This window comes from Phyllobates terribilis, unplaced genomic scaffold (assembly GCF_046119375.1).
Source record: "Phyllobates terribilis strain yellow unplaced genomic scaffold, ASM4611937v1 Scaffold_9__5_contigs__length_417890890, whole genome shotgun sequence".
NCBI lineage: Eukaryota > Metazoa > Chordata > Amphibia > Anura > Dendrobatidae > Phyllobates > Phyllobates terribilis.
Window position 1 is genome coordinate 173,630,467 of NW_027362769.1, and position 232,848 is coordinate 173,863,314.

Genomic DNA, 232,848 nt, shown 5'->3' on the forward strand with positions numbered 1-232,848 from the left:
CGCCGTGCTGGCCGAAGGTTTAGATGATCACCGCTGCGGTCCCAAAGCTGTAGGCGGTTTGAATCATACTGTGTCACCCCGCCCTGCCAGTGCCACATGACGCTCCCATCTGGCCGCCGCGGCTGTATATTCACTAGTACGGGCGTGCAGTTTAAATGCTGTTGGTACCGCCCTGCCTGATGTCATGTGGCAGGGCGGTCCCAACATCATTTAAATTTCCCACCGGCGTTAGTGCATATACAGGGCTGCATGATGCAGCCAGCGTGTCTGTGAGTGGGTGGTTTGAACTTTGGGACCGCCCTGCCACATGACATCAAGCAGTGCGGTCCCAAAGTTCAAAGCAGCCACTCACAGACACGCTGCATCACGCAGCCACTCCCATCCGGCCAGCTGCAGATCCACCGGGGCGGGCAGTTTGAATGATGCTGAGACCACCCTGCCACATGACGTCAGGCAGGGCCCAGCATACACAGGGGTGCGGCATACAGGCAGACAGAGGCAGGGGGGCCCCCGCTCCCCCAGCAGCGGCGCACGTCCGCTACTTCTTCGGCCGGGCCAGTACTGCAGCAGTTAACTTCCCTGTGCTGGCCCGGCTGCGTCACAGCTAGGAGACACGGCCCTGTGAGCGGCCGTGTCTCCTAGCTGTGACGTTACGCAGTGCGCGTCTGGCCTGCACTGCTGCAGCCTGCATCGGAGAGGAGCAGGAGGACTGGAGCGGAGAGGAGCAGGAGTACTGGAGACGAGCCGGGGGATGGTGAGTGTGTGAGAGTGTATGAAAGTGAGTGAGTGTGTGTGTGTGTGTGATTGAATGAGTGTGTGTGTGTGTGTGTGTGTGTGTGTGAGCAGGCACACATAATTGTGTGATGTCTGTTTATATGTATTTTTGTGTTTCAAATGTGTTTATGCGTGTATGTATGTGTATGTCTGTATATGTTTGTGTGTGTGCGTGACTGCGTGCAGCCTCCCACTGTGTACAGATGGCGCCGTGCGGTCTCCTGCTGTCTCTGGGGGGGGCGCCGTGCGGCCTCCCACTGTGTATAGATGGCTATGTGCGGCCTCCCGCTGTGTATAGATGGCTATGTGCGGCCTCCTGCTGTGTATAGATGGCTATGTGCGGCCTCCTGCTGTGTATAGATGGCGCCGTGCGGCCTCCCACTGTGTATAGATGGGGCCGTGCGGCCTCCCGCTGTGTATAGATGGCGCCGTGCGGCCTCCCGCTGTGTATAGATGGCACCGTGCGGCCTCCCGCTGTGCATAGATGGCTACGTGCGGCCTCCCGCTGTGTATGGATGGCTAGGTGCAGCCCCCTGCTGTGTATAGATGGCACCGTGCGGCCCCCAGCTGTGTATAGATGGCACCGTGCGGCCCCCCGCTGTATCTAGATGGTACCGTGCGGCCCCCCGCTGTGTATAGATGGCGCCGTGCGGCCCCCCGCTGTGTATAGAAGGCGCCGTGCGACCTCCCGCTGTGTATAGATGGCACCGTGCGGCCCCCCGCTGTGTATAGATGGCACCGTGCGGCCCCCCGCTGTGTATAGATGGCACCGTGCGGCCCCCCGCTGTGTATAGATGGCACCGTGCGGCCTCCCGCTGTGTATAGATGGCACCGTGCGGCCCCCCGCTGTGTATAGATGGCACCGTGCGGCCTCCCGCTGTGTATAGATGGCACCGTGCGCCCCCCCGCTGTGTATAGATGGCACCGTGCGGCCTCCCGCTGTGTATAGATGGCACCGTGCGGCCCCCCGCTGTGTATAGATGGCACCGTGCGGCCTCCGGCTGTGTATAGATGGCACCGTGCGGCCTCCGGCTGTGTATAGATGGCACCGTGCGGCCTCCCTCTGTGTATAGATGGCACCATGCGGCCTCCCGCTGTGTATATATGGCACCGTTCGGCCTCCCGCTATGTGTATAGATAGCACCGTGCGGCCCCCCGCTGTGTATAGATGGCACCGTGAGGCCTCCCGCTGTGTATAGATGGCACCGTGCGGCCTCCCGCTGTGTATAGATGGCTACGTGCGGCCTCCCGCTGTGTATAGATGGCTATGTGTGCCTCCTGCTGTGTATAGATGGCTACGTGCGGCCTCCCGCTGTGTATAGATGGCTATGTGCGGCCTCCTGCTGTGTATAGATGGCTATGTGTGCCTCCTGCTGTGTATAGATGGCTACGTGTGCTCCATATTGAGTCATACAATTAGTGTAAGGCTATGTGCCCACGATGCAAAAATGCTCCGGATTTTTTTTGAGCGTTTCTGCATCTCCCTGGCAGAAAAAAACGCATGCGGATTGTACATGCGAATTGTACATGCGGATTGTACATGTGTTTTTCATGCCAGGGACATGCGGATGTGAAGCGTTCTTCACTTGCATTTCCACATGCGGGTTGACAAGCGATTTTAGCATCACTTGGAAAGTGCTTGACAACTTGGTCACACTATATAAATCCATGCAACCGGCATATATAGTGTGACCGTAAAAGAATGATAAAAAATAAAAAATATATACTTACCTTCTGATGGCCTGCCGACGTCAGCGGTCGCGTGACCCGTCACATGACTAAATGACATCACGGCAGGTCCTTTTCAGACCATCGTGAGCTGCCGGCAAGCCAGGACGCATCGGATAAAGACACCGGGGGCCATCAGAAGCTAAGTATAATATTTATTTTTTATTTTACTCTTTCTTTACAGGTTCTATGGTACCCAGGTCCGGAGGAGAGTCTCCTGTCCTCCACACCCGGGTACCATCCGCACATTGAAATGCATGGATTCTGCATGTACATATACAGTGATGCGGATTCCATGCATTCCAATGCAAGTCAATGGCGGCGAAAGCGCAGCGCTTCCGCAAAATAATTGGTAGTGCTGCGGATTTTTCCGCAATGATAATCCGCAGCAGAAATTTCCGCAGCATGTGCACAGCACATGCGGATTATCATTGGGGAACATGGCAGGCCTTCTACCAAGCGTTTTTTTATGTGTTTCTGCCGCTGCGGAAATGCCGCTGCGGAAACACTTAAAAAACGCATAGTGGGCACACAGCCTAAAAAAGTTATTATAATTAATATTGTGCCAAATTAATTTCACGTGAACTATCACATGATCTATCACAGGGGATCATGGGACATGTGATACATCAGGTGTGTGTGCGGGGGGGGGGGCGCGCCTTCTACACTGCCCGGGGCCCTTGCTACTCTTAATCCACCCCTGCAGGCAGGACTGACTGACGTTTTCACACAGGGAGGTCGTCAGCCAAAATTCACGTATTCTTGTTCCAACAGGAGCAGTAGGATAGATTTTGTTTTTGTGAGTCCTACTGAGGCTGTCAGCGCCCTGAGTGAGACGGTCGTCCCTTACTCTGACCACCTCGCCTTGTGCTTCTGTCTGGGGACCTCTAACCGCCCGGACATTGGTAGAGGGTTGTGGAAGCTTAATTCCAGTCTCCTAGGTGATGCCTATGTCCAGAGTCGTGTCCACTCCCTTATTCAGGTCCATCTAGACAGGGTTGATTTTTATGACAACATGGCCGACTGGTGGGAGGACGTCAAGGAGGATATCAGATCCCTCTTAAAGAGACTGTCAGTTAATAAAGGGAGGAACAAGTACAGCCAGTACCTAAAGCTGCGTAAAGAATTGGAGTCACTCTATTCGGCAGGCGGGGATGACAAAGTGAAGATCGACTGGCTGAAATCTGAGATAAGGCAGTATCAGTACCGCAGGTATACCTCCCTGGTTCTTGAACGGGATTATGGGTCCTTAGGGTCACCTGATCCCTTTGAGAATTGCAGGGAGAGGGTGGCCAATAAAATGGTCCCAGGTCTCACTGACTCCCAGGGTGTATTGCAGGATTCACGGGAGGGTATCCTGGGGGTCTTGAGATCTTATTATGCTGACTTGTTCCAGAGGAAAGTTTTGGATAAAGATAAGATGGCTCAATTCTTGGAGGCAACTCCAGTGCCTGATACTAACGATCTGGACTTTTCTTCTTTGACGGCAGAATTAACGGTGGAGGAAGTTAAGGCGGCCATTGATAAATTATATCTGAAGAAGGCACCAGGTCCAGATGGTATAACAGCAGAATTTTATAAGAAATTCAGAGACCTCCTCCCTCCAATCCTTGTGGATGTGTATAGGAATTGTCTAGAAAATCACCTGATGCCTCCATCCATGAGAGTGTCCCCGTTAATTCTGCTGTCTAAAGGTAAAGAGCCGAGTGACATCAAGAACTGGAGGCCGATTGCCCTCTTGAATGTTGACAGGAAGATTCTGGCAAAGATCCTGTTTTCTAGGTTAGTTTGTTTGTCCTCGGCACTGTTGGCAGGCTCTCAGTTTGGCACAGTAAAAGGGCGGAACATCTCTGGAGCAGTCATCTCGATACGGGAGATGTTTGAGAGATGTAAAGTTCTGCGGTGTGGGAGATATGTTGTCAGTCTGGACCAGGCTAAAGCCTTTGACAGGGTTGATCACGATTATCTGTGGGCCACTTTGTCAAAGTACGGTGTTCCGGGACAATTCGTGGATTGGCTGAAGACTTTGTATAGAGAGGCGCTGAGCTTTCCTCTGATTAATGGTTGGCAGGGTGACACTTTTGGAGTTGGGGCGGGGGTGAGACAGGGCTGCCCACTGAGTCCGCTCCTGTATGTTTTCACCATAGACCCGTTTCTGAGGTCACTGCAGGAGTGTGATTTTCAGGGGGTGCCGGTCCCCCACTGCCTGCCTCTGAATGTTGTCGCCTACACGGATGATGTGACGTTGGTGATCTCCAATCCTTGAGAGGTGCGGATGTTATCTGCGGCCATCAGAAGGTACTCAGAGGCCTCCGGGTCTCTGGTCAACCTTGAGAAGAGTCAAGCTCTGTGGATGTTAGCCACTGATCCCGGCTTTGATCTGCCACAGTTTGCTAAAGCTTCCACCCATATTAAGATCTTAGGGGTTAAATTTGGGAGGGATGATAATGCCAAGCTAATTTGGGAAGAGAAATTGGAAACCGGAAATGCAATGGTTCAGCGATGGAAGAACTGGAGGCTGACCTACAGAGAAAGGGTCTGATCCTGAGTTACATCCTGTATTATACTCCAGAGCTGCACTCACTATTCTGCTGGCGGAGCTGGAGCACTATAATAGGAGGTGCTCTATGCTGCCCCCCTCTGCCCATGCTTTGCTTTACATGTCACTTGTCTCATAGTTCTGTCCTTGCTGTGATTTGGCAGCTTTGCATTGAGTGCTGGCTGGCCTGCAGTTGGCAGCGCCGGCTCTATTGTGGGAGCTTCTCCTCTGGTAATTTAGCCGCTCACTATTATATTTATTAAAATGACAAGATGTTTCATTCTGGTAACCTGAAAACAGTGTCTGCAGCAGTCAGTCATGGACGGCTATCACCGCCTGTCTCCTTCACTGGCGTAGACCTTTATTTATTGGAGAAGCTGCCGCTGTATTTCCAGCATTTGGGCTTTTAGATTAATGACACCATCCAGGATATGAATTCTTGTCAATCAACTCAGGAGCCTTTGACTCCCGCCAGCGCTTTGTACTGGGGGCAGCGCAGCGGCGTAGACAGGTCTCGTACTCCCTCTGGTGGAGTAGAGTGGAGTGGCAGGCTGGGGATGGATTTTATAATTTAAGTGAGAAAAAAAATAATTTATAGTGTTCCCTTGTATTGCACAGAAAATGACCTTGGGGGGGGGGGGGTTAATACTTTGTGATTTTCTGGAACAGTATCACACATGATAAACTTAGAAATAGAAACTTTTCAGAATGTATCTGAAGTGGGATTAGAGACAGCAGCTCTGGGTGGTATCACACATGTAAGCTTAGATAGGCTGACCAATCAGACAGTATCACAAATGAGGGGCTCAGATACAAGAGTTCAGAAGACAATATAACATGATGTTCTTAGATACAGGCGGTCATTGGACGTATCACACAAGACAGTCTCATATAAACTTCTGTAAAAGGTATCATACATGTTGCCTTAGATACACTGACTCAGTCATACTACAGTTTTACACATGATAGTTTTAATACATCAGTTCAGCAGACTGTATCAGACATGTTAGGATTAGATGCAGCCTATAAGGATACAAAATCTCATATAGGCTTAGATACACTTGTTTAAAAGCCAGCCTTACACGTGATAGGCTTGGATTCACCACTTCAGCAGACAGTATCCGCAGCTTAGATACAGCAGATCATCAGACCGTATTACACCTTGGCTGTACGTGCACCAACTCAACTGACTGCTTTATACATGATAGGATTAGAAACATGGCTCAGCAGAATGTATCACACATTATCGGCTTAGATACAGCAGACAATATCACATATGATTAGATACACAGAAAGCAGACAGTATCACATCATGGGGTTAGATACACTGCTCAGGACACAGTATCATACATTATAGGATTAGATACACGGCTCAGCTGACAGTATCACACAGGATAGGATTAGATACACGGCTCAGCTGACAGTATCACACATGATAGGATTAGATGCACACCTCAGCAGACAGTATCACACAGGATAGGATTAGATACACAGCTCAGCAGACAGTATCACACAGGATAGGATTAGATACACAGCTCAGCAGAAAATATTACACATGACTGGATTAGATACACGGCTCAGCAGACAGTATCACACAGGATAGGATTAGATACACATCTCAGCAGACAGTATCACACAGGATAGGATTAGATACACAGCTCAGCAGATAGTATCACACATGATGGATTAGATACACAACTCAGCAGAAAGTATCACACATGACAGGATTAGATACACGGCTCAGCAGACAGTATCACACATGACAGGATTAGATACACAGCTCAGCAGACAGTATCACACATTACAGGATTAGATACACAGCTCAGCAGACAGTATCACACATGACAGGATTAGATACAGCAGTTCAGCAGACAGTATCACACAGGATAGGATTAGATACACGGCTCAGCAGACAGTATCACACAGTATAGGATTAGATACAGCTCAGCAGACAGTATCACACAGGATAGGATTAGATACACGGCTCAGCAGACAGTATCACACAGGATAGGAATTAGATACACGGCTCAGCAAACATTTTCACAGTTTTAATAGAAATCTGCCCATTTCCCCTGATGAAGCTGGCTCTCCCAGCGAAACATGTTGGGGGCAGAGCTGCCATTGTAATAGTCAGGGTCCAGGACTTTCCTAATAATGATTAGATGGTGTATGGTATTTACAAAGCTGCTGTTATCATCTACCAATGTGAATGGTTGTACAGTACAACTACTCATTTATGTCAGAAGGAGACATAAGTCCTCGTCACTGTTACTTTTATCTTTTTCAGACCTTCAAATAAAGGTTACGTTTTATATGATAATTCATATAGTGTTGAAGAAAATTGGGTTCTAGTTTGCCAAAAGGCAGAACAGTGATTTACATGATAGGATCAGAATCTCTTGATGGCTGAACTTCATGCAGTAATCACGAGGTCGCATTGAAATCCACCAAGAAGAGCCATTATATTGACGGGTGTGATCTGTATGACCACAAGGTGTTCTTTTTTTTTTTAGTCTTGCGTCATTGTAGCACTGTATGGTGAAACAGTACTATTTCTTTAAAAAAGCCATTTATGTGACGTGACCGGTGTCTGGATTATCAGACGATCATTAATTATTACGATTATTAATTTCCAGAAATGTTATTATGTTGTATCAAAATAATTGCATGGCAGTACTTTGATACTTTTATTTGGATACTGTGTACTATTTGGCTCTAAATGGTGGCATTTCTATAATGTCGGTAATGTGCGGCAGTTACTGCACTGCTTTATTGGGCTGTTCTTTCAGTACATTACGCCAGTGTTATTTGGACATCGCATGGCGGTATTAATTGAGAATTGTATACTATTATTAAAGTTTAGCACTAAAGCATTCACACTTTATATTGAATGAAGGGTGGCTTCTCAATAATATCTATGATCAGTATTGAGACTATTTTATTCCCTCTTGCTATTGTGTCACAGTCTTAGCAATTTTATTAAAAGGACATGTTGTATAGGTATGTAACAATATGAATAACACTGCTGATAGCTTTTACTAATTATCAAGTGATTATAGTAGCCTGACATTGGGGATTATTTTCCCTTCGTTAGTGTGTACGTGCTCCTCCCATGTAGAGGTCATTACCCTGTCTGCTTTAATTGTTGTTGTTTTTTTAATAATATTCAATAAAAATACACCTTTTTTAACATTTATTTATCTGGAATCTCTTCTTATTCAGACTGCCTAAGTGATGCAGATCTGGTCTTTTGGCTATCTAGTTATTGTTGAACTTTCCAGTGATGGATTGTTATAGGACATATGGTAATTTAATTTATTATTAAAGTCATACAGTATTTGAAGGCATTTTTGAGGACTATGGAAATATTATGAACGCTATCACAGTATTGCTTGAGCACAGGGTGATGATACACAGCATGGCAGTATTATTTTGCTCCTGTATGAGCAGATTCATGGAGTCTATTCTATGCCACTCAAAGTTTAACTTACTTTTGCTTCGATGAACCCGTATTCTCTTCTTGCTGCACAAGGAATTGTGGAAGGCATTGCCCTGTCCTGTCCGCAGGTGTCCCGGGTAAAGGTTTAATTCTCATCTTTTCTTACATACAGAAAAATTGTAGCCAATCAGATTGTAAAGATAAAAGTTAGAATCTGATTGGTGACTATAGGACACTTCTGCACTTTTGCACCAGTTTTACTTTACTAGGTGTGTATGCCACTGATACCCTATTCATTGACTGCCAGCAATTCCCCAATATTACTGCATCTGCCACAGACATGTCCATACATTGCCATCCACAGATGTCTCCTCTCAATGTGTCCCATGCAAAGCTATCATAGCTATTACTATAGTTACTATGGACATTTGCCTGACTTTTCCTTTGTTTTTGCCTTTGCATTCATTTTTTGTAAACTGTGACAGTAAATCTCCAGTCATCACATTCCGGTATATCGACGACATCCTCATCGAAACCCATGATCATTGTGCTTTATCCATTATTGGTAAATATTTATTATTGCTTATTTTACTTATCTCCCACAATGTATCACTTCAGAGCATCATGTGTAAATATTTACCATCCTGCGTGGAAATTAACAGTCCCATGACTGTGAGCGCCTGTGAACGGCCTCCTGATAATTCTGCATTCAAAATCTCATCGTTTCAATCTACGTAAAAAGCCGAGTAAATTTGCAACTAGTTTACACAGATTTTTAGATGTCACTTCCCCCAATCACATCCGAAGCTGCTTTATATTTCTGTTGCATGCTTTCAATGTATCTCTTATAATGCATTGTTCTCTGGTAACAGGGAATCAGACAAATTCTGAACGCAGCTTTAGCTGTGAATAGAGAAGTTTACATCATTTAGTAAAATGAATCATAGAGAAGCAAAATATTTGTACTTTGTTGGTTTTCTATATGTTTTTTCATGATCTCATCCAGTTGTGCGAAGAACATCTTAAATAACTTTATTACTAAAAATACAAGATTATAGTACACACATGTCCTCATAGCAATGATGTAAGAATCTGTACAATGACCAGAAATGGAGATTATTACACGTAACGCAGACAATAAATCACGCCCGTTCCTCCACTTCTGCTACTTTCCATTATATTTTGCATTCCAATTTCTAATTATTTTCACTATTTCTCCTTGCTGTAACTGAATAGAAATATTACTGCTTATATCTTACATCTGGATTTGACAACATTTAGTGATGAGCAGTTCAGCAAAATTTACCAATGCTCACATTTGTTCTGGAAATTTGATTTTGCAATGATAATCGAATGTTCCTTATTAGTCACACGAAAAAACTTAAAAGATTAAAAGAATATAATCATAGTATGTATACTCACCTCTCCGCTCAGCTGTTTCACCACTGCCTGGTCCTCTGCTGGCTTCCTCCTGCTCAGGTCTCTTCTGATCTCCTTTCACTCTGTCCCATCACTTTCTGCACCAAGTGGCCGGGCCTTAGGTGGCGCATGGTGTCACATCCTGACTTCATGACGTAACAAAGTGCGTCACTCGAGACCCACTCAGCGCAGGAAGTATCAGTGGAGATTGAAGGGAGACACAGACATAGAAAAGGACGTTGATTGCCATGAAGACTAGAAGAGACCACTGTTGGAGGAAGCCAATGGAGCTGCGGTGGCGAGACAGGTGAGTGGCGAGACAGGTGAGTGGCAAGACAGGCGAGCTGTGAGACAGGTGAGTGGCGAGACAGGTGAGTGGCAAGACAGGTGAGCTGTGAGACAGGTGAGTGGCGAGACAGGTGAGTGGCAAGACAGGTGAGCTGTGAGACAGGTGAGTGGCGAGACAGGTGAGTGGCAAGACAAGTGAGTGGTGAGACAGGTGAGCGGTGAGACAGGTGAGTGGCAAGACAAGTGAGTGGTGAGACAGGTGAGCGGTGAGACAGGTGAGCTGTGAGACAGGTGAGCGGCGAGAAAGGTGAGCGGCGAGACAGGTGAGCGGCGAGACAGGTGAGTGGCAAGACAAGTGAGCGGTGAGACAGGTGAGCGGTGAGACAGGTGAGCTGTGAGACAGGTGAGCGGCGAGAAAGGTGAGCGGCGAGACAGGTGAGCGGCGAGACAGGTGAGCGGCGAGAAAGGTGAGCGGCGAGACAGGTGAGCGGTGAGACAGGTGAGCAGCCCGGTGAGTTTTCTCTTCCATTATCTTCTTATCCATCTGAAACCAATTCGCCCATCTCTACCACCTTTATATCCAGCATACGGCATCCTCTGTGAGCTAAATCCATCCAATGAGATTCTTGTTACAATGTATCAGTGCAGGTAAAATATATGACTGTATCCTCTCCTTTTGGTTGTTTAGGTCACAGTGCGTTGGATAAAGTTGCAACAAACTGTAAAAATATTATATCTTTCCTCCCGCTGACATTAGTTTCCGTTCTGTTTGGTTTTGTAGTCTTTTGATGGACAGCACAGACTAGTAGATTTGTCATATCCATCAATGCACAGGTAAATGAAAGAAGGAATGAAGCCATGATGCCAGTGTGACCAGAGCCTAAGGCCTCAATGTGTTTTCAAATCCTGGATTTATAAGAAGATAACATTTTTCAATTTTTGTATTCACTGACAGTAAGCAGAGATCTTTGAAAATGGCAATAAATTGATAGAGGATATTAGGAAGTTGCATAATTTTTCATTATTCATTGATCTAACTTTACCGAAAACATCACCATTGTTGCAAACGCAGCTCGTGCTGTGCAACGAGAGAGGATTTCAGAATTTTTATTTTTACAGTCAAAACGTAATCAGATCTGAAGATGAGAGACGTCAGTAAAAGCAGCGACTTTTCTCTGAGCCCAACCTGGAGAATAAGTGCTGAGTATATAGAAAAGGGGCTGTGAGGTTACAATGTATAAAGATGTCGGCTCAGTGCGGCGGATGACGAGGGGACCCGCATGCAGCGCAGCAGTTTACATTACTCAATGGGAAAAGCGACTGGGACTCAGATCATCCATTCAAAAAAGAATCACAGGAACGACCTCTGCTCCTGGGTCTGTTCTGTAAGAGCAGATCTGCAAGATGTCCATGTATGACCTACTCGACCCTACACGGGAAGTGTCTGGCTGGCCATGGCTTCCCTCAGCAAAATCGTGCCTTGGCATCTCCAACATTAAAGGGATAGCCTCTAGTAAAACAATCCCTTTAATATTAATACTTTGAGGCCCTTCTGGAACTTCTAAAGATCAGAATTCCCATGGACCCCCCAACGTGGAGGAGATGGATACATCTGATAATCAGGACTCTTGAGATCGCACCAGCATGGAGGTGCTATGTACAGTACATCTGATGAATGGGAAACTTGTCCAAAAGTAGGACCCTCCAGCAAAGAGGACCAAGGATATCTGATGATCAGGAGTTCTGTGGATCCGAATTGTGGAAGAACTATTCACAGCTAAGATTAGGACTCACATGGAGGAACTGGGTACATCAGATGATCAGGACTCCTGTGGGTTCAATACATCAAGGATTAGGACATATATTGACCCCCATCATGGAGGCGTTAGGTTCATCTGCTGATCAGGACTCCTGTGGACCTCCACTGTAGAGGAGATCAATAGACCCCCATCATGGAGGTGCTCTGTGCATTTGATGATCAGGACTTGTGCGGACCCTCCCCCATGGAGGAGTTAGGTACATCTGCTGATTAGGACTCTGGTGAACCTCTGCCCTACCAAACATTAGCCATATAACATGTCATTTGTTTGGTGCCCATATTGAGGTCACCAGTCATCCAAGATGTAGCGTCAGAGGCAGAAGGGGTCCGGACTAGGTACACCAAATATTATGGTATCTGTATAGGGTCCATCTCCCAATGACCGACTCTAGGATGAATTCTGTAGGATTATGTGACCAACTTGCTCTGCGATTAGTGGTAATACCATAATTATGCTCCTGTAAATGTTTACATACATACATATATATATATATATTATCTATAAAATGATACTGCTTTTTTGCCCCCTACTCAGTCATTTTTTGAGGACGCACCCTTGAAACGTATCCACATTCATCCGCTGAGGGGCAGATATGTGACCATTGCAGTCTCAGAGCTGACAATTTTTCCCGGCTCTGTTCTTAGAGGGGGTGTCTATGCTGAGTCCTAGGTCGACGTCCAGGTGCCTCCGTGTGAGGACAGCAGGGCAGATTCGGGGCTCCCTTCTCTTTCCGGTCCGTCTCAGAGGCACATACTGAGCTCTTTTTTCACAGTGCATTTATTGCAGTTTACGACGCAGCACCAGTGGAAGCGGCACAGGCAGCTCTCCTCCACCACCACAGTCTCCTCCCGATACCCCCTGCCGCAGCAGAGCAGATCGCAACCCCCAACGTCCAGAGCGGTGCTGTTACAAACACGACCCCGTGTCCCCGGGGAACCGGTTTTTCGGTTGGCTTGACAGAAATCGGGCGAGTCAGCAGAGTAAATCAAGTCTTGTTTGTCGGGGGGTTTGATGTTGTGTCCGACCGGTATAATTGTTTTGCCGTCGTTCCCTCCCATAACCTTAAAGGCTCCATTGAATCTCTCAAGTAGCCGATCCCCCACTTCTCTGAAGTGCGGCATCTTCTTCCAGCAGGTGCGCAGGGTGCAGGAACCGGAGAGACCGTGGCATTTACACTCCGTCCTCATGTAATTCTTCACCGCCTGCAGCAAAAGCAAAGGAAAGACAGAAATGAGCAACAAAAATAATATACAGATAAATATTACACAAAACTGTCCCGAATGACAATATTTATCAGGAGGTAAAATGCCCGAACCCAAGAAAAGGATTTGTCATACAGGAATGTAGAGAGCATGGTGGTACAATGACGTTTCCCAAAAAGAAAATCATATTTCTGGGAGATTTTAGCTTTAAAGCCTGCAGAATGATGAATGCAGCTCTGGAGTACAGTACAGACCAAAAGTTTGGACACACCTTCTCATTTAAAGATTTTTCTGTATTTTCATGACTATGAAAATTGTACATTCACACTGAAGGCATCAAAACTATGAATTACCACATGTGGAATTATATACTTAACAAAAAAGTGTGAAACAACTGAGAATATGTCTTATATTCTAGGTTCTTCAAAGTAGCCACCTTTTGCTTTGATGACTGCTTTGCACACTCTTGGCATTCTCTTGATGTACACAGTGACTGCACCAGCAGAATAGTGAGTGCAGCTCTGGAGTATAATACAGGATGTAACTCAGGATCAGTAATGTAATGTATGTACACAGTGACTGCACCAGCAGAATAGTGAGTGCAGCTCTGGGGTATAATACAGGAGGTAACTCAGGATCAGTAATGTAACATATGTACACAGTGACTGCACCAGCAGAATAGTGAGTGCAGCTCTGGAGTATAATACAGGATGTAACTCAGGATCAGTAATGTAATGTATGTACACACTGACCGCACCAGCAGAATAGTGAGTGCAGCTCTGGGGTATAATACAGGAGGTAACTCAGGATCAGTAATGTAACGTATGTACACAGTGACTGCACCAGCAGAATAGTGAGTGCAGCTCTGGAGTATAATACAGGATGTAACTCAGGATCAGTAATGTAATGTATGTACACAGTGACTGCACCAGCAGAATAGTGAGTGCAGCTCTTGATATTTTTATCATCTGCACGCTTTTACAAGTCCTCAGAGGTTTTGGCTACATCACCAGTCCTTGAGGCTGCCTCATGTGTTTATTTTTTTTTGTGCCCCTCAATCAGTGTTACCCAGCGGTCTTGAGCACAACAGGGGACTTTTTGACCTGATTACTTCAGAGCAGAAACCTAACCCCCTCACTTCCTACCTGGCTCCATTTCCCGGCATACTTTACTGCCATGAGATGAAGATTTCTATCCTGGAAAGCTGAATCACTGCACTATATATAATATCAGTCAAACAAGTCGAAACAATTCTCAACCTACAATTATCCTGACATATAAATACTCTGCCTAAAAAAGCAACGGCCCCAAGGGGTTCGGGTACCGTGCCAAGTGCCGTTACTCAAACTCTATCTAGACAAAATAGTGTCAGGTCTGCGGGGTAATGATGGTTTATACGGCACGATAAGATGTCTACACGCATGATGGATAGATAATAGATAGAATGGAGAGATAGATGATAGATAGATAGATAATATATAAGAGATAGAATGGAGGGATAGATGATAGATAGATACTAGATAGATAGATAATAGATGATAGATAGATAGATAAGAGATAGAATGGAGAGATAGATAATAGATAGATAATGGATCAACGCTGCGGAATAGCTGCAGTGCACAAGAAATAGGCTGAACTGGATGGACGCTTGTCTTTTTTCGGCCTTATAAACTATGTAACTATGTAACTATGTAACTATGTAACTAGATAGATACTAGATAGATAGATAATAGATAGATAGATAGAATGGAGAGATAGACAATAGATAGATAATAGATAATAGATACTAGATAGATAGATACTAGATAGATAGATAGATGATAGATAGATAGATAATAGATAGATGATAGATAGATAATAGATAGATAATAGAAAGACGATAGATAATAGAAGAGAGATAGATAGATAATAGGTAGATGATAGATAATAGATAGATAATAGATAGATAATAGATGAACATTATATAGCATCATGCAGCATTATGATTATGGGTGGTCCGACCTCGGGGGGGTAGGGGAGTCATTTCTTCGCTGCACAGTGGCGATGTGAATTACTGCGACGCTTATTGCTGATAGACCCTGTTAACATGTAACATCTGGAGGTGATATATCTTATCTTTCTCAAATAGAAAGTGTGGAAACTTCTAATAGACCATATATCACCAGCGACTTATGAGGTTTCTGACTTCAGCATTCAATACATTAAGGATTCCTGCCACCACGGATGATGGGGGTTATCATTTTCCATCATGTAAATGTCCTTTAAAACCAATAAACAATAGGGAAATACGGTGTTATTTTAGGAATTAGTAGCAGAAGCCACATGTTGGAACGGTTGTGTTGTGGAATAGCAAAGTGCTGACGGTGGGATATTACAGCAATCTGTCAGCAGTTAGACAGCTCCGCGCTGACAGCAAGTGGAGACAGCACTTCATGTGATTAGTGGATATCAGGTCTGCAGGGAGATACTGCGCAAATGGGGGGATAGGAAAACTGCAGAGGAACATGGAGTCAGGTGCAAAAGTGTCACATCTGGGGGCAAACTCTACCGGAAAACCATAGCCGGTGACAGAAAATATCTATTCAAGTATCCTTGCCCCTGCTGGCCATACACGGTACTGCAACTCCCCTGATTCCCTTACTGGCCATAAGGAGTACTACAAGTCCCGGACCTCAAATTCATCTCCTTACACTGGTCAACTAGGTAATAAGAAATCTCTACTGGAGTTTCCTAGACCCCATCGATCAGACCGAGGCTTGCAAGTCCCTTGCATCTACTAGCCAAACATCTATTGTAATTCCCTACACCCCTTCTGGCCAGAAGTGGTACTTCAACTTTCCTAGTTCCCTACTGGCCATAATGGGAAGCGACAAACTCTGCAGAAAACAAATTCAGAAGAGTCTGAAATATCCAAATATGTTAATACTAGATGGTGGCCCTATTCTAACGCATCGGGTATTCTAGAATATGTATGCGGCCGACCGGGAGCAATCAGCAGAGCGGTGTTTAAATTTGGCGCCAAAATCGCTGATTGGTCGAGGCCGGCAACCGCGACCAATTAGCAAAGCGGTGTTAAAATTTGGCGCCTATATCGCAGATTGGTCATGGCCGGCGGTCACGACTAATCAGCAGAGCGGGGTTTAAATTTGGCGCCAATAATGCTGATTGGTTGCAGCCGGCGGTCGCGACCAATCAGCAGAGCGTTATTTAAATTTGGCGCCAATAATGGTGATTGGTCACGGCTGCGACTAATCATCACAGCGGTGTTTAAATTTGTTGGCAATAATGCTGGTTATTCGTGACCGGTAACCGCGACCAATGAGCAGAGCGGTGTTTAAATATGGCGCCAATATCGCTGATTGGTCGCGGCCGGCCACCACGACCAATCAGCGAAGCGGTGTTTAAATTTGGCGCCAATATCGCTGATTGGTCACGGCCGGTGGTTGCGACTAATCAGCAGAGCGAGGTTTAAATTTAGCGCCAATAATGCTGATGGGTCGCGGCCGGCGACCGCAACCAATCAGCAGAGCGGTGTTTAAATTTGGCGCCAATATTGCTGATTGGTCGCGGCTGCCGTCCGCGACCAATCAGCAGAGCGTTGTTTAAATTTGGCGCCAATCTCGCTGATTGGTAGCGGTCGCCGGCGGCCGCGACCAATCAGCAGAGCGCTGTTTAAGTTTGGCGCCAATCTCGCTGATTGGTCGCTGCTGGCGGCTGGCGGCCGCGACCAATCAGCACAGCGGTGTTTACATTTGGCGCCAATCTCGCTTATTGGTCGCGGTCGGCCGGCGGCCGCGACCAATGAGCAGAGCGGCGTTTAAATTTGCAGCCTATATCGCTGATTGGTCGCGGTCGCCGGCCGCGACCAATCAGCAGAGCGGCGTTTAAATTTGCCGCCGATATCGCTGATTGGTCGCGGCCAGCCACCGCAACCAATCAGCAGAGCGGCGTTTAAATTTGCCGCCCATCTCGCTGATTGGTCGCGGTAGCCGGCCGCTACCAATCAGCAGAGCGTTGTTTAAATTTGGCGCCAATCTCGCTGATTGGTCGCGGCTGCCGTCCGCGACCAATCAGCAGAGCGTTGTTTAAATTTGGCGCCAATCTCGCTGATTGGTCGCGTCTGGCGTCCGCGACCAATCAGCAGAGCGTTGTTTAAATTTGGCGCCAATCTCGCTGATTGGTCGCTGCTGGTGGCTGGCAGCGGCGACAAATCAGCAGAGCGGTGTTTACATTTGGCGCCAATCTCGCTGATTGGTCGCGGTCGGCCGGCGGCCGCGACCAATGAGCAAAGCGGCGTTTAAATTTGCAGCCCTATATCGCTGATTGGTAGCGGCCGGCCACCGCGACCAATCAGCAGAGCAGCGTTTAAATTTGCCGCCCATCTCGCTGATTGGTCGCGGCCGGCCACCGCGACCAATCAGCGTCGAATTAATGTGAGCCCGGGAGCGGCGCTGCTTGTGCGGCTCCGTATTAGTGAGGACCGGGGAGCGGCGCTGCCTGTGCGGCTCCTTCTGTTGCGAGAAGCCGGGAGATCAGCGGCTGCTCGCAGCAGAAGCATCCCGACCGGCGGCGCCGCCGCTCCCTGGTCCTCCGTTCACACTTGCTGTCGGGAGATCAGCAGGCCAAGTCGCTGATCTTCCGACGTTAGCCGCATGGAGGTCAGCGGCGCTGGTCGGGGTAGTTGTGCTGCTAGCGCCGCTCATCTCCCCGCTGCATCGCCGCTGACCTCCGTCCGCCACATGAGCCGCTAACGGACGCCATCTTTTTTCAGAAATCCCGCGGCGCCGATTGGCCGCTGCCAGACCAATGAGTGACGCGGGATTTCCAGGACAGACAGACAGACAGACAGACAGACTGGATAAGACAATTATATAGTAGACTAGATGGTGGCCCGATTCTAATGCATCGGGTATTCTAGAATAGGTATGCGGCCGACCGGGTGCAATCAGCAAAGCGGTATTTAAATTTGGCGCCAAAATCGCTGATTGGTCAAGGCCAGCAACCGCGACCAATTAGCAAAGCGGTGTTAAAATTTGGCGCCTATATCGCAGATTGGTCACGGCCGGCGGTCGCGACTAATCAGCAGAGAGGGGTTTAAATTTGGCGCCAATAATGCTGGTTATTCGTGACCGGTAACCTCGACCAATGAGCAGAGCGGTGTTTAAATATGGCGCCAATATCGCTGATTGGTCACGGCCGGTGGTTGCAACTAATCAGCAGAGCGAGGTTTAAATTTGGCGCCAATACTGCTGATTGGTCGCGGCCGGCCACCACGACCAATCAGCGAAGCAGTGTTTAAATTTGGCGCCAATATCGCTGATTGGTCAGGGCCGGTGGTTGCGACTAATCAGCAGAGCGAGGTTTAAATTTGGCGCCAATACTGCTGATTGGTCACGGCCGGCGACCGCGACCAATCAGCAGAGCGGTGTTTAAATTTGGCGCCAATACTGCTGATTGCTCGCGGTCGCCTGCCGCAACCAATCAGCAGAGCGTTGCTTAAATTTGTCACCAAAATTGCTGATTGGTCGCGGCCGGCCACCGCGACCAATCAGCAGAGCGTTGTTTAAATTTGGCACCAAAATCGCTGATTGGTCGCGGCCGGCGATCGCGACCAATCAGCAGAGCGGGGTTTAAATTTGTCGCCAATACTGCTCATTGGTCGCGGCCGGCGACCGCAACCAATCAACAGAGCGTTTGTTTAAATTTGGCGCCAATCCCACTGATTAGTCGCGGATGGCAGATGCGACCAATCAGCAGAGCATTGTTTAAATTGGGCACCAATCTCGCTGATTGGTCGCTGACGCCAGACGCGACCAATCAGCAGAGCGTTGTTTAAATTTGGCGCCAATCTCGATGATTGGCAGCGGCTGGCGTCCGCGACCAATCAGCAGAGCGGTGTTTAAATTTAGCGCCAATCTCGCTGATTGGTCGTGGCCGGCCACCGCGACCAATCAGCACAGCGGCGTTTAAATTTGCCGCCCATCTCGCTGATTGGTCGTGGCCGGCCACCGCGACCAATCAGCGTCGTATTAGTGTGGGCCCGGGAGCGGCGCTGCTTGTGCGGCTCCGTATTAGTGAGGACCGGGGAGCGGCGCTGCCTGTGCGGCTCCTTCTGCTGCGAGAAGCCGGGAGATGAGCGGCTGCTCGCAGCAGAAGCATCCCGACCGGCGGCGCCGCTCCCCGGTCCTCCGTTCACACTTGCTGTCGGGAGATCAGCGGGCCAAGCCGCTGATCTTCTGACGTTAGCCGCATGGAGGTCAGCGGCGCCGGTCGGGGTAGTTGTGCTGCTAGCGCCGCTCATCTCCCTGCTGCATCGCCGCTGACCTCCGTCCGCCAGATGAGCCGCTAACGGCCGCCATCTTTTTTCAGAAATCCCGCGGCGCTGATTGGCCGCTGCCGGACCAATGAGCGACGCGGGATTTCCTGGACAGACAGACAGACAGACAGACAGACGGGATAAGACAATTATATATATAGATGTATTCACATTAATATTGGTGATATAGAGATTAATTTTGAGCAACTTGGGTCTCTTTATGTTGCGCCCATTTTTTTACTCTTCCTTTTTCTACTCACTGTTCAAAACCGTAGAGCTGGGAGCTAAAAACGTTTAAACCACTAAAATAATGTAGATGGAATGAGGCATATATGAAACTTTTTGGATTTCTGTCACATTTATTTTTTTCTAAATCTCCCCCAATATTTATTACTTCTTAGAATATAAAAAAATAGAATTAACTAAACATTTTAAAGAACCTTCACCCTGGAAATAAGGTGTAAAAAAACGAGAGTCCTGCTGCAAATCAACTAAAGAATATCATACTATTAAAGTTTAAAAGCTGAAATCTCCCAGCATCCCCTGCTGGTGCAGCATCTGTACAGAGCTTGTTCTATAGTATTAATATTATTTATATTTAATGCACAATTATGGGAAGAGGGTATACATACATATAATACATATACAGTTGTGCTCAAAAGTTTACACACCCCGGCAGAATTTTTCCTTTCTTGTTTCAGAGAATATGAATGATAACAAAACAACTTTGTCTCCCCTCATGGTTATTGGTTGGGTGAAGCCATTTATTGTCAAACTACTGTGTTTTCTCTTTTTAAATCTTAATGACTGTAAATTATACAAGTACAGTAACACACTAGAAGCAACAGACTGGTGCAGAGGAGGAAAGGACTCTGCCCTCACAGGCTTACAACCTGCATGCTACTGGGGAAAGAGACAGTAGGCATGTACTAGTTATACCAGGCATAATACCATTGTAGCTAAGATTTTGGCTGATTGTCTAGAATCAAACTTGCTGACTGTTTCCAATGACTACCAGAGCATACTGTAACTCAGGATCAGTAATATAATGTATGTACACAGTGACTGCACCAGCAGAATAGTGAGTGCAGCTCTGGAGTATAATACAGGATGTAGCTCAGGATCAGTAATGTAATGTATGTACACAGTGACTGCACCAGCAGAATAGTGAGTGCAGCTCTGGAGTATAATACAGGATGTAACTCAGGATCAGTAATGTAATGTATGTACACAGTGACTGCACCAGCAGAATAGTGAGTGCAGCTCTGGAGTATAATACAGGATTTAATCAGGATCAGTAATGTAATGTATGTACACAGTGACTGCACCAGCAGAATAGTGAGTGCAGCTCTGGGGTATAATACAGGATGTAACTCAGGATCAGTAATGTAATGTATGTACACAGTGACTGCACCAGCAGAATAGTGAGTGCAGCTCTGGAGTATAATACAGGATGTAACTCAGGATCAGTAATGTAATGTATGTACACAGTGACTGCACCAGCAGAATAGTGAGTGAGTGCAGCTCTGGAGTATAATACAGGATTTAATCAGGATCAGTAATGTAATCTATGTACACAGTGACTGCACCAGCAGAATAGTGAGTGCAGCTCTGGAGTATAATACAGGATATAACACAGAATCAGTAATGTAATGTATGTACACAGTGACTGCACCAGCAGAATAGTGAGTGCAGTGTAGCACCCCGAGGACTCGGCTGCTACAGGGGTATTGCACCTCAGACCAGAGGTGTGGTATTCCACTCCCGGGTAAGGATGGAGTGTGGAACTGGGCTCAGATAGCTGCATACACCACACTCACCCCATTTCCGGGGGACAGATCAACGGTACTCCCACCAGATAGATGTGCAGGTACGACAGCTTCTGTCCCTGGCTGGAGTGGGGAGGGGGGAGGAACATCCTAGTGGTGTAGGAGCAGAGAGGGGAGGGACTCTGGGCAGAGGTAGGAGCCCATTGGTTGCTCGTCACCTGGGCTCGGGTGTCAGCAGGGAGTATATAAGGTGGGCACCATCTTAGGACAGGGTCTGTTCTGTGCAAAGAGGAGCTCAGCCAGAGAGGGCTGACAGGGAGCTGTGGCTCAGTCTGGGCCCAGCTCCAGAGCCAGGCCTGGAGTGGAGGCCTGAAGCTGAGAGAGGGAGAGAGAGAGAAGTCAGAGGAAGTAGGAACAGAAACACCAGGAAAGGCCCAGAGACGCAAGAGAGAGGGAACCCTGAGATCCCACGAAATAACGGGTGAAGGGTTGGCAGAACAGGGTGCCGGATCCCAAACTGGTGAAGGCCAATTATCCTTAGCCAGGAACCGGAGGTCGTGGACAAATTTTGGCGCGACCCCTCGCCATATCTACCAGGAAGGCATACCATATAGGGTCAGGGAAACCGGAAAAGGTTTCACCACCAGAAGGCCCGAGGGAGCTGGACAAAGGTGGATCCCTGGTGGGGACGGCCAGTAGAAAGGAAGAGAGGGGAGCTCAGGACCACGCTCTGGAACTGCCTGGGAGTTGGCCGAGTCCCGCACCTGGTGGACGCAGCACGGCTCGGGTGGTCCTAGCTGTACACAAGGGACCTGATAAAGAACTGTGAGTAAAGCTGTGAAAACTGCAATTGCACGTCTCTGAGCTTCCTTGTCACACCACCACTACCACCATCATCTTTTCCTGCTTCATCAGCTGCCCTGAGGCTATACCCCTCCCGTTGGGGGTTATACCATCCACGCTGCACATCCGTACCACCGGCCTCAGCGGACTGCCCTGCAGCGGCGGCTTCATAGCCGCATTCAACGGGTGGCGTAGTCGGACACTAATACCATTATATCAATAACGCCACTTAGTTTGACCACCCTGGGCACGGACCGGGTCACCGCCACACGAAGACTACTACCCCCATCGGATCCGGCTCCGGGTATTCCCCGCGCGCACGCGCGCCGCACCCCAAACATGGCCCAGGGGGCGCGTCAACTTTGGCGTAGTCGGCAGGATTACGTGCCCGCAACCACCGGGTACTGCGTGCCTGAAGAAAAGTTCACATTTACCGCAAAAAGGAGTCTCCCGCCAATTCCAGAGGGTTCCCGCCATCGGACGCCATCTGGGGTCGTTTCCCGCCGTTTGCCCGCCATCTGCAGTCTTTGCCCGCCATCTGCGAAGTTTCCCGCCATCGGGAGACGATTCCCGCCATCTGAGACGATTTCCCGCCCTGGCAGAGCGAACGCCATTATGGGCGTGCCAGAGGGTGGCAAGAGACCACCTCCCATCGTGGGCGCGGTCCCAGAAGGGCGCCAAAAGCGGAGACCGCCCCCACCAGCCGAGACTACCACCATGGAAATGTCCATCAAAGTGGGGGGTCTGCCCCTGAAACTGACTGTCACTAAGTTGCCCCGGGACCACTCCCAAGGGGGGCGGATAGAGAACAAAACGGAGAAGATGGGTGCAGCCTGGAGAAGTCTGGACAGATCGCACCCGGGGATGGAGGAAGAGACAAGCAGTACCGACCCCGTGGTCCAGGGCCTGCTGCAGGCCGCCACCCCAGAAGGCCTGGTGGAGATCCTGGCACAGCTCCCCAGAGATCGGGAGCGTGCACAGACCGCGCTGGAGGCCTTGGCCCGGAAGATGGCCCGAGTACAGCAGGAAGCACTGGCCGAATGGGGGAGGGAGATGGCCCAGCAGGCTGGAACCCGCCAGCAGAGGACGCCACCCGCAACGTGGAGCATGTCTGCCCCTGAGGATGGTGCAGGAGGGACGAAGGCCGGAGACGACGCCGCGGAGGGAGCCGCAGGGATGGAAGCAGGTAATGGGGACGTCACCACCCCGAGCCCAGGAGCCAAAAACCTGCCCCAGCTCCCCGTCGCAGAGCCCGAAGTCCCACTCACCGCGCCCGTTGCCGCACCGCCACTGCTCCCAACTAGGCCTCAAGCGGCCGGAGCCGCGGACACGCCCCCTTCCGCACCACGCCCCCTGACCCGGAGCGCGGCAAAACAGGAGGTGCCCCCGGCCTGGTCGCAAGGCCGAGTGCCTCCGGGCGCCGCGGTCTCCACGGCGTCCTCTACCTCCACAGTGCCATCGGCCTGGTCGCAAGGCCGAGTACCTCCAGGCGCTGCCGCCCCTACGGCGCCCTCAACCTCCACAGTGCCACCCCTGGGCGCAGATCTGTTTGCACAGCATACCAGCCCGGACGGGCTGCCCTTCGTGTGGCCACCGGAGTACGTCAACCCCCGACTCCGGAAGGAACGGCCCCTGTGCGAGCCTCTGATCCCGGCTCCGGCGCCCGTCAAAATTGTCCCGCTCTCGTTGGAGGACGCCCAATTTGCATGGGATCTGACCGGTGAGGACCTCATGGGGTTCACCAAGGAAACCCGGGCGGCCGCAGCCCGGCGTGAGGAGTGCTGCCGTCAACAGCTAGAGGTCTTTGGGAGAGAACGGCGAGAGAGGCGGATCCGCGAGGAACAGCTGCAGGTCCAAAGCGCGGAGCAGAAACGCTGGGCCCGACTAAACCCCCGTGCGGCCCACGGTCCCCGCGCCAACGGGACCGTAATAAAGTTCCAGTTGGAGCATGGCTGGGGCTTTATCCGGGATCACCGAACCCCCGGCGACGTCTTTGTCACCCGCAGGGATGTCGAGAGCCACCTGCCGGAGGGACACCGCGGACGTGACCTCTACCCGGGTGATGAGGTCACCTTCACCCGGCATCAGTGTGCCAAAGGACCGTACGCCCTTCACGTACACCGGCTGACTGAGGAGGAGATACAGTATGGGGAAAGCCAAGAGGACCCGGACGGGTCTGAAGACTACCCTCAGGAAGGAGCACGAAGAGGACACCATTATTAGAGAGTGGTAAAGAAGGACTGTATATAGTTACCCGTCGGGGTACAAGAACTGTCGTAAAATTGGTGTTTGTGTGAACTGTTACCAGTGTGCCCTTAATCCCTTACCAGGCTGAGGACTGTGAGCAGCCATTCCCCTATCCCCACTGGCCGAGGACTGAGAGCGGCCACCCTGTAAATAGTTGCGCTTCTTAAGGCGCCCCCCTACTGGTTTTATAGAAGAACTGCTTTTCTACTTTGGAACTAGTGACTGTTGCACTTTACCTGGTCACAAGTTGCACGGTGGCCAGAGATCAAGAACGTGTTGGTCAAGAATGTTTTATATGCCAAGAGTTTTATATAATGTTTTATACCTGTAACGTTAAGAGAAAGAAGAAAAGAGTACCTCCCATAAAGGGATGAGTTGTTGGTTAACGTCTTATATGTGAGTGCACTTTAAAAATTTTGTATGTTGTAATTTGCTTTTGCTCTATTCCAGCCGAGGGCGTGCTGTGGTTTACCAGGGGGGAATGTAGCACCCCGAGGACTCGGCTGCTACAGGGGTATTGCACCTCAGACCAGAGGTGTGGTATTCCACTCCCGGGTAAGGATGGAGTGTGGAACTGGGCTCAGATAGCTGCATACACCACACTCACCCCATTTCCGGGGGACAGATCAACGGTACTCCCACCAGATAGATGTGCAGATACGACAGCTTCTGTCCCTGGCTGGAGTGGGGAGGGGGGAGGAACATCCTAGTGGTGTAGGAGCAGAGAGGGGAGGGACTCTGGGCAGAGGTAGGAGCCCATTGGTTGCTCGTCACCTGGGCTCGGGTGTCAGAAGGGAGTATATAAGGTGGGCACCATCTTAGGACAGGGTCTGTTCTGTGCAGAGAGGAGCTCAGCCAGAGAGGGCTGACAGGGAGCTGTGGCTCAGTCTCGGCCCAGCTCCAGAGCCAGGCCTGGAGTGGAGGCCTGAAGCTGAGAGAGGGAGAGAGAGAGAAGTCAGAGGAAGAAGGAACAGAAACACCAGGAAAGGCCCAGAGACGCAAGAGAGAGGGAACCCTGAGATCCCACGAAATAACGGGTGAAGGGTTGGCAGAACAGGGTGCCGGATCCCAAACTGGTGAAGGCCAATTATCCTTAGCCAGGAACCGGAGGTCGTGGACAAGTTTTGGCGCGACCCCTCGCCATATCTACCAGGAAGGCATACCATATAGGGTCAGGGAAACCGGGAAAGGTTTCACCACCAGAAGGCCCGAGGGAGCTGGACAAAGGTGGATCCCTGGTGGGGACGGCCAGTAGAAAGGAAGAGAGGGGAGCTCAGGACCACGCTCTGGAACTGCCTGGGAGTTGGCCGAGTCCCGCACCTGGTGGACGCAGCACGGCTCGGGTGGTCCTAGCTGTACACAAGGGACCTGATAAAGAACTGTGAGTAAAGCTGTGAAAACTGCAATTGCACGTCTCTGAGCTTCCTTGTCACACCACCACTACCACCATCATCTTTTCCTGCTTCATCAGCTGCCCTGAGGCTATACCCCTCCCGTTGGGGGTTATACCATCCACGCTGCACATCCGTACCACCGGCCTCAGCGGACTGCCCTGCAGCGGCGGCTTCATAGCCGCATTCAACGGGTGGCGTAGTCGGACACTAATACCATTATATCAATAACGCCACTTAGTTTGACCACCCTGGGCACGGACCGGGTCACCGCCACACGAAGACTACTACCCCCATCGGATCCGGCTCCGGGTATTCCCCGCGCGCACGCGCGCCGCACCCCAGACATGGCCCAGGGGGCGCGTCAGCAGCTCTGGAGTATAATACAGGATGTAACACAGGATCAGTAATGTAATGTATGTACACAGTGACTGCACCAGCAGAATAGTGAGTGCAGCTCTGGAGTATAATACAGGATATAACACAGGATCAGTAATGTAATGTATGTACACAGTGACTGCTCCAGCAAAATAGTGAGTGCAGCTCTGGAGTATAATACAGGATTTAATCAGGATCAGTAATGTAACGTATGTACACAGTGACTGCACCAGCAGAATAGTGAGTGCAGCTCTGGAGTATAATACAGGATATAACACAAGATCAGTAATGTAATGTATGTACACAGTGACTGCACTAGCAGAATAGTGAGTGCAGCTCTGGAGTATAATACAGGATGTAACTCAGGATCAGTAATGTAATGTATGCACACAGTGACTGCACCAGCAGAATAGTGAGTGCAGCTCTGGGGTATAATACAGGATGTAACTCAGGATCAGTAATGTAACGTATGTACACAGTGACTGCACCAGCAGAATAGTGAGTGCAGCTCTGGAGTATAATACAGGATGTAACTCAGGATCAGTAATGTAATGTATGTACACAGTGACTGCACCAGCAGAATAGTGAGTGCAGCTCTGGAGTATAATACAGGATGTAACTCAGGATCAGTAATGTAATGTATGTACACAGTGACTGCACCAGCAGAATAGTGAGTGCAGCTCTGGAGTATAATACAGGATGCAACTCAGGATCAGTACAGGATCTGTAATGTAATGTATGTACACAGTGACTGCACCAGCTGAATAGTGAGTTCAGCTCTGGGGTATAGTACAGGAGGCAACTCAGGATCAGTACAGGATGAGTAATGTAATGTATGTACACAGTGAATGCACCAGCAAAATAGTGAGTGCAGCTCTGGAGTATAATAAAGGATGTAACCCAGGATCAGTACAGGATCAGTAATGTAATGTATGTACACAGTGACTGCCCCTGCAGAATAGTGAGTGCAGCTCTGGAGTATAATACAGGATGTAACTCAGGATCAGTAATGTAATGTATGTACACAGTGACTGTACCAGCAGAATAGTGAGTGCAGCTCTGGGGTGTAATACAGGATGTAACTCAGGATCAGTAATGTAATGTATGTACACAGTGACTGCACCAGCAGAATAGTGAGTGCAGCTCTGGAGTATAATACAGGATGTAACTCAGGATCAGTAATGTAATGTATGTACACAGTGACTGCACCAGCAGAATGGAGAGTGCAGCTCTGGAGTATAATACAGGATGCAACTCAGGATCAGTACAGGATCTGTAATGTAATGTATGTACACAGTGACTGCACCAGCAGAATAGTGAGTTCAGCTCTGGGGTATAGTACAGGAGGCAACTCAGGATCAGTAATGTAATGTATGTACACAGTGAATGCACCAGCAAAATAGTGAGTGCAGTTCTGGAGTATAATACAAGATGTTACCCAGGATCAGTACAGGATCAGTAATGTAATGTATGTACACAGTGACTGCACCAGCAGAATAGTGAGTGCAGCTTTGGAGTATAATACAGGATGTAACTCAGGATCAGTAATGTAATGTATGTACACAGTGACTGCACCAGCAGAATAGTGAGTGCAGCTCCGGAGTATAATACAGGATGTAGCTCAGTATCAGAACAGGATCAGTAATGTAATGTATGTACATAGGACTGCACCAGGAGAATAGTGAGTGCAGCTCTGGAGTATAATACAGGATGTAACTCAGGATCAGTAATGTAATGTATGTACACAGTGACTGCACCAGCAGAATAGTGAGTGCAGCTCTGGAGTATAATACAGGATGCAACTCAGGATCAGTACAGGATCTGTAATGTAATGTATGTACACAGTGACTGCACCAGCTGAATAGTGAGTTCAGCTCTGGGGTATAGTACAGGAGGCAACTCAGGATCAGTACAGGATGAGTAATGTAATGTATGTACACAGTGAATGCACCAGCAAAATAGTGAGTGCAGCTCTGGAGTATAATAAAGGATGTAACCCAGGATCAGTACAGGATCAGTAATGTAATGTATGTACACAGTGACTGCCCCTGCAGAATAGTGAGTGCAGCTCTGGAGTATAATACAGGATGTAACTCAGGATCAGTAATGTAATGTACGTACACAGTGACTGTACCAGCAGAATAGTGAATGCAGCTCTGGGGTATAATACAGGATGTTACCCAGGATCAGTACAGGATCAGTAATGTAATGTATGTACACAGTGACTGCACCTGCAGAATAGTGAGTGCAGCTCTGGAGTATAATACAGGATGTAACTCAGGATCAGTACAGGATCAGTAAAGTAATGTATGTACACAGTGATTGCACCAGCAGAATAATGAGTGCAGCTCTGGAGTATAATACAGGATGTAACTCATGATCAGTAATGTAATGTATGTACACAGTGACTGCACCAGCAGAATAGTGAGTGCAGCTTTGGAGTATAATACAGGATGTAACTCAGGATCAGTAATGTAATGTATGTACACAGTGACTGCACCAGCAGAATAGTGAGTGCAGCTCTGGAGTATAATACAGGATGTAGCTCAGTATCAGAACAGGATCAGTAATGTAATGTATGTACATAGGACTGCACCAGCAGAATTGTGAGTGCAGCTCTGAAGTATAATACAGGATGTAACTCAGTATCAGTACAGGATCAGTAATTTATGTACACAGGACTGCACCAGCAGAATTGTGAGTGCAGCTCTGGAGTATAATACAGGATGTAACTCAGGATCAGTAATGTAATGTATGTACACAGTGACTGCACCAGCAGAATAGTGAGTTCAGCTCTGGAGTATAATACAGGATGTAACTCAGGATCAGTACAAGATTGGTAATGTAATGTATGTACTTAGTGACTGCACCAGCAGAATAGTGAGTTCAGCTCTGGAGTATAATACAGGATGCAACTCAGGATCAGTAATGTAATGTATGTACACAGTGACTGCACCAGCAGAATAGTGAGTGCAGCTTTGGAGTATAATACAGGATGTAACTCAGTATCAGTACAGGATCAGTAATGTAATGTATGTACACAGTGACTGCACCAGCAGAATTGTGAGTGCAACTCTGGAGTATAATACAGGATGTAACTCAGGATCAGTACAGGATCAGTAATGTAATGTATGTACACAGTGACTGCACCAGCAGAATAGTGAGTGCAGCTCTGGATTATAATACAGGATGTAACTCAGGATCAGTAATGTAATGTATATACACAGTGACTGCACCAGCAGAATAGTGAGTGCAGCTCTGGAGTATAATACAAGATGTAACTCAGGATCAGTAATGTAATGTATGTACACAGTGACTGCACCAGCAGAATAGTGAGTTCAGCTCTGGAGTATAATACAGGATGCAACTCAGGATCAGTACAAGATTGGTAATGTAATGTATGTACTCAGTGACTGCACCAGCAGAATAGTGAGTGCAGCTCTGGAGTATAATACAGGATGTAACTCAGGATCGGTACAGGATCAGTAATGTAATGTATGTGTACAGTGACTGCACCAGCAGAATAGTGAGTGCAGCTCTGGAGTATAATACAGGATGTAACTCATGATCAGTAATGTAATGTATGTACACAGTGACTGCACCAGCAGAATAGTGAGTGCAGCTCTGGGGTATAATACAGGATGTAACTCAGGATCAGTAATGTAATGTATGTACACAGTGACTGCACCAGCAGAATAGTGAGTGCAGCTCTGGAGTATAATACAGGATGTAACTCAGGATCAGTAATGTAATGTATGTACACAGTGACTGCACCAGCAGAATAGTGAGTTCAGCTCTGGAGTATAATACAGGATGTAACTCAGGATCAGTACAAGATTGGTAATGTAATTTATGTACTTAGTGACTGCACCAGCAGAATAGTGAGTTCAGCTCTGGAGTATAATACAGGATGCAACTCAGGATCAGTAATGTAATGTATCTACAAAGTGACTGCACCAGCAGAATAGTGAGTGCAGCTTTGGAGTATAATACAGGATGTAACTCAGTATCAGTACAGGATCAGTAATGTATGTACACAGGACTGCACCAGCAGAATTGTGAGTGCAACTCTGGAGTATAATACAGGATGTAACTCAGGATCAGTACAGGATCAGTAATGTAATGTATGTACACAGTGACTGCACCAGCAGAATAGTGAGTGCAGCTCTGGATTATAATACAGGATGTAACTCAGGATCAGTAATGTAATGTATATACACAGTGACTGCACCAGCAGAATAGTGAGTGCAGCTCTGGAGTATAATACAAGATGTAACTCAGGATCAGTAATGTAATGTATGTACACAGTGACTGCACCAGCAGAATAGTGAGTTCAGCTCTGGAGTATAATACAGGATGTAACTCAGGATCAGTACAAGATTGGTAATGTAATGTATGTACTTAGTGACTGCACCAGCAGAATAGTGAGTGCAGCTCTGAAGTATAATACAGGATGTAACTCAGGATCGGTACAGGATCAGTAATGTAATGTATGTATACAGTGACTGCACCAGCAGAATAGTGAGTGCAGCTCTGGAGTATAATACAGGATGTAACTCATGATAAGTAATGTAATGTATGTACACAGTGACTGCACCAGCAGAATAGTGAGTGCAGCTCTGGGGTATAATACAGGATGTAACTCAGGATCAGTAATGTAATGTATGTACACAGTGACTGCACCAGCAGAATAGTGAGTGCGGCTCTGGAGTATAATACAGGATGTAACTCAGGATCAGTAATGTAATGTATGTACACAGTGACTGCACCAGCAGAATAGTGAGTGCAGCTCTGGAGTATAATACAGGATGCAACTCAGGATCAGTACAGGATCTGTAATGTAATGTATGTACACAGTGACTGCACCAGCAGAATAGTGAGTTCAGCTCTGGGGTATAGTACAGGAGGCAACTCAGGATCAGTACAGGATCAGTAATGTAATGTATGTACACAGTGACTGCACCAGCAAAATAGTGAGTGCAGCTCTGGAGTATAATACAGGATGTAACCCAGGATCAGTACAGGATCAGTAATGTAATGTATGTACACAGTGACTGCACCTGCAGAATAGTGAGTGCAGCTCTGGAGTATAATACAGGTTGTAACTCAGCATCAGTACAGGATCAGTAATGTAATGTATGTACACAGTGATTGCATCAGCAGAATAGTGAGTGCAGCTCTGGAGTATAATACAGGATGCAACTCAGGATCAGTAATGTAATGTATGTACACAGTGACTGCACCAGCAGAATAGTGAGTGCAGCTTTGGAGTATAATACAGGATGTAGCTCAGTATCAGAACAGGATCAGTAATGTAATGTATGTACATAGGACTGCACCAGCAGAATTGTGAGTGCAGCTCTGGTGTATAATACAGGATGTAACTCAGTATCAGTACAGGATCAGTAATGTATGTACACAGGACTGCACCAGCAGAATTGTGAGTGCAGCTCTGGAGTATAATACAGGATGTAACTCAGGATCAGTAATGTAATGTATGTACACAGTGACTGCACCAGCAGAATAGTGAGTTCAGCTCTGGAGTATAATACAGGATGTAACTCAGGATCAGTACAAGATTGGTAATGTAATGTATGTACTCAGTGACTGCACCAGCAGAATAGTGAGTTCAGCTCTGGAGTATAATACAGGATGCAACTCAGGATCAGTAATGTAATGTATGTACACAGTGACTGCACCAGCAGAATAGTGAGTGCAGCTCTGGAGTATAATACAGGATGTAACTCAGTATCAGTACAGGATCAGTAATGTATGTACACAGGACTGCACCAGCAGAATTGTGAGTGCTACTCTGGAGTATAATACAGGATGTAACTCAGGATCAGTACAGGATCAGTAATGTAATGTATGTACACAGTGACTGCACCAGCAGAATAGTGAGTGCAGCTCTGGAGTATAATACAGGATGTAACTCAGGATCAGTAATGTAATGTATATACACAGTGACTGCACCAGCAGAATAGTGAGTGCAGCTCTGGAGTATAATACAAGATGTAACTCAGGATCAGTAATGTAATGTATGTACACAGTGACTGCACAAGCAGAATAGTGAGTTCAGCTCTGGAGTATAATACAGGATGTAACTCAGGATCAGTACAAGATTGGTAATGTAATGTATGTACTCAGTGACTGCACCAGCAGAATAGTGAGTGCAGCTCTGGAGTATAATACAGGATGCAACTCAGGATCAGTAATGTAATGTATGTACACAGTGACTGCACCAGCAGAATAGTGAGTGCAGCTTTGGAGTATAATACAGGATGTAGCTCAGTATCAGAACAGGATCAGTAATGTAATGTATGTACATAGGACTGCACCAGCAGAATTGTGAGTGCAGCTCTGGTGTATAATACAGGATGTAACTCAGTATCAGTACAGGATCAGTAATGTATGTACACAGGACTGCACCAGCAGAATTGTGAGTGCAGCTCTGGAGTATAATACAGGATGTAACTCAGGATCAGTAATGTAATGTATGTACACAGTGACTGCACCAGCAGAATAGTGAGTGCAGCTCTGGAGTATAATACAGGATGTAGCTCAGTATCAGAACAGGATCAGTAATGTAATGTATGTACATAGGACTGCACCAGCAGAATTGTGAGTGCAGCTCTGGAGTATAATACAGGATGTAACTCAGTATCAGTACAGGATCAGTAATGTATGTACACAGGACTGCACCAGCAGAATTGTGAGTGCTACTCTGGAGTATAATACAGGATGTAACTCAGGATCAGTACAGGATCAGTAATGTAATGTATGTACACAGTGACTGCACCAGCAGAATAGTGAGTGCAGCTCTGGAGTATAATACAGGATGTAACTCAGGATCAGTAATGTAATGTATATACACAGTGACTGCACCAGCAGAATAGTGAGTGCAGCTCTGGAGTATAATACAAGATGTAACTCAGGATCAGTAATGTAATGTATGTACACAGTGACTGCACAAGCAGAATAGTGAGTGCAGCTCTGGGGTATAATACAGGATGTAACTAAGGATCAGTAATGTAATGTATGTATATAGTGACTGCACCAGCAGAATAGTGTGTGCAGCTCTGGAGTATAATACAGGATGCAACTCAGGATCAGTACATGATCAGTAATGTAATGTATGTACACAGTGACTGCACCAGCAGAATAGTGAGTGCAGCTCTGGATTATAATACAGGATGCAACTCAGGATCAGTACAGGCTCAGTAATGTAATGTATGTACACAGTGACTGCACCAGCAGAATAGTGAGTGCAGCTCTGGGGTATAATAAAGGATGTAACTCAGGATCAGTGCAGGATCAGTAATGTAATGTATGTACACAGTGACTGCACCAGCAGAATAGTGAGTGCAGCTCTGGGGTATAATACAGGATGTAACTCAGGATCAGTAATGTAATGTATGTACACAGTGACTGCACCAGCAGAATAGTGAGTTCAGCTCTGGAGTATAATACAGGATGCAACTCAGGATCAGTAATGTAATGTATGTACACAGTGACTGCACCAGCAGAATAGTGAGTGCAGCTTTGGAGTATAATACAGGATGTAGCTCAGTATCAGAACAGGATTAGTAATGTAATGTATGTACATAGGACTGCACCAGCAGAATTGTGAATGCATCTCTGGAGTATAATACAGGATGTAACTCAGTATCAGTACAGGATCAGTAATGTATGTACACAGGACTGCACCAGCAGAATTGTGAGTGCAGCTCTGGAGTATAATACAGGATGTAACTCAGGATCAGTACAGGATCAGTAATGTAATGTATGTACACAGTGACTGCACCAGCAGAATAGTGAGTGCAGCTCTGGAGTATAATACAGGATGTAACTCAGGATCAGTAATGTAATGTATGTACACAGTGACTGCACCAGCAGAATAGTGAGTTCAGCTCTGGAGTATAATACAGGATGTAACTCAGGATCAGTAATGTAATGTATGTACACAGTGACTGCACCAGCAGAATAGTGAGTGCAGCTTTGGAGTATAATACAGAATGTAACTCAGTATCAGTACAGGATCAGTAATGTATGTACACAGGACTGCACCAGCTGAATTGTGAGTGCAGCTCTGGAGTATAATACAGGATGTAACTCAGTATCAGTACAGGATCAGTAATGTATGTACACAGGACTGCACCAGCAGAATTGTGAGTGCAGCTCTGGAGTATAATACAGGATGTAACTCAGGATCAGTACAGGATCAGTAATGTAATGTATGTACACAGTGACTGCACCAGCAGAATAGTGAGTGCAGCTCTGGAGTATAATACAGGATGTAACTCAGGATCAGTACAGGATCAGTATTGTAATGTATGTATATAGTGACTGCACCAGCAGAATAGTGAGTGCAGCTCTGGAGTATAATACAGGATGCAACTCAGGATCAGTACATGATCAGTAATGTAATGTATGTACACAGTGACTGCACCAGCAGAATAGTGAGTGCAGCTCTGGATTATAATACAGGATGCAACTCAGGATCAGTACAGGATCAGTAATGTAATGTATGTACACAGTGACTGCACCAGCAGAATAGTGAGTGCAGCTCTGGGGTATAATAAAGGATGTAACTCAGGATCAGTACAGGATCAGTAATGTAATGTATGTACACAGTGACCGCACCAGCAGAATAGTGAGTGCAGCTCTGGGGTATAATACAGGATGTAACTCAGGATCAGTAATGTAATGTATGTACACAGTGACTGCACCAGCAGAATAGTGAGTTCAGCTCTGGAGTATAATACAGGATGCAACTCAGGATCAGTAATGTAATGTATGTACACAGTGACTGCACCAGCAGAATAGTGAGTGCAGCTTTGGAGTATAATACAGGATGTAGCTCAGTATCAGAACAGGATCAGTAATGTAATGTATGTACATAGGACTGCACCAGCAGAATTGTGAATGCATCTCTGGAGTATAATACAGGATGTAACTCAGTATCAGTACAGGATCAGTAATGTATGTACACAGGACTGCACCAGCAGAATTGTGAGTGCAGCTCTGGAGTATAATACAGGATGTAACTCAGGATCAGTATAGGATCAGTAATGTAATGTATGTACACAGTGACTGCACCAGCAGAATAGTGAGTGCAGCTCTGGAGTATAATACAGGATGTAACTCAGGATCAGTACAAGATTGGTAATGTAATGTATGTACTCAGTGACTGCACCAGCAGAATAGTGAGTTCAGCTCTGGAGTATAATACAGGATGCAACTCAGGATCAGTAATGTAATGTATGTACACAGTGACTGCACCAGCAGAATAATGAGTGCAGCTCTGGAGTATAATACAGGATGTAACTCATGATCAGTAATGTAATGTATGTACACAGTGACTGCACCAGCAGAATAGTGAGTTCAGCTCTGGAGTATAATACAGGATGCAACTCAGGATCAGTAATGTAATGTATGTACACAGTGACTGCACCAGCAGAATAGTGAGTGCAGCTCTGGGGTATAATACAGGATGTAACTCAGGATCAGTAATGTAATGTATGTATACAGTGACTGCACCAGCAGAATAGTGAATGCAGCTCTAGAGTATATTACAGGATGTAAGTCACGATCAGTAATGTAATGTATGTACACAGTGACTGCACCAGCAGAATAGTGAGTGCAGCTTTGGAGTATAATACAGGATGTAGCTCAGTATCAGTACAGGATCAGTAATGTATGTACACAGGACTGCACCAGCACAATTGTGAGTGCAGCTCTGGAGTATAATACTGGATGTAACTCAGTATCAGTACAGGATCAGTAATGTAATGTATGTACACAGTGACTGCACCAGCAGAATAGTGAGTGCAGCTCTGGAGTATAATACAGGATGTAACTCAGGATCAGTACAGGATCAGTAATGTAATGTATGTATATAGTGACTGCACCAGCAGAATAGTGAGTGCAGCTCTGGGGTATAATATAGGATGTAACTCAGGATCAGTAATGTAATGTATGTATACAGTGACTGCACCAGCAGAATAGTGAATGCAGCTCTAGAGTAAAATACAGGATGTAAGTCACGATCAGTAATGTAATGTATGTACACAGTGACTGCACCAGCAGAATAGTGAGTGCAGCTTTGGAGTATAATACAGGATGTAGCTCAGTATCAGTACAGGATCAGTAATGTATGTACACAGGACTGCACCAGCAGAATTGTGAGTGCAGCTCTGGAGTATAATACAAGATGTAACTCAGGATCAGTACAGGATCAGTAATGTAATGTATGTACACAGTGACTGCACCAGCAGAATAGTGAGTGCAGCTCTGGAGTATAATACAGGATGTAACTGAGGATCAGTAATGTAATGTATGTACTCAGTGACTGCACCAGCAGAATAGTGAGTGCAGCTCTGGAGTATAATACAGGATGTAACTCAGGATCAGTAATGTAATGTATGTACTCAGTGACTGCACCAGCAGAATAGTGAGTGCAGCTCTGGAGTATAATACAGGATGTAACACAGGATCGGTACAGGATCAGTAATGTAATGCATGTATACAGTGACTGCACCAGCAGAATAGTGAGTGCAGCTCTGGAGTATAATACAGGATGTAACTCAGGATCAGTACAGGATCAGTAATGTAAAGTATGTATATAGTGACTGCACCAGCAGAATAGTGAGTGCAGCTCTGGAGTATAATACAGGATGCAACTCAGGATCAGTACAAGATCAGTAATGTAATGTATGTACACAGTGACTGCACCAGCAGAATAGTGAGTGCAGCTCTGGATTATAATACAGGATGCAACTCAGGATCAGTACAGGATCAGTAATGTAATGTATGTACACAGTGACTGCACCAGCAGAATAGTGAGTGCAGCTCTGGGGTATAATACAGGATGTAACTCAGGATCAGTACAGGATCAGTAATGTAATGTATGTACACAGTGACTGCACCAGCAGAATAGTGAGAGCAGCTCTGGGGTATAATACAGGATGTAACTCAGTATCAGTACAGGATCAGTAATGTATGTACACAGTGACTGCACCAGCAGAATAGTGAGTGCAGCTCTGAAGTATAATACATGATGTAACTCAGGATCAGTACAGGATCAGTAATGTAATGTATGTACACAGTGACTGCACCAGCAGAATAGTGAGTGCAGCTCTGGATTATAATACAGGATGCAACTCAGGATCAGTATAGGATCAGTAATGTAATGTATGTACACAGTGACTGCACCAGAAGAATAGTGAGTGCAGCTCTGGAGTATAATACAGGATGTAACTCAGGATCAGTAATGTAATGTATGTACACAGTGACTGCACCAGCAGAATAGTGAGTTCAGCTCTGGAGTATAATACAGGATGTAACTCAGGATCAGTACAAGATTGGTAATGTAATGTATGTACTCAGTGACTGCACCAGCAGAATAGTGAGTTCAGCTCTGGAGTATAATACAGGATGCAACTGAGGATCAGTAATGTAATGTATGTACACAGTGACTGCACAAGCAGAATAGTGAGTGCAGCTTTGGAGTATAATACAGGATGTAACTCAGGATCAGTACAGGATCAGTAATGTAATGTATGTACACAGTGACTGCACCAGCAGAATAGTGAGTGCAGCTCTGGAGTATAATACAGGATGTAACTCAGGATCAGTAATGTAATGTATGTACACAGTGACTGCACCAGCAGAATAGTGAGTGCAGCTCTGGAGTATAATACAGGATGTAACTCAGGATCAGTAATGTAATGTATATACACAGTGACTGCACCAGCAGAATAGTGAGTGCAGCTCTGGAGTATAATACAAGATGTAACTCAGGATCAGTAATGTAATGTATGTACACAGTGACTGCACCAGCAGAATAGTGAGTTCAGCTCTGGAGTATAATACAGGATGTAACTCAGGATCAGTACAAGATTGGTAATGTAATGTATGTACTCAGTGACTGCACCAGCAGAATAGTGAGTGCAGCTCTGGAGTATAATACAGGATGTAACTCAGGATCGGTACAGGATCAGTAATGTAATGTATGTATACAGTGACTGCACCAGCAGAATAATGAGTGCAGCTCTGGAGTATAATACAGGATGTAACTCATGATCAGTAATGTAATGTATGTACACAGTGACTGCACCAGCAGAATAGTGAGTTCAGCTCTGGAGTATAATACAGGATGCAACTCAGGATCAGTAATGTAATGTATGTACACAGTGACTGCACCAGCAGAATAGTGAGTGCAGCTCTGGGGTATAATACAGGATGTAACTCAGGATCAGTAATGTAATGTATGTATACAGTGACTGCACCAGCAGAATAGTGAATGCAGCTCTAGAGTATAATACAGGATGTAAGTCACGATCAGTAATGTAATGTATGTACACAGTGACTGCACCAGCAGAATAGTGAGTGCAGCTTTGGAGTATAATACAGGATGTAGCTCAGTATCAGTACAGGATCAGTAATGTATGTACACAGGACTGCACCAGCACAATTGTGAGTGCAGCTCTGGAGTATAATACTGGATGTAACTCAGTATCAGTACAGGATCAGTAATGTAATGTATGTACACAGTGACTGCACCAGCAGAATAGTGAGTGCAGCTCTGGAGTATAATACAGGATGTAACTCAGGATCAGTACAGGATCAGTAATGTAATGTATGTATATAGTGACTGCACCAGCAGAATAGTGAGTGCAGCTCTGGGGTATAATACAGGATGTAACTCAGGATCAGTAATGTAATGTATGTATACAGTGACTGCACCAGCAGAATAGTGAATGCAGCTCTAGAGTATAATACAGGATGTAAGTCACGATCAGTAATGTAATGTATGTACACAGTGACTGCACCAGCAGAATAGTGAGTGCAGCTTTGGAGTATAATACAGGATGTAGCTCAGTATCAGTACAGGATCAGTAATGTATGTACACAGGACTGCACCAGCACAATTGTGAGTGCAGCTCTGGAGTATAATACTGGATGTAACTCAGTATCAGTACAGGATCAGTAATGTATGTACACAGGACTGCACCAGCAGAATTGTGAGTGCAGCTCTGGAGTATAATACAAGATGTAACTCAGGATCAGTACAGGATCAGTAATGTAATGTATGTACACAGTGACTGCACCAGCAGAATAGTGAGTGCAGCTCTGGAGTATAATACAGGATGTAACTGAGGATCAGTAATGTAATGTATGTACTCAGTGACTGCACCAGCAGAATAGTGAGTGCAGCTCTGGAGTATAATACAGGATGTAACTCAGGATCAGTAATGTAATGTATGTACTCAGTGACTGCACCAGCAGAATAGTGAGTGCAGCTCTGGAGTATAATACAGGATGTAACACAGGATCGGTACAGGATCAGTAATGTAATGCATGTATACAGTGACTGCACCAGCAGAATAGTGAGTGCAGCTCTGGAGTATAATACAGGATGTAACTCAGGATCAGTACAGGATCAGTAATGTAAAGTATGTATATAGTGACTGCACCAGCAGAATAGTGAGTGCAGCTCTGGAGTATAATACAGGATGCAACTCAGGATCAGTACAAGATCAGTAATGTAATGTATGTACACAGTGACTGCACCAGCAGAATAGTGAGTGCAGCTCTGGATTATAATACAGGATGCAACTCAGGATCAGTACAGGATCAGTAATGTAATGTATGTACACAGTGACTGCACCAGCAGAATAGTGAGTGCAGCTCTGGGGTATAATACAGGATGTAACTCAGGATCAGTACAGGATCAGTAATGTAATGTATGTACACAGTGACTGCACCAGCAGAATAGTGAGAGCAGCTCTGGGGTATAATACAGGATGTAACTCAGGATCAGTACAGGATCAGTAATGTATGTACACAGTGACTGCACCAGCAGAATAGTGAGTGCAGCTCTGAAGTATAATACATGATGTAACTCAGGATCAGTACAGGATCAGTAATGTAATGTATGTACACAGTGACTGCACCAGCAGAATAGTGAGTGCAGCTCTGGATTATAATACAGGATGCAACTCAGGATCAGTATAGGATCAGTAATGTAATGTATGTACACAGTGACTGCACCAGCAGAATAGTGAGTGCAGCTCTGGAGTATAATACAGGATGTAACTCAGGATCAGTAATGTAATGTATGTACACAGTGACTGCACCAGCAGAATAGTGAGTTCAGCTCTGGAGTATAATACAGGATGTAACTCAGGATCAGTACAAGATTGGTAATGTAATGTATGTACTCAGTGACTGCACCAGCAGAATAGTGAGTTCAGCTCTGGAGTATAATACAGGATGCAACTCAGGATCAGTAATGTAATGTATGTACACAGTGACTGCACAAGCAGAATAGTGAGTGCAGCTTTGGAGTATAATACAGGATGTAACTCAGGATCAGTACAGGATCAGTAATGTAATGTATGTACACAGTGACTGCACCAGCAGAATAGTGAGTGCAGCTCTGAAGTATAATACAGGATGTAACTCAGGATCAGTAATGTAATGTATGTACACAGTGACTGCACCAGCAGAATAGTGAGTGCAGCTCTGGAGTATAATACAGGATGTAACTCAGGATCAGTAATGTAATGTATATACACAGTGACTGCACCAGCAGAATAGTGAGTGCAGCTCTGGAGTATAATACAAGATGTAACTCAGGATCAGTAATGTAATGTATGTACACAGTGACTGCACCAGCAGAATAGTGAGTTCAGCTCTGGAGTATAATACAGGATGTAACTCAGGATCAGTACAAGATTGGTAATGTAATGTATGTACTCAGTGACTGCACCAGCAGAATAGTGAGTGCAGCTCTGGAGTATAATACAGGATGTAACTCAGGATCGGTACAGGATCAGTAATGTAATGTATGTATACAGTGACTGCACCAGCAGAATAATGAGTGCAGCTCTGGAGTATAATACAGGATGTAACTCATGATCAGTAATGTAATGTATGTACACAGTGACTGCACCAGCAGAATAGTGAGTTCAGCTCTGGAGTATAATACAGGATGCAACTCAGGATCAGTAATGTAATGTATGTACACAGTGACTGCACCAGCAGAATAGTGAGTGCAGCTCTGGGGTATAATACAGGATGTACCTCAGGATCAGTAATGTAATGTATGTATACAGTGACTGCACCAGCAGAATAGTGAATGCAGCTCTAGAGTATAATACAGGATGTAAGTCACGATCAGTAATGTAATGTATGTACACAGTGACTGCACCAGCAGAATAGTGAGTGCAGCTTTGGAGTATAATACAGGATGTAGCTCAGTATCAGTACAGGATCAGTAATGTATGTACACAGGACTGCACCAGCACAATTGTGAGTGCAGCTCTGGAGTATAATACTGGATGTAACTCAGTATCAGTACAGGATCAGTAATGTAATGTATGTACACAGTGACTGCACCAGCAGAATAGTGAGTGCAGCTCTGGAGTATAATACAGGATGTAACTCAGGATCAGTACAGGATCAGTAATGTAATGTATGTATATAGTGACTGCACCAGCAGAATAGTGAGTGCAGCTCTGGGGTATAATACAGGATGTAACTCAGGATCAGTAATGTAATGTATGTATACAGTGACTGCACCAGCAGAATAGTGAATGCAGCTCTAGAGTATAATACAGGATGTAAGTCACGATCAGTAATGTAATGTATGTACACAGTGACTGCACCAGCAGAATAGTGAGTGCAGCTTTGGAGTATAATACAGGATGTAGCTCAGTATCAGTACAGGATCAGTAATGTATGTACACAGGACTGCACCAGCACAATTGTGAGTGCAGCTCTGGAGTATAATACTGGATGTAACTCAGTATCAGTACAGGATCAGTAATGTATGTACACAGGACTGCACCAGCAGAATTGTGAGTGCAGCTCTGGAGTATAATACAAGATGTAACTCAGGATCAGTACAGGATCAGTAATGTAATGTATGTACACAGTGACTGCACCAGCAGAATAGTGAGTGCAGCTCTGGAGTATAATACAGGATGTAACTGAGGATCAGTAATGTAATGTATGTACTCAGTGACTGCACCAGCAGAATAGTGAGTGCAGCTCTGGAGTATAATACAGGATGTAACTCAGGATCAGTAATGTAATGTATGTACTCAGTGACTGCACCAGCAGAATAGTGAGTGCAGCTCTGGAGTATAATACAGGATGTAACACAGGATCGGTACAGGATCAGTAATGTAATGCATGTATACAGTGACTGCACCAGCAGAATAGTGAGTGCAGCTCTGGAGTATAATACAGGATGTAACTCAGGATCAGTACAGGATCAGTAATGTAAAGTATGTATATAGTGACTGCACCAGCAGAATAGTGAGTGCAGCTCTGGAGTATAATACAGGATGCAACTCAGGATCAGTACAAGATCAGTAATGTAATGTATGTACACAGTGACTGCACCAGCAGAATAGTGAGTGCAGCTCTGGATTATAATACAGGATGCAACTCAGGATCAGTACAGGATCAGTAATGTAATGTATGTACACAGTGACTGCACCAGCAGAATAGTGAGTGCAGCTCTGGGGTATAATACAGGATGTAACTCAGGATCAGTACAGGATCAGTAATGTAATGTATGTACACAGTGACTGCACCAGCAGAATAGTGAGAGCAGCTCTGGGGTATAATACAGGATGTAACTCAGGATCAGTACAGGATCAGTAATGTAATGTATGTACACAGTGACTGCACCAGCAGAATAGTGAGTGCAGCTCTGGATTATAATACAGGATGCAACTCAGGATCAGTACAGGATCAGTAATGTAATGTATGTACACAGTGACTGCACCAGCAGAATAGTGAGTGCAGCTCTGGGGTATAACACAGGATGTAACTCAGGATCAGTACAGGATCAGTAATGTAATGTATGTACACAGTGACTGCACCAGCAGAATAGTGAGTGCAGCTCTGGGGTATAATACAGGATGTAACTCAGGATCAGTACAGGATCAGTAATGTATGTACACAGTGACTGCACCAGCAGAATAGTGAGTGCAGCTCTGGAGTATAATACAGGATGTAACTCAGGATCAGTAATGTAATGTATATACACAGTGACTGCACCAGCAGAATAGTGAGTGCAGCTCTGGAGTATAATACAGGATGCAACTCAGGATCAGTACAGGATCAGTAATGTAATGTATGTACACAGTGACTGCACCAGCAGAATAGTGAGTGCAGCTCTGGAGTATAATACAGGATGTAACTCAGGATCAGTACAGGATCAGTAATGTAATGTATGTATATAGTGACTGCACCAGCAGAATAGTGAGTGCAGCTCTGGGGTATAATACAGGATGTAACTCAGGATCAGTAATGTAATGTATGTATACAGTGACTGCACCAGCAGAATAGTGAATGCAGCTCTAGAGTATAATACAGGATGTAAGTCACGATCAGTAATGTAATGTATGTACACAGTGACTGCACCAGCAGAATAGTGAGTGCAGCTTTGGAGTATAATACAGGATGTAGCTCAGTATCAGTACAGGATCAGTAATGTATGTACACAGGACTGCACCAGCACAATTGTGAGTGCAGCTCTGGAGTATAATACTGGATGTAACTCAGTATCAGTACAGGATCAGTAATGTATGTACACAGGACTGCACCAGCAGAATTGTGAGTGCAGCTCTGGAGTATAATACAAGATGTAACTCAGGATCAGTACAGGATCAGTAATGTAATGTATGTACACAGTGACTGCACCAGCAGAATAGTGAGTGCAGCTCTGGAGTATAATACAGGATGTAACTGAGGATCAGTAATGTAATGTATGTACTCAGTGACTGCACCAGCAGAATAGTGAGTGCAGCTCTGGAGTATAATACAGGATGTAACTCAGGATCAGTAATGTAATGTATGTACTCAGTGACTGCACCAGCAGAATAGTGAGTGCAGCTCTGGAGTATAATACAGGATGTAACACAGGATCGGTACAGGATCAGTAATGTAATGCATGTATACAGTGACTGCACCAGCAGAATAGTGAGTGCAGCTCTGGAGTATAATACAGGATGTAACTCAGGATCAGTACAGGATCAGTAATGTAAAGTATGTATATAGTGACTGCACCAGCAGAATAGTGAGTGCAGCTCTGGAGTATAATACAGGATGCAACTCAGGATCAGTACAAGATCAGTAATGTAATGTATGTACACAGTGACTGCACCAGCAGAATAGTGAGTGCAGCTCTGGATTATAATACAGGATGCAACTCAGGATCAGTACAGGATCAGTAATGTAATGTATGTACACAGTGACTGCACCAGCAGAATAGTGAGTGCAGCTCTGGGGTATAATACAGGATGTAACTCAGGATCAGTACAGGATCAGTAATGTAATGTATGTACACAGTGACTGCACCAGCAGAATAGTGAGAGCAGCTCTGGGGTATAATACAGGATGTAACTCAGGATCAGTACAGGATCAGTAATGTATGTACACAGTGACTGCACCAGCAGAATAGTGAGTGCAGCTCTGAAGTATAATACATGATGTAACTCAGGATCAGTACAGGATCAGTAATGTAATGTATGTACACAGTGACTGCACCAGCAGAATAGTGAGTGCAGCTCTGGATTATAATACAGGATGCAACTCAGGATCAGTATAGGATCAGTAATGTAATGTATGTACACAGTGACTGCACCAGCAGAATAGTGAGTGCAGCTCTGGAGTATAATACAGGATGTAACTCAGGATCAGTAATGTAATGTATGTACACAGTGACTGCACCAGCAGAATAGTGAGTTCAGCTCTGGAGTATAATACAGGATGTAACTCAGGATCAGTACAAGATTGGTAATGTAATGTATGTACTCAGTGACTGCACCAGCAGAATAGTGAGTTCAGCTCTGGAGTATAATACAGGATGCAACTCAGGATCAGTAATGTAATGTATGTACACAGTGACTGCACAAGCAGAATAGTGAGTGCAGCTTTGGAGTATAATACAGGATGTAACTCAGGATCAGTACAGGATCAGTAATGTAATGTATGTACACAGTGACTGCACCAGCAGAATAGTGAGTGCAGCTCTGAAGTATAATACAGGATGTAACTCAGGATCAGTAATGTAATGTATGTACACAGTGACTGCACCAGCAGAATAGTGAGTGCAGCTCTGGAGTATAATACAGGATGTAACTCAGGATCAGTAATGTAATGTATATACACAGTGACTGCACCAGCAGAATAGTGAGTGCAGCTCTGGAGTATAATACAAGATGTAACTCAGGATCAGTAATGTAATGTATGTACACAGTGACTGCACCAGCAGAATAGTGAGTTCAGCTCTGGAGTATAATACAGGATGTAACTCAGGATCAGTACAAGATTGGTAATGTAATGTATGTACTCAGTGACTGCACCAGCAGAATAGTGAGTGCAGCTCTGGAGTATAATACAGGATGTAACTCAGGATCGGTACAGGATCAGTAATGTAATGTATGTATACAGTGACTGCACCAGCAGAATAATGAGTGCAGCTCTGGAGTATAATACAGGATGTAACTCATGATCAGTAATGTAATGTATGTACACAGTGACTGCACCAGCAGAATAGTGAGTTCAGCTCTGGAGTATAATACAGGATGCAACTCAGGATCAGTAATGTAATGTATGTACACAGTGACTGCACCAGCAGAATAGTGAGTGCAGCTCTGGGGTATAATACAGGATGTACCTCAGGATCAGTAATGTAATGTATGTATACAGTGACTGCACCAGCAGAATAGTGAATGCAGCTCTAGAGTATAATACAGGATGTAAGTCACGATCAGTAATGTAATGTATGTACACAGTGACTGCACCAGCAGAATAGTGAGTGCAGCTTTGGAGTATAATACAGGATGTAGCTCAGTATCAGTACAGGATCAGTAATGTATGTACACAGGACTGCACCAGCACAATTGTGAGTGCAGCTCTGGAGTATAATACTGGATGTAACTCAGTATCAGTACAGGATCAGTAATGTAATGTATGTACACAGTGACTGCACCAGCAGAATAGTGAGTGCAGCTCTGGAGTATAATACAGGATGTAACTCAGGATCACTACAGGATCAGTAATGTAATGTATGTATATAGTGACTGCACCAGCAGAATAGTGAGTGCAGCTCTGGGGTATAATACAGGATGTAACTCAGGATCAGTAATGTAATGTATGTATACAGTGACTGCACCAGCAGAATAGTGAGTGCAGCTCTGGAGTATAATACAGGATGTAACTCAGGATCAGTAATGTAATGTATGTACACAGTGACTGCACCAGCAGAATAGTGAATGCAGCTCTAGAGTATAATACAGGATGTAAGTCACGATCAGTAATGTAATGTATGTACACAGTGACTGCACCAGCAGAATAGTGAGTGCAGCTTTGGAGTATAATACAGGATGTAGCTCAGTATCAGTACAGGATCAGTAATGTATGTACACAGGACTGCACCAGCACAATTGTGAGTGCAGCTCTGGAGTATAATACTGGATGTAACTCAGTATCAGTACAGGATCAGTAATGTATGTACACAGGACTGCACCAGCAGAATTGTGAGTGCAGCTCTGGAGTATAATACAAGATGTAACTCAGGATCAGTACAGGATCAGTAATGTAATGTATGTACACAGTGACTGCACCAGCAGAATAGTGAGTGCAGCTCTGGAGTATAATACAGGATGTAACTGAGGATCAGTAATGTAATGTATGTACTCAGTGACTGCACCAGCAGAATAGTGAGTGCAGCTCTGGAGTATAATACAGGATGTAACTCAGGATCAGTAATGTAATGTATGTACTCAGTGACTGCACCAGCAGAATAGTGAGTGCAGCTCTGGAGTATAATACAGGATGTAACACAGGATCGGTACAGGATCAGTAATGTAATGCATGTATACAGTGACTGCACCAGCAGAATAGTGAGTGCAGCTCTGGAGTATAATACAGGATGTAACTCAGGATCAGTACAGGATCAGTAATGTAAAGTATGTATATAGTGACTGCACCAGCAGAATAGTGAGTGCAGCTCTGGAGTATAATACAGGATGCAACTCAGGATCAGTACAAGATCAGTAATGTAATGTATGTACACAGTGACTGCACCAGCAGAATAGTGAGTGCAGCTCTGGATTATAATACAGGATGCAACTCAGGATCAGTACAGGATCAGTAATGTAATGTATGTACACAGTGACTGCACCAGCAGAATAGTGAGTGCAGCTCTGGGGTATAATACAGGATGTAACTCAGGATCAGTACAGGATCAGTAATGTAATGTATGTACACAGTGACTGCACCAGCAGAATAGTGAGAGCAGCTCTGGGGTATAATACAGGATGTAACTCAGGATCAGTACAGGATCAGTAATGTATGTACACAGTGACTGCACCAGCAGAATAGTGAGTGCAGCTCTGAAGTATAATACATGATGTAACTCAGGATCAGTACAGGATCAGTAATGTAATGTATGTACACAGTGACTGCACCAGCAGAATAGTGAGTGCAGCTCTGGATTATAATACAGGATGCAACTCAGGATCAGTACAGGATCAGTAATGTAATGTATGTACACAGTGACTGCACCAGCAGAATAGTGAGTGCAGCTCTGGGGTATAACACAGGATGTAACTCAGGATCAGTACAGGATCAGTAATGTAATGTATGTACACAGTGACTGCACCAGCAGAATAGTGAGTGCAGCTCTGGGGTATAATACAGGATGTAACTCAGGATCAGTACAGGATCAGTAATGTATGTACACAGTGACTGCACCAGCAGAATAGTGAGTGCAGCTCTGGAGTATAATACAGGATGTAACTCAGGATCAGTAATGTAATGTATATACACAGTGACTGCACCAGCAGAATAGTGAGTGCAGCTCTGGAGTATAATACAGGATGCAACTCAGGATCAGTACAGGATCAGTAATGTAATGTATGTACACAGTGACTGCACCAGCAGAATAGTGAGTGCAGCTTTGGAGTGTAATACAGGATGTAACTCAGGATCAGTAATGTAATGTATGTACAGTGACTGCATCAGAAGAATAGTGAGTACAGCTCTGGAGTATAATACAGGATGTAACTCAGGATCAGTACAGGATCAGTAATGTAATGTATGTACACAGTGACTGCACCAGCAGAATAGTGAGTGCAGCTCTGAAGTATAATACAGGATGTAACTCAGGATCAGTAATGTATTGTATGTACACAGTGACTGCACCAGCAGAATAGTGAGTGCAGCTCTGGGGTATAATACAGGATGTAACTCAGGATCAGTACAGGATCAGTAATGTAATGTATGTACACAGTGACTGCACCAGCAGAATAGTGAGTACAGCTCTGGGGTATAATACAGGATGTAACTCAGGATCAGTGCAGGATCAGTAATGTAATGTATGTACACAGTGACTGCACCAGCAGAATAGTGAGTGCAGCTCTGGAGCATAATACAGGATGTAACTCAGGATCTGTAATGTAATGTATGTACAGAGTGACTGCACCAGCAGAATAGTGAGTTCAGCTCTGGAGTATAATACAGGATGTAACTCAGGATCAGTACAAGATTGGTAATGTAATGTATGTACTCAGTGACTGCACCAGCAGAATAGTGAGTGCAGCTCTGGAGTATAATACAGGATGTAACTCAGGATCGGTACAGGATCAGTAATGTAATGCATGTATACAGTGACTGCACCAGCAGAATAGTGAGTGCAGCTCTGGAGTATAATACAGGATGTAACTCAGGATCAGTACAGGATCAGTAATGTAATGTATGTATATAGTGACTGCACCAGCAGAATAGTGAGTGCAGCTCTGGAGTATAATACAGGATGCAACTCAGGATCAGTAATGTAATGTATGTACACAGTGACTGCACCAGCAGAATAGTGAGTTCAGCTCTGGAGTATAATACAGGATGTAACTCAGGATCAGTGCAAGATTGGTAATGTAATGTATGTACTCAGTGACTGCACCAGCAGAATAGTGAGTGCAGCTCTCGAGTATAATACAGGATGTAACTCAGGATCGGTACAGGATCAGTAATGTAATGTATGTATACAGTGACTGCACCAGCAGAATAGTGAGTGCAGCTCTGGAGTATAATACAGGATGTAACTCATGATCAGTAATGTAATGTATGTACACAGTGACTGCACCAGCAGAATAGTGAGTTCAGCTCTGGAGTATAATACAGGATGCAACTCAGGATCAGTAATGTAATGTATGTACACAGTGACTGCACCAGCAGAATAGTGAGTGCAGCTCTGGGGTATAATACAGGATGTAACTCAGGATCAGTAATGTAATGTATGTACATAGTGACTGCACCAGCAGAATAGTGAGTGCAGCTCTGGGGTATAATACAGGATGTAACTCAGGATCAGTAATGTAATGTATGTATACAGTGACTGCACCAGCAGAATAGTGAGTGCAGCTCTAGAGTATAATACAGGATGTAACTCACGATCAGTAATGTAATGTATGTACACAGTGACTGCACCAGCAGAATAGTGAGTGCAGCCTTGGAGTATAATACAGGATGTAGCTCAGGATCAGTACAGGATCAGTAATATAATGTATTTACACATTGAATGCACCAGCACAATTGTGAGTGCAGCTCTGGAGTATAATACAGGATGTAACTCAGTATCAGTACAGGATCAGTAATGTATGTACACAGGACTGCACCAGCAGAATTGTGAGTGCAGCTCTGGAGTATAATACAGGATGTAACTCAGTATCAGTACAGGATCAGTAATGTATGTACACAGTGACTGCACCAGTAGAATAGTGAGTGCAGCTCTGGAGTATAATACAGGATGTAACTCAGGATCAGTACAAGATTGGTAATGTAATGTATGTACTCAGTGACTGCACCAGCAGAATAGTGAGTGCAGCTCTGGAGTATAATACAGGATGTAACACAGGATCGGTACAGGATCAGTAATGTAATGCATGTATACAGTGACTGCACCAGCAGAATAGTGAGTGCAGCTCTGGAGTATAATACAGGATGTAACTCAGGATCAGTACAGGATCAGTAATGTATGTACACAGGACTGCACCAGCAGAATTGTGAGTGCAGCTCTGGAGTATAATACAGGATGTAACTCAGGATCAGTAATGTAGTGTATGTACACAGTGACTGCACCAGCAGAATAGTGAGTGCAGCTCTGGAGTATAATACAGGATGCAACTCAGGATCAGTACAGGATCAGTAATGTAATGTATGTACACAGTGACTGCACCAGCAGAATAGTGAGTGCAGCTCTGGATTATAATACAGGATGCAACTCAGGATCAGTACAGGATCAGTAATGTAATGTATGTACACAGTGACTGCACCAGCAGAATAGTGAGTGCAGCTCTGGGGTATAATACAGGATGTAACTCAGGATCAGTAATGTAATGTATGTATACAGTGACTGCACCAGCAGAATAGTGAGTGCAGCTCTAGAGTATAATACAGGATGTAACTCACGATCAGTAATGTAATGTATGTACACAGTGACTGCACCAGCAGAATAGTGAGTGCAGCTCTGGGGTATAATACAGGATGTAACTCAGGATCAGTAATGTAATGTATGTATACAGTGACTGCACCAGCAGAATAGTGAGTGCAGCTCTAGAGTATAATACAGGATGTAACTCACGATCAGTAATGTAATGTATGTACACAGTGACTGCACCAGCAGAATAGTGAGTGCAGCCTTGGAGTATAATACAGGATGTAGCTCAGGATCAGTAATGTAATGTATGTACACAGTGAATGCACCAGCACAATTGTGAGTGCAGCTCTGGAGTATAATACAGGATGTAACTCAGTATCAGTACAGGATCAGTAATGTATGTACACAGGACTGCACCAGCAGAATTGTGAGTGCAGCTCTGGAGTATAATACAGGATGTAACTCAGGATCAGTAATGCAATGTATGTACACAGTGACTGCACCAGCAGAATAGTGAGTGCAGCTCTGGAGTATAATACAGGATGTAACTCAGGATCAGTAATGTAATGTATGTACACAGTGACTGCACCAGCAGAATAGTGAGTGCAGCTCTGGAGTATAATACAGGATGTAACTCAGGATCAGTACAAGATTGGTAATGTAATGTATGTACTCAGTGACTGCACCAGCAGAATAGTGAGTGCAGCTCTGGAGTATAATACAGGATGTAACACAGGATCGGTACAGGATCAGTAATGTAATGCATGTATACAGTGACTGCACCAGCAGAATAGTGAGTGCAGCTCTGGAGTATAATACAGGATGTAACTCAGGATCAGTACAGGATCAGTAATGTAATGTATGTATATAGTGACTGCACCAGCAGAATAGTGAGTGCAGCTCTGGAGTATAATACAGGATGTAACTCAGGATCAGTAATGTAGTGTATGTACACAGTGACTGCACCAGCAGAATAGTGAGTGCAGCTCTGGAGTATAATACAGGATGCAACTCAGGATCAGTACAGGATCAGTAATGTAATGTATGTACACAGTGACTGCACCAGCAGAATAGTGAGTGCAGCTCTGGATTATAATACAGGATGCAACTCAGGATCAGTACAGGATCAGTAATGTAATGTATGTACACAGTGACTGCACCAGCAGAATAGTGAGTGCAGCTCTGGGGTATAATACAGGATGTAACTCAGGATCAGTAATGTAATGTATGTATACAGTGACTGCACCAGCAGAATAGTGAGTGCAGCTCTAGAGTATAATACAGGATGTAACTCACGATCAGTAATGTAATGTATGTACACAGTGACTGCACCAGCAGAATAGTGAGTGCAGCTCTGGGGTATAATACAGGATGTAACTCAGGATCAGTAATGTAATGTATGTATACAGTGACTGCACCAGCAGAATAGTGAGTGCAGCTCTAGAGTATAATACAGGATGTAACTCACGATCAGTAATGTAATGTATGTACACAGTGACTGCACCAGCAGAATAGTGAGTGCAGCCTTGGAGTATAATACAGGATGTAGCTCAGGATCAGTAATGTAATGTATGTACACAGTGAATGCACCAGCACAATTGTGAGTGCAGCTCTGGAGTATAATACAGGATGTAACTCAGTATCAGTACAGGATCAGTAATGTATGTACACAGGACTGCACCAGCAGAATTGTGAGTGCAGCTCTGGAGTATAATACAGGATGTAACTCAGGATCAGTAATGCAATGTATGTACACAGTGACTGCACCAGCAGAATAGTGAGTGCAGCTCTGGAGTATAATACAGGATGTAACTCAGGATCAGTAATGTAATGTATGTACACAGTGACTGCACCAGCAGAATAGTGAGTGCAGCTCTGGAGTATAATACAGGATGTAACTCAGGATCAGTACAAGATTGGTAATGTAATGTATGTACTCAGTGACTGCACCAGCAGAATAGTGAGTGCAGCTCTGGAGTATAATACAGGATGTAACACAGGATCGGTACAGGATCAGTAATGTAATGCATGTATACAGTGACTGCACCAGCAGAATAGTGAGTGCAGCTCTGGAGTATAATACAGGATGTAACTCAGGATCAGTACAGGATCAGTAATGTAATGTATGTATATAGTGACTGCACCAGCAGAATAGTGAGTGCAGCTCTGGAGTATAATACAGGATGTAACTCAGGATCAGTAATGTAGTGTATGTACACAGTGACTGCACCAGCAGAATAGTGAGTGCAGCTCTGGAGTATAATACAGGATGCAACTCAGGATCAGTACAGGATCAGTAATGTAATGTATGTACACAGTGACTGCACCAGCAGAATAGTGAGTGCAGCTCTGGATTATAATACAGGATGCAACTCAGGATCAGTACAGGATCAGTAATGTAATGTATGTACACAGTGACTGCACCAGCAGAATAGTGAGTGCAGCTCTGGGGTATAATACAGGATGTAACTCAGGATCAGTACAGGATCAGTAATGTAATGTACAGTGAGTACGGAAAGTATTCAGACCCCTTTAAATTTTTCACTCTTTGTTTCATTGCAGCCATTTGGTAAATTCTAAAAAGTTCATTTTTTCTCATTAAAGTACACTCTGCACCCCATCTTGACTGAAAAAAACAGAAATGTAGAAATTTTTGCAAATGTATTAAAAAAGAAAAACTGAAATATCACATGGTCATAAGTATTCAGACCCTTTGCTCAGTATTGAGTAGAAGCCCCCTTTTGAGCTAGTACAGCCATGAGTCTTCTTGGGAATGATGCAACAAGTTTTTCACACCTGGATTTGGGGACCCCCTGCCATTCTTCCTTGCAGATCCTCTCCAGTTCCGTCAGGTTGGATGGTGAACGTTGGTGGACAGCCATTTTCAGGTCTCTCCAGAGATGCTCAATTGGGTTTAGGTCAGGGCTCTGGCTGGGCCAGTCAAGAATGGTCACAGAGTTGTTCTGAAGCCACTCCTTTGTTATTTTAGCTGTGTGCTTAGGGTCATTGTCTTGTTGGAAGGTGAACCTTCGGCCAAGTCTGAGGTCCAGAGCCCTGTGGAAGAGATTTTCATCCAGGATATCTCTGTACTTGGCTGCATTCATGTTTCCTTCAACTGCAACCAGTCGTCCTATCCCTGCTGCTGAAAAACACCCCCATAGCATGATGCTGCCACCACCATGTTTCACTGTTGGGATTGTATTGGGCAGGTGATGAGCAGTGCCGGGTTTTCTTCACACATACCGCTTAGAATTATCACCAAAAAGTTCTATCTTCGTCTCATCAGACCAGAGGATCTTATTTTTCATAGTCTTGGAGTCCTTCATGTGTTTTTGAGCAAACTCTATGCAGGCTTTCATATGTCTTGCACTGAGGAGAGGCTTCCGTCGGGCCACTCTGCCATAAAGGCCCGACTGTTGGAGGGCTGCAGTGATAGTTGACTTTGTGGAACTTTCTCCCATCTCCCTACTGCATCTCTGGAGCTCAGCCACAGTGATCTTGGGGTTCTTCTTTACCTGTCTCACCAAGGCTCCTCTCCCACGATTGCTCAGTTTGGATGGACAGCCAGGTCTAGGAAGACTTCTGGTGGTCCCAAACTTCTTCAATTTAAGGATTATGGGGGCCACTGTGCTCTTAGGAACCTTGAGTAATGCAGAAATTCTTTTGTAACCTTGGCCAGATCTGTGCCTTGCCACAATTCTGTCTCTGAGCTCCTTGGCAGTTCCTCTGAGCTCATGATTCTCATTTGGTCTGACATGCACTGTGAGCTGTGAGGTCTTATATAGACAGGTGTGCGCCTTTCCAAATCAAGTCCTATCAGTTTAATTAAACACAGCTGAACTCCAATGAAGGAGTAGAACCATCTCAAGGAGGATCACAAGGAAATGGACAGCATGTGACTTAAATATGAGTGTCTGAGCAAAGGGACTGAATACTTATGACCATGTGATATTTCAGTTTTTCTTTTTTAATAAATTTGCAAAAATTTCTACATTTCTGTCTTTTTTCAGTCAAGATGGGGTGCAGAGTGGACTTTAATGAGGAAAAATATGAACTTTTTAGAATTTACCAAATGGCTACAATGAAAGAAAACGTGAAAAATTTAAAGGGGTCTGAATACTTTCCGGACCCACTGTATATACACACTCCACCAGCAGAATAGTGAGTGCAGCTCTGGAGTATAATACAGGATGTAACTCAGGATCAGTACAGGATCCATAATGTAATGTATGTGCACTGTGACTGCACCAGCATAATAGTGAGTGAAGCTCTGGAGTATAATGCAGGATGTAACTAAGGATCAGTAATGTAATGTATGTACACAATGTATGTACACAGTGACTGCAGCAGCAGAATAGTGAGTGCAGCTCACCCACAGACACAGCAAACCTTCTTGCCATAGCTCGCATTGATGAGCCATCCTGGATGAGCTGCACTACCTGAGCAACTTCTGTGGGTTGTAGAGTCCATCTCATGCTACCACGAGTGTGAAAGCACAACCAACATTCAAAAGTGACCAAAACATCAGCCAGAAAGCATTGGTACTGAGATGTGGTCTGTGGTCCCCACCTGCAGAACCACTCCTTTTATTGAGGGGGTCTTGATAGTTGCCAATAATTTCCATCTATTGTCTATTCCATTTGCACAACAGCATGTGAAATTGATTGTCAATCAGTGTTGCTTCCTAAGTGGACAGTTTGATTTCACAGAAGTTTGATTTACTTGGAGTTATATTCTGTTGTTTAAGTGTTCCCTTTATTTTTTTGAGCAGTATATATATATATATATATATCTACTATATAATCGGCTTATCTCGTCTGTCTGTCCGTCCAGGAAATCCCGAGTCACTGATTGGTCCGGCCGCGGCCAATCAGCGACGCAGGATTTCAGAACAAGATGGCGGCCGTTAGCGGCTCATCTGCCGCACGGAGGTCAGCGGCGATGCAGCTGGGAGATGACCGGCTGCTCGCAGCGGAAGTACCCGCACAGGCAGCGCCGCTCCCCGGTCCTCACTAACACAGTTCGCTGATTGGTCGCGGCCGGTCGGCCGCATACATATTCTAGAATACCCGATGTGTTAGAATCGGGCCACCATCTAGTATATATATAATACTGTATAGGAAGAGCAAATGCCAATTGAGCAAATGGATAAAGCTGAGGAGACAGGAAGAAAGGGAGTGAGAGATGGAGAGGACAGAGTGAGAGGAGGAGGTGGAGAGATAGATTGGTGAGATAACACCTAAATGCTTCTCTTATGGAATGCACCTTGGATCCCCTACAGGCAAAACCCACCACCCCCAGGAATTCTCCATGACCACATGGCTGCTTCTGCCTTCCCAATCCATCGCTCATTGCTAATTAATTCATGATTCATGGAAGCTTCTTCCTTCTCCTAGCTCTTTAATTAAAATACTTTTCTATGATCGTGGATAGGAAACCACAGGTCTCAGAGCATGAAGCCAAAATCCATTGTCCTCACTGCTCCTCCGCGGCTGTGAGTGACAGCGGGGAATGAGCGCAGACAGCTCTGCCTAGACTGCTCCCATAAATCACTATATTATATTCTACTTCTCTTTTTTGCTTGTTGATGCAATTAAAGGGATATTACACAGAAAACATGCAAATGCACTCAATTAGGGCAGCAAGTGGGAAATTGCACCCGAGTGGGAGAATATCAACTGGTACCAATGAAAAACGAAATATGGTTCTCCACTTACCATGTGCCATTTATCTTTGGGGTTTCCTTAAGCACAGGTTAGATTGCTGCCTTTGTACCCAGTAAAGCTAAGACCCAGGCAGTATATATGGGCGGAACCAGTTTATCTAAAGATGTTGTTATTCTGTCTCACTTCTCTTACTGGAAAGAATCCTTACCAGCCTTCCTGCTTCATTGTTATGAAGGTCGATCAAAGTGCGGATATCGCTCTTCCCCTTTTTTCTTTTTGCATCCATGAACTGTCTTGACTTCTCGTAGCCATATTCCACGTCATCGCCGCAGCCCCCCCACTCCCATGCGGATCCATCCGCCCCTGGTCCGATGGCAAGAGGCGGTGGTGGCGCCCAATTCCGTGTCACTTCACAGCCGCACTGCATCAGCTCCCCCATGCTGCAAGCTTGTGTCACTGCGTGGATCACCCCGGCCGCTGTTATGGCGTACACAAACGCCGTCTCCCGGATATCTGCAGAAGAAGAAAACAAACCGTTAGCTCCGTATCTACATCCCAATAAATTTCCTAAATATTCACAGCCCGCCGACTCCAAATCACGGGAAATGATACATTTTATACAAGCTCGGAACTAAACTGTAGCAAATTGTATCTTCTCGTGTTACGCTATCACTCCGCCGCTCTTGGCCGATGTTCATAAGTTTGTGTTTTTTTGGTTTTGCCAGAGAGGGGGCACTGCCAGTCACAGTATACAGAGGGGGTAACAGGATACAGTCAGAGGCAATGCTAGACTTATTTCATCTCCTAATAATTGCCCTGCCGTCCCCAGGAGACAATAGGATCTGTCACATCGGTCCAAAAATGAATGAACGTTTGTGACAATTACGGCGATTGGGTTCACGGTTTACCCCGGACATTATATCCAGCAGCGTTTATTGCCTTCAGTTAATCACGACTTGTGCGGACGCCCAGAACATTCGTCATTGGAAGCAATAAGAAGAATAATATCAAAAGTCTCATTTCACTTCTGCTTCAGTAATTTATGGCAGAAAGCAATTGTGGATCCAAATCGAGTTCTGGATGATGGGAGTGATGATTCTGTAGCAATTGAGAAATTGGGAATTTTATATGTTAAGGACCGCTTCTCATAATCCTATTACAGCAGGGCAGATTAATTAATAGTTATCTACACAAGACCAGGCCGGCTAAAAGGGGACAAATTCATCACACAGAATCAGAAGGGGAAAACTACTAGACTTGTTACTGACTCAGTATTAGGTGAGAAATGTCTTTAATAATCTCCATCCACCATTGATTGCAGTAAAATGTGCCAAATCCACTAAGCGGTGCACTGCGCACCTCTTTATAAGTTTAGAGCATCTTTGGCCGTCCTTGCATCGGAAACTGAACTGATTTATGAATAGGGGGTAGATTTGCACAATTTACACCAACTTTTTGGCAAGTAATAGTAAATTTGTAGCCCAGATTGCAATCACATGCACTGAGGGCTAACCACAGCAAATGTGAAAAGTTGCAGGTGACAAATATGACGCGCAATGGAATTTGTGACTTTGTTTATTGCCACAAAAGTGGCACAGAACGATTTAGAAATTCCCCCAAAAGAAACAGAGAACCCCTGAGTCGTGTTCTCGCTTTAGATATAATACAATGTATCTGTCTGGTTTCTGCCTCTGTTCCTTTAAAACAAAACAAAGGTAAAAATAAAATAAAAATCATTAGTCAATATTCAAGAAGCCCTCCTCCTCATCATCATCCTCACATCAAAATTTGTATCCTCTTAGTATATTGCAGTCATCATATTATACAGCGCTGTGTACTTACAATTGCTCATTTTACCTTTCTACCCATCAATTCTTCTCTTTTCTCTGATCTATGTAGAAACAGGACCTTTCTTGTCCCTGCATTTATGATCACCTTCTTCAACTCCTGCTTCCACAGCTGCTCCACTTCTCCCCCTGCCAGGGACTTTTGCAGTGACTGATGACTCATGCAGGAAAAAGAGACTTCCTGTTCCTACATAGAGCTTAGAAGGATTCAGATAGTCAGTTTTTAATCATGTGATGTCATAGACCTAATGGAAAAGAAAATAATTACATTTAGAAAGGCAAAATGAGCAATTGTAGGTACACAGCGCTGTATAATATGATGACTGCAATATATTAAAAGGAAAACAATTTTGATGGGAGGAGGAGGAGGAGGAGTGCTTTTTTAAGGGAGTACCCTCATCTTATTTCTAGGATATGGGCTCCGCTGTGCAGGGAAGAAGGATGCAGCACTGAATCAGCACTGCTGCCCTTCATTCATAGAATTGGTGATGCTCCCGGAGGTCGGACCTTGACCAAGTGTTTTTGTGAGCCTTACAACATGACCATGGCATGACTGTCAATGCAATGCAAGTCTCATTAAAGGGTCACTGAGGGTAGCTGCCACCCACAGGTGGCACTTGCAAAGTTCTCTTTCATTCTGGGAAGTAATACATATTTATTTAATATTCCCAATGAACATCCTGACATTTATAGATACAACATTCTGTACTTATTAATATCTTAATATAAACTTTGAATTGGTTGGAATTTTTTTTTTTTGTGATACAAAGCTCCAAATTCCCTGCTCTCTATGACTTAGCGCTACATGATAAAATGGTATTTCTCATTAGTTACCACTAGAGGGAGCTCACTGCATACTGCGTTATCATTGCAATTAATGTGTACCCGTCTGCAGTGAGCGCAGTGGTGACTGCAAGCAGCTAAACTTTTATCACTTATCTGTATGTAGATTTGTTTGGAGCTCTGTTTCAGAAAACTAGAGCAGAGTCCGAGATTAGGATAAATTAATAAATAGATAAAAAGAGCTAAATGGTGAATGACGGTCAATGAAGGGTGGACCGTGGACAGTCACTTTAAAGTTCTGTTTACCTGTCACTGGGCCATTATACGACACCTCCTCTATCTGCCATATTCTTTTTCTACAGTGTTCATCCACCTGTGACTTTCCAGCTTCTGCAAAGCTACAACTCCCAGCATTTCCTGACAGTCACAGCTTGCTGGGAGTTGTAGTTTTTCAACCGCTTACAAGTTACAGGTTGGCGACCACTGCTCCAGCGCTTTTCTGAAAGGCCTGCAGTCTGTGAGGGATCCTTCAGCAGGTCCCCTAAGGCTAGGTATAACTCAGGAGTCAGACATATAGGAAGGCGTCAGGGACATTCCATTCACATCATGCTCACTTTAGAAACTCACTTTTTTATGTCCATCAAATACCCCAAAGAAAGAAAAAAAATGTTCCATTCAGACTGATTGCATCTAAAAGTAGAAAGAGCAGTAAAAAGGCGTCTGCAGCACGGAAACCATGGATCACCCTGCAATCAGAGATACTACATAAGGTGACCTGACCCCAATGCAGAAAGCAAGACCATTATATTGGCCATGCACATTATACCAAGCTCCTAATACCCTCCAGCTAAACCAAATGGCTTTCTATAGAGCAGGGGGAGAGATAAGCAACTGGCAAATAATATGGCACCGCTTATCTACTGGAGTTACAAAATTAACAGATTGGAAAACCTAATTCTATCCTATGTCAACCCCCAAGACAGCCATCACTATGGGGTCTGCCAACATCATGGCTTTAGTCAAGGAGTTGCTCCCTTTGCCTTTTTTTGTGAGAGTGATACATTTATATTATACTCTGTAGCGGATGGGTAACCAGTGCAATGACTGGCAAAGGGTGAGGGCATCAGTGTAGCAGCTGGAGAAAAACTATGATCCCGGCTGCTGCGTTCATGATGGATTGGAAAGGAGAGAGCTTAGTAAAAGGGAGGCCAGTTAGTAGAGAGTTGCAATAGTCCAGGCGAGTATGAATCAGATAAATAATAAGAGTTGTTGCCGAGACAAAGGTAAGAAAAGGTTTTAATTCTAGAGATGTTTTTGAGGAGCAGGTGACATGAGCGAGCGAGAGATCGGACGTAGAGAGTAGAGGAAAGATGTCATGTGGTATAGTGCATCCAAGCAGCAAACCGAAGAATGCAGCTCTGGATGTGACTGGAGTATAAGGCTGCGTGCCCACGTAGCGTTTTTCAAGCGTTTACGCTGCGGAATTTCAGCAGCGTAAACGCTTGTTAAACGCTAGGTAATCCGCTCCCCATGGTCCCCAAGGGGATTCCGCAAGTTCTATGCCCACGCTGCGGATTTTTCCGCAGCGTTTATGCCGCGTTCAAAAATCCGCAGCATGTTCATTAATTTTGCGTTTCCGCAAGCGGAATTGCCTTGTGCAATGCATTAAAAACGCAAGTCAATTCCGCATGTGGTAAACGCGCGATAAGCGCGCGATAAACGCGCAATAAACGCGTGCGGAATTCCGCATGCGTTTTTCCGGGAGAGGACATGCGGAAATGAAGCAGAAATTTTCTGCTTCATTTCCGCAACGTGGGCACATAGCCTTAGACTTGCCGGAACACAAGACTGATACAAAGTAACAGCGAAGTTATACATATTGGGGATAGATCATAAATATAACAACTTTCTGAGCGTTACCGCTGGACACCAGGAGCTGATGGAAATTTTGGAGATCTCAGTTCCTCCTGAGCTGAAATGTTGGGGGTTATTTTCCTTACCGCGTCTTTCTCCCCTGCGGCCAGGAATACGATTATTGCTACATTTTACATAAGCCCTCGGCTTTACTGCTTAGACATGTTCCCCCGGTGTTGTAATGAAGTAATTATGAATGCTCCAAGACAATGTGTGGGTTTAATAAAGAAAAAAGAATGTTTTCTTGACTGCCGTGTGATTTACTGATCCCCCGAGGAATGGTTGCAAGTATCAGACGTGTGGCGCTCCTCTCTTGTGGTCTCCATCTTCCTCCTTGTCCCACATGACATCCCGGAGTTCACTCGGAGGTATTCATCATGGCTCCTCTTCACTATTCTTAAAGCTTTTAGAGCACCACTTATCCGCCATTTATACATCACAGACACTCATCTGGGATTTGCGGCCGTCTGACTGCTAATGTCTTAATTATTGACTTTTGAACTTGGGGAATTAGGACATTTTATAAGGTGAGATAGGATCGACCGCCCAGATCCTAGGAGGTGATGTGCCCCGCACTTCTGTCCAGGGCGAGTTTAGTGCATCTACTTCTCTCCTCTTCTCATTCCTCCCACACGGCCCAAATTCTAGTATTACACAGTGCTTAAGTAAAACCACCAAACAGTGCACAAAATATACTGCCACACATAATACTACAATGTAACGGATAAATAATACTGTCGTCTAGTGAATAATTATTAACAACATTATTTTTCTAAATTATACAGCCGAAAAGTGCGCAAAAATACTATAATATAATGCCCAAATAATACTGCCATATAGTGTAAAAAAATAATACAACCATACAATGCACCAAATATATTTCCACACAGTACACACATAATACTACAATGTTAAGGATATATAATACTGTCATATAGTGCATAAATAATATAATCATTATTTGTCTAAATTATACTGCCAAAAAGTGCATAGTGTAGAAAAAAAATACAACCATACAGTGCACCAAATATATTGCCACTTAATGCATAAATATTACTACTATTTAATGGACAAATACTACTATCCTAAAGTGCTTGATAAGCACCATGTAATGCCAAAAATTATACTATCCCGAGGTACATAAATAATACTACAATGTAACGGATAAATAATACAGTAATATAGTGCATAAATAATACCAACATTATTTGTCCAAATTATACTGCTAGATAGTGCATAAAAATACTACAATGTAATGCCTAAATAATACTGCTATATATTGTATAAATAATACAAGCATACAGTGCACAAAATATACTTCGACATAGTCCAAACATTTCACTACTATATAATGGACAAATCATACTGTCATAAAGTGCTTGATAGGACCATGTAATGCCACAATTGTATTATTGCATGGTACATAAATAATACTACAATGTATGCCCAAATCATGCTACCACATAGTGTCTACATGATATCACCATACAGTGACCAAAATATGCTGCCATACAGTGCATAAATTACACTACAATATAATGCCCAAATAATAGTGCCTAAATAATAGCACTTACAGTCATATGGTACATAAATAATACTACACCATAATGGACAAAAATACTGTCATATAGTGCCTGCAAAACACTATACAGTGGCCCAAATTTTACTGTCATATAGTGCATAAATAACACTAAAATCTAATACACAAATAATACTGTTATATAGGGACTGAATAATATCATCTACAGTTTTCACATTATTCTTCCAGATAATACAATATAATATAATATAATGCTAAATGTTCCTATTCATTGACTGCAAGCAGAGATCTTGCAGATGGTGACTGAGGGCTTCCCTGGCACGGCTGGACGGTGTCTTGCCCGGACAGACGTCCCTCTGCTTCCTCCGTGGCTAATTTACCTTTGTCATCCAAATCAAATCCTGTCATTGGCAAAATGCTTCCGTTACTAAAAATACCCAAATTATTGTTTTTGCCGCTTGTTGAGGAGGAAACGGAGGACGAGTGGCTGCTGCTGTGGCATCGGTCAGCTATGTAATCCCCCCCCCGCCCCGGCTCCTTACAGGGGCTGTCCACTCTGAATAACCCCTGTCCATATCTGGAAACCAAGACGCAGACGTGAGCAGAGCTTTATTTGGCATCTGCCGTGTATAGTTTTATTATTTAATCACGATACGGCAGTAATATTTTGGGCACTATGTAGTAGTAGTGTTAAGACATTACATAGCAGTATTATTTTGTCACCATTTTATAGTATTATTTAACCGGCGATTTTCAAGTTTGTTTTAGCTTTTCCTCCCCTGCTTCCAAGAGCCATAACTTTTCTATTTTTCCATCCCCATAGCCATACGAGGGCTTGTTTTTTTTGCAGGACTAGTTGTACTTTTGAATGGCACCATTCATCTTAAGGCTCTCTCACACATCCGGATATTGCCGGTACTGGAAACACCAGTAATGGAGATATCCGTGTCCATGTGTGTGATGCGTGTGCCGCATCAGGATCACACGTACCGGAACCTGGGAATCAGTGTACAGTTCGCGCAGTTTCCAAGTGCCGGGTGCTGAACACTGCCCTCACCATTGTCCCCAGCCAGCGCTGAGATCAGCACCAGCAGGGGAAAATGTTGAGAGTAGTAGTGTCTGCTCCCGCAATGTCCTGGTGTAAAAATAAGAATAAAATAAAAAAAATCCTTATACTCACCTGTCCTAAGTGTTCCACGCTGTAATCCATCTGACCGCTCACACCGAGGAGACAACGTGCTGAAACTCTGATGACAATGTGCTGAAACTCTGATGACAACATGCGGAAACTCTGATGACAATGTGCTGAAACTCTGATGACAACGTGCTGAAACTCTGATGACAACGTGCTGAAACTCTGATGACAATGTGCTGAAACTGAGATGACAATGTGCTGAAACTGTGATGACAATGTGCTGAAACTGTGATGACAATGTGTTGAAACTATGATGACAATGTGCTGAAACTATGATGACAACGTGCTGAAACTGTGATGACAACGCGCTGAAACTGTGATGACAACGTGCTGAAACTATGATGACAACGTGCTGAAACTATGATGACAACGTGCTGAAACTGTGATGACAACGTGCTGAAACTATGATGACAACGTGCTGAAACTGTGATGACAACGCGCTGAAACTGTGATGACAACGTGCTGAAACTATGATGACAACGTGCTGAAACTATGATGACAACGTGCTGAAACTATGATGACAACGTGCTGAAACTATGATGACAACGTGCTGAAACTCTGATGACAGCGTGCTGAAACTCTGATGACAGCGTGCTGAAACTCTGATGACAACGTGCAGAAACTGTGATGACAATGGGAAGATATAGGAGAGGGAGAAGAGGGGGTCGAGTCCATGTGGGTAGAGATAGAGGGGGCAAAAAATAATAATAAAATATTACTGGGGGTCTGCTATAAGCCACCCAATATAACAGAGGAGAATGAGAATCTGCTATTAGGACAAATAGACAAAGTAGCAAAACATAATGAGGTGATTGTAATGGGGGACTTCAACTACCCGGATATTGACTGGGAAACAGAAACCTGTAGATCGCAGAAAGGAAAAAGGTTCTTGACAAATATCAAGGATAATTATCTCTCCCAACTAGTGCAGGAAACAACGAGAGGGAAGGCCGTGTTGGACTTAATATTGACTAATAGGCCTGATAGAATAACTGAGGTACAGATAGGGGGGCACCTAGGTAATAGCGACCATAATATTATCAATTTCAAAATGCCCTTCAGTAGGGTTATCAATAAGGGAACAACAAAAACATTAAACTTTAGGAGGGCGAAGTTTGATCAGCTGAAAGAAAGCCTTCAACTTATAGACTGGGACAAAGTTCTTAATCAAGGAAATACGAATAGTAAATGGGAAACCTTCAAAAGAATTCTGAATACTCAGTGCGAGAGGTATATACCGTATGGGAATAAAAGGGCCAGAAATAAGAGGAAACCAATATGGTTGAATAAGAACGTAAAAGGGGCGTTAAATAGCAAAAAAGAGGCATTCAAGAGATTAAAACAGGAAAACAGCAAGGAGGCACTAATGTGTTACAAGGAAAAAACGAGAACCTGCAAAAAAACAAATAAAAATAGCAAAGGAGGAAACAGAGAGACGTATTGCTAGGGAAAGTAGATCAAATCCCAAACTGTTCTTTACGTATATAAATAGTAAAAGGATTAAATCGAATAATATTGGACCGATAAAAAGTGATGAAGGCAAAATCATAGAGAAAGATGAGGATAAAGCTAATCTATTAAATAAATTTTTTTCGGCAACTTTCACAAAGGAAAAAGAACTAACAGGCGAAATGAGAAGTGACAAGCTTAATCCTCCACTAAGTATGACTAATCTAACCCAAGCTGGGGTACAGAAACGCCTCAGTAACATTAAAATAAACAAATCACCAGGACCTGATGGCATACACCCACGGGTACTAAGGGAACTAAGTAATGTGATAGACAGACCGTTATATCTTATATTTAAGGACTCTGTTGAGACTGGGTCTGTGCCACTTGATTGGCGACAGGCGAATGTAGTGCCAATATTCAAAAAGGGAGCGAAAAGTGACGCCGGAAACTATCGGCCGGTGAGTCTGACGTCCGTTGTGGGCAAAATTTTTGAAGGCTTCATTAATGAGGCAATCATGGAGCATCTTGACGCTAATAATCTATTAACCCCGAACCAACATGGATTCATGAGGAATCGCTCCTGCCAAACAAACCTGATTGACTTCTACGAGGAGGTTAGCTCTCAACTAGATCAGGGGGAACCAGTGGATGTCGTGTATCTCGACTTCTCAAAAGCGTTCGATAGCGTGCCACATAATAGGTTGGTATACAAAATGAGAATAATGGGGCTGGGGGAAAATGTCTGCAAGTGGGTAGCTAACTGGCTAAAGGATAGAAGGCAGAGGGTGGTTATAAATGGAATATACTCAGATTGGGTAAGCGTCACTAGTGGGGTACCACAGGGGTCTGTACTAGGCCCAATGTTATTTAATATCTTTATTAACGACATAGTCAACGGGATAAATAGTAAAATATCAATATTTGCAGATGACACAAAGTTATGTAAAACAATTAATACAAAAGAGGATAGTGAAGACCTTCAGAGGGATTTGGATAAGCTGGGTAGGTGGAGCATTAAATGGCAAATGAGGTTTAACGAGGAGAAATGTAAGGTCATACATATGGGAAGGAAAAATGGAAGTCACCAGTACTCACTGAATGGGAAACCATTGGGGAATTCAGAGATGGAGAAGGACTTGGGCATCTTGATTGATAGCAAACTAAATTGGAGTGCCCAAAGTCAGGCCGCTGCTGTAAGGGCAAACAGGGTAATGGGATGTATCAGAAGAGGTATAGCTGCAAAGGATGAGAACATTGTTCTTCCACTGTACAAAGCACTGGTCAGACCACACTTGGAATACTGTGCTCAGTTATGGGCCCCAATATATAGAAAGGATATAAATGAGCTTGAAAAGGTACAAAGGAGGGCAACAAAATTAATAAAGGGAATGGAGGGACTGCAATACCCAGAGAGGTTGGCAAAACTAGGACTATTCAGCCTGGAAAAGAGAAGGTTGAGGGGGGACATAATAAATGTGTACAAATATGTTAGGGGACAGTATAGAGATCTTGCCCGGGATTTGTTCAAAAGGAGGGATATTACGGTAACAAGAGGGCACTCACTAAGACTGGAAGAGAAAAGGTTTCAGCACCAGCATAGGAAGGGGTTCTTTACGGTAAGAGCAGTGAGAATATGGAATTCACTGAGTGAGGAGACGGTAATGTCGGATTCACTACACCAGTTCAAGCGGGGACTGGATGCTTTTCTAGATACCAGGCAGATTTCTGCATATACTTAAAAATAGAATAAAATAGTAGGTTGATACAGGGATTTATTCTGACTGCTGGTTTCAGAGTCGGGAGGGAATTTTTCCTCAGGTGAAGATTGGCTAAATCATTTGGGGTTTTTGCCCTCCTCTGGATCAACTTTAGCAACTACAGAACTTACAGGTCGAACTTGATGGACGCAAGTCTTTATTCGCCTTTACAAACTATGTACTATGTACTATGTACTATGTGTTGAAACTATGATGACAGCGTGCTGAAACTCTGATGACAACGTGCTGAAACTCTGATGACAACGTGCTGAAACTCTGATGACAACGTGCTGAAACTATGATGACAACGTGCTGAAACTATGATGACAACGTGCTGAAACTATGATGACAACGTGCTGAAACTCTGATGACAACGTGCTGAAACTGTGATGACAACGTGCTGAAGCTCTGATGACAACGTGCTGAAACTATGATGACAATGTGCTGAAACTCTGATGACAACGTGCTGAAACTATGATGACAACGTGCTGAAACTCTGATGACAATGTGCTGAAACTCTGATGACAATGTGCTGAAGCTCTGATGACAACGTGCTGAAACTATGATGACAACGTGCTGAAACTCTGATGACAATGTGCTGAAGCTCTGATGACAACGTGCTGAAGCTTTGATGACAACGTGCTGAAACTCTGATGACAACGTGCTGAAACTGATGACAACGTGATGAATATCTGATGACAACGTGCTGAAACTCTGATGACAACGTGCTGAAACTGATGACAATGTGCTGAAACTCTGATGACAATGTGCTGAAACTCTGATGACAACGTGCTGAAACTCTGATGACAATGTGCTGAAACTCTGATGAAGCTCTGATCAAAAACACTGATGAAACTTGGTCTAAGCCAGTGGTTCTCAACTCCAGTCCTCAAGACCCACAGATCATGTTTTCAGGATTTCCTCAGCATTGCACAGGTGATGGAATTATTACCTGTGCAATACTTAGGAAATCCTGAAAACATGATCAGCTGGTGGGTGTTGAGGACTGGAGTTGAGAACCAATGCTCTAAGCCCTAATCAATTATACCAAACAGGTTATATTGATAATCATTTCTATGTAGGTTGAGACACATTCATTGACTGAAACAGCTGTATTGGAGGCTTAAAACTGAGTGAGGAACGACCAATTTCTGCTACAAAGGTGAGGTTGTGGAAGACAGTTTTATTTCACAGGTCTCACATCATGGCAAGACTGAGCAACAAGACACAAGGCAGTTATACTGCATCTGCAAGATCTCTCACAGGCAAAGATGTTAGAGTAGATTGGAGATAAGATGTTCTGTCCAAGCTCTTTTGAAGAAGCACCAAGAAATGTGCAATCTTGAGCACTGTAGATGCAGTGGTTGGCCAAGGAAACGTGACATCAGATGTCCAGCAGTGCCTTTATCTCAGAACATGCGGTGACCAGTGGAACCCAGCTCCACCATCTGATGTTCAGAGAAGTCCGGACAGAAGTCGTCTTCATGGGAGAATTGTGGCCAAAATCTAGACCTTCTACAATGAAACAAGCGACTCAACTCTGCACAAAAATATAAGAACTGGGGAGCAGAAAAATGTTAGTGAAATATTCGGCTGTAACAGAAGCAGATTGTTCCTGAAGGTCCAGAGAGCGGCACAATAATGAGGGTCTGCAGGAGCAGTGATGCACGGTGGAGGGTCCGGCAGGTCTGGGGCTGCATTACAGCAAATGGAGTTGTGGATTTGGTCAGGATCAATGATGTCTTCAGTGCTGAGAAATCCCGGCAGACACTGAACCATCATGTAATATTATCAGGAGGCGTCTGATTGGCTCCAAATTTATTCAGCAGCCGGACAACGACCCCCAACATCCAGCCAATGTCATTAAGAAAGAGGAGTCCTGGAGGTGATGATCCGGCGCCGGAGTCCTGATCTCCCATCATCCCGTCTGTCTGGGATCACATGAAGAGACAGAAGGATCCGCAAAAGCCTCATACACAGAAGATCTGGGGTCCGTTCTCCAAGATGTTTGGAACAACCTCCGGCCGAGATCCTCCATAACCAGTGTACAAGTGACGAGAAGAAGAGATGGAGGCGACGGGCGGTCACCAGATGCGGATGATGGAGGTGACGGGCGGTCACCAGATATTGATGATGGAGGTGACGGGCGGTCACCAGATACTGATGACGGAGGTGACGTGACGGGCGGTCACCAGATACGGATGATGGAGGCAACGGACGATCACCAGATACTGATGATGGAGGTGACGGGTGGTCACCAGATACTGATGATGGAGGTAACGTGACGGGCGGTCACCAGATACTGATGATGGAGGTGATGGGCAGTCACCAGATAGTGATGATGGAGGCAACGAACGGTCACCAGATACTGATGATGGAGGTGACGGGCGGTCACCTGATACTGATGATGGAGGTGACGTGACGGGCGGTCACCAGATACTGATGATGGAGGTGACGGGTGGTCACCAGATACTGATGATGGAGGTGATGTGACGGGCGGTCACCAGATACTGATGATGGAGGTGATGGGCAGTCACCAGGTACGGATGATGGAGGCAACGGACGGTCACCAGATACTGATGATGGAGGTGATGGGCAGTCACCAGGTACGGATGATGGAGGCAACGGACGGTTACCAGATACTGATGATGGAGGTGACGGGCGGTCACCAGATACTGATGGAGGTGACGGGAGGTCACCAGATACTGATGATGGAGGTGACGGGCGGTCACCAGATACTGATGATGAAGGCAACAGGCAGTCACCAGATACTGATGATGGAGGTGATGAGCGGTCACAGATACTGATGATAGAGGGGATGGGTGGTCACCAAAAACTGATGGGATTTACATTTCTTTTTTGTCCATTCACTTTGCATTTAGCTAATTTATGAAAATAAGCTATTAACACTTCTATTAAAGCTTTTTTCCACACCTACCTACTTTATATATTAGCATTATTTAGCCTCAATATGGCAGTAATATTTAGATACCATATAGTAGTATTTTTTAGGCACTATATGGCAGTAATAGTTAGATACTATATAATAGTATTTTATAGGCACTATATGGCAGTAATATTTAGATACTATATAGTATTTTATAGGCACTATATGGCAGTAATATATAGATACTATATAGTAGTATTTTGTAGGCACTATATGGCAGTATTATTTGAGTATTATTTTTGTGTCAGTAGTTGGCTCTGCTCACATTTGCATTAAAGGGACATTTGGCAATTCTGTGTGATCTGATGGGCTGGCAGGTTTGTGGGAAGTTGTAGAATTAGCCCCAGCTCTGGAGCCGCAGACTGAATATATATAGGGATGAAATTAATAACCAAATAGGAGGAGCTTAGTACGAGGGGCAGGGCCATGTTCAGAAATAGGTGTGAATTACATTGCAGATCTGCCCCAGTCCACGGCTGGCGCAGATTTGCTTCTCCAGCGAGGCGTGCTCCTAATTTATCACTGCTATTAATAATGACCCAATATTCAGGGAAGTGAGTGTGATTGTTACCTTGTTGCAGGATCTTTCCAAAGTATTTGTTGTGACTGGTGCAGTTCCACCGCCTGGACCTGAACTGGTACTGACACTCCCGCACCGCCATCTTGGCGCCCTTCGCCACCTCGCTGACGATCTCTGGCTCCGTCTGGCACAGCTCGGCCTGTTTGCCGGCCAGGCGCTTGGTTTTCCTGCAGATGCTGTTGGGGTCCATCACCAAGGGGCTGCCAACTGCCCTGCCAAATTAGTAAAAAAAAAAAAAGAGAGGAGAAAATAAGTGGAGGAGAGTGGATTGCGCTGTACATCTGGGCGCCGCTGTCACACAAAGCCCCGCTTGTTACAATGATATGACTCAATGTTCTTTACAAGCCGCCCAATGTTATTGTATCTCGGTCTTTGCCAAGGGACCTACGATCTCTGCGGCCGGAGAAACAGCACCCCCCGCAGTCTATTTCCCTCCTCGCCCTGAGACAGCGCCCCGCCTGTCCTCCGCAGAAGGGAAAAACACAACAAAGCACACAGTGCCTCGTATTATTTGGAAGCTGTGAAATAATATTAGTGAAATATCGAGAGATAAAGCAATATTTTCTCTGTCTCGGCACCGACGAGGAGTCCAGCTATTGTTCCACGGACGTGACCACAAGAGAACCGAAATGATGAGGGAAGGGAATTTGTGGATTGGGGTGAGAAATTCGCTAATATGGTGTCAGAACAGGAAGCGGGAGTGGAATTTTGAACCGGACAATCGCTCGTAGTGCAATTCCCTAATGTAATAAGGTTCACATTAATGAGGCTATCAGGGCACAAACTACCGGCCCTGGTAATATATGTAGTTTATCCCCCCCATAATAGTGAGAGTCCGGGTGCTTACACCCCCAATAATCGCTGAAACACTTCATCTGTGATCGGCTGGTCCTTGGAGACCCATATACTTCCTGTGAGTCGGTACACCGCTCTCCTCACCTCTCTGGGGATCAGCCAATCACAGATTAAGATGCACAGTTTACTGATCTGTAGGGGGGGTCCTCAACGGACGGCACAAGCGACTATGACGTGTCAAACCAGAGATAAAGGGGTATGTAAACTTTTGCAACTATTATTTCTATGGCTCCAGTGCGCCTAAAACAAACAAAAAACAAAGCAGTTATGCATAATCTGGATAATTAAATCTCCTCCCGTTTTGTGTATCCAGCTCCTATGTAGACCTAAGTGTCTCTATGGTTACAGACTACAACTATGCTCTGTGTAGTCTGATCCTGCAGTTACTTCACTTTTCCTTCCTCCTCTACTTGATAAACTGCAGAAGGGGCAGAGGGAGCAACACGTGACTAGAGAAATGGAGCCATAACTCTGCATATGAGCTGTATACACAAAACAGTAGATTTTTTTTATTGATCAAGATTATTAGCCAGTTTGTCTAATTTTTGGGGTTTTAATTCAGAATTTGCTTCACTTAGTGGCAGTGAGACTACAACTCCCATAATCCCCCCTACATACTGGAATTGATGGGACTGTCCTGATTTTTCAGAAACTGTTCGTGTCACAAATCTTAAAGGGGCAGGGTTTAAGCAAACCCAGCCCCCAATTTGTGGTCCCGGGTGGGTTTTGGTGTGACTAAGAGATCTCTAAATTGCAAATTTCAGCATACCCTCACAGGCTCAGGCTGCTAGGACATGCTGGGATTTGTAGTTCCCAAAACATCTTGAATGATCTCAGTGTTTAATTTCCTGAGATATGATCTATTTGCAGTCACGTGACGGTGGCCGCGCTCCCTTCTTCTCATCACGTGTCGTTCTCATCCATCCCGTGTCGTACCTAGGACTCAGCTACTAATTTGCAGGTTGTAGGTAATTTTTTTCCGTTGCTCATTAAACCCCCTTAAAAAGTGTCAAAATAACATTTGCACCTATGTGTTGTCTAGATTTAGGTTTTGTTCCCATGATGAGTTTTTGGTGATTTTTTTTTTTTTTTACGCTGCATATTTTTGAAAATTGCAAGTAACTTATTTTACTTAATTGGTATGAAAATAAAAATGGTGCAGAAAATCTGCAACATCAAAAACTCACCAAAAGCTCAATATTGGGAACACTGTCTTATTGGTTTAAGGATATTTCTTTGTTTCTTCTTTTAAGTTGCACCAATTTTAAAGTCTATTCCCTACTTGTTTTTTTTTTTCCTAAGTCATTTTCGAAAACATATATATTTTTTTGGGTTTCCCTCCCAAATCATGTGCTTAACAGGTAAAATATCCCTTACATTCTTAGAGGGCTGGCTCAGCACCTCACTTTTTGAAAGTGTACTTTGTCAAAGTTTGCCAAAGTTCACCATTGTGGATGTGATTTTTGTAATCCAGATATTTGCAGACGATTCAATTATTTGTTACTTTTTAAAAAGTCTAAAAAAGTTTTGCGCAAAACATTCTCCAGTTCCCTTCCGGAATTTTTTTTTTTGCAAGATAGAAATTTTTGCACATATGATAAAGTTGCAAGCAAACTTTTTTAATGGTGTGTGACTTTTTTTTCTGTAAAAGGGAGAAAAAAAAGGTAAAATGACAAAAAAAAGTGAGCATTTTTTTTTTTTTGTTGCACAAAATTCACAAACTCTCATGAGCCATTTTGAAGAATTTACTGGAAGTAAAGGCAACAAAAAGAGACAAAAAATAAAAGTGACTTAAAAACTTCTGAAAATGATGAATCGGACCCATAATTCCCATAACTTTTTTTTTTATATAGTCGTCTTATGAATACAAACTCTTTTCTTATCTGTGTCATGTGGGGGTCCCCAGCTATGGATCCTCAATCAGAAAGCAATTCCTGCTGTGACGGAGTTGGCCATGATCATGCATACAAGGACTGGTTGATAACAGGGAATAATAGATAGCAATCAACTGTATATAAAGTAAGGATAAGCTGTACTTTGGCTTTCATGTACCTTTAAATCCCAGGCGCTGTTAACCCTCCAGTGCCCGGCGCTTTCCCCCCTCTCCTGTGAGTGCTCATAGCTCACATTCCAGGAGTGTGTACAAGTTTGCAGCTTTCTGATGTCGATCTCATGTCACCTGTCCATCACAGCACAAAACTTCTACCCTCGGGGAGGTTTCTTTCTCTTATATCTTCTATCTTTCCCCACTCTTTTTTTTTTTTTTTTCTCTCCTATGTCACTTTTGTCTTCTGAAAAATGCAAACAAATTGTCTGCTCCCCGAGGCCGGGGCCGATCCTGATGACAGATGACAGCTCAGAGAGATGGGAACTGAAGAGTTAATGAGATCCCCATATAGATTCCTCCAGGGCACTGACTTGAGCCCCCAAAATCCATTTTATTGGTGTAATTCAGAATATATTGGAGAATTGCTTATATAGCAATTCCCAAAGCCGTCGCATGCATGTGATTGGTCTTCCAGAATACATAGAATTGATGGCCTATCCTTGATTAGTGGATGTCAGACCCAGAAAGACAGACATTAGTGATGGCTGGAATACCCAGCACAGCGACTCCATTTGGCTATGGCTGAGTCAGGTACTGCAGCTCAGGCTATTCATTGAATGAGGCTGAACATTATTAATGAGGTGGGCCTGTAGTTAAATATTGATGACCTAACATTAGGAGATGTAATCCATAACAGATCGGCACCCCCTCTGATCAGCTGTTTGATGGTCCAGCGGCCCAGGAATTGCAGCTCAAATCACACTCACTTCAATGGGAGCAGACTTGCAGTACCCAAAAATGGCCACTACCCAATGTATAGCGCTGTAGTGTCCCAGATTCGTACTCTGCTTTATGTCGACTATAAGGAGTTAATGTCTTTAAAAAAGAAGCATACAATTTAAAAGAAAAAATAACATAATTGCAGCAATTGTACCATGTACTGCAGGCAACATCTCCTCTCCTTGGACCACCTGCAAGAACCTAATCCCACCTGCAGGGCTGACTGCCGCCACTCACCAGAGTATGAATGATGCATCAGGGTGCAAAGATTAAGTGACAACATCTGTGTTATTGTCTGGGGAGCGCACAGTGCGGCATATTAATTGTAGAAAGTATAAACTGCACTGGAGATTGTGGAGAGATAATCATCCAGTGATAGAGTATCAAGCAAGTCCAAAAGATAAAATACATCCAGTATTATACCACAGAGCTGCACTCACTCACTATTCTGCTGGTGCAGTCACTGTGTACATACATTACATTACTGATCCTGAGTTACCTCCTGTATTATACTCCAGAGCTGCACTCACTATTCTGCTGGTGCAGTCACTGTGTACATACATTACATTACTGATCCTGAGTTACATCCTGTATTATACTCCAGAGCTGCACTCACTATTCTGCTGGTGCAGTCACTGTGTACATACATTACATTACTGATCCTGAGTTACATCCTGTATTATACCCCAGAGCTGCACTCACTATTCTGCTTGTGCAGTCACTGTGTACATACATTACATTACTGATCCTGAGTTACATCCTGCATTATACTCCAGAGCTGCACTCACTATTCTGCTGGTGCAGTCACTGTGTACATACATTACATTACTGATCCTGAGTTACATCCTGTATTATACCCCAGAGCTGCACTCACTATTCTGCTTGTGCAGTCACTGTGTACATACATTACATTACTGATCCTGAGTTACATCCTGTATTATACTCCAGAGCTGCACTCACTATTCTGCTTGTGCAGTCACTGTGTACATACATTACATTACTGATACTGAGTTACCTCCTGTATTATACTCCAGAGCTGCACTCACTATTCTGCTGGTGCAGTCACTGTGTACATACATTACATTACTGATCCTGAGTTACATCCTGTATTATACTCCAGAGCTGCACTCACTATTCTGCTGGTGCAGTCACTGTGTACATACATTACATTACTGATCCTGAGTTACATCCTGTATTATACCCCAGAGCTGCACTCACTATTCTGCTGGTGCAGTCACTGTGTACATACATTACATTACTGATCCTGAGTTACATCCTGTATTATACTCCAGAGCTGCACTCACTATTCTGCTGGTGCAGTCACTGTGTACATACATTACATTACTGATCCTGAGTTACATCCTGTATTATACTCCAGAGCTGCACTCACTATTCTGCTGGTGCAGTCACTGTGTACATACATTACATTACTGATCCTGAGTTACATCCTGTATTATACTCCAGAGCTGCACTCACTATTCTGCTGGTGCAGTCACTGTGTACATACATTACATTACTGATCCTGAGTTACATCCTGTATTATACCCCAGAGCTGCACTCACTATTCTGCTGGTGCAGTCACTGTGTACATACATTACATTACTGATCCTGAGTTACATCCTGTATTATACTCCAGAGCTGCACTCACTATTCTGCTGGTGCAGTCACTGTGTACATACATTACATTACTGATCCTGAGTTACATCCTGTATTATACTCCAGAGCTGCACTCACTATTCTGCTGGTGCAGTCACTGTGTACATACATTACATTACTGATCCTGAGTTACATCCTGTATTATACCCCAGAGCTGCACTCACTATTCTGCTGGTGCAGTCACTGTGTACATACATTACATTATTGATCCTGAGTTACATCCTGTATTATACTCCAGAGCTGCACTCACTATTCTGCTGGTGCAGTCACTGTGTACATACATTACATTACTGATCCTGAGTTACATCCTGTATTATACCCCAGAGCTGCACTCACTATTCTGCTGGTGCAGTCACTGTATTCAAGTATTGATAAACAAACCAATAAGATGATTTTTAGTTCTTTCCTTTCAAATACACAATCACAATACAAGACTTTATCTCCCGCCATGGTGACGGTTCTTACTGAGACCCTGATTAAATAATTTAAATTACTCAACCACTAAATATATCAATATCTACAGTGAAAACATTTTGTATGTGAAAATAACCTGAGCAAATGCCCAGGTTATACCTTCATGGTCCATATAACTATGTACAAGAATATGTATAACTTGTAAACTTGTATGAGTTGTACATACATAGTTATTTATAGAAGATGCCCGAGTTATACCAGCTGTACATATATAATTATATACAGGAGATACCCAGGTTATACCAGCTGTACATATATAATTATATACAGGAGATGCCCAGGTTATACCAGCTGTACATATATAATTATATACAGGAGATGCCCAGGTTATACCAGCTGTACATATATAATTATATACAGGAGATACCCAGGTTATACCAGCTGTACATATATAATTATATACAGGAGATGCCCAGGTTATACCAGCTGTACATATATAATTATATACAGGAGATGCCCAGGTTATACCAGCTGTACATATATAATTATATACAGGAGATGCCCAGGTTATACCTGCTGTACATATATAATTATATACAGGAGATACCCAGGTTATACCAGCTGTACATATATAATTATATACAGGAGATGCCCAGGTTATACCAGCTGTACATATATAATTATATACAGGAGATGCCCAGGTTATACCAGCTGTACATATATAATTATATACAGAAGATGCCCAGGTTATACCAGCTGTACATATATAATTATATACAGGAGATGCCCTGGTTATACCAGCTGTACATATATAATTATATACAGGAGATGCCCTGGTTATACCAGCTGTACATATATAATTATATACAGGAGATGCCCAGGTGATACCAGCTGTACATATATAATTATATACAGGAGATGTCCAGGTTATACCAGCTGTACATATATAATTATATGCAGGAGATGCCCAGGTTATACCAGCTGTACATATATAATTATATGCAGGAGATGCCCAGGTTATACCAGCTGTACATATATAATTATATACAGGAGATGCCCAGGTTATACCAGCTGTACATATATAATTATACACAGAAGATACCCAGGTTATACCAGCTGTACATATATAATTATACACAGACGATACCCAGGTTATACCAGCTGTACATATATAATTATATACAGGAGATGCCCAGGTTATACCAGCTGTACATATATAATTATACACAGAAGATACCCAGGTTATACCAGCTGTACACATATAATTATATACAGGAGATGCCCAGGTTATACCAGCTGTACATATATAATTATACACAGAAGATACCCAGGTTATACCAGCTGTACATATATAATTATACACAGACGATACCCAGGTTATACCAGCTGTACATATATAATTATATACAGGAGATGCCCAGGTTATACCAGCTGTACATATATAATTATACACAGAAGATACCCAGGTTATACCAGCTGTACACATATAATTATATACAGGAGATGCCCAGGTTATACCTTCATGGTCCATATAACTATGTACAAGAATATGTATAACTTGTAAACTTGTATGAGTTGTACATACATAGTTATTTATAGAAGATGCCCGAGTTATACCAGCTGTACATATATAATTATATACAGGAGATACCCAGGTTATACCAGCTGTACATATATAATTATATACAGGAGATGCCCGAGTTATACCAGCTGTACATATATAATTATATACAGGAGATGCCCAGGTTATACCAGCTGTACATATATAATTATATACAGGAGATGCCCAGGTTATACCAGCTGTACATATATAATTATATACAGAAGATGCCCAGGTTATACCAGCTGTACATATATAATTATATACAGGAGATGCCCTGGTTATACCAGCTGTACATATATAATTATATACAGGAGATGCCCTGGTTATACCAGCTGTACATATATAATTATATACAGGAGATGCCCAGGTTATACCAGCTGTACATATATAATTATATACAGGAGATGTCCAGGTTATACCAGCTGTACATATATAATTATATGCAGGAGATGCCCAGGTTATACCAGCTGTACATATATAATTATATGCAGGAGATGCCCAGGTTATACCAGCTGTACATATATAATTATATACAGGAGATGCCCAGGTTATACCAGCTGTACATATATAATTATACACAGAAGATACCCAGGTTATACCAGCTGTACATATATAATTATACACAGACGATACCCAGGTTATACCAGCTGTACATATATAATTATATACAGGAGATGCCCAGGTTATACCAGCTGTACATATATAATTATACACAGAAGATACCCAGGTTATACCAGCTGTACACATATAATTATATACAGGAGATGCCCAGGTTATACCAGCTGTACATATATAATTATATACAGGAGATGCCCAGGTTATACCAGCTGTACATATATAATTATACACAGAAGATACCCAGGTTATACCGGCTGTACATATATAATTATATACAGGAGATGCCCAGGTTATACCAGCTGTACATATATAATTATACACAGAAGATACCCAGGTTATACCGGCTGTACATATATAATTATATACAGGAGATGCCCAGGTTATACCAGCTTTACATATATAATTATACACAGAAGATACCCAGGTTATACCAGCTGTACATATATAATTATATACAGGAGATGCCCAGGTTATACCAGCTGTACATATATAATTATACACAGAAGATACCCAGGTTATACCTGCTGTACATATATAATTATATACAGGAGATGCCCAGGTTATACCAGCTGTACATATATAATTATACACAGAAGATACCCAGGTTATACCAGCTGTACATATATAATTATATACAGGAGATGCCCAGGTTATACCAGCTGTACATATATAATTATATACAGGAGATGCCCAAGTTATACCAGCTGTACATATATAATTATATACAGGAGATGCCCAGGTTATACCAGCTGTACATATATAATTATACACAGAAGATACCCAGGTTATACCAGCTGTACATATATAATTATATACAGGAGATACCCAGGTTATACCAGCTGTACATATATAATTATACACAGGAGATGCCCAGGTTATACCAGCTGTACATGTATAATTATATACAGGAGATGCCCAGGTTATACCAGCTGTACATATATAATTATATACAGGAGATACCCAGGTTATACCAGCTGTACATATATAATTATATACAGGAGATACCCAGGTTATACCAGCTGTACATATATAATTATATACAGGAGATGCCCAGGTTATACCAGCTGTACATATATAATTATATACAGAAGATGCCCAGGTTATACCAGCTGTACATATATAATTATATACAGGAGATGTCCAGGTTATACCAGCTGTACATATATAATTATATACAGAAGATGCCCAGGTTATACCAGCTGTACATATATAATTATATACAGGAGATGCCCTGGTTATACCAGCTGTACATATATAATTATATACAGAAGATGCCCAGGTTATACCAGCTGTACATATATAATTATATACAGAAGATGCCCAGGTTATACCAGCTGTACATATATAATTATACACAGGAGATGCCCAGGTTATACCAGCTGTACATATATAATTATATACAGGAGATACCCAGGTTATACCAGCTGTACATATATAATTATATACAGGAGATACCCAGGTTATACCAGCTGTACATATATAATTATACACAGGAGATGCCCAGGTTATACCAGCTGTACATGTATAATTATATACAGGAGATGCCCAGGTTATACCAGCTGTACATATATAATTATATACAGGAGATACCCAGGTTATACCAGCTGTACATATATAATTATATACAGGAGATACCCAGGTTATACCAGCTGTACATATATAATTATACACAGGAGATGCCCAGGTTATGTTGCCTGTACATAGTAAAATGACATTTTACACCAGACGAGTGCTCTGTACAGGTGCAGTACTCCGTCTTCTCAGCAGGTGGTGTGCTATATTTGTCATACATGTGTATGTATGTATGTATGTATATATATATATATATATATATATATATATATATATATATATATATATATATATATACATATATGTATATATATATTACTCCACATGACATGTTACTTCTTGCTACATTGAGCTTGTTCTATGTTCCACAATGTTTGAGACACAACTGATGGGATAACAAATCACAGCTACATTGTTACATAGATGATATGATGGTGATCTGCGCACTAACATCAGTATAGAGCTCTCTGGTCAGTAAAGGGTTAATGACATTGCGCAAAATCCTGTAACAACAATGACCATATAAACTGGTAGCTGGGCTCCGCCAGAGATAAACTGCTCCTTCTATATTAAAAACCATTTATTTTCTGGAGTTGATTCCCCTTTCTCTGAACTCGTCCTTTGTTCTTTAAAGCAGCTAATAAGCGGCTGCGGCATTAACCCTTTGCTGCACAGAGAATAAAAACAAATATACTGTCATCTCAGACTAAAAGCAAATTGGACAGGAATGTCTTATTATACAAGGCAGTGATGAAGCAAGCAATGGTAAGTTTTCTGCATGGAATTTGACCTGCCTGCAAATTTTTCCAAAACATGTCAATTTTTGTTGTTGATTGCGCATGGATTGCTTGCAGGTTTTCTGCTTTAACTTCAATCCAAATGATAAAATCTGCAAATAATGCAATATGATGAATTTTGTTGGCGTTTTATCTGTGGGAAAGAGCAGCAAACAGTGCAGAATCCAAATTTGTTGCTTTTTCTTTTTTTTTTTTTTTTTTAATTTTTCCAGGAAAGTCAGTAAATGCAAATCAGCACTAAAATCAGCACTTTTTTTTTTTTTTTAAATTTGATATCTTCCCTGCAGCTTTGCTGTGGATTATTTCCATTGCATGTGGACTGGATAAATTCAAATGTTCAGGAAAAAATCTGGTATCGCAATTAAGATTTCTGCATGCAGATTTTGCATGGATTTTATTTATGGCATTGCAAAAGGGTGGAAATCATAAGCAAATACCCACTACAAATCCACATCAGAAAATCTGTGATGTGCGCAATTATGCAGAAAATTGTATTGTGATTTTTTTTTATTTTTTTTTTTCAAAAGATAATGTTTAAATTCCACATCAGAAATCTTTTACAAATCCACCACAAGTGACCTCACCCGTACAGTGTATCAGAACAAATTCTGCACCTGTGTTACGTGGAAATGATCACCATAGGCTCTGGATATAAAAGGTAAATGGTCCTATTCACTGACAAACAAGCAGAAATCTTGAAAAACAAGATCTATTAGTAAATTGCAGTATAATAAAACAAGACGAAAAAAAAAGTTAACCATTTCCCTTTAAATGAACCCTGGAATAAACCCAAGAAGACACCAAAGGCTGCTCCCCTGTTTACTGCTGTATGTGACACATAACAGTACATGGAGCGCCTGCAGCAATGTCTCCAACATACTAATTCTCAAATTTCCAGTGAAGCAGATTCCCCGTCCTGGTCGTCCTTCTGCAGGTGGTGGCAAAGCCGTGACATACTGGAAATCACATACATTTAATAATAGGGTCTTACTTTTAAAGGGCCAGCGACAGCATCCAGCTTAGTTTATAATAGTCCGGGTGCATTATAAGAGCAGCTGATATACGACACAAAGTTGCACATATAAGTTTCTGGAAAAAAAGGGAAGAAAGTTTTTCCACTTTCTGTCAGTCAATCATTCTTTCCCCAGCCTGAAATGACTGATAACAGAGAACAATAAATTATATTCATTTGCACAGGTAATGGAGGTAAAGTTTAGTTTTAGTGTTGCTTCAGGCAAAGACCAGATGCATGCAGAGCGTGGTGTATGGCGGGAGATTCATGAGTACGATTATACATATGTGGCTCACACACATACAGACATAGATGCATATATGCACAGTGATCAAATGTGTCATCAAAGAGTTTATGTAGATGATTCTACCACTACTGCCACCATATAGTATATATACTGTATAATACTGTCATACTGTACACATAACTACTGCCACCATATAATACATATATAATACTGTCATACTGTACACACAACTACTGCCACCATATAATACATATATAATACTGTCCTACTGTACACATAACTACTGCCACCATATAATACATATATAATACTGTCATACTGTACACACAACTACTGCCACCATATAATACATATATAATACTGTCATACTGTACACACAACTACTGCCACCATATAATACATATATAACACTGTCATACTGTATACATAACTACTGCCACCATATAGTATATATAACACTGTCATACTGTACACACAACTACTGCCACCATATAATACATATATAGTACTGTCATACTGTACATAACTACTGCCACCATATAATACATATATAATACTGTCCTACTGTACACATAACTACTGCCACCATATAATACATATATAGTACTGTCATACTGTACACATAACTACTGCCACCATATAATACATATATAGTACTGTCATACTGTACACACAACTACTGCCACCATATAATACATACATAATGCTATCATACTGTATACATAATTACTGCCACCATATAGTATATATATATAATACTGTCATACTGTACACATAACTACTGCCACCATATAATACATACATAATGCTATCATACTGTACACACAACTACTGCCACCATATAATACATATATAACATTGTCATACTGTACACATAACTACTGCCACCATATAATACATAGATAATGCTATCATACTGTACACATAACTACTGCCACCATACAATACATATATAACATTGTCATACTGTACACATAACTACTGCCACCATATAATACATATATAATACTGTCATACTGTACATACAAATACTGCCACCATATAGTACACAAATAATACTGTTATACTGGTGACATACAGTCATGGCCGAAAGTGTTAGTAAGTTAGTGTAGGGAGTACAATTGGGGGAGGAAAGTTGAACTTGATGGACCTAGGTCTTTATTCAACCTACGTTACTATGTTACTATGTTTGCACCTTTGAAATTGTTCCAGAAAATGAAGTATTTCTCCCAGACAAATATTTCAGTTACCCCTGTTTTGTTATACACAGATTTATTTCCTTTGTGTGTATTGGAACAACACAAAAAAAGAGAGAAAAAAAAAAGACAAATCGGACATAATTTCACACTAAAACCTCAAAATGGGCCGAATAAAATCGTTGGCACCCTCCCCTTAATATTTGGTTGCGCCCATTGGAAAAAATAACTGCAATCAATCGCTTCCTATAACCATCAGCTTCTTCCTCCTCTCAGCTGGGATCTTGGACTCTTCTTTTGCAAACTGCTCCAGGTCTCTCATATGTGAAGACGTCTTCTCCCAACAGCAATTGTAAGATCTCTCCACAGGTGATCAATGGGATTTAGATCCGGACTCATTGCTGCCTCTTCAGAACTCTCAAGCGCTTTGTTTCCATCCATTTCTGGGGGCTTCTTAAAATATGTTTGGGGTCATTGTCCTGCTGGAAGACCCATGATGTAGGATGCAAACCCAGCTTTCTGACACTGGGCACTACATTGTGACCCAAAATCCTTCGGTAATCTTCAGATTTCATGATGCCTTGCACACAGTCAAGGCATCCAGTGCCAGAAGCAGCAAAACAACCATAAAACATCATTGAGCCTCCACCATGTTTGACTGTCGCTACTGTGTTCTTTTCTTTGTAGGCCTCATTCCGTTTTCAGTAAACAGTAGAATGATGTGTTTTACCAGAAAGCTCTTGGTCTCATCTGTCCACATGACGCTTTCCCAAAAGGATTTTGCCTTACTCAAATACATTTTGGCAAACTGCAGTCTAGCTTTTTTATTTCCCTGTGTCAGCAGTGGGGTCCTCCTGGGTCTCCTGCCATAGCGTTTTATTTCATTCACATGTGGACGGATAGTTCGCACTGACACTGATGCACCCTGAGCCTGCAAGACAGCTTGAATTTCTTTGGAGCTTGATTGGGGCTGCTTATCCACCATCCGGACTATCCTGCGTTGCAACCTTTATTCAATTTTTCTCTGCCGTCCCCGTCCAGGGAGATTGTCTACAGTGCCATGAGGGGGGGGGGGGGTGTTATAAACTTCTTGATTATGTTGCTCACTGTGGACAAAAGAACATCAAGATCTCTGGAGATGGACTTGTAACCTTGAAATTGTTGATATTTTTCAACAATTTCGGTTCTTAAGTCCTCAGACAGTTCTCTTCTCCTCTTTCTGTTCTCCATGTTTAGTGTGGTACATACAGACACACAATGCAAAGATTGAGTCAACTTCTCTCCTTTTTATCTGGTTTCAGGTGTGATTTTCATATTGCCCACACCTGTTACTTGTCACAGGTGAGTTTGAACGAGCATCACATGCTTGAAACAAAGTTGTTTACCCACAATTTTGGAAAGGTGACAACAATTTTGTCCTGCCCATTTTTGGGGTTTTGTGAGAAATTATGTCCAATTTGCCTATTTTGTCTCTTTTTATGTTGTTCCAAAACACACAAAGCACATAAAAATGTGAATAACAAAACAGGGGTAATTGTAATCATTTTCTGGGAGAAATACTTCATTTTCTGGAACAATTTCGAGGGTGCCAACACTTTCAGCCATAACTGTAACTACTGCCACCATACAGTATACAAATAATACTGTTATATTGTACATATAACTATTGCCACCATACAGTACATATATAATACTGACAATGTCATACTGTACACATAACTAATGCTACCATATAGTATATATATAAAACTGTCATACTGTACACATAACTACTACCACCATACAGTACATGTCTCTGCGCCTCATGTGATGACTTCACTTATCCATGTCTCTGCTTTTCATGTCATCACCAAATAAAGTTGCCATTTTTATACATATACCAGTGGTGAGTGCTGCTTTGTACAGTCTTTGTCCTCTATTGTACATATATAATACTGTCATACTGTACACATAATTAATGCGCCCATATAGTACACAAACAAAAACTGTCATATTGTACACATACCTATTGCCACCATACAGTATATATACTGTAATACTGTTATACTGTACATATAACTAATGCACCCATAAAGTACACAAATAATATTATCATATTGTACACATACCTACTGCCACCATACAGTACATATATAATACTGATATACTGTACATATAACTAATGCACCTATATAGTAGACAAATATTATCATACTGTATAGATAACTACTGCCATCATACAGTACATATATAATCCTGTCATACTGTACACACAACACAACTATTGTGCCCATACATTACACACATTCTTTTGTCATACTGTTCACATAACTAATGCTCCTATACAGTCTACATCTACATATAATGCTGTAATAATGTTTACATAACTAATATAACCAAACAGTATGCCAATAATATTGTCATAAAGTGCACATATATAATGCCACTATACAATACACATATACTGTAATACTGTACATATAACTGATGTCACCATTTAGTAATTATGTTGTCATACTGCAAAGAAAACAAATTCCATATTATACACATATACTACCGTCATACTGTACACATAACTAATGCCACTATACCATAGTAGTAGTAATAATAATAATACTAATTTTGTTTCTATAGGGCTGACATATTCTGCAGCACTTTACAGTTCAGAGGTTACATGTACGACAAACAATGAGACATTACAGAGTAACACAAAATTCAACAACTTGAACAAGAAGAGCGAAGGCCCTGATCGCAAGAGCTTACAATCTATATGGAAATAGGGGCGCAGAAAAGGTAAAGAAGTGTTTATTGTGCATGATCCAGCCATTAATAAATATAAGGGGCATTCAAGTAAAACTGCATGAAGCGGCCAGGAGCCAGTATCTGTATATGTCCAGATATAAAGTGCTACCAAGTGCATGGAGGGAGCGGGAACAGATTCTGAAGAATATTTATGAAAGGATAATAGGGAATAGTTATGTTAGTGTGGCAATGTTATAGGCCAGGTTAAAGAGGTTTTTAGGGCACACTGAAAACTGGATGCTGCAAATTAACTGGATTGTCTATGGTAGTGAATACCAGAGAATCGGTGCAGCACAAGAAAAGTCTTGGAGACGAGAACGGAGAAAAGGGTGGCAGACAGAGATGAGGAGGAGAAGAAGGGTGGTGCCGCGCAGTAGAAAGGTCAGGTAGCGTGGTAAACAGAGATGAGGAGGAGATGTAGGGCGGTGCAGGACTGTGGAGAGGACAGGTAGAGTGGTAGAGAGAGATGAGGAGGAGATGTAGGGCGGTGCAGTACTGTGGAGAGGTAAGTTAGGGTGGTAGACCACAATGAGGAGACGTAGGGTGGTGCAGCACTGTGGAGAGGATGCGAAGGGTGGTAGACAGAGATGAGAAGGAGATGTAGGGTTTTGCAGCACTGTGGAGAGGTAAGATAGGGTGGTAGACAGAGATGAGGTGGAGATGTAGCGCGGTGCAGTACTGTGGAGAGGACAGGTAGAGTGGTAGATAAAGATGAGGAGGAGATGTAGGGTGGTGCAGCACAGTAGAAAGGTCAGGTAGTGTTGTAAACAGAGATGAGGAGGAGATGTAGGGCGGTGCAGCACTGTGGAGAGGACAGTTAGGTTGTAGACAGGGATGAGGAGGAGATATAGGACGGTGCAGCACTGTGGAGAGGTAAGGTAGGGTGGTAGACAGAGATGAGGAGGAGATGTAGGGTGGTGCAGTACTGTGGAGGGGACGTGAAGGGTGGTAAACAGAAATGAGAAGAAGATGTAGGGTTTTGCAGCACTGTGGAGAGGTAAGGGAGGATGGTAGACAGAGATGAGGAGGAGATGTAGGGCGGTGCAGCACTGTGAAGAGGTTAGGTAGGGGGGTAGACCACGATGAGGAGATGTTTTTGCAGCACTGTGGAGAGGTAAGATATGGTGGTAGACAGAGATGAGGAGGAGATGTAGGGCGGTGCAGTACTTTGGAGAGGTGAGGTAGGGTAGTAGACAGCGATGAGGAGGAGATGTAGGGTGGTGCAGCACTGTGGAGAGGACGCGAAGGGTGGTAAACAGAGATGAGGAGGAGATGTAGGGCAGTGCAATACTGTGGACAGGTCAGGTAGGGTGGTAAACAGCGATGAGGAGGAGATGTAGGGTGGTGCAGCACTGTGGAGAGCACTCGAAGGGTGGTAGACTGAGATGAGAAGGAGATGTAGGGTTTTGCAGCACTGTGGAGAGGTAAGGTAGGGTGGTAGACAGATGAGGTGGAGATGTAGGGCGGTGCAGGACTGTGTAGAGGTCAGGTAGGGTGGTAGACAGATGAGGTGGAGATGTAGGGCGGTGCAGTACTGTGGAGAGGACAGGTAGGGTGGTAGACAGGAATGTGGAGGAGATGTAGGGTTTTGCAGCACTGTGGAGAGGACAAGTAGGGTGATAAACATGGATGAGGAGGAGATGTAGGGCGATACAACACTGTGGAAAGTTTTGTGGGTGAGAGTGATCAGTTTACATTATATTCTGTAGCCAAAGCAAACAGGAAAAAAAATGTAATTTTCTGTCAGAGTGAAGACAAGGGTGTATGTTCTCTGGATCTCTGTTCATTCATACAACGCATTTAGAGATCGGGTTCAAATATATTCTGTAGTGGATGAGTAACCAGTGCAATGACTGCACAGGGTGGAGGCATCGGTGAAGCAGCTGGACAGAAATATGAGTGTGGCAGCTGTATTCAGGATTAGATACATTGGATCAGTGGATAGTATCACACATGATTGGATTAGATACACAGCTGAGCTGGCAGTATCACATGACAGGATTAAATACACAGCTCAGCACACAGTATCATACATTATAGGATTAGATACATGTCTCAGCTGACAGTATCATACATGATAGGGTTGGATACACAGCTCAGCAGACAGTATCATACATGATAGGCTTGGATACACAGCTCAGCAGACAGTATCATACATGATAGGCTTGGATACACAGTTCAGCACACAGTATCACACTGGACAGCCTTGGATACACAGCTCAGCAGGCAGTATCACACTGGACAGGCTTGGATACACAGCTCAGCAGCCAGTGTCACACATGATCCTGTCCTCTGTATTTCGGGCTGTGCCCTGGTTACTTGTCTGGTCTTATGTGGGTGATGTTGGCACAGATCTTCCCTATCAATAGGATTGCACATAGTAGGCAGGTTGGCACGCGGCAGGAATTTCCAATCAGAGGATTATAACCTTTTCACCCCTGGGTTCTCCCGTCTTATTAATCACCACTCCCAACATCCCGGCCAATGCCGCCCCTGAGCTGCTCTTCTGATTCAGTGGTGTATGAAATGATTCAATCCTGCAGCAGCCAGCATCGCTGTCAGTGAGTAATGCCGCTACATGTGTGCCCATGCAGCCGTGTGTTAGCTCTCAATTACCCATGCTTGCTGCTGGGCACCGTGCCCACTACTGAATAACAAACGCATCTGGTTTCCCGTAAGACCAGAAGCAGCGCTCAGCGGGAACGTCAAGCCTGCCATTAACCCTTCCAGGGACATTACAATACCACTGGCTTCAAATCCTGGGAAGAACCAATATCACACCTTGCTCCACACTACAGAGGGTTCTCCTCAGTCATATTAACTAGAGATGGAGAAAAGGACAACTGTTCTCATCTAGACACCTCCACCAGCAAACCAGCTTTCTTCCTTCATATCTTAATCAATTGGTCATTATTTCAACAAACTTTGCATAAATCAATAAAACAAGCAAAAACAAACCGTATAATACATCTCATCAGAGAAATCTGCTGCTTTCTCCACTTATAAGCCCCTTCTCCTCCCTTCCTCCCTCGTTAACTCATCATTCAGCCTTAAAACTGTTAAAATTGATCAACACATAACTAGGATCAGCTCACTGATGGATCAGATTACTGCCGCCTCCTCTGTGGAAGAAGCAGAATAACAGAAAGAGGCAGAGAAACACATACAGACTGCAGAGCAGTATTCACAGCTACATCGCTCAGTGCTGCTGTATAATGTCCACTATGATGCTGCTTTCTAGTAAATGTTTATCTCACCCAGTGCTGGATACACAACTACACTATTCAGTACTGCTATGTATTGTCCTCCATGATGCTGGTGTTTTCTAGTAAATGTTTATTGCACTTCAGAGCAGGATTCCCAGCTACACTGTGCAATACTGCTGTATGATGTCCTCAATGCTGCTGCTTTCAAGAGACCTTTTTATCTCACCCCAGTGCTGGAATCCAGGCAGCTACACTGCTCAGTACTGCTGTATAATGCTCTACCTGCTGCTGTTGCTTCTGTACATGGTTTACATAGAGATAGGAGAGCAGGAATTCCTTATGTCTGCGCATGCTGTGTATGGGAGACATTGTAGCAGCTCGTGTACACCCACTAGCTCAGAGACAAGTGAAAATTAAAGTGCCTGCAAATCTACAGAAGAATGCAGGGTACAAATCATAAAATACTCAGAAATAGTGTTACCCCTCATGTATACAGTCACGGGAAACAACAGATTTACGTCGTGATGCGGTATTATATGGATATATTTGCCCTGTTAGCCATGATTTTGTGTTGTATAACAATATCCTATAGGCACTTTATGGCACAATCATGTATTCTCCTTACGGTACTTTCATATATTCACTATATGGCATTATTATGATGGAAGTGTATGTAATTATTATCTAGACTCTCTGTTGCACTATTATGGGGCACTGTATGGTACTGTTGGGCAGATACAATTTGCAATCACTATTTGTGCATTGTAGGCAACATATTATTTTATGTGCTGACTGAATGTTACTAAACCACGGCTAATAAATGCCTTAGTGTAGGCGATGTATGGCACCAATATTTCCTTACTCTGTAGCATTATGGAATTATTAGCTTGGCCATGTATGAGCCTATTGTTTGGCATTATTGTGTAGGCACAGCGGTATTACAATGTAGACACTGCAGAGAATTACTATGAAGGCACTTTTCAGAAGACACTGTGTATTACTGCTGTTAGTTTACTGTATGGAACTATTATTGTATGGGGTATTATCATATAGGTATTGTTCTGTCATCACACGCATTAATATGTAAACATAGTGTGGTATTAATATGGGGGCACTGTATCGCATTATTGGACAGGCACTGTACACTGTGTTCCAAATTATTATGCAAATAATATTTTCTCAGATTTTCCCAAATTACCTATATGAATTGCAGTCATTGTAATTTTCCAGTCAAATAACTATTAGAGTACAATTGAAAGGTTTTTGTACAAACTGCCTATGATAACAGGATATTTTTAAAAAAATAAAAAACTCAAACTGCACTCACAATGCATGTTCCAAATTATTATGCACAGCAGAGTTTTCAACCTTTTCATTTTAATAAAGAACAAAAAAATGTTCATTTTTGAAATTATAAGCATTAGCAGGTTATTACACACTGAAATCAAACAGTTTACAACTCAAAACTTTATTCTAGGTGATGTTACATTTGCACATAGGACCGCTTGTTCGAAAGGAGCTTCTGAACTCTCTCGTCCATTGAATTTGTCAGGTTTTGGATGGTTTCTGCTTCAATTGTTTTGCATGAGGACAGAATACCCTCCCAGAGCTGTTGCTTAGATGTGAACTGCCTCCAGCCATCATAGACACTCCTTTTGATGATGCTCCAGAGGTTCTCAATGGGGTTGAGGTCAGGGGAGCATGGGGGCCACACCATAAGTTTGTCCCCTTTTATGCCCATAGCAGCCAGAGATGCAGATGTGTTATGTGCAGCATGAGACGGGGCATTATCAAGCATGAAAATGATCTCGATGGTCCAGATGGATGGAGTGGAGGATGGCTGGTTGATGGACACCCCATGCAAACACGGCTACGGCGCTAACAAGGAGGAGGTGGAGTAATGTTTTGGGCTGGAATCATGGGGAGAGAGATTGTCGGCCCTTTTAGGATCCCTGAAGGGGTAAAGATGAACTCCATAATGTATGTTGATTTTCTCAAACAGCACTTCCTGCCATGGTTCAAGAAGAAGAACCGTGCATTCCGCAGCAAGATCATTTCATGCATGATAATGCCCCGTCTCATGCTGCACATAACACATCTGCATCTCTGGCTGCTATGGGTAGAAAAGGGGACAAACTTATGGTGTGACCCCCATGCTCCCCTGACCTCAACCCCATTGAGAACCTCTGGAGCATCATCAAAAGGAGTGTCTATGATGGCGGGAGGCAGTTCACATCTAAGCAACAGCTCTGGGAGGGTATTCTGTCCTCATGCAAAACAATTAAAGCAGAAACCATCCAAAACCTGACAAATTCAATGGACGAGAGAGTTCAGAAGCTCCTTTCGAACAAGCGGTCCTATGTGCAAATGTAACATCACCTAGAATAAAGTTTTGAGTTGAAAACTGTTTGATTTCAGTGTGTAATAACCTGCTAATGCTTATAATTTCAAAAATGACCATTTTTTTGTTCTTTATTAAAATGTAAAGGTTGAAAACTCTGCTGTGCATAATAATTTGGAACATGCATTTTGAGTGCAGTTTGAGTTTTGTATTTTTTTAAAAATATCCTGTTATCATAGGCAGTTTGTACAAAAACCTTTCAATTGTCTCTAATAGTTATTTGACTGGAAAATTACAATGACTGCAATTCATATAGGTAATTTGGGAAAATCTGAGAAAATATTATTTGCATAATAATTTGGAACACCGTGTATAGCACTGCTATGCGTTTACTGTATGGCACCATTATACAGACACTGTGTGGTATTATTATCCAGACATTGTACTGTCATTATCAGGGCCGCCGCTGGGATTAAGGCAAACTGGGCAATTGCCTAGGGCCTCCACTCCCCCAGGGACCCCGAGGTTGTGCCGTTCACCTAAAAGTGGCCGCTATTGAGCTGGTAAGTTAGGGGGGGTCCCAGTGCCAGCACCGGCTCCAGGGCCCCCCTACCTGACATCGCAAATTGAACTACATCGGCATCCATTATATGCATTATACTATATGGAGAACTATGGAGTACATAGCGCTGTATGGAGGACTCTGGGGTGTGCATTTGTCACGCAAGGTGTGGGAAAGACTAAGTGCAACACGAAAGGAAGAGGGGGAGGAAGCCCAGACACTAAAGAAAGGGGGAGTGGAGACCACTAGGCAGATCTAATATCACCCTGCCTACCTTACCTTCCCTATATCGGTTCCACACCTATCGCCGAGCAGGACCCTAAACCCTGGATGACCCAAGAGCTTGGACCTAGATAGGGAGGGGGAGGTGTGAGCACTGGTCAATCAGCAGCAGGAGAGAGGTCGACGCTGGGTTTTAAAGGAAGAAGAATTAAGAAGGTGTCTGCAATTTCAAGCGCAGTGACCTTCTACAGCCAGATCCAGAGCGACTGTCTATTACACCTGACACACCCGTGACAGCATTATACTGTATAGAGAACTATGGGAAGTGTATTATACTACATGGAGGACTATGGGGAGTGCATTATACTATATGGAGGACAATGCGGAGTGCATTATACTATATGGAGGACAATGCGGGGTGCATTATACTATATGGAGGACTATGGAGAGTGCATTATACTATATGGAGGACTATGGGGAGTGCATTATACTATATGGAGGACTATGGAGAGTGCATTATACTATATGGAGGACTATGGGGAGTGCATTATACTATATGGAGGACAATGGGCTATGCATTATACTATATGGAGGACTTTGGGGTGTGCATTATACTATATGGAGGACTATGGGGAGTGCATTATACTATATGGAGGACTATGGGGAGTGCATTATACTATATGGAGAGATGGGCTATGTGGGGGCCATTAATAATATTTTGGGCGCGGCTGTTATATTATATGAAGGGCGATGTGTGAGCCTTTATATTTTATGGAGGCATATGTGGGAGCCATTATACTGTAAGCAAGCAATTATAAAGTGTGAAGGTTTGTGAGTGCTGTATGGGGGCCATTATGCAGTTTGGAGGGCAGTGTGGAGTCCATTATACTATGTCTCTGTATGTACAGTCGTGCTCAAAAGTTTACTTACCCCGGCAGAATTTTTGCTTTCTCGGCCTTGTTTCAGAGAATATGAATGATAACAAAATAACTTTTTCTGCACTCATGGTTATTGGTTGGGTGAAGCCATTTATTGTCAAACTACTGTGTTTTCTCTTTATAAATCTTAATGACAACCAAAAACATCCAAATGACCCTGATCAAAAGTTCACATACCCTGGTGATTTTGGCCTGATAACATGCACAGAATTTGACACAAATGGGTTTGAATGGCTACTAAAGGTAACATCCTCACCTGTGACCTGTTTGCTTGTAATCAGTGTGTGTGCATAAAAGTTGAGTGAGTTTCTGGGATCCAGGCAGACTCTTGCATCTTTCATCCAGCCACTGACGTTTCTGGATTGTGAGTCATGGGGAAAGCAAAAGGAACTTTATAACTGTATAACACAGTAAAGGGATACAAAAAGATATCCAAGGAATTGATAATGCCAGTCAGCAGTGTTCAAACTGTTATTAACAAATGGAAAATCAGGGGCTCTGTAAAAAAGAAACCACGGTCAGGTAGAACAACAAAAATTTTGGTCAAAACTGCCAGGAAAATTGTTCGGGACGCAAAGAAAAACCCACAAATAACATCAGCTGAAATTCAGGACTCTCTGAAAACTGGCGTGTATGGCTGTTTCAAGATGCACAATAAGGAGGCACTTGAAGAAAAATGGGCTGCATGGTCGAATTGCCAGAAGAAAGCCATTAATGCGCAAATGCCACAAAGTATCTCACCTACAATACGCCAAACAGCACAGAGACAAGCCTCAAAAGTTCTGGAACAAGGTAATTTCGAGTGATGAGAACAAAATTGAACTTTTTGGCCACAACCTTAAACGTTACATTTGGAGAGAGGTTAACAAGGCCTATGATGAAAGGAACACCATTCCTACAGTAAAGCATGGAGGTGGATCGCTCATGTTTTGGGGATGTGGGAGTTACAAAGGCACAGTAAACTTGGTAAAAGTTGAAGGAAAGATGAATGCAGCACGTTATCAGCAAATACTGGAGGCAAATTTGCACTCATCAGCCTGGAAGCTTCGCATGGGACGTACTTGGACGTTCCAACATGACAACGATCCAAAACACAAGGCAAAGTCGACCTGTCATTGGCTACAGCAGAACAAAGTGTAGGTCCTGGAGTGACCATCTCAGTCTCCTGACCTCAATATCATTGAGCCACTCTGCGGAGATCTCAAGCACGCAGTTCATGCTAGACAGTCCAGGAATTTACAGGAACTGGAGGCTTTTTGCCAAGAAGAATGGGCAGCTTTACCATCTGAGAAAATAAAGAACCTCATCCACAACTACCACAAAAGACTTCAAGCTGTCATTGATGTTAGAGGGAGACAATACACGGTATTAAGAACTGGGGTATGTGAACTTCTGATCAGGGTCATTTGAATGTTTTTGGTTTCCATTAAGATCTAAAAAGAGAAAACACAGTAGTTTGACAATAAATGGCTTCACCCGACCAATAACCATGAGCGGAGAAAAAGTTTTCTGTTATTCAAATTCTCTGAAACAAGAAAGGAAAAATTCTGCCGGGGTGTGTAAACTTTTGAGCACAACTGTATGTGTCTCCATGTATGCATGTGTCTGTATGTAGGTGCTCTGTATTCGTGTATCTGTATGTATGTGCCTATAGGTATATTCTCTGTGTATTCATGTATCTGTATGTATGTTCTCTATGTTTGTGCTATGTATATACACGTGTGTGCAATACATTATTTGTGTCGCATACTATGTGTGCGTTTAGCATCCACATTTATAAATCCCAGCAGCGCAGACGAGAGTCCATAGGTGTAAACATCAGCAATCGCCCAGCGAACGAGCAAAATGCCGCCTAGTGTTTATGCCAGAACAAACATCACTGTATGGCAATATTACAATAGCACAGCATGGCACTATTATGTAAGTACTGTACGACATTATATGTAGCATTGAGGGGCCCATCTTAATGAAAATGATGTACAAAGATCACATAAACTGTACATTAAAAAGTAGGGAAAAAGATAAGAAAAAAAAAAAAAAGTTACATGATCATTTTGCAGAGGAAACTGTCAAGATGGAGCCTGCGTCTTCCACAGAAGGAACCTAAGATAAGCTATAAGATAAGCTATACACAGCTGCTCTTGGGAGCTGTGCTTGTGCTCACACATAGCAGCCAATCAGAACAGGCAGATCTGCAGTGTAAAGCATGGGGGAGAAAAAAAAGGAGAAGCCTGATCCATTAACAAAGCAAGGAGCCGGACTCCAGACTACTTCTAACCCCAACGGACAATGCACCAATACTGGAGTCGCTGGCCAGTGCTGCGTCCTAAAGGCAAATAAGTGAATAAATAGGGGGTGACCGGCATTCAGTAATGTAGCGCTGATTTCCGTGTTCTGTGTGTATATACCATATCCGTCACTATTTGTTTAAGCCGCGTGTGTCGTTGGTATATTTGTGTGCACAGGGAGGTGGGGTGCGGGGGGCAGAGCAGCTGCCAACTTCTGCCTTTCTACCAGTAGTTTAGGGTCTGTCGGAGCTTGTTCTATCTGACACAATTTTAGGAATCATCCAAAATCTATAATTATCATGACAAGCCTGTTTCAACGCCTCCCTCCCTGGGCCTTTCCATTCCTGTAATTTGGATTTAACCCCTCATGCGAGACAGGTGTCCCGGCCATGACTTATAGTATTACCTGCACAGAGAAACCTTTTCCTTACTGGGGTGAGAGGGGGAGCATAAAACATAAACTATGGTCCCCGGATGCATCCAGCAGAACTCTGACGTAAAACTGCTTGAAATATTGCAAACTCCAAGTTGTTCAAACATTCGGCAACTTTTGAAATTATTTTCGCCAGTCCTGGCCAATTTTTTGGAATGTAGGTGGAACTTGGGACATGGTGGAGCACGGACAAATGTGACCCCCCCAAAAAAAAAGTGGCCTAAATTATGGCAGAAATATATACGCCAGCCCCTGCCAGGTGTATATTTCTGGCACAGGTGCACTGCAGTTGAAAATTGTGCCAAATTCATTGAAGAGGCTCATGTTCCTAAAGAATTAAGGCGCATCTTATCCATCGCTCCTTTCATTACATCTCAGGTACAAAACTTCCTGTGCTAATAAATCAGGTCCTATATTCCAGCGAGTTTTTATCATTTCACGTAAATTAACGAATTGTAATAAAAATGAACAAAAAAAATTGCAGTGGGTGATATACAACATGGCCGCTATCACAGTGTGGACGTCAAACATTGCTAGAAAAAAAGAATAAGAAATCTGCGGAAATAGACGATGACAGGTTCCAAGTTTCTGCAGGTCTTTAGGCAATAGAGTCCCAATAGGACCATCTTTGCTTTTGATTCGTTCCTCCTCACCTTCCAGGATCTAAACTTTTATATTTTACGGTTGTTACAGTTGTATCGGTGTTTATTTTTTGTGGTACGAGCTGTAGATTTTATCATGATCATTTTGGGGTCCATACAACTTTTTGATCTTTTTTCATTTCTTTTTTTGTTTTTGTTTTTAGGGAGGTGGAGGGGAGGCGCAGTGACCAAAAAACAACAATTCTGCAATTTTAATTGTTTTTCAATCTGGCATTTGTAGCACCCTGAGGACTCGGCTGCTACAGGGGTATTGCACCTCGACCCAGAGGTGTGGTATTCCACTCCCGGGTAAGGATGGAGTGTGGGACTGAGCTCAGTAGGCTGCATGCACTACATACATCCCATTTCCGGGGGACAGAACTACGGTACTCCCACCAAGTATATGTGCAGGTACGACAGCGTCTGTCCCTGGCTGGAGTGGGAGGGGGGTGGAACATCCCAGTGGTGTAGGGGCAGATAGGGGGAGTACTCTGGGTAAAGCTAGGAGCTCATTGGGTGCTAGTCACCTGGGCTCACACATAGAGGGAGTATATAAGGTGGGCACCATCTTAGGACAGGGTCAGTCAGTCAGTCTGAGGAGGAGCAGAGCAGAGGAGCTCAGCCAGGAGGGCTGACAGGGAGCTGTGGCTCCGGCTGGGCCCAGCTCCAGGGCCAAGCCTGCATTGAAGAGAGAGAGGAGGAAGAAAGGCCCAGAGAAGCAGAGTCAGAGGGAACCCTAAGAACCCAGAAACAGACCAGAAAGGGTGAAGGGTTGGCGGACACGGGTACCGGAACCCGAACTGGTGGAGGCCACTTATCCTCAGCCAGGAACCGGAGGTCGTGGTCAAGATTTGCCACGACCCTCACCAAATCCACCAGAAAGGCACACCAAGCATAGGGTCAGGGAACCCAGAGGAGGTTTGACCACTAAGAGACCCGAGGGAGCCGGCCAAAGGTGGATCCCTGGTGGGAATGGCCAGGGACAGAGAGGGAGAAGGGAGCTCAGGACCACGCTCCAGAACTGCCTGGGGGTTAGCCGAGTCCAGGACCTGGTGGACGCAGCACGGCTCGGGTGGTCACTCAAGGCCAGAGTGACTGAGAGAACAACCGTGAGTAAAAACCCTGAAACTGCACCTCAAGTCTCTGACTCTCCTTTCTACAACATAACTACACCCATCATCCACACCTGCTGCCCTGAGGCCATACCCCTCCCGTTGGGGGTTATACCATCACTGCTGCACATATACCACCGGCCTCAGCGGACTGCTCTGCAGCGGCGGCTTCAAAGCCGCACTCAACGGGTGGCGTAGTCGATCAAATTAACATCTACTGCCATAGACTGCCACTTAGTTTGACACCCTGGGCACGGACCGGGTCACCGCCACAAGGACTACTACCCCCATCGAGATCCGACTCCGGGTATCCCTTGAACATGGCCCAGGGGGTGCGTCAACTTTGGCGTAGTCGGCAGGATAACGTGCCCGCGACCACCGGGTACTGCGTGCCTGAAGAAAAGTTTATCTGTACCGTAAAAAGAAGTCTCCCGCCAATTCCGGAGGGTCCCCGCCATCGGACGCCATCACGGGTCGTTTCCCGCCGGTTGCCCGCCATCTGCAGCTTTTTCCCGCCATCCACGGAGTTTCCCGCCACTGGGAGACGATTCCCGCCATCTGAGAAGATTTCCCGCCCTGGCAGAGCGGACGCCATTATGGGCGTGCCAGAGGGTGGTAAGAGACGACCTCCCATCGTGGGCCAGGACCAAGAATGGCGCCAAAAACGAAGACCGCCCCCACCAGCAGAGGCTGCGATGCTAGCGATGTCCATCAGCGTGGGGGGTCTGCCCCTGGAACTGACAATCACCAAGTTGCCCCAGGACCGCCCTGAGTGTGGGCGGATACAGAACAAAAGAGCGAAGATGGGTGCAGCCTGGAGGAGTCTGGAGAAGCCGTACCCGGAGATGGAGGGAGAGGCAGGCAGCACCGACCCTGTGGTCAGGAGCCTGATGCAAGCAACCACCCCACAAGACCTGGTGGAGATCCTGGCACAGCTCCCCCGAGACCGGGAGCGTGCACAGACCGCGCTGGAGGGCCTCGCAAGGAGGATGGCCCAGGTGCAGCGAGAAACGCTGATGGAGTGGAGCAGGGAGATGGCCCAGCAGGCTGGAACCCGCCAGCGGAGCACACCACCCGCAACGAGGAGCACGCCTGCCCCTGAAGAGGATGCAGAAGGGACGGAGGCCGGAGACGACGCCGCAGAGGGAGCTGAAGAGACGGAGGCAAGTAAAGGGGACGTTACTACCCCGAGCCCAGCCACCGTAAGCCTACCCCCGCTCCCCGTCGCAGAGCCCGAAGTCCCACTGATCGTGCCCGTTGCCGCACCGCTACCGCTCCAGACTAGGCCCCAAGCAGGAGCCGCGACCACGCCCCCTGTGACGTCACGCGCCTCAACCCTGAGCGCGGCCAAGCAGGAGACGCCACCGGCCTGGTCGCAAGGCCGAGTGCCCCCGGGCGCCGCCGTCTTCACGGTGCCCTTTACCTTCAGGGTACCCCAAGCCTGGTCGCAAGGCCTAGTGATCCCGGGCGCCGCTGCCACCACCGCGCCCTCAACTTCCACTGTGCCGCACCTGGGTGAAGACTTGTTTGCCCAGCACACTTGCCCGGATGGGCAGCCCTTTGCGTGGCCACCGGAGTACCACCATCCCCGACTCCGGAAAGAAAGACCCCTGGATGAGCCCCTAATCCCAGCTCCGGCGCCCATCAAGATGACCCCGCTCTCGTTAGAGGAGGCGCAGTTTGAGTGGGACCCCGCAGGAGGAGACCTCATCGGGTTCACTCAGGAGACCCGGGCGGCCGCAACTGAGCGTGCGGAGTGCTGCCGCCAGCAGTTGGAAGTCTTTGAGCGAGAACGGAGAGAGAGACGGGTCCGCGAGGAGCGGCTGCAAGTAAAGAGTGCAGAACAAAAGAGCCGGACCCGAAGGAACCCCCGTGCAGCCCACGGTCCCCGTGCCACCGGGACTGTAATCAAATTCCAACTGCAGCACGGTTGGGGCTTCATCAGAGATCATCACACCCCCGGCGACGTCTTCGTGACCAGAAGAGATGTCGAGTCCCACCTACCGGAGGGACACAGAGGTTGTGACCTTTACCTGGGTGATGAGGTCACCTTCACCCGGCACCAATGTGCCAAAGGACCCTATGCCCTTCATGTACACCGACTGACAGAGAAAGAGCTGAGGTGTCAGGAGGAGCGGTCATTCTTCCCTAATCCCACTGGCCGAGGACTGAGAGCGGCCACCTCCCCTTGTATATAGTTGCGCTTTCTAAGGCGCCCCCTACTGGTTTTATAGGAAACTGTTGTTCTTGAACTGACTGTTGCACTTCTACCTGGTCACAAGCGCACAGTGGCCAGTAACTCAAAGAACATTATTATGAAAGAGTTTTATATGAAAGAAAAAGTTTATATTGTTTAAATCTGATAATGTTTAATGTTTGATATGTTCTTGTATGTTTTGAAAAAAAATTGTATGTTTTTGGATATTTTATTCTTTTACAGCCCGAGGACGTGCTGTGATTTACCAGGGGGGAATGTAGCACCCTGAAGACTCGGCTGCTACAGGGGTATTGCACCTCGACCCAGAGGTGTGGTATTCCACTCCCGGGTAAGGATGGAGTGTGGGACTGAGCTCAGTAGGCTGCATGCACTACATACATCCCATTTCCGGGGGACAGAACTACGGTATTCCCACCAAGTATATGTGCAGGTACGACAGCGTCTGTCCCTGGCTGGAGTGGGAGGGGGGTGGAACATCCCAGTAGTGTAGTGGCAGATAGGAGGAGTACTCTGGGTAAAGCTAGGAGCTCATTGGGTGCTAGTCACCTGGGCTCACACATAGAGGGAGTATATAAGGTGGGCACCATCTTAGGACAGGGTCAGTCAGTCAGTCTGAGGAGGAGCAGAGCAGAGGAGCTCAGCCAGGAGGGCTGACAGGGAGCTGTGGCTCCGGCTGGGCCCAGCTCCAGGGCCAAGCCTGCATTGAAGAGAGAGAGGAGGAAGAAAGGCCCAGAGAAGCAGAGTCAGAGGGAACCCTAAGAACCCAGAAACAGACCAGAAAGGGTGAAGGGTTGGCGGACACGGGTACCGGAACCCGAACTGGTGGAGGCCACTTATCCTCAGCCAGGAACCGGAGGTCGTGGTCAAGATTTGCCACGACCCTCACCAAATCCACCAGAAAGGCACACCAAGCATAGGGTCAGGGAACCCAGAGGAGGTTTGACCACTAAGAGACCCGAGGGAGCCGGCCAAAGGTGGATCCCTGGTGGGAATGGCCAGGGACAGAGAGGGAGAAGGGAGCTCAGGACCACGCTCCAGAACTGCCTGGGGGTTAGCCGAGTCCAGGACCTGGTGGACGCAGCACGGCTCGGGTGGTCACTCAAGGCCAGAGTGACTGAGAGAACAACCGTGAGTAAAAACCCTGAAACTGCACCTCAAGTCTCTGACTCTCCTTTCTACAACATAACTACACCCATCATCCACACCTGCTGCCCTGAGGCCATACCCCTCCCGTTGGGGGTTATACCATCACTGCTGCACATATACCACCGGCCTCAGCGGACTGCTCTGCAGCGGCGGCTTCAAAGCCGCACTCAACGGGTGGCGTAGTCGATCAAATTAACATCTACTGCCATAGACTGCCACTTAGTTTGACACCCTGGGCACGGACCGGGTCACCGCCACAAGGACTACTACCCCCATCGAGATCCGGCTCCGGGTATCCCTTGAACATGGCCCAGGGGGTGCGTCACATTCACTATATGGGATAAAATTTATGATATTCTATAAGGTCGCACACTCATCTATGCATCAATATCAGATATGTTGTTATTTTTTATATTCATTTTTAGATTTTATTGATGTTAATTATTTAAATGACATTTACTTTATTGGAATCTAGGCGCATTATGAAGCTTTATATTTTTCAAAATATTGTTTATTTATTTTTTTTACATTTTTTGCTGGTTTCCTTAGGTGTTCTTGAACTTGTGAACACGTTAAAATACACTTTAATATTCCTGTGTATTGTAAAATTATCGATGTACAAGTTGTGGCTAAAAGTTTTGAGATTGAAACAAATTTGGGTTTTCATATTTTGCCTCTTCAGTGTACAGGTGCATCTCACAAAATTAGAATATCATCAAAAAGTTAATTTATTTCAGTTCTTCAATACAAAAAGTGAAACTCATATATTATATAGAGTCATTACACACAGAGTGATCTATTATATAGAATCATTACACACAGAGGGATCTATTATATAGAGTCATTACACACAGAGTGATCTATTATATAGAATCATTACACACAGAGGGATCTATTATATAGAGTCATTACACACAGAGGGATCTATTATATAGAGTTATTACACGCAGAGGGATCTATTATATAGTGTCATTACACACAGAGGGATCTATTATATAGTCATTACACACAGAGGGATCTATTATATAGAGTCATTACACACAGAGTGATCTATTATATAGAGTCATTACACACAGAGGGATCTATTATATAGAGTCATTACACACAGAGGGATCTATTATATAGAGTCATTACACACAGAGGGATCTATTATATAGTCATTACACACAGTGGGATCTATTATATAGAGCCATTACACACAGAGGGATCTATTATATAGAGTCATTACACACAGAGTGATCTATTATATAGAATCATTACACACAGAGGGATCTATTATATAGAGTCATTACACACAGAGGGATCTATTATATAGAGTCATTACACACAGAGTGATCTATTATATAGAGTCATTACACACAGAGTGATCTATTTCCAGTGTTTATTTCTGTTAATGTTGATGATTATGGCTTACAGCCAATGAAAACACAAAAGTCATTATCTCAGTAAATTAAAATAATTAACAAAAAACACCAGCAAAGGCTTCCTACGCATTTAAAAAGGTCCCTTAGTCTGTTTCAGTAGGCTCCACAATCATGGGGAAGACTGCTAACTTGACAGATGTCCAGAAGGCAGTCATTGACACACTCCACAAAGTCCCAGAGTCTGGAGGAAGAGTGGAGAGGCCACAATCCAAGCTGCTGGAGGTCTAGTGTGGAGTTTCCACAATCAGTGATGATCCAACTTTGATGTAATGTCCTTAAAACAAGTCAAAATGAGTCTCAGTATTGTGTGTGGCCTCCACGTGCCTGTATGACCTCCCTACAATGCCTGGGCATGCTCCTGATGAGGCTGAGTATTGTGTGTGGCCTCCACATGCCTGTATGACCTCCCTACAATGCCTGGGCATGCTCCTGATGAGTCTCAGTATTGTGTGTGGCCTCCACGTGCCTGTATGACCTCCCTACAACGCCTGGGCATGCTCCTGATGAGGCTGAGTATTGTGTGTGGCCTCCACGTGCCTGTATGACCTCCCTACAATGCCTGGGCATGCTCCTGATGAGGCTGAGTATTGTGTGTGGCCTCCACGTGCCTGTATGACCTCCCTACAACGCCTGGGCATGCTCCTGATGAGGCTGAGTATTGTGTGTGGCCTCCACGTGCCTGTATGACCTCCCTACAATGCCTGGGCATGCTCCTGATGAGGCTGAGTATTGTGTGTGGCCTCCACGTGCCTGTATGACCTCCCTACAACGCCTGGGCATGCTCCTGATGAGGCTGAGTATTGTGTGTGGCCTCCACGTGCCTGTATGACCTCCCTACAACGCTTGGGCATGCTCCTGATGAGGCTGAGTATTGTGTGTGGCCTCCACGTGCCTGTATGACCTCCCTACAACGCTTGGGCATGCTCCTGATGAGGCTGAGTATTGTGTGTGGCCTCCACGTGCCTGTATGACCTCCCTACAACGCCTGGGCATGCTCCTGATGAGGCTCAGTATTGTGTGTGGCCTCCACGTGCCTGTATGACCTCCCTACAACGCCTGGGCATGCTCCTGATGAGGTTGCGGATGGTCTCCTGTGGGATCTCCTCCCAGACCTGGACTAAAGCATCCGCCAACTCCTGGACAGTCTGTGGTGCAATGTGACGTTGGTGGATGGAGCGAGACATGATGTCCCAGATGTGCTCAATCGGATTCAGGTCTGGGGAACGGGCGGCCAGTCCATAGCTTCAATGCCTTCATCTTGCAGGAACTGCTGACACACTCCAGCCACATGAGGTCTGGCATTGTCCTGCATTAGAGGGAACCCAGGGCCAACCGCACCAGCATAAGGTCTCACAAGGGGTCTGAGGATCTCATCTCGGTACCTAATGACAGTCAGGCTACCTCTGGCGAGCACATGGAGGGCTGTGCAGCCCTCCAAAGAAACGCCACCCCACACCATTACTGACCCACTGCCAAACCGGTCATGCTGAAGGATGTTGCAGGCAGCAGATCGCTCTCCACGGCGTCTCCAGACTCTGTCACGTCTGTCACATGTGCTCAGTGTGAACCTGCTTTCATCTGTGAAGAGCACAGGGCGCCAGTGGTGACTTTGCCAATCCTGGTGTTCTGTGGCAAATGCCAAGCGTCCTGCACGGTGTTGGGCTGTGAGCACAACCCCCACCTGTGGACGTCGGGTCCTCATACCACCCTCGTAGAGTCGGTTTCTAACCGTTTGTGCAGACACATGCACATTTGTGGCCTGCTGGAGGTCATTTTGCAGGGCTCTGGCAGTGCTCCTCCTGTTCCTCCTTGCACAAAGGCGGAGGTAGCGGTCCTGCTGCTGGGTTGTTGCCCTCCTACGGCCCCCTCTACGTCTCCTGGTGTACTGGCCTGTCTCCTGGTAGCGCCTCCAGCCTCTGGACACTACGCTGACAGACACAGCAAACCTTCTTGCCACAGCTCACATTGATGTGCCATCCTGGATGAGCTGCACTACCTGAGCAACTTCTGTGGGTTGTAGAGTCCGTCTCATGCTACCACGAGTGTGAAAGCACAACCAACATTCAAAAGTGACCAAAACATCAGCCAGAAAGCATTGGTACTGAGATGTGGTCTGTGGTCCCCACCTGCAGAACCACTCCTTTATTGAGGGTGTCTTGATAATTGGCAATAATTTCCATCTATTGTCTATTCCATTTGCACAACAGCATGTGAGATTGATTGTCAATCAGTGTTGCTTCCTAAGTGGACAGTTTGATTTCACAGAAGTTTGATTTACTTGGAGTTATATTCTGTTGTTTAAGTGTTCCCTTTATTTTTTTGAGCAGTGTAATATACGAGTTTCACTTTTTGTATTGAAGAACTGAAATAAATTAACTTTTTGATGATATTCTAATTTACTGAGATGCACCTGCATTTCATTTTTTTAGTCGGATGTTTCTCTGGTTACTGACGGATAATTATAAACATCCCATAAGTTTTTACACTTTTATTGACAAATCCATGAAGTTTCTGTGACGCCTCAATATTCCCAGCGCTGCCCCTTATTCTCCAGACTTCTGCCCTTCGTCCCGGGGGCTGGATATCGGCTTCTGGGCAGATCCTGACTGATGGCCGTCCGTTCTTGTCTCATCACAGCTCGGAATTTATTTCTCTTTTTTTTTTTGTTACTTTTTGAGGATTGACCACAGGTTCTGAATGGGATTGAAATCTAGGGAGTTTATTGACCATGGACCCAAAATTTTAATGTTTTGTTCCCCAACCTACTTAGTTCTAACTTTTGCCTTGTGACACGGTCTCCATCATGCTGGAAAAATCATCATCACCACATTGCTATTGGAAGTTGGGAGAAATTGAACACTGTGTACAAACATGTCAGACGCTGGGGTCTTCATGAGATCCCCCAAGCTGCCATGAGAATGCCATTCACACTCTGCAATCATGTTGCATGTGGGGAAGGAAGGATGGGCATCAGAAGGGATATCTGCCCCAATTCCAACCTTTTAAATGCTGCTGTCGCAACTGACTGTGGCATCTAAGTTAATCTGCAGAGAGCAGAATTAGCTCCAACCACAGCGATTAGACTCTGGGCAGTTCTATATCACAGGTCCTGAGCCCGCACCATATAGGCAAGGCACATATCCACAATACATAGACAGTAGGTGACGCAAAGTGGTTCCCCAGGCGCCATGGGCCTAGGCACATGCCTGAGATCACTGTATGCCGGCACCTGCGCTGATTGGTTGTATCTCAGAAATATTAGACATCAGAACATAGAACTATTTCTGCATTAAAGGGGTTGTCCATGTCCCAGCACCCCAAACAGATAACAGATCATTTTGCCATGTTAAGCTTTGTCTGACTACCACAGAGAAAATAGATTACTATATTGTAGTAGTCAATCTGTTCTGGCACATGGTAGGGAGTCCTGAAAAGTGGAAACTTCTCTATGACATAACCTTATGTATTATTAGGACATATTTATAATAAAGTGGGCTACCCGAGGCCAAATCTTATGGACTCCATAATAGTTGGAAAATTTCTTGGGCCAAAATTTTCAAGAGATTCCTGCATTCAGGGGGGTGGGAAATAGGGTGCGGAAAAAAGGGAATGGAGTGTAGAAAAGTTGGGAAAAAGGTGTGGACAAGTAAGGAACAGGGTGTGGACAAGTAGGGAACAGGGTGTGGACAAGTAGGGAACAGGGTATGGACAAGTAGGGAACAGGGTATGGACAAGTAGGGAACGGGGTGTGGACAAGTAGGGAATGGGGTGTGGACAAGTAGGGAACGGGGTGTGGACAAGTAGGGAACGGGGTGTGGACAAGTAGGGAACGGGTTGTGGACAAGTAGGGAACGGGGTGTGGACAAGTGGGGAACAGAGTGTGGACAAGTGGGGAACAGAGTGTGGACAAGTAGGGAACGGGGTGTGGACAAGTAGGGAACAGGGTGTGGACAAGTAAGGAACAGGGTATGGACAAGTAGGGAACAGAGTGTGGACAAGCAGGGAACAGAGTGTGGACAAGTAGGGAACAGAGTGTGGACAAGTAGGGAACAGAGTGTGGACAAGTGGGGAACAGAGTGTGGACAAGTAGGGAACAGAGTGTGGACAAGTAGGGAACAGAGTGTGGACAAGTGGGGAACAGAGTGTGGACAAGTGGGGAACAGAGTGTGGACAAGTAGGTAACGGGGTGTGGACAAGTAGGTAACGGGGTGTGGACAAGTTGGTAACGGGGTGTGGACAAGTTGGTAACGGGGTGTGGACAAGTTGGTAATGGGGTGTGGACAAGTTGGAAACGGGGTGTGGACAAGTTGGAAACGGAGAGTGGACAAGTTGGAAACGGAGAGTGGACAAGTTGGAAACTGGGAGTGAACAAGTAGGGAACGACGTGTGGACAAGTTGGGACCGACGAATGGACAAGTAGGGAACTGGGAGTGGACAAGTAGGGAACGACGTGTGGATTAACAAAGAATGGGTTTAGAAAAGATGTGGAGATTGACAAACTTTACCACTCAAAGCAAATACTCCTCAAAGATACTTGATAAACCTAGTGATAGCTAAGGAGCGTTTTACTTTACACATTTCATATTGGGGCCAAGAAAACCTGTGCACGGAGCTTTTGTGGTGGCATAAAAATGATAGACACTCTGTCTCCATACAGGACCATATTACTGAGGTATTATTGTAGCGCCCCGAGGGTTCGGTTGCTACAGGGGTATTGCACCTCAACCAGAGGTGTGATATTCCACTCCCAGGTAAGGATGGAGTGTGGACCAGGGCTCAGTTAGCTGTATACACACACTCACCCCATTTCTGGGGGAAAGCTCGACGGTGCTCCCATTTATGCAGGCATGACTGACTAGCTCGACGGTGCTCCCATATAATTGCAGGCACAACTGACCATGTCCCTGGCTGGAGTGGGGAGGTGGGAGAGAACCCAGTGATGTAGGAGCAGAAGGGGACGGTTTCTGGAGCACAGGAAGGAGCTCATTGGGTGCAGGTCACCTGATCTCAGACACACAGAAGCAGATAAAAGGTGGGAGCCATCTTAGGAGAGTCCGTTCAGAGGAGAGAAGGAGTTCAGTCAGAGAGAGCTGACAGGGAGCCCAGGCTCCGCCTGAGCTCAGCTCCACGAGGCAGGCCTGGAGAGAAGGACGGGGCCAGAGAGGAGAAGAGGAGAAGGAGAAGGAAGGAAGAAGAGACAGAGGAGTGGAAGGGCTCCAGAAACAAGAAGGCACAAGGGACCCTAAGAGAGCAGAACGGACAGCAACCGTTGCAAACCCGCGTGATATCGGGTGAAGGGTCAGGCTGTGGAAGGGTACCGGATTCCCAAGTTGGCGGAGGTAAATCATCCCTCAGCCAAGAACCGGAGGTAGTGATCATCTATTGGTGCGATCCTCCCGCTAAACCTGCTAGGAAGACACCATAGAGGATAGTGGGAAGCGGAGGCCAACGCTTACCCGACACAGTCTGCGGTAGCTGGACAGAAGTTTGGTCACTGGTGGGGCACGAAAGGCCAGACAAAGGATAAAAGGGGGTCCTGTGCTATACTCCTGAATTGCCTGGGGGTTGACCGAGCCCCTCACCTGGTGGACGCAGCACGGCTTGGGCAGTCATTGCTGACAGAAGTGAGATGGATAACAACTGTGAGTAAAACCCCTGGACTGCATCATTGGACTCTGTGTGATTTATGCTGCGGCCTGCACTATCACCCCCAGCATCCACCTACATTGCCCTGAGGCTACACTCTTCCCGTGGGGAGTTATCCTATCCCGGTGCTGCACCCCAACACCAGCCTCAGCGGTCTGCCTTGCAGCGGCGGTCATCCCTGACCGCAATCCACGGGTGGCATAGTCGGACATTCACAAAACACTGATAAATAGACTGCCGCCATTTGGTCTGACCACCCTGAGCCACGGGATCGAGTTGTCACTTACTACCCCCAGCATCGTACAGAAGCCCGGTCCCGGGTACCCCACGGCCTAGGGGGCGAGTCATTATCACCAAGGAAAAATGCAGAATATAAATGTGCTGGTTTAAACCATTCAAAAATCACACACTGAGCGATCAGCTGAAGGAAGGAAACAATGTAGAAGGAGCCGCACAAAGTGCAGCGCTCCACTGGGTGTAACGTCCATATATGCAGGGAACTGCCCTCCTAGGCCAAAACAATGACATAAACTTATAGAACGTTCTCATAACACCCCGAAGATAGCGAAGGTCACCGCCACCAAAAAGTCATTATTTACACATCAGATGAATCACATCCTCGTGTTTGTCTTACAAGTTGTGTCATTGTTGGCTCCGATGATGAGTTCTAGCATTTGGGGCAGATGCAGAAGAAGTAGCTAATGCAGACATCGTCTTTAAATCCTACATTGCTACATAGATGTGAGGTCAATTATGATTTCATCAGAAGAAAAAGTGCATTCCGGGTGTGTAAATATATATAATGTCAGTTTATTCATTCATAAGCCTAAAAACTCTCAGACTTTTCAAATTTCATTAAAATAAAATATTAGACATTGAAAATAACAATACATGCACCTCTAAGATATTAGCTACTATAATACTGCCCCTTATGAACAAGAATATAGTATAATACTGTCTTATATGTACAACAATTATTATAATACTGCCCCTATGTACAGGAATATAACTACTATAATACTGCCCCCTATGTACAAGAATACAACTACTATAATACTGCTCCTATGTACAGGAATATAACTACTATAATACTACCCCCTATGTACAGGAATATAACTACTATAATACTGCTCCTATGTACAAGAATACAACTACTATAATACTGCTCCTATGTACAGGAATACAACTACTATAATACTGCCCCCTATGTACAAGAATACAACTACTATAATACTGCTCCTATGTACAGGAATATAACTACTATAATACTGCTCCTATGTACAAGAATATAACTACTATAATACTGCCCCCTATGTACAAGAATATAAGTATTATAATACTGCCCCTATGTACAAGAATATAACTACTATAATACTGCTCCTATGTACAAGAATATAACTACTATAATACTGCTCCTATGTACAAGAATATAACTATTATAACACTGCTTCCTATGTACAAGAATATAACTACTATAATACTGCTCCTATGTACAAGAATATAACTACTATAATACTGCTCCTATGTACAAGAATATAACTATTATAACACTGCTTCCTATGTACAAGAATATAGCTATTATAATACTGCCCCTATGTACAAGAATATAACTACTATAATACTGCTCCTATGTACAGGAATATAACTACTATAATACAACTCCCTATGTACAAGAATATAACTACTATAATACTGCTCCTATGTACAAGAATATAACTACTATAATACTGCTCCTATGTACAAGAATATAACTACTATAATACTGCTCCTATGTACAAGAATATAACTACTATAATACTGCTCCCTATATACAAGAATATAACTACTATAATACTGCTCCCTATATACAAGAATATAACTACTATAATACTGCCCCTATGTACAAGAATATAACTACTATAATACTGCTCCTATTATAGCGGTATTATAGTAGTTATATTCTTATACATAGGAGCAGTATTAGTGTAGTTATATTCTTGTACATAGGGAGCAGTTTTATAGTAGTTATATTCATGTACATATGAGCAGTATTATAGTAGTTATATTCTTATACATAGGAGCAGCATTATTGTAGTTATATTCTTGTACATAGGGGCAGTATTATAGTAGTTATATTCTTGTACATAGGGGGCAGTATTATAGTAGTTATAGTCTTGTACATAGGGGCAGTATTATAGTAGTTATATTCTTGTACATAGGGGCAGTATTATAGTAGTTATAATCTTGTACATAGGGGCAGTATTATAGTAGTTATATTCTTGTACATAGGAGCAGTATTATAGTAATTATAGTCTTGTACATAGGGGCAGTATAATAGTAGTTATATTCTTGTACATATGGGGAGTATTATAATAGTTATATTCTTGTACATAGGGGCAGTATTATAGTAGTTATAGTCTTGTACATAGGGGCAGTATTATAGTAGTTATATTCTTGTACATAGGAGCAGTATTATAGTAGTTATAGTCTTGTACATAGGGGCAGTATAATAGTTATATTCTTGTACATAGAAGCAGTATTCTAGTAGTTATATTCTTGTACATAGGGAGCAGTATAATAGTAGTTATATTCTTGTACATAGAAGCAGTATTATAGTAGTTATATTCTTGCACATAGGAGCAGTATTATAGTAGTTATATTCTTGTACATAGAAGCAGTATTATAGTAGTAATATTCTTGTACATAGGAGCAGTATTATAGCAGTTATATTCTTGCACATAGGAGCAGTATTATAGTAGTTATATTATTGTACATAGGAGCAGTATTATAGTAGTTATATTCTTGTACATAGGAGCAGTATTATAGTAGTTATATTCTTGCACATAGGAGCAGTATTATAGTAGTTATATTCTTGTACATAGGGGCTGTTACGGGTCCGGGTGGTGGAACCTCTGTGCCGCGGTGCAAGGAGGGACCCAGAGGGGCGTAACTAAGTATCAACTCAGACCGACCCTGGTCGTACGGCAGCTAACGACTCCGTGACCAGGGAGGGACCGAGCAGAGGGACCAGGTGCTACTCTGGGGAAGACCTTGTAAGAGAGCAGGTGGCTCCCACGGATCAGATGACTGGGACTGACCAGTATAGCGGATGGGCACAACAAGCAGGCAGAAGTCTCTGGGTTAGCTGACAGGTGGTCACGGCACGTGACGGCAGAGCAGGCAGAAGTCTCTAGGTTAGCAGACAGGTGGTCATGGCAAGTGACAGCAGGAACCTCCAGGTAGGCTATCAGGTGGCCACGGCAAGTGACGGCCGAGCCTCCAAGTAGGCTAGCAGGTAACAAGCAGGTAACAGGCGAGTGCTCCCAGGTGAGCGGGCTAGCAGGCTCGGCAGGTAGCAGGCAGGTAACTGGCAGGTGCTTCCTGGTAAGCAGGCGGACTTGCCCATAGACAGACTGGCGGGTTGAACGGAAGACAGACTGTCGGGCTGGAGAGTAGTCAAGTTGGCGGACTGGAACAGTAGTCAGGCTGGCAACTGGACCTGAGGGCTGAAGCAGAGGTAAGTATACTGTGCAACAACTATTGCTCGGGCACCTCCATTTTGGAGGAGGTGCCTAATATATGGGAGGCCCTTCGGCTATTGGCCGAGGACTCCTTAGGACGGCGCGAGCGGCCCCTTTAAGAGAGAGGGAGCGCGCGCGCCCCAAGCACAGTGCCCGGGAAGCAGCGCGCGCCGACAGCAGCAGCAGGAAGAGGAGCGCTGGAGGACGCCGCGCAGGGAGCGAGGAGGTGAGAGGGACAGCGTCTCTGCCTGGCAGGGGGCAGAGACGCCGATGCTACAGTACCCCCCCCCCTTTACGCCCCCTCTTTTTTAGGCCAGAAAAAAATCTTTCAAGGAGAAGCGGGGCGTGGATGCTCTCCTTGGGTTCCCAAGTTCTCTCCTCTGGGCCAAACCCCTTCCTATCCACCAGAAAAAAGGTCTTTCCTCTTACCCTCTTGGTGGCCATAATATTCTCTACCTCAAAAACGTCCTCAGCGGAAACCGGGGCAGGGGAAGTACCTGGATTGTTGGAAAAAGAATTAAAGACAACTGGTTTGAGGAGAGATACGTGGAAGGAGTTGGGAATCCTTAAGGTGGCTGGAAGCTTTAACTTGTAGGCCACTGGATTGATTTGTTTAAGAACTTCAAATGGACCGATGAACCGAGGACCCAACTTATAGGAGGGTATTTTGAGCCGAACATGTTTGGAGGAGAGCCAAACCTTGTCTCCCGGATGGAATTGAGGCGGATCCAGACGTCTTTTGTCAGCAAATCTCTTCATCCGCTCAGAGGACTGAAGAAGTGCGGACCTAGTATTCTCCCAAATGGTGGAAAATTCGCTGACCAGAGACTCTGCGGCAGGGTTGTCCACAGAAGCGGAGACGGGAAATGGAATCCGGGGATGTTGACCATAGACTATAAAGAATGGGGACTTGGAAGTCGATTCGCTCTCATGGTTGTTGTAGGAGAATTTGGCCCATGGTAGGAGGTCCACCCAATCAGTATGGTGAGCATTAACAAAGTGCCGGAGGTAGCCAGTAAGGATCTGGTTGATCCGCTCCACTTGACCATTGGACTGTGGATGGTAAGCGGAGGAGAAATCTAGGGTGACATCCAGCAGCTTACATGTAGCTCTCCAGAAGCGTGAGGTGAACTGAACCCCTCGATCCGACACGATGTGGAGGGGTAGACCATGGAGACTGAAGATATGAAGGAAGAAGTCCTTAGCTAGCTCTGATGCAGACGGGAGACCAGGCAGAGGGATGAAGTGGGCCATCTTAGAAAAGCGGTCGGCAACCACCCAAATGACTGTACAACCGGCAGAGACAGGGAGATCTGTAATAAAGTGCATAGCAATGTGTTGCCACGGGGCATCAGGTACGGGAAGAGGTAGGAGATGACCGGCTGGTAGATGTCTGGGAACTTTGTTGCGGGCACAAGACGAACAGGCTGAGACAAAGTCTACCACATCCTTGCACAGGGTAGGCCACCAGTAATGTTGGGTAATAAGCAGGAACGTCTTTTTCTGGCCAGCATGGCCGGCTAGTTTAGATGAATTACCCCAGTGAAGAACCTTCTTCCGATCTGGTACTGCTACAAACGTCTTACCGGGTGGAAGACGAGTCAGATCCAAGGGGGCCACATTCATAACCTTGGAGGGATCGATGATGTGCATAGGCTCTTCCTCTTGGTCGGAGGACAGGAAGGATCGGGACAAGGCGTCGGCTTTGACATTCTTGTCCGCCGGGCGGAAATGTAGGACGAAGTCGAAGCGGGCAAAGAACAAAGACCACCGGGCCTGACGCGGATTGAGTCTTTGGGCATTTTGGAGATATGGCAGATTTTTGTGATCTGTATAGATGATCACCGGGTATAGAGCCCCTTCAAGCAGGTAACGCCACTCCTCCAGTGCCAACTTGATGGCTAACAATTCTCGGTCTCCAATGGAGTAGTTGCGCTCAGACGAGGAGAAGAGTTTGGAGAAGTAGCCGCAGGTTACCATTCTCCCGGATGAATATTTTTGGGTGAGCACCGCTCCGGCTCCGGAGGAGGAAGCATCAACCTCCAGGAAGAACTGTTTGTTGAAGTCCGGACGGTGCAGTACTGGGGCAGAGGAGAAGGCTTGCTTTAAGGAAAGGAAGGCCTCCTCAGCTTCAGGCGACCATACCTTGGGATTTGCTCCCTTACAGGTGAGCACAGATATGGGAGCAGTCCGGGAAGAGAAGTGCGGAATGAAGAGACGATAGTAGTTGGCAAAGCCCAGGAATCGCTGAATCGCCTTCAACCCCTCCGGACGGGGCCACTTTAGGACAGCAGAGAGCTTCTCAGGATCCATTCGTAAGCCTGTCTGGGAGATGACACAGCGCAGAAATGGAAGAGAGGTCTGCTCGAAGAGGCACTTCTTGTATTTAGCATAGAGGTGGTTCTGTCTGAGCCTAAGCAGGACCTGACGAACATCCCTCCGGTGTGTGGGAAGATCCGGAGAGAAGACCAAGATATCGTCCAGCTATACTACCACGCAGGAGTAGAGAAGATCACGGAAGATGTCATTGACCAATTCTTGGAAGACGGCGGGAGCATTGCAGAGACCGAAGGGCATCACACGGTATTCATAGTGACCGTCCTGGGTATTGAATGCCGTCTTCCACTCGTCTCCTTGACGGATACGGACCAGGTTATATGCTCCACGTAGATCCAGCTTGGAAAAGATCCTGGCGCCCTTAAGGCAAACAAACAACTCGGAGATGAGCGGCAGGGGGTATTTGTTTTTTACCGTGATCTGATTGAGTCCTCTATAATCAATACAGGGGCGTAGCGAGCCATCCTTCTTCTTGACAAAGAAGAATCCGGCTCCAGCCGGGGAGGTAGATTTCCGGATGAATCCCCTAGCCAGATTCTCCTCAATGTATTCGGACACGGCCCGGGTTTCGGCCGCCGACAACGGATAAATACGCCCACGGGGTGGAGTGGCGCCAGGTACCAGGTCGATCGGGCAATCATATAGCCTATGGGGTGGCAGTGTCTCTGCTTCTTTTTACCGAAGACATCCACATAGGACCAGTAAGGAGCCGGAAGACCGGGTAAATTAGCTGGGGTAGGTGGTGGACGAGCCGGGCGAACCGGAACCAGGCAGGTCCTGTGGCAGTCCTGACCCCACCGGAGTACTTCACCGGATTGTCAGTTCAGCACGGGCTCATGTGTCTGGAGCCAGGGTAGACCTAGCAATAGGGAGTGGGAGAGTCCGTGTAGCACATGGAAGGAGATTTTCTCAGAGTGCAGCATTCCCACCTGCAGGGTTATGGGTTCAGTGACGAGCAGGATGGTCACCGAAAGGAGTCTTCCATCCATGGAGGCGACGGACAATGGTTCAGCCAGAGGTTTGGTGGGAATCCGGTATCTCTCTTCCAGGGACTGGGAAATGAGGTTTCCAGCAGCTCCAGAATCCAGGTGAGCAATTTCAAAGTGACGGTTTTCACCCCAGGAGATAGAGACAGACAAAGCCAGGGATGGAGAGGGCTTACTTTTGCCTAGGATGACCTCTCCGAGCGGTCCTAGACACTGGAGTTTCCCAGCTTCTCCGGGCAGGAACGGATCAGGTGCTCCTTACTGCCACAATAGAAACAGCTCCCCTCGGCTCGGCGTAACTCTTGGCCAGATTTGACCATCTTGGTCTGGTCGATCTGCATGGGTTCGGGCGAATGTGTCCGGGGAGTGACTGGTTGAGAGGCAGGTCTCTGGAAAGTGGGAGCAAGACGGGGAAACTTTCTCTCCCGGGTGGTCTCTTTGGTGCGTTCCTGGAACCGGATGTCAATCTGCGTGGCTAGTGCCACCAGGTCATCCAGGGTGGTAGGAATGTCCCGACCAGCTAGCTCGTCCTTAATTCGACCAGAAAGGCCCTCCCAGAAGACGGACACCAGAGCCTCGTTATCCCAGGCAAGCTCAGAAGCGAGGGTACGGAACCGTATGGCATATTGGCCTACGGTGAGATTCTCTTGGCGGAGACGTAGCAGAGAGGAGGCTGAGGAAGTTTTTCGTCCTGGTTCATCGAAGCCTTTCCGGAAAGCAGCGAGGAAAGACGACAGGTCGAACACCAGGGGATCCCCTCTCTCCCACAGGGGATTTAGCCATGCCAGTGCCTCCCCATTGAGACGGGACATGATGAATGCCACTTTGGCCCGGTCGGAGATGAACAGATGTGCCAAGAGTTCAAAGTGCAGGGTGCACTAGTTTATGAAACCTCGAGCTAAGGTGGGCTTGCCACCAAAACGAGGAGGTGCAGAAAGCCGGGGACCGGGGCTGGATGCCATAGTATTGGTGGGCAGCGGCGCTGCCGGAGCGGGAGTCGTACGACTCGAGGTGGACGCAGGAGGAACAGACAGTGTGTCCAGGCGGGAGTTAACACTCCGCAGGAAGTTCAGGATGGTTTCCTGTTGGGATCTCTGACAGGATACCTCCTGGTATAGGTCAGAGAGCGAGAGAGCTTGGGTGCCACCGGGTTCCATGGCCCGAGCAAACTGTTACGGGTCCGGGTGGTGGAACCTCTGTGCCGCGGTGCAAGGAGGGACCCAGAGGGGCGTAACTAAGTATCAACTCAGACCGACCCTGGTCGTACGGTGGCTAACGACTCCGTGACCAGGGAGGGACCGAGCAGAGGGACCAGGTGCTACTCTGAGGACGACCTTGTAAGAGAGCAGGTGGCTCCCACGGATCAGATGACTGGGACTGACCGGTATAGCGGATGGGCACAACAAGCAGGCAGAAGTCTCTGGGTTAGCTGACAGGTGGTCACGGCACGTGACGACAGAGCAGGCAGAAGTCTCTAGGTTAGCAGACAGGTGGTCACGGCAAGTGACAACAGGAGCCTCCAGGGCGGCTATCAGGTGGTCACGGCAAGTGACGGCCGAGCCTCCAGGTAGGCTAGCAGGTAACAAGCAGGTAACAGGCAAGTGCTCCCAGGTGAGTGGTCTAGCAGGCACGGCAGGTAGCAGGCAGGTAACTGGCAGGTGCTTCCTGGTAAGCAGGCGGACTTGCCCATAGACAGACTGGCGGGTTGAACGGAAGACAGACTGTCGGGCTGGAGAGTAGTCAAGCTGGCGGACTGGAACAGTAGTCAGGCTGGCAACTGGACCTGAGGGCTGAAGCAAAGGTAAGTATACTGTGCAACAACTATTGCTCGGGCACCTCCATTTTGGAGGAGGTGCCTAATATATGGAAGGTCCTCCGGCTATTGGCCGGGGACTACTTAGGATGGCGCGCGCGGCCCCTTTAAGAGAGAGGGAGCGCGCGCGGCCCAAGCACAGTGCCCGGGAAGCAGCGCGCGCCGACAGCAGCAGCAGAAAGAGGAGCGCTGGAGGACGCAGCGCGGGGAGCGAGGAGGTGAGAGGGACGGCGTCTCTGCCTGGCAGGGAGCAGAGACGCCGATGCTACAGGGGCAGTATTATAGCAATTATATTCTTGTACATAGGGAGCAGTATTATAGTAGTTATATTCTTGTACATAGGGGCAGTATTATAGTAGTTATATTCTTGTACATAGGGGTAGTATTATAGTAGTTATATTCTTGTGCATAGGGGCAGTATTATAGCAGTTATATTCTTGTACATGTACATAGGGGGCAGTATTATAGTAGTTATATTCTTGTATATAGGGGCAGTATTATAGTAGTTATATTCTTATTCATAGGGGCAGTATTATAGTAGTTATATTCTTGTACATAGGGGGCAGTATTATAGTAGTTATATTCTTGTACATACAGTGCAGGCCAAAAGTATTGGCACCCTTGCAATTCTGTCAGATAATACTCAGTTTCTTCCTGAAAATGATTGCAATCACAAATTCTTTAGTATTATTCTCTTCATTTAATTTTCTTGCAAGGAAAAAACGCAAAAGAGAATGAAGCAAAAATCAAATCATTGATCATTTCACACAAAACTCCAAAAAATGACCGGACAAAAGTATTGGCACCCTCAGCCTAATACTTGGTTGCACAACCTTTAGCCAAAATAACTGCGAACAACCGCTTCCGGTAACCATCAATGAGTTTCTTACAATGCTCTGCTGGAATTGTAGACCATTCTTCTTTGGCAAACTGCTCCAGGTCCCTGATATTTGAAGGGCGCCTTCTACAAACTGCCATTTTGAGATCTCTCCACAGGTGTTCTCTGGGATTCAGGTCTGGACTCATTGCTGGCCACCTTAGAAGTCTCCAGTGCTTTCTCTAAAACCATTTTATAGTGCTTTTGGAAGTGTGTTTTGGGTCATTTTCCTGCTGGAAGACCCATGACCTCTGAGGGAGACCCAGCTTTCTCACACTGGGCCCTACATTATGCTGCAAAATTTGTTGGTAGTCTTCAGACTTCATAATGCCATGCACACGGTCAAGCAGTCCAGTGCCAGAGGCAGCAAAGCAACCCCAAAACATCAGGGAACCTCCGCCATGTTTGACTGTAGGGACCATGTTCTTTTCTTTGAATGCTTCTTTTTTTTTCCTGTACACTCTATGTTGATGCTTTTTCCCATCTACTTTTGTCTCATCTGACCAGAGAACATTCTTCCAAAACATTTTAGGCTTTCTCAGGTAAGTTTTGGCAAACTCCAGCCTGACTTTTTTATGTCTCGGGGTAAGTAGTGGGGTCTTCCTGGGTATCCTACCATACAGTCCCTTTTCATTCAGACGTCGATGGATAGTACGGGTTGACACTGTTGTACCCTCGGACTGCAGGGCAGCTTGAACTTGTTTGGATGTTAGTCGAGGTTCTTTACCCACCATCCGCACAATCTTGCGTTGAAATCTCTCGTCAATTTTTCTTTTCCGTCCACATCTAGGGAGGTTAGCCACAGTGCCATGGGCTTTACACTTCTTGATGACACTGCGCACGGAAGACACAGGAACATTCAGGTCTTTGGAGATGGACTTGTAGCCTTGAGATTGCTCATGCTTCCTCACAATTTGGTTTCTCAAGTCCTCAGACAGTTCTTTGGTCTTCTTTCTTTTCTCCATGCTCAATGTGGTACACACAAGGACACAGGACAGAGGTTGAGTCAACTTTAATCCATGTTAACTGGCTGTAAGTGTGATTTAGCTATTGCCAACACCTGTTAGGTGCCACAGGTAAGTTACAGGTGCTGTTAATTACACCAATTACAGAAGCATCACAGGATTTTTCAAACAGTGCCAATACTTTTGTCCACCCCCTTTTTTTGGTTTGGTGTGGAATTATATCCAATTTGGCTTTAGGACAATTCTTTTTGTGCTTTTTTCATTGAAGAAAAATTAAATGAAGAGAATAATACCAAAAAATTTGTGATTGCAATCATTTTCAGGAAGAAACTGAGTATTATCTGACAGAATTGCAGGGATGCCAATACTTTTGGCCAGCACTGTAGGAGCAGTATTATAGTAGTTATATTCTTATACATATGGTGAGTATTATAGTAGTTATATTCTTGTACATAGGGGCAGTATTATAGTAGTTATATTCTTATACATATGGGGAGTATTATAGTAGTTATATTCTTGTACATAGGGAGCAGTATTATAGTATTTATATTCTTGTACATAAGGGCAGTATTATAGTAGTTATATTCTTGTACATAGGGGCAGTATTATAGCAGTTATATTCTTGTACATAGGAAGCAGTATTATAGTAGTTATATTCTTGTACATAGGGGGCAGTATTATAGTCGTTATATTCTTGTACATAGGAAGCAGTATTATAGTAGTTATATTCTTGTACATAGAAGGTAGTATTATAGTAGTTATATTCTTGTACATAGGGGGCAGTATTATAGTAGTTATATTCTTGTACATAGGGGGCAGTATTATAGTAGTTATATTCTTGTACATAGGAGCAGTATTATAGTAGTTATATTCTTGTACATAGGGAGCAGTATTATAGTAGTTATATTCTTATACATAGGGGCAGTATTATAGTAGTTATATTCTTGTACATAGGGGCAGTATTATAGCAGTTATATTCTTGTACATAGGGAGCAGTATTATAGTAGTTATATTCTTGTACATAGGGACAGTATTATAGTAGTTATATTCTTGTACATAGAAGCAGTATTATAGTAGTTATATTCTTGCACATAGGAGCAGCATTATAGTAGTTATATTCTTGTATATAGGGGCAGTATTATAGTAGTTATATTCTTGTACATATGAGCAGTATTATAGTAGTTATATTCTTGTACATAGGGGCAGTATTAGAGTAGTTATATTCTTGTACATAGGGGCAGTATTATAGTAGTTATAGTCTTGTACATAGGAGCAGTATTATAGTAGTTATATTCTTGCACATAGGGGGCAGCATTATAGTAGTTATATTCTTGTACATAGAAGCAGTATTATAGTAGTATATTCTTGTACATAGGGACAGTAATATAGTAGTTATATTCTTGTACATAGGAGCAGTATTATAGTAGTTATATTCTTGTACATAGGAAGCAGTATTATAGTAGTTATATTCTTGTACATAGGGGGCAGTATTATAGTAGTTATATTCTTGTACATAGGAAGCAGTATTATAGTAGTTATATTCTTGTACATAGAAGGCAGTATTATAGTAGTTATATTCTTGTACATAGGGGGCAGTATTATAGTAGTTATATTCTTGCACATAGGGGGCAGTATTATAGTAGTTATATTCTTGTACATAGAAGCAGTATTATAGTAGTATATTCTTGTACATAGGGACACTAATATAGTAGTTATATTCTTGTACATAGGAGCAGTATTATAGTAGTTATATTCTTGTACATAGGAAGCAGTATTATAGTAGTTATATTCTTGTACATAGGGGCAGTATTATAGTAGTTATATTCTTGTACATAGGGGCAGTATTATAGCAGTTATATTCTTGTACATAGGAGCAGTATTATAGTAGTTATATTCTTGTACATAGGGGGCAGTATTATAGTAGTTATATTCTTGTACATAGGGTGCAGTATTATAGTAGTTATATTCTTGTACATAGGGGGTAGTATTATAGTAGTTATATTCTTATACATAGGGGCAGTATTATAGTAGTTATATTCTTGTACATAGGGGCAGTATTATAGCAGTTATATTCTTGTACATAGGGGGCAGTATTATAGTAGTTATATTCTTGTACATAGAAGCAGTATTATAGTAGTATATTCTTGTACATAGGGACAGTAATATAGTAGTTATATTCTTGTACATAGGAGCAGTATTATAGTAGTTATATTCTTGTACATAGGAAGCAGTATTATAGTAGTTATATTCTTGTACATAGAAGGCAGTATTATAGTAGTTATATTCTTGTACATAGGGGGCAGTATTATAGTAGTTATATTCTTGTACATAGGGGGCAGTATTATAGTAGTTATATTCTTGTACATAGGAGCAGTATTATAGTAGTTATATTCTTGTACATAGGGGCAGTATTATAGCAGTTATATTCTTGTACATAGGAGCAGTATTATAGTAGTTATATTCTTGTACATAGGGGGCAGTATTATAGTAGTTATATTCTTGTACATAGGGTGCAGTATTATAGTAGTTATATTCTTGTACATAGGGGGTAGTATTATAGTAGTTATATTCTTATACATAGGGCAGTATTATAGTAGTTATATTCTTGCACATAGGAGCAGCATTATAGTAGTTATATTCTTGCACATAGGGGGCAGTATTATAGTAGTTATATTCTTGTACATAGAAGCAGTATTATAGTAGTATATTCTTGTACATAGGGACAGTAATATAGTAGTTATATTCTTGTACATAGGAGCAGTATTATAGCAGTTATATTCTTGTACATAGGAAGCAGTATTATAGTAGTTATATTCTTGTACATAGGGGGCAGTATTATAGTAGTTATATTCTTGTACATAGGAAGCAGTATTATAGTAGTTATATTCTTGTACATAGAAGGCAGTATTATAGTAGTTATATTCTTGTACATAGGGGGCAGTATTATAGTAGTTATATTCTTGTACATAGGGGGCAGTATTATAGTAGTTATATTCTTGTACATAGGAGCAGTATTATAGTAGTTATATTCTTGTACATAGGGAGCAGTATTATAGTAGTTATATTCTTATACATAGGGGCAGTATTATAGTAGTTATATTCTTGTACATAGGGGCAGTATTATAGCAGTTATATTCTTGTACATAGGGAGCAGTATTATAGTAGTTATATTCTTGTACATAGGGACAGTATTATAGTAGTTATATTCTTGTACATAGAAGCAGTATTATAGTAGTTATATTCTTGCACATAGGAGCAGCATTATAGTAGTTATATTCTTGTATATAGGGGCAGTATTATAGTAGTTATATTCTTGTACATATGAGCAGTATTATAGTAGTTATATTCTTGTACATAGGGGCAGTATTAGAGTAGTTATATTCTTGTACATAGGGGCAGTATTATAGTAGTTATAGTCTTGTACATAGGAGCAGTATTATAGTAGTTATATTCTTGCACATAGGGGGCAGCATTATAGTAGTTATATTCTTGTACATAGAAGCAGTATTATAGTAGTATATTCTTGTACATAGGGACAGTAATATAGTAGTTATATTCTTGTACATAGGAGCAGTATTATAGTAGTTATATTCTTGTACATAGGAAGCAGTATTATAGTAGTTATATTCTTGTACATAGGGGGCAGTATTATAGTAGTTATATTCTTGTACATAGGAAGCAGTATTATAGTAGTTATATTCTTGTACATAGGAAGCAGTATTATAGTAGTTATATTCTTGTACATAGGGGGCAGTATTATAGTAGTTATATTCTTGTACATAGGAAGCAGTATTATAGTAGTTATATTCTTGTACATAGGGGCAGTATTAGAGTAGTTATATTCTTGTACATAGGGGCAGTATTATAGTAGTTATAGTCTTGTACATAGGAGCAGTATTATAGTAGTTATATTCTTGCACATAGGGGGCAGCATTATAGTAGTTATATTCTTGTACATAGAAGCAGTATTATAGTAGTATATTCTTGTACATAGGGACAGTAATATAGTAGTTATATTCTTGTACATAGGAGCAGTATTATAGTAGTTATATTCTTGTACATAGGAAGCAGTATTATAGTAGTTATATTCTTGTACATAGGGGGCAGTATTATAGTAGTTATATTCTTGTACATAGGAAGCAGTATTATAGTAGTTATATTCTTGTACATAGGGGGCAGTATTATAGTAGTTATATTCTTGCACATAGGGGGCAGTATTATAGTAGTTATATTCTTGTACATAGAAGCAGTATTATAGTAGTATATTCTTGTACATAGGGACACTAATATAGTAGTTATATTCTTGTACATAGGAGCAGTATTATAGTAGTTATATTCTTGTACATAGGAAGCAGTATTATAGTAGTTATATTCTTGTACATAGGGGCAGTATTATAGTAGTTATATTCTTGTACATAGGGGCAGTATTATAGCAGTTATATTCTTGTACATAGGAGCAGTATTATAGTAGTTATATTCTTGTACATAGGGGGCAGTATTATAGTAGTTATATTCTTGTACATAGGGTGCAGTATTATAGTAGTTATATTCTTGTACATAGGGGGTAGTATTATAGTAGTTATATTCTTATACATAGGGGCAGTATTATAGTAGTTATATTCTTGTACATAGGGGCAGTATTATAGCAGTTATATTCTTGTACATAGGGGGCAGTATTATAGTAGTTATATTCTTGTACATAGAAGCAGTATTATAGTAGTATATTCTTGTACATAGGGACAGTAATATAGTAGTTATATTCTTGTACATAGGAGCAGTATTATAGTAGTTATATTCTTGTACATAGGAAGCAGTATTATAGTAGTTATATTCTTGTACATAGAAGGCAGTATTATAGTAGTTATATTCTTGTACATAGGGGGCAGTATTATAGTAGTTATATTCTTGTACATAGGGGGCAGTATTATAGTAGTTATATTCTTGTACATAGGAGCAGTATTATAGTAGTTATATTCTTGTACATAGGGGCAGTATTATAGCAGTTATATTCTTGTACATAGGAGCAGTATTATAGTAGTTATATTCTTGTACATAGGGGGCAGTATTATAGTAGTTATATTCTTGTACATAGGGTGCAGTATTATAGTAGTTATATTCTTGTACATAGGGGGTAGTATTATAGTAGTTATATTCTTATACATAGGGGCAGTATTATAGTAGTTATATTCTTGCACATAGGAGCAGCATTATAGTAGTTATATTCTTGCACATAGGGGGCAGTATTATAGTAGTTATATTCTTGTACATAGAAGCAGTATTATAGTAGTATATTCTTGTACATAGGGACAGTAATATAGTAGTTATATTCTTGTACATAGGAGCAGTATTATAGCAGTTATATTCTTGTACATAGGAAGCAGTATTATAGTAGTTATATTCTTGTACATAGGGGGCAGTATTATAGTAGTTATATTCTTGTACATAGGAAGCAGTATTATAGTAGTTATATTCTTGTACATAGAAGGCAGTATTATAGTAGTTATATTCTTGTACATAGGGGGCAGTATTATAGTAGTTATATTCTTGTACATAGGGGGCAGTATTATAGTAGTTATATTCTTGTACATAGGAGCAGTATTATAGTAGTTATATTCTTGTACATAGGGAGCAGTATTATAGTAGTTATATTCTTATACATAGGGGCAGTATTATAGTAGTTATATTCTTGTACATAGGGGCAGTATTATAGCAGTTATATTCTTGTACATAGGGAGCAGTATTATAGTAGTTATATTCTTGTACATAGGGACAGTATTATAGTAGTTATATTCTTGTACATAGAAGCAGTATTATAGTAGTTATATTCTTGCACATAGGAGCAGCATTATAGTAGTTATATTCTTGTATATAGGGGCAGTATTATAGTAGTTATATTCTTGTACATATGAGCAGTATTATAGTAGTTATATTCTTGTACATAGGGGCAGTATTAGAGTAGTTATATTCTTGTACATAGGGGCAGTATTATAGTAGTTATAGTCTTGTACATAGGAGCAGTATTATAGTAGTTATATTCTTGCACATAGGGGGCAGCATTATAGTAGTTATATTCTTGTACATAGAAGCAGTATTATAGTAGTATATTCTTGTACATAGGGACAGTAATATAGTAGTTATATTCTTGTACATAGGAGCAGTATTATAGTAGTTATATTCTTGTACATAGGAAGCAGTATTATAGTAGTTATATTCTTGTACATAGGGGGCAGTATTATAGTAGTTATATTCTTGTACATAGGAAGCAGTATTATAGTAGTTATATTCTTGTACATAGAAGGCAGTATTATAGTAGTTATATTCTTGTACATAGGGGGCAGTATTATAGTAGTTATATTCTTGCACATAGGGGGCAGTATTATAGTAGTTATATTCTTGTACATAGAAGCAGTATTATAGTAGTATATTCTTGTACATAGGGACAGTAATATAGTAGTTATATTCTTGTACATAGGAGCAGTATTATAGTAGTTATATTCTTGTACATAGGAAGCAGTATTATAGTAGTTATATTCTTGTACATAGGGGCAGTATTATAGTAGTTATATTCTTGTACATAGGGGCAGTATTATAGCAGTTATATTCTTGTACATAGGAGCAGTATTATAGTAGTTATATTCTTGTACATAGGGGGCAGTATTATAGTAGTTATATTCTTGTACATAGGGTGCAGTATTATAGTAGTTATATTCTTGTACATAGGGGGTAGTATTATAGTAGTTATATTCTTATACATAGGGGCAGTATTATAGTAGTTATATTCTTGTACATAGGGGCAGTATTATAGCAGTTATATTCTTGTACATAGGGGGCAGTATTATAGTAGTTATATTCTTGTACATAGAAGCAGTATTATAGTAGTATATTCTTGTACATAGGGACAGTAATATAGTAGTTATATTCTTGTACATAGGAGCAGTATTATAGTAGTTATATTCTTGTACATAGGAAGCAGTATTATAGTAGTTATATTCTTGTACATAGAAGGCAGTATTATAGTAGTTATATTCTTGTACATAGGGGGCAGTATTATAGTAGTTATATTCTTGTACATAGGGGGCAGTATTATAGTAGTTATATTCTTGTACATAGGAGCAGTATTATAGTAGTTATATTCTTGTACATAGGGGCAGTATTATAGCAGTTATATTCTTGTACATAGGAGCAGTATTATAGTAGTTATATTCTTGTACATAGGGGGCAGTATTATAGTAGTTATATTCTTGTACATAGGGTGCAGTATTATAGTAGTTATATTCTTGTACATAGGGGGTAGTATTATAGTAGTTATATTCTTATACATAGGGGCAGTATTATAGTAGTTATATTCTTGTACATAGGGGCAGTATTATAGCAGTTATATTCTTGTACATAGGGGGGCAGCCGGGGCATCTACCCTGAGCGCAGCTGTAAGGGGGGAGGGGGCGCGGTCGGGGCGCGAGTACAATAGAAGTTCTGACTGCCGGGTCAGAGCGACATCAGCAGTATTATCAGGTCACCTGATCACGCTGCTGGCTTCACTCGCTGCAGGGCAGAACATTGGTGGTAAGTACTCCAGACCAGTGGAGCTGAAGACACCGGAGATTAAGTTTGTGGGGGGAGATTTAGTGTGGGGATGGGGGTATGTAGTGTGTTGGGTAGATTTAGTGTAGGGGGAAGGGGGAGATTTAGTGTAACGGGGGTGGAGAAGATTTGAGGACACAAGTTTGGGGAGCAAACAAGGAACAGGTGCAGACACAATATGGGAAGCAGGATAAATTTGAAGACAATATGTGGAGCAAGGGGGGATGATGGGGGTCTTGTATGAGGAAACATTATGAGGGATGGTGCGGACACAGTATGATTAGTGGGTGGGTGCGGACACAGTATGAGGAGCGAGAAAGGGAATGTATGAGGGGAGATGGGTGCAGACACAGTACAGGGAGAGAAGGGGGGGATGTATGTGTACACAGTATGGAGAGTAAGTGGGGTTTTTTGTGCGAACACAGAATGGTGAGTGGGGGGATGGGTGCGGACAGTATGAGTAGCAAGGGGAAAAATGTATACGGACACAGTATGTGGAGCGAGGGTGATGGGATGGGTGCAGACACAGTATGGGGAGTCAGGGGGATGTATGAGGAGGCAGTATGGAGAGCGAGAGGGTAAATATATGAGGAAACAGTATGGTTAGCAGGGGGTGTGAGAAGAGACCATATGAGGAGGGAGAGGGAAATGTATGTGGAGACTATTGAGGGCAATAGTGTGAGGAGACAGTATGGGGGGAGAAAAGTGTGAGTGGGCACAGAATAGAGACCAGTAGCATGGGGGAACAGTGTAAGGTTACAGCCAGGAGGGGCAGTATGCCAAGGATGGGAAGTGTGATGAGGGGGCACAGTATAGAGACTGGGCCCTATAGGGGGGACACAGTGTGAGGACAGTGTGAAGAGGGGGCCCAGTATGGAAAGGAGGGGGCAGTGTGGAGGGCATGTACCATAAGAGGGACAGTGTGGGGGTGATATTTTGCGCAGGGAATATAGTGAGGGGCAATTATTTATTCAGGGGCTCAGCGTAGGGCAGATATTTTTATTCAGGAGCATTATAATGATACTGTATCTTTAAGGGCACCGTGTCGGGATGTGCTGCAGAAGACTGGAGAAGTTGGAAGTCTGCAGAGACGAGATGTGGATGAGACCTCATCATGGAGTCCTGATAAGATGAAGAAGAAAGAGAAATAAGGCACCTGGATGTCAATGTTATTTGTGATGCTAATTCTCATATTTTATTTATGTTAGGGGCATTATAGGCTTTGGCCAAGTTTGTGATGAGTCTGCAGCCATTCTATGTGAATTCTCACAGTGCACACTGCACGCTGTCAGGATTCTCTGAGGTCGGCGATCTGTATACATGCGGTGGTCATGTGCCGACTAGATATACGCGGCCTTACTCAATGAAAATGAATTGAGCGATGATGGACACGTCTAGTCGGAATGTGACCAGAAGTATACAAATCACATACTTGAGCAGACATGACCGCTCATTCTTGCCACCGGCAAGGGAGAATCCCAAAAGTGTGCAGTGCATGCGCTGTGAGAACACAGAAGACTGTAGTCACATATAGAGCGATTGCAGACTTTGGTCTCAACCCTGGACGAGCCCTTTAATTATAAAATGAAGCCCTGTAGCCAATCCTAACAGCGTGTAATATCCTCACTGTCAGGATTCCGCTCTGCTTGCAGGTTCCAGCAGTCATCAAATGACCACTTCACTCATATGCGATTTTCTTACTGTACTTACGGTCACGTGAAAACGAGCTTCTTTGAACATTGAGAGAATTAAGGAGAGCAGGTCGTCGGCACGTGACTCAGTGAGCAAATCGCATATGTGCGCATCAATGCCGAATTCTTTTCACTGTTCGAAAATGTGCATCAGATCTGAAGCTGCCTTTCCATTCATTCTCTGTGGGTCTACTGGAAAAAGCCAAGCGCTGAACAGCCACCTGGGGAATGAACGGAGCAGCGGTTGAGCATTTGCAAAGCTGCTCCGTACTAATGGGAATTAAAGTGCCCTGTTTTGCTGATCATTGTGGGCCCCTGTGGACGGACTCCCACCGATCAATAGACAATAACTTGTTGTAACCAGACAACCCCTGTAATGAAATGGTCCTTCAAGACCAAAAAAAACTCTGCTTTGGTTAAACGGACGTGAGGAGTCCCTATTACCTTTAGTCATGGCCTCTTCTAGTCACTTTTCATATCTCTTGCTTTCCATGACTGCACCTCTGGCAGTGACACCTGTATATGTGGCATTTAATAAATAATTTTGGGATAAGAGTCACCGAGGAGGTTTAGATGAGGTTGCATTTGGCAGAGGAGTTTGGAGGGGGAGGATGCCGAGATGGATCACCTTAGATAATAAATTGTGTACAATTGCAGGTTGTGGCTAGAATAGCACTTACTTTAGAAGGATGTATAAAATTCTTATTAGATTTAAAGAGTTCATGTTTCGACAGATTCCCGTTCACTGAGCCTGGATATACCATTTATGACCCATGTAATGAAACTTCCTCCTATCCGGGCGTCCTGGACTTTGTGGAGCTGAGCAGCTACTAAAAAAAAAGCAGCAAATTCACAAAGTTTCTGGATGCTATTTTTGGGTAAAAGTTGTACCGTGTTAAAACATGGCTGCTTTCTTGCACAAACGGCGCCATTCCTGTCCACAGGTTGAGTGTGGCATTGTTGCTCAGCCTTATTCACTTCTTTGGAGATCAGCAGCAGTTCCAGAATCTACCCATGGACTGGTGTGATGTGGTTTCTGGGAGAAGTCAGACATTTTTTTCTTGTTTGCAACAACCCCTTTAATTTAATATTGCAACAATAATATTAAATTGGCTGTCAGTTTTTAAAGCCCCTTTTTTTTGGAAGGTTCCCCAACAACAAACACCTCAGCTGTGATCTTTGGGGGAACCTGGCATTAGGCGTTCAATTTCCCTGCAGGACCACCACAAAGGAGATAAAACATTACACAAATCCTACTGAAATCAGTGGGGTGTCCGTGTAATTGGGTCCTCCAGAGCTTGAGAAAGACACTCCGGTAGTCACCTTCTCCACCAATTTATCATAAAGTCCACTCGCTCTCAGCACACGTGCCCTGGATGCGACGATAAAGGGGAACTCTGCTTCCTACTCATCCACTCACCTATAGGCTAACAATGAGCTTAGCGCACCCCACAGACGGTCCCCAATTCCACGCCACACTTTACGCTGCCACTATTAGCCGCTTTACCAGGCCAGCGAGACGCCTGCACCCATCAACACTCCAATACACGTGCACACCCAGCTTTCCCAAGCTACTGAACGGTTCACTTCTTGCACTCTGGCTACAAGGTAACACAACCACCTATTTTCTCTCCTCGAGATCGTGGGTAGATTAGAGCAATGAGGGACAAATGTATTACATTTTTTATTTAATATACTAAAGGAGTAGAGTGTTTAAAAAGGCTACAAAAGGTGAGATAACAAAAAGACATTTATAAAGGAAAGAAACTGTATAAAATAAAAGGGATAAAACACAGATACGTCTTACGAGTTGGATCCGTGAGACCTTCTTGTGGAGGAGAACGCCGTGGGAAATATGGACAGATCTGTCATACACATTGCTTCTCCTGCAGTCTGACACGGGTATTCCTTAGATGACATGTGATAGAGGGTCTCACCAGACCCCTCACTCCTCCCTCCACTGAGGTAAGAGGAGGACGGCTGATTAGATTTGATTCCAATCCAGTTTAAGCCCTCATTTCTGCTGTGGGTCATATTTTCCCCCAGAAACCTTCTAGCGAAACAATATGGCCGTCATCTTATTGAATATCCTTCCATTGTTCTATATATGCCACAGCAGATGAATATAATATATCCATAATTCAGGGAGATATTGCCTCCTGTGGGTTGCCAGCTAACAAAACTTATGCAATTTTACCCACAGATGTGAATAAGCTCCCTGATCACGGATATATGCATGGATTCTGTAAAACTAGAATATTAATTCAACAAAACGAATAATATTGTTTTACCTTGTGCTGTCTATGGAGTACTGATGGAGCGGCTACACAAGATGTAGGCATTGATGCCCCTGCGTTTAACACCTATGTGCCAGTGGATTCATACAGGACATATCTGCTGGCCCAGATGGTTCTTCAACATTGCCTGCTACTTGTTAGTTACTCTATGTACACACTCCATGTCTGCTTTCCATCAGATAACCTGCATCAGTTACCTATTCACAGCGGTGGTGCAGACAGTGATCCATTGCCCCCAGCCTTTGATCTGTGTAACTCATAACTCCACTTATGACATCGATAATAAGGATAACTGAGGAGCGAGTTTTAGTAGCTGAAATCCCATATGCAAATGAGTGGTGTGGTGTCCACTTGGGCATTTCTCTAACAGCAAAAACTCCCAAAAACTTCCCCTAAAATTGATTGCTGTCTCATGCAGTCTCCAGCATCCATAGCTTGTACATGCACCACAGGACAGGAACCAGGCACATGCACAGTACCCTTCCGTCCTTAAAATGCTTTGAATGGTATTAGCCTCAAATGTAGCACAGCAATGTAATATTTGATACATTTCCAGCCCAGAGACATTCTAGTGATTAGATCTCCCAGAATTACCCCTAATGTAGCTGACAGCATGTATGTATATATATATATATATATATATATATTAATCGTGGGGCAACTCATGTTCACACAGGGTAATAAAATGTTAAATATACTCATTTATTATAATAGTTCATGTATAGAGATATAAAGTGATTATTGAAACGTCCCATCCTACAGCAATGTCCTGACTCATCCATCTGTGTCGCGGATCTTAATGACTGAACTCTGCAAGCAGCTTCTCAAATTTCCAATACGGTCCCTAATTAATTACAGATAGACTGATTCATCTCTGCTATATCTGCATATTAACTCTTTAAACCAACATCATGATTGCATTGTAAAAAGTGTAAAAAACTTCTAAAGAAAGAAAGTATCAAATACAGTTCTTACCCTTTGTAGAACAAAAGAAATCTATTGTTATATGGAAACCGTCAACAAACTGGTTAGCTGCTGTTAATAGATCATCTTACTATAGATGTATTCTTAACATGGCTCTTATGAAGACCATCTAAACATTATCTAATACATGGTTTAAGGGGTGGTCTATAAGGGCTGTTAGGGATTAAAGAATTAATCACATCCACAAGCAACTCAAATGGGATGGGACTTTATTTTGTGGATAGGATACAAATCATACATGCAAAATAAGATAGATACATCAATAGCAACTTGATGATAGTTTCCAGACAGTTCTAAAAGTTTAATAAAAAAATATAAGCAATGGTAATCGAAGGTCAGCCTAATTTTGCAGTTCTGTAAACAGCTCTAGGTGTGAACCTTCATATACCGCTTATTGTATGACATGTTTTCTAGATACAGGTGGGTGACTTGTATTATGAGTCAGGTATGGTGGATCGTGCTTCTACTGCAGAGTTCACAATGACGCAGAGAACCATGACTTCTTTATGGGTCACATTCCTGATCTGACCTGGACGCTGCTCAAGGTCTCGGTGACTGACAGCTAATCCGTTTATCCTTTTCCTGCCGCTACCTGTTCCAGCTCCTCTGCTTATCCTGCAGCAACAGCGTTCTCCCTCCCCATAACTGTGTCCTGATTTATCCGTCTTCCCAGTTCTGCTACTGAGCTCTACTCCATTCTGATTCTATCATCAGTGTATATACATTACATTACTGATCCTGTACTGATCCTGAGTTACATCCTGTATTATACTCCAGAGCTGCACTCACTATTCTGCTGGTGCAGTCACTGTGTACATACATTACATTACTGATCCTGTACTGATCCTGAGTTACATCCTGTATTATACTCCAGAGCTGCACTCACTATTCTGCTGGTGCAGTCACTGTGTACATACATTACATTACTGATCCTGAGCTACATCCTGTATTATACTCCAGAGCTGCACTCACTATTCTGCTGGTGCAGTCACTGTGTACATACATTACATTACTGATCCTGCGTTACATCCTGTATTATACTCCAGAGCTGCACTCACTATTCTGCTGGTGCAATCACTGGGTACATACATTACATTACTGATCCTGTACTGATCCTGAGTTACATCCTGTATTATACTCCAGAGCTGCACTCACTATTCTGCTGGTGCAATCACTGGGTACATACATTACATTACTGATCCTGTACTGATCCTGAGTTACATCCTGTATTATACCCCAGAGCTGCACTCACTATTCTGCTGGTGCAGTCACTGTGTACATACATTACATTACTGATCCTGTACTGATCCTGAGTTACATCCTGTATTATACTCCAGAGCTGCACTCACTATTCTGCTGGTGCAGTCACTGTGTACATACATTACATTACTGATCCTGAGCTACATCCTGTATTATACTCCAGAGCTGCACTCACTATTCTGCTGGTGCAGTCACTGTGTACATACATTACATTACTGATCCTGCGTTACATCCTGTATTATACTCCAGAGCTGCACTCACTATTCTGCTGGTGCAATCACTGGGTACATACATTACATTACTGATCCTGTACTGATCCTGAGTTACATCCTGTATTATACTCCAGAGCTGCACTCACTATTCTGCTGGTGCAATCACTGGGTACATACATTACATTACTGATCCTGTACTGATCCTGAGTTACATCCTGTATTATACCCCAGAGCTGCACTCACTATTCTGCTGGTGCAGTCACTGTGTACATACATTACATTACTGATCCTGTACTGATCCTGAGTTACATCCTGTATTATACTCCAGAGCTGCACTCACTATTCTGCTGGTGCAGTCACTGTGTACATACATTACATTACTGATCCTGAGTTACCCCCAGTTTTATACTCCAGAGCTGCACTCACTATTCGGCTGGTGCAGTCACTATGTACATACATTACATTACTGATCCTGTACTGATCCTGAGTTACATCCTGTATTATACTCCAGAGCTGCACTCACTATTCTGCTGGTGCAGTCACTGTGTACATACATTACATTACTGAACCTGAGTTACCCCCCAGTATTATACTCCAGAGCTGCACTCACTATTCTGCTGGTGCAGTCACTGTGTACACAAATTACATTACTAATCCTGAGTTACCCCCAGTATTATACTCCAGAGCTGCACTCACTATTCTTCTGGTGCTGTCACTGTGTACACACATTACATTACTGATCCTGAGTTACATCCTGTATTATACTCCAGAGCTGCACTCACTATTCTGCTGGTGCAGTCACTGTGTACATACATTACATTACTGATCCTGTACTGATCCTGAGTTACATCCTGTATTATACTCCAGAGCTGCACTCACTATTCTGCTGATGCAGTCACTGTGTACATACATTACATTACTGATCCTGTACTGATCCTGAGTTACATCCTGTATTATACTCCAGAGCTGCACTCACTATTCTGCTGGTGCAGTCACTGTGTACATACATTACATTACTGATCCTGTACTGATCCTGAGCTACATCCTGTATTATATTCCAGAGCTGCACTCACTATTCTGCTGGTGCAATCACTGGGTACATACATTGCATTACTGATCCTGTACTGATCCTGAGTTACATCCTGCATTATACTCCAGAGCTGCACTCACTATTCTGCTGGTGCAGTCACTGTGTACATACATTGCATTACTGATCCTGTACTGATCCTGAGTTACATCCTGTATTATACTCCAGAGCTGCACTCACTATTCTGCTGGTGCAGTCACTGTGTACATACATTACATTACTGATCCTGTACTGATCCTGAGTTACATCCTGCATTATACTCCAGAGCTGCACTCACTATTCTGCTGGTGGAGTCACTGTGTACATACATTACTGATCCTGAGTTACATCCTGTATTATACTCCAGAGCTGCACTCACTATTCTGCTGGTGCAGTCACTGTGTACATACATTACATTACTGATCCCGAGCTACATCCTGTATTATACTCCAGAGCTGCACTCACTATTCTGCTGGTGCAATCACTGGGTACATACATTGCATTACTGATCCTGTACTGATCCTGAGTTACATCCTGCATTATACTCCAGAGCTGCACTCACTATTCTGCTGGTGCAATCACTGGGTACATACATTGCATTACTGATCCTGTACTTATCCTGAGTTACATCCTGTATTATACTCCAGAGCTGCACTCACTATTCTGCTGGTGCAGTCACTGTGTACACACATTACATTACTGATCCTGAGTTACCCCCAGTATTATACTCCAGAGCTGCACTCACTATTCTGCTGGTGCAGTCACTGTGTACATACATTACATTACTGATCCGGAGTTATATCCTGTATTATACTCCAGAGCTGCACTCACTATTCTGCTGGTGCAGTCACTGTGTACATACATTACATTACTGATCCTGAGTTACATCCTGTATTATACTCCAGAGCTGCACTCACTATTCTGCTGGTGCAGTCACTGTGTACATACATTACATTACTGATCCTGAGTTATATCCTGTATTATACTCCAGAGCTGCACTCACTATTCTGCTGATTATAACTGGAAACAGGCAACAAGCATCCTGTTAGGTATACCTCTAACATATCCTGTGATGTCCCTGTCACACACAGTCCTGTCCTCACTGCCTTCATATGAGAGAGCATGTCACTTCTTTCTGCAAACTCCTCTTTGAAAATACTCTGTTCTGCTGTGAATAGTTACATACTGTAGCTACTGCAGAGTTAATACAGAATGTGTGCACGGACTGCTCATGAGCTATAGGAATCTGATGCATATGTTGTCCCACAATTAAATAAGTCAGGTAGCAGCAGGGGGCGCCATATCTAGTGTTATCTGAGAAATGTCATTTTTTGTGAGACCACACTGTTTAAGTCTGCAAGTATTACAGACCACTGTGGTTATTTTTCTGGGTTTTTTTTGCATGAAGCCATCTTTTTCAATCAAGTGATCATGACAGTAAAAAGCATGTGTGGCATTACCAGGGAAGGGGGAGAATATAAGGTCCACATTTAAAGGGGATGTCCACAGTTATGGACATTTTTGTATTAAAAATCATTTTGGCAATTTGGACTTATTAAAAATGTTGCACCTTCTATGGTCTCTATGTTGAAGGCCATTGCTGGATGCAGAATGAGTTAACTGAGAATCCCAGTCACTTTGAGGGTCTAGAGTTTGTAACTCTTATCTGTCTTTTTCTGAGCTCCTTTCAGCTGATTTACGACTCCAGACCACATCAAAGTAGAGTGTGCAAGGAAGAAAAAAAAGCTTGTAAATGCCAAACAATGCAACATTTTGTAATGAAACCCAATTGCTAAAATTATTTTTAGCCCCAAATACATGCATTTCAGCAAGCAAGAAAAGAGCAGCACAATAACGAGGGTCCGCAGGAGCAGTGATGCACGGTGGAGGCTCCTGCAAGTTTGTGGCTGCATTTTAGCAGAAATTGTGGATTTGTTCAGGATTAATGGTGTCCTCAATGCAGAGAAATCCACTTATCCATCATGTAATACCATCAGGGAGGCGTCTGATTGGCTCCAAATTTATTCTGCAGCCAGACGACCCCCAACATCCATCCAATGTCATTAAGAGGAGTCATGGGGGGGTGATGATCCGTCCCCACAGATAGCTGATCTCACATCATCCCGTCTGTCTGGGATCACATGAAGGTAGAAAAGGATAAGCACAAGCCTCATACACAGAAGATCTGGGGTCAGTTCTCCAAGATGTTTGGAACAACCTCCTGCTGAGTTCTTTCAAAAACGATGAAAGTGTTAACTAGAAGAACTGACGGAAGTGACGGGCGGTCACCAGATATTTATTGGATTTAGATTTCTCTTTTGATCATTCACCTGTTATTTTGCTGATTGATAAAATAAACTATTCACACTTCTATTTTTGAAAGCTTCTTACACTGCACACCTGCCTAAAGCTTTGCACTGTAATGTATATCCCGTACGGACTGTATTGTGATTATATGAAGTTCTTTTTGCTTCTCTCACATTTTACAATACGTTACAATAGCACACACAATATCGTTGCTCGTCTCCTGGCTTCCCGGGCACCTGGTCAAGGTCACTTCTACTCCCCTCTGCAGACTATGTACAAGACAGGCACAGCTGCAGAAGATCTGTCATCATGACCACTGATATTGAGGTATCTAAGCCTATTATGTGTGATACTCTCAGCAAAGCTTATGTATCTAATACCTCCCATGTGGGATACTGTCTCATTAGTGACGAATCTAAGCCTGTCATTTATAATTCTGTGCTAATGAGTTAGTGTATCTAAGAGTAGTGGACCTGAGCCACTGTATCTGTGATTTTGTTTGCAATTCAATATATACACTCCTGCTCATCGTTATTGGCCCCATGAAGTGTAAGGACATAATGTGGAATATCTCCTGAAAAAAATGCATCAAGTGAAACAGTGTTTTTGTGTAGAGACTCGTGTTAAATACAAAAGAGCAAACGATAAACAATAATTGAAAACAATGGGAGGGAAAAATAGAAAAACCTAAAGCTTGCTGTGTCACTGGTATTGTCACCTTTACATTAATTTAGTGTGGAAACACATTTTGACTCGCTTGTGGTAAATCACAAAAGAGATTCATCTGCCATTAACTGTCGGTGCCCATGTGACAAGAATTAGCCAATGAATGATGACTTCAGTGTTTTAAAAAGCCACATGGTAGGCCCTGTTCCTTTGTCACAATGGTGAAGACAAAGGAGCTGTCTGAGGACATCAGAACTGCTATTATTAGCAAACACAAGACTTCCAAAGGGTATAAGGCCATCTCCAAAGACCTTGGTATCCCAGTTTCAACAGTGCAATGTTATTAAGAAGTTTGCCAAGCATGGAACCGTCAAGAACCTCCTTGGATGTCAGGGAAAAAGGAAAATTGACAAGAGATGTCTTTGAAGGTTGTTGCGAATGGTGGAAAAAACACCACGTCAAACATCCAAAGACCTGAAGGCCAACCTGGAACAGTCTGCGGTCATGCTTTCAACAAGAACCATACGCCGCACACTAAACCAAGCAGAGCTTTATGGGTGAAGGCCAAGGAAGAAACCATTGCTGAAGAAAAGACAAAAAAAGGAACGACTGATCTTTGCCAAAGAGTACCTTGACAAACCACAATCCTTCTGGGGAAATGTTCTGTGGACAGATGAAACAAAAATAGAGCTTTTTGGCAATGCAAAGCAACAGGTTGTTTACAGACGGCGCAATGAAGCTTATAAGGAAAATAACTTACCAAAAAGTTAAGCATGGTGGAGGATCCATAACGCTGTGGGGTTGCTTTTCTGCGTTGGTACTGGAGGCCTTGACCGTATCACAGGAATCATGAAATGAGCGAATTAGCAAGAGATTTTAGAGTGAAATGTCCTCATTCATTGTAGGAAAACTTGGTTTACGTCGAAGATCATGGGTCCTCCAGCAAGACAGTGACCCAAAGCACACATCCAAAAGTACACAGGAATGGTTGAAAAAGAAAAAAATGGACTGTTTTTAAAATGGCCAGCAATGAGTCCTGACCTCAATCCCATAGAAAATCTTTGGGGTGAGAGGAAATCTGCCATTGGGAAAAAGAACCTGCAAACATTCAAGAGCTCGAACAAACCGCAAAGGAAGATGGGAGAAAACTCCAGCTGAGAAGTGTAAGAAGCTTATAGATGGCTACAAGAAATGTGTGGAGGCCGTCAGCAATGCCAAAGGGTGTGCAGCCAAGTATTAATTAGGGGGGCAACCAAGTATTAATTAGGGGGGCCTTTATTGCTGCACATGCTGGTTATTCTGTTCCTTCTTTGAAATTGCAACATGGAAGTTGAAAAGCAATGTTTTATTGTTGTATTACTTTGGACCACTAATTAAAAAATCCTGAGGATATAACTTTGGTACATCTCCATTTATTTCTGAAGATATTGTACAGTCTATGAAAAAAATGAATGGCTGCAAATATTGGTGAGTGGAACTGTATCCTAAGTACAGACCACTGGCTGTTCCAGTCCGGCCTGCGAGCCGAGACAGCCGAAGGTATGAAACAGTGGCCCACGGACCGCACAGTGCCCGCCCGTTAGCTGTCACCGCTGTCTCCATCCGGACCGCGCTGAGCTGCTGACTGCATTGGTAGTCGCTGATGCGATGACGTCATTTCATCGCGTCAGAGCACAGGAGACTGTCAGGAGCAGAGGCACAGCGCCGGGGGAACGGGAGCGAGGTGAATATGTGGTGTGTTTTTTTTCATGTGTATGGGATGTTTGGCTGGTCATGGGGAGACTATGGGGGTCTATGGCTGGACATGGTGAGGCTTTGGGTGTTTGTGGTTGGACATGGGGAGACTATGGAGGACTATGGGGCTCTCTGACTGGACATGGGGAGGCTGTGGAGCTCAAACGGTATATAGGGGGATGTTAGCATATTTTATTCTGCTCAATATTAATTGATACAATTAATATTAATATAATAATTAATATTAATATTTTGGTATTCATATTGAGCAAAATTAATTTCAGCCTATTGGTTCGGCCCTCCACAACAGTCATGGATTCTCATCAGGAAAATTAATTGCCGACCCCTGATCTAAGCTATCTTGTGTGATAATGTCTGATGACCAATGTATCTAAGCCTAGTGTGTGTTTCGGTGTTAATGGGCTAGTGTTTCTAAGTTAGCCATATGACACTGTCATTGATCCATTGTACCTAAGCCTATCACACACGATTCTGATTGTTGAGCCAATGTATCTAAGCCCATAATGCATGAAACTGTGCTAAAATGTTGCTGTACCTAAGCCTTTCAGCTGATCTGTGTATATAATCCTATCATGTGTGATACTGTCTGCTGAGCTGTGTATCTAATCCCATTATGTGTGATACACAGCTCAGCAGACAGTATCTAATCCTATCATGTGTGGTACAATTTGCAGAGTTGTGCATCTAATCCTATCATGTGTGATACCGTCTCAGAGGACCACACAGTACTACTTCCCCCATCATGTAATGTGCAGTCCCTGTGACTCAGGGGGCGTCAGATCTTGCTTTGTCCCGGAATCACGTCCTGCCATAATCCGGCCCATGTGTTACTATTTCATTTTTCACATGTGCTTCCAGAAAATCCGGAGATGCAGAAATTCCGGGATGTGACATTTCCCAGCATTCTCTTTGATATCAATTTAAAAAGTGACAGAATCTCATGGCATCCACACAACATGCCGCTCTCATTAGTCGCATCTGGATCTATTGGAATGAGGCGGCCTCCATGTGATCACCGCCAGTGATGGGGCTCCTATAGCCATACAGATATCTAGCACCCACATTATATATACATTGTGGAGGGTTCCGCTGCTGGGGGCCACTGTCTGTGTACATGGCGTCATATATGTGCAGGATGGTACACAGGTCACTGTGGATGTATGGCCGGTTAATGGACAGAGCCTGAAACAAAAAACCAACAAGGCATGAACGACACAACGGGGCCCATCTATGGCCTACCGAGCCAACGACTGAAGCTTATGTGGTGTCTACATCATCCATACAATAACGGAATTGGCTTAGAAATAAATCTGCCACATTTTGAAAAATACAAAAAACACACTAAAAATCAGCAGAAAGGTGAAATGTAGCAGATTTTATTAAAATACATTTTGCCGCTTTAATACATTGCAGATTTCTGATGCTTCTTCTACCTAATATCCGTCTATTCATTATCTAATGACCAATCTATTGTCTATTATACAATTATCTATCTCTACATATCTCATATCCATCGGTCGCTCTATGTATCTGTTATCGATCTACGTATGTATCTCAATAATATGAGCATATGTATCTCATATTATCTATCTCACATCTATCTACTATAAATGTGTGCATCAATTGTCTACATATCTTATCTCTCTACTATAAGTCCACATTTCCATATCTTTCCATATATATCATCTATTTATTATCTATTTTCTATCTATGTATCGATCTACTTTGCAGGGTATTTTATGTAGGCGGTTTCCTTATAAAATGTCATTTTTAAACTCACAACAAAATACACAATGGATGAAGGACATTTTGACATGGTATAAATGATTTGCCATTTAAGCAATTCCCTAATACACTGCACCATTTATCCATTTATGTATCAGAACTATGATATTTTTAGCATTTTGTGTTCACAGCTCTCTGGAGTGAAATATGAAGCAATCTCACCAATCTGTGAAGATCTGCCAGTTTACAATCCATCCGCCACCATTCCACTATTACTACAAGATATTAATTGCTGGAATCTCCATTTACTCCTAGTCTGTGAAGTAATTCAGACTAGTCAGTGACTAAATCTCTTTATGACAATAACAACAGCAGCGACCCCTACAGGTCCCCAGCAGGACCCCTAGATATACAGTATAAAGAGGCGGCAAATAATGCTTTTAACACTGCAGATGTCAACAGGCTACAAGGACATTATGATACCTGTAGTTCCACCAGTTTAATAAATGAACAGCAGGTGTCATAGTAAAATCATGCAAAGGATTTATGGATTCAGTGATGTTACTTGTGCTGACTTATCATCAAGCCCTAATATTTGCATTTAAACATTTGTAGTGAAAATTGTAATAGAATATTATGAATCAATTGAATCAATGATGATGATGATAATAATATTAATAACAACAACACAAAACAGAGATGCTGATGGATAACCTGGAAATTAGCCCCTATTGAAGCAACAGAATAAGAACCGATTAGTAAGTGCACCACATAGAGTAAGTAAAATCAATCAATTAATCAGTTTGATACTTTTGTAAATCATTGGTTGCAAATTGCAACTGCTTCACTTTTGCAATTTCAGTTTTGACACATTTTCCAGGTGAGCAGTCTCCAACCTGTGACTGACCAGGTGTGGCAATAATGCAACTCCTACAATTTAGGTTTCCAGGGCATGCTAGGAGTTGTAGTTTTGCAGTAGAGAACTACCATTTTAGCCAGCTGCAATATAATTAATTATGGACATAAAGACCGGTCATACATCAGATCATTTGTGTGGATGACAACCTCCAAACTATTTGTAACCCAGGTGCACATAAATATTCACATTATGGACATGAGTACATTAATAATCATTTCCAGCATTTGTAGCAAAGAATATACATGATCAGATAATTAGAAAAAAAAAAATTAATGTTAATACTCTGGGGGCTCATATATCTATGGTGGTCGGAACAAGCTATTAAGGCTAGCAGTCTATTTCCTATTCTCGGCACCTAAAGGTCCAGACAGGGACACATTAGTAGAGGATTGCCACCATGAAGCACAACTTGAGTGCAAGCTCTTGGGGAGAGGAGGTTTGGGACCCGCACCTCCTACTATGTTGTGAAATGAGTGACATGATCAATATGTGCAGACCCCCAGACAACACCCCCACCAGCTTTTTTTCTTTATGGGTCCAAAATGACGACCCGCTGATTGAGAGAGACCCCTCTTCAGGGTCACACTCACTATCTTCTCTGTGCAAATATTTAACCCATCCTCTGCCAGATCCTGCAACAAAGTTGTTTAACCCGTTTATTTCCCGAGCGGTGGCTCCTGCCTGAACTTGCCTGCAAGATAAAATACTTTTATAAACTTTCCGGGTAATAATTAATTTAAATCAAGATTAAAAAAAAATAATCCAGAATTACAGTTTGTGCTCCTAGGGGTAGCTGCAAGAATGGAGTACAGCAGTATTAGGCAACCTGTGACTGCTCACCTGCTCCACCTCCCCTCCTAGACGTAGACATGCTGGGACTTGTAGTCCTACAGAGAATAGCAAACGGTCATGGCACATCATTATAATAGTGAACAATCATTGGCGTTCACGTTCTAATGGAACTGTAAGTCCCAGCATACCCTGACATGCTTAGACTTGTAGTTCCCCAGTCATTTTATATTCACATAACATTCATTATCTTTAGCGCAACCTCTCTATACAAATGTGCAATCTGTAGACACCCTAAATCTACGCCCCAGTCTCCCTTGGTATAATGGGGTTTCTCATTCAGAAATGATATTTATCTATAATGCATGCCAGTTTTTGGTGATTTTTTTTTTTATGCTGTGGATTTTCAAAAAAATTGCAACTAACCTATTTTGCTTAATGGGTGTAGAAAATGTGCAGACAATCTGCAACATCAAAAACTCACCAAAAGGTCATGGGAAAGTAGAAGTCCAAGTATAGCCAGAGATGCTGAGAGTTATACCTCCACTCCTATTCTGTACATGAGTTCCTGGGGGTTGTAGTCTCACATTTCCCACATTAGGAACAGCTACTGTATTATGCTTAGAAGGTGTGCGATTTATACCTTCCTAGAAGAGCTACAACCCCCTAGTATAAGACTTAGATTATTAGTCCAGAGCTGACACTTTATTACTACAGAACTTTATTATAATAATTGTGCAACCTGCAGATCCCAACCTCACCTGAGGCTTGTGGCTCCTTACAAAGACAAGCCACAACTCTCTCCAGCAGAAGTACTATAACTCCCATCAGGGTGTAGTTACAAAACCAAATAAAGAGCCACTAGTTTCCTGCTTTGATATACGCCCAATAAAACCATGAGGCTCATCAAAGAATCTGCTCATTTATTTTATTTTTTATTTGCGGTGCGCAAATCTTTGGCTATGGATACTTAAGTGAGCTTAACCCTTCAATTCCCATCTACAGACTATTACTCCAGCACTGTCACACTAGGCTAGCCTCTGCAGAGCATTGCAACATTTCCATCAACCGCATAGAGTATTTGTTATTTTTAGCAATCATACGTAATCCCGAGGCTGTCAAAGCGCAACAGAGCATTGCTCCCCAGTCTTTCAACAGCTCCACTGTCTGAGTCCTTTGCATTATGTCACTGATCTCTAGCAGCAACCAGTTAAGTTGACTTGACAAGCTCCTAGACATCTCCTCACTGTGCTCCTGACAAAACATTGAGGACTAACCCCAAACAGATCTCTGCTTGCTGTTGGATAACCTTTATCAAATATCTTGGGCATGTGGAGAAGGACAAGTGAGAGCTTGTGGGATAAGTCAGCCAGGGTTATCATCATCATCATCATCATCATTTTAGGATCAATGCCTGCTGGGTTCTACTCACCACCACAGTCCTATGATGTTTGCAGGACACAGGAGTATGAAGAAGAGACCCAGCTGAGTCCTGGACAGTGGCATCATGGTTGCTTTGATAAACAGGTGAGTGAGACAATTTCTCAAGACAGATGAATATATATCTCCTTCTGCTTCTTCTTCAGTGCAATCAAGGGGAGGCAGCCAAGAACTCACAAGGAGCTACATCAACAAGTAGAAAACTCCTAGGAATGCCTGGATTGTTCACTTTTTCTCCCTATGGGGATGGAGACGAGGTGGGAGGACAGTAGCACCACTCAGCATGTACTGGAGCTCTGGGGACATGGGGCTAGAAGATCCAGGTAGCTCCAATGCGCAATCACTGGGCATAGACTGTCCTGCAAGCTGAGAGCAAAGAAAGGGGAGCAAGTTTTGGGAGGAACGCACAAGGGTCGTGGGTGGAGAGATGAAAGACAAGGAGGAGGGAAGGAGGGAATAGATAGAGGGAGGTGAATAAGAATTATTAATTGTGCATTGCCCTACATGGTGGGGAAGGGGGGTAGACAGTTATGCTATTCCACAATGCACATGGAATGGTCACTATACAGGTAGGACAAGGTGTGGCAGTTACCTTAGCTACTGGACCTGGCAGTAGGAGAGGGTGGCACAACAGGGTGGCACAGGTGAAATGCACTCCTCTTAATCCACCATCTACTCCCTCCAGCCCATAAATCTCCCTTGTCATTCAGAAGTTTGCACAAGAATGCAGTGAAGACTTGGCAGTATCTTGCCTCTGCAGGGAGGAGAGAATGGGAGGATTAAATAAAATATATAAATACATTTTTTTTAAAGTGCAAAAGATAATAAATGGACAAAGAGGAGGGGGGGATATTGCTACAATGTAACAACCCCCATTAATGTGAAGATGAGAAGAGGAAGCGGAGGGGCCAGACTGCAGCGCAAGAGTCTCAGGAATGAAGTCCCTGCAGGTGGCAGCTCCTGGGCAGAGGTTATCTACTGATGGAAGAGGAGAAGGAGAGATAACAGCACCAGGTCGGGCACAAGGATCAGACATGGGGAGGCTTGAGGACTTTCTGAGAGATGAGCAGATGGGGAGGAAGATGTATTTGGACTTTAAAGGAATTTAGCAAAAGTATCAAGAAGGAACAAGGAGATTTTTATTTGTGAATATTGAACTGACTTCGGTATCTGCCATCTATCTGACCAGTAACTGGACAGCCATCATTCTGCTGACAGATCCTGCAGAGCAGCTTGGAAGTGTTTACTGCTCATCTACAAAGAGGGAGATGTGTGGATCAGTAGTATAATATTGGGAAATTAAAGGGCTATGCATACAAATACATTTCTTTATGTATTTGGCATTTTTAATCTTCCAGCATTACATGCTTGTTCAGTGTCTGCATGAAACTTTCTCTTATAAATTCCATTACTGAAGGGTTATCCAAAAAGTGAAATGTTACAGGATTAAATAAGATGAGGTACCTTGGGGTCTTGGAATTAAATCTCACCAAGGACAACATCTGCTAGGAGTTTGTTTGTCCTCCCCATGTTTGCCTGGGTTTCCTCCCACACTACAAAGACATGCTGATAGGGGGTGTAGATTGTGAGCCCCAATGGGGACAGTGATGATAATGTCTGTAAAGCTGCAGAATTAATGGTGCTATATAAGTGAGTAAAATAAATAAATAAAAATAAATGAGGTATTCTGTTAAAGGATTGTTTGCAGTGGTAATATGTTCAATACAGGACTTATTCTTGTACATTATGCACCTAAAGATAGATAGACCAATGTTATTCAATGAGGCAGTGAAGATCTGCGTATTTTCTCTCAGCTGTATTTGGCATGAGAAAGAAATCACAGCATGCTGCAATTTGACTCTGAAATCTGATGGGTGCAAGAAAAAAATCGGATGCCATATATACCATCAGTATAGCATCCGATTTTTACGGATACGGCTGTGTACACACGTCAAATTTTTGCCACTCAGATTTGTCATAAAACCTGAAGGGTTTCCTGATACCAGCAAAGTGAACGGGAATCCTGAAGTCTCGGGCACACGTTGCTTATTTGTGACTTGCAGATTTGGTGCAGAATCAAATCTACAGCGTCAATTCTTTAAGCGTTTTTGCAGTGTTTTTTCACCCATTGACTTCAATGAAATCAGTCAAAATGCTATAATGTCAATTGGGGTAATGGGGCATGGGGTTGTTGTCAGCTGTGATTTGTCTAAGATCACAGCTGACATCAAGCCCTGGTGTTAGTAATGAAGAGGTGTCTATCAGACACCCCCATTACTAGCCCATTTATAAAAAAATAAATAAATACTTTATTGAAATAAACACTCCCTGATACTATCCCTCATTCATCAGTTTATTAAAAAAAAGTTCCCACCCAGGTTCACCATAGTCCACCGAATCCGACGTAGTCCACATATGTCTGTCTATCTATCCATATCTATTATCTATCTCTATAGCATTCATTGTCATCCCAAAACACTTGCAAAAAGGCATAAAAAATTATCCAAAACGCATGTTTTGGCCTCTGCGCTTTCCTGCAAAGAGATGCAAAAATAGTGCAGAAATTTGTGCATCCAAATACTCAACATGTGCACATAGCCATAGATTGCAATTCTGTAAGATGAGAAACTGTAAACGATTAATAGCTACTGAGTAAAAAAAAACAGATTGCATATGGACAGCACATGGATGACAAGTCAGAAAAAATAATACCACTCTCCTGGATGAGAATGGGACTAATTTTTTTTTATACGCTTGTGTGACCCCAGCCTCCATTTTCTACTTAGAGAGTTTAGGCTAGGGGGTACATAGCAAGGTGTCACATGACAGCAAGTTTTAAAAACGTGACCATTTGTGTGAATGGTTTGCTCGATTATGTTTTTGAGCTGCAGTTTGGCTGCAATGAAAACAATGACAAATCATAGCAATGTTGCAGGTGAGTCTCAGTTGCACATTACTTGTATTGAAGTCTATAGGGGCAGAGTTGTATGTGGCTTGTGGGTCTACAATCAACAGTCCAATGCGCTTGGACTTTTTGATATGGTCCTATTGAGGTCGCAGCACCATCCTATGGACAATCATTAGATGAACTGTCGCAATGATCTTCATGTAACGCAACGTGTCGCCATAAAACCCAAGTCTAAAAGTTGCAGGAACATGTAACAATCTCAATAATTCCATCATACAAACTTACCCCCAAAAAGGAAACAGTGAGGTAGATTGGTATTTGTGATTGGGAGCTTCCAAAATGTTTCTGTCCAGCGAGCAGAGGCTGAAATCCGAATGCTGAGAGCAGAGGTCATTCTATGAAGATGTCAATCATTTCCTGTGTCTGTCTAATAAAAAATGAGTTTTGCTGCATGCCGCCTGTCAGTAATTCACCTGTAGCCCTGGGCTGGAGTCTTGTACACTGAGGGGGAGAAGTGCAGCGATTTGCTGTTCTGAAATAAGATCTGAAAAATGGATTTTTGATCCCTAACTCACTGTCCTCTCCCAATATACACTACCGTTCAAAAGTATGGGGTCACCCAGACTATGTATTTTCCATGAAAACTCATACTTTTATTTATCAAATGAGTTGCAAAATGAATAGAAAATATTGTCCAGACATTGATAAGGTTAGAAATAATGATTTTTATTAGAAAGAATAATTTTCTCCTTCAAACTTTGCTTTCATCACAGAATTCTCCTTTGCAGCAATTCCAGCATTGCAGACCTTTGGCATTCTAGCTGTTAATTTGCTGAGGTCATCTTGAGACATTTCCCCCCATGCTTCCTGAAGCCCCTCCACAAGTTGGATTGGCTTGATGGGCACTTTTTGCACCATACGGTCAAGCTGCTCCCACAACAACTCAATGGGGTTGAGATCTGGTGACTGCGCTGGCCACTCCATTAGAGATAGAATACCAGCTGCCTGCTTCTTCCCTAAATAGTTCATGCATAATTTGGAGGTGTGCTTTGAGTCATTGTACTGTTGTAGGATGAAATTGGCTCCAATCAAGCGCTTGTACAAATCTCCCACTTTACCAGCACCAAAGCAACCCCAGACCATCACATTACCTCCACCATGCTTGACAGATGGCGTCAGGCACTCTTCCATCATCTTTTCAGTTGCTCTGCGTCTCACAAATGCTCTTCTGTGTGATTCATCTGTCCATAAAACTTTTTTCCAATCTTCCTCTGTCCAATGTCTGTGTTCTTTTGCCCATATTAATCTTCTCCTTTTATTAGCCAGTCTCAGATATGGCTTTTTCTTTGCCACTTTGCCCTGAAGGCCAGCATCCCGGAGTCACCTCTCCACTGTAGATGTATACTCTGGCGTTTTGCGTGTACTATTTAATGAAGCTGCCAGTTGGGGAGCTGTGAGGCATGGATTTCTCAGACTAGAGACTCTAATGTACTTGTCTTGTTGCTCAGTTGTGCAGCGGGGCTCCCACTTCTCTTACTACTCTGGTTAGAGGGTGTTTGTGCTCTCCTCTGAAGGGAGTAGTACACACCGTTATAGGAAATCTTCAGTTTCTTGGCAACTTCTCGCATGGAATAGCCTTCATTTCTAAGAACAAGAATAGACTGTCGAGTTTCACATGAAAGTTCTCTTTTTCTGGCCATTTTGAGAGTTTCATAGAACAAACAAATGTAATGCTCCAGATTCTCAACTAGCTCAAAGGAAGGTCAATGTTATAGCTTCTCAAATCAGCCAAACCGTTTTCAGCTGGGCTAACATACTTGTGCAAGGGTTTTCTAGGGTTTTCTAAACATCCATTAGCCTTCTTACACAGTTAGCAAACACAATGTACCATTAAAACACTGGAGTTGTGGTTGTTGGAAATGGGCCTCTATACACCTATGTAGATATTGCAATAAAAACAAGACGTTTACAGCTAGAATAGTCATTTACCACATTATCAATGTATAGAGTGGATTTCTGATTCATTTAATGTTAACTTCATTGAAAAAAAATGTGATTTTCTTTCAAAAATAATGAAATTTCTAAATGACCCCAAACATTGGAGCGTATGTGAGAAATAGTCAAGTATGTCCAGAGCCAATCTATGGTGCATTAGTTTACATATTATTGAGTGTGAACAAAGCACATATGCAGTGGCTTACACAAGCTTAAAATAACTGCACAACAGAGCAGAATCTGGAGTTGAACTTGTGGTTGAGTTGAGTGACCTTTCTTTTGATATAACTGGAAACTTAGTAATATCATATCACATGGTGCCAAATAAAAAAATAAAGTCTGCTACATTTGTACGTAGGGAAGTGCAAGGGCTATCCCATCTTCTTCAGCGGCAACATACTGCCTCCTGCTTGCTGTGAAGTGGTGCACTCCTGCTTGATTGACCGTTCAGACCAGCGGCATGGTTGCGCTGCGCACCAGATACAGGTGCATCTCACTAAATTAGAATATCATCAAAAAGTTAATTTATTTCAGTTCTTCAATACAAAAAGTGAAACTCCTATATTCTATAGAGTCATTACAGACAGAGTGATCTATTTCAAGTGTTTATTTCTGTTAATGTTGATGATTATGGCTTACAGCCAATGAAAACACAAAAGTCATTATCTCAGTAAATTAAAATAATTAACAAAAACACCTGCAAAGGCTTCCTAAGTGTTTAAAAGGGTCCCTTAGTCTGTTTCAGTAGTCTCCACAATCACGGGGAAGATTGCTGACTTGACAGATGTCCAGAAGGCAGTCATTGACACACTCCACAAGGTCCAGAGTCTGGAGGAAGAGTGGAGAGGCCACAATCCAAGCTGCTGGAGGTCTAGTGTGAAGTCTCCACAATCAGTGATGGTTTGGGGGGCCATGTCATCTGCTGGTGGAGGTCCACTGTGTTTTATCAAGACCAAAATCAGCGCCGCCGTCTACCAGGACATTTTACAGCACTTCATGCTTCCCTCTGCCGACAAGCTTTATGGAGATGGAAATGTCATTCTCCAGCAGGACTTGGCCCCTGTCCACACTGCCAAAAGTACCAATACCTGGTTTACACACAACAGTATCACTGTGCTTGATTGGCAGCAAACTCGCCTGACCTTAACCCCATAGAGAATCTATTATAGAGAATCTATGGGGTATTGTCAAGAGGAAGATGAGAGACCCCAGACCCAACAATGCAGACGAGCTGAAGGCGGCTATCAAAGCCACCTGGGCTTCCATAACCCCTCAGCAGGGCCACAGGCTGATCCCTCCATGCCACAGGCTGATCCCTCCATGCCACATTGCCGCATTGATGCAGTAATTGATGCAAAAGGAGCCCGACCAAGTATTGAGGGCATTTACTGAACAGACATTTCGGATTTTAAAAACATTTTTCAAGCTGTTGTTATAAAGTATTCTAATTTACTGAGATAATGACTTTTGTGTTTTCATTGGCTGTAAGCCATAACCATCAACATTAACAGAAATAAACACGTAAAATAGATCACTCTGTATGTAATGACTCCATATAATAGATCCCTCTGCGTGTAATGACTCTATATAATAGATCCCTCTGCGTGTAATGACTCTATATAATAGATCCCTCTGTGTGTAATGACTCTATATAATAGATCCCTCTGTGTGTAATGACTCTATATAATAGATCCCTCTGTGTGTAATGACTCTATATAATAGATCACTCTGTGTGTAATGACTCTATATAATAGATCCCTCTGTGTGTAATGACTCTATATAATAGATCCCTCTGTGTGTAATGACTCTATATAATAGATCACTCTGTGTGTAATGACTCTATATAATAGATCCCTCTGTGTGTAATGACTCTATATAATAGATCCCTCTGTGTAATGACTCTATATAATAGATCCCTCTGTGTGTAATGACTCTATATAATAGATCCCTCTGTGTGTAATGACTCTATATAATAGATCCCTCTGTGTGTAATGACTCTATATAATATAGGAGTTTCACTTTTTGTATTGAAGAGCTGAAATAAATTAACTTTTTGCTGATATTTTAATTTAGTGAGATGCATCTGTATCTGCAGACTTATGCTGTTGTATGAAGCTGCTTTGCCTCTCCAGTAACAAAGGAGCGCAGTAGCACTAAAACTGACCGGGATCAGGAGCCATCAGAGGCCAGCTTCAGAGCAGTGCTTACAAGCTCTATTGAAAACAATTGAAAATACATTGAAACACTGTGCATGTGTGGCCACTGCCAATAGACAGCAGAGGTAGCCACTTCGTGAGATTTTATAACAAGTGAATTGAAAAGTCTGTTTTTATTAGCCCTCTGCAATTGTACCCATGTAATAATGTGGGAAAAAAAGTTTAAGGGGTTACAATGATAAAGGGATGAAACCATTCAATGACAAATGCAGGTCTGCTACTTTGGTGCACTGTAATAGTAATTTAGGTTTATAGGCAGTCCTATGTAAATCAATACAGAACATATCCTGATCATATGATACCTAACTACAAACTACATTAGTATATAAGAAAGGGCATTCAGGGATGAATCAATGCTCAGGGGGTCGGTTACAATAGTATCTAGTCTAAGTCTAGACAAACCACCGAGAGCTAAACATCCTGGACTCCAGACTGATACATTTTACCTGCAGTGATACATTGTAGCAAACTACCAGAACAAGGGAGAGATGTGAGCTCTTCTTGATGTGTTTAGTTTAGGAATGCAAAAGGATGCAACGTATATGATGCTTTAAAAATTAAAATACATCCTTTATCATCAGTTTTTTTTACAACAGATCATTATTTTCTTACAATGTAAAAATGTGCAGCTTTCAAAAGTTGCAAAACCTATTGTGAAACCGCTGGATACCCAGAAACATCAGTTGTGAGAAGTATCAGGTAAGATCAATTTCTCAGCCTCGGCTCATAAACAATAATATAACCATTCAATGACAGCAAGCACTGATCTTCAACATGGTGGGAAATTGAAACTCAAAGCATATAAAATTTTTGACTGTACATTATAAACAAACAATCTTTATTTTTTTATATAGCGCTAATATATTCCACAGCACTTTACATACATTATCGTCGCTGTCCCCATCGGGGCTCACAATCTAGATTCCTTATCAGTATGTCTTTGGAGTGTGGGAGGAAACCGGAGAACCAAGAGGAAACCCACACAAACACAGGGCGAACATACAAACTCCTTGCAGATGTTGTCCTTGGTGGGATTTGAACCCAGGACCCCAGCACTGTAAGGCTGCAGTGCTAACCACTGCATCACCGTGCCGCCCATTATAAACATACACAAGCAGAATCCCCCTTTAAGGTTCCTCAGATTGGATACAATGCAGAATTTCACAATCTCGACCTGTTGAGATTCCACTTTCTGTTTAAATCAGTTTAGAAAATAGAATTTTATGCGTCTCTCTTTACACAAACACTGACTCTCAGAGTAGAATAAATTCTAACCCGCGAGGGCACATTTTCTTTCTCCAGCCTGAGAGATTTATGGAGCGTGGCCGAGGATTACGAAATATTAATCTAAATGTTTATTTCTCCTATTCACGTTTCGCGGTCAGAGTATACTTTATGATCTGTGAAAGTACTATTGTTTCTTCAGTGTAAAGCAGGGTGAGAGCGGCATGTGTGCCAAGAGCTAGCCATCTAATCAGATGACTGCAAAGAGATGCTACTCAGTTACTCCTATGGTCCCTCCATCCCTTACAACATTAAGGGATGGAGGGACCATAGGACCATAAAGGCATGTCCTCTTGTAGGACTAAAAATGGGACAACTAATGCAGGTGGTACACTAAGGTGTCAAGGAGGAGTTATAAAGAAGGGGCAAACTGGTGAAGAAGCGGTGAGGTGCCCGGATACACATCATTTGGGGACCCACCAGCCCACCAGGGCATTGTACTTTCCTGAAAATGCAGCTGATAGTGACCAGATTGGATTATTTTCCAACGTCAAAAATCATAAACAATTTCCTCTGTCTGCTGAACCCTTTCCTGATTGTTCCAATGTGCCAGAACAGGATCAGGACCCAGAAACATCACCGGTGACAAATTAATAGAATGACAGCTGTTGCTGGATTTGGAAGAGTAACACACAGTTGTCTGCGAGCTAGTAGGTAAAGACTAGCATCCATGATGTCTCACACACAGTACACAGATATGAGCGATTCCTGCTCTGCTGTCTCTATTCAGCACATTTTCAGTAGCTGGAGCAGCACGGAGGACAATATACAGCATTACTGAGCAGTGTAGCGATGAATCTAGCCCTGCGGTGAGATAAAACACTCACTAGAAAGCAGCAGCAAGGTTTGTAGGTGTCTCGCTCTGCTACTCCCTTCTCTTCTTCCTCTCCATAGACTTCAATAAGAAGCTGTATTTGATCCCTCCGTGAGCTGACAGTCCCAGTTGTTTTGAGAAAGACAGCTATAAGCAACTTTTCAGGGACAATTAATTCAGAAGGCAAGGGAGGAGAAGTGGCTCATTAGTGGAGAAAGAAGCATATTTTTTTTTTTATAGGATATTACACACATTCTTATATTCTGTTTTACTAGTATAAGAACATTGGGGAGACAAGGGTAAAACCTGGTATTATGTGCCGGCCATTTACACAAATGAACTATTTAATTCAACTGAAAAGAGAAGGGGGTGAGCAGGTTCTCTTTTATGAAATCCATATGCTTTCAAAGGTCATATAGGCAGGAAATTCATAGAATAGTCCGAAAAGGTCAGACAGGTGAACCCTCTCTGCCATTCAGGGGAAAAAAATGGTCGGAAAAAAAAATTCTTTGCCAAAAGGGCCGACCGAGGAAGGAGAGATCTCAATAAAAACAAGATCACATGATGGGGACATCCGAACACATTCATTTCCTTTTTTCCATTCATTCTCTACAGTTTTCCAATGTATTTTTCTTAGAAACCTGCAGAAATCATCCCACATTCCAAATTTATTTAGATTGACATATACAATTAAAGGGCAGTTCCACTTTGAGGATGCGTCCACAAAGGGACCATACAGCTTCATAATATGGAATCGTTGGGAGTCTGTAGCCGCAATGAATCAGTTTGCACCATAATTCAGGTATAAAACTGTAGTAAAAGTTCCAATTTTTTTGCACAGCTAATTTGCCAACTTTTAGCCTTTTTACAGGACTTTTTAAAAAGTTGGCAAAGCTCAACTGAGAAGGGGCATGATCCAACAAATTTATCATAATTTATGCTACAACAATAGTATAAATTATATTATAACCGTAATATACTCCAGTCCCTGTCTCCAGTGCTCCAGTCCATAACTAGAGTAACATTTCTGACTCTGGTGTATGGCAGATGAAGGAGGAGTCAAAAATACTTTTTTCAATTAGAAAATTTTTTTTTGCACAAAATTGTTTCTTTTTTTTCTTGTTTAATAAAAAGGGCAAAATTATTATAAACATTTACTGTAAAAAAATTGGTAATTTTTTTTTGCCCCTATGTCACTCATGGGATGATTGCATTGGGAATGTCATTAACCCTTCTTGTTCTGGCCCCGCAGGCTCCCCGGGAGTTGGGGGAGGCGCGGTGTGTCCGCTGTGAGCGGGCGTCTTGGAATCTCTTTGTGTGGTTGTTGTTGTTTGTGTTGTGACAACATCGCACTGGTGTAAGGTTAGATGCCATTTTCCCGTTTCCTGATGACCATCAGAAGAAAAGTAAAAATCTGCGGGGCAAAGGTCCTCTTCCTGGTCAGGTGTCCAATGACAGAGGAGCGCTTCTGCGCCTCCATAGCTATTTATGTGCTAGACAAAACACCTGCACCCAAATACAGCTGTGCATAGCAGGGGACGTGCCGAGGGGCGGCTGAGCACTGCCAGGAAGAAGCTGCTGATAGGACCTCTTGTCTTTATTAATAAAATGGCTGCTGCACAGTTTAGCCCTGGAACAATCATGTATTTGAAGGCTACGGGTGGGCTCATTGTGCACCTGAAGAGCGATCTGTCCTCAGTTGGGAGATAACCCTGACATGGAGCTACGCAGCCAGTGCTGAAATCCCAGGATCTTCTGCTGCGGAGGAGGAGGAGGGCGGCTTGTATCCCCCCTTATGGTGAATGGTGTGGCCAGAGACAGGAGGACAGGTGTAAATGGTTATCAGATCTGCAGGCGAGCAGTTGGGACAAATGAAATAATCCCTTTGATTTTCGGCGCTGGGATTTTATACTGGGAGGGGCTGGAAATACAGAACCGCGTATCATCTTAGCAGGTGCATGAGGCCCCGACTGACTGATACTCATCATGGCTCATTCAAAGACTCTCATCACTGGAGTCATCACAGATCGGCCGGTGGTGCAGAGCTCCCTGATACCAGCGCGGTCCTGTAATAGGAGCCACCGGAGTAACAAGTCTATAAATTACATTTCTTCCTCCTAAATCTTCCCCCATCACTTGTGAGTGATAATAGAGAGAAGTGGAAGGAACCGCAGCAACTCAGTCACGAAGTGGAGACCCCATAATGTTACAGAGTGGGGGGCTGAGTGCTGAGGAGCAGAAAAGTCAGCACCGCTCTGCTGACCCCATAACTGCAGAGTCCAGACCTCCTCTGGTATCAGCACAAACACTGCGCCCCCGGCCGGGAGCTTCATGGCCGAGCAGCTGCATGCAGCCGTACATCACCAAGCACAATGCCGAGCGTCGGATGGAGTGGTGTAAAGCCGCCAACACTGGACTGGAGGAGATGTGTTCTGTGCAGTGACGGATCGCACTTCTCTATCTGCGTCTGATGGAGGAGTCTGGGTTTGGTGATTCCAGGAGGACGTTACCCCCTGACTACATTGTGCCGCTGTACAGATGGTGGAGGGGGATAATGCTAAGGGATGTTATCACGGCTCGGCTTCAGGCCCTTAGTTCAAGTGAAGGGAAATCTTAATTCTTGAGCCCAAGACATTGTGGACAATTGTTGCTTCAGCTTTGTGGGGACAGTTTGAGGAAGACCCTTTTTTGTTCCCCATGACAGTGCCCAGTTCACAAGGTCCATTGAGGGGAGTTTGGTGGAAGAACATGAGCGCCTGCACAGTACTCTGACCTAAACCCCATCCAACATCATGGGGGTTAACTAGAATAGGGATTGTGAGCCTGGCCTCACCCCAATATCAGTGTCTGAACTCACAAATGCTCTTCTGGATGAAGGGACAAAAATTCCCAGAGAGATATTTTGATAGATAGATAATCGATAGATAGATAGATAGATAGATAGATAGATAGATAGATAGATAGATTGATTGATTGATAGATTGATAGATAGACCAGATAAACTTTTTTGTACTTTCCTTCTACTGACACTAGAGGGGGCTAGAGAACCTGCATATTTATCAGGGCTACATCTGGACAGCGTTTATGGCAGGATACAGGTTTCCAATATACCTTTATCCTGAGTCTACACCAGGAAATAAATTGCAGCGCTTCATCAGATGTCGTACATCAGACTCTCATAGATTTCTCCGCTTTTAGAGTATGCGCTTATCTTGGGTATTACTCCTGGCTGTAGGGTATAAGTTACGAAATGAATCAGATAGAAGACGTCTCCTGCTTTCTAGATGTCTGATAACAGGAGGATAATTCTGGTTGAGAAAGTAAAGAAGATAATGAAATGTCATTCCTGTGATCTGATGTCAATGAATGTTAAAAAAAAAAAAAAAAGATAGACATCCACTGTTTTTTTTAGATATATATGTGTTTATGTGTTTGTTATTCAGCTTGCTATTACTGCAGTATGTTATATAGTCTTACAGTTTTTACATTACGTATGTTGCATAATGTTACCTTGTTACATGATCGTTTTTCTGCCATTTATTATGTTTTAGAAAATATGTCATTACATGTTATAATGCATTATTATATCTCATTTTATAATTTTGTATGTTAAGAGTTTTACATTACATTATTGTATTATATTGTGTTTTATATTATCAAAATAAATGTTACTCCGAGCAGTTTTGTGTTACTGATGTTTGTTTATTCTTTATGATGAGAGATCTACCTCTTATCCATGCGTGTTGTTACATATCCGTTTTGCTGAATGAGACTACATAAGATGTATAACTTGTTTGTAATGTTTATTATTACTTTTGAAAATTCAAATAAATATTTAAAAGTAAATAAATAAATTTTACTTATTGTTATTATTGTCATATTGTTGGAACAGTATGGCATTATTACCAGATTATTAATTTTTGATTAAGTTTCTATATAGCATTTATTACATGTTTTAGGCTATTGTGTTGCATATTATCTATATTGGTTTATCCTCTTTTCAGTATTAATGCACATAAAAAGGTAATTATGGGAACAATTACACTCCAGAATCTAAACAATAGGGAGAATTATGGGTTAATGTCAGTAACCGAAATAAAACTGAGGATCCAAGCTAAACACTAGGAGTAAAAACAAATGTGCTGCCAGGTCCTAATGACACCTGCCGTGCTGCTTACATTATCCTGCCACCCGGCCGGCTCGCCATGTGAGTGACAGATCCCACGTCTGAGCGGGGAGACGAAAAGTAATTGGGGGGAACAGTCAAAAATAAGTAGACGCTTTACAGGATAGTGACATAAATCACATGGGTCAGGGGGTGCAAAATGTAAGATAGGCTTCTAGAAAGGTATAATGTAACCAAATGTAAAGGGGCATTTCTATCTTATCTAGTTTTCTTTCTGGGAAAGCTGGATGACAACCTATATGGACTTTATGTGATATAGATGTTCCTATAGTTTATATAATAATTATTACGAACAAGACTATTCAATGTATAAATCAGTGGTGAACACAGACAGAAAATGGCCCCTGTGCAAGAACAGTATATGGCCCCTTGCAGGACAATAGTTCTGTCTATTAGAGAAGCTGCATTGGAGGTGGTAGTGGGCCCCCTACCTCTCGGGCCCCTGTGCGGCTGCACCAATGATATGTCCGCCCATGGTATAATTATTCAGAGCCCCCCTTAAGATTTTGCAGAGGAGCCTCTTACAAGACAAGCCTTGGTTCTGAGTAGCTATGTATGTGTTAGCGTCTTAGCATTGCAAAGATGTTTACAGTTCTCTTGCAGACTGCAGCAGGTTTTCTTGAAGGATGCACTGCATTTTATCCTTAACTTTCCACTGCCAGGTTGCACACATAGACTCTCTCCCTTCTCTATCATGACAACTGGCAACTCCTGCAACGGTCACCTGTTTCCAGGGTTAGAAAAACATGGCTGCTTTTTTGCAAAAACAGCGCCACACTTGTCTTAAAGTTCGCGTGCGACATTGCAGCTCAGCCCCATTTACTTTAATGGAGATCAGATGCAATACCAGATATAACTCGTAGACAGAAGTGGTGCTCTTTTTTTTTTTATCTCCAGACATTATTGGCGTAAAACCTAACACTGTAGTAAAGCAGCAGTATTCAACTGGTTCTCAAACTGTTAGGAAACTACAACTCCCAGCGTGCCATGACTGGCTATGGCTCTCAGGGCATGCTGGGACCCATTCAGTGATTGACAGGTAGCCCAAACTGTGGTGATGACTGCTGTTGCTGGTGTGGGCAGCCCTATGCTGATGACCCCTCATTTTGGGGGGTCTGTGGCTCCCCTCTATCCTGACTCTCCCTTCTTCCTTTTGTTACTTTGTTGTTATAAATTATAAAGCCATTATTTCCTCTTCGCTGCATTCTTTAGTCCAGTGGAAGAATTTTAATGTATTTATGTTTGAGGACTGCCGGGTGAGCAGGAGGGTCTCCGCCAAGTCCCACTGAAGAGCTGCTGAAACATGGTGATAAGAAAACTCCTGTCATCCTAATTTACAGGCCCAGCGACAGGGGGTCCGCTGCTGCAACCATGATAGTCTTACTAATCACTTCACTCCCCCAGCAAAGCCACTTCTGCATATGATTACAGTACCTGGGAACTTGCAGGCCAAGCCGACCCCGGTGACCCTTCTAGAATTAACCCTTACTGTCCGTATGCGCTACCTAAAGTGGCACTCTGCCCACTTATCCTATATAAATCCTAAATGCCCCCGGAGTTTGTCACTTCACTGTAAAGTAGTGTAGTACAAAATAAACATAGACCCCCAAAATAAATATAAGTCTAGACCAGAGACCTCAAAGCTAAAAATGGCAAGACAAGTCCAGTGCAGACCCTTAAATAAATACAGACCCCAAACCTGACCCCTCTAGAAACAGAACCCTGATCAAACCCCTAAATAAATACAAAGCCCAGATCAGACCCTTAAAGCGCACCTGTCAGCAGGATTGTGCTCAGTAACTACATACACTGTCAGGTGGGTGACATTACACTGATTAATATGATACCTTGGTTGATGAAATCCGTCCTGTGGTTCTTGTGTAATCTGTACTTTCAGTTTGGAGATAATGATAGGCTCGTGCTCCGGGGCGGCCAGTGGGGGGCGCTCTATCTGGTGCTCTGCTTATATATTCATCTGTATGCTCTTATGGCAGCTCACTGTGCCTGCACTGACCTGCCTCCTATGTTACCTAGCCCTGCACTACTACATGCATTATGTAAAATAGGAGGCAGATGCACTAGGCCCATTGGACCTTGCAAGATCATCTGGGTTAGCATGTCCTGTGTTTGCCAAGGGTGTGATAGACAGAAGCCTACAGTAAATCTGGATCTAGATCCGGCCATTAAGAGGGGGTCCCCATCAGCGGATTAGCTATGGTGGGTGCAGGTGTTGCATTTGAAGCCTATGAGGCACAATAGATCCCATATGAGGAGACCAACACTATTAAAGACCCGTGATGGTTGGCGGTCCTAATTGGAGATTTTGCATTGAGTGTCAAGTTATGCCACCGGTCCCCATTTTGCTTTTTCCTTAGGGGGAGCAGGGTCCTCCATGCCCCCCACAATGTGCCCTTTCTGAACACCTGTCACAGGCGCAGAATTCCTGTGTGTATGATGCCGCCTTCGCCAGCTGCAGACAATTGTGTCCAATCACCTTCAGGCTGTAAAGGCTGGAGAATTATCAGAGGTGAGAGGTCTTTTGATGTTAAGCCCCCGTGAGGCAGATGAGAGCAGCTCATCCTCAGAATTCCCAAGATCCTGGCAGATTCAATATCAGCGGGGCATGTGAGGGGCTTCTCCTGACCTCCGCGAGCCCCCCGGGGGCAAGCAACTTATTGCATCGCATACTGACAGCCCAAGTATGCAGCTCCAATTATTTGTGCTGGGGCAGCAGACACTGCCGGCATTTACTCAATCCACAGCATTTCCCCTGCCATAGCCGGGATTTACATCTGAGTCTAGAGGGAGAGGAAAGTCACATCCACATGTGTGTGTTGATACATTGTATCCCTGCAGAAGGCCCAGACTGTATCACACATGGTTAGATATAGCAGCCCAGCAGACAGTATCACACATGACGGGCTTAGCTACACCGCTCAGCAGACAGTATCACACATGATGGGCTTAGCTACACCGCTCAGCAGACAGTATCACACATGACGGGCTTAGCTACACCGCTCAGCAGACAGTATCACACAGGATAGGATTAGCTACACCGCTCAGCAGACAGTATCACACATGACGGGTTTAGCTACACCGCTCAGCAGACAGTATCACACAGGATAGGATTAGATACACCGCTCAGCAGAGAGTATAATACAGGATAGGATTAGCTACACCGCTCAGCAGACAGTATCACACATGACGGGCTTAGCTACACCGCTCAGCAGACAGTATCACACATGATGGGCTTAGCTACACCGCTCAGCAGACAGTATCACACATGACGGGCTTAGCTACACCGCTCAGCAGACAGTATCACACATGACGGGCTTAGCTACACCGCTCAGCAGACAGTATCACACATGATGGGCTTAGCTACACCGCTCAGCAGACAGTATCACACATGATAGGATTAGCTACACCGCTCAGCAGACAGTACCACACATGATAGGATTAGATACACCGCTCAGCAGAGAGTATAATACAGGATAGGATTAGCTACACCACTCAGCGGACAGTATCACACATGATGGGCTTAGCTACACTGCTCAGCAGACAGTATAATACATGATAGGATTAGATACACAGCTCAGCAGACAGAATACTATATGATAGGATTAGATACACAGCTCAGTAGAGAGTATCACACATGATGGGCTTAGCTACACCGCTCAGCAGAGAGTATCACACATGATGGGCTTAGCTACACCGCTCAGCAGACAGTATCACACATGATGGGCTTAGCTACACCGCTCAGCGGACAGTATCACACATGATGGGCTTAGCTACACCGCTCAGCAGACAGTATCACACATGACGGGCTTAGCTACACCGCTCAGCAGACAGTATCACACATGATGGGCTTAGCTACACCGCTCAACAGACAGTATCACACTTGATGGGCTTAGATACACCACTCAGCAGAGAGTATAATACAGGATAGGATTAGCTACACCGCTCAGCAGACAGTATCACACATGACGGGCTTAGCTACACCGCTCAGCAGACAGTATCACACATGATGGGCTTAGCTACACCGCTCAGCAGACAGTATCACACATGATGGGCTTAGCTACACCTCTCAGCAGACAGTATCACACATGATGGGCTTAGCTACACCGCTCAGCAGACAGTATCACACATGATGGGCTTAGCTACACCGCTCAGCAGACAGTATCACACATGATGGGCTTAGCTACACCGCTCAGCAGAGAGTATCACACATGATGGGCTTAGCTACACCGCTCAGCAGACAGTATCACACATGATGGGATTAGATACACAGCTCAGCAGACAGTATCACACATGATGGGATTAGATACACAGCTCAGCAGAGAGTATAATACAGGATAGTATTAGCTACACAGCTCAGCAGACAGTATCACACAGGATAGGATTAGCTACACCGCTCAGCAGACAGTATCACACATGACGGGCTTAGCTACACCGCTCAGCAGACAGTATCACACAGGATAGGATTAGATACACCGCTCAGCAGAGAGTATAATACAGGATAGGATTAGCTACACTGCTCAGCAGACAGTATCACACATGACGGGCTTAGCTACACCGCTCAGCAGAGAGTATAATACAGGATAGGATTAGCTACACCGCTCAGCAGACAGTAGCACACATGATGGGCTTAGCTACACCGCTCAGCAGACAGTATCACACATGATGGGCTTAGCTACACTGCTCAGCAGAGAGTATCACACATGATGGGCTTAGCTACACCGCTCAGCAGAGAGTATCACACATGATGGGCTTAGCTACACCGCTCAGCACACAGTATCACACATGATGGGCTTAGCTACACCGCTCAGCACACAGTATCACACATGATGGGCTTAGCTACACCACTCAGCAGACAGTATCACACATGACGGGCTTAGCTACACCGCTCAGCACACAGTATCACACATGATGGGCTTAACTACACCTCTCAGCACACAGTATCACACATGATGGGCTTAGCTACACCGCTCAGCAGACAGTATCACACATGATGGGCTTAGCTACACCGCTCAGCACACAGTATCACACATGATGGGCTTAGCTACACCGCTCAGCACACAGTATCACACATGATAGGATTAGATACACAGCTCAGCAGAGAGTATCACACATGATGGCCTTAGCTACACCGCTCAGCAGACAGTATTACACATGATGGGCTTAGCTACACCGCTCAGCAGACAGTATCACACATGATGGGCTTAGCTACACCGCTCAGCAGTGAGTATCACACATGATGGGCTTAGCTACACCGCTCAGCAGACAGTATAATACATGATAGGATTAGATACACAACTCTGCAGACAGTATCACACAGGATAGGATTAGATACACAGTTCTGCGGACAGTATAACACATAATAGACTTGGATACATCAGTGCAGAAGAGAGTATCTAACATGAAAGGCTTGAATCCACTAGTTTAGCAGACAGTATCACACAAGAGAGCTACCCCAACAGTATCACATATATAAGGCTTAGATACAGAAGCTTAGCAGCACTTTTACCCTCAAGATCTTTTTAAAATTAATTTCCCTACCTCTGAGCTATAGTTCAGGTATAATTTTGCAGGGTATACTGAGTGCACTCCACTATATGTGAGCGCTATGAGCCATTAGAGTGTGATTTGGCCACACACCGAGGACCGGTCAGGTGAGGCCCAGGCTTCAGCCCCTCAGGCTCAGGAGAGAAATCATTTCTGACATTCCTGGGGCCTGGTAAGTAGTTACAAACCAAGAAATATTATGTCTTTAAGAAAATATAAAATATTCAGTTCTTTCAGTATGTCAGGACAGTTCCTGCAGGAGAACATTAATAGTAAATGTCACGGTGCGTTCAGCAAAGTGCTGCAGAGGTGACTTTGTCATGTACCAGAACCCGTAACACTGGATTATTATCTGTAGTTTTATATAGAATGCTAATTTACATCAATTTCTTACTGCAAAAGAAGCAAATGACACAGCGAGCTCTGCTACATCTGTATTTCTCCTAAAATATACGTGTCCTCATTTACAGCTTGTTGATATGGCTGTGATCTTGCTAGCTGCTGACACTCAGCATACTCCATTCATTGCCAAAATGGAAAAAATTGATTTTGCATTAAAGGGGTGGTCCGAAACCAACAATATAAATGTCTGTTTATTTAGTTTATAATGTATAATATAATCTCTTTTCTAATATGCTTTAATTTAAAAGTCCCTCTTGTTCCCTCACTACACTAACTGCTTTATTTTTTTTTACCTACTACCTCTTTGATGATGTTTCATTTGAGAGCCCCCAGTGCATCCTGGGATACTAAAACCTTGTGCTTTACAGTGCAGCATCACATCAGAGGAGCATAGGATGCTGAAGTCACCTATGATGTTTTGCACATAGCTCTGACTAGAAAACAGCAGTAGTACAATCAGAGACATCATTTAAAGCTTCCTGAATTACATATTGCAAGCCTCTCGTGTGCCCGGCTGTCATGCCCACCCAAGCATTAGTGTATAGTAGAGGCGAGAGAGCCTTTAAGAGAACTCTTACATGATACTTCAAAGATGAAGAGAGACTGCCATCTGCTGGCCAGACAAAGTCATGCGGAACCAACATATACAAGAGAAGTTGAAGGGAGAGCAGATTTAGACGCTGGACCCGGTCAGGTGACTTCCAGGAAGGAGTTCCTGGAGATAAGAGGCCAGCGCGCCAAGCCTGAGGAGTTTTTGGCGCCAAGCAGCAGAGAGGATCAGACGTGTTCTCTGCGTGCTGAGAAGCCCCGCGTGGCGGGTCTAAGCCAGAGGCCTGTGAGGTGCCACAGCCGGGCGCCGGTGGAAGAGCTCCAGATCCCTCACAGATGTGACCCGAGTGCTGTGCCTTCTGCGGAGACTCGGAACCTGCTTGCGGTGCTGAGTGAGTTCGCGGAACCCGACGTCGCCTGCCGACAGACCAGGTCTGGACCCCCTACCCAAGGCTTGAGAGATTGCCTCCAACAGTCAAGCAGAGAGGAGTTGAGCGACGGCTGCCCCAGGAAAGTCACGCCAGCGAAAGCAGAGGAGCTGCATACGTGAACAGGGCCGTCACTTCTACTGTTCACTCACAGTACTGGGGCCAATTGGGTTTAGGTACTCAGGTTGGGAGGGGAACGGTTGGGGCTAAAGAAGCTCAACGTGATCTAATTGAACTTGTCCGGAAAAGACTTTCGGCCTAGCGGGAATAACCGGTGACCCCCGCTAGAGCCATATACAGAGTTAAAGAACTCACGTGGTGTCTCCCATGATTTAGGGCAACACATCACTTTGAGAGACTTCGTATTTTGCTAACATTTCAAATTACTGTTCATTACCCTTTTTGCCATTCCCTTATTCAGAATACCTGTTATATATATATAAAAACTGTTTATATTCAACTCTTACTGTTCTCGCCTTGTGTCTCTGTGCGTTGCATTCTGTCACCTGCATTATATTTGGCGTAGTCAGCAGGATGCAACATTCAGACGCAGAGATGGCTGATCAGTCTGGAGCTGGGTCTGGCCGGAACCATATACCCCTGGGGGCTATGCTCAATCATCTTCCCAAATTCACGGGGGATGGCATGTCACTGTGGGACTGGGTAGAAAGACTGAGAAGTATGCTGCGTATGTATCCCCTCGATCCCCCTGCCCAGGCAGAACTGGCCCTCCTAACCCTTGAAGGAGAGGCCCGGCAGACTGTGATGTACCGCCCACCCGGGGACCGTGACACCGTGGATAAAGTGATAAAAATCCTAGAGGACATGCACGGTGACACCACAGATCTGGGACACTTGCGCCTACGGTTGTTTCAGTGGGTCCAAGGGGAAAATGAGACCATAAATCAGTATGTTAATGCATTACAGGAAGTGACGGCCCATATCACTAAGAAGGCTCGAGATGAGAACCGAGGACTGGGACCATTGGATGAAGTGTTGCGTGACCAACTGATTGCTGGCTTGAAAGACCCTTCCCTGAGGCAGATCTTGAAGGAGCGGCTGCGTTTGAGCCCTGATCTGGGCTTCCTGGAGGTAGGAGCTGAAGCTAGAGTCCTGGAGAAAGAAGTTCCTGTTCTCAAAGCCACAGTTAGAAGTCATGAGGCAATTACCCCTGGATTCACCAACAAGGAGCCTGATTGGGTACGGGAGATACGTCAGGAAATTCGAGATATTCGGGGTGAGCTGAACACTATTAGAAAGGCCCCTGCTGCCTCCTTGCCGATGCACCCTACTGCCCCACGTGGGCGGAGACCAGAGCGAGAAAGACGTTCCTACCAGGCCCCAACACGTCATGCACCAGACCTATCGGTAGAACGAGGACCAGAGTGTTGGACCTGCGGTGGTAGGGGGCATATCTCCAAAGACTGTCCAAACCAAGAAAGGAGGAGGTGGGGACAGCCGTTAAACTAAGATGCCCCACGGTTGTGGAGCATACCGTGGGGTCTCGAGCTTCAGAGAGTGGAAGAGGGAGCTCTGAAGACATTGTCTCCGAGAGGCCCATTATCTGGGCTGAATTTAATGGGCAGCGGATCCACTGTCTAATGGACACCGGGTCTCAAGTGACCACTATGCCTGAGACATACTTGCAAAGTCACTTTCCTGAAGTTGCTCGTTCCTGGCGGGAACCCACTGTCAAACTGGTGGCGGCTAATCAACTACCTATCCCAGTAGCGGGAGTAGTATGGATGTCCGTTCGGGCATGTGGAAAGGACCTCGGTCGGAAAGGGATCGTACTGACCACAGGGCCCGGAGGCGATGGGCCCATTGTAACCCTGGACATGAATGTGCTGAAAGAGGTCGGACAGTTCCTGGCTGAGGGCTGTAACAAAAATAACTGGACCCGCGCCACTCGAGATCCAGCTAACAAGAGAGTATTCCAGCATCTCGTGCGGGTCAGTCAAATTCAAAAATTGCCCCCTACCTCTCAGTACCTTGGTAAGGTATCGATACCACCCGAAGCCACAATGACACTGCCAGTGGGACAGACTGTACTCACTCTACCGGTACTGGCACATGTGTCCTTAGAGGGCGTGGACATTCAAATTGAACCAATGGAGGGAGAGGAAGCGCCCTCTGGACTCCTGCTTGCTCGGACCCTGGCCACCGTGCAGCATGGTCGAGTGCCCGTGCGTTACATCAATCTAAGTGGCACGAGTTTACAGTTATTGCCCCGACAAGAGGTGGCGCGAGTGTGTATAATGCCAGAGGCCCTTACCAGAGCTGACGCTATATGGCTGGCACCTGTGGAAGGAGAGCCATGGACCCTGGAGGTGTCCCTCAACAGCCAAGAGAATGGAAGAGAACCGTTGGCTGGGCGCCACCTCTTGGAGAAAATGGAGGTTAATCTTACTGAGCTTTCTGCTGGGCAAGTAAGGCAGATCGAACAACTTCTACAGCGATATCAGGGAGTGTTTGCACAATACGAAGATGATTTCGGGTGCACTTCGGACATTCAGCACGAAATACCCACTGGAAATACTGCTCCCATTCGAGAGAGATATCGGCAGATCCCGCCTCAGATGTACCAGGAGGTGAAAGAGCTGTTGGCCCACATGTTGCGGAACGGCGTGATCCGTGAGAGTCAGAGTCCTTGGGCGGCTCCTAAAGTGCTGGTCCGGAAGAAGGATGGTACCCTAAGGTTCTGTGTAGACTATCGGAAACTGAATGCCTGTACAGTACGGGACTCCTATCCACTCCCCCAAATCAAAGAGTCTCTATCTGCGCTAGGAAGCGCCAAGTTCTTCTCCTCTCTCGACCTGGCCAATGGCTATTGGCAGGTCCCAGTAGCTGAGAAGGATCGCCCGAAGACAGCTTTTGTTCTCCCTATGGGCCTGTTTGAGTTCAATCGGATGCCGTTCGGGCTAACAAATGCGCCGGGAACCTTCCAAAGACTGATGGAGAGATGCTTGGGGGACCTCAACTTTGAAGCCACTTTAATATATCTGGACGATATCATTATCTATTCCGCTACGTTTGAAGATCATCTCCGCCGACTGGAACAAGTGTTAGAACGGCTTCGGAGGCACCGCCTGAAGATTAAGCCTCGTAAGTAGTGTTGAGCGATACCTTCCGATATCAGGAAATATCGTATCGGATTGGATCGGACCGATACTCAAAAAGTATCGGATATCGCCGATTCCGATACCGGAAACCAATGCAAGTCAATGGGACACTAATATCGGAATGAAAATAAACCCTTTCTTTCCCTGTAGGTTAATTCTACATGAAGTAAAACAACTAAGAATAATGTAGAATGTATTATGCGAAAAGCCGGCAATTCATCAGCGGCATACACCGGTACCCGACAGAAAGAATAGAGCACCACACATAGATTAGATAGATAGAAACATGTCAGTCACATATATATGAAGTACAGTGACAGTGTTGCTTACTGTACTTGTCATTTAGTGTAAAGGATTTATTAAAAAAAATAATAGTGTTTTCATGCACCGTCTCTTTAAAAAAGCCGGCTGGCAATTCAGCATCTGTACCCGACAATTTATAACAGACAGAATAGAGCTTCACACATAGATTAGATAGAAACATGTCAGTCACATATATATGAAGTACCGTGACAGTGTTGCTTACTGTACTTGTCATTTAGTGTAAAGGATTTATTAAAAAAAATATTAGTGTTTTCGTGCACCGTCTCTTTAAAAAAGCCGGCCGGCAATTCAGCATCTGTACCCGACAATTTCTAACAGACAGAATAGAGCATCACACATAGATTAGATAGATAGAAACATGTCAGTCACATATATATGAAGTACAGTGACAGTGTTGATTACTGTACTTGTCATTTAATGTTAAAATAAAGGATTTATTTAAAAAAAAATTGGCGTGGGGTTCCCCTTAATTTTAGTCTCTAGCGGAGGTTAAGCAGACGGATGGGGCAGATGTTTGAAGCCTGGGAAGAGGGTAATACCCACGGAGCTTCCCAGGCTACTAATATCAGCCCCCAGCTGAATACATAGCCTTTACTAGCTATTAAAATGGGGGACCCCCCCAAAAAAATGACGTGGGGTCCCCCCCAATTTAATAGCTAGCAAAGGCTAGGCAGACAGCTGGGGGCTGATATTAATAGCCCAGGAAGGGTGCCATGAATATTGGCCCCCTCCCAGGCTAGAAACACCAGCCGTCAGCCGCCCCAGAAATGGCGCATCCATAGGATGCGCCAACTCTGGCACTTAGCCTCGCTCTTCCCACTGCCCTGTAGCGGTGGCAGTGGGGTAATAGGGCTGGGGTTGATGTCAGCTTATAATGCCAGCTGACATCAAGCCCAGGTTAGTAATGGAGAGGCGTCTATAAGACACCCCCATTACTAACCCCATAGTCAAAGTTAAAAAAAAAACACAAACACCCAGAATAAAGTCCTTTAATTGAAATAAACACACAATTCTTTATTGTTCTAAATTAAACCATACTTACCGTCACGCCCATTCCAGCTGAAGCCAACGATCTCCTGCAATAAAAGAAAAATAATAAAGCAACCTCATCCTTACCTTTCCATGGTTCCCACGATGGCTCCAGCTCTGCTACATCGAGATGACAAGCTGGACCGCAGCAGAACGCTGCCATCCAGCCTGTCATCCCGCAGACACTGAGAAGAGCAGGCATGCTTGCGCTCCTCAGTGTCTATCTGTGACGGCATCCAGATGAGCCGACAATGAACTCGGCTCACCTCATGCACGTCACTGACAGCGTGGGAGAATTCTCCTGCACTCAGCGCTTCAGTGTGAGAATTCTCCCACGCTGTCAGTGACGTGCATGAGGTGAGGTCATGTCCAATGAACTCAGCTCACCTCATGCACGTCACTGACAGCGTGGGAGAATTCTCACGCTGAAGCGCTGAGTGCAGGAGAATTCTCCCACGCTGTCAGTGACGTGCATGAGGTGAGCCGAGTTCATTGGACATGACCTCACCTCATGCACGTCACTGACAGCGTGGGAAAATTCTCCTGCACTCAGCGCTTCAGCGTGAGAATTCTCCCACGCTGTCAGTGACGTGCATGAGGTGAGCCGAGTTCATTGGACATGACCTCGGCTCATCTGGATGCCGTCACAGAGAGACACTGAGGAGCGCAAGCATTCCTGCGCTTCTCAGTGTCTGCGGGATGACAGGCTGGATGGCAGCATTCTGCAGCGGTCCAGCCTGTTATCTCGATGTAGCAGAGCTGAAGTTGTCGTGGGAACCATGGAAAGGTAAGGATGATGTTGCTTTATTATTTTTCTTTTATTGCAGGAGATCGTTGGCTTCAGTTGGAATGGGCGTGATGGTAAGTATGGTTTAATTTAGAACAATAAAGAATTGTGTCTTTATTTCAATTAAAGGACTTTATTCTGGGTGTTTGTGTTTTTTTAAATACTTTACTAGAAATTCATGGTGGTCATGTCTAATATTGGTGTGACCCCATGAATTTCGGGCTTAGGGCCAGCTGATAATGCCAAGCTGGCCTTAACCCCTTTATTACCCAGTGAGCCACCGCACCAGGGCCCTGGATGAGTTGGGTACAGCGCCAGAAGATGGCGCTTCTATGAACGCGCCATTTTCCGGGGTGGCTGCGGACTGCAATTTGCAGCGGGTGGGGCCCAGAAAGCTTGGGCCTCCCTGCGCTGCAGATTCCAGCCCCCAGCTGCCTAGTTGTACCTGGCTGGACACAAAAATAGGGCGAAGCTCCACGTATTTTTTTTTTTAATTATTTCATGAAATTCATGAAATAATTAAGAAAAAAAGGGCTTCCCTATATTGTTGTGTCCGGCCAGGTACAAATAGGCAGCTGGTGGTTGGGGGCAGCCCGTTCCTGCCTGCTGTACCTGGCTGGACACAAATATAGTGCGAAGCCCCACATCAATTTTTTTTTAATTATTTCATGAATTTCCTGAAATAATTTAAAAAAAAAATACGTGGGGCTTCTCCCTATTTTTGTGTCCAGCCAGGTACAACTAGGCAGCTGGGGGCTGGAATCTGCAGCGCGGGGAGGCCCAAGCTTTCTGCCCCCCCCCGCTGCAAATTGCAGTCTGCAGCCACCCCGGAAAATGGCGCGTTCATAGAAGCTGGATGCTGTACCTGGCTGGCATACAAAAATATAGCAAAGCCCATGTCAGAATTTTTGGGAAAAATTAATTAAAAAATAAATAATAATTTAGGGACTGCATCTTTATTAACTCCTCAAATGTCATTTAGTGTTAAAATAAAGGATTTATTTAAAAAAAAAATTGGCGTGGGATCCCCCATAATTTTAGTCTCTAGCGGAGGTTAAGCAGACAGCTGGGGCAGATGTTTGAAGCCTGGGAAGGGGGTAATACCCACGGAGCTCCCCAGGCTACTAATATCAGCCCCCAGCTGAATACCTAGCCTTTACTAGCTATTAAAATGGGGGACCCCCCAAAAAAATGACGTGGGGTCCCCCCTATTTTAATAGCTAGCAAAGGCTAGGCAGACAGCTGGGGGCTGATATTAATAGCCCAGGAAGGGTGCCATGAATATTGGCCGCCTCCCAGGCTAGAAACACCAGCCGTCAGCCGCCCCAGAAATGGCGCATCCATAGGATGCGCCAACTCTGGCACTTAGCCTCGCTCTTCCACGCTGCCCTGGTGCGGGGGTAATAGGGCTGGGGTTCATGTCAGCGCCAGCTGCCATGAAGCCCAGGTTAGTAATGATGGGCGTCTATAAGACACCCCCATTACTAACCTACAAAGTGTTAAAAAGAAAAAACACACTACACCCAGAAAAAAATAATTTATTTGAAATAAAACACACCATTTTATTTAATTCTTAGTTTACTAAAAAAAAAAATAGTTACCTGTCCACGTTCCTGCGCTGATCTCCCATGCACAACTGTCACATCTGGAGATGGTGACAGCTGTGCATGGCTGCTGTAAGCTCACGCTGCCGGGAACACGTCCGCTCCCGGCAGCGGGAGCCACTGACTGAGGTCACCGGAGTGCATTCAGGCAGCGCTGCTCCGGAGACCTCCTTTACGGCACTGCTGTACCGTGGGAATTTCTCACGATACAGCAGGGCCGTAAAGGAGCTGACCGGAGCAGCGCTGCCTGAACTCCGGTGAACCCGCTTATGCAATGACGGGGCTGCTTTACGGCCCCGTCATTCTAGCGGCGGCAGCGGTTCAGAGCGGTCACATTCTATGTGGCTGCTCTAAACTGGAGATCATCGTGGGACACTCGTGGACTACTACGGAGGGGTAAGGATAAGGTTGTGGTTTATTATTTTATATTTTATTACAGGAGATCGATGGCTTCGGGGAATTAGGTGTCTAGGTGAGTATAGGTGTAGTTTTTTATTTTTTACTTTATTTTAGGTGACGATCGGCGGGGACAGGTAATGTATGAACTAATGTATTGTAGGTAACCACTGGCCACCAATGACATGTATTTAAAATTTATTGGGGACACAGTAGGGCAATTTAAATAGCAGGATCAGGCTGATGGGAACTACTGCTCCCATCGAGCTGATCCTGCTGGCACGAGTGGACGGGGGACAGACATAGGCCGATGGGAGTAGTAGTGTCACATTGGCCTATGTCTGCCTGCACGCACACACCCGCACACATCGCACAGACACAGCGCACACCCGCACACACTCGCAGACATCGCACAGACACCGCGCAGACCCGCACACACTCGCAGACATCGCACAGACACCGCGCACACCCGCACACATCGCACAGACATCGCGCACACCCGCAGACATTGCACAGACTCCCACACACACCAATCATGACGGGCTGATGGTCTGGGAGGTGAGGCTGACCTGTGTGGGAAAGTTCATGTGAGTTCATGCAATGCAGTCAAGCATGAACTCACGTGAACCCTCTGAGGGCACCACGGCTACTTCAAATGAACAGCTGATCAGCATCACCTGATACCTCAGCTGTTCATTTGAAATAACCGGCGGGAAAGCGCAGCACAGAACGGGAAAGCCGGCGGTGAAGTCTTTTCACTGCCGGCTTCCCCGCCCGGGTCCTTCGCTCCTCGCTCCTTGGTGCTGTGCTCCCCGCCCGGTCCTAACTTACGATTGGGATTGGAGGTGGCGAGAGGAGCGGAGGATCGAGGTGGGAGGCTGCCGGGAAGCAGTATGGGGCCGTGTGATTGTTTAAAAGCCGGCGGCTTTTTACCGCCCGCCGGCTTTTAAACAATCAGGAGAATTCTCCCACGCTGGGATGGCATTCTGATGACAGGCTGGATCTCAGCTGAGCGCTGCCACCCAGCTTGTCATCCTTCAGAGACACTGCAGAGCGCAGGCATTATGGGAACTTCCGATTCTGGTATTCGATATTGTAAAAGTATCGGAATTAAGTATCGGAATTCCGATACCGCGAATATCGGCCGATACCCGATATTTCAGTATCGGAATGCTCAACACTACTCGTAAGTGTCGTCTCTTCAAGTGGGAAATTGAATATCTGGGGCACACTGTGTCCAGTGAGGGAGTGCACCCCACCACGGAGAAAGTAGCTGCCGTGCAGAAGTGGCCCACACCCGCCAATCTAAGAGAACTTAGGGCATTCCTGGGGCTCGCTGGATACTACTGCAGATTCATTAAGGACTTCGCTAAGATTGCGATCCCGCTCAATGAATTGCTGAGAGGAACGGCTGGCGGAGCCAAGCGGCAGCTCATTCAGTGGGGCCCACGACAAGAAGAGGCATTCCGAGCATTGAAAATGGCGCTAACGGATGCCCCAATTTTGGCCTACGCTGACTTTTCGCAGCCTTTCGTGTTGTACACTGATGGAAGCTTGCATGGACTGGGAGCAGTGCTGGCTCAAGTGCAAGGAGGAAAAGAGTGGGTGATTGCGTATGCCAGCTGGTCACTCCGCGATACGGAGAAGAATCCTGACAGCTACAGTTCGTTCAAGCTGGAGCTACTGGCACTGGTGTGGGCCATGACCGAGAAATTTGCTGAGTACTTGTCGGGGTCAGAAGTGCAAGTGCGGACAGATAACAACCCTTTGGCCCACTTGGAGAACGCCAAGCTGGGCGCGCTAGAGTAGCGGTGGGTCGCAAGAATGTCCAAGTACCAGTATATCGCCTATAGGTCCAAGGCCCTGAACACTCATGCAGATGCCCTGTCCCGGGTTACTCAGGGCCCGAAGACGGATAGAGATGAGGAGCTAGAAGGCGACGAGATTCCGGATTTCAGCCAGTTTGCCGCTGCTGTGGTCGATGCTCAGGAGACCAGAGAGGAGCCGAGGCCCACTCAAATCCTGGGCCGCTCAAGAGACGAGTGGATACATCTGCAACAATCCGACCCAGAGCTGTCAAAGCTGAGAGAATGGGTCGCCCTTAGTCAAAGACCCAAACAGGAAGCCAGAGCCGCTTCACTTCCATCTACCCTATAAATCCTAGGCCAGTGGGAGAGGCTCTTCCTGAAGGATGGCTTGCTATGCCGAAGAATCCAGCTACCTCGAACGGCACATGCGAGCGCTTCAACCGAACCCTGTTGCAAATGTTGCGAACGCTGGAAGCGGACAAAAAGATGAAGTGACCTGAATTTGTGTCCGAGCTGGTGTGGGTGTATAATAATCGAGTTCATGCGACTACTGGCTACACCCCTTACATGTTGCTGTTTGGAAGGAGTGGACGAGAAATTACTGAACTGGAGCTAGACTCAGAAGACTCCGGCCCGGGCAGTAGCCCGAGTACCTGGATTCGAGAGCATAAGCGCCGGCTTCATACGGTGAGAAGATTGGTCGCTCAGAAGTTTCAGGAAGTAGAGCATGCAGATCGGCCCCCGACCTCAGGTGGATCACTCCAGCCAGGAGACCGTGTGCTGGTAAGGGCCAAACGATTTGGAAGTAAACTGGACCATCTTTGGGAGTCGATACCATATCGGGTGGCGAAGAAGATTCACCCCGACAACCCAGTCTATGAGGTCAGGCCCGAAGGGGATGACGCCGCGACACCCAGGGTGTTGCACCGTAACGTGCTGCGACCTTGCTCTTCTGAAGCAGAGGCCTATAACGAAGTTGGGCCTTCAAACAAATTGGCTGAGGTGCCGCATACAGGAACCTTGGGGGATGAAGAAGGACGGGCCACAATGCATTTGGGCCCGTCAGAACCGTCGATGCCAACCCCGAGTGGGACTCAGAATGAATCAAGAAGTGACTTGCAATCCCCAGTGGTTGATTCATCGGATATCCCGGAGTCACCTCCGCAGGAGGAGCCTTGCAGAACTGAGTGGGCTAATGCCGGAATTCCTCCTAACCGGTATGCTCAAGAAGAGTTTATCTTGTCTCAGATCCAGCAGAAAACGCAGGAGTGTGCCCAACTCCTGTCTGAGCTTGCACTGCCTAGAAAGAGACATCAATCCTGTAAGAAATCCACTCGCCCGAGGACTGGCGAACAAAAAGGAGGGAGGAATGTAGTAAAGGCGAGAGAGCCTTTAAGAGAACTCTTACATGATACTTCAAAGATGAAGAGAGACTGCCATCTGCTGGCCAGACACAGTCAAACGGAACCAACATATACAAGAGAAGTTGAAGGGAGAGCAGATTTAGACGCTGGACCCGGTCAGGTGACTTCCAGGAAGGAGTTCCTGGAGATAAGGGGCCAGCGCGCCAAGCCTGAGGAGTTTTTGTCGCCAAGCAGCAGAGAGGATCAGACGTGTTGCCTGCGTGCTGAGAAGCCCCGCGTGGCGGGCCTAAGCCAAAGGCCTGTGAGGTGCCACAGCCGGGCGCCGGTGGAAGAGCTCCGGATCCCTTACAGATGTGACCCGAGTGCTGTGCCTTCTGCGGAGACTCGGAACCTGCTTGCGGTGCTGAGTGAGTTCGCGGAACCCGACGTCGCCCGCCGACAGACCAGGTCTGAACCCCCCTACCCAAGGCTTGAGAGATTGCCTCCAACAGTCAAGCAGAGAGGAGTTGAGAGACGGCTGCACCAGGAAAGTCACGCCAGTGAAGGCAGAGGAGCTGCATACGTGAACAGGGCCGTCACTTCTACTTTTCACTCACGGTACTGGGGCCAATTGGGTTTAGGTACTCAGGTTGGGAAGGGAACATTACCCTTTTTGCCATTCCCTTGTTTCGAATACCTGTTATATATATATAAACTGTTTATATTCATCTCTGACTGTTCTCGCCTTGTGTCTCTGTGCGTTGCATTCCAGCACCTGCATTACAAGTGCCCGGGTGCCATGCCCACCCAAGCATTAGTGCCGGGGTGCCATGCCCACCCAAGCATTAGTGCCCGGGTGCCACACAACCTCTGCACCTTTAGTGCTTATACTTAACCCTGCAGCTGCAAAGGCAGAAGCAGACACAGACAGAAGAGGGCCCCTCTGCAAGAACAATATATGGTTCCTTTGCAATCTAAAAGCTCATCAAAATGCACAATTTTACCTGTTTTGGAGGTGATAGTGGCCCCCTCACCTCTTGGACCCCTTTGAGGCTGCACAGGTTGCACCAGTGGTATGTCTGCCCTTATGCAAAGATGCCCAACTAAACAAGAAGGGGGTCAATGGCATCTGAAGCAGGTACTGTTGCGCCATAAAGGAACACCTTTAACCCTAAGTATGCCATTCTGTGCCAGCTCGGTCAAGTATGCACATCACTCTCATCATCCAGACATCTGGGTACTTAGCCAGCCATGTGTCTGATAGCCGGGGCTGCGTGCTGAAGTGTGCTGGGTGACCGTCCCTTCCTGCTAACAGCCTGACACTCGCCTGACACCGTCTCTAAGAGTGCGATCCCTGCTCTCTCGATAACCTCCAAGCCCTCGCCACCCCAAGCGAACGATGCCAGGGGCTGAGAGGCTGTTAACCCCTGGCAGATATGCTGGCAGGCAGCACCATTTACCCACGCACGTCTTATCAGACCCTCGAGAGCCTTGTTTTCACATACCATATTTAGCGTAACCATAACTTATAGCGCTGCAGCTGAACTCGCCTGCAGAGCATCAACTCACATACGTTTACCTATAAATAATAATGTAACAAGGGGCGGCTGAAAGGTCCAGGTGCGAATTACTGTAAATATCGGGATTTATGACCCGGGACGCGGAGTAAAACTGGAGCTGCACATTTCTATATGACAATATGGTAAATCTGGGAATTCACCCCCGTTATTTGCCCCTCGCCACCACGTCCGCACTGGTGGGCTGAGCGCACTTTTTGCTTTTTTTTTCCAAAATCAGGGAAAGTTGGCTTTTCCACTATTAAAAGCAGATGTTCCGGGTCATAAATTATCTCTAGAAGAGGAGATTATGTCTGTACCACTAATATATCAGCGAGAGGAAGTCAGGAAGATGGAGATGATCTGTCTGGCTGACAACTATATAGTAGGAGACGGATTAGTCAGGACTCTATATAGATGTGTACATACAGCTCTGGCAAAAATTAAGAGACCACTGCAAAATTTTCAGTTTCTCTGATTTTTCTCTTTATTAGTATATTTTTGAGTAAAATGTACATTGTTTTTTTAGTCTATAAACTACTGACAACATGTATCCGAAATTCAAAGCTAAAAATTTTGTATTTATTTGCAGCAAATGATAAAGCGTCAAAATGCTAAAAAAGAACCAGTGCTTTCAGACCTCAAGTTACTCATGTTTTAACTCAGGAAGAGTTCAGAAATCAATATTTGGTGGACTAACCATCACAGAGAGGGAAATAAGACTTGCCTGACTGGAAGAGAGAAAGAGACCAAATATACAGGCGAAAGATGTCAAGTGCAACTTATCCGGCTCAGCTACATCAGAACCAAACAGCAGCTGTCTGTCTATTCCTGATCTGCACAATTGTGAGTGAAACACCGGTACCGTACTTTGTGAGGGGCAGCTCAGTTTTCTCTTTAATTAGGATGCTGTAGCAGTGTGGCCCGATTAGCGGAAAAGCCAGATAGGGAATTAGCCAAGAGTAGTTTGTAAACTTGATTTGTGCTGTTTGTATTGAACTGTCATTGCCATAGCTGGAGCACAGTTTGTGTGACACACTTCAGCTATTTCTCCTTATATTCATGTTACTAATATCATCATTATAAAACTGTTAACAGCATATATCCTCTTTTTTACTTAATAAAGCTGTGTTTTGTTTCTGCCTCCTCGTCTGCTGTGCCGGCTTGAATCCTGCCTTGCGGTGTTCTTTGGGCACTGCTACAAGTGGCGCTGCGAGCATGGTACATGTGGCTAATGTGAGTACCGCAGGCAATGGTGGAACCCCTGCAAGGGCCCTCCCTACGAGCATGTTGTTTAGTGTGCTGCCCAAATTCGATGGCCAGAATATGCCACTGATGGACTGGGTCACCAGACTGCAGAGCGCTGCCAAGATTTATAATGTCAGCCAGAATTACAAGTTGAAATCGCTCTGGCCGCCCTGGAGGGTGAGGCACGTAGAAATGTTTTCTTGCAACCGGAAGCCACATGTAACAAGATAAAAGAGATGGTGAAGTTTCTGGAGTAGATATACGGTGAAGCAGCTAGTGCGGGGCATCTCCGGGCAAAATTCTTCTACTGGTTGCAGCGAGAAGGGAAGGGAATCACCCAATATGCCACAGCACTATAGTAAGTACTTGCAGAGGTACAAAAGAAAGAGGCAGACGAAGTAGGTGGCATGGTATTTGTGGATGGGATATTATGAGAATAATTTATTCTGGGACTCTACAGTACTTCCCTGAGACAGATTCTACGCGAGTGAGCAAGAGTGGATTCTACCTTAACCTTTCGACAAATATTAGCAGAAGCGGTGGCCCGAAACAAAGAAGAAAGCTGTGCTTCCAGAGTGGTGCGGACCCAAGTCGTCACAACCGTCGGGGGCGGAGGGAATGAAGAGGCTCTGTTCAGGGTAGTGCAAGACCTACAGAGTTCCCTGAATATTATGCAAGAAAAATTTACTCAAATGGAAAAGAGGATGGGGACTTGCTCTGCCACTGAGACAACATACCCGGCCCTATCAGATCCTTATCGGACCTTCCCTCGGGCTCCTGAACCTGGGCCTCCTTACGTTGAACCCTTACGGTCCTCCCCCTACAACGTCTGTGGGTGGGACATTTTACCATTTTACCAAGTTCCTCAATATCAACCACCAGTCTACCCGAGACCCCACCGTCCTTCACCGCGACCAGCCGGCTGGATCTCTAGGGCGCCTTCCAAACGGACGAAGAGAGGATTGTCAGGTCGCACAATGCTGGTGATGTGGAAGTGAAAGACACTTCGCTAGAGAGTGTTGGAGCAATTTGCAGAGATACCCAGAGCCGCTGTTAAACTTCCAGCCCCTGCAGTTGTGGGGCGTACTGCAAGGGAGGTAGAAGGACAAGCCACCCAGCTCAATTCTGAACATCTGATTGCGGGTTGTCCCATCCTGCGAGCTGAGTTTGAAGGGATTCCAGTGGACTGTTTGGTGGATACCGGGTCACAGGTAACGACTATGCCTGAGTCATACTTCAACCGTTACTTTCAAGCGTTGGCCAAGCCAGAGTGGCTAGTCAGCAACTGATCCATGTCTCGGGGGTTCGTGTGGATGAACGTGCGGCTATGTGGACAAGATGTGGGAAGAAAAGGCATCCTGTTGGTCCCCGAACCATTCAAAGAAGATGTATCGGTGATAATGGGCATGAATATTCTGTGGGAGTTGGACCAGATCATGTTCACTAAATGGGGGCCTGGCTACTGGAAACAGGCCACTCCACATAAGCCCACCCAGAAAGCGTTTCAATGGCTGATCTGCGTCTGTGGGACACAGAAGAGCGTCCCGATACACCAGTCTGTAGGAATTATCCGAGTGCCGGGAAGAGCATCTCTCACCCTCCATCCTGCCTGTGGGAACTTTCTACAACCTTGAAGGTATGGAGGTGGCTAGTGAACCAGAGGGCCTAGGTGAGAAAGGCCAGAATGTCGTGGTGGCTCGGAGACTGGCAGTGGTCCAAGAAGGACGAGTACCCATCAGAGTCCTGAATATGGGGCAGAGAGAAGTCTACTTATCTCTGAGAGTGGAACTGGCTCTGGTGTCCCTACATCAAAGTGAAGTATTGAGTCCGAAAGAGGTGACCCTGGCCCCAGTAGATGATTCAGTCTGGACCCTGGTTGTCATGGCTGAAGAGAAGGGGGCCCCAACTCCGGAAAGGAATGGGTGAGCCCTCTTGACCCAGATGGGGGTGGATGTGAAACCTATCGATATAGATTGGATACAAGCAGTTGAAGCAATGCTGTGGGAGAATCAGGCTGCATTTGCCCACCATGCTGACGACTTCAGCTGCATGGACACCATCACCTATGAGGTATCGACAGTGAACATTCCTCCGATTCGAAAAAGATATCGACAAATATCCCCCAAGCTGTACCAGGAGGTGAAGTCCCTCTTGAAACAGATGTTGGATTCAGGAGTGGTGCAGAGTAGTCAGAGCCCATGGGCAGCCCCAGTTGTGCTTGTCAAGAAGGACCGAACCCTGAACTTTGAAGCTACTCTGATATACCTGGATGATATCACTGTGTACTCTGCTACCGTTCAGGAACATCTGCACAGACTCGGGCAGGTGCTTGGACAATTACGGGCCCATGGCCTAAAGAAAAAAACAAAGAAGTGTCATCTTTTCAAGAAATAGATCGAGTACCTGAGCCACAGGGTGTCCCAGGATGGAGTCTTGCCTTCCCAAGCCAAAGTAGCTGCGATACAACAATGGCCAGCACCTAGAACCCTGCAGGAGTTGAAAGCCTTCCTCGGATTAGCCTGGTACTACCAGCGGTTCGTCAAAGACTATGCAAAAATAGTGGGCCCTCTGAATGAACTGCTAAGAGAAACCGCTGGGTACCCAAGAATCAGTTCATACCCTGAAAGAGGCGCTGACATCGGCCCCCATCTTGGCCTATGCAGATTTCGATCTGCCATTTCTCTTATACACGGATGGCAGTCTTCATGGACTTGGAGCAGTCCTTTCTCAGATTCAAGATGGGCATGAAAGAGTCATCGCCTATGCCAGTAGGTCCTTGAGGGATACAGAACGGAACCCCTACAACTACAGCTCCTTCCAGCTGGAACTCCTCTCCCTAGTGTGGGCCATGTTGGATTAATTTGTGCAATACCTAACGGGAGCCAAGATCTTGGTGCGTACGGATAACAACCCGTTGGCCCATCTGGACACTGCCAAGCTGGGGGCCCTGGAGCAACATTGGTTCGCTCGAACATTGGTTCGCTGCAAAATTTGACTTCTCAATTCGCTACTGCTCTGCCACGGAGAATACTAATGCTGATGGATTGTCAAGAGTAACCCTCGAGAATCCGGAAGAAGACCATGACGAGCACCTGGAAGAAGAAGAAATCCCAGACTTCCGTAAATTCACACCCACCGCAGTAGCGGCACAGTCAAGTGGGGAGGCTCGCTCTCTACCCAAGTCACTAGGGAGGACTAACGAAGAATGGGGTCGAGTACAAGATGAAGATGCAGGGTTACAACAAGTGAAAAGTTGGGTAGCCCAGGAAAAAGTGCCCGACAAGGAAGAAAGAGCTGACCTAGATGCCGAAATGAAGTTCGTACTGTGCCAGTGGGATAGGTTGGAAGTTCGAGGAGCTGTTCTATACCGCAAGGAGCAATAGCCTGCTGACTTAAAGGCAAGGTGGCAAGTAGTAAATAGTGTTGAGCGAATTTGTTCGGCATTTCAAATTCGGTTTCGTGTTCAGGGTTCCAGCTTGTTTGCGTCATCTGTGTGACAGTGTGGCGAATCAAGGATGTTCATGGGCGGAGATGATTTTTTTTGCGCAAACAAGCCGGAACCCCGAACACGAGTCCGAATTTGAAATGCCGAACAAATTCGCTCAACACTAGTAGTAATCCCTAGAAGATTGGCACAGGAAATTGCCAAAGAGGCTCATGAGTTCGGCGCTCACTTCGGACTGAGAAAGACCTACAAGTAGCTGCAGCATTATGTAGTGCCGGCGTCCCTGCCCTCTGCTAGGCAGGGACGCTGTTCCCCTCACCGCTCTGCTCCGTGCCCGGCGTCCCTCTCCCGCTCTGCTGGCAGCGCGCGCTCCTTCCCGGCCACTGTGCTTAGGGCGCGCGCACGCGCCCTCCCTCCCTCTTAAAGGGGCCGCGCGCGCCGTCCTAAGGAGTCCCCGGCCAATGGCCGGAGGACTTTACCATATATAAGGCACCTCCTCCAAAATGGAGGTGCCCGAGCAATGTTGTTGCACCGTTCTACTCTGCTTCAGCCCTCAGGTCCCTTGCCAGTTACCTGCCAGTTACCTGCCAGATTCCTGCCAGCTTGCTGTCCTAATCCTGCCTGATTTCCTGTTACCTGCCTGCCTGCCTGAGGTCCGACGGTCTGCCTTACAACTCCGGTCAGTCTGTCTAAGGACCAACTTGCCCGCTCACCTGGGAGCGCACATCAGCTACCTGCCTGCTTGCCTGAGGTCCGACGGTCTGCCTTACAACTCCGGTCAGTCTGTCTATGGACCAGCTTGCCCGCTCACCTGGGAGCGCTTCTCCGCTACCTGCCTGCTTGCCTGCCCGGAGGCTCCGCTGTCACGTGCTGTGACCACCAGCTATTCCAGACTCTTGCCCGCTCACCTGGGAGCGCTTCTCCGCTACCTGCCTGCTTGCCAGCCCGGAGGCTCCGCTGTCACGTGCTGTGGCCACCAGCTATTCCAGACTCTTGCCCGCTCACCTGGGAGCGCTTCTCCGCTACCTGCCTGCTTGCCAGCCCGGAGGCTCCGCTGTCACGTGCTGTGACCACCAGCTATTCCAGACTCTTGCCCGCTCACCTGGGAGCGCTTCTCCGCTACCTGTCTGCTTGCCTACCTGGAGGCTCCGCCGTCACGTGCTGTGACCACCTGCTATTCCAGAGACTCTCGCTTGCTCACCTGGGAGCACACATCCTCCATCTGCCTTGCTAGCCTACCTGGAGGTTCAGCCATCACAGGTCGTACCTACCCTTTACCTAGAGACTGCCCCGGTCACTTGCCGTGACCTCCAGCCCGTTCTTCCAGAGACTGCCCCGGTCACTTGCCGTGACCTCCAGCCCGTTCTTCCAGAGACTGCCCTGATCACTTGCCGTGACCTCCTGCCCGTACACCCAGAGACTGTCCCGGTCACCTGCTGTGACTGCCTGCCTGGTCGCCACCCGCTCCCTTACAAGGACCGCTCCCTTGTATAGTAGACCAGAGGTTCCGCCTCCCAGACCCGTTACAGTTTGCTCGGGCCATGGAACCCGGTGGCACCCAAGCTCCCTCGCTCTCGGACCTGTGTCATGAACTGTCCCGTCAGAGGTCCCAACAGGAGTCCATCCTGGGTCACCTGCGGAATGTCAATACTCGCCTGGACACTCTGACTGCTCCACCAACAACCTCCGCCAGTGCCATGTCTCGCAATCCGGCAGCTCCGCTGTCCACTAACACCATGATATCCTACCCCGAACCTCGGCTTTCTGCACCTCCTCGCTTCGGAGGCGACTCAGCCCAGGCTCGGGGCTTCATAAATCAGTGCACCCTGCACTTTGAACTATTGTCCCACCAGTTTAACTCCGACCAAGCCAAAATTGCATTCATCATGTCCCATCTCACCGGGGAGGCCCTGGCCTGGCTAAATCCTCTATGGGAGAGAGGAGACCCCCTGGTGTCCAACTTGCCTGCTTTTCTCACGGCTTTCCGGAAAGTCTTCGACGAACCCGGACGGAAGACCTCATCCGCATCATCGTTGCTACGCCTCCGTCAGGAAAGTCTCACCGTGGGCCAATATGCCATACGGTTCCGTACCCTTGCCTCGGAGCTGGCCTGGGATAACGACGCTCTGGTTTCCGTCTTCTGGGAGGGTCTGTCCGGCCGTATTAAAGATTAACTTGCCGGTCGGGACATTCCTACCACTCTCGATGACTTAATAACTCTTGCCACCCGGATTGACCTACGGTTCCAGGAGCGTGCCAGAGAGGTCACCCGTGAGAGGAGGTTACCACGTCTAGCTCCTACTTTTCAGAAACCCGTCACTCCTTCTGTCTCTAACCAGGTACACCCTCTTGAGCCTATGCAGGTCGACCAGACCAAGATGGTCAAGACCCGTCAGGACTTACGCCGTGCCGAGGGGACCTGCTTCTACTGTGGCAGTAAGGAGCACCGGATCCGTGCCTGCCCGGAGAGGTCGGGAAACGCCTGTGTCTAGGTTCGCTCAGAGAGGTCCACCTAGACAAGAATAAATCCTCTCCATCCCTGCTGTTGTCAGTTTCAATCGTCTACGGGGAGAACCGTTATTTCGAACTAGCCCAACTGGACTCTGGAGCAGCCGGGAATCTTATTTCACAGTCCCTGGTAGAGAAATACCGCATCCCCACCAAACCTCTGGCTGTACCCTTGTCTGTTGCTGCCGTGGATGGGGGGCTCTTACCACGCCCCATCCAACTCATCACCGAATCCATTACTCTGCAGGTGGGAATGCTGCATTCTGAAAGTATCTCCTTCCATGTTCTGCCTGGACTCTCTCACGCCCTCTTGCTAGGCCTACCTTGGCTCCAGAAACATGCACCCGTTCTTGACTGGCAGACCGGAGAAGTCCTTCGCTGGGGACAGGGCTGCCATAAGACCTGTCTGGTTCCCGTTCATCCCGTCCGTCCTTCTCCTACCCCAGCTAATCTACCAGGACTTCCGATTCCTTATTGGTCTTATGCTGATGTCTTTAATAAAAAGGAGGCAGAGACACTACCCCCTCATAGACCATACGACTGCCCTATCGACCTGTTACCTGGTACTTCTCCTCTCCGTGGGCGTATTTATCCATTATCCGCTGCTGAGACCCGGTCGATGTCCGAATATATTGAGGAGAATCTGGCCAGGGGATTCATCCGGAAATCTACCTCCCCGGCGGGAGCAGGCTTCTTTTTTGTCAAAAAGAAGGACGGCTCTCTCCGTCCCTGTATAGACTATAGAGGCCTTAACCAGATCACGGTGAAGAATAAGTACCCCCTTCCGCTCATTCCGGAGTTATTTGATCATCTGAGGGGGGCTAGAATCTTCACCAAACTGGACCTCCGTGGGGCGTACAACCTGGTTCGTATCTGTCAGGGGGATGAATGGAAGACGGCATTCAACACCCGGGACGGCCACTATGAATATCTGGTAATGCCCTTTGGCCTCTGTAACGCTCCTGCCGTCTTTCAAGAGTTGGTCAATGACATCTTCCGGGACCTTCTCTACTCCTGCGTAGTGGTGTACCTGGACGACATCTTGGTCTTCTCTCCGGATCTCCAGACTCACCGGAGGGATGTTCGTCAGGTCCTGCTCAGGCTCAGGCAGAACCATCTCTACGCTAAATATGAGAAGTGCCTCTTTGAGCAGACCTCGCTTCCGTTTCTGGGCTACATTATCTCTCAGACCGGCCTACAAATGGATCCTGAGAAACTGTCTGCCATCGAGAAATGGCCCCGACCAGAGGGGTTGAAGGCTATTCAACGGTTCCTGGGCTTCGCCAACTATTACCGCCTCTTCATCCCGCACTTCTCTTCCCGGACTGCCCCAATTTCCGCGCTCACCCGTAAGGGTACTAATCCCAAAGAATGGCCGCCCGAAGCAGAGGAGGCCTTTCTTTCCCTAAAACAGGCCTTCTCTTCCGCCCCGGTGCTGCATCGCCCGGACGGCAACAAGCAGTTCTTCCTGGAAGTTGACGCCTCCTCCTCTGGAGCCAGAGCGGTACTTACTCAAAAATCATCTTCCGGGAGAATGGTAACTTGTGGCTTCTTCTCCAAACTCTTCTCCTCTTCTGAGCGCAACTATTCCATAGGAGACCGAGAGTTATTGGCCATCAAGCTGGCGTTGGAGGAGTGGCGTTACCTACTCGAGGGGGCTCTTCATCCGGTAATAATTTACACTGACCACAAGAACTTGGCTTACCTCCAGCATGCCCAGAGACTTAACCCGCGCCAAGCCCGGTGGTCCTTGTTTTTTGCTCGCTTTGATTTTGTTCTTCATTTTCGCCCGGCTGACAAAAACGTCAAAGCAGACGCCTTGTCCCGATCCTTTCTGGTGTCCGATCTCGAGGAAGAACCTAAACATATCATCGATCCCGCCAAAGTAATGCAGGTGGCTCCCGTGAGTCTAAATCGTCTCCCTCCCGGTAAGACGTTTGTTTCAGTACCTGATCGGGAGAAGATCCTACACTGGGGCCATTCGTCTAAACTAGCTGGCCACGCCGGTCAGAAAAAGACCCTCCAGCTTATTGCCCGGCACTATTGGTGGCCTACCCTGCACAAGGACATAATAGACTTTGTTTCTGCCTGTGTGTCCTGCGCCCGCAACAAAGTCCCGAGACATCTGCCAGCCGGACGCCTCCTTCCGTTTCCTGTACCTGCTGCCCCCTGGCAGCATATAGCAATGGACTTTATAACTGATCTCCCCGTCTCTGCCGGTTGTACGGTCATTTGGGTGGTCGCTGACTGCTTTTCCAAGATGGCTCACTTTATTCCCCTGCCAGGCCTTCCGTCTGCACCCGAGCTGGCTAAAGACTTTATCCGCCACATCTTCCGTCTTCATGGCCTGCCCCTCCACATCGTGTCGGATCGTGGGGTACAGTTCACCTCACGTTTCTGGAGAGCCACTTGTAAACTACTAGACGTCACCCTGGACTTCTCTTCCGCTTACCACCCACAGTCCAATGGTCAAGTGGAGCGGATCAATCAGAACCTGACCAGTTACCTCCGGCACTTCGTTAATGCCCACCATTCTGACTGGGTGGATCTCCTACCATGGGCCGAGTTCTCTTATAATAATCACGAGAGCGAATCCTCCTCCAAATCCCCGTTTTTTGTAGTCTTTGGTCAGCATCCTCGGATTCCTTTTCCTGTCTCCACCTCTGTGGACAACCCGGCTGCGGAATCTCTCGTTAGCAAATTTTCCTCCATATGGGAGAGTACCCGGTCCGCACTCCTTCTGTCATCCGAGCGTATGAAAAGACACGCTGACAAAAAACGCCTGGATCCTCCACAATTTCGTCCAGGAGATAAAGTCTGGCTCTCATCTAAATATGTTCGACTCAAGATACCTTCTTACAAGTTAGGACCTCGGTTCATCGGTCCTCTGGAGGTCATCAGTCAGATCAACCCAGTGGCCTATAAATTGAAACTCCCGGCCAACTTACGGATCCCTAACTCCTTCCATGTATCTCTCCTCAAACCCGTGGTGCTTAACTCTTTTTCCAAGTCTACAGGTACGCCTCCTGCTCCGGTTTCTGCTGAGGACGAGTTTGAGGTAGAGAACATTCTTGCCACCAAAAGGGTAAGAGGAAAGACCTTTTTTCTGGTAGATTGGAAGGGGTTTGGTCCTGAGGAGAGAACGTGGGAGCCCCGGGAGAACATCCATGCCCCTCTCATCCTAGCTAAATTTCTATCTGGCCTAAAAAAGGGGGGGCCTAAAGGGGGGGGTACTGTAGTGCCGGCGTCCCTGCCCTCTGCTAGGCAGGGACGCTGTTCCCCTCACCGCTCTGCTCCGTGCCCGGCGTCCCTCTCCCGCTCTGCTGGCAGCGCGCGCTCCTTCCCGGCCACTGTGCTTAGGGCGCGCGCGCGCGCCCTCCCTCCCTCTTAAAGGGGCCGCGCGCGCCGTCCTAAGGAGTCCCCGGCCAATGGCCGGAGGACTTTACCATATATAAGGCACCTCCTCCAAAATGGAGGTGCCCGAGCAATGTTGTTGCACCGTTCTACTCTGCTTCAGCCCTCAGGTCCCTTGCCAGTTACCTGCCAGTTACCTGCCAGATTCCTGCCAGCTTGCTGTCCTAATCCTGCCTGATTTCCTGTTACCTGCCTGCCTGCCTGAGGTCCGACGGTCTGCCTTACAACTCCGGTCAGTCTGTCTATGGACCAGCTTGCCCGCTCACCTGGGAGCGCTTCTCCGCTACCTGCCTGCTTGCCTGCCCGGAGGCTCCGCTGTCACGTGCTGTGACCACCAGCTATTCCAGACTCTTGCCCGCTCACCTGGGAGCGCTTCTCCGCTACCTGCCTGCTTGCCAGCCCGGAGGCTCCGCTGTCACGTGCTGTGACCACCAGCTATTCCAGACTCTTGCCCGCTCACCTGGGAGCGCTTCTCCGCTACCTGCCTGCTTGCCAGCCCGGAGGCTCCGCTGTCACGTGCTGTGGCCACCAGCTATTCCAGACTCTTGCCCGCTCACCTGGGAGCGCTTCTCCGCTACCTGCCTGCTTGCCAGCCCGGAGGCTCCGCTGTCACGTGCTGTGACCACCAGCTATTCCAGACTCTTGCCCGCTCACCTGGGAGCGCTTCTCCGCTACCTGCCTGCTTGCCTACCTGGAGGCTCCGCCGTCACGTGCTGTGACCACCTGCTATTCCAGAGACTCTCGCTTGCTCACCTGGGAGCACACATCCTCCATCTGCCTTGCTAGCCTACCTGGAGGTTCAGCCATCACAGGTCGTACCTACCCTTTACCTAGAGACTGCCCCGGTCACTTGCCGTGACCTCCAGCCCGTTCTTCCAGAGACTGCCCCGGTCACTTGCCGTGACCTCCAGCCCGTTCTTCCAGAGACTGCCCTGATCACTTGCCGTGACCTCCTGCCCGTACACCCAGAGACTGTCCCGGTCACCTGCTGTGACTGCCTGCCTGGTCGCCACCCGCTCCCTTACAAGGACCGCTCCCTTGTATAGTAGCCCAGAGGTTCCGCCTCCCAGACCCGTTACACATTACATATATTCTTTTCCTGACTATACCGCAAGGCCGAGGACGGCCACCTTTATGTGGGGAGGCATGTAAGGGGTCAGACCTTACTGGACATTGACACTGTGACTTTAAGAGACCATGCTCCTCTCTGTTTATTGCTCTTGGACTAGTCGCCTCCCCCTCTGCTGTTTTTGGTGTGTGCTATTGAATGGAGAAGAACCAGGAAGTGAAAGACCTTGTATGTCTGAGGTAACAGACAGGACGTTTGCCTGTGTCCGAATAAAGAGAGACAATAAGAGGAACTAATGTTCTCTGGGGAAAAGATAACGTTTGGACAATTGCAAGATTGGTTGTCAGGACTGTGTCCAAAACTAAAGAGCCGCATTGCTCCTCCAGAACTGCTTCCTGGAAGACTGGTTACCTGACTTTTAACAGATAACACAGTGTGTCAGCCATCCCTCATCACTGAGAGGGAAATAAGACTTGCCTGACTGGAAGAGGGAAAGAGGCCAAACATACAGGCGAAAGAACTCAAATGCAACTCATCCGGCTCAGTTACATCAGACCCAAACAGCAGCTGTCTATCTATTCCTGATCTGCACAATTGTGAGTGAAACACCGGTACCATACTGTGTGTGGTTGTAGATCAGTTTTCTCTTTAGCTAGGACGCTGTAGCAGCGTTGCACGATTAGCGGAAAAGCCAGATAGTGAATTAGCCGTGAGTAGTTTGTAAACCTGATTTATATTGTTTGAATTGTACTGTCATTGCCATAGCTGTAGCACAGTTTGTGTGACGCGCTTCAGCTATTTCTTCTTATATTCATGTTATTAATATCATCGTTATAAAAACTGTTATTCTTATCTGCTGGCATATATCCTCTATTTTACTTAATAAAGCGGTGTTTTGTTTCTACCTCCTCGTCTGCTGTGCCGTACTTGAATCCTGCCTTGCAGTGTTCTTTGGACACCGCTACACACACACTGCAGCAGGGATTTTGACCCACTCCTCCATACAGATCTTCTCCAGATCTTTCAGGTTTCGAGGTTGTCGCTGGGCAACATTGAGTTTCCGCTCCCTCCAAAGATTTTCTAATTGGTTCAGGTCTGGAGACTGGTTAGGCCACTCCATGATCTTGAAATGCTTCTTACTGAGCCACTCCTTAGTAGCCCTGGCTGTGTGTTTCGGGTCATTGTCATTGAAGACACAGCCACAACCCATCCTCAATGCTCTTACTGAGAGAAGGAGGTTGTTGGCCAAAATCTCGCGATACATAACCCAATCCATCCTCTTTTCACTACAGTGCAGTTGTCTTGTCACCTTTGCAGAAAAGCACCCCCAAAGTATGGTGTTTCCTCCACCATGCTTCATGGTTGGGACAGAGTTCTTGGGATTGTACTCATCCTTCTTCTTCCTCCAAACACAGCGAGTGGAGTTGATACCAAAAAGTTATATTTTGGTCTCATCTGATCACAAGACCTTCTCCCATGCCTTCTCTGGATCATCCCGATGTTCATTGGTGACTTCAAACGGGCCTGGACATGTGCTGGCGTGAGCAGGGGGACCTTGAGTGGATTTGAATCCATGCTGGCATAGTTTGTTACTAATGGTAATGTTTGTGACTGTGGTCCTAGCTCTCTTCGGGTCATTCACAAGGTCATCCCGTGTAGTTCTGAGCTGATTCCTGACCTTTCTTAGAATCATCCTTACCCCATGAGACGAGATTTTGCATGGAGCCCCAGACCGAGGAAGATTGACAGTCATCATGTGTTTCTTCTATTTTCTATTAATTGTGCCAACAGCTGTTGCCTTCTCACCAAGCTGCTTGCCTATTGTCCTGTAGCCCATCCCAGCTTTGTGCAGGTCTGCAATTTTGTCCTTGGTCTCCTTAGACAACTCTTTGGTCTTGGCCATGGTGGAGAGGTTGGAGTGTGATCGATTGAGTGTGTGGACAGGTGTCTTTTATACAGGTAACGAGTTCAAACAGGTGCAATTAATACAGGTAATGAGGGAGAATTGGAGGGCTTCTTTAAAGAAAAATTAACAGGTCTGTGAGTGCCAGAATTATTGCTGGTTGGTCTGTGATCAAATACTTATTTCATGCAATAAAATGCAAATTAATTATGTAAAAATCATACAATGTGATTTTCTGGATTTTATTTTTAGATTGTGTCTCTAACAGGTGAAGTGACCTACGATAACAATTACTGACCTCTCCATTCTTTGTAGGTGGGAAAACTTGCAAAATCAGAAGTGTATGTGTGTATATATATATATATATATATATATATATGAAAAAAAGAAAGTGGAGCTGCGCCTGTGTATCAAAATGTAGGTGCGGTCCTCCAATGTGACCATGACTGGGCCCGGTGGGTGAGTGGCCCACTGACGCCAGCAGAAACTTCAACTGGATGTGCATCCTCAGACGCACATCCAGTTGAAGTGTATTGCTGCGCACAGATCTGTCAGGTCCGTGAGTGGCAATATATGCTGTCATTCAATCAGAGGCCAGCAGCTGAAGTTGGCGTGCACCGGGGCCCATCGGACTCTAGTTACGACAGTGGCCTATAGCAGTAGAGCTTGGCAGGGGTGGACATATCATTGGTGCAGCATGTGCGGCCTAGCAGGAGCCCAAGAGGTGAGGGGGGGCATTTTCATCTTCAAACCACCTGGAATTGTGCCTTTTAATGAGCTATTGAAGTACAAATGACGCGCCCCTGGGCCTGTGTCGCGCAGCGTTGCGCGCGCGGGAGCCTACCCGGATCCGGATCAGATAGGAGTAGTAGTCTCGTGGCGGTGACCCGGTCCGTGCCCAGGGAGTCAAACTGAGCGGCAGAGTTTAGCAGAAGATGGTACGGTGTTCGACTACGCCACCCGTTGAATGCGGCTATGAAGCCGCCGCTGCAGGGCAGACCGCTGAGGCCGGTGGTAAGGTTGTGCAGCGTAGCTGGTAGAACCCCCAACGGGAGGGGTATGGCCTCAGGGCAGCCGACGTGTTTGAAGGGGGTAGGAGGAACCACTCAGAGACGGTGCGGTGTAGTTTTGGGTCTTTACTGGTGACAAGGTAGACCCTCCCGGAGTACTGGCTAGCGATCGGGGCCTGGTCAGTCCGTGAGCTGATGGGATCTCCCCTGGCCAGGCGGAGTTGTAGGCCTCCCCAACTAATCGTACTCTTCTGGCTACCTTGCTAGAGGCGGGTAAAAGTAGCCCACGTCCCTGAGTGTACCGTGTGGTGCTCACCCGTATGGCCGGTGACTCGGGGCCTTTTGGTAGCTTCCGCTCCACGTCGCGGTGCTGGTCCCTTGCGTGTGACCGTGCCTTCGGGTTTCTTGGCCAGAGGACCTGAAATCCCCTGCCGGGCGGTTTCTGCTGCTGGGTAAGGATTAGTCCCCACAGCCTCGGACTCCGGGTCCGGTAAGAACTCTTCAATCAGGGCGAGCTCTACAGCTTCCAGCCCCTGATTCCTTTTAGCACCGCTCCCACAGAGCTCCTGATCTTTCTTGTTCCTAAAGCTGCTCCACTACAGACCAGACTGTGTCTCTGTCTGTGTTCTCTCACTCTCCTCTACTCACTCACCCTGCCTCAGCCCCAGCTTTATATAGGGGAAGTTCTTCCCCTCCCAGGACTGGGCAGGAGGTGTGGCATGCATAGGATGTCTGACCAGGAAACCTCCCACCTGCTCACAGACGTAATATTGCTATTACTGTGGGAACCAGACCCCTGGGGTGCCACATTCCCCCCTAGTGAAATTTAGTACTCCGGGACTAAACATATTTTTGTAAAACATAACAAGTAAAAACAGAAACAGTACAATAAAGAAAAAACACATTAGGATGGTCACGGCGTGTCCGCAACCGGGTGCAGTCTTTGAAGAAAACAAAGGTGTCCATTTCACCATGGGACCGGGAGCCGTAACCAGGTAGGGGTCTGTCCTACCCCGAGTCCTTAACAGTCTTAGTCCTTTCCTGGGTTACGCTCCAACATATGTACAAAGGATTCCGGATAATCCCTAAACGACACCTATAAAATAACTAAAAATACACAATTATTTACAAGTAACAGAAAACAGATAAATACCAATAAACAGTTTAAACACTTAGATCCTCCAACGTACGGGCAACTGGCCTCTAGTGGCTCTAGTGGACCTACGGAGCTGACTGACCGGTCCTGAGCTACAGGGTGTAGGAGCTGTCAAAGGTAAACTGGGCAGCTGTCTACGGGCTCTTTGGCTCACTAGGAGTACGGCAGGCTCACTATAAGCAGAGGGTTGATCCTCCTGGTCTGCTTGTGTGGGGTCTTCTGCCTCCTGGACCGGCTGCTCTTCCAGCTCTACCTGTTTCTCCGTAGGCACTTGGGATGCTGGTTGGAGGAAGGTGAGGACGGGTACCACAACAGCGCCATTGACTTGAGTCCAAGACCGAGGGAAGTCTCCGAGCACAGTACTGACCATATCTTCCCTTTCCTCTGCGGGTCGAGGGTCTTCTTGTTCTTCTTCAGGGTTCCGTAGCTGTTCGGGACACTTCTTCAGGTGATCTCGGGATACAATGGCTGTGGTTTCTCCTCCATCCTTACTGATTGTGCAGACTTTCTGGTTCTCATGGCTTGAGGGCAGTACGGTGTACGGGTCCTTCTCCCACTGGTCGTCCAACTTGTGGAGCCGTCTCTTCCTCTTCAAGACCTGCTCTCCAGGTACCAGGGGAACAGCGGGAGCATACTGGTTGTAAGTCTTCTCCTGTCTTTCTCTAGCTTGACAGAGACTTCGCTCCACGCTCTCCTGTACTTTCCGGTACTGCTGCTGCCTTTCTGTGTCCCAGTCTGCTTCTGGTGAAGTGTCCTCGGGTGTCAGGACTCCCATCTCCAGATCAACAGGAAGCTTACCAGGTCTTGCTCTCATTAGGTAAGCCGGGGTACAGTTGGTAGAACCTACCGGGATGTGGTTGTATAGGTCCACCAGATCAGGCAGTTTCTCAGGCCACAGATTGCGTTCTTCCAGGGGCAAGGTTTTCAGAAGGTCTATCACCACCTGGTTCATTTTCTCACAGAGTCCATTGGTTTGCGGATGATAGGGTGTTGTTCTTATCTTCCGGCAGCCATACAGAGTACAGAACTCCTGGAAGACTTCCGCTTCAAAGGCAGCTCCCTGGTCCGTCAGCACCTGCTCCGGGTATCCGTGTGGACGGCAGAAGTGCTGCTGGAAGGCTCTAGCTGCTGTTTGAGCCGTTAAGTCCTTGACCGGGACCACCACCAGGAACCGGGAGTAATGATCTACGATTGTGAGGGCGTAGACATACCCAGATCTGCTTGGAGCCAGTTTCACATGGTCCAGGGCTACCAGTTCCAGTGGCTGTCGGGTGATGATGGGCTGCAAGGGAGTCTTCTGGCTGGCACGGTCCTTCCTTCTTAGGTGGCACGGTCCACAGTCTCTGCACCACCTCTCAATGGCTCCTCTCATGCCTACCCAGTAGAACCGCTCACGCAATAAGAACTCCAGCTTCTTCCACCCGAAATGTCCTGCTCCGTTGTGGTACGCCTCCAGAATCATAGCCGCGTCTCGTCTGGGGACCACTACCTGCCAGGTCAACTCATGTGTTCGAGAGTTAACCATTCTCCGGCACAACTTCTCCCTGTAGAGGAACAGCCTACTTTTCTCCTTCCACAGTTGCTTAGTCTCCTCCGGAGCGTCTGGGTCAAGGCGGGCATCTGGCTGAGTCAACATCTCCTTCACCAGTCGGACGGCGGGGTCACTGTCTTGCGTTTCCGCCCAGTTGTAATGAGGTAAGGGGTTGAACGTAGCAGATTGCTTACCCCTTACACGGTGGGAATACTGGATAGTCCCATGACGGTGGAACGCGGGGAGTTCAACTTCTTCCAGTTCCTCTGGATCTTCCCCTACGTCCGGTAGGTTTGGCATTCTGGACAAGGCATCCGCGTTGGTATTGGAGCGTCCTGCCCGGTACTTGATCGTGAACTCGTAGTTGGACAGGCGGGCCATCCATCTCTGCTCCAGGGCACCGAGTCTTGCCGTATCCAGGTGTGTCAACGGGTTGTTATCCGTGTACACGGTGAACCGGGAAGAGGCGAGGTAGTGCTTAAAGCGTTCGGTGACTGCCCACACCACTGCCAGGAATTCTAGCTTGAATGAGCTGTAATTCTCAGGGTTTCTTTCGGTGGGTCGCAGTTTTCGGCTGGCGTAAGCAATTACCCGTTCCTTCCCCTGCTGGATCTGGGACAGTACGGCTCCTAGCCCGATGTTACTTGCGTCGGTGTAGAGGATAAAGGGCTGGCTGTAATCAGGGTACGCCAGGATTTCATCCCCCGTGAGGGCCATCTTCAGCTGGCGGAAGGACTCTTCTTCCAACTTCTCCCATCTGAAAGGCGGCTTCTGGTTCTTGGCCTTCCTGGACTGGCCTATCAGGAGGTCCTGCATAGGAGCTGCCTTTTTGGTGAAACCGGGAATGAATCTTCGGTAGTAGCCTACCAACCCGAGGAACTGCCGCACTTCCTTTACGCTGGAGGGGCTTGGCCATTCCTTGATTGCGGTGATCTTATCAGGGTCGGGAGCCACTCCGTCAGCACTCACCACGTGTCCCAGGTACTGCACCTTTGGTTTCAGGAGGTGACACTTGGAGGGTTTCACCTTTAGGCCGTAGTTTGCCAGGGCTTCGAACACTTCTGCCAGGTGTTTCAGGTGGTCCTCGTAGGTCTTGGAGTAGACGATGACATCGTCCAGGTATAACAGGACCGTCTCGAAGTTTCGGTGTCCCAGACAGCATTCCATCAACCGTTGGAAGGTTCCTGGTGCGTTGCAGAGTCCGAACGGCATGCAGGTAAACTCGCTAAGTCCCATCGGGGTGGTGAATGCGGTCTTCTCCCGGTCCGCCTCTGCTACAGGAACCTGCCAGTACCCGCTAGTGAGATCCAAAGTGGAGAAGAAGTTAGCAGATTTTAAAGCAGCCAAAGACTCCTCTATCCTTGGTAAGGGGTACGCATCTTTGTGTGTGATACGGTTGATTTTCCGATAATCTACACACATTCTCATAGTGTTGTCTTTCTTTTTAACCAAGACTAGTGGAGCTGCCCAGGGGCTACAGCTATCCCTGATTACCCCAGCCTCCTTCATGTCTCTAAGCATCCCCTTGGTGTGTTGGTAGTGTGCAGGGGGTACGGGTCGGTATCTCTCCTTTATGGGAGGATGGTCTCCCGTGGGGATATGGTGTTCTACCCCCTTTACTCGCCCGAAGTCTAACGGGTGTTTACTAAACACTCTCTCGTACTCTTGAACCACCCGATAGACCCCTTGTTTCTGGTGTGAGGGAGTGGAGTCAGTACCCAGATGTAGTTGCTGACACCAGTCCTCCATTGGTTTCTTAGAGCCGTTACCTTCCTCTGGTTGGGATGGAGGTAAGGGTTCCACGGCCTGTACAGAATTCTGATTAATGGTATACAATTTGGCTAGCGTAGCATACCGGGGCAGGTACACCCCTTTTCCCGATGTTTATTATGCGAACGGGCACCCTCCCATGGCGTACATCAACCACCCCCCGTGCTGTCAAAATGGTGGGCCTACTGTCTGAGTAGACGGGTTCTACCATTGCTTGGTAGTCTCTACCTCTCAGACCAATAGCTGCCCGGCACCAAATCATCATTTCACTTTTCGGGGGCATGGCAATAGGGAAAGGGTCACACATTCTCACGCTTCCTATCTCACCACCAGAGAGTTCCACCTGTTGCCGCCGCATCAGTGCCCGGATCTCTTTTTGGAGCACTCGCTGCTGGCCGGAGCTGGCGTTCTTGGCAACCTGCTGTAAAATGAAAATCACCTCTGCAAGACAATTTTCAATCACATTAGTTCCTAGAGTTATCTTTGGGTGACTCTCGCGCTTGTCAATGTCTACAATGATCAGTCCCTGTGCTGCCAGTTCGACTCTACCGATTTTAATGGTCATCTCTTTAAATCCTATCTGTGGCACGGGCTGACCATTGCTGGCAATGATACTCAAGTCGTCGTCAGGGTAGCGGGTTATATCCGAGTCATTCCAGTACTGCTTGAAGAGCACGTACAGGATGGTGGTGACCTGTGACCCGGTGTCAAGTAGGGCACTCATAGGAATGCCATCCAGTACCACAGGCAAGACTGGACGTCCTCCCACGTATTTGTCACGCCAGTTCGATAGGCCTGGTGATCTTATTCCTGGGGGTTGGCCCTCTACCCCAGGTTGTGCCAGTTTAAAGGACAGTACCTTGCCATATGTCCGGGTTGATTGCAGCGGCGGCAGATGGGTTGTCCGTCCTCGTTGTATCGGTCGCTGGGTCTTCCTCTGGCCGGTGGGGTCCTCCTTGGTCGACGCCACGGGATGTCCTCCGGTCCGGATGCCAGCTGGATCTTCCCTGGAGCAGCAACCTGTAAAGACTGCACAGTTCGGGTTAGCGCAGCTACGCTTTTAGCTAGCTCTTGGACCTGATGGTGCAGGTCTGGAGCCGGGTCATTGTTCAAAGCCTGCGCATCAGCTCCCACAGGCCCTGCCGACAAGGGCGCCGCCTCCTGGTGGTAAGCGGTAGTAGGGCGCCTGTGGGTCACAACGCCACCCGGTGCCGGTTCTCGGAGCACCCGGATGGCTCTGTCCTTGAACTGTGCAAAGTCCAGATGAGGATCCTGTAAGGCCATTGCCCGCAACTGGGTTCGGTGGGCATTGCAATATAGTCCCTCTATAAATTGTTCGGTCAACAGCCTGTCCTCGTTTCCCACGCCGTCAGGGTCGGTCTGCTTAATGGCTCTCAGGGCCTCTTGTAGGTTTAAAGCATAGTCTCTTATACTCTCATGTGCTTGCTGTTTGCACCCGTAGAATCTAAGCTTAATCTCGGCTGAGGTGCGGGTATCAAAGGTGTCCTTCAGCCGGGTTAATATCCCTGCGACAGTCCTCCTCCCAGGTGGCCAGGACTTTACCTCCCTTTGGGCTGCCCCGGTTAGTTGGGCCACCAGGATGCTCACTTTTTGCTCTTCTGTGAGGGGGTACACCTGGAAGAGGCTATCCAGCTTTTCTCTAAAGTCATTCCGGGTATGTGACTCCCCTGAGTACTGGGGTAGCCAGGCTGCCCCCGGGATATAGGGCATCGTGAAAGGCATGACCGCAGCAGCGGTGGCGCTGGCGGTGGCTGTGGCAGTGAAGCTCTCCTCCGTATCCGACATCTTCCTCCCCCCTAGTGGACCGTGGCCTACCTTGCGATGATCCTCTTCCGTAGGCCGCGGCTCCGCAGTGGGTCGTCAGGGTCGAGGACCTTCCGTCGCGCTCCTATGACGTCGGCGTCTGCTGGGCTCCTTCCAGGACCTTACGCAACGTCCGGACGTGAGGCGGGGCTTCAGTTCTCGCGCGCTTTCAGAGTCCACGCCCCTCTTCTTCCCGCGCGGCGTCTTCAAGATGGCGTCCAACGGCGGGAAAACTCCACGGATGGCGGGAAGAAGGCAAAAGATGGCGCCGGATGGCGGGAAAACTTCACGGATGGCGGGAAGAAGGCAGAAGATGGCGCCGGATGGCGGGAATCTTCACCACAGGTAAGTTTAACAGTCTTCTTTCAGGCACGCAGTACCCGGTGGTTGCGGGCACGGAATCCTGCCGACTACGCCAAAAGTTGACGCGCCCCTGGGCCTGTGTCGCGCAGCGTTGCGCGCGCGGGAGCCTACCCGGATCCGGATCAGATAGGAGTAGTAGTCTCGTGGCGGTGACCCGGTCCGTGCCCAGGGAGTCAAACTGAGCGGCAGAGTTTAGCAGAAGATGGTACGGTGTTCGACTACGCCACCCGTTGAATGCGACTATGAAGCCGCCGCTGCAGGGCAGACCGCTGAGGCCGGTGGTAAGGTTGTGCAGCGTAGCTGGTAGAACCCCCAACGGGAGGGGTATGGCCTCAGGGCAGCCGACGTGTTTGAAGGGGGTAGCAGGAACCACTCAGACGGTGCGGTGTAGTTTTGGGTCTTTACTGGTGACAAGGTAGACCCTCCCGGAGTACTGGCTAGCGATCGGGGCCTGGTCAGTCCGTGAGCTGATGGGATCTCCCCTGGCCAGGCGGAGTTGTAGGCCTCCCCAACTAATCGTACTCTTCTGGCTACCTTGCTAGAGGCGGGTAAAAGTAGCCCACGTCCCTGAGTGTACCGTGTGGTGCTCACCCGTATGGCCGGTGACTCGGGGCCTTTTGGTAGCTTCCGCTCCACGTCGCGGTGCTGGTCCCTTGCGTGTGACCGTGCCTTCGGGTTTCTTGGCCAGAGGACCTGAAATCCCCTGCCGGGCGGTTTCTGCTGCTGGGTAAGGATTAGTCCCCACAGCCTCGGACTCCGGGTCCGGTAAGAACTCTTCAATCAGGGCGAGCTCTACAGCTTCCAGCCCCTGATTCCTTTTAGCACCGCTCCCACAGAGCTCCTGATCTTTCTTGTTCCTAAAGCTGCTCCACTACAGACCAGACTGTGTCTCTGTCTGTGTTCTCTCACTCTCCTCTACTCACTCACCCTGCCTCAGCCCCAGCTTTATATAGGGGAAGTTCTTCCCCTCCCAGGACTGGGCAGGAGGTGTGGCATGCATAGGATGTCTGACCAGGAAACCTCCCACCTGCTCACAGACGTAATATTGCTATTACTGTGGGAACCAGACCCCTGGGGTGCCACACAAAGGTCCCAAATATTGTTCTTGCACTAGGGCCCCTTACTGACTGTGTCCGCTAGTGGAGGTTGGGGGGTAAAGACATCATCACCTACACCAATAACATACTTACCTACATCAATGGTGGGCAAATAGGGATGTGTAGGTCCCACCTCATTGATCACCCTCAGTTCTGCCCAAGAGTGCCCATTTTTGGTTGAGATTTGAACTAACTCTGTGCCTTTTTGGTACAGTCCTGACAAATCTGGGACCCTCTGTGATTGCTTCGGAGTATTTTTAGAAGTTTTTGGGAGCAGAAAAGTTCACTTCAAAAACTATTAAAAAAAAATTGAAAAACTCTTCCAAGAGTATATGCACACTTAGTTTTTTGAGGAGTTTTTGGAGCAGAAACTGAGTGGAAATGCTCCAAATTCTCCTCAAATTTTTTTTAAACGCCTCAAAAGTAGAATCTGATAACCTGTCCTTATTCAGTTCTTCCATTCACTGACAGCAAGCAGAAAAATTAATTATAAAACATGAGTCATGCTAAAAAAAATCCAAAGTATTACATGCTGTGAGCCTTTTTGTTTTGTTTTTTTAGAAAAAATCTCCAGATTTTTTTTTTATACATTTCTAGTTTTGGCCAAAGATATAAGTAGCATTGATGAATTATGGAGACCCGGATACACAGCATGGCCAGGAACAGAGGCAAAATTGGGGGACTTTTAGTGCAATTATATGACTGTCCATTTGACAGGCATCATGAGAAACTGCAAAACCAAATATATGAGGGCCATAATCAGAAATTTGGGGACCACATGAGGTGAATGTTGTACTTTATTATCAGTAGTTTTGGGTAATGGCTGTGATTTAGGCCTCATGCATGTCTGTTGCCCATAGCAACCAATCACAGCGCAGCTTTCATTTTGAATTCTGCTGACTGGAAATGAAAGCTGTGCTGTGATTGGTTGCTATGGACAACACAGAATATTTTTCTTTCAGACAGTCTGTATGTGGCTGGTGACATTGGGCTACTTGTATATAATGTATTTATGGCAGATGCCGCAGGGGCACAGTCATCATGGAGGCTGTATGCACCTTTTTGCTATAAGAAGTGTAAATGTGGGAACAGACTGGAAGGACACTCACTAATATCCTCCATGATGATGCTTCTCTGCGAAGAACCTTATCAGCACTTGTCAGGACGATGTCCGGGCTCATCCCGCTGCCAGTGCCAGTGCTTATCTGTCTTCCGCCTCTAATCCCTCATTCTCTATGGAAAGCAAAAACCTCCATATGAGAACACAGACTACAGGCGAAAGGCAGCCCCCAATAATGATGGCAGCCACTGCCCCCCATTACATTGACAACCAGGGGACCCTAATACTGGCACACAGGGCGACACCAATACATTGACAACCAGGGGAACCCAATACATACACACAGGGGAACCCGAATACAGTGACAAGCAGGGGACCCCAATACTGATGACTCGCTCCCAGGGCAGTGGGGTACTCGGTGTCCGGGCCTATGGATACTGGGGGGAATATGTCACAGTGGCTGGCCCGGTCCGTGGCCCAGGGCGGTCAACAAAAAGGGGATAGTTTATATGGGATTTGTACTTTGATCGTGACGCCACCTGTGGTTTCTGGTAATAGGTACCAGCGCTGCTGCAGACCTCTGAGGCAGTTGATAGGCAGCTAGGATGGAACGGCTCCCCACAGGTGGAGCGGGCCTCAGGGCAGTGTAGAGTTTGATGGTGGGTGGTGCTGGTACTTGTGGTGCAGGAGAGATGGCGCAGCGGAAATAACTGACGGAGGCAGGGGAGTGCAGTCATCCGAGTTTTACTCACAGTTCTTATTCAAGTTCCTCAGGTACACTGTACGGGTGTCCGCCTCCGCGTCGCACTGCGTCTACCAGACCAGGGGTTCAGCTCTTCCTCAGATATGTCAGGAGCGCTTGACGGAACCCCACTTCCTTTATGTTCCTAACTAGACCGACTTCCCGCACTGGGTCTTCTCCCTCCTGCCCTGCGCTTCCCACACACAGTACCGATCGGGTGCTCTGAAGTCCCTCTGGGCAACCTGGAGTTCCCGGACCTACTTGACCCTCACAGTGACTAGGATGAGACTGTGGCGACTGCACCATGGAAGTGCAAAAGCCTCCGTTTTTTCCAGCCGAGACCTGGAGTAACACGGCTGGTCCAGGGGCCGGTCCCCTTCTTGCGGCCTGATCCCTCTGACACCTGGCAGATTCGGGGCGTACGGGTGCCGTCCTGCACTCACCGTACCCCCTGGGATCCTTTCTGTAGAATGGAGCCTTCCTCCTCTGCTCCCCGCCTGGGCCTCTATTACTAGGCCCCATTTATGGAGCAGAGCTCCTGAAGAGACTCTGCTCCCCTTACAACTCACTGACTGTTCTCCACTGACTAACCTGCCACCCTAAGATGGCTTCTCATTATATACCTCCTACAATGGTGCTCCCCTACTCTACGTTCTCCACCCACACCTACTACTGGTTCCCCCTACCTTTGGTTCCCCCCACTCCAGCCAGGGACAGGGCTCAGCAGGACCACACAATGCATCTTACCCTTCCAGCCGGCCTGGAGTAGTGTAGTGTTGAATGTGGGTGTTGGGGTTCCAGGCAGCACTCCCTCCTTACCTGAGAGAAGGAGACATCACACCTCTGGGTGAGGTGCAGTACCTCTGTGGCGACTTAACCCTCAGGGGCGCCACACTGACACAATGGGGGATCCCAATACAGTGACGACTAGGAACCTCAATACATACACACAGGTGAACCCCAATACACTGACAAGCAGGGGACCTTAATACTGACACACGGGGGACCCTAATACAGTGACAACCAGTGGACCCCAATACTGACACAATGGGGGATCCCAAAACAGTGATGACCAGGGAACTCCAATCACACAGGGGAATCCCGAATACAGTAACAAGCATAGGACCACAATACTAACACAAGGGGGACCCTAATACAGTGACAACCAGGGAACCCCAATACTGATACAGGGGAAAATCCTAATACTGACAAGTAGGGGAATCATAGAATCATAGAATGGTAGAGTTGGAAGGGACCTCCTGGGTCACCTGGTCCAACCCTCTGCTCAAAGCAGGATTCACTAAATCATCTCAGACAGATGTCTGTCCAGCCTCTGTTTGAAGACGTCCATTGAAGGAGAACTCACCACCTCTCGTGGCCGCCTGTTCCACTCACTGATCACCCTAACTGTCAAAAAGTTTTTTCTAATATCTAATCTGTATCTTCTCCCTTTCAGTTTCATCCCATTGCTTCTAGTCTTTCCTTGTGCAAATGAGAATAAAGATGATCCTTCTACAATGTGACAGCCCTTGAGATATTTGTAGACAGCTATTAAGTCTCCTCTCAGTCTTCTTTTTTTGCAAGCTAAACATTCCCTAATCCTGTAACCGTTCCTCATAGGACAGGGTTTGCAGACCAGTCACCATTCTGGTCGCTCTTCTCTGAACTTGCTCCAGTTTGTCGATGTCTTTTTTAAAATGTGGTGCCCAAAACTGGAGACACTATTCTAACACTACTATTCAATACTAACACAATGGGGGATCCCAATACAGTGAAAATCAGGGGACATCAATACATACACACAGGGGAACCGCAATACAGTGACAGACAGGGGACCCCAATACTGACACAATGGGGGATCCCAATACAGTGAAAATCAGGGGACATCAATACATACACACAGGGGAACCGCAATACAGTGACAGACAGGGGACCCCAATACTGATACACAGTGGGACCTTTATACAGTGATTGATAGGGAGACTCCAATACTGATGAACTGGGGGTGACACAGTGACAAACAACGGACCCCAATAGTGACACAAGAGGGACCCTAATACAGCGACAACTAGGGGACCCCAAAACGAATACACAAGGGAATCCCAATGCAGCGATGACGAGGGAACCCATATGCTGACATATAGGGGGGCCCCAATACACTGGCAAGCAGGGGGACCACAATACTGACAGATGGGGGGATCCCAATACTGACACACAAGGGGACCCCAATACTGTGACAGATAGGGATAACCCAATACTGAAACTAGGATACTCCTAAAAAGACATTCAGGGGAACCCCAATACAATGAAAGACTAGGGGCCTGAATACTGGTACACGGGGGGACGCCTTTACAGTGATAAGCAGGGGGGCCCCAATATAGTGACAAGAGAAGGGACCCCAATAGTGATACATAGTGGGACCTTTATACAGTGATTGCTAGGGGGACCCCAATATTGATGAACTGTAGGACCCCAATACTGACACACAGGTGTCCCCGATACAGTGACAGACAGGGGTCACAGAAAATGATGGAACAAAACAAATATTGTTTCTTACAAAGTTCCCATTTTTTAATCACTAAAATATAAAGAAAAACAATGCAAGTTTGGTGTTGCCGTCATCGTAGTGACCAAGAGAATCATGTTACCTGGTTATTTTTGATGTACAATGAACGCAGTAAAAGCGAATTCCAAAAAATAATGAGGAATTGTTTCTTTTTCACCATTTCACCGCTCTTGGAATTTTTTTTCCATTTTTCGAACAGTATATGGTAAAGTAAATGACGTCATTCCAAACCACAACTTGTCCCTCAAATCCCTAAAAAAAAAAAAAAGCCCTAATACGTGATGTTGACTGAAAAAGAAAACATTTATGGGTCTTGAAAGAAAGGGAAGGAAAGGCAAAATTTAAAAAAAAAAGAAAATTGTCAGCGACGGGAAGAGATTAAATCCATCAAACGCCGGTTCATCGGACCACAAGACTGTTCTGCATCAGTCAGTGGAGACTCTCGCTCTCCACCTGGACATCTAGTACTGCGAGCTTCCCACTCCAGACCTGCTCGTCCTAATTACCGATCCAATTCTAATTGCCATTAATAGCGCTATTTCTAATAATAATGCTATTATTAGAGCACTATGTGGCAGAATTTTATAAGCACCATGTAGCGGTGTTTACTTTGGCATTCAGTAGCACTGCTACCTATCCACTGTACAGTATCATTTTCCTACAGTGTATGGTGTAGGCGGCACTACAAAGCATCACATTGAGACAACTAGTTTGAAGTGTTATTTGAGCACTGTATGGCACTATAAATAATATTAGGTTTGCAGTGTATGGCGGTAGAACTGTATAGCATTGCTATTTAGACAGTTGTATAGAAGTATTATTTCACCAATGTGTGGCACTATTTTGGGCACCTCATGTATGAAGTGGGTGTGACAGCATTAGATGGAATAGTTCTACCAAATGACATATAAAGGTGGGGCGCCAGAAGAGGGTACCACAAAGTGCAGCATCTCCTATACAGCCACCTTTCACCCCCCGCAAACGTTCTGCCCCATAATTCAAGATCCACGCTGGAAATTTCTCTAATAACATCATTACTTCTGCAGACTTGATAAATACAGTATTTCCCCGGACACGGTGTATAAAGCCGGAGAGAATGATGGGAGTGATGGGGCCGTGTTTATGCAACTGCCTCCATGCTGCGAGTCTGAGCACTGATTTCGCCTCTCTGTATCGACCTTCCTCGCCACCACAATCCGAGGCGTATCTGGGTGACCTTGGAGCTCCTGGTGGGAAGAAGTGTGTAGAGGAGCTGGGGGCCGGAGGGTTCAGTCTTCCCATGGACTCTTGCTGGGATCAGTACATGAAAATTAACTCTTAACATGACCAGGGGGTGGTGGGTCATGGTGCAACAATCTATTCCCAATATCGTAACTTTGAAAATGAGGCACTGATCCATACCTGCTCCAGAAAATTGTAGCACAGAGGCATCCACAGCTTAGCGCCCTTAGTCTATGTGCCCACGATGCAGAAATGCTCCGGATTTTTTCCTGAGCGTTTCTGCATCTCCCTGGCAGAAAAAACGCATGTGGATTGTACATGCGGATTGTACATGCGGCTTGTACATGCGGATTGCACGTGCAGATTGTACATGCAGATTGCACGTGCAGATTGTACATGCGGATTGTGCATGCGGATTGTACATGCGGATTGTACATGCAGATTGTACATGCAGATTGTACATGCAGATTGTGCATGCGGATTGTACATGCGGATTGTGCATGCGGATTGTACATGCAGATTGTACATGCAGATTGTACATGCGGCTTGTACATGCGGATTGTACATGCGGATTGTACATGCAGATTGTACATGCGGATTGTACATGCAGATTGTGCATGCGGATTGTGCATGCGGATTGTACATGCGGATTGTGCATGCGAATTGTACATGCGGATTGTACATGCAGATTGTACATGCAGATTGTACATGCGGCTTGTACATGCGGATTGTACATGCGGCTTGTACATGCGGCTTGTACATGCGGCTTGTACATGCGGATTGTACATGCGGATTGTACATGTGGATTGTGCATGCGGATTGTACATGCGGATTGTACATGTGGCTTGTACATGCAGATTGTACATGCGGCTTGTACATGCGGATTGTACATGCAGATTGTGCATGCGGATTGTACATGCGGATTGTACATGTGGATTGTAAATGCGTTTTTCCTGCCAGGGACATGCGGATGTGAAGCGTTCTTCGCTTGCATTTCCGCATGCGGGTTGACAAGCGCTTTCCAAGCGATTTTAGCATCACTTGGAAAGTGCTTGACAACTTGGTCACACTATATAAATCCATGCAAACGGCATATATAGTGTGACCGAAAGAATGGTAAAAAATAAAAAAATAAATCTATACTTACCTTCTGATGGCCCCCGCAGTCTTGCTTCGCTCCGTCCTGGCTTGCCGCAGCTCGCGGTACACTGCACTGAAGGACCTGCCGACCCGTCACATGACTATGACGTCAGCACAGGTCCTTCAGTCCACCGCGAGCTGCCGGCAAGTGAAGACAAATGCAGCGGGGGCCGCCAGAAGGTAAGTATAATATTTATTTTTTATTTTATTCTTTTTTTTACAGGTTCTATGGTTCCCGGGTCCGGAGGAGAGTCTCTTGTCCTCCACACCCGGGTACCATCCGCACATTGGAACGCTTGTTATCCGCATGTACAGATGCAGCGATGCGGATTTCATGTGTTCCAATGCAAGTCAATGGCAGCGAAAACGCAGCGCTTCCACAAAATAATTGGTAGTGCTGCGTTTTTTTCAGCAATGATAATCCGCAGCGGAAATTTCCGCAGCATGTGCACAGCACATGGGGATTATCATTGGGGGACATGGCAGACCTTCTACCATGCATTTTTTAAGCGTTTCTGCAGCAGTTTTGCCGCTGCAGAAACGCTTAAAAAACGCATCGTGAGCACACAGCCTTATTCTCCATACATCCAATAACCCAACGATGTCGTCTTATTGGAATTTTCCATAGATTCTCTGCTCTATGTTCCATTTTTGCAAGATTTCGGATTATCACACAATTTAGAGTCAGAATAAATTTGCAATCTATAGGAAATTCTGGATCATTGGAGAGCATGCGGAAAAGACAGGAAGATTTTGGATATTAGAGATGTGTTGTGTTTGACGCTGTTTTCATCTGTCTTAGTTCATGCATTTTTTTTTCTATTTTGAGTCTGATCCTAAATTAACAGGGGTCCCTGGATAGTCTGGAGGACAGCATCACCAGGGTTGAAAACTTGAGTTGTTATTTTTTCTGGACAGCTTATCAAAAAATCACGGACAGACAATATTTTTATGGACACATTGGAAAATCATCATAAATCATTATAATTATAAGCCAATAATTCTGATATGAAGACATCAGCTGCATTCACTGTAAAATGCAAAATGAGGATAATTACTGTCAAAATAATCTGTCTTCAGCTTCAAAAACAGTCACAGAAGACTTCAATTTTTTTTAATGGACAGGGCAAAAAAAGTTCCCTATTTTTATGTACTGTTCTGGAATTTCTGGATAGTTGGCAATCCTGAGCAGTATTCATGGGTAGGGATGAGAGGACCCATGGAAGTTCGGGTTCCGGTACCTGACCCGAGCTTTAGTCCAAAGTTCAGTTCGGGTACCAGAACTGTACCCGAACTTGAGCCAGAGCCCGAACCCCATTGAAAACAATGGAGATCCAAACTTTGGATCTGGAAACAAAATTTTTTCTCTCTCTCAATGGACTTTCCCCAGAACTCCGAACTTTGCAACGAACTTTTTGGGAGAAGTTTAGCGCCGGACACTAACTGTCCAATACGAACCCTGAACTTTTAAGTTTGGGATCGCTCATCTCTATTCATGGGTATTGGAGGACAGGCAGGCATCTATTTATTGGGGACCCTAATAGCAGTCCTCCTCCCAATGGTAGCCCCGGACCCTTACACAGCTATACCTTATCTAACCAAAAGAATGAGAATGTTCTAAACCTGTTGCTCCATAACGATCAAGTAAATTTGAGATATTTTTGCAGCGAACCCTGAAAGGAGACCCTGGACGTGAGTGTGTGACTATAGGAAGCGCTTCCTATAATGAGAGCAGTGTAACGGGGCCGGAGACAATTTGTACCTTTGTAGGGAGATTACAGGATTCTGCTAATCCGACTTTAATCATTTAAGACCTGTGAGTACTTGGTGACTTTAGGAGGCTGGGGATTAACCCCTGCAATACCAGGAGACTTGCGCTACCTTACCTGGTTACGTCCTGACGGCTTCACTCGTAACAGAAGGGTTAACGGCGTCGTAAATAGGAACTGAAGAGGAACTGTTATATTAGATGATATTACCAGATCCCGGCTAATCCATCCAGCCCGACGGATGGTGAACTAGAATGATATCCAGGGTGGAGGTCAATAACGCTCAGCTGATGGATCATATGAGAGTATGCTTAGGTATCGGTGGGGGGCTCACTAAAATAAACCACCCAGTACTATGTAGCAGTGTACATTGATATTAAAACATTTAAAAGGAATCTGTCAGCAGGATTTCTCACCCCAACCTAACTATTTACATGCGCATGTAGCTGTTTCAAAGTCCAGTAATAACTTTACATGGCGAATCCACTCCTCCTTTACTTCAAAATCAGCATTTAAATTGATATGCAAATGAAGTTCAAGAGCTATGGTAGATCTGAAGCCTCTGTCACTCCAGCTCTATTCACTGCCCAACTCCACCTCCTACTGCTTGACTGCCAACCTCTATACTGTGTGGCTTTAGGCAAAGGAGGCATCAGTCAAGCAGGAGACGGCGCTGCGCAAGGAATAGAGCTGGAGTGACAGAGGCTTCGGATCTACCATAGCTCTTCAGTCTCATTTGCATATCAATATGACAGTATTATGTGAACTGTTTCAGAAAATGTTATTTGGATTCTGTATATTATTTGAGGCACAATATGGTGGGATTATAGCGACTCCATGCAGGAGTAGTATTGTATGGGTATGTTTATATGCCATATTTTAGACACCAGTGTGTCCTCTGAGTTTTGCCAATGGAAGACGCCTCAGGACACGCCGGTGTCTTTTGACCTGAAGCGTCGTTGTCTAGCTTCTTTTTGATCAAATTTTTTTTTTCTTTTTCATTGGTGATTTTTTTTTTCTTTGTACATCTATATATATATAATCGTCTTATCCCGTCTGTCTGTCTGTCTGTCTTTCTGTCTGTCTGTCTGTCTGTCTTTCTGTCTGTCCTGGAAATCCTGCGTCGCTCATTGTTCCAGCAGCGGCCAATCAGCGCCGCGGGATTTCTGAAAAAAGATGGCGGCCGTTAGTGGCTCATCTGGCGGACGGAGGTCAGCAGCGATGCAGCGGGGAGATGAGCGGCGCTAGCAGCACAACTACCCCGACCGGCGCCGCTGACCTCCATGCGGCTAACGTCGGAAGATCAGCGGCTTGGCCCGCTGATCTCCCGACAGCAAGTGTGAACGGAGGACCGGGGAGCGGCGCCGCCGGTCGGGATGCTTCTCTCGGCTTCTCGCAGCAGAAGGAGCCGCACAGGCAGCGCCGCTCCCCGGTCCTCGCTAATACGGAGCCGCACAAGCAGCGCCGCTCCCGGGCCCACACTAATACGACGCTGATTGGTCGCGGTGGCCGGCCGCGACCAATCAGCGAGATGGCCGGCAAATTTAAACGCCGCTCTGCTGATTAATCGCGGCCGGCCACCGCGACCAATGAGCGAGATGGGCGGCAAATTTAAACGCCGCTCTGCTGATTGGTCGCGGTGGCCGGCCGCGACCGCGACCAATCAGCGAGATGGGCGGCAAATTTAAAGCCGTTCTGCTGATTGGTCGCGGCCGGCCACCGCGACCAATGAGCGAGATGGGCGGCAAATTTAAACGCCGCTCTGCTGATTAATCGCGGCCGGCCACCGCGACCAATCAGCGAGATGAGCAGCAAATTTAAACGCCGCTGTGCTGATTGGTCGCGGTGGCCAGCCGCGACCAATCAGCGAGATGGGCGGCAAATTTAAACGCTGCTCTGCTGATTGGTCGCGGTGGCCAGCCGCGACCAATCAGCGAGATGGGCGGCAAATTTAAACGCTGCTCTGCTGATTGGTCGCGGTGGCCAGCCGCGACCAATCAGCGAGATGGGCGGCAAATTTAAACGCTGCTCTGCTGATTGGTCGCGGTGGCCGGCCGCGACCAATCAGCGAGATGGGCGGCAAATTTAAACGCCGCTGTGGTGATTGGTCGCGGTGGCCGGCCGCGACCAATCAGCGAGATGGCCGGCAAATTTAAACGCCGCTCTGCTGATTAATCGTGGCCGGCCACCAAGACCAATCAGCGAGATGGGCGGCAAATTTAAACGCTGCTCTGCTGATTGGTCGCAGCCGGCCACCGTGACCAATCAGCGAGATTGGCGGCAAATTTAAACGCCGCTCTGCTGATTAATCGCGGCCGGCCACCGCGACCAATGAGCGAGATGGGCGGCAAATTTAAACGCCGCTGTGCTGATTGGTCGCGGTGGCCAGCCGCGACCAATCAGCGAGATGGGCGGCAAATTTAAACGCTGCTCTGCTGATTGGTCGCGGTGGCCAGCCGCGACCAATCAGCGAGATGGGCGGCAAATTTAAACGCTGCTCTGCTGATTGGTCGCGGTGGCCAGCCGCGACCAATCAGCGAGATGGGCGGCAAATTTAAACGCCGCTGTGGTGATTGGTCGCGGTGGCCGGCCGCGACCAATCAGCGAGATGGCCGGCAAATTTAAACGCCGCTCTGCTGATTAATCGTGGCCGGCCACCAAGACCAATCAGCGAGATGGGCGGCAAATTTAAACGCTGCTCTGCTGATTGGTCGCAGCCGGCCACCAAGACCAATCAGCGAGATTGGCGGCAAATTTAAACGCCGCTCTGCTGATTGGTCGCGGTGGCTGGCCGCGACCAATCAGCGAGATGGCCGGCAAATTTAAACGCCGCTCTGCTGATTGGTCGCGGTGGCCGGCCGCGACCAATCAGCGAGATTGGCGCTAAATTTAAACAACGCTCTGCTGATTCGTCGCGGCCGCCGGCGACCGCTACCAATCAGCGATTTTGGCGCCAAATTTAAACACCGCTCTGCTCATTGGTCCCGGCTGCCGGCCGGCCGAGTCCAATCAGCGAGATTGCCGCCAAATTTAAACAACACTCTGCTGATTGGTCGATTTTATCGGCAAATTTAAACTCTCCGGTCCTCACTAACACAGTTCGCTGATTGGTCACGGCCGCCACCCGTGACCAATCACCGATATTGCCGCCAAATTTAAACACCGTTTTGCTGATTAGTCGTGGTTCCGGCCGCGACCAATCAGCGATTTTGGCGCCAAATTTAAACAACGTTCTGCTGATTGCGCCCGGTCGGCCGCATACATATTCTAGAATACTCGATGCGTTAGAATCAGGCCACCATCTAGTTTTTGTATAAACTATTAAGCGGCCACCTGAAAAATGATCAGGTCACTTTTTTTTAGCTGCTTCATGACTTTCCACCCTTATACTAATAATCAGTATTATGGGGGCTGAATATGTGGTGGTATTGCGTAGGCTGCATATAGCAGTAGTATCCTGACAATATATGGCGGTATTATGTATTCTTTTAAAAGATTTGTTTCATTATCTTAAATATTTACAATTGTACAGTGTTTGTAAAAACAAGAAATTTTGCAATTTATTCATTAAAAATCTCAAGAACGGAGAAATTTTTAATTCTATAGTTTACTGCTTATTGCCCAGCTTACCAGCTACCTCTGCAATTTATCAGTGGTGGCCGGTCTCCTAGGTAAGCTTTTGGTATAGCGCTTGTACGAGCCGCTCAGAAGCTGAATGAACCACCGGATCCTGCCAGATTCAGGGCCCCTGGGCTTTTCTGATGCTGCAATGGTAGATCTGTCCCTGCTACAGCATCAAACAGCGCACAGTATGGGCCAGTGACGCCGCCATGCTGCTGGCCTGAGCTGTCAGTCATTAGGAGCGCACCGACTCCTGGCAAACAGGAAGCTGGGAGGCAGGGGAGCGGCACGCTCCTGAAGATACAAGATGACAAAAACCATTATACATAGATGTATTATTTGGATGCTATATATTATTTGGGCACTATGCATTGCTACTATTCAGCCTGCATACAACAGTAGTATATTGACACTATATGACACCTGGATGAAATGCAGAGCAGAAATATGCCAAGGAGGAGTAATAAGGCCACTCCGAACCTTGACAAGGTAAGTAACGATATCACCACTCAATAAAGCTGGTGAAGGGAGCGGAGCCATTACATTATTATATTTTATGCATTCATTATATGTCTTGTGAGCACTGAACTAAGACAGAACTAATACAAGTCAAGGGTTAATGGAGTTTATGGTTTGGTTATATGATTTGGGTGGAATTACCCTTTAAGTAATTTTTTTTTTGTAGCTGACCCCCATTTCCGGCTGCATTGAAGCTGTGATTCTCCTTGTGTATGTAGAATATACTGTACAGCTAACAGGCAGGGGCGGCTCAATGAGCTCCACGGTACGCTCCATTTATCCTCCGCTCAGGGCGGGGTATGACATGCCGCTCTGTGTATAAACCCTTACCATTAACAGCTTTTCTGACATTTTTATACACATTGCACTGTTTTTCCACAGATCTCTGCCCACCCTGATCTGCCAGCTGTGCACAGTTAACATTTGTGAAGTGGACCTGTCACCTTTCCATAAAACTTTGTACAAATCTGACCTGGCGGCTGCAGCCAAAGTAAAAACACCATCATTCTTAATGACCTTCCTGATGGCAGCCATCATTCTATTTTAGAACACCGGGTGACATCATCAGGAAGTTGCAAAGCTTTTCCATTGTATGAATATATAACACTGCAAAAAAAATGTAATGATAACTTATTATACCCCATTCACATCCAAAGCTGCATTCAAAATTCCGTAGGGTTCTGTTCTCAGGCTACAAGAGCTGACAACTCATCGGCGCTCCCTGCTGGATTTGGTTCAGTACTGAGCATGCAGTGGCGCAATGGGAGATGTAGTGTTTGCATTTGCTACGGAATAACGTTTTATGGAATTGTAGGTTGTCAGATCTGATTATTTAGCGGGGTGCTGATGAATTGAAAGTTGCATGCAGAAAAAATGTCGAGTGCTGCTTTGGATGTGACTGTGGTATAAGACGTCAACCATACCTGCGGAGCGGGAAGTTGCCTTTCACATAAGCATCAGTGTCACACACTTTACTGCTCTCTGTAAATGAGATGATGATGCCCAGAAATCTCTTAAGCTCTTGTTCCGGATGCAGCAATTTCACACTTCAGTCTTTAAATATCCTCTTAGGATGCATTAACATAAATATGTCATTAAGTGCAAACACTTCACATGCAACCCGTCCTGAGCACAACTCCGCAGGGAATCTAACATGTTCCCCTTTATATAGACAAGTGCAGAGAGAATCAGCTCATCACATACAAGGGGCCCGATTCAGGAAGGTGTTTTTTTTTTTTCCAGTTTTCTGACATAAACCACCTTGAAATGTCACAAAGATTTAGTGATTTTTGCTGCCTTTACACCAGTCCCGGCCAGCTCTGCATAGGTGGATAAAGCTTGGACGAGACAGGGAGTGGCCAAAGCAATCATAATATTTTATTATTCTAGGAGTATACTCCAGTCCCTGAATGGAGTAACATTTATGGTGGAGCCACACGTCACTTGCAAGATTTGCCTAGTTTATTAAGAAGCGCCCACCTCTTAATGAATTAGGCGCATCTTACTCCAGCGGTGCCTTCGTTAAGTCTGACATGCAAAACACCAGTGTTAAATGTATGGCTTTTTTTTTCATACCACATTCTTCATTAAAAAATTAAACAAATCTATAGAAATCTTGTAATTTTCACTCTTGCCATTGAAGCCTTTTTAGATTTTAACTTTCTGTGGTTTCAGGAAATCCTTATGTCCATTAGCTGCAATGAACAGAGTCTATCTATCCCTGTCCTTTGTATTGAGGCATCTAATGAGCGTGTGCAAAGTCATTGTGAAGAGAGGAGGAGGAGGTAAGCTGTGACATTGTGACACCCCAGGGGTCTGGTTGCCACAGTGATAGAGATGTTATGTCTGAGAGCAGGTGGGAGGTCCTTTGGTCAGGGATCCTGTGCATGCCACACCTCCTGCCCAGTCTTGGGAGGGGAAGAACTTCCCCTATATAAACCCGGGGCTGAAGCAGGGTTAGGAGTCCAGGAGAGTAGAGACAAGAAACAGTCATAGGAAGAAACAGCTGGAGCTCAGTGGGAGCAATACTACTACGAGTCAGGGGCTGGCAGCTGCAGAGCTCGCCCTGACTGAGAAGCTTTCTTACCGGACCCGGCGTCCGAGGCTGTGGGGACTAACTCTTACCCAGTAGCAGAAGCCGACCGGCAGGGGATTTCAGGTCCTCAGGCCCAGAAACCCGAAGGCACGGTCACACGCGTGGGACCAGCGCCGCCATCGTGGAGCGGAAGCCAATAGAAGGCCCCGAGTCACCGGCCATACGGGTGAGCACCACACGGTACACTCAGGGACGTGGGCTACTTATATCCGCTTCTAGCAAGGTAGCCAGAAGAGTACAGTCAGTTTGGGAGGCCTACAACTCCGCCTGGCCAGGGGAGATCCCATCTGCTCAAGGACTGACCAGGCCCCGTTCGCTAGCAAGTACTCCGGGAGGGTCTATCGTTGTTACCAGTAAAGACCCTGAATTACACCGCACCGTCTCTGAGTGGTTCCTGCTACCCCCATCTTCCACGTCGGCTGCCCTGAGGCCATACCCCTCCCGTTGGGGGTTATACTATCACGCTGCACAATTCTACACCGGCCTCAGCGGTCTGCCCTGCAGCGGCAGCTCCATAGCTGCAAATCAACGGGTGGCGTAGTCGACACTCAAATAACATCTATCAAGACTGCCACACACTGAGTTTGACTCCCTGGGCACGGACCGGGTCCCCGCCACTCGGAGACTACAACCCTCATCTGATCCAGTTCCGGGTAAGCCCCCGTGCGCGAGACGCTGCGCGACACAGCAGGCCCAGGGGCGCGTCAATTTTGGCGTAGTCGGCAGGATTTCGTGCCCGCAACCACCGGGTACTGCGTGCCTGAAAAGCAAAGACTGTTCAAACTTACCAGTGGTGAGGTTTCCCGCCATCCGGCGCCATCTTCTGCCTTCTTCCCGCCATCCGCGAAGTTTTCCCGCCATCCGGCGCCATCTTCGGCCTTCTTCCCGCCATCCGTGGAGTTTTCCCGCCATTGGACGCCATCTTGAGGACGCCGCGCGGGAAGAAGAGGGGCGTGGACTTCGAAAGCGCGCGAGAACTGAAGCCCCGCCTCACGTCCGGACGTTGCGTAAGGTCCTGGAAGGAGCCCAGCAGACGCCGACGTCACCGGAGCGCGACGGAAGGTCCTCAACCCTGACGATCTACTGCGGAGCCGCGGCCTACGGAACAGGATCATCGCAAGGTAGGCCACGGTCCACTAGGGGGGAGGAAGATGTCGGATACGGAGGAGAGCTTCACTGCCTCAACCCCCGCCAGCGCCACCGCTGCTGCAGTTATGCCCTTCACCATGCCCTATATCCCGGGAGCAGCTTGGCTACCCCAGTACTCAGGGGAGTCACATACCCTGCATGACTTTAGAGAAAAGCTGGATAGCCTCTTCCAGGTGTACCCCCTCACAGAAGAGCAAAAAGTGAGCATCCTGGTGGCCCAACTAACCGGGGCAGCTAAAAGGGAAGTAAAATCCTGGCCACCTGGGAGGAAGACTGTCGCAGGGATACTAACCCGGCTGAAGGATACCTTTGATACCCGCACCTCAGCCGAGATTAAGCTTAGATTCTACGGGTGCAAGCAGCGAGCGCATGAGAGTATAAGGGACTATGCACTAAACCTACAAAAGGCCCTGAGGGCCATTAAGCAGACCGACCCTGATGGAGTGGGAAACGAGGACAGGCTGTTGACTGAACAATTTATAGAGGGACTGTATTGTAATGCCCACCGAACCCAGTTGCGGGCGATGGCCTTACAGGATCCCCATCTGGGCTTTGCACAGTTCAAGGACAGAGCCATCCGGGTGCTCCGAGAACCGGCACCGGGTGGCGTTATGACCCACAGGCGCCCAGCTATTACTTACCACCAGGAGGCGGCGCCCTTGTCGGCAGGGCCTGTGGGAGCTGATGCGCAGGCTTTGGACAATGACCCGGCTCCAGACCTACACCATCAGGTCCAAGAGCTAGCTAAGAGCGTTGCTGCGCTAACCCGAACTGTGCAGTCTTTACAGGTTTCCACCCCAGGGAAGATCCAGCTGGCATCCGGACCGGAGGACATCCCGTGGCGTCGACCAAGGAGGACCCCACCGGCCAGAGGAAGACCCAGTGACCGATACAGCGAGGACGGACGACCCATCTGCCGCCGCTGCAATCAACCCGGACATATGGCAAGGTACTGTTCTTTAAACGGGCACAACCTGGGGTAGAGGGCCAACCCCCAGGAAAAAGATCACCAGGCCCATCGAACTGGCGCGACAGATATGTGGGAGGACGTCCAGTCTTGCCTGTGGTACTGGATGGCATTCCCATGAGTGCCCTACTGGACACCGGGTCACAGGTCACCACCATCCCGTACGTGCTCTTTAAGCAGTACTGGAATGACTCGGATATTACCCGCTACCCTGACGACGACTTGAGTATCATCGCCAGCAATGGCCAGCCCGTGCCACAGATCGGATTTAAAGAGGTGACCATCAAAATCGGTAGAGTCGAACTGGCAGCACAGGGACTGATCATTGTAGATATTGACAAACATGAGAGTCACCCAAAAATAACTCTAGGAACTAATGTAATTGAAAATTGTCTTGCAGAGGTGATTTTCCTTTTACAGCAGGTTGCCAAGACCGCCAGCTCCGGCGAGCAGCGGGTGCTCCAGAAAGAGATCCGGGCACTGATGCGACGGCAACAGGTGGAACTCTCCGGCGGTGAGATTGGTAGCGTAAGAATGTGTGACCCTTTTCCTATTGCCATGCCCCCAAAAAGTGAAATGATGATTTGGTGCCGGGCAGCTATTGGTCTGAGAGGTAGGGATTACCAGGCAATGGTAGAACCAGTTTACTCAGACAGTAGGCCCACCATTTTGACAGCACGGGGGGTGGTTGATGTACGCCATGGGAGGGTGCCCGTTCGCATAATAAATATCGGGGAGAGGGAAGTGTACCTGCCCCGGTATGCCACGCTAGTCAAATTATATACCATTAACCAAAATTCTATACAATCTGTGGAACCCTTGCCTCCATCTCACCCGGAGGAAGGTAACGGCTCTAAGAAAAACATGGAGGACTGGTGTCAGCAACTACATCTGGGTACTGACTCCACTCCCTCACACCAGAAACAAGGAGTCTATCGGGTGGTTCAGGAGTACGAGAGAGTGTTCAGTAAACACCCGTTAGACTTCGGGCGAGTCAAGGGGGTAGAACACCACATCCCCACGGGAGACCATCCTCCTATAAAAGAGAGGTATCGACCCGTACCCCCTGCCCACTACCAACACGCCAAGGGGATGCTTAGAGACATGAAGGAGGCTGGGGTGATCAGGGATAGCTGTAGCCCCTGGGCAGCTCCACTAGTCTTAGTCAGAAAAAAAGACAACACCATGAGGATGTGTGTAGATTACCGAAAAATCAACCGTATCACACACAAGGATGCGTACCCCTTACCAAGGATAGAGGAGTCATTGGCTGCTTTAAGATCTGCTAACTTCTTCTCTACCTTGGATCTCACTAGTGGGTACTGGCAGGTTCCTGTAGCAGAGGCGGACTGGGAGAAGACCGCATTCACCACCCCGATGGGACTTAGCGAGTTCACCTGCATGCCGTTCGGACTCTGCAACGCACCAGGAACCTTCCAACGACTAATGGAGTGTTGTCTGGGCCACAGAAACTTCGAGACGGTCCTGTTGTACCTGGACGATGTCATCGTATATTCCAAGACGTATGAGGACCACCTGAAACACCTGGCGGAAGTGTTCGAAGCTCTGGCGAGTTACGGCCTAAAGGTGAAACCCTCCAAGTGTCACCTCCTGAAACCAAAGGTGCAGTACCTGGGACACGTGGTGAGCGCTGACGGAGTGGCTCCCGACCCTGATAAGATCACCGCAATTAAGGAATGGCCAAGCCCCTCCAGCGTAAAAGAAGTGCGGCAGTTCCTCGGGTTGGTAGGCTACTACCGAAGGTTTATTCCCGGTTTCACCAAAAAGGCAGCACCTATGCAGGACCTCCTGATAGGCCAGTCCCGGAAGGCCAAGAACCAGAAGCCGCCCTTCAAATGGGAGGAGCTGGAAGAAGAGTCCTTCCGCCAGCTGAAGATGGCCCTCACGGGGGACGAAATCCTGGCGTACCCGGATTATAGCCAGCCCTTTATCCTCTACACCGACGCCAGTAACATCGGGCTAGGAGCCGTACTGTCCCAGATCCAGCAGGGGAAGGAACGAGTAATCGCCTACGCCAGCCGAAAATTGCGACCCACCGAAAGGAACCCCGAGAATTACAGTTCATTTAAGCTGGAGTTCCTGGCCGTAGTATGGGCAGTCACCGAGCGCTTTAAGCATTACCTCGCTTCTTCCCGGTTCACCGTGTACACGGATAACAACCCGTTGACACACCTGGACACGGCAAGACTCGGTGCCCTGGAGCAGAGGTGGATGGCCCGTCTGTCCAACTACGAGTTCACAATCAAATACCGGGCCGGACGCTCCAATACCAACGCGGATGCCCTGTCCAGGATGCCCAACCTGCCGGACGAAGGAGAAGTTCCGGAGGGACTGGAAGAAGTTGAACTCCCTGCGTTCCACCGTCATGGGACTATCCAGTATTCCCACCGGGTAAGGAGTAAGCAGGCTGCTACGTTGAACCCCTTACCTCACTACAACTGGGCGGAAACGCAAGACAGCGACCCTGCCGTCCGACTGGTGAAAGAGATGCTGACTCGCCCGGAGGCTTGCCTTGAACCAGACGCTCCGGAGGAAGCCAAGCAACTATGGGCAGAGAAGAGTCGACTGTTCCTTTACAAGGGGAAGTTGTGCCGCAGAATGGTTAACTCCCGGACGCATGAACTACTCTGGCAAGTAGTGGTGCCACGAAGAGACGCAGCCATGGTGATGGAGGCATACCACGACGGAGCTGGACACTTCGGGTGGAAGAAGCTGGAGTTCCTGCTGCGCGAGCGATTCCACTGGGTAGGCATGAGGGGAACCATTGAGAAGTGGTGCAGAGACTGTGGCCCGTGCAACCTGAGAAGGAAGGACCGTGCCAGCCAGAAGACTCCCCTGCAGTCCATCGTCACCCGGCAACCGTTGGAACTGGTAGCCTTGGATCATGTAAAACTGACCCCAAGCAGAAGTGGCTACGTCTACGCGTTAACCATCGTGGATCATTACTCCCGGTTCTTGGTTGTCGTCCCCGTCAAGGACTTAACGGCTCAAACAGCAGCTAGAGCCTTCCAGCAGCACTTTTGCCGTCCACACGGGTACCCGGACCAAGTGCTGACGGACCAGGGACCTGCCTTTGAAGCGGAGGTCTTCCAGGAATTCTGCAATCTGTATGGCTGCCGGAAGATAAGGACGACACCCTACCATCCGCAAACTAATGGACTTTGTGAGAAAATGAACCAGGTGGTAATGGATCTTTTAAAAACGTTGCCCCTGGAAGAACGCAGTCTGTGGCCTGAGAAGTTGCCCGATCTGGTGGACCTATACAACCACATCCCGGTAGGTTCCACCAACTGTACCCCGGCTTACCTAATGAGGGCAAGACCTGGTAAGTTACCTGTTGACCTGGAAATGGGAGTCCTGACACCCGAGGACACTTCACCAGAAACAGACTGGGACACAGAGAGGCAGCAGCAGTACCGGAGAGTACAGGAGAGCGTGGAGCGAAGTCTCTGTCAGGCTAGGGAAAGACAAGAGAAAACTTACAACCAGTATGCTCCCGCTGTTCCCCTGGTACCCGGAGAGCAGGTCTTGAAGAGGAAGAGACGGCTCCACAAGTTGGACGACCAGTGGGAAAAGGACCCGTACACCGTACTGCCCTCAAGCCACGAGAACCCGAAGGTTTGTACCATTAGTAAAGACGGAGGGGAAACCACAGCTATTGTATCCCGGGACCACCTGAAGAAGTGTCCCGAACAACTGAGGAACCCTGAAGAGGAACAAGAAGACCATCGACCCGTAGAGGAAAGGGAAGATATGGTTAGTACTGTGCTCGGGGACTTCCCTCGGTCTTGGACTCAAGTCGATTGTGCAGTTGTGGTACCCGTACTCACCTTCCTCCAACCAGCATCCCAAGCACCTACGGAGCAACAGGTAGAGCTGGAAGAACAGCCGGTCCAGGAGGCAGAAGACCCCACACCCGCAGACCAGGAGGATCAACCCTCTGCTTGCAGTGAGCCTGCCATATCCCTAGTGAGCCAACGAGCCGGTTTACCCTTGACAGCTCCTACACCCTGTAGTTCAGGGCTAGGCAGTCAGCTCCGTAGGTCCACTAGGGCCACTAGAGGCCAGTTACCCGCACGGTGGAGGATTTGAAGTGTATAAATTGTTTTATTTATGTTTACCTGTGTATTGTTGCTTGTGTATAATTTTGTGTTTCTAGTTATTTGTAGGAGTCCTTGGCGGATTTACCGGGAATCCTTGTACATAGTTGGAGCGTAACCCAGGACGGACTAAAGACTGTTAAGGACTCGGGGTAGGACAAACCCCTACCTGGTTACGTCTCCCTGTTTTGGTGAAATGGACACCTTGCTTTTCTTCAAAGACTGCACCCGGTTACGGACATGCCGTAACCATCTTTATATGTTTTTCTTATTGTATTATTATTGTTTTTATCTTGTTATGTTTTTCTAAAATATGTTTAGTCCCGGAGTACTAAATTTCACTAGGGGGGAATATGACACCCCAGGGGTCTGGTTGCCACAGTGATAGAGATGTTATGTCTGAGAGCAGGTGGGAGGTCCTTTGGTCAGGGATCCTGTGCATGCCACACCTCCTGCCCAGTCTTGGGAGGGGAAGAACTTCCCCTATATAAACCCGGGGCTGAAGCAGGGTTAGGAGTCCAGGAGAGTAGAGACAAGAAACAGTCATAGGAAGAAACAGCTGGAGCTCAGTGGGAGCAATACTACTACGAGTCAGGGGCTGGCAGCTGCAGAGCTCGCCCTGACTGAGAAGCTTTCTTACCGGACCCGGCGTCCGAGGCTGTGGGGACTAACTCTTACCCAGCAGCAGAAGCCGACCGGCAGGGGATTTCAGGTCCTCAGGCCCAGAAACCCGAAGGCACGGTCACACGTGTGGGACCAGCACCGCCATCGTGGAGCGGAAGCCAATAGAAGGCCCCGAGTCACCGGCCATACGGGTGAGCACCACACGGTACACTCAGGGACGTGGGCTACTTATATCCGCTTCTAGCAAGGTAGCCAGAAGAGTACAGTCAGTTTGGGAGGCCTACAACTCCGCCTGGCCAGGGGAGATCCCATCTGCTCAAGGACTGACCAGGCCCCGTTCGCTAGCAAGTACTCCGGGAGGGTCTATTGTTGTTACCAGTAAAGACCCTGAATTACACCGCACCGTCTCTGAGTGGTTCCTGCTACCCCCATCTTCCACGTCGGCTGCCCTGAGGCCATACCCCTCCCGTTGGGGGTTATACTATCACGCTGCACAATTCTACACCGGCCTCAGCGGTCTGCCCTGCAGCGGCAGCTCCATAGCTGCAAATCAACGGGTGGCGTAGTCGACACTCAAATAACATCTATCAAGACTGCCACACACTGAGTTTGACTCCCTGGGCACGGACCGGGTCCCCGCCACTCGGAGACTACAACCCTCATCTGATCCGGTTCCGGGTAAGCCCCCGTGCGCGAGACGCTGCGCGACACAGCAGGCCCAGGGGCGCGTCAACATCACTTGTTGCGATTATTATTACTCGGGGGCGGACATATTATTGGTGGAACCCGTGTAGCCCAAAAAGCAATATGGCTCATTTCCACCTCCAAAAGCAGATGGAATTGTGGATTAGGGTCCATACTCTGTTCTCGGTGTAGCACCCCGAGGGTTCGGTTGCTACAGAGGTATTGCATCTCACCCAGATGTGCGATATCTCACTTCCAGGTAAGGATGGAGTGTGGCTCAGGACCCTAACACCACATGCACTACACCACATTTCCGGGGGACAGCTCGACGGTGCTCCCATTAGTTATGCAGGCACGAGTGAGCATGTCCCTGGCTGGAGTGGGGGGAGGGAACACCTAGAGAAGGGAACCCGGTAGTGTGTGCGTGGGGGAAGTAGATCCTGGGTGCACTCTGTACAGGAGTATAAAGGGAGGCACCATCTTGGAAAGGGAGTGAGTTGAGAGAGGAGAAGACAGGGAGCAGAGCTGCTTTATGGGATCTGCTCCACAGGCAGGCCCTGTCAGGAGGCCTGAGCCTGGAGGAGGGAAGAAGGAGGAAGAGGAGCAGACTGGGCTCCAGGAAGGACAGAGGGGACCCCAGGGGTGTGGACTGGCTGGTAGCCACCACACGCCCGCCGCTACCTGAGTAGGGGGGTCAGGTCAAGAAGATGGGAACCGGATCCCAAATTAGTGGAGGAGAGAAACTACCCTCAACTAAGAACCGGAGGCTGCGACATTACATGTGGAGCAGCCCCTCACCACACCCGCTAGGAAGGCACCACATAGGACCTGGGAAACGCAGGCCAACGTTTGCCCACCAAGAAGGTCCGAGGCAGCTGGACATAAGCGTGGTCACTAGTGGGATTGAAGACCAGAGACAGGGGACATAAAGGGGGTCCTGCAAAGCACTCCAGAAAGACCTGGGAGTTAACCGAGCCCCTCACCTGGTGAGCACAGCGCGACACAGGCGGCCACCTCTGCAGCGGTGGCCTGGAGCAGTAACCGAGTAACCGTGAGTAAAGACCCTGAACTGCACCACCAAGACTCCGAGTTGTCTTTGTTGCGCTCGTGTACCACCATCACCCCCATCATCTATCCCTGCTGCCCTGAGGCCATACCCCTCCCGTTGGGGGTTATACCACCACGCTGCACATTCTCATACACCTGGCCTCAGTGGACTGTTCTGCAGCGGCGGCTTCAAAGCCGCACTCAACGGGTGGCATAGTCGATCAAGTTAACATCTACTGCCATAGACCGCCACTTAGTCTGACTCCCTGGGCACGGACCGGATCACCGCCACGAGACTACAACCCTCAAGAGATCCGGCTCCGGGTAAGCTCCCGCGTGCGCAACGCAGCGCGACACAGGCCCAGGGGCGCGTCAACTTTTGGCGTAGTCGGCAGGATTTCGTGCCCGCAACCACCGGGTACTGCGTGCCTGAAAAAGAGACTTTTAAAACTTACCATCCGTGAAGTTTTCCCCGTCATCCGGCGCCATCTTCAGCCTTCTTCCCGCCATCTGTGGAGTTTTCCCGCCATTGGGCGCCATCTTGAGGACGCCGCGCGGGAAGAAGAGGGGCGTGGACTCCGAAAGCGCGCGAGAACTGAAGCCCCGCCTCACGTCCGGACGTTGCGTAAGGTCCTGGAAGGAGCCCAGCAGACGCCGACGTCACTGGAGCGCGACGGAAGGTCCTCGACCCTGATGATCAACTGCGGAGCCGCGGCCTACGGAAGAGGATCATCGCCAGGTAGGCTACGGTCCACCAGGGGGGAGGAGGACACCAGGAACGGACAGCAAGATGGCGGACCGGCAGCAGACTAAGCTGCCCAGCATCGGCAGCGCCCCAGCCGTCGCGGGCCCCGACCAGCACCAGGAGAAGACGCGTGACGCAGGAGCGGTCGCGGGAGCAGGTAAGAGGAGTCTCCCTGTCCCGGACGCTGCCAGCGTCAGCCTGCTCCCGGGCCACCCGGTGGAGCCGCCGATCCCGGGCACTGCAGACGCAGACCTGCTCCAGACCCCGCAACAAGCCCTGCAGCCGAGCCCTCCAGACCTGGGCACTGCCACCACTAGCCCGCGCCCAGGCCCAAAGTCGCACCCCCTGACCCCGGGCGTCATTAACATTACCACTCAGACCCCGAGTACCAAGAGGGCCCGGACGGGTCTGAACCTGAGAAAGAGAAAGGAGCGTGTGGAGCACACCGTTAATCGTAAACGGTAAAAGAGGAGATGTAAATAGTTACCCGACCGGGTATAAGGACTGTTGTGGGACTGTTTCCACTAAGAGTGTGGTCCCCGTTGGGACAGAAAGAGAACTGTTTCCCTTACCCCCTACCTGGCTGGGGACTGAGAACAGCCACCCCCTTTTCCCTCTAACTGGCTGGGGACTGAGAACAGCCACCCCTACCTGGCCGAGGACTGAGAGCGGCCATATCCTGTAAATAATTATGTGTTTCTAGTAATGTATAGGAGTCCTTGGTGGATTTACCGGGAATCCTTTGTACAGTTAGTGGAGCGTAACCCAGGATGGACTAAAAGACTGTTAAGGACTCGGGGCAGGACAGACCCCTACCTGGTTACGTCTCCCTGTTTTAGGAAAATGGACACCTGGTTGCAGAATAAACTGTGACCTGTTATAAAGAGACTTCTTCGTGGATCTGCTGCTAGAAATGTTTTATATGAAAAATTTATATGCTAGAATGTGTTACTATGAAAAAGAGTTCCAGAACAGTACATATGCACTTATACCGTTTAAGAGAGAGCCGTTCCCATAAAGGGAAACTGAATGTTGATACCTGTTATACTTGTTGTTTATGAAAAATTTGCATGTTCTAATGTATACCCTGTCTTTTGCTCAGTTCCAGCCCGCGGACGTGCTGGGTTTTGCCAGGGGGGAATGTAGCACCCCGAGGGTTCGGTTGCTACAGAGGTATTGCATCTCACCCAGATGTGCGATATCTCACTTCCAGGTAAGGATGGAGTGTGGCTCAGGACCCTAACACCCACATGCACTACACCACATTTCCGGGGGACAGCTCGACGGTGCTCCCATTAGTTATGCAGGCACGAGTGAGCATGTCCCTGGCTGGAGTGGGGGGAGGGAACACCTAGAGAAGGGAACCCGGTAGTGTGTGCGTGGGGGAAGTAGATCCTGGGTGCACTCTGTACAGGAGTATAAAGGGAGGCACCATCTTGGAAAGGGAGTGAGTTGAGAGAGGAGAAGACAGGGAGCAGAGCTGCTTTATGGGCTCTGCTCCACAGGCAGGCCCTGTCAGGAGGCCTGAGCCTGGAGGAGGGAAGAAGGAGGAAGAGGAGCAGACTGGGCTCCAGGAAGGACAGAGGGGACCCCAGGGGTGTGGACTGGCTGGTAGCCACCACACGCCCGCCGCTACCTGAGTAGGGGGGTCAGGTCAAGAAGATGGGAACCGGATCCCAAATTAGTGGAGGAGAGAAACTACCCTCAACTAAGAACCGGAGGCTGCGACATTACATGTGGAGCAGCCCCTCACCACACCCGCTAGGAAGGCACCACATAGGACCTGGGAAACGCAGGCCAACGTTTGCCCACCAAGAAGGTCCGAGGCAGCTGGACATAAGCGTGGTCACTAGTGGGATTGAAGACCAGAGACAGGGGACATAAAGGGGGTCCTGCAAAGCACTCCAGAAAGACCTGGGAGTTAACCGAGCCCCTCACCTGGTGAGCACAGCGCGACACAGGCGGCCACCTCTGCAGCGGTGGCCTGGAGCAGTAACCGAGTAACCGTGAGTAAAGACCCTGAACTGCACCACCAAGACTCCGAGTTGTCTTTGTTGCGCTCGTGTACCACCATCACCCCCATCATCTATCCCTGCTGCCCTGAGGCCATACCCCTCCCGTTGGGGGTTATACCACCACGCTGCACATTCTCATACACCTGGCCTCAGTGGACTGTTCTGCAGCGGCGGCTTCAAAGCCGCACTCAACGGATGGCATAGTCGATCAAGTTAACATCTACTGCCATAGACCGCCACTTAGTCTGACTCCCTGGGCACGGACCGGATCACCGCCACGAGACTACAACCCTCAAGAGATCCGGCTCCGGGTAAGCTCCCGCGTGCGCAACGCAGCGCGACACAGGCCCAGGGGCGCGTCATCGGGGCCCTTTTTTGTCTGTGTCTGCCAAGGGTGTTTTTTCGTGTTATTAGCTGTGTATAGAGATGTTACCTGTCATTGTAATCCTGCCTCTGCTGATAAGCAAACTGCTGAAAACTCTTTCTGAAAGGGCAGGAAAAATTATTTTAAAATAACTCAGGCCGACGTGAAAATTTTAAGATTAATAATTTTTTTTATTTTTTTATAAAGATCATTATATGCAAAAAAACAACATATAAAACAAAAAAAAACATTGAAAGAATAGGTCATTGCACTCTAAGACAAAGTACCCGCTGTGACCACTAGGGGGAGCAGAGCTCATAATTCAGATTGGTTGTTACTGCTCAGTGCACATTGGACTGAGACAATTTACATGAAGACTGAATCGCAGGGATCTGGCTAACTCTTAGATCTGAATATAAACCCCATAGCTCACCAATCAAGTCTATTATGAAGTGAACCTGACTCTGCAAAGATCAGTTTACCCCTAGTACAGTCAGTGCTCCGATGTATTTCACTATTGTGACCGTGATCTTTAAAAGGGACACATGCTGCAAAAAATATTTGCATTATTTGAAATGGACAAAGTGACTTTTTTTGGCACAAAATACAGGCATTTATTTGTCGTCCAGGAAATTGCCATTTGCAAATGGTAATGCAAGGTAGGCCACAAAGGTAAATTATGGGCAATTTTAGCCAAAATAAAGGAGTCATTTCAGTTTGAAATGTGAATTTCATGCCAGTGGTAAATGAGCCTTAAATGTTGATTCCATAGGACCCCTGGAGTGATTATTCTTCTTAATATCTTCATATGAAGGTCTGTGGTGCCATCTGGTGGCCAAGTGTTGTTATTATCTTGTAAAGTTTTACTTCCTACCTTTGTTTCTCACTTGGTTCCAATATATTATGCAAATACTATTTTTTTTGCTCTGATTTTCCTAACTTGTGGATGCAGATAAGTCAGTATAAAGTTCAAATCATCAACTGCTAAAGTATAAATTACACTTTATTGGACAAACTTCACAATGATAACAAAACTAAAAAAAAAATCAAAATGCACCAAATTTTTCTGCATAGCAGAGTTTCCAAACATTTTATAGGTTGTAAAGAACTGAAAACGGTCATTTGTGAAATTTGCAGCATTAAGACGTCACATTTACTGAGATCAGAAGCTTTTTCAATCAAAATCATAATAACAGCCAAGTTCCATGTAACATCGGAGCGTCTGTGATTTCACCTCCACAGTTCTTGCCTCCATTGAACTTGTTAGTTTTTCGATAGTTTCTGATTGAATTTCTTTGCAGGATGTCAGAATCGCCTCCAGAGCTGCTGTTCTGATGTGATCGGCCTCCCACCCTCATAGAACTTCTGCTGAGGATACTCCAAAGGTTCTCAATAGGGCTGAGGTCAGGGGAGGGTGGTGGCCGCGCCATGAGTTTACTCTTTTTATGCCCATAGAAGCCAATGACTCAGGTCTTCTTTGCAGCATGAGATGGGGCATTGTCAGCATGAAGGTGATTTTGCTACAGATGGTTTTTTTGTACCATGGAAGTGGTCAGTCAGAGACTCTATATACTTTGCTGAGGTCATTTCCACACCTTCAGAGCTCTAAAGCACATGGTTGCCATCCCCAACCATCCACTACTCCATACATCTGGACCATCCAGGGTTGCATGGCATCATCAGTAAACATGGCAAATTTTGGCCATTCCCCTGGCCACGCCCATTTACCATTTCTTTCTCCCCTGGCAGGAGGAGTTGTCATAGGGGTGCTGGTAATGAGGGGCATTCAGCAGACGGCCCTCATCCCCATTCCTGGTATGCATGGCCTCCTCATCCCCAATCCTGGTATGCATGGCCCCCTCTGACCCAATCCTGGTATGCATGGCCCCCTCACACCCAATCTTGGTATACATGGCCCCCTCAGACCCAATCCTGGTATGCATGGCCCCCTAAGACCCAATCCTGGTATGCATGGCCCCCTCAGACCCAATCCTGGTATGCATTACCCCCTCAGACCCATTTCTGGTATGCATGACCCCCTCAGACACAGTCCTGGTATGCATGGTCCCCTCAGACACAGTCCTGGTATGCATGGCACCCCTCATTCCCAATCCTGGTATGCATGGCACCCCTCATCCCCAATCCTGGTATGCATAGCCCCCTCAGACCAAGTCCTGGTATGCATGGCCCCCTCAGACCCAATCCTGGTCTACATGGCCCCCTCAGACCCAATCCTGGTATGCATGGCCCCCTCAGACCCAATCCTGGTGTGCATGGTCCCCTCTGACCCAATCCTGGTATGCATGGCCCCCTCTGACCCAATCCTGGTATGCATGGCCCCCTCTGACCCAATCCTGGTATGCATGGCCCCCTCAGACTCAATCCTTTTATGCATGACCCCCTCATCCCCAGTCCTGATATACATGGCCCCCCCTTCACTGCACACTTGAAGAAAATAAACAATTCTATTCACCTTCATTCCTCCTCTCTGCACTGCTCCAGCGCTTCATCCTGTCTGCCAGCAGCTCATGTCAGCATCTGAGCAGCGCATGATGTCACTGCCATGCACCCTCAGATGCTGAGGTGAGCTGCGGGGATATTCACTCCTCTCCACGCCGGGACTATGGGAGTGGAGAGGAGTGAATAGATCTCCTTAATAGCGCACACAGCAGCGGCCGCGCTCCTGCTGTGGCTCCGCTATCCTCTGTGCCTGCTACTAAAGAGAATGAATATTCACTCTTCTCCATGCCCATGGGAGAGGCAAAGAGTGAATATTAATTCTCTCTAATAGCGGGCACACAGGATCGCGGAGCCGCAGCAGGAAGCTGGCGGCTGCGATTGACAGTGTGTGCTATTAAGGAGAATGAATATTAACTCCTCTCCATTCCCATGGGCGTGGAGAGGAGTGAATATTAATTGTCTTTAGCAGTGGGCACACGTGGTAGCTGCAGCTGCCGGCTACTACCTGTGCCTGCTGCTCCAACGCCGCAACCCGCCCCACCACCCTCCACAGCCGGGAGAACAGCTGAGCGAGAAGGGACGCGGGACTGAGCCCTCAAAGAGGGACAGTCCTGCGGAAACTGGGACGGTTGGGAGCTATGCCTTAATTGAGGCAAGTGAGGCCTGCAGTTCTTTGGATGTTGTTGTGGAGTCTTTTGTGACCTCTTGGCTGAGTCGTCGCTGCGCTCTTGGGGTAATTTTGGTCGGCCGGCCACTCCTGGGAAGGTTCACCACTGTTCCATGTTTTCGCCATTTGTGGATAATGGCTCTCACTATGGTTCGCTGGAGTCCCAAAGCTTTAGAAATGGCTTTATAACCTTTTCCAGACTGATAGATCTCAATTACTTTTTTCTCATTTGTTCCTGAATTTCTTTGGATCGCAGCATGATGTCTAGCTTTTGTGAATCTTTTTGTCTACTCCACTTTGTCAGGCAGGTCCTATTTAAGTGATTTATTGATTGAGAACAGGTGTGGCAGTAATCAGCTCTGTGTGTGGCTAGGGAAACTGAACTCAGCTTCCCAAAGATGTGATAAACCACAGTTAATTTACGCTTTAAGGGGGCAATCACTTTTTCACACAGGGCCCTGTAGGTTTGGATTTCTTTTTCCCTTAATAATAAATACCTTCATCTAAAAACTACATTTTGTTTTTACTAGTGTTATCCTTGTCTAATATTTACATTTGTTTTGTGATCTGAAATAGTGTGACAAACATGCAAAAGAATAAGAAATCAGGAAGGGGGCAAACACTTTTTCACACTACTGTATATGTCTCAGCTCCTATCCTTTTCTTGCAATTTAAATATTAGTTGACTTTTTCCCTAAACAATAAATCTTTTTGGTGCTTACTGTAAATCAACCCTGCATGTTATATACAGTCGGTACGGAAAGTATTCAGACCCCTTTAAATTTTTCACTCTTTGTTTCATTAAAAAACAGAAATGTGGAAAGTTTTGCAAATTTATTAAAAAAGAAAAACTGAAATATCACATGGTCATCAGTATTCAGACCCTTTGCTCAGTATTGAGTAGAAGCCCCCTTTTGAGCTAGTACAGCCATGAGTCTTCTTGGGAATGATGAACAAGTTTCTCACACCTGGATTTGGGGATCCTCTGCCATTCTTCCTTGCAGATCCTCTCCAGTTCTGTCAGGTTGGATGGTGAACGTTGGTGGACAGCCATTTTCAGGTCTCTCCAGAGATGCTCAATTGGGTTTAGGTCAGGGTTCTGGCCGGGCCAGTCAAGAATGGTCACAGAGTTGTTCTGAAGCCACTCCTTTGTTATTTTAGCTGTGTGCTTAGGGTCATAGTCTTGTTGGAAGGTGAACCTTTGGCCAAGTCTGAGGTCCAGAGTAGTGATGAGGGAGCATGCTCGCTACAGATCGGTGCTCGCCCGAGCATCTCATTGTTCGACATGCTCGGAGCTCGCCGAGTATTTCCACGGTGGCTCAGCGGGAGCTCGGGTCCCCTCCCTGCATGTTTGGCGCTCTTTACAGAGCCAATGAACATGCAAGGATTGTCTGCCACTCACTGTAATGCCGTAGCCATGTTGGTTGTGGCATTACAGTGATTGGCTGGCCGCACAGTGTCATCAGGTGTATATCAGACCTGGCGCCGCCATGCTCGTCACAGTCACTCCAGATCAGACAGTGCAGGGAGAGCTGCTGCTGTGTCAGGGAGAGATTTGCTTGTTTCTAGTTAGTGTAGGTGTACCAAACTATATTAGAGACACATATCCATCTCAACAAACTGTCCTTCTGAGGACTAATTCATCTGCAGAGATATCAGGCAGGCAGTGTACAGTCATGGCCAAAAGTATTGAGAATGAGACAAATAGTAATTTTTCCAAAGTTTACTGCTTCATTTTTTGTAATGGCAATTTGCATATACTCCTGAATGTCAAAGAGTGATCAGCTTAACAGCAATTACTGTACTTGCAAAGTCAATATTTGCCCAGAAAATGAACTTTAACCCCCAAAACACATTTCAACATCATTGCAGTCCTGCCTTAAAAGGAGCAGCTAACATCGTTTTAGTGATTGATCCATTAACACAGGTGTGGGTGTTGATGAGGACAGGGCTGGTGATCAATCAGTCATGATTAAGTAAGAATGACATCACTGGACACTTTAAAAGGAGGCTGGTTCTTGGTATCATTGTTTCTCTTCAGTTAACCATGGTTATCTCTAAAGAAACACGTGCAGCCATCATTGCACTGCACAAAAATGGCCTAACAGGGAAGAGTATCGCAGCTACAAAGATTGCACCTCAGTCAACAATCTATCGCATCATCAAGAACTTCAAGGAGAGAGCTTCCATTGTTGTCAAAAAGGCTCCAGGGCGCCCAAGAAAGACCAGCAAGCGCCAGGACCGTATCTTAAAACTGTTTCAGCTGTGGGATGGGACTACCAGCAGTGCCGAGCTTGCTCAGGAATGGCAGCAGGCTGGTGTGAGTGCTTCTGCACGCACTGTGAGGCGGAGACTCTTTGAGCAAGGGCTGGTTTCAAGGAGGGCAGCAAAGAAGCCACTTCTCTCAAGAAAAAACATCAGGGACCGACTGATATTCTGCAAAAGGTACAGGGAGTGGACTGCTGAGGACTGGGGCAAAGTCATTTTCTCTGATGAATCCCCTTTTCGATTGTTTGGGACATCTGGAAAATAGCTTATTCGGAGAAGAAGAGGTGAACGCTATCACCAGTCTTGTCTCATGCCAACTGTAAAGCATCCTGAAACCATTCATGTGTGGGGTTGCTTCTCAGCCAAGGGAATCGGCTCACTCACAGTCTTGCCTAAAAACACAGCCATGAATAAAAAATGGTACCAGAATGTCCTCCAAGAGCAACTTCTCCCAACCGTCCAAGAGCAGTTTGGCGCCCAACAATGCCTTTTCCAGCATGATGGAGCACCTTGCCATAAAGCAAAGGTGATAACTAAATGGCTCATGGAACAAAACATAGAGATTTTGGGTCCATGGCCTGGAAACTCCCCAGATCTTAATCCCATTGAGAACTTGTGGTCAATCATCAAGAGACGGGTGGACAAACAAAAACCAACAAATTCTGGCAAAATGCAAGCATTGATTATGCAAGAATGGACTGCTATCAGTCAGGATTTGGTCCAAAAGTTGATTGAGAGCATGCCAGGGAGAATTACAGAGGTCTTGAAGAAGAAGGGGCAACACTGCAAATATTGACTTGCTGCATTAACTCATTCTAACTGTCAATATAACCTATTGGTACTCATAATATGATTGCAATTATATTTCTGTATGTGGTATAAACATCAGACAAACACTAATAAAAACCAGAGGCCAGAAGATCATGTGAAAATATAATTTTGGTGTCATTCTCAAAACTTTTGGCCATGACTGTATATAGGCAGGCAGGGTATATAGGCAGGCAGTGTATATAGCAGACTGCAGTGCATATAGCACAAGATGCTCCATTCTAGTTCTGCCTTCTGCTGTTGTTAAATATTTCTATACAAAGGCCCAGGTCTCAGGGGCCAGGAATAATTTTGCATCTTAATCCTCATTATTTGCTTAAAAAGCAATCCAGAGAACACTGTTGTTTTGCGCCATTTGCTTGATAGCACTGCAGAATACAGACAGGTCCTTTCCATATTACAGCGCTAGAAATCCAGCTATTTAAAACTGTGTTTTCTCAGTCACACGGATCACATATACGTTGTCAGAAAATACTGCCATTTCTGGCCTCCATTAAAAATATTTTTCAGTGTGTAAGTGAAGCAATTCACACCAGTTTACTGTTCAAAATAGTTACCTACAGGCCAGGTATCTAAAACTGTGGTTTGTCCATCACACGGATCACATATAAGTTTGCTCCAAATTCAGCAATTTGTAGTGAGCGTGGAAGATACTGTCCTCCATTTAAAATGGGCAAGGCACGTGGCAAGAGACGGGGAACTGAACGTGATGGTGATGGTGCATGCAGAGGCCGAGGACAAGGCCGTGGGCAAGCCGAAATTGTGCCACAACAAACACCCACATCTTCTCGCCTGACCTTCCTGTCCCAATTAATAGGGGACCGTAGAACACCACTATTGAACCCAGAGCAGTGTCAAAAGGTTATTGGTTGGATAGCGGATAATGCTTCCAGTCACTTAGCCACCACCACCACCACCCCGACTTCCACGCGGTCAAGTCTCAGTAGCCGTGAGTCTGGACCACATATTCCTCACACTGATCCTCCTTCCTCCCACCATGCCGAGTACCCAGAGACAACTGATCCCACACTTGGACACTCTAAAGAGCTGTTCACTTTTCCATTTATAGATTCGGGCCTCTCGCCAACTGGAAGCGGGGCAAGAGGAGATCGCATGTAGCGATGACCAAATATTTGAGCAGCCACGGTCACACGAATGTGACGGTGGGAAAGTGTCACAAGAGCACTGCAGCACTGCCTCTAGACCCATGCTACAAGGAGAACTTTATATCTATTATTCCTGAGGCGGACAGGTCTACAAAAATGGGGCAGTACCAGAAGGCCCTTGTTGCGGAACTATTAAAAAAATTCCCATCTGAAAACACTGGCGGCAGAGGTCACAGTTCGTTGGACAACCATGGAGTACAGGCGAGAGAGACACAACTTCAATCCAACAGAGGCAGGGGAACACTGTCAAAGTTCTGGGAGAGTTTTCTCAGCCCCTCCCATCGCACAGGCCCTGAGGCGCGGGGTACTCTCACAAGGAGTTCAAAGTTTGGGACGATTCTGAGGGAGTACCTTGCCGATCGTACCAATGCTGGCAGGCTGACTCTTATAAAAATGAACAAGAGCTGGATTGGGCCAGACTTATCAACACCACCGAATGATAGCAGCGTAACATTAACTCACATCCAGTGTCTTTTTTTGGGAGGTATATTCCCATGCACCTTTTCACACCCACACATGGGTATATACTTCCTGATTTTGGCTATTTGCTCTTGTCCTCTTCCTTCTCCTCATTCTCCACCACCATATCACCAGGGTGACCGTGGTCCGTAATGCAACACCCACATAATTTTTTTAAAGGGTGTTTATGATGCCCGTAAAAAAGAATGTTTATACAGTATGCTCATGTACAGTCATGGCCAAAAGTTTTGAGAATGACACCAAAATTATATTTTCACATGATCTGCTGGCCTCTGGTTTTTATTAGTGTTTGTCTGATGTTTATACCACATACAGAAATATAATTGCAATCATATTATGAGTACCAATAGGTTATATTGACAGTTAGAATGAGCTAATGCAGCAAGTCAATATTTGCAGTGTTGCCCCTTCTTCTTCAAGACCTCTGTAATTCTCCCTGGCATGCTCTCAATCAACTTTTGGACCAAATCCTGACTGATAGCAGTCCATTCTTGCATAATCAATGCTTGCATTTTGCCAGAATTTGTTGGTTTTTGTTTGTCCACCCGTCTCTTGATGATTGACCACAAGTTCTCAATGGGATTAAGATCTGGGGAGTTTCCAGGCCATGGACCCAAAATCTCTATGTTTTGCTCCATGAGCCATTTAGTTATCACC

At 45.8% G+C, this 232,848-nt stretch overlaps 1 protein-coding gene across 2 annotated transcripts; it reads right to left on the bottom strand.

Moving 5' to 3' along the window:
- Window positions 1-6,216: 6,216 nt before the first annotated feature.
- WNT6 (Wnt family member 6) lies at window positions 6,217-143,731 on the bottom strand. 2 transcript variants are annotated; one of them, XM_073647388.1, is made up of 4 exons: window positions 143,215-143,731; window positions 70,289-70,504; window positions 56,491-56,795; window positions 6,217-13,209 (listed from the first exon to the last, which is right to left on the bottom strand). In XM_073647388.1, the coding sequence occupies exons 2-4, from the start codon at window positions 70,485-70,487 to the stop codon at window positions 12,748-12,750; spliced, it is 966 nt and encodes a 321-aa protein (XP_073503489.1). In that variant the 5' UTR covers window positions 70,488-70,504; window positions 143,215-143,731; the 3' UTR covers window positions 6,217-12,747. The 2 variants fall into 2 exon arrangements, with proteins under 2 accessions (XP_073503489.1, XP_073503488.1); XM_073647387.1 differs by having other exon boundaries at window positions 6,219-13,209; window positions 70,289-70,509; window positions 143,215-143,729.
- Window positions 143,732-232,848: the final 89,117 nt, after the last annotated feature.

Coding starts and splice junctions, on each gene's coding strand:
- WNT6 (XM_073647387.1), bottom strand. CDS start 143,291: ATGATGCCACTGTCCAGGACTCAGCTGGGTCTCTTCTTCATACTCCTG. Junction 70,510..143,214: donor AACATCATAGGACTGTGGTG/GTGAGTAGAACC, acceptor CTAATTTGGCAG/GGCAGTTGGCAGCCCCTTGG. Junction 56,796..70,288: donor TGGAAAGATCCTGCAACAAG/GTAACAATCACA, acceptor CTTCTTCTGCAG/ATATCCGGGAGACGGCGTTT.